Source organism: Convolutriloba macropyga, chromosome 6, assembly GCF_964194025.1.
Source record: "Convolutriloba macropyga chromosome 6, txConMacr16.3, whole genome shotgun sequence".
Taxonomy (NCBI): Eukaryota; Metazoa; Xenacoelomorpha; order Acoela; family Convolutidae; genus Convolutriloba; species Convolutriloba macropyga.
This window is the reverse complement of record NC_134473.1, coordinates 2,999,341-3,287,698: the sequence shown is the minus strand read 5'-3', so window position 1 is coordinate 3,287,698 and position 288,358 is coordinate 2,999,341. Positions and strand designations below refer to the sequence as shown.

The 288,358-nt window shown below is 35.9% G+C and overlaps 2 protein-coding genes across 3 annotated transcripts; one reads left to right on the top strand and one right to left on the bottom strand.

Annotated features, from left to right (window-relative positions):
* Positions 1–67,921: 67,921 nt before the first annotated feature.
* On the top strand, positions 67,922–252,012 carry LOC142341430 (plasma membrane calcium-transporting ATPase 2-like). Its single transcript, XM_075392362.1, is given in 23 exon segments — positions 67,922–68,177; positions 74,358–74,561; positions 113,702–113,904; positions 113,906–113,918; positions 124,031–124,171; positions 146,782–146,934; positions 147,293–147,547; positions 147,975–148,174; positions 149,674–149,872; positions 169,658–169,839; positions 184,964–185,070; positions 185,543–185,664; positions 186,285–186,397; positions 190,532–190,707; positions 198,442–198,640; positions 199,223–199,414; positions 200,059–200,272; positions 200,910–201,124; positions 202,930–203,152; positions 204,398–204,424; positions 216,959–217,104; positions 249,788–249,928; positions 251,184–252,012. Coding segments are annotated over 23 exon segments (3,786 nt in total). The 5' UTR covers positions 67,922–68,002; the 3' UTR covers positions 251,370–252,012.
* Positions 154,739–167,207, bottom strand: LOC142341431 (uncharacterized). Of its 2 annotated transcripts, none has more exons than XM_075392364.1 (3): positions 166,746–167,207; positions 162,778–162,872; positions 154,739–155,124 (listed from the first exon to the last, which is right to left on the bottom strand). In XM_075392364.1, exons 1-3 carry the CDS (start codon positions 166,816–166,818, stop codon positions 154,882–154,884), a joined length of 411 nt encoding a protein of 136 aa, XP_075248479.1. In that variant the 5' UTR covers positions 166,819–167,207; the 3' UTR covers positions 154,739–154,881. The 2 variants fall into 2 exon arrangements, with proteins under 2 accessions (XP_075248479.1, XP_075248478.1); XM_075392363.1 differs by having other exon boundaries at positions 162,778–162,875; positions 166,746–167,204.
* Positions 252,013–288,358: the final 36,346 nt, after the last annotated feature.

The following is a 288,358-nucleotide window of genomic DNA, read 5'->3' as shown; positions in this document are numbered from 1 at the left end:
TTTTCTAGGAAAGTTAGGCGGACCATTTTTTTTGCATAACAACTTAAATAGTACTGGTAGTCTGGGATATCAATTTGGTTCACTTTGAACAACTCCTTGACCCGATGAAAATTCTTTATTTTTGAAAATAGAATAAGCGAATAAGTCAAAATTTCCGTATGAAAAACTAACTTTTTTCCTAGGCAAGCTATTGCAAATTTCTTTTTGTTTTATACTCTAGGTACACGAGAGAAACTACATGCCAAGTTTGGTTCGATTTGGACAACTCTTGACCCGACGAAATATACCTATTTTTAAAATTCATTAATTGCAAATTAACCGAAATAATTGCAACTTTCCGTATGAAAAACTAATTTTTTTCCTAGGCAAGCTATAGCGAAAATTCTTTTTGTTTTACACTCTAGGTACCTATGGGATTCTCCATACCGAGTTTAAATCGATTTGAACAACTCCTTGACCCGATGAAATTTCTATATTTTTGAAAATAGAATAAGCGAATAAGTCAAAATTTCCGTATGAAAAATTAACTTTTTTTCTAGGAAAAATATGCGGACCATACGGTTTGCATTACAATCTAAATAGCACTGGTTGTCTGGGATATCAAATTGGTTCACTTTGAACAACTCCTTGACCCGATGAAAATTCTTTTTTTTTGAAAATAGAATAAGCGAATAAGTCAAAATTTCCGTATGAAAAACTAACTTTTTTCCTAGGCAAGCTATAGCAAATTTCTTTTTGTTTTATACTCTAGGTACACGAGAGATACTACATGCCAAGTTTGGTTCGATTTGGACAACTCTTGACCCGACGAAATAGACCTATTTTTAAAATTCAATAATTGCAAATTAACCGAAATAATTGCAACTTTCCGTATGAAAAACTAACTTTTTTTCCTAGGCAAGCTATAGCGAAAATTCTTTTTGTTTTACACTCTAGGTACCTATGGGATTCTCCATACCGAGTTTAAATCGATTTGAACAACTCCTTGACCCGATGAATTTCTATATTTTTGAAAATAGAATAAGCGAATAAGTCAAAATTTCCGTATGAAAAACTAACTTTTTTTCTAGGAAAGTTAGGCGGACCATTCTTTTTGCATTACAATCTAAATAGCACTGGTAGTCTGGGATATCAAATTGGTTCACTTTGAACAACTCCTTGACCCGATGAAATTTCTATATTTTTGAAAATAGAATAAGCGAATAAGTCAAATTTCCGTATGAAAAACTAACTTTTTTCCTAGGCAAGCCATAGCAAAATTCTTTTTTTAGACTCTATATATACAGGGGATACTCCATACCAAAATTGGTTTGGTTTGGACAACTCCTTGACCCGACGAAATAGACTTATTTTAAAAATAATAATCGCAAAATTATTCGAAATAATAGCAAATTTCCGTATGAAAACCCAACTTTTCTTCTAGGCAAGCTATAGCAGAAATTCTTTTTGTTTTACACTCTAGATACCTATGGGATTCTCCATACCGAGTTTGGTTTGATTTGGACAACTCCTCGACCCCACGAAATAGACCTATTTTTAAAATTATTTATTTGAAATAATAGCAAATTTCCGTATGAAAAACTAACTTTTTTCCTAGGCAAGATATGGCAACATTTCTTTTTGTTTTTAGACCCTAGGTACACAAGAGATACTACATGCCAAGTTTGGTTTGATTTGGACGACTCCTTAACCCGACGGAATAGACCTATTTTTAAAATTCAATAATTGCAAATTAAACGAAATAATTGCAACTTTCCGTATGAAAAACTAACTTTTTTCCTAGGGAAGCTATAGCAAAAGTACTTTTTGTTTTAGACTCTATATATACAGAGGATACTCCATGCCAAAATTGGTTCGGTTTGGACAACTCCTTGACCCGACGAAATAGACTTATTTTTAAAATAATAATCGCAAAATTATTCGAAATAATAGCAAATTTCCGTATGAAAACCCAACTTTTTTCCTAGGCAAGCTAGAGCAGCAATTCTTTTTTGTTTTACACTCTAGATACCTATGGGATTCTCCATACCGAGTTTGGTTTGATTTGGACAACTACTCGACCCGACGAAATTGACCTATTTTTAAAATTATTTATCTGAAATAATAGCAAATTTCCGTATGAAAACCCAACTTTTTTCCTAGGCAAGCTATAGCAGGAATTCTTTTCGTGTTACACTCTAGATACCTGTGGGATTCTCCATACCGAGTTTAGTTTGATTTGGACAACTCCTCGACCCGACGAAACTGACCTATTTTTAAAATTATTTATTTGAAATAACAGCAAATTTCCGTATGAAAAACTACTTTTTTTTCTAGGAAAGTTAGGCGGACCATTCTTTTTGCATAACAACTTAAATAGTACTGGTAGTCTGGGATATCAAATTGGTTCACTTTGAACAACTCCTTGACCCGATGAAATTTCTATATTTTTGAAAATAGAATAAGCGAATAAGTCAAAATTTCCGTTGAAAAACTAACTTTTTTGCTAGGCAAGCTATAGCAAAATCTTTTTGTTTCAGACTCTATATTGACAGGGGATACTCCATACCAAGTTTGGTTTGATTTGGACAACTCCTTGACCCGATAAAAATGACCTATTTTCAAAAATTATTTAAAATTAATTATTCGAATTAATCGGAAATTTACGTATGAAGCAATATATATCAAGCAATATGAACTTATTTGATTTATGAAAATAAGTTTGAAGCAATATTATATTGAATCAATTTAAAAATTGTCGGAAAAAGTCTCTATAGTTGAATTTAAAATCAACTTTTCGAATTCTTTCCAGTATGCTCTGTTCATGTTACCCTCCTCCTTTTTCATTCCGGACTTGGGACCGGCAGTGGTGGAGTTACAAAAAGATATAGGAGAATTGAGCACAGCACCAGGTACACAGCCAGGCTCAAGGAACTCTCTCCAAATGTAAACAAACAAACAGATATTTCTTTTGTTTGAAGGTTATAGGAGAGATAAGCACAGCACTAGATACAAAACCAGGCTCCAAAACTCTCCAAATCTAAACAAATAGATACTATTTTTTTGTTTAGAGGTTATAGGAGAATTGAGGAGAGCACTAGATACAAATCAGGGCTGAAAGAGCACTCTCCAAACCTAACATAAAATTATCTATTATCTAATTAAACTTCGAAGCGTGCAGAAACACCCGCTAAAATCCCCGGAATTTCAAATTTAAAGATTTAAATCCGCGGTCGAAGCGAGCAGAAACACCCGCTAACGTTTATTGCGTACTTCAACATTATTAAAATTTTTAAGTGATATTAAAATTAACTTAAACAAGTAACAAAGTTAAAAGCAGAACTAGTATTAAAAATTCGAAGCGGACAGAAACACCCGCTAACGTCCCGGAATTTCAAATTTAAAGTTTTAAATCCGCGGTCGAAGCGGGCAGAAACACCCGCTAACGTTTATTGCGTACTTCAACATTATTAAAGTTTTTAAGTAAAATTAAAATTAACTTAAACAAGTAACAAAGTTAAAAGCAGCACTAGTAATAAAAATTCGAAGCGGACAGAAACACCCGCTAAAGTCCCGGAATTTCAAATTTAAAGTTTTAAATCCGCGGTCGAAGCGGGCAGAAACACCCGCTAACGTTTACTGCGTATTTCAACATTATTAAAGTTTTTAAGTAAAATTAAAATTAGTATGTATGTATGTGTAATGAATGTATATATGTACTCTTGAGAAAATAAATTTCAGAAACCAATAAAATCACTCAGAAGCTCCACTTAAACAAAGTATTGATTTAGTTCCCTTGCTATCAGTAACCTATGCAAGTAGGCAAATCTCGACTAAACTATCAGAACAAGTAAAAATTAAATTTTAAGAACTAAACGGTCCTTCAAATCTAATCGTGCTCGAAATGTTTTAGCAAAGTAAAGATCGCCCAGGAAGAAAAACTTGATAAGCTTATTTTGAACTGAATCCACTCTCAGAAGCTGAATGTCAGGCAATTCTGTAACACGATTTGCAAGAGGCTCAAGGACACCTGATTCCTTTTCAAATTCTGTCAACCTGAGATCAATAACGACTGTTTCAATTACCTCGTACAGCTGTACTAAACAGAAGATCGCTGAACTTCGATCTACGAACAGTAGAATCTGACCCACATTAAACTCACCATCCTCACGAATTGCGACAAAACTGTTAGCGTTTGATCTCGTATAACTCTGGCTGTCAAGATGGAACAGCCCTCGAAATCTGCCGAATAAACGAGCTTCTGGAAACTTAGCTTGCGTCTCGTTGAAAACGTCATTCCTTTCTACGCACAAGTCCTCTTTGAAATCGCTAGGTTTGTTTTTCAGTTTTTCAATAAAACATGTCAGATTGTCTTCTTTCGTTTCAAAGCTGCCAAGTTGTCGATTACGAATATAGCGACTGACAATCAGACTGCAAGTATTTACCGTTCCAGTCAGAGCTCTTATAAGGTGGTTGTTTGCGTTCTCAAACATCGTAGCCGAAGTAGTCCACAATGGCCCAAAGGTAGTGCACTGCCATGCTAGATGTCTTAATAAATGATAATTGATGGAATCAATTTTTTTCAGCGGATAGCGAAACGACATATTATAGCAAAAGGCTTCTAAAATATGTCCGCATAGGCTTGCTTGTGATACACTCTCGTACATGGATCGTAGTGAAAATGCTAGGTAATCAAGATTTTGAATGTTAGTCTCATGGGCAACAGAACTTTCGAAAAATTTACGAAAAACTATGGGTGAAAAATAAAGAAGAAAAGTTTTCAATTCATTTGCTTTAAAATGATGAAGTGAGCGCAGTGATCTGATCGACCGCTTGAACTCGCTTGGTAAACGTACTTTTTCAGTTGCATTGTCAATTTCGGCTATTTCAATCGAGCTGAGTTGTTCAGCGAAAAATTTTATGACATCGTGAGCAACACCTTTAAGGCATTGGTGCATGGTGTCTTTGGGGCAGGTCAATGGCAGGTTCGGAACAATGTCGAAAATTTTCGAGCGTCCTTTGACACCCAAGGTGTCAACTTCTGGATCCTTCTCTTTTCTTCCCTTTCTTTCGTCAACGAGTCCGCTCTCAAATAGTCTAACCAAGTGCTCATGCTCTGCAGGATTCCTCATTGTGAAGGTGCGATCATTCGGGTACGAATGACTACCTGGAAATCTCTGAATTCCCCTCATAGTACACAGCCCACAGCCATAATAACCGTTGAATTTTTTTCATTTTCAGAACATCATGTTTGCAGACGAGGTCGACAATCAAGAAAATTGTAGTGAAGCGGATTTGGTACGAACGTTCATTGTATTTAATATTCTCTACTTTTGAAATCTCAAAAGCATAGTGATCAAAAATGGGATCCCACGAAATTTCTCCTTTGCCGTACCACAAAGAACAGAGAAAAATATTATCGAATGATGATCTGAGTTTTGGTGGCAGGTCAGCCAAAGCAACCCAGAGAGGGTAAGCGGAGCAATCACCAGATTCTCGAACCTGAACTCCGTCAACGTTAATTATAAGTTTCAAATGGATTGTACCTTCCTCAAAAAGACTCGAGAGTTTTAGATCTGTTTTTGTTTCTGGGTCTGCGTATTTCACTATTTCATTAATGTACTTTTGAACATTCTGCACCAATTTGTCGAAAAAATTTAGACAAACAACTTCCCCATTGCCATTATTCTCTCTGTGCTTTATGTATTGCTCTGTCAGTTTCTTTGTCTCTTGTTTCAAAAAATTTGGAGCAGGTAGACGGTCATTTGGATGAATAATCTTTTGAAATTATAAAAGGTCATACAGCGCTTCGTCGGGTAAACAATAACGGGCAGAAATTGCAAATAAACCAAGTGCAGCATTATGGACAGTGACGTTTGAATTACATAATAGAGGCTGAGAAGAAAATTGAAAGCCATCTTTGCTATGGTCGTAACAGTCTTTTTCCGTGTCGACTACGTCTTCACTGTCGTGGTCTGAGATGATATCTAGCCGATTCGATGACGATTCACCTATAGAAGCAACTTCACAAGATGGATCGGACATTATGTCATCAGCAGAAACAGGCATACTCCCATGGGTACTATTCTCCTCAGTTTCAACATCTGAAGAACGCACAGAATCAACTTGGTGTATGTACGTTTGAATGTGTCTACTTGAACTGTCCACCAACCTTCTTTTCACGCGCCTCTTCCGTTGATTCTGGAATTTTCTTTTTGTGGCACTTCCAAAATCGGTAGGCGTACCAACACTCGATTGACTTGCTCCATAATTTGAACCGAAACTCTCTCCGGAATGAAAAATTTCACTTGAATTTCCTGAAGCATGTAAAGATTGGGTCAAAATATCACCCAGGCGTTGTTCTCGGGGTGTCGTGGGTGGCAAGATTTCATTATATGATTCATGCTTCTCTTTGTGCGGACATCTACATTTCAATCGGCCATCTTTAAAATAGTTGTTACCGTAGCTCACTGTGATTTCTTCTCCAACTTCTATAGACTTGATAACTTGGAGAAAAATGCATCTATTGTGGGGGAGGAAAAAGCTTGTGTATCCCATAAAAAATTTGGTGTTCGGGGAGCAGGAGTGGTTGGCAAAACGAATTAGACCCAATAGCACTAGTTCATCCCTTTCCAACTCACCGCGCATGACTGACAAATCAGACATTTCGTTTTGTAGTTCCTGAGGAACACTTTCAATAGGCCCAACAGGAAAAGGTCTTAGGGGTTCCAGCGAAGGCTTCAAGGTCTTTTCTGTATGATTGAAGAGGCCAAAGCCCCCGAAACTGTCTGGCAAGATTTTGAAACCCCTCTCAATAGAGGCCTCATAGAGTTCTTTTAAAGACGAGTATGCTTTAAAAAGTCGTCTGTCTGCTTTCAAACGTTTCTCATACTCTTCAAAACTGATCAACGGAAGCATTGTTTGAGGAACTACATCGAATTTGCTTAAGATTTGACGCACTACTTGTCCGTCCACAAATACCAATTCTTCGCAAGTTATCATCATATGACTTGAAAAACCTAATTAGAATTTAATCAAGGTGAATGAATGAATAAACGAATGAATGCATGAAGGGATTAACGTATGTATGCAAAAGAGCACTCTCCAAACCTAACATAAAACTATCTATTATCTAATTAAGCTTCGAAGCGTGCAGAAACACCCGCTAAAGTCCCGGAATTTCAAATGTAAAGATTTAAATCCGCGGTCGAAGCGGGCAGAAACACCCGCTAACGTTTATTGCGTACTTCAACATTATAAAAGTTTTTAAGTAATATTAAAATTAACTTAAACAAGTAACAAAGTTAAAAGCAGAACTAGTAATAAAAATTCGAAGCGGACAGAAACACCCGCTTAAGTCCCGGAATTTCAAATTTAAAGATTTAAATCCGCGGTCGAAGCGGGCAGAAACACCCGCTAACGTTTATTGCGTACTTCAACATTATAAAAGTTTTTAAGTAATATTAAAATTAACTTAAACAAGTAACAAAGTTAAAAGCAGAACTAGTAATAAAAATTCGAAGCGGACAGAAACACCCGCTTAAGTCCCGGAATTTCAAATTTAAAGATTTAAATCCGCGGTCGAAGCGGGCAGAAACACCCGCTAACTTTTATTGCGTACTTTAACATTATTAAAATTTTTAAGTAATATTAAAATTAACTTAAACAAGTAACAAAGTTAAAAGCAGAACTAGTAATAAAAATTCGAAGCGTGCAGAAACACCCGCTAAAGTCCCGGAATTTCAAATTTAAAGTTTTAAATCCGCGGTCGAAGCGGGCAGAAACACCCGCTAACGCGTATTGCGTACTTCAACATTTTTAAAGTTTTTAAGTATTATTAAAATTAACTTAAACAAGTAACAAAGTTAAAAGCAGAACAAGTAATAAAACTTCGAAGCGTGCAGAAACACCCGCTAAAGTCCCGGAATTTCCAATTTAAAGTTTTAAATCCGCGGTCGAAGCGGGCAGAAACACCCGCTAACGTTTATTGCGTATTTCAACATTATTAAAGTTTTCAATGTATGTATGTATTTATGTAAGTACGAAATTAAATTTGTATGTATGAAAAACTATCAAGTAAACTTTGAATTTATGATCACAACACGAAAACCGAGCTTCAGAAAACGGCAAACTCATCAACTAAACAACATAATATCAAATGATTTAAACATGGAATTAGGTTAGACACTCCAGTAGAAGTAAAGGCAGAAAGGCGAGTGTTTTCTAAGGAACTGTATTTCTACAAATAGGAAGCAACGTATCAGTACGATAAACAAGATCAAGGAGATGGCCTTCACATTACAAACAATGATCTTCTAAACAACTACTCATTCGCTTCTAAACTAGAATGTCGTTTCCGACAATCCTTGCCGTATTGGTTGGCAGCTTTTCTTGCAGTCTCGAAAGCCAGTTTTGGTGTATCTGGGTACTTTTGCTCTACAACTTCTAAAACAGGCAGAAAAACCTGGTCATTTTTTGCTCATCAATTAACTTAGGTTTTTGGGTTTTCAGGTCAAGGAAAAATCGATCTCTTAATTCATGCTATTTAAGGCTGTTATGCAATGATGACTCCTACGGTGAAGCTGACGAATAAGTTTTACTAAAAAAACCTACTCCTGAACTTTTCGAGAATTTCACTTGGCGCTTCTTTGCGGCCGTCAGCTTCACGTCTTCTCGGCTCAAGGATAACACCTGCACGCTCGTTTTCTGGCAAAAAATTCTCAAAGAGGGCCCGCGCAAATTTCCCGACTTCAGATCCGGCATGCATTGTCATCAGATCTTCATCGTTGTGTATAACAGCAACTATAGATGTGCCGCGGGAAGGATGATCGTCTATGCTCTGGTAGCCGTGATGGTCAACAAAGCGAATTTTTTTCAACTCTGCAGTCTGAAACAAGTTTTCATGTAACCAACTGCGCCTATTTCTTGCAGAAACTCATTTGTCTACTACCACTTGTCACTACCAGTTGTCATGGGTAAGGCCAAAAAGGTCTAGCAATTAAGGCTGAGTGATACCAAATTGTTAAGCAAACAATAATCTAACTTTCTCGTCAATTCTTGCACACAGGTTTGCGCGCTTCTTGTCGTCGATCTTTCGTTTCTCTTCAAAGCTTTTCATCAACTCGTTCATCTCCAGAACGTGATTATCGAGATACTCTTTTAAAAAAGAGCAATTGGGGCCGCAATCGTCTTTGTTGGTTCCACTGTTTGAAACCATTTTGGCGCTGATCTCAGGTAAAGAACTGGAGCAAGGTTGTGAGAAACTCAGATTATCAGAGGGCTGCTAAAAACGCAAAGAGCAAATTTTCCAATCACACCAAAATTCGAAACTCGAAGCGAACAGAAACACCCACTGACGTCTGCGATGATTAAAATTATTATATATGTATGTTTGTTTGTATGTATTTATGTATGGAAGTATGTATGTATGCATAAATGTTTATTTAATTTGGCGACTGATTTTGATTTAGAAACAACTGGAACCATATGATCTGGTTTTTGATTAAAATTATTGAAAACCTTTAATTTTTACCATGTTCTTGTTCTGGCTGCACTGGAGAACGGCTGGCTGCGTTAACTTTTCGACTTTAGCCTTTTTTGATTTCTTCCGCTCAGTTGATTGTCCTAGGCAGACTTCTCTGCTGCTCATAACTGGAGCGCGGGAACGACTCAAAAAGTTGACATCATCAACTACAGGAGCCTTCGGCGCAGCTAGAACTTTTTTGCGCAATTCTGAAGGACTTTTGCCACCGTCTAGTTCTGCTTGAAAACTCTTCATCGCTTCCTCTACTTTTTTATAATTGCCTTAAGACAACAAACGACAAGAAACAGATTGGTCTTTAAATTGCAGGTTGTAACTCTCTCCTTCAATTAAACTCAACATTTCTGAGGGTTTTATTTTCTTAGGCCACTTTTTGCTGCTGTAAGTAATAAGAATCAAATTGTCTTTCACAAAAAGCCATGCTAAGTTGTCCCTCAAGATGCTATCCTTTATACTATCCTCTCTTTCAGCCTCAGAGTCGAATAGGCTATGGCTTTTCGCTGGTTCAGATCTCAAGTTGTCTTTTTTCATTTTCAACGATCTAAAAATTTGCAGACAAAGTAGAGCGAAACTATTTCTATGTTGTGTGCGAATCTGCAATTAGAATTTCTTACATTAAATCGTTCTTGTGTTAAACTATTTAAAAAAAAGACTTGATTTTCAACAACCTAAATGAGTTGATTTCATCCAAAATTTCCAATACAAAAAATAGCACCTTTAAGAAGACAAACTGAAACTAACTAGCATAAATTCTCATCTGTAACACCTAGGCGTACTTCCGCAAAAGACGACACTTACGTATAGGATATAGGAACCCAAATCAACCTCGTGTTAAACGTCTGACTCAATTACAATTTATTTCAAAACAGAACTAAAGAAAAACAGCCGATTCTAAAATCACTACAAACGGTTCCTAATCTTGATTACAATTCAATTTTCTTCATTCTTAACTATCTTAAAACTTTCAAACTAGATAGAGCGAAATTACTTCTATGTTTTTTCTGCGAATCTGCAATTAGTATTTCTTGCATAAAATTGTTCTTGTGTTAAATCATTTGAAAAAAAAGTGATTTGATTTTCAACAACTTAAATGAGTTGATTTCATCCAAAACTTCCAATTCGAGAAATAGCACCTTTAAGAAGACAAATTAAAACTAAAGTAGCACAAATTCTTATCTGTAACACTTTTGCGTGCTTCCGCAAAAGACAACACTTACATATAGGAACTCAAATTTACCGTGTTTAACGTCTGATTCAATTACAATTTTTCAAATTTCAAAAATCACTCGCAACAATTGCTACTCCTGATTATTGGATGGAAACTTATTGCTTTCGATCTCAGATTCGCTCAAATCGACACAACTTTGGGAAGTCTCGGGGAGTTTCTTTCCCTGTCGCTTTTTCTTGGCCTCTGCCTTTTCTCTCATTTGATTCACCCAAAAAGGGTCACACAAAAAATGGTTACAAAAAACTTCAAAAACGAAAACAGAAAAAAATCATTTGAGAAAAACAGTTTGAACTTCCGACAACTTATTCTTGAAACCCAGTCTTTGACAACTTAGTTTTTGATCATTATACCTTTAAAGATTTTTGTTCTCTTGGGATATGCAGGCTTCCGCACTTCGCTTTCTCGAGTTGGGGATATGATATCCCTCTGTAGACCCTTCTCGCCCCATAATGCTGTTCGCAGATTTCTTCCCAGTTCTTCCGGATTTGAAGTTGTTGGGAAATTATCCAAATCAACTTCCTCATAAAAACTTGGTATAGCTATACCTGCCTCTTCTGTGTCATTGTCTGCATCAACTTTCTTGAGATCTTTCTAAATACAGATAGTTTGGAATCTATCCAAAACTTGGCAAAATAAACATTTCTTGAAAGAAAAGTCTGAGCGCAAAAACTGAGCAAACTTTATAAAAACTTGCTAGAAACCACTTCTACCAAAAAATTGGTCAAAACTTTTGTATCACTGAGGCAAGATCTTACAATGGTTTTCAATTTCTGGAGCTCGCTCTCCAGCTTTCTGTTGCAGGACAAAACCGTCTTCTCATATGCTTGTATAACCTCTGCGATGAGTTTTTTGTCCTCATTAAGAACTTCCAGCAATCTTTCATGATAAGCGCATTTCTAAACAAGAATGTTTTTAAATGACAAAACCAAAGAACTGATAACGAATCAACCAAATTTTCGGATCGTAGCTTAACGATTGCAGTAGTCACTCGCTATGATATTTTATCTGCTTAAATTTCTCGCAAAAAATTACAATGTTTATCTTTTATTGACTTCTTAGACAGCAAATGTTTTATATTTATTGCGATAACTCTTTCACAGAGAGAAAAAAGAGGAGCTCTAACCAAAACCCTTAGACTTGCAGGTGCTAGCCTTGTAGTCGGTGTCCCACCTTGGCTGAGGGTCCACTTTGCACCTGTAGGTGGGGTACCACTTACTGGGTTTTCAAACTGTTGTGCGAAAGCCCCATAAATTTCTTGGTATCGCTGGAATTCAACTTGCATTGCCGCAGGAGGCCCGTGTTTTAACAACACGCATTCAATTTCAACACCTTCGATCAACAGATTAGTTTTTCCATCAATCTCTAATTTCAATCGATCATTTATTTGAAACCTCTTGAGCCAACGCCCATCAAATAACCCAATTTTTAACACCTGACAACCTGCTGTCAGGAAAACAAACTCGATTTTCATTGGCATTTCTGAAATCGTTAGGTCAGTAAAAACAGATCAATCCAGAAATTTAAAAAATAACGGAGAAAATTGTCAAAAACGTTCGAGTCAACATTCATTTAATTGAGAGTCAATTGCAATCCAACGAAGAAAGCGAAAAGACAAAAAAACATCAACTTCATGCACAATTACTAACAATTTCAATCAAACTCTACAGCCAAAAGAATTGCTTTGCGACTATCATTATCAAAAAGATCAAGCTCTGAGAATAAGAAAAACAAAGTCAAACAAAGTAACACTACGAAAGTTTCACACTGCACCTTTGAGGAAACAAAAATTAATAAAATCCATTCATCGGCTCCATATTTTCAGCACTTGATATGGAAGCAGTTGTCGTGTAGTTGGACTCCCCATTGCTTTCCGAGAACTCAATATACTCAACTTCTAGGTCTTCTACTCGTTGCCTTAAGCCATCTATTTTTTCACGTAGCTGTTTTATTTCTTGCCACAGTTGTTCAATTTCAGACAAAGGACTTTCAAGAAACCTGGTTTCAATCGCAGTACCACTTTCCAAACCCAGAAAATTTTGTCTGAACACAATTTTTGTTTGTTGCAGCATATCAGCCGTTCAACTGAAAACATTTTTGATTTCCAAAAAAGTTTATATCGAAAAGAAAAAAAAATTATAAAAATTTCTAAAAGATTTCTTAAAAAGCACAACATGTAATAAAAGATGACAGCTCAAAAAAACTTTCACCTCGTGTCCTACCGCAGTACATTCACGCCTAAATCCACCATCGCCATCAATCTTCAAGAAGTTATTCTAATTTCAACTAATTATAACTGCTAATTTCTACTTCATCTTAAGTTATAGGTCTAAAAATTAGAAGCGGACAGAAACACCCGCTAACTTTCGTCAATTTTAATTTTACTGAAATTTTACAATAACGGTCGAAGCGGAAAAGATCCGCTTAGTGGAAATTCGAAGCGGGCAGAAACACCCGCTAACGTTCGTCAATTTTAATTTTGAAATTTTACAATAACGGTTGAAGCGGAAAAGATCCGCTTAGTGGAAATTCGAAGCGGGCAGAAACACCCGCTAACGTTCGTCAATTTTAATTTTGAAATTTTACAATAACGGTCGAAGCGGAAAAGATCCGCTGAGTGGAAATTCGAAGCGGGCAGAAACACCCGCTAACGTTTGTCAAATTTAACTTCATTGAAATTTTACAATAACGGTCGAAGCGGAAAAGATCCGCTTAGTCGAAATTCGAAGCGGGCAGAAACACCCGCTAACGTTCGTCAATTTTAATTTTATTGAAATTTTACAATAACGGTCGAAGCGGAAGATCCGCCTAGCGGAAATTCGAAGCGGGCAGAAACACCCGCTAACGTTCGTAAATTTTATTTTCATTGAAATTTTACAATAACGGTCGAAGCGGAAAAGATCCGCTTAGTGGAAATTCGAAGCGGGCAGAAACACCCGCTAACGTTCATCAATTTTAATTTTATTGAAAATTTACAATAACGGTCAAAGCGGAAAAGATCCGCTTAGTGGAAATTCGAAGCGAGCAGAAAAACCCGCCAACGTTCGTCAATTTTAATTTTATTGAAATTTTACAATAACGGTCGAAACGGAAAAGATCCGCTTAGTGAAAATTCGAAGCGGGCAGAAACACCCGCTAACGTTCGTCAATTTTAATTTTCTACTACTACTATTACTACTACCGTGGCCGGTCAATTGGCCGACATACAAATTAGACGACACACCTTTTAGCCGACACTTGAGCAAATATAACAACTCGAACACCGCAATTCACGATAATTACCCGCGCATTAAGCGGTAAATGTAGCACTCTTTAGTTGTGAAACAAACATTAATCGGCTATTACTGCTAGCTAACATAGCCATGCCTCCGTGGCCCGTGGGACTTGATATGAATCTATCACAACCGAACAAATTATGATGGCCGAATGTAATTAAGTCGACGCTTCTAATAACACAACTTTAATTATACAGTTCCGATTTTGGTCATTTTCACGTCGTCTTGATGAAAACTGCCAGCTAATTGGCGTGTCTTCTAACTTGTGTGTCGCCTAATACACCTAGCACCTACTACTACTAATGTAATCAATTTTTTTGTCAAAATCGGTCAAATGTAAATTGAATCAAATTGCAATAGTGCAAGTACAAATAGTCAAAGAAAACAATCAAATTGCAATAGTACAAATAAATCAAAGTAATAAAAAAAAACAAAGGTACAAGTAGTCAAAGAAAGCAATCAAATTTAAGCTAATTCAAATGATTTTCTCGCATGGCTTTGTTGGTTGCGCAAGCAAGCTCCTTTCTACCCTTCTCGTTTAGATGGACGCCGTCAGGTAAAAAAGACCTCGCTTTGTGCACTTCTTTGTGCAGCTTGAAAAAAGGCAGGTTTGACTGGCTTAGTTGCGCGTTGAAACGTTGGATGTTAAAGTGAGTGCAGTTTCGCTTCAGTACAGTGCACACGATCACTCTTGGACGGTTCGCCAAATTTCTGATGGCACTGTTTAAGGCCCGTATTTTCTCCAATACATCAGTTGGATCTTCGCCCGGTCCATTGCGCGCAGCCAGATTGTTATCACCTACAGCCAGGATAACATTTCTGTAGCCGGCCAAGGTATCCAGCAACACAAAAAACTGATTAACTTTCCCCCCAGATAAGGAATAGGCAACACAGTTCTGAACACATATGCTGTCGAAGATAGAATCGCCGACTATCGCGGTATGGACCTCTTCTTCATCAACAAAATTATTATATATAAATTCAGTTGTGGTGCCGTCGATGTTGTCCTTCACAAGCCGTCCATGCTGTTGATGGTTAGCAAACAGCGGTTTTAGCCTTTTCTTAGGCGGGGCTGAGTTGTTGTTCCCATGGAGGTTACCCAGTCGACTGCGATGCATTTCAACTGAAAGCGAAACAAATATTTACAAAGCTCAATGACACAGCAGCAGCAAACCACCAATAGTATAATAGTACAGATATAGTATTAAGCGCGTATTGGGTACTGGCATATAGCCTATCGAATTCGCCTTGACGAGAGCTTTCCAACGATATAACTTTTGTATGGGTCCCATCGAAACGGAGCGATGGGCCGCGCCAGGCCCCTGTGCCGCCATCGCGACCCTGTGCCGCCATCGCAACACATCCGTCCCCTGTGTATCGCAACACGCCATCGCGACCCTGTGTCGATCCTGTGTCCGAACGATCCGTCTTTGCAGTGAAATCGTACAACGACCTATTGGAACTAATGAAATTAATTCCGGCTTACTGTCTGAGTTTTTGGATCTTTCGTATACATTGCGCAATTTCAAATGCTCTATTCATGGCAGTTCAGTGAGCGGAGGCAGGTGATGCCGTCCCCACCAGTGTTGACTCACAATTAGCATGTCACGTTACCTCTGAGGCATCACACCAAACGAAATTTTCATACCCTGCTTTATGGTGAACAACTATGAAGTGAGCATTTCAAAACTTGAAATTTAAAAAGTATATCATTGGAAAGCTGGCTTCATTTAGAATCTAACTAAGTGAACGGGAACACATTTAAAAAAAAGGTTTGCAGTTGGGGGGGGGGGGCTGGAGGTTATGGGACCCATGGGCCTGGTATGCGTCCGAAAAAGGCTTATATCTCGAAAACTACTGAACCAAATTTAAAAAATGAATATGTTTTGGAATCAACATGAACTGGGGCATCAACCTGGCGTTAAACAAAAGTTAAAATAGTAAAGGAATAAAAACTCAATTTTTGACAATTTGGCTAAACTTTGCCTATTTTCAGCAAAGTTTGGAAAATTGGAAAATAAGGCAATGAAATTAAACCGAAGCTTTTCAACCAATATACATTCGTAAAGACGATTAAATGGGCAAGAAAATGATATAATATACTTTCAAATACGTCGGGTAACAAAAAAGTTATTAAACTAAACAACTTTGAAAATTCGAAAAATTTGCGAAAATCGACCCTGATTTCGGTCTCTACATTGCTCTCGCATTCTCTTGTTTGGCAATACTTTAAAAAGATAATAACATGGTTGTTGGAAGCGTAAAATCTAGTTTACCATGATACCAAAAACTTGTATGTTTTGTCTTGATAAAGTGGGAAATTTAGTCAAAGTAACTCAAAATTGTCAAATTTTTGGCCCCTAAATCGCTAATTATTGAAAATTTTGAAATCAAATAAACAAAGTGAAATCAAATAAACAAAAAAGATCTATATATATTCTGAAAGTACACTAACAGGGCAACAAAATCAGCTATTATAGACTTTCTAAATCGTCTTCTTCAAAAAGTTATTAACAGACGTTTTTCATGAAGTTCGACTTTTTCTTCACCTAATTCGACGGTTCTTTAAACTTTTGTGAGCAAATCAAAATATTGGCATTTAGTTCTACACAAACTCATAAAGTACGTTAACACGGCAATAAAACGAGCTATTATAGACTTTCTAAATCGTCTTCCTCAAAAAGTTATTAACAGACGTTTTTCATGAAGTTCGACTTTTTCTTCACCTAATTCGACGGTTCTTTAAAATTTTGTGAACAAATCAAAATATTGGCATTTACTTCTACACAAACTCAAAGAGTACGTTAACACGGCAACAAAATGAGCTATTATAGACTTTCTAAATCGTCCTCTTCAAAAAGTTATTAACAGACGTTTTTCATGAAGTTCGACTTCTTCTTCACCTTATTCGACGGTTCTTCAAAATTTTGTGAACAAATCAAAATATTGGCATTTAGTTCTACACAAACTCATAAAGTACGTTAACAAGGCAACAAAATGAGCTATTATAGACTTTCTAAATCGTCTTCCTCAAAAAGTTATTAGTTATTAACAGACGTTTTTCATGAAGTTCGACATTTTCTTCACCAAATTCGACGGTTCATTAAAATTTTGTGAACAAATCAAAATATGAGCATTTATTTCTACACAAATTCATTGGGTTCGTTATCACGGGAACAAAATGGGCTAACAACTGACAGAGACGTTCTAACTCGTCTTCTTCAAAAAGTTATTAACAGACGTTTTTAATGAAGTTCGACTATTTCTTCACCTAATTAGACGGTTCATTCAAATTTTGTGAACAAATCAAAATATGGGCAATTACTTCTACACAAACTCATAAAGTACGTTATCACGGCAACAAAAAAGTCTAACATAGACCTTCTAACTCGTTTTCCTAAACAAGTATTTAACAGACGTTTTTCATGAAGTTCGACTATTTCTTCAGTTAATTATACGGTTCATTAAAATTTTGTGAACAAATCAAAATTTAGGCAATTGCTTGTACACAAACTCATGAAGTACGTTACCAGTGCAACAAAATGGGCTAAAATCGATCTTCTAATTCGTCTTTTTCAAAACGTTATTTGAAGACGTTTTTCATGAAGTTCGACATTTTCTCCAACTAATTCGATGATTAATTAATATTTTGTGAACAAATCAACCTGTGGGCATTTAATTCTAGACAAATTGATTTTGTACGTTATCACGGCAACAAAATGGGCTAAAAGCTAACATAGACTTTCAAACTCGTCTTCTTCAAAAAGTTAATAACACACGTTTTTCATGAATTTCGACTTTTTCTTCACCTAACTCGACGGTTCATTAAAAATTTTTGAACAAATCAAAATATTGGCATTTACTTCTACACAAACTCATAGAGTACGTTAACACGGCAACAAAATGAGCTATTATAGACTTTCTAAATCGTCTTCCTCAAAAAGTTATTAACAGACGTTTTTCATGAAGTTCGACTTTTTCTTCACCTAATTCGACGGTTCTTTAAAATTTTGTGAACAAATCAAAATATGAGCATTTACTTCTACACAAATTCATTGGGTACCTTATCACGGGAACAAAATGGGCTAACAACTGACAGAGACGTTCTAACTCGTCTTCTTCAAAAAGTTATTAACAGACGTTTTTCATGAAGTTCGACTATTTCTTCACCTAATTAGACGGTTCATTCAAATTTTGTGAACAAATCAAAATATGGGCAATTACTTCTACACAAACTCATAAAGTACGTTATCACGGCAACAAAAAAGTCTAACATAGACCTTCTAACTCCTTTTCCTAAACAAGTTTTTAACAGACGTTTTTCATGAAGTTCGACTATTTCTTCAGTTAATTATACGGTTCATTAAAATTTTGTGAACAAATCAAAATTTCGGCAATTGCTTGTACACAAACTCTTGAAGTACGTTACCAGTGCAACAAAATGGGCTAACATAGATCTTCTAATTCGTCTTTTTCAAAACGTTATTTGAAGACGTTTTTCGTGAAGTTCGACATTTTCTCCAACTAATTCGATGATTAATTAATATTTTGTGAACAAATCAACATGTGGGCATTTAATTCTACACAAATTGATTTTGTAGGTTATCACGGCAACAAAATGGGCTAAAAGCTAACATAGACTTTCAAACTCGTCTTCTTCAAAAAGTTATTAACACACGTTTTTCATGAATTTCGACTTTTCTTCACCTAACTCGACGGTTCATTAAAAATTTTTGAACAAATCAAAATATTGGCATTTACTTCTACACAAACTCATAGAGTACGTTAACACGGCAACAAAATGAGCTATTATAGACTTTCTAACCCGTCATCTTCAAAAAGTTATTAACAATTGTTTTTCATGAAGTTCGACATTTTCTTCACTTAACTCGACGGTTCATTAACCCGTAATCTTAATTCGTTGTCTTTTTGTATTATTCAGTGGTATCAAGGACATTAAAACAAACAGATTGCAACCGACAGCGTTGAAAAGGTGCATTTGAATCTCATTATGCGATGAATAATACATGCCATTAACCTGCAAATGTCTCTTCTACTGCAGAAAGAAGAACAAAAATAAGCCAAACCAAAAAAACTAACAAAAAAAGGCTTCATTGTCATCTGTATCCTCCTCCTCTTCATTCTGGGTTGAAGACGTAGATCAAATTTTTATTTTTGCAGCACAAATTTCTGTAATTTTTTTCCTTGTGCGGAGCCTGGATAAGATTTACACCCGTTGAAAAGAAAGAAATAAGTGGACAAAACAGTGTAATTGTAGTGTATTTCTAAGAGTGTAATTTCTTAAAAATAGCGGTGTATTTCTAAGAGTGTAATCACTTCAAAATTACACTTTTCACTCTTTTCCCCACTAAAAATTGAACAAAAGAGTGTAATTTTTAAGAGTGTAAAAAGAGTGGAATGAAGAGTGTATAGAGTGTAAAAAGAGTGTAATTTTCTAAAAATTACACTCTTACACTCTTTTCCCTGCTATTTAAGAGTGGAAAACGCTTTACACCCTAATCTCGCTTAATAACGGTGTATTAGGGGTGGACACCTCGGCCCGGGAAGTTTTGAGAATGATTTATTGGAATGCTGACCATCTTGCGGACTTGGCTTCATATTAGACTCACAATTTCTATTGAAAAACAAGTTAATTTCACACGTTACTATTTGTTACTAAAGATCTGTTCTATCAGTGATGAAGCTGATAGTAATGTGTTAAGTCAGTTTGTGATACCTATATATATTACGAGTCTTGACTATAATCATGCTTTTTATGTTTTTTTTAGAAAACTAGACGGATAGCAGTTTATTTGCTTATACTTTTACTGTCACTTGGAAATAATCCCGCCTCAGTTAAACTGTGTACCTGAACAGGATCCTGTTGCTTAAGAAAGTTTTTTACCCGGTTTGTTTTCCATCTGCGAAACTGAATGACACAGAATCTGTACACAAGTCGAAAGTATGTATGTAATTTACTGTTTTTGAGAGACAAAATTTAGTGTTACAATTCCTCGTGAGTGAAACATACTGCAATATGACTTAAAAATTACACAGTGAATATATAGAAGTATACTGAAATTTGCACGAAATGTTTTGTGCTAAAGATATTTTGAATATTTAATTGATGTCTTGATCTATGATAATAGGAGTATTAACAATTTCAGCAAGATAAAGTGACTGAGTGCCCACCACTTTAACTGAATAAATTTTTGAAGCAGCAAATCAAAGTAGCAACAACACACTAAAAAAAGTTCAGGTAAAGTTACCCGAAAAAACACCTGAATTTACCTGAATCGTTCAGGCAAATTGTTCTCACCTGAACAACACCTGAAAGCACCTGAAATTTACCTGAAATTTACCTGAAAAATTCAGGCATCACTGGCTGAACTTTTACCTGAACATGCCTGAAAAACACCTGAAAAAAATGCCTGAACAGTTCAGGCAAAAATTCTTTTTCAGGTGTTTTAACCTGAATTCTACCTGAATTTTTCAGGTAAAAATGCCTGAAAAATTCAGGTAAAATTCAGGTAAAAACACCTGAAAAAGAATTTTTGCCTGAACTGTTCAGGCATTTTTTTCAGGTGTTTTTCAGGCATGTTCAGGTAAAAGTTCAGCCAGTGATGCCTGAATTTTTCAGGTAAATTTCAGGTAAATTTCAGGTGCTTTCAGGTGTTGTTCAGGTGAGAACAATTTGCCTGAACGATTCAGGTAAATTCAGGTGTTTTTCATGTAAATTTCAGGTAACGATTCCCGTAAAATCAGGTGTTTTTTCAGGTAATTTCACCTGAAACTAATTACCTGAACTATTGGAGAGATGTAGTAGGATACGCGGCAATGTTAAAAATTGTCGGAAGTCTTTTCTCTAGTCACTTTATCAAACAACTATTGAGAAAAACTTCCAGCATTGTTTAATTTTTAAGTGGATCTCAGCTCAGTATGTACAAAGTACACACCTTATACAGGACCGCCACCGGGAAGGCGTCCACTAAGGTCCCAAAAACTCTGTCAAGATTAGAAAGGAAGATAATCAGAGATTTTTTAAGACAACAAACTGGCTTTCAAACGAAAACAAAAAGGAAAAAAAACTAACCGACACCACTAGTCCAAATGCAAAAACAAAAATCGAACAGCTAAATTTTCCGACCTTATGAAAACAAGACAGACAAACTTTTCAAAACAGAAGAACATTAGAGGAAGCAAAAAATGGAACAACAAACAACAATATTCAACAACACTGCAACATAAAGGTGGAACAACAAACAACAATATTCAAACACTGCAACATAAAGGGAACAAAATAAAGAATACAGAAAAAAATTTATCACTGACAGGAACAACTGCGAAATTAATAAAAAAAACACGCAAAATAAAACTTAAAAAAGCAAGAAAATCAATTGAAACTACATTCAGCGACATCAAAACGAACTAAGTTAGTCCTCCCAAAAAAGATGTGCCAAAAAGGCAAAACGGAAACCAAAACCGAAACAAGAAAAGTATTGCAAATTAACATTGAAGCAAACCACTTCAAAATTTATAATTGGCAAGACCAAAAAAGTAGGCATGTTGCGAAGAAAGAAAAGCAACCAGTAATAAAAACCAAATCCGAAGCACATGAAACTAAAAAAACAATTATGGAAAAATTACAGTATTTTGTTTGATAAAGTTATCAAGCAAACAAGAAACTGCAGAAGGTCAAAAATTTATCGAAAAGAATCCAAAACAAAACGAATTTCAAACAAACTGAAAGAAATTCATTAAAAAAATCATTTAAAATCAACGATTACATGACCAATTCAAAAACTTCCTCATCCTATCACCGAATATCAACAAAATTTAAAAAAGCAAAACGACATAGTTCATCAGAAAAGACACCAACGGAAAATTGAAGAAACACTCTAAAAAATTTGAAGAAAAACTAATACTAAAATTAGCTAAAGCAAAACTAATTGAAACAACCAGCCTATGAGCCTATCAACAAAATTTAAAAAAGCAAAACGACATAGTTCATCAGAAAAGACACCAACTGAAAATTGAAGAAAAACTAATACTTATAATTAGCTAAAGAAAAACTAACTGAAACAACCTAAAAATGATTTAAACGCCCTAAATTCAATAATAACACAAGAAAGGCAAAAATAAATTAAAGAAACAAACTGGCAAAATCCAAATGAACAATCGATAAAACTATTAAAAAGAAAACAAATACGAAAACAATTAAAACTAAGCAACACAAAATTGAACAACATAGTTTGCCAAATTTGAAGAAAATTTAACACTCAAAATCAACCTAACGAGTAATAGAAGAAAAAAACAATTCAAATGAGCTAAAATGATTTAAATGCCATCAACTCAAAAGCACAGGAAAAGCAAAAAAAATAGAAAAAGCAAACCAGTAGAATCGAAAACCGAAAACAATTTTCCAAAAACTAGCAAGAATGAATGCAATAGTAGTCACAAAACAAGAAGAACTTATATCAAAACAACTAAAAAAAGGAAGTCCGAAAAAATTAATGAGTTGACAGCACAGAAAGATCAAAAATAACAAAAACCTAGTGGAAAAACGGAAAAACCAACAAAACGCAGTTGTACAAATATCGACAGAAGGCCATCACAAACAAATAAACGAAAAAATATGAACCATAAAAGCCAGAACTTTAACGACTAAAACAGGATCAGAAACAAACATTTATAATTGGAATCAACAAAAGCAAAACCTACAACGTAGAGGTAAGTTGAGTTACACAGAAGAGGAAAAATAACATTAAAATAGAATGATCCTGAAAGCCAGTCACAGTAATTTACGTTTCTCATCATCTTATCTTCCTTTCCAGTATACATACATAGATAAAGATAGCACATAGCAAATACACATATAGCACATATATTGTACTTTCCATAATGAAGTGTCTTTTAATTTAACTTCATAGAAATTAGATTTAAGCTCGAAAAATCTTACAGACAGTAAATAGGACTTTAAATGATTAAGGAGAGTTCTCACATAGAAAACCCAATACTCATCAAAATTCTCGGTTAGTACATCTAATCTAATTTTTATTTGGATTTTGTGTGATGTTAACACGTTTTTGTTTTTTTGTTTTTTTTTATAAATAGCAGCAAAAACACAAAGCTAACATAATAAAATACACTTGATTTTCTGCGTTGAAAGTCTCCCTTGAAAAAAACATTTTCGATTAATCTCTTAAATGATAAAAGTGACTGAAGGTCGAAAAACCTAACAACCACAATCCATGAACTTATTTAAATATGAACAGGGAGAATTTGAACGTAAAAATTCAAGGACAAAAACTAAAAGTTTCTAGAGTAACAAAGCTAAGCTAACGGTTTTTTCTGCGCGTTGAAATTAAGTCAAATCATTAAATTTTATCAAACAACGAATATCATGTCAGCTCTGATTTGAAGAATCGAGATTAAATAGAAATGTAATTTGATTGCCAATATCTTAAAATATGGAATGACAATAATTACAATTTGAAGCCATGCATTAACTTACAGATAAAACGTGTCAGAACTAACAAGTATAGCACAAATTTTGGAGCAACATTTCTTGTTTTAAGCGAAGTAAATTAATGTTGGTTTTTCCACATGAAAATTCTTCACAAGAAAAAATTTTTCTTTACATTTCATAAAAAGTTTAAGTGACTGAAGGTCAAAAAAATTAACAGTCAGTAACTAAAACTTAATTGGTTAAGGAGAATTCTCAAAAAGAAAACCAAAAACTCATCAAAACAATTTCTCGGTTATTAAATCTAATCTAATTTTTTTTTGGATTTTGTGTGATATGAATACACTTTTTGTTTTTTTTTTGTTTTTTTGAATAAGTAGCAGCACAAACACAAAGCTAACAGATTAAAATACACTTGATTTTCAGCGTTGAAAGTCTCCCTTGAAGAAATTCATTTTATATTATTTTATAACATAGAAAAGTGATTGAAGGTCGAAAAACCTAACAACCACAATCCAGGAACTTAAAATATAAACAGGGAGACTTTGAACGCAAAAAAATCAAGGACAAAAATTAAAAGTTTCTAGAGTAACAAAGCTAAGCTAACGGTTTTTTCTGTGCGTTGAGAATACGTCAAATCAATGAATATTATCAAACAGAGAATGATTATGATGTCAGTTCTGATACGAAGAATTGAGATTGAATAGAAAAGTATTTTGATGGCCAATATTTTTAAATATGGAATGACAAAAATTACAATTTGAAGCCATGCATTAACTTACAAATGAAACGCGTCAGAACTAACAAGCAGTATAGTACAAATATTGAAGCAAGATTTCTTGTTTTAAAAGAAGTAAATTAATGTTGGTTTTTCCACATGAAAATTCTCCAGAAGAAACTATCTTTCTTTACATTTCATAAAAAATTTAAGTGACTGAAGGTCAAAAAAATTAACAGTCAGTAACTAAAACTTAATTGTTTAAGGAGAGTTCTCACAAAGAAAACCAAAAACTCATCAAAACAATTTCTCGGTTAATAAATCTAATCTATTTTTTTTGGATTTTGTGTGATATGAATACACTATTTTGTTTTTTTTTTTGTTTTTTTTTGAATAATTAGCAGCACAAACACAAAGTTAACAGATTAAAATACACTTGATTTTCTGCGTTAAAAGTCTCCCTTGAAATAATTCGTTTTAGATTATTCTTCTAACTCAGAAAACTGACTGAAGGTCAAAAAACCCAACAGCCACAATCCAGGATCTTAATAAAATATGAACATGGAGACTTTGAACGCAAAAAATCAAGGACAAAAATTAAGTTTTTCTGGAGTAACAAAGCTAAGCTAACTGTTTTCTTCTGTTGAAAATACGTCACATCATAAAATACTATCAATTAGGGAATGAATATGATGTCAGTTCTGGTCCAAGGAATTGATATTGAAGAGAAAAGTAATTTGAATGCAAATATTTGTAAATATGGAATGGCAAAAATTACAGTTTGAAGCCATGCATTGACTTACAAATAAAACGTGTCAGAACTAACAAGCAGAATAGTACAAATATTGAAGCAATATTTCTTGTTTTAAGAGAAGTAAATTAATGTTGGTTTTTTCCCATGAAAATTCTCCAGAAGAAACTATCTTTCTTTACATTTCATAAAAAATTTAAGTGACTGAAGGTCAAAAAAATTAACAGTCAGTAACTAAAACTTAATTGTTTAAGGAGAATTCTCACAAAGAAAACCAAAAACTCATCAAAACAATTTCTCGGATAATAAATCTAATCTAATTTTTTTGGATTTTGTGTGATATGAATACACTTTTTTGTTTTTTTTTTGTTTTTTTTTTGAATAATTAGCAGCAGAAACACAAAGTTAACAGATTAAAATACACTTGATTTTCTGCGTTAAAAGTCTCCCTTGAAATAATTCGTTTTAGATTATTCTTCTAACTCAGAAAACTGACTGAAGGTCAAAAAACCCAACAGCCACAATCCAGGATCTTAATAAAATATGAACATGGAGACTTTGAACGCAAAAAATCAAGGACAAAAATTAAGTTTTTCTGGAGTAACAAAGCTAAGCTAACTGTTTTCTTCTGTTGAAAATACGTCACATCATAAAATACTATCAATTAGGGAATGAATATGATGTCAGTTCTGGTCCGAGGAATTGATATTGAAAAGAAAAGTAATTTGAATGCAAATATTTGTAAATATGGATTGGCAAAAATTACAGTTTGAAGCCATGCATTGACTTACAAATAAAACGTGTCAGAACTAACAAGCAGTATAGTACAAATATTGAAGCAATATTTCTTGTTTTAAGAGAAGTAAATTAATGTTGGTTTTTTCCCATGAAAATTCTCCAGAAGAAACTATCTTTCTTTACATTTCATAAAAAATTTAAGTGACTGAAGGTCAAAAAAATTAACAGTCAGTAACTAAAACTTAATTGTTTAAGGAGAATTCTCACAAAGAAAACCAAAAACTCATCAAAACAATTTCTCGGATAATAAATCTAATCTAATTTTTTTGGATTTTGTGTGATATGAATACACTTTTTTTTTGTTTTTTTTTTGAATAATTAGCAGCACAAATACAAAGTTAACAGATTAAAATACACTTGATTTTCTGCGTTAAAAGTCTCCCTTGAAGTAATTCATTTTAGATTATTGTTCTAACACAGAGAAGTGACTGAAGGTCGAAAAACCTAACAACCACAACCCAGCAACTTATCACAATATGAACAGGGAGACTTTGAACGTAAAAAAAACAAAAGATTAGGAATTTCGAAACAAAAAAATCTAATTATTGGCCAAAATTAGATTTTTCTGTTATGAGAGTTAAACAACATGTCATTGGCAATTTTTGCCACGGTCTTAATCAACTTACACTGCCCAAGATCATTAAGGTGACAGTAATCAATTTCACGGAAATGACAAGGATGTACAAATTTATTTGGATAAAACTTCGTACCAAGTTTGATTTTCATTTTAGCATTAAAAGCCTGGAGTTTAGTATGAGAAAATTCACTTCTATCATTGCTACTATACTCAGCGTGGTCCATTCTAGGCAGCAGTTCTAAGAACAATATATCATGTTTATAAGGCAGATGTTCAATTAAATCCGTAAAATTCTTTAGCAATTTTTCATCAGACGTTGAATTGAAATCATTATTACCTACACAAACTATAATTCTTCGATATTGAACAATTTCAGGGTATAGATACATTAAATGCTTAGCTCGCCTACCACCTTCACTTGTATTATCAATCGCAAGATCTTTAATGCAATTATAATGACTAAAATTTTTAAAGGCATTACGCATATTTGAATCTCCTATGATGAGCACTCTTTCACTGAGAACTAACCTTACATGAAACATCAGATACCACATATAATCCAACATAGTTTGCACATCTTCGTTCTCGTCGTTGTCATAAAAGAAAAACTGATACCCGTTCCTCTCGATCTGTCTCTTCACGTCCATTCTAGGAACAAAGGCGTTAAAAAGCATAAAAAGGTTCAAGGGCAAAAACAGTGGACAACACGACTTTAATAATTGCTTAACAGTATCCCTCTAAAAACTCAATAGGACCAAAATAATTGTTACAAAGCATGAAAAATGACAAAAATCTACGAGCAAGATGAAGCGTAATTATTGTACCTGAGAGTGTGTCTCAGTACAACATGTTCAAACATACAATCTAGTAAAGAGCACTTATGTAGCGAAAGGGGATGGAAATCGAATACAGAATCATGGGAAACCAAAAAATTATCTGACTCACTATCAATTGAAACACAATAAGAACGGGACTTTTCTTGGTAAAAGTGAGTTTTTAGGGCTCTACAAGCAAACAATATTCTATTGTCTAAAATTAAAATCTTTTGAACCAGAACAAAAATCGGAGAAGAAATGTTTTCAAAAGAGACATCAGATATGAGAACATCGTTTGCACAAAACTTGGTACCTCTTATCACTGCACTCATTGACTGCATGCATTCATACTTGGGTAAAAACAATTTTTCAAATTCAGTGTTTTTAATCCAACTCAGAGGAATACTCTCTACTTTACAACCAGGGAAGGAAGGACTCTTTGACGGAATGCAGTCCTTCCACTCATGATACTCATTCACTTGATGTCGTATAGCTAAGCTCTTACATATGTTTTTAAAATTGCATATATTGTGGGTTAAACGCTTAAAAAAATTGTGCTTTCTTTCATACCGCAAAACGCTCTGGTACAAAAACGGTCCAGAACATTTTAACACTCTGGGGAAATGAATCAACTTATGCTGCTTGAAGGTAACAGATTCGGAGGGAAATAGGCTCTTGTAGGACTCTAGGTGATCCTCTGAAACAAAAAAAAATTTTCAGTAGCTTTCATTTTAAGAAAAAAAACACTGAAACACTTACGAATCAAAACTACCAGCAGTTGATAGTCGGATTCCACGAAAGTCGGGCTAAGCAGAATACTTATTAGGTGAAGAAAATCAATAAGAAATTTCCAAACTTCAGAACTAGGAACCAATTCATAAATCATTAGAGGTAAAAACCGATAAAGTGTAAACATCTGATCATGTTTTTCCCGGAAATGGCCATGGCTTTTGTCCCTTATCCTATCAAAATCGAATTCTGAAGGCTTACCATCAATGTCCCGTCCATAACCGAAGTTATTGATCCTGGAATTTAAACAATCTACTGTAAAGAATTCGGGGATAAGATCATTTAACACGATACGAAGAGTATTCATTACACTACCTTGAAAAATATCATGATGCAAATCATAGGTAAAGTTTTGATACGGATCAAAATATTCCGTTTGCAAAAAAACAAATATTTTTAACTCCGTTTCTCTTCCTAAAAGCATCTTCATGGCATGATTTTGACGTTCGGAGGTCCTGCACACGTTCCACGAAAACAGTCTTGAACAATGATTGCGGTAGCGTACATTTTTCGCAGCAGGAGCCGCCAGAAAAACTTTTGTTAAACCCAAAAACAGCATGATAAGCTAAATTGTCTGCCACAAAATTTAGTCTTTTTACAGCAACATTGAGGGACTTTGCTGATTTTGTTTTTATTAATATACCTTCCTCAAGCGTGATCAAGTCATTTTTAATTGCAGTCAAAACTTCTTTAAAGCCATATGTTTCAATATCTAAATACGATACAAGAGCAGCTACATGAATCATTCTCATATCAGATAACATCCACGGGGGCAAGTTTTTCAGGGACCAGTAAAAACATCCAATTTTATGTATTGTTGCTCTGCTGCCGATTGGGTTCACAGGTTCAATTTCATCAAAATATAACTGCAAAGACAAACTAAAGCTTGGTGCAGTATCTTCAATGGCAACGGTGATATCCAAATCACTAAAAAGTTTTGAATTTTTTGTATTTTCTGCAAAGTTAAGCTTGCCGTCGGTTTGCATCCCATCCAAAACAATACCGTTCTGACTTAAAGATTTGAGAAGTTTCATGTATTCAGCCATAACATTAAAAATTTCGTCGTGATAAAGAAATTTCGTCGTGATTTCGTCGTGAAAATTTCGTCCTGAAAAAATTTTCTTAGTACTTCAGAAATCGAAATAAACTGCCCATTGCTTTCCACGTGCTTATATATAGTCTTACCTTTAACAAACCGAGTCTCGTACTCTGCGCCAAAAATTAAATCCTGGGGTGCAACAAATTGTGCTTTTCGGTTTAAAAGTCTTATCAATTGGTATTCATTTCCAACATCACAAAAACTGAAATTTTTACTGGCACTCTTAAGATTCTGATAGGTAGAACTGTGAACCACATCTGGGCATTCAGTAGAAATCATGTCCGGGCAGAGTGATACTGTTTGGACTATATCATCGGTAATATTCCCTGCCGATCCTAAAAAACGAAAAGCTTGACTCCACGTAGCGGAAGTATCATTCAAAAAACTGAGAAGTACATGTTCACCAGAACTACCGTCAGAAAAACGCTTAAGTCTTTCTTTCATATCATTAGGACTACACGTAGGAACAGGCAGAAAATTATCTTCAAAATACGGACAATAGTCCTCTGTCATTTCAGGAAAATTGCAAAGTGTTTCATCCTCCTTTGGTTGAGGTGATCCATGAAATTTTCTTGTATGCTTAAAAAGGTATTTTAATGACCCGAATTGCCTGGGACAAAACAGACACTCAAAAGAGGAAGCAGATCCATGATAGTTACTAAGATGAGATGAGTAGTTTTTCAAAGTCAGGTTTTTGAAAGAGCAATTCAAAAACTTGCAACTGAACGCAGCTGTTGTTGAGTTGCAGTCCAACAATTTCTTACACCACTCGTACACCCTTGGCTCCTTTTTACCTAAAAAAGAAGAAGATAGAATACCGCGATTAGAAAGGTCTTCACTCAAACAAAATGATGTATCTTGCAAACTTCCAACAAGGCTTTCGGAAGGATGCTCGTTATTTTCCGACAAATTTTGGGATTGACTTAAAATATTTTCAGTTTCTTTTGCAAACTCCTGTGCCATTTCAAGCTCGTGTTTTTTAACGTGATTTATGAAACTGTTAAAATCAGAGAAAAGACGAGAGCAAGAAAAGCATTTGAACTCGGCTTCTAACCGATGTTTATCACGTAAATGACTCAAAAAATTGCCATTGTTGAGTTTAACAATTTTAGGACAAAAATGACAAATCGTTTCATACAGGATCCGAGAATCATTGTAGGTTACAGTATCCAGCGAATCACACACGTTTCAACGTGAGGACCTAGCCGAACAAATAAAATTATCATTATTTTGTGTAGTTGATATGTCTTCTAAAACCGTGGGCTGGGAGTTTTCGATGACATAACGATCAACCAGAGGAGGGGGCATGCTTACGGAGTGTGAGCTAACATTTAAAAATTCACAATAACTATTATCCTCTTCACAACCATCTAACTCTGTGTCAACAGTAGAAAAAACTTTTCCCGACCGCGTGCTTCGTGAACCTGTCGTAAAAACCAGACCCACATCTCTTGATTTGTGCTCTTCTGTGAAAGGACAACAACAGTGCTCTTTATTTACACCAAAATAGTTCTTACCATACGACACAGTTATTTCCTGACCTTCTTCAATGTCTTTTTTTGATCTGATTAAAACAACTCCCTCTTTACTTTTGGGGTTTCGTATCTGCAGTTGGGGCGGCATGAATGATTTACAAATGAGAGCGGTCCTTGTAGAGAAAGAGTTGACGATTCCCGAAAAAAAAACTGAAAAATTTAAATCAGGCGTATCATCAATGTTAGATGGGCATGATGAAACAACCCCTGCTAAACCTGGAATCAATCTGTTTCCTGAAATATTGAGCTTAGCAACAACTTTAACTCCAACATAACCTCTGTCCATATCCTCTAAGTACGATGTTTCTCTTTCATATGATACTGTCGTGAGGGAAGTTAAATAAAGATTTCTCATATACCTGAATAATGCCGAATTCTTGTTAATAGCAATTCTTTGATCTGACCTCACAGCGCGATGACTCTTTTCATTCCCCTTGTCTATCAATTCATCCAAAAGTATCCAGTCGGTGCTAGCAACCTCAAAATACTCTTGTATATTTGTTTCAATTTCAACGATCTCCATTTCGCAAAGTGAATCACTGTTCAATAGCGTGCAATTGCATCTGAAAATGGAGAAACTTTGACCAAAATAGGCATAGAAAACCGCAAAATAATACTTGACGAAAAACGAGATGACAAAAGACATGGCGAAACAATGAACTAAAATAACGTAAATAAGTCACGAAATTCCGATAATAAGTTTAGAAATTTTTCCAGTATTTTTACAAATAACAGAGAGAACAAATGAGCATTTTACAATAAACTCGGCAATCAAAAGAAGTTTATAGAAATCTTCACGAATCGCAAAAATAAAAAGACTATTAGAAACAAAAATTATAAAGCACATGGCTCGGTAATTACAGCAAACAATGAACTAATATAACGAAAATAAGTCACGAAATTCCGATAAGTTTAGAAATGTTTCCAGTATTTTTACAAATAACAGAGAGAAGAACAAATAAGCCTTTTACAATAACCTCAGCAATCAAACCAAGTTGATAGAAAAATCTTCAAGAATCGCAAAAATAAAGAGACTATTAGAAACAAAAATGTCATAAAACACATGGATCGGTAATTACAGCACAATGAGTTCAATTATTTAGCCATAATTAAAGTTCACTACAGCTACAAGTTTTTGGTAGCCTCAACAACTTTGAGTTTATTGGTTTTCCACCTCAACGGCATTGGCTATATTTCGGGCCAGCAAGTCCACTTGGCAAGGTATTTTTGTTGCAAGGTAGTTTGAAGACAAGGATCTGCAAAAAAGACCAAACAACAAATGTAGACTCTGAAAACTTCTTGTTCAGGACATAGAAAACACGGATTCCAATGTCAACTGCTTGCAGCAAGTCTCTGGCCTCAATAACCCCGATTGGAGAGACAACAAAGCACTGTTAAGAAAAAAACTATTGAAAAACGAATTTCAAATCTTTGGAAAACAAAGAGAACAAAATAACCTGAGCCGATGACTTCAAAATTGATCCCACTTCATGTTTTCTTGCCTCAGTCTCAACATTGGTGACATCCTAAATTTATAATTATTTTTTAAAAAAAGAAAACAGAATTAACAAAAAGAAAAAAATTACTGTTATGTCAACAATGAAGTTTTCCCGACACTTGTTCATCGCCTCCACAACAGTCGGGCGGTTTTTAACTCCTGTAGGTAGCTTTACTGGCGCAAGAATAGGCAGCGACCGTAAAGCAACTTCAACCTCAGGTACTAAAAACAGCGCTCATAAATTTCAGAAAAAAAAATCGAAACTCATTAAACTTACATTGCTTAGCACGGATTTCAGCAATTTTATCACAGGACTCTTTGGGTGGATCTTTAACATAGCACATAAGTTTTATCACCCAGGGTAGGAAGAGTTTAGAAAAACTCTCGGCAGATGCATTTGGCACCCAGAGTTTGAACTCCTCGTCGAGCTAAAATAAGGCTCAAAAATGAAGAACTCAGATGGATCACTCAAAACAGATTCGAAAAATCATTAGGAGATACAAACAACCTTGTCAAAAATCTGCAGATCTAGCTCTATACAATACAGGTAATCACTATAATTGATTGCCCCCTTCTCTGCCAGAAATTTCTGTCTCTCAAGCAGAGTCTTCTTCCTCAACTGTGAACTGCTGACATCCGGCTCGGTGAACATCCGCATTAGCGGGGCCAAGTCAGCTGGCTCTTCATCATTATCAACCTTCTCCTTTCTAGCGCGTTTAGCCGGTACTTGGGATCCTCAAAAACATTGCAGTCAAAAACAATTCGGAATTACAAAAAAAATTAAAAACACCAAACCCGAAACACTCCCTCGTTGTCGATCTTCTTTCAATTTCGCCTCCGTTCGACGACTTTTAAGATTTTCTTCAATTGTGCCAGTGGGAGTATGCTTTCTGGTCACTCCTCCGGGAAGATTTTCAACAAAGTATGGTTTGAAAAAGACAGCCTAAAAATTGAAGCAAGCTTTAATGATTTAACCAAAAAAAATTCGAAACAACAAAAACTAACATAGGGGCAATTCTCGTCAACTGAAACGAGCTCGGGGAAGGCCTGGACAGCTAACTGGGCATATTTCACTTTAGTTTCAGTTGTTGGCTTCAACTTGTGAAACACTTCAGAAATCGGCGCTCTCTAAAATTGAAGAAAAATTGTATTTGGTGCTCATTATTCAAACAAAAAACTCATGTACCTTGACCATCTCATCAACCAAAAGACGCGTCAACTGCTTCAGACCATTGCTCGACTTGACATGTATATGGGCAGCCAGCGACTTCAATTCATCAACTGTTAGCTCATTTATCTCTGCATGAGACACAGGTGTACTAGAGGTGCTAGTTTGTTGGCCATATGGCGTCGCAGGGGTCCGATTCATGTTACCGGCAGAAGTTGGCGTCAGAGGTTCAGCGTTTATCAATTACTTGAGCTCAAGGATTGCTGGCAACGGAAAACCAATGGCACGCAGCTGTTCATCTGTCATTAATTTGAATGATGCAGGAGTTAAGCATGATCGAATTATAACTTCTCTCAGCAAAACTTTCTGCGGTTCATCCAGATCCATACTTTCGAGGTAATTAATCAAAAGCATTTTCTCTACAAGTCAAAACTAAGATTGGACTGTGTCCCTCTAATAAAACTAACGAAGAAATCTGACGTAGAATAAACAATTACAGAGAAGCCACCCGCTACTGAAGGTCGAAAAACCTAACAGCACTGGTTCTTCAAATACACAAGTCTCAAAATAAATCAGAAATTTGGCGGCCTAATTCTTAAAACCTGAAGGGCGAAAGATAACAACTTAAATTGGTTTTCAAAAACGTCTACATTGACTTACAAGAACAACGTTGCCTTAATCAATTGACTTGCGAAACAACTTACGGTCGAAAAACGTAGCATATAAAGTTACAAGTTATCAACATTCACTCCAACATTATTTTCAAATAAATGAGACTGAAGGTCGAAAAACCTAGCAGCTCAAAAACTTAAAAATAACGAAAAAATTTGACGTAGAATAAACAATTACAGAGAAGCCACCCACTACTGAAGGTCGAAAAACCTAACAGCACTGGTTCTCCAAATACACAAGTCTCAAAATAAATCAGGAATTTGGCGGCCTAATTCTTAAAACCTGAAGGAAGAAAGATAGCAACTTGAATTGGTTTTCAGAAACGTCTACATTGACTTACAAGAACAACGTTGCCTTAATCAATTGACTTGCGAAACAACTTACGGTCGAAAAACGTAGCATATATAATTACAAGTTATCAACATTCACTCCAACATTATTTTCAAATAAATGAGACTGAAGGTCAAAAAACCTAGCAGCTCAAAAACTTAAAAATAACGAAAAAATCTGACGTAGAATAAACAATTACAGAGAAGCCACCCACTACTGAAGGTCGAAAAACCTAACAGCACTGGTTCTCCAAATACACAAGTCTCAAAATAAATCAGGAATTTGGCGGCCTAATTCTTAAAACCTGAAGGAAGAAAGATAGCAACTTAAATTGGTTTTCAGAAACGTCTATATTGACTTACAAGAACAACGTTGCCTTAATCAATTGACTTTCGAAACAACTTATGGTCGAAAAACGTAGCATATATAATTACAAGTTATCAACATTCACTCCAACATTATTTTCAAATAAATGAGACTGAAGGTCGAAAAACCTAGCAGCTCAAATACTTAAAAATAACGAAAAAATTTGACGTAGAATAAACAATTACAGAGAAGCCACCCACTACTGAAGGTCGAAAAACCTAACAGCACTGGTTCTCCAAATACACAAGTCTCAAAATAAATCAGGAATTTGGCGGCCTAATTCTTAAAACCTGAAGGAAGAAAGATAGCAACTTAAATTGGTTTTCAGAAACGTCTACATTGACTTACAAGAACAACGTTGCCTTAATCAATTGACTTTCGAAACAATTTATGGTCGAAAAACGTAGCATATATAATTCCAAGTTATCAACATTCACTCCAACATTATTTTCAAAAAAATGAGACTGAAGGTCGAAAAACCTAGCAGCTCAAGAACTTAGAAAAATCGAAAATATCTGACGTAGAATAAACAATTACAGAGAAGCCACTCACTACTGAAGGTCGAAAAACCTAACAGCACTGGTTCTGCAAATACACAAGTCTCAAAATAAACCAGAAATTTGTCGGCCTAATTCTTAAAACCTGAAGGGCGAAAGATAGCAACTTAAATTGGTTTTCAAAAAAGTCTACATTGACTTACAAGAACAACGTTGCCTCAATCAAATGACTTGCAAAACAACTTACGGTGGAAAAACGTAGCATATATATATACAAGTTATCAACATTCACTCCAACATTATTTTCAAATAAACGAGACTGAAGGTCGAAAAACCTAGCAGCTCAAGAACTTAAAAGTAACGAAAAAATCTGAAGTAGAATAATCAATTACATAGAAGCCACCCACTACAGAAGGTCGAAAAACCTAACAGCACTGGTTCTTCAAATACACAAGTACCAAAATCAACCAATAAAAAATGCTGCAACCTGATTCTTAAGACCTGATGGGCGAAAGAAGAACAAATTAAATTGGGCTTCAAAAACACCTATAGACACGAAATAAATAACGGCCGAACAACATAACAAATACAATTCCAATTTATCAATATTCACTTTAATATTACTTTCAAATAAATGAAACTGAAGGTCGAAAAACCTAACAGTGTTGGTATTCATTGACTTAAATCGCTAATTTCGGTCTGGTTGAAGCAAAAGTTACAATTGTGCAAATTATTGCAGAATCCACAAATGGCTTCCAGGCAACTTTCACACAGCCGGGCAACGCACTCTCGAACAATACAATCTCCACAATTTCCGCAAGAGGCTGCTTCTGCAACGAATTCTTTCTTTCTCATCACAAACAAACCAGCGACATAATTTCTCTTCAAAAAATCCATAATCCATTTTCGACCAGCAGCTCTTTTTTTGACCCATGACGCAGGGACATTAACTCTCCGCAATTTGCTTCGAGAAAACACGAATTTGCCGAACTCCTTCAAAGACTTTACGCCATAGGATGCGAGGTAAACAATTTGTTTCTCCTGATCGCTATTGAAGACGGGCTTCCGTCCCCGTTTTGCTAAACCGTACAAATAGCATCTTCTCAAGTTGAATACGGGACATCCCATTGCTCTGCTACCTTACGTAGAGAACATTCTGTGCTTTTCACCATCCTCGAGGCCTCAAGAATACAATTTTTGGAGTAACGTCTACATTTCTTGGGAGGAGTCATTTCTAAACAACTATAACTTATCAAAACTTAGCCGCATTCTTTTCCACCAATTTTCCTCTAACAACTAAATTTTCGAATAGATTTCAACGCATCCGGTTGGTACAGCCCATTGAAATACAGAAAACGGAGAAAAAAGAATAATCTCATCTACAAAACTGTAAAAAGATAGTATTTTGAGAACGAAATCTGACAACGTGTTAAGTACTTCTATCTCAGACCACCTATAACAATAATTTATTCTCCCTTAGAACCTATTTTGACTTTCCCACTCCTACGTAGGCCCTCAATTGATTTGAATAAGTCCTTCACTATATTGAAAAACACTTTTTGTTAAACTGTATAAAGATAGTATTTTGAGCGCTAAATCTGACAACGTGTTAAGTACTTCTCTCTCAGACCACCTAGAACAATCATTCCTTCTGCTTTAGAAACTATTTGGACTTTCTCACTCCTACTTAGGCGCTCAATTGATTTGAATAAGTCCTTCACTATATTGAAAAACACTTTGTTAAACTGTATAAAGATAGTATTTTGAGCGTGAAATCTGACAACGTGTTAAGTACTTCTATCTCAGACCACCTAAAACAATAATTCTTTCTGCTTTAGAACCCATTTGGACTTTCTCACTCCTACTTAGGCGCTCAATTGATTTGAATAAGTCCTTCACTAGATTGAAAAACACTTTTTGTTAAACTAAATAAAGATAGTATTTTGAGCGCTAAATCTGACAACGTGATAAGTACTTCTATCTCAGACCACCTAGAACAATCATTCCTTCTGCTTTAGATCCCATTTGGACTTTCTCACTCCTACTTAGGCGCTCAATTGATTTGAATAAGTCCTTCACTAGATTGAAAAACACTTTTTGTTAAACTAAATAAAGATTGTATTTTGAGCGCGAAATCTGACAACGTGTTAAGTACTTCTGTCTCAGACCACCTAGAACGATAAATCCTTCTGCTTCAGAACTTATTTGGACTTTCCCACTCCTACGTAGGCCCTCAATTGATTTGAATAAGTCCTTCACTATATTGAAAAACACTTTTTGTTAAACTGTATAAAGATAGTATTTTGAGCGCTAAATCTGACAACGTGTTAAGTACTTCTATCTCAGACCACCTAGAACAATCATTCCCTCTGCTTTAGAACCTATTTGAACTTTCTCACTCCTACTTAGGCGCTCAATTGATTTGAATAAGTCCTTCACTATATTGAAAAACACTGTTAAACTGTATAAAGATAGTATTTTGAGCGCAAAATCTGACAACGTGTTAAGTACTTCTATCTCACACCACCTAGAACGATAATTCCTTCTGCTTTCGAACCTATTTGGACTTTCCCACTCCTACTTAGGGCCTCAAAAGATTTGAATGAGTCTTTCACTATATTGAAAAACACTTTTTGTTAAACTGTATAAAGATAGTATTTTGAGAGCGAAATCTGACAACGTGTTAAGTACTTCTAAATCAGACCACCTAGAAGGATAATTCTTTCTGCCTTAGAATCTATTTGGACTTTCCCACTCCTACTTAGGAGTTCAATTGATTTGAATAAGTCCTTCACTATATTGAAAAAGAATTTCTGTTAAACTGTATAAAGATAGTATTTTGAGAGCGAAATCTGACAACGTGTTAAGTACTTCTATCTCAGACCACCTAGAACGATAATTCCTTCTGCTTTAGAATCTATTGGGACTTTCCCACTCCTACTTTGGCGCTCAAATGATTTGAACAAGTCCTTCACTATATTGAAAAAGACTTTTTGTTAAACTGTATGAAGATAGTATTTTGAGAGCGAAATCTGACAACGTGTTAAGTACTTCTAAATCAGACCACCTAGAACGATAATTCCTTCTGCTTTAGAACCTATTTGGACTTTCCCACTCCTACTTAGGCCCTCAATTGATTTGAATGAGTCCTTCGCTATATTGAAAAACACTTTTTGTTAAACTGTATAAAGATAGTATTTTGAGCGCGAAATCTGACAACGTGTTAAGTACTTCTATCTCAGACCACCTAGAACGAAAATTCCTTCTGCTTTCGAACCTATTGGGACTTTCCCACTCCTACTTAGGCCCTCAATTGACTTGAATAAGTCCTTCGCCCTTCGCTATAATGAAAAACACTTTTTGTTAAACTGTATAAAGATAGTATTTTGAGCGCGAAATCTGACAACGTGATAAGCACTTCTATCTCAGACCATCTAGAACAATAATTCCTTCTGCTTTAGAACCTATTTGGGCTTTCCCACTCCTACTTAGGAGCTCAATTGATTTGAATAAGTCCTTCACTATATTGAAAAAGACTTTCTGTTAAACTGTATAAAGATAGTAATTTGAGTGCGAAATCTGACAACGTGATAAGTACTTCTAACTCAGACCACCTAGAACAATAATTCCTTTTGCTTTAGAACCTATTTGGGCTTTCACACTCCTACTTAGGAGCTCAATTGATTTGTATAAGTCCTTCACTATATTGAAGAAGACTTTCTGTTAAACTGTATAAAGATAGTATTTTGAGTGCGAAATCTGACAACGTGTTAAGTACTTCTATCTCAGACCACCTAGAACAATAATTCATTCTGCTTTAGAATTTATTTGGACTTTCCCATTCCTACTTAGGAGTTCAATTGATTTGAATAAGATCTTCACTATATTGAAAAAGACTTTCTGTTAAACTGTATAAAGATAGTATTTTGAGAGCGAAATCTGACAACGTGTTAAGTACTTCTATCTCAGACCACCTAGAACAATAAATCCTTCTGCTTTAGAACCCATTTAGACTTTCCCACTCCTCCTTAGGCGCCCAATTGATTTGAACAAGTCCTTCACTATGTTGAAAAACACTTTTTGTTAAACTGTATAAATATCGTACTTTGAGCGCGAAATCTGACAACGTGTTAAGTACTTCTATCTCAGACCACCTAGAACTATAAATCCTTCTGTTTTAGAACCCATTTGGACTTTCCCACTCCTCCTTAAGCGCCCAATTGATTTGAACAAGTCCTTCACTATGTTGAAATACACTTTTTGTTAAACTGTATAAATATCGTATTTTGAGCGCGAAATCTGACAACGTGTTAAGTACTTCTATCTCAGACCACCTAGAACGATAATTCCTTCTGCTTTAGGACCCATTTGGACTTTCCCACTCCTACTTAGGCGCTCAATTGATTTCAATAAGTCGTTCACTATATTGAAAAACACTTTTTGTTAAACTGTATAAAGATACTATTTTGAGTGCGAAATCTGACAACGTGTTAAGTACTTCTATCTCAGACCACCTAGAACGATAAATCCTTCTGCTTTAGAACCCATTTGGACTTTCCCACTCCTCCTTTGGCGCCCAATTGATTCGAACAAGTCCTTCACTATATTGAAAAACACTTTTTGTTAAACTATAAATATCGTATTTTGAGCGCGAAATCTGACAACGTGTTAAGTACTTCTATCTCAGACCACCTAGAATGATAACTCCTTCTGCTTTAGGACCCATTTGGATTTTCCCATTCCTACTTAGGCGCTCAATTGATTTGAATAAGTCCTTCACTATATTGAAAAACACTTTTTGTTAAACTGTATGAAGATAGTATTTTGAGTGCGAAATCTGACAACGTGTTAAGTACTTCTATCTCAGACCACCTAGAACGATAAATCCTTCTGCTTTAGAACCCATTTGGATTTTCCAACTCCTCCTTAGGCGCCCGAATGATTTGAACAAGTCCTTCACTATGTTGAAATACACTTTTTGTTAAACTGTATAAATATCGTTCTTTGAGTGCGAAATCTGACAACGTGTTAAGTACTTCTATCTCAGACTACCTAGAACGATAATTCCTTCTGCTTTAGGACCCATTTGGACTTTCCCACTCCTACTTAGGCGCTCAATTGATTTCAATACGTCCTTCACTATAGTGAAAAACACTTTGTTAAACTGTATAAAGATACTATTTTGAGTGCTAAATCTGACAACGTGTTAAGTACTTCTATCTCAGACCACCTAGAACGATAAATTCTTCTGCTTTAGAACCCATTTGGACTTTCCCACTCCTCCTTAGGCGCCCAATTGATTTGAACAAGTCCTTCACTATGTTGAAAAACACTTTTTGTTAAACTGTATAAATATCGTATTTTGAGCGCGAAATCTGACAACGTGTTAAGTACTTCTATCTCAGACCACCTAGAACGATAAATCCTTCTGCTTTAGAACACATTTGGACTTTCCCACTCCTCCTTAGGCGCCCAATTGATTTGAACAAGTCCTTCACTATGTTGAAAAACACTTTTTGTTAAACTGTATAAATATCGTATTTTGAGCGCGAAATCTGACAACGTGTTAGGTACTTCTATCTCAGACCACCTAGAACGATAAATCCTTCTGCTTTAGAACCCACTTGGACTTTCCCACTCCTCCTTAGGCGCCCAATTGATTTGAACAAGTCCTTCACTATGTTGAAAAACACCTTTTGTTAAACTGTATAAATATCGTATTTTGAGCGCGAAATCTGACAACGTGTTAAGTTCTTCTATCTCAGACCACCTAGAACGATAATTCTTTCTGCTTTAGGATCCATTTGGACTTTCCGACTCCTACTTAGGCGCCCAATTGATTTGAACAAGTCCTTCACTATGTTGAAAAACACTTTTTGTTAAACTGTATAAAGATACTATTTTGAGTGCTAAATCTGACAACGTGTTAAGTACTTCTATCTCATACCACCTAGAACAATAATTCCTTCTGCTTTAGAACTCATTTGGACTTTCCCACTCCTCCTTAGGCGCCCAATTGATTCGAACAAGTCCTTCACTATGTTGAAAAACACTTTTTGTTAAACTGTATAAAGATACTATTTTGAGTGCTAAATCTGACAACGTGTTAAGTACTTCTATCTCAGACCACCTAGAACGATAAATTCTTCTGCTTTAGAACCCATTTGGACTTTCCCACTCCTCCTTAGGCGCCCAATTGATTTGAACAAGTCCTTCACTATGTTGAAAAACACTTTTTCTTAAACTGTATAAATATCGTATTTTGAGCGCGAAATCTGACAACGTGTTAAGTACTTCTATCTCAGACCACCTAGAACGATAAATTTTTCTGCTTTGGAACCCATTTGGACTTTCCCACTCCTCCTTAGGCGCCCAATTGATTTGAACAAGTCCTTCACTATGTTGAAAAACACTTTTTGTTAAACTGTATAAAGATACTATTTTGAGTGCTAAATCTGATAACGTGTTAAGTACTTCTATCTCAGACCACTTAGAACGATAAATCCTTCTGCTTTAGAACCCATTTGGACTTTCCCACTCCTCCTTAGGCGCGCAATTGATTTGAACAAGTCCTTCACTATGTTGAAAAACTCTTTTTGTTAATTTGTATAATTATCGTATTTTGAGCGCGAAATCTGACAACGTGTTAAGTACTTTTATCTCAGACCACCTAGAACGATAAATTCTTCTGCTTTAGAACCCATTTGGACTTTCCCACTCCTCCTTAGGCGCTCAATTGATTTGAACAAGTCCTTCACTATGTTGAAAAACACTTTTTGTTAAACTGTATAAATATCGTATTTTGAGCGCGAAATCTGACAACGTGTTAAGTTCTTCTATCTCAGACCACCTAGAACGATAATTCCTTCTGCTTTAGGATCCATTTGGACTTTCCGACTCCTATTTAGGCGCCCAATTGATTTGAACAAGTCCTTCACTATGTTGAAAAACACTTTTTGTTAAACTGTATAAAGATACTATTTTGAGTGCTAAATCTGACAACGTGTTAAGTACTTCTATCTCAGACCACTTAGAACAATAATCCCTTCTGCTTTAGAACCCATTTGGACTTTCCCACTCCTCCTTAGGCGCCCAAGTGATTTGAACAAGTCCTTCACTATGTTGAAAAACACTTTGTTAAACTGTATAAATATCGTATTTTGAGCGCGAAATCTGACAACGTGTTAAGTACTTCTATCTCAGACCACCTAGAACGATAAATCCTTCTGCTTTAGAACACATTTGGACTTTCCCACTCCTCCTTAGGCGCCCAATTGATTTGAACAAGTCCTTCACTATGTTGAAAAACACTTTTTGTTAAACTGTATAAAAATCGTATTTTGAGCGCGAAATCTGACAACGTGTTAAGTACTTCTATCTCAGACCACCTAGAACGATAAATCCTTCTGCTTTAGAGCCCATTTGGACTTTCCCACTCCTCCTTAGGCGCCCAATTGATTTGAACAAGTCCTTCACTATGTTGAAAAACACTTTTTGTTAAACTGTATAAATATCGTATTTTGAGCGCGAAATCTGACAACGTGTTAAGTTCTTCTATCTCGGACAACCTAGAACGATAATTCCTTCTGCTTTAGGATCCATTTGGACTTTCCGACTCCTACTTAGGCGCTCAATTGATTTGAATAAGTCCTTCACTATATTGAAAAACACTTTTTGTTAAACTGTATAAAGATAGTATTTTGAGTGCGAAATATGACAACGTGTTAAGTACTTCTATCTCAGACCACCTAGAACGATAAATCTTTCTGCTTTAGAACCCATTTGGACTTTCCCACTCCTCCTTAGGCGCCCAATTGATTTGAACAAGTCCTTCACTATGTTGAAAAACACTTTTTGTTAAACTGTATAAATATCGTACTTTGAGCGCGAAATCTGACAACGTGTTAAGTACTTCTATCTCAGACACCCTAGAACAAAAACTCCTTCTGCTTTAGGACCCATTTGGCTTTCCCACTCCTACTTAGGCACTCAATTGATTTCAATAAGTCCTTCACTATATTGAAAAACACTTTTTGTTAAACTGTATAAAGATACTATTTTGAGTGCGAAATCTGACAACGTGTTAAGTACTTCTATCTCAGACCACCTAGAACGATAAATCCTTCTGCTTTAGAACCCATTTGGACTTTCCCACTCCTCCTTAGGCGCCCAATTGATTGGAACAAGTCCTTCACTATGCTGAAAAACACTTTTTGTTAAACTGTATAAATATCGTATTTTGAGCGCGAAATCTGACAACGTGTTAAGTACTTCTATCTCAGACCACCTAGAACGATAAATCCTTCTGCTTTAGAACACATTTGGACTTTCCCACTCCTCCTTAGGCGCCCAATTGATTTGAACAAGTCCTTCACTATGTTGAAAAACACTTTTTGTTAAACTGTATAAATATCGTATTTTGAGCGCGAAATCTGACAACGTGTTAAGTACTTCTATCTCAGACCACCTAGAACGATAAATCCTTCTGCTTTAGAGCCCATTTGGACTTTCCCACTCCTCCTTAGGCGCCCAATTGATTTGAACAAGTCCTTCACTATGTTGAAAAACACTTTTTGTTAAACTGTATAAATATCGTATTTTGAGCGCGAAATCTGACAACGTGTTAAGTTCTTCTATCTCGGACCACCTAGAACGATAATTCCTTCTGCTTTAGGATCCATTTGGACTTTCCGACTCCTACTTAGGCGCTCAATTGATTTGAATAAGTCCTTCACTATATTGAAAAACACTTTTTGTTAAACTGTATAAAGATAGTATTTTGAGTGCGAAATATGACAACGTGTTAAGTACTTCTATCTCAGACCACCTAGAACGATAAATCTTTCTGCTTTAGAACCCATTTGGACTTTCCCACTCCTCCTTAGGCGCCCAATTGATTTGAACAAGTCCTTCACTATGTTGAAAAACACTTTTTGTTAAACTGTATAAATATCGTACTTTGAGCGCGAAATCTGACAACGTGTTAAGTACTTCTATCTCAGACCACCTAGAACAAAAACTCCTTCTGCTTTAGGACCCATTTGGCTTTCCCACTCCTACTTAGGCACTCAATTGATTTCAATAAGTCCTTCACTATATTGAAAAACACTTTTTGTTAAACTGTATAAAGATACTATTTTGAGTGCGAAATCTGACAACGTGTTAAGTACTTCTATCTCAGGCCACCTAGAACGATAAATCCTTCTGCTTTAGAACCCATTTGGACTTTCCCACTCCTCCTTAGGCGCCCAATTGATTGGAACAAGTCCTTCACTATGCTGAAAAACACTTTTTGTTAAACTGTATAAATATCGTATTTTGAGCGCGAAATCTGACAACGTGTTAAGTACTTCTATCTCAGACCTTCTAGAACGATAAATCTTTCTGCTTTAGAACCCATTTGGACTTTCCCACTCCTCCTTAGGCGCCCAATTGATTTGAACAAGTCCTTCACTATGCTGAAAAACACTTTTTGTTAAACTGTATAAATATCGTATTTTGAGCGCGAAATCTGACAACCTGTTAAGTACTTCTATCTCAGACCACCTAGAACGATAAATCTTTCTGCTTTAGAACCCATTTGGACTTTCCCACTCCTCCTTAGGCGCCCAATTGATTTGAACAAGTCCTTCACTTTGTTGAAAAACACTTTTTGTTAAACTGTATAAATATCGTATTTTGAGCGCGAAATCTGACAACGTGTTAAGTACTCCTATCTCAGACCACCTAATAAGATAAATCCCTCTGCTTTAGAACCCATTTGGACTTTCCCACTCCTCCTTAGGCGCCCAATTGATTTGAACAAGTCCTTCACTATGCTGAAAAACACTTTTTGTTAAACTGTATAAATATCGTATTTTGAGCGCGAAATCTGACAACCTGTTAAGTACTTCTATCTCAGACCACCTAGAACGATAAATCTTTCTGCTTTAGAACCCATTTGGACTTTCCCACTCCTCCTTAGGCGCCCAATTGATTTGAACAAGTCCTTCACTTTGTTGAAAAACACTTTTTGTTAAACTGTATAAATATCGTATTTTGAGCGCGAAATCTGACAACGTGTTAAGTACTTCTATCTCAGACCTTCTAGAACGATAAATCCTTCTGCTTTAGAACCCATTTGGACTTTCCCACTCCTCCTTAGGCGCCCAATTGATTTGAACAAGTCCTTCACTATGCTGAAAAACACTTTTTGTTAAACTGTATAAATATCGTATTTTGAGCGCGAAATCTGACAACCTGTTAAGTACTTCTATCTCAGACCACCTAGAACGATAAATTTTTCTGCTTTAGAACCCAATTGGACTTTCCCACTCCTCCGTAGGCGCCCAATTGATTTGAACAAGTCCTTCACTTTGTTGAAAAACACTTTTTGTTAAACTGTATAAATATCGTATTTTGAGCGCGAAATCTGACAACGAGTTAAGTACTCCTATCTCAGACCACCTAATAAGATAAATCCCTCTGCCTTAGAACCCATTTGGACTTTCCCACTCCTCCTTAGGCGCCCAATTGATTTCAACAAGTCCTTCACTATGTTGAAAAACACTTTTTGTTAAACTGTATAAAGATACTATTTTGAGTGCGAAATCTGACAACGAGTTAAGTACTTCTATCTCAGACCACCTAGAACGATAAATTTTTCTGCTTTAGAACCCATTTGGACTTTCCCACTCCTCCTTAGGCGCCCAATTGATTTGAACAAGTCCTTCACTCTGTTGAAAAACACTTTTTGTTAAACTGTATAAATATCGTATTTTGAGCGCAAAATCTGACAACGTGTTAAGTACTTCTATCTCAGACCACCTAGAACGATAATTCCTTCTGCTTTAGGACCCATTTGGACTTTCCCACTCCTCCTTAGGCGCCCAATTGATTTGAACAAGTCCTTCACTATGTTGAAAAACACTTTTTGTTAAACTGTATAAATATCGTATTTTGAGCGCGAAATCTGACAACGTGTTAAGTACTTCTATCTCAGACCACCTAGAACGATAAATCCTTCTGCTTTAGACCCCATTTGGACTTTCCCACTCCTCCTTAGGCGCCCAATTGATTTGAACAAGTCCTTCACTATGTTGAAAAACACTTTTTGTTAAACTGTATAAATATCGTATTTTGAGCGCGAAATCTGACAACGTGTTAAGTACTTCTATCTCAGACCACCTAGAACGATAAATCCTTCTGCTTTAGACCCCATTTGGACTTTCCCACTCCTCCTTAGGCGCCCAATTGATTTGAACAAGTCCTTCACTATGTTGAAAAACACTTTTTGTTAAACTGTATAAATATCGTATTTTGAGCGCGAAATCTGACAACGTGTTAAGTACTTCTATCTCAGACCACCTAGAACAATAATTCTTTCTGCTTTAGGACCCATTTGGACTTTCCCACTCCTCCTTAGGCGCCCAATTGATTTGAACAAGTCCTTCACTATGTTGAAAAACACTTTTTGTTAAACTGTATAAAGATACTATTTTGAGTTCGAAATCTGACAACGTGTTAAGTACTTCTATCTCAGACCACCTAAAACGATAAATCCTTCTGTTTTAGTACCCAATTGGACTTTCCCACTCCTCCTTAAGCGCCCAATTGATTTGAACAAGTCCTTCACTATGTTGAAAAACACTTTTTGTTAAACTGTATAATTATCGTATTTTGAGCGCGAAATCTGACAACGTGTTAAGTACTTCTATCTCAGACCACCTAGAACGATAAATCCTTCTGTTTTAGAACGCATTTGGACTTTCCCACTCCTCCTTAAGCGCCCAATTGATTTGAACAAGTCCTTCACTATGTTGAAAAACACTTTTTGTTAAACTGTATAAATATCGTATTTTGAGCGCAAAATCTGACAACGTGTTAAGTACTTCTATCTCAGACCACCTAGAACGATAATTCCTTCTGCTTTAGGACCCATTTGGACTTTCCCACTCCTCCTTAGGCGCCCAATTGATTTGAACAAGTCCTTCACTACGTTGAAAAACACTTTTTGTTAAACTGTATAAAGATACTATTTTGAGTTCGAAATCTGACAACGTGTTAAGTACTTCTATCTCAGACCACCTAGAACGATAAATCCTTCTGTTTTAGACCCCATTTGGACTTTCCCACTCCTCCTTAGGCGCCCAATTGATTTGAACAAGTCCTTCACTAGGTTGAAAAACACTTTTTGTTAAACTGTATAAATATCGTATTTTGAGCGCGAAATCTTACAACGTGTTAAGTACTTCTACCTCAGACCACCTAGAACAATAATTCCTTCTGCTTTAGGACCCATTTGGACTTTCCCACTCCTCCTTAGGCGCCCAATTGATTTGAACAAGTCCTTCACTATGTTGAAAAACACTTTTTGTTAAACTGTATAAATATCGTATTTTGAGCGCAAAATCTGACAACGTGTTAAGTACTTCTATCTCAGACCACCTAGAACGATAATTCCTTCTGCTTTAGGACCCATTTGGACTTTCCCACTCCTCCTTAGGCGCCCAATTGATTTGAACAAGTCCTTCACTATGTTGAAAAACACTTTTTGTTAAACTGTATAAAGATACTATTTTGAGTTCGAAATCTGACAACGTGTTAAGTACTTCTATCTCAGACAACCTAGAACGATAAATCCTTCTGTTTTAGAAACCATTTGGACTTTCCCACTCCTCCTTAAGCGCCCAATTGATTTGAACAAGTCCTTCACTATGTTGAAAAACACTTTTTGTTAAACTGTATAAATATCGTATTTTGAGCGCGAAATCTGGCAACGTGTTAAGTACTTCTATCTCAGACCACCTAGAACGATAAATCTTTCTGCTTTAGACCCCATTTGGACTTTCCCACTCCTCCTTAGGCGCCCAATTGATTTGAACAAGTCCTTCACTAGGTTGAAAAACACTTTTTGTTAAACTGTATAAATATCGTATTTTGAGCGCGAAATCTTACAACGTGTTAAGTACTTCTACCTCAGACCACCTAGAACAATAATTCCTTCTGCTTTAGGACCCATTTGGACTTTCCCACTCCTCCTTAGGCGCCCAATTGATTTGAACAAGTCCTTCACTATGTTGAAAAACACTTTTTGTTAAACTGTATAAATATCGTATTTTGAGCGCGAAATCTGACAACGTGTTAAGTACTTCTATCTCAGACCACCTAGAACGATAAATCCTTCTGCTTTAGACCCCATTTGGACTTTCCCACTCCTCCTTAGGCGCCCAATTGATTTGAACAAGTCCTTCACTATGTTGAAAAACACTTTTTGTTAAACTGTATAAATATCGTATTTTGAGCGCGAAATCTGACAACGTGTTAAGTACTTCTATCTCAGACCACCTAGAACAATAATTCCTTCTGCTTTAGGACCCATTTGGACTTTCCCACTCCTACTTAGGCGCTCAATTGATTTGAACAAGTCCTTCACTATGTTGAAAAACACTTTTTGTTAAACTGTATAAAGATAGTACTTTGAGTGCGAAATCTGACAACGTGTTAAGTACTTCTATCTCAGACCACCCAGAACAATAATTCCTTCTTCTTTAGGACCCATTTGGACTTTCCCACTCCTACTTAGGCGCTCAATTGATTTGAAAAAGTCCTTCACTATATTGAAGGACACTTTTTGTTAAACTGTATAAAGATAGTATTTTGAGTGCGAAATCTGACAACGTGTTAAGTACTTCTATCTCAGACCACCCAGAACAATAATTCCTTCTGCTTTAGGACCCATTTGGACTTTCCCACTCCTACTTAGGCGCTCAATTGATTTGAAAAAGTCCTTCACTATATTGAAAGACACTTTTTGTTAAACTGTATAAAGATACTATTTTGAGTGCGAAATCTGACAACGTGTTAAGTACTTCTATCTCACACCACCTAGAACGATAAATCCTTCTGCTTTAGAACCTATTTGGACTTTCCCACTCCTCCTTAGGCGCCCAATTGATTTGAACAAGTCCTGCACTATGTTGAAAAACACTTTTTGTTAAACTGTATAAATATCGTATTTTGAGCGCGAAATCTGACAACGTGTTAAGTACTTCTATCTCAGACCACCTAGAACGATAATTCCTTCTGCTTTAGGACCCATTTGGACTTTTCCACTCCTATTTAGGCGCTCAATTGATTTGAATAAGTCCTTCAGTATATTGAAAAGCTCTTTTTGTTAAAATGTATAAAGATAATATTTTGAGTGCGAAATCTGACAACGTGTTAAGTACTTCTATCTCAGACCACCTAGAACGATAAATCCTTCTGCTTTAGAACCCATTTGGACTTTACCACTCCTCCTTAGGCGCCCAATTGATTTGAACAAGTCCTTCACTATGTTGAAAAACACTTTTTGTTAAACTGTATAAAGATAGTATTTTGAGTGCGAAATCTGACAACGTGTTAAGTACTTCTATCTCAGACCACCCAGAACAATAATTCCTTCTGCTTTAGGACCCATTTGGACTTTCCCACTCCTACTTAGGCGCTCAATTGATTTGAAAAAGTCCTTCACTATATTGAAAGACACTTTTTGTTAAACTGTATAAAGATACTATTTTGAGTGCGAAATCTGACAACGTGTTAAGTACTTCTATCTCATACCACCTAGAACGATAAATCCTTCTGCTTTAGAACCTATTTGGACTTTCCCACTCCTCCTTAGGCGCCCAATTGATTTGAACAAGTCCTGCACTATGTTGAGAAACACTTTTTGTTAAACTGTATAAATATCGTATTTTGAGCGCGAAATCTGACAACGTGTTAAGTACTTCTATCTCAGACCACCTAGAACGATAATTCCTTCTGCTTTAGGACCCATTTGGACTTTTCCACTCCCATCATGTTAAGTTCCTTTTTCTCAGACCACCTAGATCTAAAATTAGCTCTGTACAACGCAGGAAAAAACCCACTCAGTGGGTGCACACTAGACTCAAATAATTGCTTAGCCTCACCACAGGAGGCTGAAGAGCACTCGGTGAGTGCTGACACACGACCTAAATAATTGCCTTGCTTGGTCACAGGCGGTCTTGAGCAAAAGAAAAAACAAAAACACGCACTGCTCAAGCCTTCACTGTTTTGCCCAAGAAAGAGCGCTGCACCGCAGCACTGCTACAAAAAGAACAAGGCACTCGATGAGTGCTCACAGGACTCAAACAATTGCAGCGCTTCATCACAGGAGGCTCAGAGCAAGCACAAAAAAAAGCTCAGGCCATCACTGTGAGCGCTGAAAAGCAAAGAGAGCACAACGTGCGAACTCACCTTTTGAGGGTTGAAGACAGCTGTTGTTGCGCCAAACAAGCAAACAAATGCTCTGAAAGAGAGCATTTAGTCTAACATGAAAAGAAACATAAACACAGAGAAACACACCGAAACGCACCGAAACGCAACGAAAGACGCCCGCAAAACTCGCCCGCACCACGCGTACGTCCCCATCATGAGGTGCACCAAAGCCCAAAGGGGGGGAGCCGACTAACCGGCGTCTCAACGGGACGGGGGGGGAGGTGCACCCCATGGGGCGAAACGCCCTCACCTTAGAATAATAGTATACATAAGTAATAAGGGGAGAGAAGATCAACCCCTCAACCAATATGGCTGAAAATTGGAGTAGAGTTTTCCCACATTATATGGGGACTACAGTGCTTATACTGGTACCCCAAAACATCATTTTTCCCATTTTCTAAAGGAAATTACATGATTTTGGGAATTTATTCACGGGGGTTGGGGGGGGTCACTTGCAGAGTAAAAATTGACCCCCTAAATCTCGGAAAACCCTATACAAAATATATATGGGGAGAATCCCCATTACAAATGGAGTTGAACAAGCCTATTCACGCAGTCAAAGTCTTGATTTTCACCATTTCACATGTAGAAACGTGAAACGTACCAGTCACTAAAAGGTCAAAATGACCGTATGTGTCGAGGCCAATTTCTCAAAAACGGCTGAAAGAAACAAAACGCCATTTACAGGGATTCAAGTACTGCTCAAGTTGAGTTCAAATCAACAAACAGATCAAAAATCCGTTTACTCTGCGAGGAGATTTTACAACATAAAGGTACCGTACCAAATGTCAAAATCGACCAATTACGGCTCATGTGTCGCTAAAATTCACCATCTGGACTACATAAAACTACATACAAAATATATATGGGGAGACTCCCCACTAACTGGGGATTCTAAAACACTAAGATTTGTAACATAGTTCGAAGCTTCAAGGTGTGTCAATGGTGTCAACGGATGGTGTCAACCGCTTCTGGGGCTAAAACGAGGGCAAGTTTACTGGCCAATTTCTCTAAAACGGCTGAACAAAAATAAACCCCTTAGTACAGTTTGTAGCACTGCTTGAGATACGCATCATATTAAAAAATGAGCCCAATCGGTGCATTCTTCGAGGAGTTATAGCAAAAATAAGGTACCGTACCAACTGACCCCAGAAGAGAGATACGCCACTTTCAGAGCTAAAATTGACCTTCTGAACTACGGAAAACGCCCTATAAAGCATATATGAGGAGAATCCTCACTATCAGGGGAGTCTAAAGAACCATTTCGCGGGGCTAAATTCGTCTTTTTTGTTGGTCTAACATGTACATACCCGAAATGTACCGGACACGAATAGTCAAAAATGGAGGTATGTGTCCTGGCCAATTTCTCGAAAACGGCTGAAAGAAACAAAACGCCATTTACAGGGATTCAAGTACGGCTGACGCTGAGTTCAAATCAACAAACATATCAAAAATCGGTTCATTCTACGAGGAGATATTCCAACATAAAGGTACCGTACCAAATGACTAAATAGGACAAGTACGGCGCAGGTTTCGCTAAAATTGACTACCTGGACTACGTAAAACTACATACAAAATATATATGGGGAGACTCCCCACTAACTGGGGATTCTAAATCACTAACACTTGTTGGGTAAATCGCGTGTTTTGTTGTACCGAAATTTGGGTCACCCAGAATAGCCCGAAAATTCGAACTATTTCAAATTTGAACATTAATAACTTTTTGATTAGGCCGAATTGGGAAACGAACCAAACACTGCAAGCAAGAGGGGTTCAGTGCTAACAAAATGCGATCACTCCGGTTTAATTTGGTCCAGTACTTTAGGAGATATTAAGAAAATACTGTTCTGTAACCCATTTTTTGGGCTAAAATCGAAGCCCAAGATCTCCGGAACCGACGTAAAACAACGTGAAACAGCGTTCCCGGCGTATTTGGGGGTGTAATTCTGGTCCACTTCCACGTTTTAGGTCACGGCAAAACTTCATGGTGAGGTGGGAAAAAATTTCCCACCTCACCATGAAGGTTATGGTGTTTTGTGTGTTTTGACACAAAACAACATCCAAAGAAATTTGACGAAATCGTGAAAAAAGAAAAATTGTTGAGTTAACCCCATTTATTGGTTCAATTAGCTTCAAGAACTTAAATACTGTCCAGAAAACACAAAAAGCACGCCTAAAAACTTTTTCAATTGCAAAAAAACACCACTTCACTCATTCATTTGGTCAAATTACCTATTTTGACTAATAAGTTTCAAGTTTCGCTGAAATAAATCATCAAAACTTGCGCAAAGATGTTTAAATATGTAAATAGTGATACTTCCCATCAGTTGAGCAATTTAAAACACTATAATTTTTAATCTTGACACTAAAATTTCAACATTATTTCACCGCCGAAATAGCGGAAAATGGCCGAAAATCGAGGTTTGGCGCATACAGAGCCAAAATTGACCCCTTCAACTCCATATAACCATATAGAAAAAGTATATAGGGATATTCCCCACTAACATACAAATCCAACGAACTCGAATATGTAGGGAAGCTATGATTTTTTTGGAGCACCCAATTTTGGGGAACACCAATATCACTAGAAAAATGGTGACTTTTTTTCTCAAATTTACCAATCAATTACTTTTTACCACGCCGAAACAGGGTAGTACAATTAAAAAAAAACCAGAGGGTTACAACACCAACAAAACGTTACAATAAGCCTATGCTGGTAGAGTTTTGCTAAGCACTTGACCACTTATCAACAAAACAACTAATTGTACCTCTATCAATCTGAATCTGAAAGAAAAATGGAAGCTACATTGGGACCATATGTCGTTACCGCTTCTATAATAGTGTGTTCCAATTTTCGAGGGATCTATTTTATGCAGGTATATTAGTTTTTGATTTAATATCTAAGGAAGAGAGATTGGATTCATGATGATCCACTTTAAAACCACTGCGTTTCCTGTTGTTATGATTTAAAGAAATTAAAGTCTCTTTAAACCGTTTTTATGAAACTTCAGGGTTAATAATCACTTCAGACAACCCAAATGGCTCTTAAATTACTTGTTTGATCTCGAAATATCAGTAGGGCTGAAGAGTAGGAAACCTTTATTTTAAACTTAACCGTAACTTTGCGAAACTTAAGAAACGGCAGGATATAGTTCAATAAATGTTTGTTTTGTCCCATATATTTTGTAAAGAGCCCTGCTTCGGAAATATGTACCTCAAATTAACGAACAAACTTAAATTCGACGGGCAGGGTTTTGAAGCAGTGCTTATGTTTCAAAATGAATATAGTTCGAATTAAGAAGAATAACAATCTGATTCTGAAAGACTTTAAATAAATGGAAGCTAAATGAGGACTATATGTCGTTACCGGTTCTATATATGTGTAACCCAGTTTTCAAGAGATCTATTTCATGCAGCAATAATGGTTTTTGATTTAATATATAAGGAAGAGGGATTGGATTCATGTTGATCCACATTAAAACCACTGCGTTTCCTGTTGTTATGATTTAAAGAAATTAAAGTCTCTTTAAACCGTTTTTCTGAAAATTCAGGATTAATCTTCACTTCAGACACCCCAAATGACTCCCAAATTACTTGTTCGATCTAGAAGCATCAGTAGGGCTGAAGAGTAGGAAACCTTTATTTTAAACTTAACCGTAACTTTGCGAAATTTAAAAAAAACGGCAGAATATAGTTCAATAAATGTTTGTTTTGTCCCATATATTTTGTAAAGAGCCCTGTTTCGGAAACATGTACCTAAAATTAACAAGCAAACTTCAATTTGACGGACAGGAATTTGAAGCAGTGCTTATGTTTTTGAAAATGGAATTAGTTCGAATTAAGAAGAATAACAATCTGATTCTGAAAGACTTTAAATAAAGGGAAGCTAAATGAGGGCCATATGTCGTTACCGGTTCTTTATACGTATAATCCAGTTTTCCAGAGATCTATTTTATGCAGGAATAATATTTTTTGATTTAATAAATAGGGAAGAGTGATTGCATTCAAGTTGATCCACTTTAAAACCACTGCGTTTTCTGTTGTTATGATTTAAAGAAATTAAAGTCTCTTTAAACCGTTTTTCTGAAAATTCAGGATTAATCTTCACTTCAGACACCCCAAATGACTCCCAAATTACTTGTTTGATCTAAAAACATCATTAGGGCTGAAGAGTGGGAAACCTTTATATTAAACTTAAACGTAGCTTTGCTAAAATTAATAAACGGCAGGAAATAGTTCCAAAAATGTTTGTTTTGTCCTCTATACTTTCTAGAGAGACCAGTTTCGGAAAGATGCACCTAAAATTAACACACAAACTTCAGTTCGACGGACAGGGTTTTGAAGCAGTGCTTATATTGGAAGATGGAAATAATTCGAATTAAGAAGAATAACAATCTGATTCTGAAAGACTTTAAATAAAGGGAAGCTAAATGAGGACCATATGTCGTTACCGGTTCTTTATACGTATAATCCAGTTTTCCAGAGATCTATTTTAGGCAGGAATAATATTTTTTGATTTAATAAATAGGGAAGAGTGATTGCATTCAAGTTGATCCACTTTAAAACCACTGCGTTTCCTGTTGTTATGATTTAAAGAAATTGAAGTCTACCTAAACCGTTTTTCTGAAACTTCAGGATTGATATTCAATTCACACAACCCAATTAGCTCACAAATTTTTTGTTCGATGAGGAAACATCAGCAGGGCTGAAGAGTGGGAAACCTTTATATTATACTTAACCGTAGATTTGCTAAACTTAATAAACGGCAGGAAATAGTTCCACAAATGTTTGTTTTGTCCTCTATACTTTCTAGAGAGACCAGTTTCGGAAAGATGCACCTAAAATTAACAGGCAAACTTCAATTTGACAGACAGGAATTTGAAGCAGTGCTTATGTTGGAAAATGGAATTAGTTCGAATTAAGAAGAATAACAATCTGATTCTGAAAGACTTTAAATAAAGGGAAGCTAAATGAGGACCATATGTCGTTACCGGTTCTTTATACGTATAATCCAGTTTTCCAGAGATCTATTTTATGCAGGAATAATATTTTTTGTTTTAATAAATAGGGAAGAGTGATTGCATTCAAGTTGATCCACTTTAAAACCACTGCGTTTCCTGTTGTTATGATTTAAAGAAATTAAAGTCTCTTTAAACCGTTTTTCTGAAACTTCAGGATTGATATTCACTACAGACAACCCAATTGGCTCACAAATTTCTTGTTCGATCTATAAACATCATTAGGTCTGAAGAGTGGGAAACCTTTATATTAAACTTAACCGTAGCTTTGCTAAAATTAATAAACGGCAGGAAATAGTTCCATAAATGTTTGTTTTGTCCTCTAAACTTTCTAGAGAGACCAGTTTCGTAAAGATGCACCTAAAATTACCAAGCAAACTTCAATTTGACGGACAGGATTTTGAAGCAGTGCTTATTTTGGAAGATGGAATTAGTTCGAATTAAGAAGAATAACAATCTGATTCTGAAAGACTTTAAATAAAGGGAAGCTAAATGAGGACCATATGTCGTTACCGGTTCTTTATACGTATAATCCAGTTTTCCAGAGATCTATTTTTTGCAGGAATAATATTTTTTGATTTAATAAATAGGGAAGAGTGATTGCATTCAAGTTGATCCACTTTAAAACCACTGCGTTTCCTGTTGTTATGATTTAAAGAAATTAAAGTCTCTTTAAACCGTTTTTCTGAAACTTCAGGATTGATATTCACTACAGACAACCCAATTGGCTCACAAATTTGTTGTTCGATCTATAAACATCATTAGGGCTGAAGAGTGGGAAACCTTTATATTAAACTTAACCGTAGCTTTGCTAAAATTAATAAACGGCAGGAAATAGTTCCATAAATGTTTGTTTTGTCCTCTCTACTTTCTAGAGAGACCAGTTTCGGAAAGATGCACCTAAAATTAACAGGCAAACTTCAATTTGACAGACAGGAATTTGAAGCAGTGCTTATGTTGGAAAATGGAATTAGTTCGAATTAAGAAGAATAACAATCTGATTCTGAAAGACTTTAAATAAAGGGAAGCTAAATGAGGACAATATGTCGTTACCGGTTCTTTATACGTATAATCCAGTTTTCCAGAGATCTATTTTATGCAGGAATAATATTTTTTGATTTAATAAATAGGGAAGAGTGATTGCATTCAAGTTGATCCACTTTAAAACCACTGCGTTTCCTGTTGTTATGATTTAAAGAAATTAAAGTCGCTTAAAACCGTTTTTCTGAAACTTCAGGATTGATATAAAATTTAGACAACCCAAATGGCTCCCATATTACTTGTTCGATCTAGAAACATCAATAGAGCTGAAGAGCGTGAAAAATTGATGCTAAACTTTACAGTAACTTTGCAAAATTTAAAATTGAAACACTTTGAAAAAATGCTGGACGCTGCCTAATAAATGTGTTAATGTTTCTCCTAAAGTTTGTATTTGTGTTGTGTTTTAGTTTCTGCTGAATTTTTGTTGTTTCACTGCCGAATGCAATGAAAGTTATTTTCAGGTAACCACACCTGAATTTGTTCAGGTGAAAATTTACCTGAAAATCAGTTCAGGTGTATTTCAGGTGCTTTTACACCTGAACTTCACCTGAACTTCTAGTTACCTGAACTTGGTTCAGGTAAATTTACCTGAACTTTTTTTAGAGTGAAATTATGGAGCTTCATAAGCGTTTAGTTAAGGGAGGATAAATATCTTTATAGTTTAAAATTTTGTTATTTTGAGAGAGCATAAATTTTTGAGACTTATGTGCCACCTGAAGATGAACCTTGTCATAAGTTTAGTTTCAAAAAATGAGCACAAAAGTGTGTCTGCCAACCAAATGAAAAGCTACGTTTTAGAGATGAAGAAATTGGGGTTCCCTTACGGTTCGTGTTGTCGGTTCAATCTTGAAGCAAACATTCATCCGATTGACCGGCGGGACAAAATTCTCTAATCGATAACCTACTGTGCATAGGGTTTTTGTACTTCTAGGATGCAAAGGAATTTTTTTTCCATTCAAGTGTTTAAGTTTTTTCCCCTAAAAAGGCAATTTAGGAAACAAATCACATTTATATGTTTTTAGCTAAATCTATATCGATGTCTCAAGGTCATCAATCATTAAAAGTGAATAAACTTTTACAAAAAACACAACTGGAAGATCTGTAAAATCTGCAATGATGCAATTATTAAACGTGATAGTGTCTACCATTATGTATTTTGTGGCGGCTCAAGACACATGAAATCAAAACTCTCAAAAATCTCCGAACAAACAATTAGCCGTTTAAGTCAATTCAGCCAAAAAAAAATCCTGCTCATTTGCAAGACATGTGTAATAACAAAAAAACTCGACCTTTGGATAAAAATAAGAACATCTGAAGGAATCAAACCGTAAAGGAAACAAATATAAAAAAATTATAGAAATCCTGCTATTATGCAAAACGTCATTCGACGAACAAAACTAGGATTTAAAAACAACAGAAACAACCAAATCTGATCCAATTTTTAAAAAACATCAAAAACAAATTGAATCAAAAATTTACGATGGAATCCGGATTAGAGGAAAACCAAAACAAAAATTAAAGACGCTCGAGATAGATCAGAATTTGATCTAAATGCCGGCCCTGAAATCCTCAATCATCTTTAGGACAGTTTTCAAATCCAAGAACTGAAACAGCAGGAAAATATGATGAGAATAAAACAAGAACGTTGATTCTCAGATTTAACGATCCCTGGGAACGGTAAAAAGATGTTGCAATCGCTCTTCAGACTTAAGAAAAATCCAAAAAGATGTTTTTAAGCAAGGAGCTCAGTGCAGAAGAATAAGAAATCAAAAATAATTTGTTATTTAGAAGAAGGCAACTTTTGATCCAAAATCTATATCAAGATCTGCGAATCGATCTGCGAATCCAAGACCTCAAGCTGTATCACCAAGATCATAAAAATTAGATTGAGTTTAGCTATACTAGAAAAAATGACTGGAACGTGTCACTAATTCAAATCTTTTAACCTAAAACGTACGCAGCTTGTTCAATATGTTTAGGCAAATTTGTCTCGCTAACTCAATTATGACAACAATTAACTACACAATTGTTTGCACCGCCGAAAAAATGGCTAACTAGGGATATCCAGAGAAACAGATTTTCGTCGCAATTTTGAAATCTAAAGAGAAAACAGAGAAACCATTTTATAGAGCTCAAAAGATGGTGGAGCACTAACATCTAAAGAAAAAACAGAGAAACCATTTTATAGAGCTCAAAAGATGGTGGAACACTAACGTCTATTAAAAAATCAATCAGACAATAACTCCTACTGTTCAGAAGACCTCAGAACAGTTTTCCCTAAAACTTTTGAACGCTGATGGTAGTTCAATAGCTCTGTTTTGCTTCCAAAATCACCCTTCTGATAGTCCATTACATCATAGCTCATAGACTCTTATTGAGAATCTCTACAAGTTTCTTAAAACCAGCGAAAAAAAATAGTTACTGAGGATCTGATCATGAATAAAACCAACGTGAAATCGACGAAAGCTGAAAATAATGGAGAAAAAATTGTTCTGGAAAACTCACTCGATAAAAATTTTGAGCAGGTTTCCAAGCACGCTAAGCCACTTGAAGTGATGTTGTTAAATTCATCCGAGAAAACAATTCACTCATCCTTTGACATTGTACGCAAATATGATGAAGAATTGGGTGATCATAATGGCTATTCAACTGAAAGAGAATTTATGCTTTGATTCGTGAAAGCGAAGAAAACGGAGGTCAAATTTTATTTTTGAAAAACAGATTGGAACGCAAAACATCTCTCAAATGGGACTATTCCACTCCTCCCCACTTGCTACGGTGATTTGGACGTTGTTTTTGAGCAATGTTAAAACTGGATCTAGAAAAAAATTCATAATTATGTCCCAAAAGAAACCAAATATAGAATGACTCTACCATTCTGGGTAAGTTCTGAAATATCCCAATCTAAGACGCAAGAAGCCACACTTGAACAAAAAGACATAAAAAATCGAAACGCAAGTACACTTGTCAAATTTTACAATATCATTACTCAAATTGAGTCAGCTGTTGAAAAGGATTAGTCAGCTGTTTTAGAAATCTAAAATAACTCTGAGCTAGGCATTTTTAGTGCAAGAAAATTCAGCGTGATACAGAAGCATCTCATAAATGCGATACAAAAAAAACAATCTGCAAACTGATGAAAAGAATTGTGGAGAACTCAACCACCTTTTTGTAGCGTTTTCTCAAACCTCCAACAATTTAAACGTGCCCAATTCCATCCGAATTTTTTAATTAACAAAATGTATATAATAGAAACTGAAATCAGTAGTATGTTCAATTATCTACATATAAAAGTATTGATTGACAAAGACAGCTTCGAAACCTTCTAATTTATCTATCGCTTTCTCTAACGAAGTAATTGTTTTTAATCTTCCAAACGCTATTAACAATGGTTTATAACCATCTCGCTAGAAAAAGAGTCCCTGTATTCAAAGACGGAAATAAAATTTAAATAAACATCTGAAGAACTCAAACCGTTAACGAAACCAAATTTTTAAAATCCTGCTCTCTATCTCTCTCTCTCTCTCTCTCTCTCTCGAAACGTCTTCCGAAAAACTAAATTCGGATTTAAAAACAATAGAAACAACAAAAAGTGATCCAATTTTTAAAAAACATAACCCCAATAATTGAATCAAAAATTTTTCATTAAATTTACGATGTTATCCGGATTAGAGGAAAACCATAATCAAAAATGAAAGACGCTCGAGATAGACAATAAGATGATCTGAATGCTGGTCATGAAATTTTTAGTCATCTTCAGAATAGTTTACAAACACAAGACCTGGAACAATGGGAAAAATGGTGAGAGAAAAACACGAACGTTTGTTCTCAAATTTAACAGTCCCTGGGAACGGAAAAAAGATATTATAATCGTTCTTCAAATTTAAGGAACATCTAAAAGATGTTTTCAAGCAAGGAGCTCACTGCAGAAGAATTGGAAATCGTAAACAAGTTGTTAATTAAAAGAAGGCAACCTTTGAACCATAATCTATATCAAGCATTTGATCTGCGAATCCGAGACGTCAGGTTATATCACCAAGATTTCAAAAATTAGATTGAAATAGGTAATACTGAAAATGAAAATTGACAGAATCTATCATTAATTCAAAGTTTTTTACCTAAGACGTCGGCAGGTTTGTTGAAATGTCTAAGCAAATTTGTCTCGCTAACTCAATTGTTGCAGCAAACAACCACAAAATATTTTGCGTTGCCAAAAAAATAGCTAACTAGGGATGTAGCCAGTGAAATATTTTTCCTTTGCAATTTTGAAATCTAAAAAACACAGCAAACAGAGAAACAAACTTGAAGAGCTCAAAAAATGGATGGTCGACAACTAACAGCTATTTAAAAAATCAATCAAACAACAAATTCTTATTGTCCAGACAACCTTAGAACAGTTTTCCCTAAAATTATTGAACGCTGATGATAGTTCAATAGTTCTGTCGTGCACCTATAATCACCCGCCTGATATTCCATTACATCATAGCTCAACATCTCTTAATGAAAACCTATGACAGTTTCCTAAAACCAGCGAGGAAATAAAAGTTACCGAGGATCTGATGATGAATAAATTCAACGTAAACTCAACGAAAGCTGAAAGTATTGAAGAAGAAGTTGTTCTAGAAAACTTACTCGAAAAAATTTTGAGCAGGCTTCCAAGCACGCAAAACCACTTGAAGTGATGTCGTTAAATTCACCCTAGAAAACTATCCATAAAGTTTTTGACATTGTACGGAAATATGATAAAGAATTGAGTGATCATAATTGTTATTCAACTGAAATAGTATTAATGCATTGATTCGTGAAAGCGAAGAAAAGTGAGGTCGATTATTGTTTTTGAAAAGCAGACTGGAATGCAAAACATCTTTCAAATGGGACTGTTCCACTCCTCCCCTGCTGCCACAGTGATTTGGACGTTCCTATGGAGCAATGGTATGACTGGATGTAGGAAAAAAAACTGACAAATATGTTTAGGCAAATTTGTCTCGCTAACTCAATTATGACAACAATTAACTACACAATTGTTTGCACCGCCGAAACATGGCTAACTAGGGATATCCAGAGAAACAGATTTTCGTCGCAATTTTGAAATCTAAAGAAAAAAAGAGAAACCATTTTATAGAGCTCAAAAGATGGTGGAACACTAACGTCTATTAAAAAATCAATCAAACAATAACTCTTACTGTCCAGAAGACCTCAGAACAGTTTTCCCTAAAACTTTTGAACGCTGATGGTAGTTCAATAGCTCTGTTTTGCTTCCAAAATCACCCTTCTGATAGTCCATTACATCATAGCTCATGGACTCTTATTGAGAATCTCTACAAATTGAGTCAGCTGTTGAAAAGGATTGGTCAGTTGTTTTAGAAATCAAAAAACAAAACTTGGAACTAGACGTTTTACATGCAAGAAATTTCAGCGTGATGAAGAAATATCATATCTCATAAATGTGATCCAAAAAAACTAACTGAAAACTGATGAAAAGAAACGTGGAGCATTCAAGAAATTAAATGTATTTGATATTCCAAACGTTATTAACAATGGTACACACCTATCTCAGTAGAAAACAATTTAAGTTGTACCAATTTTCAAGGACGGAGATAAAATTCAAATAAACAGATAGCGTCCTATAACTCTATTAGACTGCTTATCAAAATTTTTCGAAAAATTTCTTTTTGATTATATGCATGGAAAAGTTGAAGATCATCTACATCAATCCCATTTTTGGTTTTATAAAAAGAGATCTGCTATCTTGCGGTTATGAATCAATTTCCACCAATTATACAAAATTCTCGAACAACCGTCTATATCAAACCTAACTGTACTCCACACAGACTTCATAAATGCTCTCGACTGTGTGCCTCACAAAAAAACTGCTGTTTAGAAAACAACAGAACAAAAGTTTTGGAGGAATGGTACTCAGCCTAATTGTGTTGTAACTGTTCCAAAGACAGCAATTTGTCATTGATTAAAAATTTGAAAAATGAGTATTTACCAGTGTTGTTCTACAGGGCTCTATACTGGGTCCATTATTTTCTCCATTTACATAAACAATCTTCCTGAAACTCAAAATGAACAAATGTACTATTGCTTAGCAGACTACCATAAAGTTGTTTCTACAGATCAAACAGCAAGTTTAAGAATGGTAGAAAAATTTAAGGAAAGGCTACGAAGTGGATATGCATTTCAAACCTGCAAAGATTGACTGAGAAGATGAATACTCTTGCCACTTTCTTTATATTTTGAAATGAACGTTATCCTATTGATCACATCAATTTCTAGAGGCAACTATAAAAATTATATCAGCGATTTTCAACTAAATCCGATCAACACGCGACACGGTGACCGAAAAGACAAGGTGACTCGGCCTTAAGGAAACAAATTCAGACTTCATTGGAAGAACCTCATTCCTTGTTAATATCAAATCAAGAGCAGTTGGAAAAGGAAGCCATGGAATATCCAAGAAGGACCTCACACTGTACTGGAAACACTTTGAGAAAAATAGCGAAGTGAACGCGTGTCTTGGATAAAAAAATGCTACTGTGGCTTATGCAACTGCAGTGGAAAACTGAAAAGCTTAAACTGAATTTCATTAAAGTCAAGATTTGGTTCCGAACTAATGGTTATAATAATCCCCGAAGACTCTTACTACTACTGCTAAATACCTACATGTATTGCAACGAAATTAGAGATACATGCGGAAAGATAACTGATGACGTATGTAAAGGAAACCAATTTGTCAAATAAAAATTACTTCCAATATTTAAAACAAACGTTTTCGAACATTACGTTCATCGTCAGGTTAAAACTGTTTTACAAATTGTTAAAAGATAAAATGAATATGTTTTTACATTTGTCTGAGACGACAATTAAAACAATTCTAGGAACAATTCTACAAAATCAATCGAAAATTTTTCCCTATATAAAATATTTAGCCTATTTACAACTCATAGTTACATCTGTTATCAATTTATTTAAAAACATTCCTATTCCGGATTTTTCGATTTTGGCCATGTTCTTGTCTTTTTAGGGTTATTCCAAATTTGCCCTAACTATAAGTATCCCTCTTGTGGAGGTTTTGCAAATTTCGTTTTGTCATGCACAAAATGTTTTTTGCCCTATGTATTCTCATCTAGTTAAAATTATGATTTGAACTAATATTTTAGCGTGAGTTCCCTCCCCCTATATTCATCGCGTGTGTTTAGTTCCGGCTTCAGCTTGCTGATATATATAGCTTCGATAATCATTAGTTTTTCTACTGTCCGACAGGCATAGATGGATCCGCATCAATTACATTTAATCTCATATACCACGTGGGATTTCAGGTCTCTAAAGAAAGATGATTTCAGGGTGGGGAGGCACGATCTTAATTTCCGCGTTGTAAAAACTACTTGCATTTCGCATAGTTTCTTCAGTTTGCTTGCAAAGTTTTGAGTAAAGTTGCCTATGTATTGTAGAAAAATAGTTCGCTTATCGATAGATTTGGTTTTGTTTTTTTGATGCTCTTTTGATGTTGTTCTTAATTGGTCTTTACCGCCACTTATTATCCTTTCTAGAGTCTGATTCACTATTTTTGAAGACCATTCCTCTGGATTTTTGATTTTTCGTCCAGCAAATTTTGTTCTTTTCAAGAGCCTGATCGATGGCCAACCAATTAGAGGTTGCATTAAAAACTCTGTCAGCCGTCCCTTTAATCACATTTTTTATATGCTGAAGCGGCGCATAGCTGTAAAAAAAATTTATGCCTGTGTCAGTTTGTTAATGACAGGTGATTTTACTTTTGCTGCTCACATTTATGTTGAAATGATGAAAGGCCAACAACCCTTCCATGTTCATTTTTTCTAAGGCAACTTGCTGGTTTTTTTGTTATGAAAATGCAAATTTTAAGCACTAGTCCGCCCCTTGAATCAAATTTTTCTTATGCTGAAGCGGTGCACAGCTGCGAAAATTCAGTATTATTCCAGTGTCAGTTGATTTTTGATACCAATAACAGGTGATATTATTTTTGCTGCTCACATTTACGTTAATGTCAAGAAAAGCCAAATCCCCATCCATGTTCACTTTTTCTAAGGTAAATTGCAGGTTGTTATGTAATGAGTTTGCAAATTTTAAATACTCATCCGGGTCACCACGAACCGTGCAGATAATATCATCCACATACCTTTTAAACAATTTCATCTCCTTATCATGCCCCACTGTCTGTTGATTGCTGCAATAAGTACAAATCCAAACAACATCCTGCATGTTGGCGCATTCCTCATTCGATATTTTTTGGCATCTTGCATGAAACCAGTTTTTGCATGACTCACATTCCCCTCCTTTTCCTCGGTAAGTCACTCTCCGGTTACAGTCTTTGCACTTCCCGTTTTGGTCGGATCTGGAAACGTTTTCACTGAGCTCCGGTTTTAGCAGTGATGCCGCAAACGATTTCATCCACACGTTTGCTAGTATTACAGCCAGTGATACACCTATAGCCAGACCATCTGATTGCACATACCAGATCCCATTAAATTTGAAATGAACATTCGTCACCGCAAGCTTTAGCAAACTTTTCATGGCGGACCTTGGGATATCTGGAGCTAGTTTGCTTGAATAGAGTTCTCTTAGAGCTATTTCGATAGCCTCTCCAACTGGAACGTTGGTGTACAAACTTTTTACGTCAAGAGATACTATCTGCTCGTCATCTTCAAGAGTGAGAGACTCTAAGGCTTTTCTAGCATCTTGCTTGTTGGTTTCATTGTTTGCGCCCGGTAGTTTCTTAAAAAATGGTGTCAGAAATCTGTATAAGTTTTCGTAGCTGCTACCAGGTATTGAAAGAACAGGTCGGAGAGGTGTATCTTTTTTATGTACCTTTGCCAGGCCTTAAAGTCGCGCTGGTTGCGAACCTGTTGACCTGAGTCTTTGATAAATTTTGTCCCTAATTTTCCCTTGCTTCATTAATTGTTGCAGGTTGTTATTGATCTGCTTTTCATTTTTGATCACAAGTTCATCTTTTGCTCCATCTATTTTTTGAGACTGATCTGAGTTCAGCACCCAATCAAGTTTTTCCCTGTATGTTGACTTCTTCATCACACAGAAACCACAGCCTTTGTCAAATAGTACCGCCAGCAAATCATTGGCTTTTAGATAATCATGCACTTTTTTGACCCCTCTATCCAATGGGGTTTCGCGTACATTTTTTGCATATCATTTTGCGGACGTCTCAATTTCACAAAGCTTCTCACCCTCAGTGTTATTCTCGCGTAACTCACGTACAAGTTTGTCTACGTCTGCGAGGAAGTGCACCTCATTAAACTTGTCCCTCACAGTTTGTTTAGGTCCCAGCGATAGGATGTCGAGTGCAAAATTTGGAAATTCACGGCCGTCCATTATCACAACATTACTATGGGATCCATTCCGCAGTGGTCTATCTTGTCTCTCTGACAGTTTATCAAGTTTTCCAATAAGTCTGTTCTGAACCATTGCGGAGTGATTCCTCATTTCACGCTTAATGCAGCTAACAACGGATGGCATCAGTTCTGGTTTCACATTCTCCCTAAAATTACTCCTATCTGTCACAAGTTTTTCCTTGAACACTTTACGGGCTTTCTCCGCAAGGTTTACTTCTTGTTTCAGGAGCTTTAATTGAAAACTGTGCACCACTTGTTCAGAAAAATTTTCATTTTTAGGAGCGCGAAACCTCAAAAAATCCGGAATTATATCATTGTTAAGGCATTGTTTTAGAAATTCAATTCGGTAATTGCAGCTAGTGACCTTATTTAAAATTTTCTAGTAATCAAGATAAAGTTTGAAACAGTTTGATTTTTTCAAAATATACCTGAGCCACGTCTTTGGTAGCAGCAACCACATACCTCAAAGAAGCTCAAGGACAGGGGGCAATGAAGCCCGATTGTTCAGGAGCTCCTCCTCAGTCTGTGTCTGTTGCACCTTCCTTGCCTTGGCTCTCACTTTCCTCCGCCTTTTGCCCAAGTTCTTGCCCAAGTTCTTGAGCAGCCCTCTTAAATTGTATTGATGGCGTTATACTGTCTCGAGGGTCTTAATCTCCAGCCCAGCTTCTTGATGCAGCTGGGAATACTTTCCTGGCTGCGTCTTCCTTTTTCTCTTCGAAATCAGGTGCTTGGTTACGCTTAGCACCAGTACCTCAGACTTCAGCAGCTCCTGAAAAATATCCTCTGTGCCTATACATCGACAGTACACAATAGCACTGAAGCGGTCTTTGTTCGTTCTGAGAAACGATGTCAACTCCGGCACGCTGCAGGGTTGGTAGTTGTTTGACCTGTGACGGGAGATTGTGTTTTTTATCAGGTCGTGCCACACTACCAAGTCCTTCCTCTTGCTCAGATGACCCAGTATGCTATGGCGTCGAAGTTGAACCATCACTTCATTTGCTATAAGGCGAAAGTTTTTTACAAGTCTACTAGCACTTATGATAACGTTCGACTTGTCATTAAATCAAATATCATATGGGGGTCTAGGTTCCACTGGTTTTCCTTCTTGGGAGGCACAGGGCCCTCTAAGTGATGATAATATCTGTTGTGCGAGAGGGAAGGCTTGACACCTAATTAGTTATGTGACCATTTTTGGCACTTTTTACAGCGATTGAGTTTCGATAGGAGTTCATATTTCAGAGGCGTTTTCGGTATCACAGGGCCTAGCAACTTTATAATAAGATCTAGATATAATCTCGTATTATAATGCAATTATTAATTACATTCGTCCTCGTTCGTTTTTCATTATCTTATGTTTAGCCGTATTTTTTTTAAAAAAATTGTGATCATTCTTGTTTCATTCATATAAACAATGTCGGGTCTTTCACATTATAGCCCCCCACGAAAATATAGCCCCCCATTATGGTATTTTTACCATGATTGGGGGGGGGGGGCTATAGGTTATCTGACAACTAAGCTGGAAGGGGCAATAATGGGAAAGACCCAAAATGTCAACTGCAGTGTCAAAACTGAAATGCTTGCTATTTAAAGACGATATTTAACTCTCCAGTTGTAGGCCCATTAGATATACGACGGGAAAGTATGATAAGAACTAAATTAATGACCCTATTAATAATGACATGTCTCATATTCATCATCTTAATTTACTACTGTTTCTAGATGTACAAAAGAGGTCGTTGTTTGAAATGTTTTGGTCTCGAACTAAACAGTAAAATTGGAGAAATATCAAAACTAGATGTGTACGCTCTCAATTATTCGTAATTGTCTACAAAATTCGAATGTCACTAAACTTAAAAATGGTATTTAAAAGTGAGAATGAAGATTTGAGAGTGAGGAAAAAAATGGTTGCTCTATTTTTCGATACAGAAATATCTCATACCGCAGTAAGTTTGGGGCAGTGTTTTAATGCTGCACGCTTTGTTACGAGAATTTTCTTTTATGCTCTTTATATCTTTATGCCAATTTGTTGAAATTAAATTAGATGTTGCATGATTTATATTTTTGTTACGACTGTGTTTACCATATCCTTATTTTTTTCTAGTTACTTGGTTAAATTTTTTTGCCAACTTCAGAGTTAAATGCGGACGAGGAGACTAGTACTTAATGTGACGTAAGAGAGCCCAATTGTTGTGTGATCATGGCGTCGAAAGACCCTGAGAAGGGTGTCCCTGTAGAGGAGGCGTTCCCCGTGTCCTTGGAGGTGCTGTGTGACTTCATGAAAGAGAGAAATGGCGAAACACTAGCCAAGATTAGCGACCCTTATGGTGGCGTGCTAGGATTAGCCAGAAAACTCGGCGTCGACCCTTCTAAAGGTTTGTTTTGTTAAACATTCTTAGTGTCTCGACATTCTTTTAAAAACATAGAAAATCACTTATTCTTCAAATGATTACCTACTTAGATGAAATATACGAATTCAGTTCTGAGAACAATCGAGAAAATAGCTCATTTCTCTTTGACTTTTCCAAAGCTTTCGACCAAATTGATCATGGAATACTCTTACGTAAGATCAATTGCATTGGAATAGGTGGTAATCTGTTCAAGATTTTAAAGAGTTACCTGAGCGGCAGACTGCAATACGTGAAAATTGGAAATCTAAAATAAAAAAATTCGCCGGTCACCTCGGGTGTACCTCAGGGCTCAATACTTGGGCCCCTACTTTTTCTTATTTTCATTAATGACTTACCTGAAACTGTTTTCAACTCCAAAGTCTTTCTTTTTGCTGACGATCTGAAACTATTATATAACGAAAATCTTGGAAACGCACACGGAATCAATTAAGATCTAGATTCAATATTGCGTTCGAGTCACGAAAATAACATCAGCTTCAATTTATCGAAATGTCAGTATATAAATTTCAATATCAAGTCGAGATTAAGTCCGGTGTTGGGCCAATGGTAGCTGGAACAATCGAGAACTGTGGAGGACCTTGGAATCACTATGAACGACAGCCTCACTTGGAAGGAACATGTAGAATTGCGGACTCGTAAAGCCAATAAATTCTTCCACCAAATTAAAAGAAACACATTTCTCCTGACGGTTACAACAAAACTAAATCTTTTTAAGAGTATGCTTATTCCAATCTTAATCTATGGATCTAATTGTTATATGCCTTCAAAATCTGACATGCGACTCTTAGAAAAATCACAAGAAAACGTTTCGAAATGGATCCTACCGAACCCTAATTATTGCGAACGATTGAGATCCCTGAACTTATTACCTCTCAACTATTACATTGTGCTAACAGATCTTCTCTTGCTATCTTTTGGTGAACAATAACTATGCGTTTAACATCAGCAAGCATATTAATATTGTGCAAAGACGGTCAAGTTTTCGGTTTGTGTTGCCTGAACTGAAAAAAGAATTTCAGCGGTCAAATTTTTTCTATCGAACCACATATAGAGCAAATATCATTGATTCAAATGTTAAATTCTTTCAACCCGTCGGTCTCAAAAATCGAATCTTAAACTTGATGTGGAAGTACTTCAATATTTATTTCAGCATCGAAAATTCGTGTCCATAACATTTATCTGTCTCTGCGAAAAATGTCGGTCCTCAAATGAAATAAACTTAACACACTTAAACTAGTATGATTCATCTACATATATATAAATTTTGCGGGGGCAGTCCCTCACATTTGTGGAAGCCATAATATAAATAATAATAACAATAGCTTGTTATTAGATATGAGTTATATTTAGATGTAAGAAGGGGGTAAGCTGATTTTGGTCTTTGGGAGTTTTTTGTCTTAATTTGGAAGTGAGTGAAACTGCCGCTTTGATATGCTATTTTGCTGAGTGAAGGAATTTTTTTTGTTCATGCGCCGCATCGGTCAAGTGATTTTTTGAATTTGATCGACAGAATGGAGCATACATACATACATAACCAATTTCAGCTGTTTTTCCGTACCTTTTGCTACTTTGATTATTTAATAAAAATTAATGTTTGGTCAAGACCTCAAAAGAAAGCAACGCTAAGTAATTGATAAAACGGCGTTTCAAGAGCCTACTAACCTGTTTAACGGTCATGTCTCATAGAATATTTTTCATAGACCGTTAAACAGTCTCATAGACCGTTGAACAGGTTAGTAGGCTTTTGAAACGCCGTTTTATCAATTACTTAGCGTTGCTTTCTTTTGAGGTCTTGACCAAATATTAATTTTTATTAAATATGTCTCATAATTTTTAAATTTTTAGTTAAATTTCTATTTTGGCGTTCTGGAATTTCTTTGACGGACTTTTGTTTCTTCTATTTTATCAAGCAAAACTTTTTTGCTTTAGTTTTTTTTTCATTTTCTGTCGGTGTTTACAAAAATATTCTTGTACCTACACAAATCGATTTTGGCCGATTTGACAAATTTTTCAAATTAAAAAAAATTTTGATAAAAAATTTTTGTTTGATAAAATTGGCCTCCCCCCGGAATTGATTTTCAAAAGCCTTTGAACGTTGGATTCTTGCAAAGCCATGAAAAATTTAGCATTCATCATTTTTTGATAATATCATTTACTTTTTAATTGTTTAATTTCAGGCGTCTTTCTATAAAATCAGTTCAGAGAATAACATTGGTTTGAACGCTAAGGACAAATGAAGTTCTCCCGTCTGTTATTAATAACTGCGTTAGCTGACAGAGCAAACATTGGCCTTCTCAGTTTTTACAATTCAAAGAATTTGAATTGTATCGGTGCGCTATCTTTTTTTTGAAGATTACATTTTTTTATGATTTTTTAAGTCAAGTGATTTTGGCCTTGCTGAAAGATGTGAAGCGAAAAAGCGAGTGGTTTTGAGGCAAGAATTTTTTTCACTCGAATTTCAAAGTAGAGTGATAAAGTGAGTGTTTGAGCAAAAATTCGGCTTCTCGGTTGTGGGTTTTTGTTTGACTTTGATTTTTGCTATTATTTTCATTTTCAGCGAATTTTTTAACGGAATTTTGCAATCCATTAATTGTCTTTTTTTTAGTCAATGAAAGTTTGAGTTGAATCAGGACGTGTCCTGTGATTTTTTGTTTTGTCGTCAATGTTTTTGTCACGACCATATTTCGTCACGCTCACTTCAAATGAGCGTTTATTCATTCATCTATACAGTTTCCGAATGAGTTGTGTGCCTGACATCAGTTTTCAATCTGATCAGAGTTTGTCTGTTTGTTCATGCGGGTGAATAATTTTATGGTCGCGCACTCAAAAAGGGCTTCAATCACTCCCAAAAACTCTTTTTTATCGCTGTAAGCTGAGCGGAGTTATACTGCGATGTTCTCAGTTTTTTAGAACTTGAAGAGAAGTATTGGTTTTCTTAAGGTTTTTTTTACCGGAAGTATTCGTTCAGACGCTGTTTTGACCTAAAAGCAAAAGTAAGAAAAATTGCCACGTGATCTAATTTTTTCTGAGGGAGAGAAGTTTTTTTATCATGCGCTGCCTTTAGTGATTGACTTTTTGACTTTGAAAAGTAGTTTTTGACTGAATGGCACATACAGATAACCGTTTTTAGCCGTTTTTTCGTCTAAGAGGTCGTTTTTTTGCTGGTATTTTGGTTTTTTGTAGAAATGACTTTTATTTGATGCTTTATTGAAATGTAGACCTCAGAAATTGATACCACAGTGTTTGCGGAGCCTGAAAATGCGTTTCAAGTTCAAAATTAGCGGATATTTCTTGAATTTTTTGTTATTTTTTGGCTTTTTTTCTATTAGTTTCTTCATTTCTGGATCTTTCAGCCGTCTTTTTTTTATCAAAAAACGGTTAATATGGCAAATTCCCTTTGATAATTCATATGCTCAACGCCTCTCTCTACCTCGATTTAATTTTGTTTTATAAAATTGTACATATGCTAATCCGATTTTGGTAGTGTTTTTCCAATTTTCTGTTATTTTTTCTGAATTTTGGTTTTAATTACTAGAAATCGCCTTTTTGTGCAACATGAGGGACTTTAATTTCGTTTCAATAAAAGTTCAATCCTTTGTTAGCGTTATGTTTTTGAAAAACAGTTAATTTTTTTTATAAATGCAGTCTTCAAAGCTTTTCGAACATTTTTTCGCAAAATGTTTCGTATGTTTGATTTCTGCTCTTATTTTTTGTTCTGTTTTGGAGAATGTATCTTTGACTCGTTTTCTTTTCTATATCTCGAACGCTGAACATTCAAATAAATCTATTCGTTTTTCTTGATTTTTTCAATTTGATTTTCTAACTTACAAAAATCAAGAATGTCTTCGTTACGGCGTTCCTTTCATTGTGTCCATATTCTTCACATCCTAGTTTGTATCGTTCTTGGTTTGTCCTAACACCTAAATTTATACTGGTTATGTTGATTTTTTCAGTTGTTAAAAAACTGAATGATTTCCGTTTTTTCTGGAAAATCTAAGAAAGCTGAAATCTTTCAGATTTTTAACAACTGAAAAAATCAATATAACCAGTCTAAATGTAGGTTTCATTTCGTCATTTCTTTGGTTTGCAATTGATTCCATTCAAAATGAGGCAGTACTAGGAGTTTCGTTGAAAGAGTTTCCCAAATTTCCACTTTTTACTTTTTGTAATTTTTCGGCCTTGGATTTGTTTTTAAACGATTTTTTGCCTTTGAATAATATTCTGTCGCTGATGTCTTTTCTACGATTATTTTAATTTTTGATGTAGTATGAAATCATGTTGTCTAGCATGTATACAACAAGGAAGAGATTTATGTTGTTTTTGTCTTAATTGCAGTGAACTAATTAATGTGGTTTTCTGAATCTTAAATTTGAGCATTCTCTTGTGAAAAATTTAACTTAGTTTTCAAGTTATTATTATTATCTTCGGTTTGCTTTCGCGATCTTTCTGAGATCGGAATCACGAACTATTTGAAAGCAATTGATAGCCGTGTCGGTTTTTTCAGCCTATCAGTATTCTGATCATCCTACTTTGGACTTTTTTAATGTTACCAAACGTGTTCAATAATATAAAATTTTGCTGCATTTTGTTTCTCTTGATGACAGTAGTTTAAAATTCACCAATTTTTAGACCAGACCCGGGATGGTAATGAGTTGTTGGTTTAAGACGAAAGGTAATGGCTTCAGCTGTAATTACGTTTTTTTTTGTGAAATTTGATGCTTCGAGTCGCTTCCGGAAATCTTCCGGCTATGTTTTTGTTTTGTCGTCTGACGTTCTTTTTCGTTTTATTTGTTCACACAGCAAAGCTGAAAAAGCCAAATTTTCTGAATGACTTCTTCCTCTCACTAACGGCTTTGCGCGCGTGACGTCATTTCTCTCTCTCTCTCTCTCTATCTCTCTCTCTCTCTCTCTCTCAAGCAACAGTTTTTGCGTAATTACATTTTGATCATACGTGACTTACCTCACTCAATAAAAATGACTTTTGCACTTAAAAACTTAAATTTAGTTTGAATTGAATTAAGGTCAAAGGTACTCATATGTGTAATAAAGGCCTAATGAAAGGGCATCTGGGCAATGAATTTCAACAAGCGTTTTTAATTTATCGCTGAATGTTTTCACGAAGCTTTTTGGGCGGCGTCGATACCTTTTTCAACTTATATCTGTATATGTTTCTATCTCTATTATATGGCACGCAAGTCTATTCTTTCGCAGCTATTCCGGCAATCTGCGGGCTATGTTTGCCACTTTAACTGAATGATTCAAGGTCAACATAGGATTTCCCACCATCAGTCAACGTTGTTTGAGGGCAGCAAAAAAAACAACACAAGATATAAAGACTTCTAATTCAACATATTATAACATCCCAGCAATCAGTTGTTCTCTTCATTGTTAATAGCCGCCCTCATCTTCTCAGCCGGCTATTATAGCGCTCCTATTTTTTTACCTCGTCGAACTTTTTTTCGCTTTACCATTTTGCCGCTTTTTCGACATTTTGCGTGAAATCTTTTTGACTTCTCTAGACTAGTTTCACTCTTCTCTCATTCTGCTCAAAGTGCTTTTAAACAGCAGCTGGTCAGCAAAGCAATTCAAAATGAAGAGAGTCAGTATAATAAATCAAAGTCAGAAATAGAAACGGGATAAACCCATAAAGCCCATTTTTAGATGCCCGGTACTTGAACTTTGTTCTCATAAGTTTTATTTACTATCTATAATGCTTATTGGTATTGATACCAGACCCTGTAGCCTCTCATTGAGAGACAGGAGTATGTTCAACTACGAAATGACATCAAAATAAATCGCACTTAAAAATGTTTTTGTACAAAAATCAATTTTTGTTGATATTTTCTTTTCTTTCAATCCCAATAGAGGTATGGGAATCAACGGCGGCTATTTTCCGGCAATCTGACGGGTATGTTTATTTTTTATTGTCATTTTAAGTCTACAAAGCTGTCTCTGCTGTATTCTGGCAATCTGCCAGCTATGTTATTCAATTTCGTCTGTATTTTATTTTGTAGCCAGAATATATATACGGTCGGTCATTAAAATGAAAGCTACTTTATCATTGAGAGTTTAAAAATACCAGTTGATGACGATTAAAAGATGAGCATAATTCACTTGAGTTGAACAGTGGATTGTTTTTTATAGGCCTAATAACATCACAAACAGAAGACTTTGGGAAGCGTGAGCAGCAGTACGGGAGCAACGTCATACCTCCGAAGAAGCCTAAATCTTTTCTTCAGCTATGCTGGGAAGCGTGCCAGGACCTTACCTTGATTATTTTAATATGTGCTTCCATATTCTCCCTCGTGCTGGCTTTAGTGGTGCCCCATGACAAAGAAAAAGATGACGGTTAGAGCAATTCTCCTTTTAAAGTAATATGTATATGATCTGCCAGAGCCCAGGAGGTAAAATTAGTAATTTTTTCTACACAATTACTGTCTCTATTGAGTCAAATAACTCAGTGGTCACAGGGAACTCATCTACCTATTACTTTTAATACACTAAAAGTGTCAATGCCAGATTTTAAAATGCCAGAATTTGAAATGTGCTCAAATTATACAATGCTCAGCGGTTTCTGAATTAATGTCAAGATCTGTGACTTCGTCAGAGTCACATGACATTTACATATTTGTGACTCTCTTCATCTCTGCTTATTGACATCAACAATCGCATCAAGGCGAACTAAATGTAGGATAAAAAAGCGCCCGTTGAGAATTGTCATTACTTCCTCTAATTTCCGACGTTTTTCGCGAGCTTAAGTGATATTGTGGATAGCTGCAGTCACTTTTTTCATCTTAATTTTCGTTGCACCACAATTGCAACCAAGCTGCTTGTTCCTCGATGTGAATGATCTCAATTCTTACTCATAGAATTTGAATCGAGTAAAATTTTTAGAAATGGGTTCACACAATTCTAAGTCAAATGGAGATTTTGCGTTTATGACTTCAAACAATTAGAGCAATTTTTCATATTAGCTATCAAATTAGAGCGATGAAGTAGTATTTGAACAGGTTGATCTTTTCCGGCTTTGACCGTCATTAATTAGTACGCTCTCACTTAGAAGCAACTTTCATTGCCACGAAGCATTTTGTTGACATCATTTGCGTTTATGGCCTGCAATAAATTTGAAGTAGGTTACCAACTGAAAAAAAAAACATCTGAACAAAATGTTCTCCTTCATGAATTGTTTTCCTTGGCGTCAAATTGCCCGCCATTTCCTTTTTCAAAAGAATTGAAACATTGGAATTGTACTGAGTCTCTAATTTCATAATAAAGCATTGAATTGTATTGAGCTCCTTTTTACGACTCGAAGAGTAGTGGAGAAGTCCTTTTTTTAATCAATTTTATTGGAGTGAATTTTGAAGCGGGAAATGAAACACGTGAAAAAATTTGGAGTGATTTTGTTGTTGAACAAAATGAAGAGTGGAGCGAAAAGAGAGTGGTTTTTTGTTCATATCGCTGGTTTCTAGAGAGTGAGAAATTGAGGTGTGAAAAAAAATTCTGTAAGCGAGCGAATTTTTTTGTGCGCGGCATTTTAAAGCAGTTTTTCTCTCATTTTTTTGGTTAAGAGGTTTGGTTATGATTTGCTTTTGTTTTTAGGCTGGGTTTGGTAGTGGTTTGAAGGTTTCTGAAAATTTATATGAATTTTATGCTAATTCAGATGTTTTCATGTATTTTGCTGATTTTTGGGCTAATTTTTACGATTTCTTTACTATTGTTTTGTTTTACTGCCTCAAATTGGTATTGAAGATACCCCTATTACTTGAGCAATTTTAGTTAAAATGTCGTTATAGTTTTGTGGATATGAAGCATTTTTTTGTTGAGAATTGTGACGAAAAATGTCGAAAATTGGAACTAATTTCCTAGGAACTAAAATTGGAACTAAATTTTCTTAATTTTTTTTGCAGTTTTTCGGTTTTTTTTGTTCTTAGACAAGTTTCTTAAACTATTTTGACTTGCCTATTGTTTTGCGAGCATCTGGGTACCCTATTGGTTGAAAAGAATTTTAGATTAGATTTATGTGCTTTTGTAATATTCAAAAATATATTGACTTTGTCCATTTTTTTAGTCAAAGTTGTTTGTAAGAGCTTATTTTTTCATGATTTGGCTTCAAGTATTTTGAAAAAATCTCATAAGTTGTTTTAGTAGTTACTAGTGGTATAGATGATGTAATTGTGGCAGAGATAGGTTTTTGGATCATCAATTTATGACAGAATTTGATCAGATTTTCTATCATATTTTAATAGATTTGATTTTTTACTTTTTGTTTTATGGTTTTATTTCAAGAGAATCATAAATTAATTGAGGCACGTTTTGTCTGATGAAGAGTTGGATGGCATTTAAGTGGATTTCCACTTCGAGTCGTTTCCGGAATTCTTTCGGCTATGTTTTTCTATTTAAAGAATTCGGTCCTTTCTCATTATAGCCTCCCGCCCCCAGCTTATTGGTCACGTAACATATACCTCACAAAAAAGAGCTAGCAGTCTTCAGGCGCAAGACTTCTTCAATCCTCTTAGCGTAGAATGAAAAAAAGATTTTTTATTTATATGCCAAAATTTTTTATGCTGACTTATGTTTTTCGAGTTTGCCTGTTTTTTTTTTCAAAACTGTTTTCAAAGTTGCTTCTTAAGCATTGCGACTATTTTAGAGTATTGGAATTGAGAACTTTTGAATGGCAATTCATGATTTTTCCTATGTTTTCAATCTGGTGTTTTTTTCAAAACAAGGATATTTCAAAGTCTGTTTAATTCATCCCGCTTTGTTTACAATTCAAAGAGTTTGGATTGAATTGCTGCTTTGTCCTCTTTTGTAGGACGTATTCAGCTTTTCACCATTTTGGATGATTTTGCTCTCGAAACGGGATCTCTCAAAAACAAGGGGGCCCTAAACTGGCCTCAGTGGTTTACAGTTCACGTGCTGTAATTGGTAGGAAGGCCTAATTTCAAGGTGAAGTGGTCATTTCTCTAAGTTCTTCTGTTTCCTTTTTCGCCATATTTTGAGTTTTTAAAAGGTCATATAGGCTTTGTGCAAGTAAAATTTTTTGGTGTTTAGGTGCTTTGTCATTTGTGCAGGCTTGTGGTTAGATTTTAGTAGCACAAAATTGGCTATGAGGACATTAGCAACAAGGACTTTAGCAGGATCCTTTTGTCGTTTTTGCCTCTGTTTGACTCTTATCTGTGCAACTATGTCTGTGCTAGACTGAAAGTTAGTTGTTCCGCAGATTTTGTCAAGAAAAAATAGTTTTTAAGACTAAAGTGAAAAAATTGGAACTTTCTGACATTTTTGACTTTTTTTTATTTGACGTGGTGGTCAGTTATATTTCTTTCGAGCTTGCCACTGGGTTTTTGTGTTGATTTTAGCGTTACAATGTTTCTAAATATAAATAATCAAAAACCATCAAGTTTTAACTATTTTGTACTAATTAATTGTTTTTTGTTTGTTGGTTTCGACTGATTGTATCTTGCACGTCAATCCAGATTACTCCTACTTGCTTAGTTTTTGTTTTCCTACGTTTTTGGCGCGGAAAGCTTCAATTTTCTAATACCAAAAGAAGCTTTAAATGAAATAAGTTTGACTTTTTTTTATTTGACGTGGTGGTCAGTTATATTTCTTTCGAGCTTGCCACTGGGTTTTTGTGTTGATTTTAGCGTTACAATGTTTCTAAATATAAATAATCAAAAACCATCAAGTTTTAACTATTTTGTACTAATTAATTGTTTTTTGTTTGTTGGTTTCGACTGATTGTATCTTGCACGTCAATCCAGATTACTCCTACTTGCTTAGTTTTTGTTTTCCTACGTTTTTGGCGCGGAAAGCTTCAATTCTCTAATACCAAAAGAAGCTTTAAATGAAATAAGTTTGTTTGCTACGTTTTTGCCTGTTTGGTTTCTAATGCTCAATTGGTCTGCTGGTCATATAAGTAATTTTTATCAAGCAAATTTTTTCTTAACACAATTTTTCGACAATTTGAGAAATCTTTTTCCTAAGCTAGTTTCACTCTTTGCTTACTCTGCTCACGGTGTTTTTCAGCAGAAGTTGGGCAGCAAAGGAATCTGAAATGAATAGTCAGTATCGGAAAACCAAATCAAAAACATAAACGGGATATACCCATAAAGACTAGTTTTAGTCAATTTTAACTTTGTTCAACTTTATTTCAAAGGTCCGATTAATTCAACTTTGTTGCGATTGTTCTGAGTTACCTGGTCTATTATTTATTGGTATTGTTACCAATCCCTGTAATTAGAAACACGAGGTTGCCTTTTACAAAATCCAATCAAAATATTGCGCATTTTTGAAGTTTTTGCAAAAGAATGATCAATTTTTTCAGTTCTTGTTGCAATCGCAATGGGGGTCAATAGAGGCTGTTTCGTACGTTTGTTTTTTCTACGTCTCAAATGTTGCTTATTTGTGTCGCTCCACAGGCCAATTGAACTGAACTGTGCTGCTTTTGTATCAAAATTGTCATTGTAATATTGAAAAGCGAAGTAATGGCTGTTCTCCGAATTTCAATTAGTTCCTTGATTGTCCCGATTTTTTTCCTAAATTTCTCAGCAGTAAGGTTTTGTTTTTCATAGCGCGCAAAAAGACAGCATGTGATCTTCCAAGATCTATTTTTGGATTTACTGTTTCCGTTCGGTAAATATAATTCTAACTTGCTTGTATTTTATCCAACGTTTCTTTACAAACGAAATTTGCAACTCACAAGTTGCGTCCAATTGTAACGCTTGAAGAGTGTTAAAATTGAACTGGAAATGGGAGTTAGGGCCAACTTGCCTTTATTTAGGTTTATTACTCAATTGAAAGCAAAAATTCGGCTAATTTACCCAATCCTTAACCTAAGTTGTCAGAAGTGATTTTCCACTTTTTTAATCCATTTTAATATCTTTCTTAGAAACACGATGGTACTCATAAAACAAATAGTGTATCATCTTTAGTTTTTGTACGTCGCTTTCAGGAATATTTTATATGAATATTAATGATCACCAAATAATAGTCAACGCTGATTTTTGCAGCTATTTAACCGGCGAGCTATCGTTTTGTTGAAGTTCTGGCTGATAAGTTCAGCAAAATACGGTCTGTAATAGTGCGTATAATTATTGTACTGGTGCGCGTTCTTTCGTCTTTTCATGCGAGAGACAAAGATACTATTAAGTTAGCATGGTAGGCATCTTGAATTCATTTTATTGGTAGTATTTTGTAGATTTGAGGTGCATAGTTTCCTGAAATATCTCAATTTCGACTTGTTTAACTAAGTCAGAAGGTTGTTTTGGGAATTTTTGACTTCTTGTTGAGATGCGCTTCAATTGTACAAAGAAAAAATTGAAGTTGCAGTTCCTTTAGCAAACTTACAGCCATCTTTTTCCAATGTAATTTGACGGTCAAGGATCAATTAACGTTGAATTTCGGTTTCATCTTTGTGCTTTTTTTCTCAAGGGAAGACTATTAGTGTGTTGAAGTGCTCTCTGATGTCAACATCTGTTTGTGATTTTGCAAAGAGAAACTTATTGGTCCATAAATCACGATTCTTAACATCTTTCATGCGTTTAGAAGTATGTGAATCTGAAATCAAGCGATGCTGTATGCGAGGGAAGCGTTTCTTATACGCATATTTCTAATATGAAGTTGGCATTATTTTTAGTTTTTGCAGTGACGTCAACGAAAACATCGAAGCGCCTGATGCGCTCGATGAAATTGTGTTAATTGGCTCTAATGTTTTATTTACAAGTGTTCTCAAGCCGAATTTTTGAGATGTCGGCTTTTTAAAACTTATTAGACGGGTATTGTTTATTTATCAAGACACTTAAATGTAAAAGGAATTTGCGTAGCATGTTCAACTTAATGTTCCTCAATTTTTCTCGTTTTTTAAAACTTTTTAGTCCGCTTTTTTCGCAATTCTTCGAAATAATGCCTGAAGGATCTTTTTTTTGCTGAAAGTTTCTATTCAGTTCTCTAATCTTCTCTTGGTCCTCACTTGTTAGGTTTATTGCGCAATGCTCAGTTTCGCATTTAATGAAAAAAAAATGAAAGTAATCTGTCGTTCACGTGACATATTTTAAATCATCAGATGTTTCTTGAAACGTAAATTGCGTTGCACATATCTCTCGTTGTGCAAGTTATCGTCATTTTGACACATAAATACATGATAATGATTACAAACAGACTGAATGATGGTTTCCAATGTTAAGAGGCCACTAAAATACGGGAGGAGGTGTTGGGTTTTTCAATTATCTCAAGACCTAGTGTTCCGAGCAAATTCTTTTCTCTCACTTTGATAATTTTAATTCCTGTTAAATGAAGTCTGTAGCAATTAAATTAGTTCTGATGTTCTTTGTTGGGATTTACGTACTACAAATGGTTTGTCCTAAATCAATAAAAATGTTCGTTATTGATTTTGTTGTGGTGTTTTTGTTTAATTGCTCTCTAACGAAGTTTGCAGCAATTATGTTAGTCCTGTTGGTCTTCTTCAATGCGATTTTTCGCTTGACCGAGTTTTTGACTGACCCATTTGAATTTTCGTCCTCAAAAACGGGACAAAAAGGTAGCGCCCAGTGGGCATTAAGTGCTCTTAGAGCCTTGCAGCTCACTAGTCTCCAAGGATGCTATTCACAGAAACTGTTTTGGAGACTTATAGTTATGGTATAAAGGGCGGTCATATGCTTAGTTGACTGTCAAAGTTTGATAATGGAAATTGCCGATAATCGATTCGGTTAATAATTCAATTCTTTGGACTGTTTCAAGACATGTCCTCCTATGTTTTTTAAATTCATTTTACCATTCAACTTGCCGCTAAGACTTGATCTTATCAGACTTTGTGGTTTATGTTGTCGAAGTTTGTAAGAGCGTACTGATAATTGGTATTAGTATTTAGCTTATTGTCCTTCAATTTGGAGGCCGAATGAACCATAATTTTTGAGTCCGCTAATTTAGAGGCGGAATTCACCACCGTTAAGGAGTCTAAGGAAGATGCAGACCAGATTACAACAATTTCTGACACTGGTTTGCCATCAATTTTCCTCTTTCTCTTTGAAACTCAGCGTCAGTGAGGTCAAAGGAGGCTTTAAGCCTCTATCTACCGGCTATATTTAGCAATTATTTTGGTTGTAAGTCTCTGCTTTTTTCTTGAACCTTTTGACTTATGTTTTATATTGTTCTGATAAATGAAGATTTGTTGACAAACTCGTGTCGTGTTGGAAATCTGTTATCGTGGACGATTTCTTTCTGGTTTGGGTTGTCTATTTTGATCTTTTAATTTCAGGTTACTTCTGTTTTTTTTTAATTACAGTTTATCTAATGATGTCGTTTGAAATATTTGAAGGAACGTTAAGAAAAAAGAGCTTGATAGAGGAGGTTCGATTTATTTTAATAATTTAGTTTCAATGATAGAATTGATAATACGTACAAATTGACACTAATATATATATATATATATATATATATATATATATATAAATTTATTGAATTAGCAAATTTGTTCAACAAAAAATAAATTTTTTAACGATATAAAAGAAAAAATAGTCAAAAAGATGGAAAGAAAAACAGAAAAATAGTAGCATCGATTTTCACGGTTTTTTGGAAACCGATGTTTTTCTAACAAAAGGCGCTAAATATTTGAAAAAGAAAAAATTTTAGTGTCTTTGAAAAATGACACTGATATTTTAAAAATGTAATTTCTTTTAGTTCTTAGCTGTTTTCTGCGGTTTTGCTTACCCAAAAACTAAGTCCAACCTAACAACTGTCAAATAAATTCAAAACAGGATTTTTGTGGTCAGTAGGGAATTTTAAATCTATTGTAAGTATCGGCACAAATTTACTCTATACCTTTTAACCGTACGTCTTCTTTTTGGATGGTTATTTTGACATTAAAGTTTGTTAAATAATTTTAAGGGTCTTTCAAAAAAATAAGAACGAAGAAATTTTTTTGTATGATTTTACATTTTAAGTTTACTTCGATTCTTGGGCTCTGGATTTGGTCTCATATTGGTAAGCAATCCAATTGGTCTCATATCTGATTTAATGGAAATTCTGTAGGAGTCTCTCATTGTTATCATTTCAATGATAACAAAAACACATTTTCTGATGAAGCGGAAATTTTCTCTATTACAACGAAATGATTCACGAACTATTTTCCCCGTTATTAAGGGTTCAGCTTGACTGTGAGTTCAACTCTCTGGGAACATATTTACAACATCAAAAATCAATTTGACAAAAAACTGTGTTCTTCAATACTGCTCCGTTCTTTCCAATCTTTAGTTAACTTTTAAACATGATTTCTACAATTGATCTAAAATTGAAAGAACCGTGAAATATTTACATCGGAACGAAACAGGGTCAGTTAATTATTATACTGAAACGTCACTTTTTCAATTTGGACATTTTTTAAAAGTTAATTTTTCATTGCTTAGTTTGCTCTCCAAGTATGCTTATCACAGAAACTGTTTTGGAGACTTGTAGTGATGGTATAAAGGGCGATCCTATGCTTTGTTGACTGTCAGAGTTTGATAATGGAAATTGCCGATAATTGATTTGGTTAATAATTCAATTCTTTGGACTGTTTCAAGACATGTCCTCCTATGTTTTTCTAAATTCATTTTAGCATTCAACTTGCCGCTATGACTTGACCTTATCAGACTTTGTGATATATGTTGTCGAAGTTTGCATAAGAGTGTACTGATAATTGGTATTACTATTTAGCTTATTGTCTTTTAATTTGGAGACCGAATGAACCATAATTTTTGAGTCCGAGGAATATGCTGAAGCATTTATAACACTTCTTGACAATTTGCGTTGTCGTCAATTTTAAGCTTATTGTCCTCGTTCAATTTAGAGGCTGAATTCACCAACGTTAAGGAGTCTAAGGAAAATGCAGACCAGATTACAACATTTCTGACACTGGTTTGCCATCAATTTTCCTCGTTCTCTTTGAAACTCAGAGTCAGTGAGGTCAAAGGAGGCTTTAAGCCTCTATCTACCGGCTATATTTAGCAATTATTTTGGTTGTAAGTCTCTGCTTTTTTCTTGAACCTTTTTGACTTATGTTTTATATTGTTCTGATAAATGAAGATTTGTTGACAAACTCGTGTCGTTTTGGAAATCTGTTATCGTGGACGATTTCTTTCTGGTTTGGGTTGTCTATTTTGATCTTTTAATTTCAGGTTACTTCTGTTTTTTTTTAATTACAGTTTATCTAATGATGTCGTTTGAAATATTTGAAGGAACGTTAAGAAAAAAGAGCTTGATAGAGGAGGTTCGATTTATTTTAATAATTTAGTTTCAATGATAGAATTGATAATACGTACAAATTGACACTAATATATATATATATATATATATATATATATATATATATATAAATTTATTGAATTAGCAAATTTGTTCAACAAAAAATAAATTTTTTAACGATATAAAAGAAAAAATAGTCAAAAAGATGGAAAGAAAAACAGAAAAATAGTAGCATCGATTTTCACGGTTTTTTGGAAACCGATGTTTTTCTAACAAAAGGCGCTAAATATTTGAAAAAGAAAAAATTTTAGTGTCTTTGAAAAATGACACTGATATTTTAAAAATGTAATTTCTTTTAGTTCTTAGCTGTTTTCTGCGGTTTTGCTTACCCAAAAACTAAGTCCAACCTAACAACTGTCAAATAAATTCAAAACAGGATTTTTGTGGTCAGTAGGGAATTTTAAATCTATTGTAAGTATCGGCACAAATTTACTCTATACCTTGTAACCGTACGTCTTCTTTTTGGATGGTTATTTTGACATTAAAGTTTGTTAAATAATTTTAAGGGTCTTTCAAAAAAATAAGAACGAAGAAATTTTTTTGTACGATTTTACATTTTAAGTTTTACTTCGATTCTTGGGCTCTGGATTTGGTCTCATATTGGTAAGCAATCCAATTGGTCTCATATCTGATTTAATGGAAATTCTGTAGGAGTCTCTCATTGTTATCATTTCAATGATAACAAAAACACATTTTTTATTGAAGCGGAAATTTTCTCTATTACAACGATATGAATCAGAAACCATTTTCCCAGTTATTAAGGGTTCAGCTTGACTGTTAGTTGAACTCTTCGGGAACTTAGTGACAACATCAAAAATCAATTTGACAAAAAACTGAGTTCTTCCACACTGCTCCGTTCTTTCCGATCTTTTGTTAACTTTTAAACATGATTTCTACAATTTATCTAAAATTGATAGAACCGTTAATTATTTACATTGGAACCAAACAGGATCAGTTAATTATTATACTGAAACGTTACTTTTTCAATTTGGACATTTTTAAAAGTTAATTTTTCATTGCTTAGTTTGCTGCAAACTCCACGAAATACATTTTTGGAATGTAGGACAGACGAAAAAAAGGTTAGAATCATCTTACCAAAAAGACGAAACTTGACATAGTAGTCGACTATAATTTTTTTTCATTTTATTTGTTAATTAAGTGTTTTGGAATTGTGCTTTTTATGACCTTGAAGTTTCTGAAAAAATCAGTTTATATTATAATATAATTGACAACACAATTGCCATTTCATCGGGTAAAATTATATCAACATGAGGGTTCCGAATTGTTCTTTCCAAAATTAAAAAGTTCTCAAAGTTGCTCTGGAAAAAAATGCTTCAGTTTGATCTTCAGTTTTGAGAAAAATTGATAGTCAAAAGACTTTTTCGACTCAAAACAAAGAGAAGCTTTTGACAAACTACAGACGTATGTAGGAAAATTCTGTGCTACTCAGTCTCGCGCGTGGCGTCTTTTTATAATCTAACGTTTAGTTGACTCTGGTTGCTGTTAAAATGGCCGTTTGTTCTGTCCAATGCAGTTCTTTTGAATTTTTTTGCTATAGACTAAATTACGTTTCGGAGGATCATAATTAGTTTTTAGTCTTAAGACTGTTTAAATAAGCTGGTGGTGATGTCTACGTTGTGAGGTGATTTTAATCATAAGGAATCAAAAATTGTACATAGGGGAGGTTGAGGGGGTGGGGGGCTTTAATGGGGTACTAAATGGTCTGGGCTGTGGGTGGAATTAGTGGCTAGCCGTGTAGGGAAAATGTGGAAGGAACTGGGGAGGAGGAAGTTAATCTCCTGATTATTTACAACTTGCATCGCTTATGGTCATAAATGTCAGGAACATGAGGAATTAATCTACACATGAGACGCGACACCATACCTTATTATCACCACACCACTACTACCTAATAAAACGAGGACTTATGACTAGAACAGTGACTAGAATATACCACACAGACAACCACCTTTCACGACCATCACTGTAGATGCTATTATTACCTTACCCATTAGCACAGGTCCCTCCCGTATTCTCCCCCTTTGTACCGCTTCCCTCATTTTCTCTTTTCCTGACCAAAAATTTGGATGTGGTTATGTTATGAAAGTTGCCCGATGCGAAGTTCCGCGTGATTCTCAATTGATGTCTGAGGTTGAAAACAGAATAAGCTATGCATGATTTCAAACTCAGTATTGTTTTTCTAAAAATTGGATTAATTGGAACTTTTTTAAAAAATATAGTTTTTTAGGTTTTTTTTAAGCGTGTATAACGTGCATTGACAGACGAAAGCTGTATTACCAAAGTTGTATTTTGAAAATAATTTTTCATTTTTGGGGTTTCACCAGTTTTAATTCTTAGTTTAATTTTTTTGCATCATTTTTTTCTTTGCAAGAAAACAGCATACAAGTTGTATTGAAACTGATCGTGATGCATTTCGGTGATTAATAACAATTATCTGATTTTTTTTTTCAAGCTTACTATGATTAAGAGAGCTTTGAATTCAAACTTTCGAGTTTTCCTGGTACTGTCCGTTTTTGTCTTTCTATTTTGAATTTCTAACTTTAGTATTGCTTTTTGAGCTGAGAGAGTTAGCATTCGTTCTAATAAGTCTTTAAATTTAAAATCTGTTCGGGTATAATCAGAACTTTTTGTTCATCTTCTTTTTGGTTTTAAGGTTTATTTTGTTCAAGCGCTTGAGTTAGAAGGAAGAAAGAGTAATTCATCACGCGTGGCGTAACTGACCTAAAAGTGACATTTGCGCTCATCAACTTCGGGTTAATTGAAGTCAACAGTTAACTAATGGTCTTTGAAGAACTCATTAGTGGGACCACGTGAAACTAACCCGGGTTCTCTCATATCCCCCAATTTGTATTAAACTGTTGTCAAACTGATTAACAACAGATCAGTTGAAAGGTCAACATAAATTCTGAAGGCGTATAAGGCTCGTGATATGTGGATGTTGTTCTATCTATTTTTGTAACTAATTTGTGATAAATTTGATTCTTTTCCGGGTGCACTTTGTGCCCACGATTATTATCGTTTTGTGGTCAAAATTTTTTTCAAAGTTTTGTTCGCGCTACCAAAGCATTTTTCTTTCTATCATTCGTTCTATGTTTCAATTTAATTTTCGCCTGACGTTTTTTTGTCTAATTTGGTGTTTCATCTCTTTTAACCGAACGGGAAATTTTGTCGGTTGGTTAAAGTTCATCATTATGAAAATAAATGGCAGTTAAAATTAGCTCTGCGGTGTTTAATATCTCATTTGCGTTGGGTGACGTCACATTTCGCAGAACCGTGCGGTCAAATTAAACAATTTTTGGAGTGTCGTTGTTAAATTGTGTGGTGAAAGCAGCAGTTAAGATACTTTTAAAAGGTGGTGGAATTTTAAGGTAATTTTTCTAATCTTAAATGATTAAGTAACGTATTACTCTAATGCGGGAAATTTATTCTTCGTAGGCCTGGAATAAGTACACAATACTACTACTACTACTACGTCACAACATTTACCACAGTCCCGTTTCCCCTTTTTTTCTCGGTTGTTCTATAATTTTTCGCTCTGTTTCGCGTTTTGTGTTCAGCTGAGGTTATTTAGTTGCGAGTGAAAGCACACCGCAAGTGTGATAGAGTTGCTACTACAACTACAACCACACTTTTCCTCTATTAATACGGATTCCATGCTTATTTCTGGTGCTCCTTGTTGGTTCATATTATTTACTCTTGGTATTGTTGCTGTTGTTGTTGTTGTTGTTGTTGTTGTTTAGATGGTGCTCTTCTAATATGCCTTCTTTCACTAGCAAAGGTTGAAGTAGTAAAAAAGACTTTTTTCTACCTTTACTAATACTGTTACTAGTAGTAATAGTTTGTAATACTGGTAGTGGTATTAGTTCTAATATCGCTTACAACTATTACCATCTTTCTACCTTGTTGGTATCACAAAGCGCTGAAATTGTGTTCGCTTTTTGTTTTTGTTTGTTTGTTTGTTTGCGTAATGCTCGCTATGCTTCCCAACAAGTGTTTTTTATTCCTCCGCCCTCGTTGAATAACGTAATTTGAGCAAAGCAATATTGGTGGTAGATTTAAAACGCTTAAAAGATGAAGTTGGATAGATAGTTGCAATATCAAAAGTTAAGCATTCTTATAGCGGCTGCTCTAATCATTCGTTTATTAAAAACAAGACAGAGTTTCGCTTGCGATTGAATAAGTAGAAATTTCATCGATATGCAAATTTTGCCAAATGTATGATGTTGCTCAGTAACTGTAATATTATTATGTACCTAACTGTAAGTTTGAAAAAAAATTGAGAAAAAAGTTTTTTCATTTACGCCAGGGAAAAGGCTTGAGAGCCCCAGTGGGTACGTGGTTTTTCCTGTCTATATTGCCGCATTCTCCTTGTATAAATTTTCCTATTTTTTACGTGTAGGTGCTGTACTTGTATTTTGAGAAATAAATTCTCTTTTTTAAGATTTGAAATTTGGGAGAAATTTTTCTCTGGAGACATATTATTGATATCTTATGTCTGCTTTTTCAAAATAAAGCTTTTCGATGACCAGATCAGAACGTCGAATCGAAATACCGCTAAGATAACAAGCCTAACGCAGTGCTGCCTAGCAGGAACAACAACAATCATTTAATTATGAAAAGATACAAATCCTGTTTAAATAATATGGAACTATCAGAAGAAAAATGAGCTGAAAACGGAACTTAAAGAACTAATTAACTAAAGAATTATCAGCTGCATGTGGACAAAAGTAGACTTTACTTGAAGGGCATTTAATCATTCACTAAAACATTAAAAGTACACACTTAATAACTAGGAAAATCTGGAGTAATAGCAGATCAATAAATTGTGCGTTCACGCTGTAACGAATCAAAATACTGCGGGGCAGTTACAAGAAGCATTATTTTCCGAAAGATCTTTGAACGATATACGAATCCATTAATCAATTCAGTTTTCGATCGTAGAACAGGCGTGTGCTTTTTTAAAAAAATTCTTAAAAATTTTTAGTCACTTAGATGCATGACCGATTAATTCAGCAAAGTATCTGAATTTTTGTGCTTAAATATGAAGGTGCTTGCTCATAAAAAATCAAAACATGGTAATTTAAAAAAGATGGTTGTAAGGGTCTGTGGTAGTAATAAATGATAATTTGAGCGTGTTCTTTTCCAGTTTTCTAGCCCTTGTTTGTTTAAGTTGTGCCTGGACGTTTTGAGAAATGTCTTTGTTACCTTTTTAATTGCAATTATCGTAAACGCGTCTTTTTTACGACTCGAAGAGGTGTATCGAGATTCTACAGGCTTTTTTACGACTCGAAGGAGTATTCAGATTCTACAGTTTTTTTGCTGAGCAAGGTTGTCCATGACTTTTACTTTTGACTTCTATTTTCGGACATTGACTTCTGATTTAGAACGTTGATTTCTGTTTTCGAACACTGGACTTTAACAGTAGGTAAGTTTGTATTGTATAGTAATTAGGAACTGCTGGTAATATTCAAGGTGAAAAGATCATAATGAGAATTTTTGATACCTTATACAACCCTTCTACCTATTTTCAAACCCCTAGGGTTAACATAGGGTGAGCTGCGGGTTTTCGTTGCATGACTCTTTGACTAGTTTCAGGTATTCTACCGGCTATCTTTTTTAGCTGAGGCAAGTTTGTACATGACTTACATTTTGACTTCTTCCTCTGCGCACATTTACCTCCGTTTTTGAAAGCTGACCGTTTTTGAAAACATAATATAGTAATCAGGAACTGCTCTTAATATCCAAAGTGAGAGGGTCACTTTAAGAAGTGACATCCCCCTACCTACCCCAAAAACCTCTTACACTTTCATAACCCCCAAAAGTTCTCCCTACCTCCTCCCCACCCCCCTCCGAGCACCTATTTCCTCAAACCTCCCCCCAAACTAACTTAGCACTCACCCCCAAAAGAAGCCTAATACCTCCAACTGCCTACCCACGCCTCCTGCCTCTCCCTACTTCTACCCCCTCATCACGTGCTTCAGCTCCAGCTCACCCCCCCCCCCCCCCGAGCCTACATCCCCTCCCCCGCAACTAACCACAATTCGAACTAACAACTGGATGTTTCTAACTACATTGCGTTTTTTCTAATTCTTTTTGGTATTTCTGAAATAGTTAGGGTTAGTTAGGAGTTTTATCGCACGACTGTTCGAGTCGTTTCCGGTTTTCTACTGGCTATGTTTTTGTAACATTTTCGCTTGACCGTTCTTTGTTTTTTAGTAACTTTCACGCCCTTAAGTATCTGCATTTTGCGTGATATAAAGTTTTATCTCATTCACAATTTCAAGCAGCTGAACTCAAATTGGTGGCAATTTAATACTAAAAGTCAAAAGATAAGTACTCCAAAAATGGTGCCTTTTTGCACTTTAAATCTTAATAGTGGTATATATTGACCTTAAATGAGGTGATTAGAATGGTGAATTTCTTAGTCCCATTCAGGCTACAACCCACCACTACCTTCTTGCCGACTGAAGCAGGCTGCAATTGATTTGAGCTCCCTCTAGTTGTTCGAGGAGAGCAATCCTTCCGACGCTAGTCGGTTATGTTCTTTATTTGTCTGGTGCTATGAATCTGTGGTTCGTGCAGTGATTGTTTGATCTTTTGTCCGTAGAACTAGATCTTCATCGCAATTTTTCTATTGCAAAGTTTTAATTTGCTTGCGTAGGTTGATTTTCTGTTTTTGAGCCCATTTGTTCAGAATTTTCGTCGGAAATTCGCATCAAAAATATTTTGAGCCATATTGCGAACAGAATAACTGAACAGCAAGAAGAGACATTGTCATACTGTTTTTTTTTATTGTATTTACTTTCTCGACTAATTAGTGAACTTCATTTTAGTATGACAGATATGATTTTTGCAGGTTTATATATGGGTTTGATGCACGTTAATAAAAAATATGCAAAATGATGCAGCTAAATGTTCACGTTATGTTGTATAATGGGAAGCTATTTCAAACATTTCGAACAAAGCAATAGCTAAGCGGTGAAAATAACCTGCAGAATTTTGTTTGCCTGTGGGTGATTCTTTTGTAATTCTTTTGATTAACTTTATCACGCTTGGATTTTCAACAATTGATGCTCGAAAAGACGTAAGTCTGATTGAGCCTAGCGCTGGATAGTAATATCCTTCTTCATATAGTAGTTGCTATATCAGATTTGAGTACAGTAGTTAAGGTTGAATAAAAAAAAAAGAAAATACTCGTCCTACTTTTATGCTGTACTGAGGTAGTTTGATTGACAACTGCACTATCGGAAAAAGTGATGAACTCAAGATACGACGGAGCTTTGGTGGTAGTGGTAGTTATAGTAGTAGTAGTAGTAGTAGTAGTAGTAGTAGTAGTAGTAGTAGTGGTGGTGGTGGGGGTATTGGAGGAGTGTGCTAAAATGTCTGGTAGCTATCAATTAATCACAGGTCTTTTGTTCTAATTTCAAGTCCCATGTGGCAAATTTGAAGGCTCTATTTCCAACAGTTACTCTGACTGACGATTCCATTCAACTATACTATGTGCAGTTACCTATACCACAACCCTCCCCCCCCTCACCTCCATCAGGCCAGCTCCCTGTTGATATGGTGTAGCTGAATACTGTTGTCGTCATTAAATGTCTTCTTGCTATTACTTTTGTACGCTTCTCTTTCTTTCTTCTTTTCTCTTGCGTTTGCTTCTGCTCTTACTTGTGGTATAATTTGATGAGCCCATGCAATTTGAGAGCTACTAAGAACTGTGCATTGTTTAGATGCTGCATGTGTATTGTTGTACAGTGTACATTTTGCCATTCCCCCCCCCCCCCCCACCCCTACCTCTCTGACTCTGGGTTCTTTATATCTATCTCTTTGTCTTTCTATGCATGTGAGTGTATGTATGTATGCTCATACTTTCACAATGAAAGTCTCAATCGACCACCAAGAGTGCATTTGTGTTTTAAGCATTCAAGTCTTTCCCCCCGTTTTAAACTCTTTTGTCCCCCAATTCAATTGCTATATCGAATTAATCAAATTTTTCGCAAGTCGCCGGCCTGAATGCGAAAAATGGCCGCATGCATGATTAAGTTCATAATCATCAGCAGAAGTAGAAAAATTTTAAACAGCCACGTCATCCTAATCATCACCATGGCGTTTAGTTATCGCCTACCTGGCTAGATAATTTAGCTAGGTGTGCGTCATTATTTGCGCGTATAGGTGTTTGTGTTCCTTAGCGTTTCCAATTTTCTTTCTTTTTTATCTTCGCTTGGAGAAGCGAGGACTGCTGGTAATGTTGGTACACGGCACCTTGTGCCTTGTTGCCATGTAATGCGTCTATGCTCAAGTATTTCCGTAGTTAATGGATCTGTATGTAATTGTTGACGCTTTGTCCACATAGACAAACATCTTACAAACCCACCAACCAACAAAATAACAATCAGATGTATAAAGTGAATTTACATGCAATTTCGTGGAACTAATGAAAGCTGAGGGAGAATAACGAAGACAAGTATTTTGAAAAGAACTTCCGCTGTTTTGTCTGTTTGTCGATTTAACCAGTCGACAATTGACTGGTTCTTATTCAGAAAGTAGACAACGCTATTCAAGTGCCCTTGAATGGAAAGAACGAATTTTTTCTTCAGATAAATCATGATCTGTTATTTTAACTCAGAACTAGCTTAATGTGTTGATTATTCATGTGTTGGACTGGGGTTTTCGTGAGAGATTATCTGCTAGCAGTTTGCGGGACTGTTTGATTTTTGTATCGTCAAAAATTTATTTTGTAATAAAGTGCAATCAATCAACAGCTTATGCGAACAAAGAAAAAAATCAATGTCGCCGCTTTATGACATATGAATAAATTGAAGTTTAGTTATTAAAAAGAGTCAGCTACAGGTCTAACTGTCGTCCAGATCCTACGCTACAGTCAATCAATTACTGTCAAAGTAAGCGAAAATAGTGTTTGCTTTACCTAAACTCCTTTGAAAATTAACTATCATTTCTTTTCCTAGATGTCGAAGTTTAGCCCATGTATCACCTTTTTGGTATTGATTCTAGCCCCTGTATCTTCTCATTATCTTGTCAGAAGTATGTCTAACTACGAAATGAAATAGAAAAAATTTGCACTTTAATGTTTTTTAACTATCTCAATTTCTATTTTTCTGTTCTCTCAATCCCAAACGGGGTTATGGTACCTTTTTCCGCCAATCTGATGGGTATATTTTCTCTTTTTGCGTTTTTTCTGTACTACCGACTTTCTGCCTGGTATTTTTTTTGTCTGACAATTTAATTTTTCGCGCTCAAGAACGGGATAAACAAGTAAAGCGTGAAGGGCATTTAGTTGCTGATCAGTTCAATTAGAGTCTTCCGCCTTACTATTCTCTAAGTATGCAATTCACAGAAACTGTTGAGGAGACATTCTTAAATTCGTGGTTGCGAACGGCAGTTCATCTCAACCCCCACTCGAGGACACCTCACTATTAACCCCCTCCCCCTCTGCCTTCATAAGCCCGCCTGAATTAAGATTAAGCTAGCATCCTTAAGCTGCATCGAGCTGTTGGCGAAGCCAGTAGCTTGCCATTTGTTTAAGAGCAATTCGCGCGACGTCAATCGGTTATGTTTTTCTGTTCCTTAAAGTCATATTCCAAATTCATCTGGCTTTTTAAATTGGGATATGTTCACATTTTTTGCTGTTTGTTTTTTGATGGCGACGAATTTTAAAAGCTAAAAAGCGTAAATGATGGCGATGAACTCAAAGCGTAAATTTATTCTTTCCAATGCGTTGATTTTTTTCAAAATATTTTCAGTGTAGTGACAAAAGTTTTCAAATTTTCTGGGTATGGATTTTTCTTAAATACGGCAATTTTATTTCTGTGCTTAATGTTTTCTTTCAAGTTTATGGTTCGCTTATTTTTCCAAACGGTTTTCAAAGTCAAATCTTAAACAATTTGAAGTCTATTTTCAGTTTTGTCGATTTAACAGAATTTTAAATGTTGGAGCGCTGCCTCTGTTGTTTCTTAAAATAATGCTAAGCAGATTAATCCAAATTTAACAGTTGATGTTAAATCAGTTTTATTTTTTCGGTTTTAAATTCGTTGCAATCCGAACTGGGGTCGTGTCAATTGCGGCTATTTATGAAAAATTTTCGAAAAGACGTGCTTAAGCGTATAATTGAATACAGGTGATCATCCTTCACGAAGTTTGAAATCAATTGAACACTTAAGATGGTGCAATTTCGGTACAAATTTCGGCAAAAATAGAAACCAGGGTTTCAAATAAGGGATCTCAGTAATGTTCGTTTGCACATAATGTCCTGAGCCCGCTCAACCAGCTTTGACTTAATTGTCTGCCAAATGAGGAAGAGATAGAAGTTTTTAAAAAATCATATATTGTGGAAAATAATTGGTGTATCCATTTTAAAAATAGCTTCAAACTCAAAAAACTGAAGAAATAAAATAATACCTCTTTAGAGGGCCAATGATACATGCCGTTAACGAGAATAACAAGACAAACAACAAAATCCAGCATTAATTACGACCACAACTCAATGTCTATCTAATTTTAAACAATCAAATTAGCAGCATATAAAACTTAAACTAAACAAATTAATTTGCATTTCAGCAGAAAAGATATGGGACCTGTCTTTATTGTAATTATCAAGTAGACAAAAAACAAAAAGGTTAAAGTTAAAAAATGCGTTTCTAATGTTTGAAAACATTTAGTTTCAAATTCATGGAAACAATTAGCTATCAACTGAAATCATGAAATAGCTTAATTTGCGCTTCCTTAGGAAGCCATTGAGACCTGTCATTATCCAGACTGTCGTACGACTACAAAAAAACAAAGTGGCAAAAATCAAAGTCATTTTTTTTAAGAAAACGATGTCAAAGCCGCTAAAATCATAATCTATTCACTAAAAATATTAGATATAGTCAATTGCGCCTGCTTTTGGCGTAGATAATGTGATATTTAAGTTGTCAATAATGTTTCATTATTGTAGTAATATGACAAGACAGCAAAAGAGATGTAATTTGTCCGAAAATGGAAAAAAATAGAAAACATAGTATCAAAGCCAAGAAAGCATTATTTAAAAGAAAAAGCGGCAAAGACTAAATTCTAATTCGCTTGAAATAGGATGCGTCTTCGCTATTTGCTGAGACTATGAGTCAAGTTCAATGAAATAAGATAGAAAGTGGCAAAGCTCAAAAACCATTATTTTTAAACTATTTCAAGTCATAATTATAAGCCTTCATAAATACTGAATATTGTAACTGCTTAAGAAGCCAATTGGACCTGTCATTAGTGAGACTAAGTCAAAATACTGCTAAATAACAGCGAATAGCTGAACTAAAAAACATTCGCTTTTCACTAAAATTATAATGTATGTCGTCTATTGGCCTTCTTACTTAAATTTGGTCTGTAAATAATAGAGTTTTTATTTGACTTAAATGATCTTGTCTGTTAAAAACGCAAAATTGTTCTGAAAAATTGACAGTGCGCCATTACAATCTGGAAAATTTTTTGAAGAAACATTTTGAGATTTTTGTAGGAATCTGCAGAAAAACATTCTACGATTAGACGAAAACCAGAGTTGCTATTGCCGCTCGTCCATTAAAATAAAAGCTTGTTCAAATTGTTTGCGAAATAGATAATTTGACAAAACAGTCATGTTTGCAAAAAACCATTAGGTATCAACTGAAAGTAGATAGCTTTACTAAAAGCTCGCTAGATAACGAATCATATCTTTCATTAAGTAGACTTAGCCATAAGACAACAAAAGAGATGCTGGCAAAACCCGAAATTTCATTTAAAAATTTTTAAATTTTTGTGGGATCCATAAAGGCCACCAACTTTACTCAGAAAAGATAGTTTTGCTGAGCTGCATTTGAACTTAAATGGGATCCATTAATTCAACCTCTATATTAAAGCAGACTTGCTATTGCTTGTTAATTCCAGAACACGTACTAGGAACCGGAGCTAAAATAGCCCTCATCTGAGTACCAAAAAATTTTTATCAGCAGTTTGTATCTCTGCACTACCAAGCAATTCGACAAAACGGGCTAAAGAAGCATATTTGATGCCATTTTTAAATGAAAAGTTGAAACGTGCTGAATTTGCTAGAATTTCGTCAAAGTTTTTACCCAAAGTGTCGCTTCAAACAATTCATCAACTCTTTTGTCTGTAAACTTAAAAGCAAGAAGACTCTTTAATAATTTTTATCATATTTATAGCCAAATTGATCAAAATTCCGGAAAAAAATTACGAAAACTGAACAAAACAACGGAAGTGACGCTAACGTCCACAAAATTTTAAACTCCGTAACTTCTCGGAAAAAGTGAAATTTAAAAGATCTTTTTAATTTGATGTTCTGCGCTTGACAAGCTTTCTAATGATACCACTAACAACTCTCTACGATCAATATATCGATTGGCGAAAACAAATTGAACAAAAAACCCAGTTGAGCATATAGTTCCTACCCAACAAAAGTGGGTCGGAACAATGGTGTTCTTCAGTTTCAAGAAGATGCATGAGCTGGAAAAGGGCACTCAGGTCTTGAATGTGAACTCTTATTTCAAATTTCGTTTGAGTAATCGAATAGACGTTAGCTAGCTGTTGAAGTTATGAAGTTATTTATTGGGTTAGCCGCAAGTCACAATTAAGACAATATCATGAATTGAGCGTTGATTTTATTGGAGTAGTTGATACTGTCTTGAGATCCCGCTGAGTAACACTGCAGTTAATCACTAGTGTAATATCCATGAAATATCTCTTATTACGTTCACAAATATGGCGCTAACTTGTTCAAATTGAATTTATTTTTGCTATTTGTATCATTTAACAGAATAGTTAGAATCAGCTCTTTCCGATTCTCTCGACCACGCTGAGAACGGGACTCTTAGCGGGCACTTTTCGTTTCAAGGCAAACATGTCTCTTGGTGTGTCTACATGTGTTTGCGTAGTTTGAAGTTGTTTGAACTGTTGTTACCGGTGTTACTGTTATTGAAACAAGTGATATTACTACCAAGTAATTTGTAATTTAGGACTAAAGTTTACACCACCGGTACAAACCACCACCTACTTGTGAACCCTACACCCAGAAGTTTCTCTCTCTCTCTCTCTCTCTCTCTCTCTCTCTCTCTACTTCTGTGTTGTGTTAGTGGCCACCAATTTACCCTGTGCTTGTGTTGTTTGCGCTTCCGTGCTTTGCGTCCTCGCCCGGCGTACGCGTCCTGTTGAACACCCGCCTGTGTGCCCACCCCCTAATCCAAAATGCACCGGCCCCCACCCCTGCCTCCCCTAACTAATATTGGCCAAAGTGTTCTCCTCGCTTGCCGTTTATCCCTCTATCTACTTTGTACCCCTGTGAGCCTGCCCTCTTTCTCTCCCTAACCTTACCCTTACTAGTGGCATTAGTAGTAGTAGTAATATTAGTAGTAGTTAGCAGTAGTAATGGTAATGGTAGTACTACCGCTGTGGATAGAAAGATGGATAGAAAGAGAGTTGGTTTGGCTGTGCTCTTTTGCCTCCGAATGTTTTAACCGTTCCTATATATCCAAGGTACCATTTTCCATGCTCGCATTTGCCTGTATTAGGCAATATTTCTTTCTCCTTTAACTATTTCTCCTTCTCTCTCTTTCTCAGCCTGTATTATGACGTTAGCTGCTTGAACAATGTTTATTAGGCACGTATTAAGATCAGCACACCATTTAGTTAATAGCATGGTGCTTCCATTGTTAAGTGGGAAAAGGTGACTAAAATCGGCGACTGTGTTAGTCGATAGTGGTCTTCGTTTTTAATTAGACGCAAGGCTTTAGACTCGCAGACCTTGTCGAGACAATTTGAAACCCAAAGCGTCTTCTCAAATTTAAAAGAGCCCGCTGAGGTTGACTTCTTGTTTGTTTTTGTTTTGGTAACTATAATTGTTGATGCTTTTGAAGAATTTGGTGTTAGTATTTGTTTTTAGGGATGTTTTCACTTTCCATTGTTCTGCGATTCAATTTGCGATTCAGGAAAGATGTCTTAATCGCTACAAAGCCGGCTAAATCGCTTCGAAATTAGCATTCAGTTAGCTTAGCGTTACGAGGTATTTTATATTGACAACGAAGGAAGAATTTAGGTAAACACTTGAAGAAAATTGAATGTGTGCGCAGGTTGATTATATTAGCAATCTAGGCAAGCTTCAGCTACCTGGTCTTAACATTCTAACACCGTGGTATGGTAACAGATAGAAAAAGAGGATAGAATGTATGTTGAAATTGGTATTTAGAAGGAAGCTGGGCTCATCATGGCTATTATTTAACAGAACAGATATGCAAGTCAATTCCAATATCCACCCTTATTGGTTGGGTTGTAATTTGCGTGCGGAGAGGAGATTCAGTTAACGAAACAGTTAAATTTACAGAGGAAGCGAAGCGTGTCAAAGGGGTATTGAATTGAATTCTTAAATTCAATTTAGATATTTTTCATTAGTTATTGGCCTGTTGATTTAGCAAGAGTTGATATATTAAATTTTTAACGACAGAAGGTGGTCGCAATATCACTATGGCTATTTTATATCCTAGATAGATTGGAATAATTTTCACATTCATGTGGTGGGCGTGAGTTATGGGGAGTCATTATGTAATCTGAAATTACGGGTGATCAAATGAAAAGTGTTCAAATTCATGTGACGAGAAAACAATGAAAAAATGTGAGACATTGTGAAAAAATTAAGATAGGAGTGATGAAACGTGACTTGAAAGTTCTGAATTGAATTATTCGTTTACTTTGTTTATCAAAAAGTGGTTGAAACTTCAATTGAACCGCTCAATTTGTACATTCTATGCGCAAATTAAAGTAGTTTATAATGTCAAACTAAAAGTTCTGCTCGATAGTGGGAAGCAATATATATGGCAATTTGCCTGAGGAAGTACATAAACATAATGGAAATATGTTTCTTTTGAAGTTTGAAAATTGCTGCTAATTAGAATTTTTCCTCCCTTGATATGGGTTGTTGTATCAGAACAAAGCCGTGATAGTATAAATGTGCAAAAATGACCATTAAAGGAAACAGTCAGTTACGAAATGTTGAAATCAGCTATGATTAAGAGCTTCGAAACGATGTTTTCAATTGTCCCAAAACAAAATTTTTATTTGCTCCAAAGCAGAAGGGAGTTTCAGCTTTTTTGCAATCATTTTCCATTGTTTTTGTTGGACCCTTTTGACTTGTCCAAAGTTTTCTTGTCCAATACTCCCTTTTCGATTCCAAAATTTTCTTTTTAAAGACGTGTTATTGTGCACGCTCACCTTGAGAAAGTAGCGGGGTAGCGGTATTGAATTTTCTCGTTTTCAGTATATTTTAAAACTTAATCTTGTCAATTGAGGTGGAAGCTGAGGTAGTTTTTGAACAACTACTATGTCAGTAGTCTTCCTTTATTAATTGCTCTTGAACGTAGTTCATAGCAATTATTGTAAACGTGTGTCTTTTTTATGCAAAATTTTCGCTTGACAATTTTGACTTCTCGAGTGACTTTTACGCCCTTGACTTTTTGCGTTTCGCGTGATCTAAAATTCTCTCTCAATCACAATTTCAAGCAGCTGAACTCAATTGGTGGCAATTTAATACTAAAAGTCAAATGAAAAGTGCGCCAAAACTGGTGCCATATTTTACTTTAAATCTTAATAGTGCTATATGTTAGCCTCTAATGTGGTTATTTGAAGCCCTTTATTGAACTTGTTATACCCATTTAGGCTCCTCCTCCCCCCCCCCCAGACTGAAGCAGGCTGCAATTGATTAGAGCTCCCGCTAGTCGTTCGAGAGCAATTCTTCCGACGTTTAGTCGGTTATGTTTATTAAATTCAATGGCCTGAGAATTTTTCGGAAGCTTTCAAAAATTTTTGGGTTTTCTCAAATACTAAGGAAGATAAGAAGTCTTATAAAATTGAGATGTGTATCGGAAACCAAAATAAGCGCATGAAACAATTATATAAGTGGCATAAAGAAAAATTCATTCATTATTTTCTTAGCTTCTTGTCGTACATCCGCAAATAAAATTATTTCGAATGATGTAAATCAACAAATGATCAATTTTTCAATTTCTCTCAAACAAAATTAGTAGCAAATATTTGGGTACTGTTTGGTTTTCGACGAAGAGTTTTATTGACCTCTTTCTGACCCCTTCGCCTCCTTTTTTGCCTCCTATTCCTGTAATGCTCTTTGCCCCCTAGCTCCGCAATAAGCGATCTACAACCAAAGCCAGTCGTTTAAGAGCAATTCTTTGGAACTTCATTGTTTATGCTTTTGTTTTCAACCAGTCCGCGAAGTGGAGGGAAGCCCTTATTGGCGACATGGCGTTTGATGTCTTCTATATCCTTTCTCAATTTGCTCATTTTGAGAGCTTGGCAGAGACAAATTTTGTGTTTTTTTCATAAGCTAGCGGATAACAAAAAGCAACAGCTGTCAAAGTTACCCCGCCTTTTTGGAAGTTAGCGGCGAATCATATACATGTGGGTTTTCAAATTTTCAAAACTCAACGGTCGGGGCCCTTGTCTCTATTTAATAATACTGTCTTCCAAAAGTACAATCTTAATGCAAGAGAATGGGGGTAACACTATTGGTGTAGCTTCTTGTCACCTAAAAAAATAGGTCACCTAATAAAATTGATTTTGACTTTCCGTGGTGAAAAGTTGAAAAAAACTACAATTTGAAAAGTTGAAAAAAACTACAAAAACTCCGATTTGGTCTTAAATTTTATGCAAGGTTGTCTTGGTGTGCCAAGTTCTTTATTTTTCCTCTGTTGCATTCGTGATAAGAAACATTAGTTTTCATTACCTGGACACCTGGTATTTATATCTCAATTATGATTAAAATCTCAATATATTTTTTCTGTACCTTTTTCACTAAACATGTAGGGTCTGCAAATTCTATTATCCGGCAATATGTTAGTTGTTTTTAATTGCGTGGAACTCAAAAACTTGCCAAAAACGGAAGCATACTATTTTTGCTTTATACACGATTTACACGAAATTCGCTTTGGATTTAACAAAAAACTAATGTTTCATTACAATTCTACCGCGGAAATTTATTCTTCCATCGCATAGTTGTGAATTGAGACAAACCGACTCTTGAGTATGAATTTTTACATTTGTGTAACTTTGTAAATATTTATGAAGCCCGAAGATTGGATTTCTAACCACGTCGTTGTTCGTATGAGCATTTATAAGTATTGTAAGTATTGACATATTAATCTGCTTATTTTATTTTTTCGTCTTGATCTTGATGTGGACTTTTTTAAAAATCAGTTGTTTCATTTTTTTAGTGTTGTGAGGCCTGGTTTTCTCACAGTTGGGTGAACCGAATTACGATGTATCTTTTGTTCTCTCCAATTTCCTCCCCTTCCGCCCACCGTCTGTATTCATTGCACGCGAAATCAAATCCATGCACCCTTTTTACCATAGGTGTTTTCACCATGTAACAATCTCCGTGAATTGGGCTTAATTTCTCTCAAACTAAATATATGAGTTTTGATGGTCATGTTGGATGCCATCTGATTTGTTTTATTTAAAGTGAATGCGCTCGCATGACTTAATGATTTTGCTCTCGATTTTCCGATTGTTCAATTGTTCTAACTCAAACTGTGGGCTTTAATTGTGGAAAATTTAATGTTATCAACAGTCATGTCAAAAGTGCCGTCAGTCAAATGAATTGCTTGCTTGAAAGCTTCGAAGTATATGGTAACAAACTACAATTCCGTCGTGTGTTTTTCAAGTGCCCACGGACAATAAAGATCATTTTTTATTGGTGCGCTGGCGGCAAGACTTAAGCAGTCACATATGTTTGCAACTCGTCAACTCTTCATTATAATCGTTTGCGACTTGTTTTGTTTAATTGCGAATAAATTTATTGTTTTGTGTAAGAGTTTTTGCTAATTTATCAGTGAAAAACGGTTGCCTTTAAAATGATCAAATTTTTCCAGATAGCATATGATAACAATTTTATAACCTACTTTAAAATCTGGTTGTAAAACTCGAGATTTTCATGATAAAATCCTGATACGGGTAGGCCTTTTCGTACGTCTTTTTGGACTGTAAGGTTAAAGAGTTAAACAGAGATGTGAGCCATTTAAGACCAAAAAACTGTTTCAGAAGCAAAATTTGAAGCTAAATGTTGACCGATTTGGCTGCTCAGCCGATTATATGATTATTATAATTGTTCATTGAGCCTTTTTCTTGGCTTTTTGAGTTTTGAGTATCTTAAACTGTTATATTATTCACAATAAAAGGAGCTGAAATAAAAGGTGGCAGTTCACTGCTAAAACTCAAATGAAACGTGCGCCAATATTGGTTACGTTTCAGATTGGTCTGTAATAAGCTCCAATAAACAATCGTAGCCCCTTAGTGAAGTTGTAGCACTCCTTTTCTGTAAATGCCCGCGCCCCGGCCTGTCGATTCGTCCGACTATATTCGGGAATCTTATTTTTAATAGCCGTCGTCAGCCTCTCACCGGCTATTATTTAGGCGTTCGCCTTTTTTACGACTCGAAGAGGAGTATTGTTGGAGCGTCTTTATTTTAATCGATAAGTTTTGGAATAGATTTAAAAGAAGATGCAAAAATCAATGCCGAACTTGAATACCAAGCGTTTATGTGAAACGGCCGAACGAACTGAAGGTGGGAGAGAATGATTTTTGTTCATATAGCGTTTTTTTTGAGAGAGCGACAAAATTAGGTGTACAATTTTTTTTTGCGAAGTGAGCAAAATATTTTGATCACGTGAGACTTTTTCAAAGCGGTTTTTAAGTTTTAATTCTTACTTTTTTGGTAAAGTCGTTTTCCTAAACCATATTAACAAATTAATGTACGATTGGGAGTTTTTTGACCATTTCAGTCAAATGTAAAGTGTGTTCTCTGCAATCTTAAGCTATTTTTTTTATTTCGCCGTTTTGGACGCTTTTTTGACGGTTTTTCTACTCTTTTCATTAACTGGTGTTAGATAATTTGGTGCAAGGAGCTTCTATATTTCTTTCCGTGGCATTTTGACATCGGCACTATTAGTTTAACTTCGTTTTTACAAACTTAATTAGACTAAAGTTGAAGATCGTTTCTCTCAGTTTTTTCTGTTTTTGAAGATTTCGCCGTTTTCTTCCGTTTTTTCTGACTTTCAGAATATTTTTTTTTTCATTTTTTCATGTTAATTTAGAGTTGTTGACGGGGTTATGGTTTTTAAGTCCAAACATTTTAAGGTTTTATAGCACATATTTATATAAACATGTATCAATTATTTCTGCGGTTTTTTGTAAATTTTCGTTCTTGCTCACGTTTTTAATTGCTCAAATGAAGTTTGTAGCAATTATATTAGTCCTGTCGGCCTTTTTTAATGCGATTTTTCGCTTTACCCTTTTTTTCGTCTGACCCATTTGACTTTTTGTCCTCGAAACCCGGGAAAAACAGGTAGCGCCCAGCGGGAATTTTGTGGTCTTAGAGCATTTCAGCTCTGTTTCAGTTCAAATTGTTTTGGAGATTTATACTTATGATGTGAAGGGCGGTTCTTACAGGTTGAAGCCCCCCACTAATTAGCCCCACACTACCACCCCCACCCCGGCACTGGCGACTCCCACCTCAATCTTGCCTCCATCTCATTAGCCCCCTAATGCAACCTCCCTCCCCCCATATGGCTAGCTACTGATGAGCAACTGCTCGCAAAAAACGCGCATATTTATACTAATTTTCAGTTTTTTCAAGCTTTTGAAAGTTTGTTATTTTTGCGTTTTATCAGCCCCAGTTGTCGAGGAATCTCCTCTAGAGTTTGAAATTAGGTTACTGCGTAGTTTGTAGTGGCAATGGAATGGTTTCAATTTTTTTAACAACTCGAATTTTAACATTTTTTTTGGCAAAACGTGCAATTTTCATTTTTTTGACATTTATTTGTCGTTTTTGAAGTCTTTGCAGACCTAGGTGCCAAAAACATCCTTAAGAGTTTGATTATAAGTTACTAAAAAATTTTTTTTGCCCATTGAATAGTTTTAGACTTTTTTTAGCACAAATTTCAGCTTCTTTTTTTTATACAAAACTTGCAATTCATTTAAATTTTTTTTTATTTTAGGTTGCGCCAGCCTCAAGAGACAAGCAGCCTCCTATTGTGGTGTACTAGTGCGCTACTGCAAATTTTCTAGATGTAATTGATTGTCTTAAGATTTTAATGGCACTAATTTGAGCGATTATAAAAAAAATTATTACAATTTCAAGTTTCTGGGTTTTTTTTAGTTTTTTTCCGGCACCAAGGGCCTCCTCCAAATTTTGCGATAGTTGCTGCATGGTTTCTGTTAGTTTTTGTTAGAGTTAACGGAACGATTATCATTATTTAAGGACTCCAGTTTTAGCATTTTGTGGCAAAGTTTAATTTTTTTCAAATATTTGGAAAATTATTGTGTTCTAAAATTATGGATATTTATGAACCAGTGAAACTGTTTAAAGCTTGAAATAGGGATACTGAATAGTCTCTTGAGACAATGAAATTGTTTTGAAGATTTAAATATGTTGAATTCTGGCCAGATTTTGTTAAAATTTGCGATTCTTTTCAAAATTTTTGAATATTTTTGTCCTTTTCTGAGTTTAACGATCATTACTGGCCAATAAATTTTTGAAAGTCTTGCAGATGGGTTACTTGACAGAACTCCAGAGACAGAAAATTGTTTTGAACTTTTCACTGCAAAATCTGGAAACTTTTCAGATTTGGCACTTTCTATTTGGTTTAATTACTAATAAGGTTTGAGTCCATTCCCATCATGGAAAGTATTTTTCAGCTCTCTCTCTCTATCAGTTGGGGTTTTTTCTCTTTCTCATTTCTTTTTCTCATTCACGTTTTCTCTCACACACTCTCTTTGTCTCTTTCCTTAAATCTATTTGTTGATGCTCCACTTCAGCTGCTGTTTTGCGACGTAACGTCATCATCTATTATTCTCATAAACGCTGAATTATTGGAAATGTTTTATCATAAATGACTTAACTAGCACTTTTTATGAAAACATTTTTAGTTGCTCTCAAACGCAGTTTGAGCAAGTTTATTAATCCTGCTTGTCTTTTTTCTGCAATTTCGCCTCACCGTTTTTTCGTCTGACCAATTTGACTTTTCGTCATCAGAAACGGGTTAAAAATACCCCCACCCACCTCTCCAACATCAGTTTCCCTATTCATTAATGCATCCCTCCGCTGCGGTGCACCCCCGCTTGGCTCACCTCACGCCCATCCAATTAGGCTAAAGCTAGCCTCTCTTAACAGTGGCTAGCTACTGACGAAGTCAACCGCTCGCCGGTCGTCTGAGAGCAATTCGCCTGACGGTTGGTTATTTTGTTTCGCAGTGCGTTTTGGACGTCGCAGGAATTGGTTCTTAAGTTTTCTTGGGAATATTCTATTGAAACTTCGCAGTTTTCATAGTGTTATTAGAAAATTTAACAGATCTTTAATGTTTTGCTATTTCTTTCTGCTCGGTTCTTCTTTTTCGAGATGTATTGTTAGTTATAAATATCTTATCATTTGATATTCAATTTTCGAGCTCTGTCAAATTATACCAGACAATATAACATGCACGATGCTTTTTTTGTTTTTCCCTTATAATTTGTTTACTCCGGTTGTTGTTTCAAATTGAATAGTATAACAAAGTTAATAGTTGTACCAGTTAGTGGTTGACTAGTGTAAGTGGTTTTTTTTACTTCGAGGCGATTCTGGAGTCTTCGGGCTGTGTTTTTTAAATTTGCTTTATTTAAAAGCAAGTCGCGTTTTTCACGTTTGAATTTTGAGTTACCTCACTCGCTGTTTCAACTGAATGGATTTTAAATACTTTTACGCATTGACGTACGCGATGTAGCAAGTACGGTCAAAGTCGAAAGATCAAATCAAAAGAAACGGGATAAACATATAAAGACCGGTCATGAAGTCATAATGCATTAGGTTATCAAAGTTCTTTAAAGTGATTGATAGCTGGCATTAGTACTATGCTTAGACAATTAGAAATTTTTAAATTAGTATTATGCTGAATAGCATTCAGTTTGGAGTTAAATGTAATTTTGGAATCCAGCTGAATATGCAAAATTCAGTTAAATAATCAAAAATTCTGTCATTTTCTATCTTGTTTTTTTTTCTGTTTCAATCCCAATGTGCGTCATGCGGGTCAACAGCGGCTTTTTTCCGGCAATTTGCCTGCTATTTGCCTTAAATCTCGTGTGACGCAATGGTGGTGATATACCGAAGCCGAGTGTCATGATAGCCGAAACGCTTAATGTGTCCTGCTTTCTGGACAGGGTACTCCTGCAATTTATGGTATACTTTGGTATAATGTTCAATATTATTTTTTGATTTTTTACATAATGATACATTTTTGTGAAGCACTATTTTTAAATTAAAAATTAACGTATTTTTGAAACTAAATTAAAGGTCTTAACGTATTTCTCAACTGCGTAATTGTTTTTGATTTGGTTTGGCGTTGGCTTTTGATTTCTTTTGTTTTTTTTAATTTGTATGACTTTGTTAGTTGCGAGAGCGCGGTGTCGACTGATTTTGGATAAAGTTTTAGATCTAGTATCATGCTAAATTGCTTTGGTTTTCGCGTCTACGATAAAATTTGAACAAAATCATTTGCTGACGTTGAAATAAATAATTAGGTTCTATTGATTTAAACTTGATTATGCAATAGTGACGCAAAGTCAACTGCGCATTTTAGCGATTTTACTTATTCCCAAATTTGCATAAACCTGGAGGACATTTGTCACATGCAAATAAAATTAGCCCATGTTATGACTTCATGAATAAATTTTTTGTCGAAGTGGAATTTTTTGTTAATCCTGAGTAAATTGGTTTTTCTTGAAAGAACCCTCCCTTACTCGAATGGGGGCGTTTGGGAAACTTGTAATCTAAATTGTCTTGTGAATGTTTATTTGTTATTTGTCGGCAGTTTCTGTAACTCCCAGCTCGAATGAATCAATTGTTCATTTGATGAACCATCGTCTGAAATCGGTTCTTTAACCATAATATCGATCGCACATCTAACATCGATCTTCACTCTAAGAATCGAGCAGCAACATCTAAGTGTCTGTTCTTCAGTTTGAGAGAACTAATCTTGTTTGAGAACTAAACCAACAAACATTTAAAACAAACCTGATGACTGAAAACCCTCGTGCCCCCCCCCCCCCCCCAATCACCATCACCCACCCCTCGTTTCTTGCTGGCCTCCGCTTCTCTTCTCTCATCGTCATCTTAATCAGCCGCAGCAGCCTCCCTCTATCATTTATCTATCTATTTACTCAGCTTGATCTCCTCTGGGAAATTGCTGGCTTAACCCGCCTCTTCCCCTCCCCTCTCTCCCTCACCATGCTTGTTCAGTTTTGTCTATGTTGTGAGCTGTCTCTTTCTCTACCTTTACAGCAATCATGCTGTAGCAGAAAGAGCAGTGAAGCAATTGAGAAAGCCATTATGCTATTAGTTTACATGTTTCTTCGTCAGATAAAAGAGGATTAGTGTAGGTTAGCTTACACACCAACCAACACCACCTCTCAAAACCAAAACAGCTCTTTCTACCCTTTATATGTGTGTGTTTGGTGTTCCAATTCAACTTCTATTTTGAGATATTGAAAGGAGGTTTTGCAAAACTATCAAATAGGGATAATATGTCATGTGGCTCTAAAACAAACTAAATCGCAAGTGTGTTTGACTGATTTTGACTATTTCTCTTGTTTCTATTTCTCTGCAGACTGTTGTTTTATGACTGTGATTGACGCGAATTTCCCCCGCGGTGAAAACGGGCTAACTTTTATAGCACTGTCTCTTATCCAAATAGCGCCCAAATTTCTCAACAGTTTACGTCAAATGACCGTCTCAAAATTAATGGTAGCATGCTTGCTTAGTTGTGTGATTGAATTGCATGTTTCTATGCCACCTTCAAATAGGCCCAGTTGAAAACTTGTAACTTTCTGAAAGGGATTCCCTCAAACATGCTCTGGACTTGAAAGTGGATTTTGTACATCTGAAAATTGACACTGGTGTTGAATTGATTTGAAAGATTACCCATGTTATAAATTATCCTACTTGACACCCGAGATGAGAGGCAGTAACTGTATTGTCATGAAATAAGTTTTTTTGAGAAAATATTCAGATAAGCTCGTTTGCTCATCAAATTCTCGTCCTCTGATTTTTGACTGGCTATTGTCTCATTCGTTAAATATACCATATTTAGAAAATTAACAAAACTTTGATGAGGAAAAATTCGCACCAAAAAATGACCGCTAATCCGGAAAAAGAAAAAAAACTACATATCAGGCTGTGATATTGACACTTTAAATTATTTTCCTACTTCTAGAATTAAAAATTGAGAGAAAAAGTTCCGTGTCTCTAATCTTTTTCACGCTTACGACGAGATACATTTCTATAGCTGCTCGACAAATCCAAAATCTATTTTCCCTTCACGTGTGTTACAGGGCTCATTTTTACTTAAGTAAAGATCCCTAAACGACAGCGGGTAATCGATGTTTAACGCCTGCGCGAAGTTGGGCATTCTCCTGGCAATCATAGCTGTGATGACTTCCATATCTAATATAATTTTGCAATCGTAATATCCTACGAAATTTGGGCTCCAACAAAAAATTTTGAACAAATACTGAAAGGCTCCTGCTTTATAAGCAGATTTTAATGGTTCTAAGTCTACTGAATTTATGAGAGGTAACACAGGTCTGCAAAACAAACAATTAGAGAGGTTTTTTCTATGACGAGTATTTCTAATTCATCGAATCGTTTAGTGATATTGACTCAAATAATTCCTTTAATTATTTAGGATCTTGGATGTATAATGGCGTACGTTCGGAGGAACAATTTTTTCATGTTCAAAATTTCCAAAATCGTGATTTGCGTTATGGCTATTATTTGGTCTTTAACGAGGTTTGAAGCAATTATTGAAGTCAGGTGTGTTTTTTGTGCACAATTTTTGCGCGACCATTTTCTAGAATGTTTTTCTATCGTCAAAAGGAATGCGATAAACTATTAAAGCCGGAGAGCATTAAGCCATTGTGAAGTCCTCTTAAAGTTTTTGTAGGCTCCAAGTGTACGGTTCATGGTAGATGCTGAGGTAGCAGAAGATGTGTAAAAGGAAATACAAAATTTTGAGATTGCTCTCATCCATCGTTTTGCCCCCTCTTAACCAGTGCAGCTGTCTAGAGTAATTTTGAAGTATTTGCAACCAAAGCCAACCCCGCACCTCTCGTTGGAGAGAAATTCGTCTTGCGGTAATTGGTTATTAAAGCTGCAAAACTGTAAGCTGAAAAAGTCAAATTTTGTCAACAAGTACTTCCTCATAATACCAACGGCGTTTGCGCGCGTGAGGTCATTTCTCCGTCTTTCTAGCAAAGGTTTTTAGATTATGTACGTGATAAGGTTTTGATCATAAGTGACTTACTCACTCAATGTAAATGACTTTTTATTTTAAACTTAAGTTTAGTTTGATTTAGTTTAAGGTGAAATGTACTCATTTGTGTTATAAAGGTCAGTAAAAAGGCTCTTCTGGTATGAATTAAAACAAGGTTTATCAATTTATCGCTGAATGGTTGCATAGCGTTTTGAGCGGCGCCTATAACTTATATTATATGGCACGCAATTCTATTTCGCAGCTGTTCCGGCAATCTGCGGGCTATGTTTTTTGTGTTCCTTCTTTTGGTGGCGTCGTGTAAAATAACAGCTGGCAAATAATTACGCCTTCTGAATAATCAGAGTATAATCTGCGTCAACAGGCTACAGAAAGTTTGCAACAGCTGTGGTAATAGCCCAAAACAGGGCTTATGTACACTTCAGTATTCCAAAATTTTGGCTATTACCACAGTCTTTTTTAAAAAACTGTAAAGTTAGTTGCCAAAATTATCGACAAATTGACGTTGGTCGATTATGTTTGTTTAAAATCATTGTTGCTAATTTTTAATAGCCACCATTATCTTATCAGCCGGTTATTTTTGCGCTCCTAATAATTTTTACTTCGAATAAAAGTTTGTTTCGCTGTACCTTAGTTGCCACTTTCCTACATTTTTCATGAAATTTTTCTGATTTCTCTGGGCAAGTTTAATTCTTTGCTCATTTCGCTCCAAGTGCCTTTAAACGGCGTTGCTCAGCAAAACTATCTTAATTAAACGGAGTAAATGAAAGGAAATCAAAATTAGAAACTTGATAACCCATAAAGCCCAATTTTCGACGCCACCTACGTAAACTTTTCTTTAGTTACTATCTCTATTGCTTATTGGTATTGATACTAGTCCGTGATTCCTCTGATTAACGAAATGGAGTATGTCTAACTACGGAAGTGGAAGAGTTCGCTTTTTAAAAATGTTTTCGTACAAAAACCAATTTTCATTTTTGTTTGACTTTCCAATACCAATCGGTGTCATGGGAATCAAGGAAGGCTCTTTTCCGGCAATCTGCCGGGTATGTTTTTATTCTGAGCTTTTAATTTTAAGATAAAGCCAGTTGAAATGAGCCAAAGGTTTGGTTAGGGTGAAATTAACAGTAAAATTTTGTGACGGCCAATTGGTGTTAGAGGCATGCTTGTAGGTATCACCCGGGAGTAGCATAACTTAAAAATAACTAAAACGGAATGTCTTATATATGAAAATATAGGTTTTTAAAATATTGTCTTCTTGCGAATGTAGACACATACCTCTTTTTTATAACACTGCGCCGTCTGTTTTCTGTTAGGGAGTAAACATTTTCTTTAAACAGCTAAATTGACTTATTGAATTGTTCTTTGATTGAAATTTTGTCGATGTTTTGTCTGTTTTATTATTAGACCTTTTAATGTGTGATTAAGTTAGTCGTTGATTTAGTCCATTTTATTCCTCCCCATTTTTGTTGTACACTCCATATTTTCTTTGTTCAAATGAAAAGATAAGACTTCGTTTGAGGTTGTCTAAATCCCCTGTTGTCCTTTTACTAAATTCTACTAACTGTTAGTTTTTCGTCATGAACGTGCAAAAATATTGTGCTGAATTGTTGAGGTTTTGATTTACCTAATACATTTTTTTGAACCAAAATTTCTAAAATACATTGCCTGGAACTATAGTTCAGATTGTAGTCACTGGAAATTCAGTTTTTTTAATGTACATGTTATTGATGCTTGGCAATTAAGTTTGTACAAAAATTGGTATTAGCAAAGCTGAGCGTTTAATAGTTTTCGTTTTCGCACGCAATGTAAATTTTATTTGGAATTAGTCGTTCAAATTTAAGTGTTCCAAAAGCATATACCAGATGTGTTCGATAGCCAGCGACCTTTTTAAAGGGGCTACTTTAATCAGTTTCAATTATGTTTCAATAAAATTTACTTTTTCTTACTATCTGCGTCCCCCTATAAAAATCCAATTACGATAAAAATTTTGCTAAGGTCAATTTTTACCAGAATATATTGTAACCGCCAGCACCCCCCCCCCCCCCCCCCCCCTCCGCACGTTAGATCACCTCACTGCTCCAACAAATGAAATTGCCTTTTAATCGTAAATTAATACAATGAGATTGTCAGATTCGAAACTGTTAACTGAAGTTAATATTATGATAGAAAAGTCTACATGTAGCGAATTATTCAAGTTGAGACGAGAAGCGGCCATGCTTAAAACAATCCCAACACGAACCAATGAGGCATTAAAAGTTGTTAAGGAACAGTTTTGGACCGTCTTTTAACATTTTCTCAGAATTTTAAGACGATAAGTTATCTTCTTTTCGCGCAGCCACGACCATTGACAGCATTTGCAGCTATGTATATAGGTGGCATAACTTACATTTAGGCATTCTGTGTTCTTGCTGCCATAATTTGTGTTACTTGTCTTGACTTTTGAGTTAATTTGAGTTTTGCGTTGAGATTATAGGTGTTTGTTTTGTCTATGATCACTTGTCTAAATTGGATTTGCAGATGCAAGCTAATTGGATTACACAAACTGAAGTAACAGAGCTAGATATGAAAAGTGTAGGCGATGAGATGTATTTTGTGATTAGTTCGATCAATTTTTAAAATGAAAATTTGCGCCCCGTTTTATTGGAGATTTCATGCCGTCACTAACGTTACTATCTTGTAACAAGCTACTTGAGGAGTAGCGTCTGGATTGTTTTGTATTCGTTAACCTTTTTTGTCATTGAGAATTTGATTCATTTAACGGCGCCTCGTTTGTTTCAAGTTTGGATCTCTTAAAGTTTAAAAATTTTAAATCCTGATGAGTTAATACTAATTTTTGAAAATGGTAATCTTATTAAGTGAAGGCTGTCGAGGGAAAGTATCGAAAAGAGGGGGGGTCGCAGTGGTTGCAAAATTAAATCTTTTAACATTAGATGTTAAAAGATCAATTCAAAATTCTTGTCTCCTGTGTTGGCAGTTCTTCGTTATTACTGCCTTCTCGCAATTGATTGACCCTCCATGGTTAATTTGTTATGGATAAAACAACATCTTTAATTTGTTCATTTATAGTATTGAATTCAAAAATTGTGTTCGCTTAAAATTCCGCGTCTGAAATTTAGCACCATTTTCTCAGATTTGCTGTCGGGAAACGCGGTTCCGGAAAAAACCCCTACTTATTTTGAGATAGGAAATAAACCCCACTTGAATTTTAATGAGCTGCGCATTGAGCGTGTTTGGCCATGCCTCGCGAGCCATGGCCATGCCTTAGCGGCCCGTGGGACTTGATATGAAACTATCACAGCCGAACAAATTATCACGACCGAAATTCAAATTTGAAATGGGGGTTTATTTCCTATCTATAATTATGTGGGGGCTTTTCCCGTGGTGGTTTATTCCCTAGACCCGGGAAACGAAATGCAGTTGATCTCTTATTAATTGCTCTCAAACGAAGTTTAGCTATTATATTAGTCCTGTTGTCTTTTTTGCGATATTTCACTGGGCCGATTTTTTGTCTGACTTCTTAGAGCCTTTCAGCTCACTAGTTTTCAAGTATGCAGTTCACAGTAACTGTTTTGGAGAAGTATACTCCTGGTGCGAAGGGTGGCTCTTGTGAGTTTGACCCCCCCCCCCCCAGTTTAGGCTCACTAAACCGTAGCTAACTACTGACGAAGCCAATCGCTCGCCGGTTGTTTGAGAGTAATTCGCCCGACTTTAGTCTGTTATGTTTGTTGACATTATGGCGTTTTATGCCCCCAAAATGCTTTCCAAATTTGTTCATTTTCAAAGCTAGGAGGAACAAAATTTTTCTGGTCATGCCAGAAAAAGCTGCGAGAGGTGCCCAATTCCCCCATCCTTCTGCTATTTACCGCCAAATCGCATACAAGTCGTTTTCTTCAAAAATCTCAAAAGCCAACGGCCGGAGGACAAAATGTTGGAATTTTAAAAATATCTCAAAATTTTAATTTTTAAACTAGTATTCATACTAACAACAATCATTAATTATTGTATCATTTTTGGATGGAGCTGGAGCAGACTAGAGGGGTAACGCAAAATAATGGTGATAAAAGTCCCGCCTTTTCACAATTTCTCATCAAAACAATTTTAGCGTAACATTAGTGACGGATGTTCTCAGGTACAAAAATTGATTAGTTTTAGTTTTTCTGTTTAATTGCTCTCAAACGAAGTTTGTAGCAATTATATTAGTCCTGTCGGTCTTTTTTTAATGCGATTTTTCGCTTGACCAATTTTTCGTCTGACGCTTTTGACTTTTCGTTCTCAAAAACGGGATAAACAGGTAGCGCCCAGTGGGCATTATGTGCTCTTAGAGCCTTTCAGGTCTGTTTCAGCTCAAACTGTCTTGGAGACTTATACTTATACTTATGGTGTGAGGGGCGGTTCTTAGAGGTTGACACCCCCCCCCCCGTGGCTAGCTACTGACCAAGCCAACCGCTCGCCGGTCGTTTGAGAGCAATTCGCCCGACGTTAGTCGGTTATGTTATTTTCTGCAGGATAGTTTTGAGGTTTGTGTTTAACTGTTTGTCACAGTAATTTTTGAAACTTTTGATGGAAGTCTTATATAGTGTGTATAAGAAGTGTTTAGTTGTTCACTCAGAGGGTGCGAAAGTTCGGATAAACGTTCAGCGGCCTGTTCTGATTTCATCCAGCTGTTTTTATTTTGCTAAATTGTGGCGAGATTGTTAAAAGTGAGTTCTTATCTGTTAGAAAAACTAAACAATTGCCAGCTGACGATACCATATCGCGTATACTCTAAAAACGGGCAGATTGTCGCACTGTCATCAGGGGATGTGTAATCTTATCGAGAATTTGAGTGATGTTTGTTTCTGTTTATTCCAGCCGACAAATCGTCGAAGACAGTGGAATGGATAGAGGGTCTAGCGATAATGATTGCAGTCTGCATAGTGGTGCTGGTGACAGCTGGCAACGACTGGTCCAAGGAGAGGAAATTCCGTGGTCTCCAAGAGAGGATCTCCAAGGAGCAACACGTGGACGCACTCAGGGACGGAGAGATCAACCCCCTCAATGTCACTGACATCCTTTGTAGGAGACATAGGTACGCACTCCTTCACCATCGCACAGTTGAGTATGTATGCAAAGCAGTTGTTTGAATGAATTTTGTCTGTGGAGTTGAAGCCTTGAGAACGCTCTCTTAAAATTTTTTGAATGGTTATTTAATTCGCTTTCTCGCTAGTGGTTTTTTTCACATGCGGCTATTTCACTTTGATTTTTACTATTTTTTTTTTCGATTTTTTGGATCGGATTTTTTTTCCAAATAGTTTTTACCAATCCATTCATAGTCTGTTCTGGGTCTAGTTTTCTGTTTTGTCAATAAAAATACTTTGAATTGTACGTCAGGACTTGTCCTGCTATTTTTTTTTACTTCGTCGAACTTTTTTTCGCTTTACCATTTTGCCGCTTTTTCGACATTTTGCGTGAAATGTTTTTGACTTCTCTAGGCTAGATTCTCTCATTCTGCTAAAAGTGAATTTGAACATCAGTTGCTCAGCAAAGCAATTAAAATGAACGGAGTCAGTATAAAAAAATTGAAGTCAGAAATAGAAACGGGATAAACCCATAAAGCCCAATTTTAGATGCCCGCTATTTGAACGTCGTTCCTATAAGTCTTAGTTACCATCTCTTATGCTCATTGGTATTGATAGTAGCCCTTGTAGCCTCTCTCTAAGAAACAGAGCAACGTTCAACTACGAATTGCCATCAAAATAAATCGGACTTAAAAATGTTTTTGTACAAAAATGTTTTTTTTATTATCTTCTATTCTTTCAATCCCAATCATGCTTATTGGAATCAACGGCGGCTATTTTCCGGCAATCTGCCGGCTATGTTTAGATATTTTGCGTGAAATCTTTTTGTCTTATCTAGGATAGTTTCACTCTTCTTTCATTCTGCTCAAAGTCCTTTTAAACAGCAGCTGCTCAGCAAAGCAATTCAAAATGAAGAGAGTCATTATAAAAAAATCAAAGTCAGAAATAGTGTTGCGGCTGCTCAAGAATCTCAGCGGAACCGATATATCACAGCCTGGTTCTTGACTTTTGCGCCGGCCTGGTTCTTCACTGGGTTCGATTGACTAACAATCTCGCAGCAATAATTTGTCGCTCGGACGTATTTAAAGGACTGTAACTTTAATTTTGTTGATTGAAGTTAAGAAAATCCTTAGTGATAATCTATGTTCAATCTCGTGCTGAAGTTTGTAAGGCTTCAGCGAGTAGCTAGTATTGATGCTAACTTCTTGTCAAGTGAGCTCATCTAACTTAAAACCCGCAAGATCTTAAGATCAAGCAAAACTTAGCAAAAAAGACTAAAGTTGTTAAAGAATCAAATTTTTGTCAATCTGAGAGCCAACTGCTCTGTGTGACAGTTTCTAATGGTTCTAAATACATTAGAGTTTCACTATGCAAACAATTGGTTTGAAGTGAACAATCAAATATCATTTATAAAATCATTGCTTCTTGTTTCTGATTGGTTAATCAAGAAAATTGTTTACCTAGTAAATGTTAAATTACTGCAATATTTGCTTTTGTTGACATAAGCAGGGATATTTATTACGTGGCTCTCAATGCCTCGAATGTATGGTATTCTACCCTTAATGAGCACCTAAAGTATCATAAAATAAATAACTTAAGAAATTTAACAATAAATAACAAATATCGAAAAATGCCAATTTTACAACATATAATTGCTAAAAGCCACACTTGTGGGTCTGATGCAATAACGCTCGTTGGGTCCATCAGTAGCTTAGAGGTAGCCCTAACCGTGTGCCATAAACTCGGTTTGCCCAGGTTTTCCCTTCCAAAAATCGGGGGGGGGTGTACAAAATTTCGGTCCCAACTTAAAAACATTTTGACCATTTTTCAGTTTTGACTAAAGTTTTTTCAGTTTCAAACGTTATTTCTTGCTGTATGATTGCATTTGTAGCTGATTTGAAGTGGCGTCAACAAATAGAAACGGGATAAATCCATAAAGCCCATTTTTAGATGCCCGGTACTTGAACTTTGTTCTCATAAGTTTTAGTTACTGTCTATAGTGCTTATTAGTATTGATACTAGACCCTGTAGCCTCTCACTGATAGACAGGAGTATGGTCAATTACGAAATGACATCAAATTAAATTGCACTTAAAATTGTTTTCATACAAAAATCAATTTTTGTTGATATATTCCCTTCCAATCCCAATAGAGTTATGGGAATCAACGGCGGCTATTTTCCGGCAATCTGCCGGGTATGTTTTTTATACAATTCAAAGAATTTAAATTGCATTAGGGTGCTGTCCTTTTTAAGACCTGTTAAAACGTTTTCAATAGCCGCCGCCAGTCTCTCAGCGGCTGTTTTTTAGGGGCTCTCCTTTATATTTCAAAGATTTTGAATTGTTTTGGTGCGCTGTCTTTTTTTAAGATCTGTTCACGCTTTTTTCGGCTTTTTCAGGTCAGTGAGAAGTCAAATTAGAGTAGTAATTTTGTTCACATTGAAATAGAAAAGGGAGATCAAGATTGAGTAGGTTGGGTTTGAGGCGTGACTTTTTTCAAAATACCTTTGAAATGGAGTGAGATATTGGTGTTTGAACAATTTGGCGTTTTTTTTCAGGTGCGTCAATTGGACTTCTGTTTTCAGAGTTTCCTCTCCTTCAGTGCTTTTAAGACGGTTCATATGTGTTTTAATTGTGCCTATTTGACTTTGCTTAATTTAATAAGGGGTGGCTAACACTTTTTATTACTTTGGAACTATTTGTCATAAAATATTAATGAATTTTAGATTTTGCCCCTTTTGTTTAAAAAAGTATCTGTTGTCTTATCTTTAAGTATCATCAATGACAGGTTTGATTGGTTTTTAATGAGGCATAAAAGATCCTAATTGGTGGCTCGAGTTAATAGCTAGTGGTTTTCATGACTTTGACACTACTTTTTCTCAAAAATTTTGAGTGAATTTTTGAGTTCTGCAAGTATTTTTTACTTTTTTGATCTTTTATCAATTTATCTCATTGGGGAAAGGTCTTTTCTGCTGCTAATAGGGATTAGGTTTATCGGATTCATCGTTTTGGCTCAAAGCTAGTGCTTTCGATGACTTTGACGCTAATTGTTTTCAATAATTATCGAAGTTTTTGAGTTTTGCGAGTTTTTCTTTTCTTGTTTGTCATCTTAACTCTTAGTGTCATTACTTTCAGGCCTCATTGATTGTTTAACAGGCTTCAAATAAAGCAAGCCATTTCAGTTCATAGCTATTGCTTTTTGACTTATACGTTTGTTCGTTTTTTAAAAAATCTTAGTGATTTTTTTTAGTTTTGCTAGTATTTGTTGTACTTATTGGTGTCTTATCACTCAATCTCATTAGTGGCAGGTTTCAACGGTGGTCATTGAGGACTCAATCAATTGATTTAATTATATCTTTCGGAAGCTGTTGCGGTGTGTGACTTTTATACTAAGTGTTTTCAAAAAGTTTCAGAGAGTTTCATTGAGATTTTTTGGTTATTTTTGTCTTATCATTCAATATTATTAGTGAGAGGGCTCATCGACATTTAATGACAGGTTGCTATTAAGAAATACAGGAATGTAGTTGGCAGTTTTATAGCAGTTGTTTTTTATGTTGATGCTGTCTTTTCAAAAAATAAAAATGGAATTTTTAGTCTTGCTTTGTTTTGGTTGTTCTCGTGCTGTTTTATTGCTTTGTCTTATTACTAACAGCTCTCATTTGACTTTTAAAGAGGAGTAAATGATTGTCAGATCATAAATTAGTATAGTTCTTTGAATTGTATTTCAGGTCTTGTCGTGATGGTTTTTTTTGATTCGCTTTACCTTTTGATCACGTTTTTCACGTTTGACTTCTGACTTACTTCACTCACTGTTCTTCACGCATATAATTACTTCTAAGTTCTTCGCGCATTTAATTACGCGAATTGGTGAATACTGTCCTAGTCAAGAGATCAAAATCCCGAGGGACGGGATAAATCCGGGTCTTTAAGTCATTGAGAATTAGGTTATCAAAGATCTAGCTTGAGTGTTTGCTAGCTGATACCCGTATTAAGCTTATTAGCTTTTAGTTGAAGGCGAATTAAGTATAATTTTAGAATCTAACTAAAACTGTAAGTCAAATTAGAACACTTTTCGACCATGAAAAAAAAATTCAGTCAATTTGTCATTTTTTTCTGTTTTAATCTCAATGTGCATCAAGCGCGTCAACGGCGGCTATTTTCCGGCAATCTGCCGGTTATGTTCATGATTTTTGAAGTAATGATTTTGGTCACGCTGAAATAAGAAATGGAGCGAAGAAGCGAATCCAAAAGTAGAGTGAGAAAACGGTGTTTGACCAAAAATTTGCGTTCTCGCTAGTGGTTATTTTTGTTCACATGCGTCATTTTGACATTCGTTTTTACTGTTTCTTCAATATTTTTGAAATCTGATTTTTAAATGGTTTTCATAATCCATTTATAGTCCACTCGAGGACTGCTGTTTTCCTCACTCAATGGAAATTCTTTGAATTGTGTCAGGAGTTGTCCTGCTTTGTTTTTTATTTGGTTTGTTACGACCATCTGACGTCACAATCTTTTCAAATCTGCTCTTTTGTTTTTTTTCGTTCATGCAATTTTGATAGAGTTGCTTGCGTGGCGTCATTATCGCTCTTAGCGGAGAGTTTTTTTTGTTCGCGTGATTAAGTATTTGGTCACACGTGACCAACTTCTCTCAAAGTTGACTTCCTCACTCTCAAATTGACTTTTCTTTACTTTAATTGAAAGAGATAAGGTCAAGTGGGTGCGTGTCATTCTAATAGAAGGTTATCTGAGGGCTGTAATAGAAACTGCAATAAGTTAAACAGATTCTTGATAAAAATTTGACCTCTCTGCATTTGAAGAAAAGGTTTTTCTTTTTGTCTGTTTCTTTTAATTCAATTTTGAGACTGCAAATCTACGAAGCTATTGCGGCTATTATCTTGCAATCTGCTTGCTATATTCTTGATTGTCAAGCTACAGAAATTGACGTGAGTTCTGTTTTTACACAAGGTGGCAAAATGTTTATAGCTGCGGGGCTGAGCGACGGGGGGCATTAAGTCGATCTCTGCTCCCTACATATTAATTGTAATAGTACGTGCTCTGTAACTTGGGTGCATAACGTAATGGGGACACAAACAGAAAAGAAAAATCCGGGTCGTGCGCTTTGCTAGTTTCTTAAGAATTGAGTTCACAGAAACTGTTGAAAAATTTTGAAAAAGTTCTTTTAGGGCTTTTTCCTTGTAGACCGTATATGTTGTAAAATTGACAGTCCGAATCTCTGGTAGTCGATCTGTCTATCTCATTTTTTTGGTTATTAATAGCCGCCCTCATCTTCTCAGCCGGCTATTATTGCGCTCGTTTTTTTTTTACTTCGTCAAACTTTTTTTCGCTTTACCATTTTGCCGCTTCAAAATGAACAGAGTCGGTATAAAAAATTGAAGTCAGAAATAGAAACGGGATAAACCCATAAAGCCCAATTTTAGATGCCCGCTATTTGAACGTCGTTCCTATAAGTCTTAGTTACCACCTCTAATGCTTATTGGTGTTGATAGTGGCCCCTGTAGCCTCTCTCTAAGAAACAGAAGTATGTTCAACTACGAAATGCCATCAAAATAAATCGGACTTAAAAAATATTTTTGTACAAAAATCTTTTTTTTTAATCTATTCTATTCGTTCAATCCCAATCATGCTTATTGGAATCAACGGCGGCTATTTTTGCGGCAATCTGCCGGCTATGTTTTTTAATAATTTTTGAGTTTTGCCCGTTTTTGATAGTCGTTATGTTACTAGTTTTGCCTTATAAATATATCAATTCCTTTTTACCTTTTAATGAGTTGTTATTGAGTCAGTTTAACATTCTCAGTTGATAGCTCATTGTCTTTTATCTCTGTTTTTATTAAGTAATAGTTAATTTTTCAGTATTGCTTTTGTTTGTTCTTTTTATGTAGTGTTACCACTTGATCTTATTGACAGGTAGTGAGTCAATCGTAAAACATGTTTCTAAAGAGGCAATCTGTTTTCAGTTGATATTCAATAATTTTTGACGTTAACAGTTTATATTTAAAATGACTTAGTGATTTTTGAGGGGTGCCCTTTTGCTACTTTTTTTTGAACTTTTATCGTAATCTCAATACTAGATGGTCTAGAAAAAGTAATTGATGTTACGCGCTTCTTTGCGTTGAATTGTTTATGTTGAAAATAGTTATATATTTTGAGCACTAGTTTTTAATCAGAAATGTTTTGCATAGCCGCCGTCGGCATCTGAACGGCTATTCTTAGGCGCTCTCCTTTTTTACGACTCGAAGAGTAATGTTGGTATTTTTCAGGTTATTTTTTTAAGCTGAAGCAAGTTTGTCCATGACTTAAATTTTGACTTCGTTCTATTCGACCATTTAACTCAATTTTTGAACTTTGACTTCTGTTTTTGAACCCTGCACCTGCCTAACCTCCCCTCCCTACGTACCCACCGTACCTACCCACATTAATAACTAAAAATTGTGTCGATTTTTTGAACTCTAGATAGTTTTTCTTTCTTTCTGTTTAATAGCCGCACTCATCTCAACAGGATATTATTGCGTTTTGATTTTTTTGCTTCGTAGAATAAAAATTTGTTTCGCTTTACCTCATTTTGCTGCTTCGATGTTTTGCGTAAGATCTTTTTGACTTCTCTAGGCTAGATTCATTCTTCGCTGATAGTGCGCAAAATTTTTTTAAACAGCTGTTGCTCAGCAAAGCAATCTAAAATGAAACGAATCGGTATCAAAACACGGAATCAAAAATGGAAACATGATAAACCCATAAAGCCCGATTTTAGATGCTTGCTACTTGAAGTCTGCTCTAATGAGTCTAAGTTGCCATCTCGAATGCTTTCTGGTTTTGATACTAGCACTTGTATCCTCTCATTAAGTAATAGGAGTTTGTCTAACAGCTGAATGAAATCGAAATAGTTTGCACTTCAAAAATATTTTCTTACAAATCAATTTTTTCGTTTTTTTGTCAATCCTAATCGCTGTTATGTTCAGGCCGTCTGGCTGGTATGTTGTGATATTTCTGAACTAGTTAATATTGGTTGCAGAGTTTATTGCACGACTCTTTGAGTCGTTTGCGGTAGTTTGCGGCAGTTTAAATTTACTACAGTTTTTTTCGTTATACATAAAGTAGCATTTTCGCGTTTGACTGCTGGTTGTCCTCTCTCCCTCTCTCTCATTTGAATTAATTTTAGCATTAATCCAACGCAATAACACGGATCTGTTCAAGGTCAAAAAGCGAAATCAATAGAAACGGGGATAAACCAATAAATCCCGGAAACTGTTTGAGACACATTTTTAAACATGCATAAAGTTATCAAAGTTTCTTAGGGTATCCTGCTAATTGATTCTAGTATTGCTCGAATAGTTATCCAAATTAGTGGTTTTTTCACAAAATTTATTGAATCTAATGGAACTGCGGACCAAGTGAGATCACCTTTTAACAGTTAAAAAATTAACACGAAAAAATTAGGCTGGCGTTATTTTTTCTAATCGTTTCAATTCCTAGGTCGGGCAGTGGGGTCATTGGCCGCCATAATCCAGCAGTTTGGTGGCTATGTTGCAAACTTTATATTCCTTGACTGTTGTTGCTTTATCTCTTTAACTTTCCAAAAACTTTGGTATTTACTTTATGGCCGTGTAGTGTGAGCCGTTATGTAACTTTTTAATTTAGTTTGGTGATTTTGACGCCACTGATTTTTAGATTTTTTTTCTTTTACGATCATTTTGTTGGCTATTGAGTTTTGTTGCTGGAAAAGTTTTGGTTTTCAGGCAGTTGAATGGTTTTTTCTCGTCAATTATTCAGGATTTGTCTTGATGTTTTTTACTACAAAAAGTTTCATGGTGTGAAGGGCTGTTTGTAATCTTAAAGGAATAACCCGCCTCAGTCAGATCCCCTCCAGCACACTCCGTCCATCGTCCCCCAGCTGGCGATTTGAAAGCTTGTGTCCAGCCCTACACCCTTCCTCGTTGCTAGCCGCAACAATTTTTAAAAACTAAGATTTCTATAACCATTTTTTGCGATTTTTAACCGTTTTGCAGTTTTTTGTGTCCAAATTGAATATTGCTGTGATGAAGTAAGTGTTTAAATGCTCTTGAACGAAGTTGGTCGTTTTTATGCAAATATTTCGCTTGACCATTTTGCGCTTTTCTTCTAGAACATTCTTTGACTTCTTAAGTCACTTTTTGCTCTTCATTTTTGAGTGATCTTTTTGCTCTCAGTCCGAAGTAAAGCTTGTTGATAATATAAAGTCGGATACAGCATAGCAAAAACGGGGTCTTACGGATTATTGGTCAGTGCATCTGGTTACGGATCGGGAGGCCCGTGTTCGAATCCCGGTGGGGTCAAATGTTTTTCTACCCGCCTGTCGCTCGAGAGCAATTCTTCCGACATTAGTTGGTTGATGTTTTCTTTAGTTATTGTAAGTAGAGAGGGCGTAAATCAAATATTGTTTATTTTCTGTTTATCTGCTGTGTATGCCTTGAACACTCACATCAAAATTTTCAGCAAAAAATAGCTATCATTAATCTTTCTGTCACCGTTTTGCTTCACATTGAGTGCACCAAATTTTTGCTTGACATATTCATTTGCTCTCGATCAAAGTACTTTTCTATTCGTGTGTCTTTTTTTAATAAAATTTTTTTGGTCGACTGTTTTGACTTCTCGAGTGACAAGTGACATTTATCAATTTAGACTTCTTGATAATAACGTGGCCTAGATTGCTCTCATTCACAAGTTTACGTAGCCGAACTGAAGTCGCAGCTGTTTAATAATAAATGTCAAATGAAAAGAGTGCTAAATTGGTTTCATTTTTCATTAAAATCTTACGTTCTATATAATCACTTGTAGCATCTTTCGGAGCTCATAGGAAACCTAATGCCCTGCTTTTACCCCTCGTCGGAAACAGGGCGAAATGAAATCACGCTCCCTTCTGTTGTTCAAAAGCATTTCTTCGGAAATTAGTTGGTTATGTTTTACTATTTGTATAATTTTTGGCTTTTTTGAAATCGATGCGCCAAATTGAAAATTACAGCGGTATATGTTTCAAGCTGCTTTGGTACTGAAGAGATCTCGCCATTTTAAACGCTTTTGCGTCTAATTTCTCGGTTAGATTTTTTTAGATGACTAGGACATATTTATTTTTATCATTTATTGTTGCTTTTTAAAATTAGGCATAAGGTAGAAAAACTTCCTAAATATTTTCTCTTCTCATTGTTTGCATATGGCTTGTGGTGCATTCTTTTTTCGTGAATTTAAGCTTTGTTTCAAGAATATTAATGTTACCACCTCTTTCTCTAATAATCGGGAAATGGAAATGTAAATTTCTCTAAGTTATAGGTTTTAATTCTGATTGAATCCTCTCATAGTTTCAATTGAATGACGTTCAGAATTTTCTAACAGTTTATTACGCAATCAATCGTGAAAGCGGTGAAGGTCAAAAATCAAAGTCACTGGGGGCGGTATGCACATTGAAATAGGCTATCAAAGTTTACTAGTCATATGGTGACTGTTTTAAATGCTCTATTTAATAACCCTCAATTTTTCAGTGAATTCGGTATAATTATGTGCTCCAGTTAAAATTGCGGTCATAATAGAACAATTGCTGACACTAAAAAAACACACGGTCTCTCTTTTTTTCTCTTTTTATTGCATTAAATAGGGTCATAATGTTTTCCGCCCCTAAAAGCAATTCCTGGTGATTAAAAGGTTCCTAATAATCTTCAAACAATCTGTTTTGGCAATTATTTCTTTGATTCGATGTTCTCAATAATCAAAACACTGAGAACAACTCTGAAGTTGATGAAAACAAATTTATATTGTCAAGCATTTGTTAGTTTTCAAGCTTTTCAACCTTCTTCTTCATCATCCACATCAATTGCTTTAAAACATTCCTCTAGTCAATTCTTTTGTTAAAAGAGCTTGTCTAAGTTTCAAATTACTGGGCAAAAGAGACAAAGTTCATGTTGCAATTTTGGCGTTTTTTTAAATCATCATAATAGTCTTGAAGGTTGCAATAACATTGGCAACATCAATATCAAAATAAAGGACTATACAAGGTTTTAGTCCTTTATCCAATCGCGTTTTAGTTTTGTAAAAATTGAAGATAGTGGTTTGTATAAAGTGTGTGTTTGTTGTGTTCAGTGCATGTGAAGTACGGAGACCAGGTGCCTGCGGATGGTCTCATCATCCAGTGCAATGACCTCAAGATAGACGAGAGTTCCATGACTGGAGAGAGTGACCTCATCAAGAAGAGTGTCGACAAGTGTCCATGGCTATTAGCAGGTCAGTAGTCTCTCGCTCAATTGAATTAGTGAATAAATAGAGTATTGACTTTAGTGTAATATGATTGAGCTCTTTATCCTTTAGATATAAAAAGTTGCCTAGAAGTACGAAGCTGGGGGAGGATATAAAGCTTCTCATTTCATGCAAATTGATTTTTGAAAGTTATCAACTAAATAACTAATTGATTTTTGAAAGTAAACAATAGAGTGGGAAACGTACATTCAAACGCCCCGCTCTATCCCTAAGTATACTGTTTAATTTGAGGAGCTACCCTTGAAGAGCGTTTTGAGTGTTAAAATCTTGCATGTTGTCAACAACGTTGATGCCCTTCTATTATGCAACATCTGTTCATTATATACTGGATTTTCCCAGTGGCTATACCGACATGGTTATGAAAAGTCGCTATTACCGTTGATGAAAACCAACATAAAAATCAAAAACAGGCAAATTAAATTGAGACCAGTGGTAGCCTATGTAACACATGCTGGTCGGTTCAAGCGTAATCAAATTGATGATCTGAGTCAGGACACTACTTCGGCGTGTTTTTTTTCTTCATTCATGTATAAATGGACCGATGTAGAACTGACCTACCAACTAAATAACTATTCCAAGAAGACTGGTCGTATATAAGGACCAGCTGTGAATATATTTACTAAGTTGATTCGTTAGTAGAGTTTTTGATGAGTAAAATATAATTGGTATAATTATCGCTCATGATCTGAAATCTTTAGCCAGAATCCAGTAGACTCTTATTTTTACAGCAACGGTAGCTACCAGATGTTGAGCATGTTTTTCCTGTTGTTTTAAACATTGTATCTAGTGTAATTTGACGTGGTACCAGACCAAGTTAGTCAGCGGGCACGATTAGTCTGGGTGGGTGTTAAATATTGACTTCCTCTCCACAATTCATCACGAAGACGCGATTAGCCGGGTCCTGCAGATTTTTGCAAAATTGATGACGTAGGTAGTAAAAAATTATTAGCTTAATCTTGAAAAACGAGCAAACTAGTCGCGCAACTGCGCAAATTTTCCGCCTTAAGCGTACCGTTTCCGTTAGGATTAAGTGCCTCAGGTTATATATGACCTTAAAGTTACTCTTACTAGTAGTTATGTTATTACTAGTTGAGTATGCTAAGCAAGTGAAGGTAACTGAAGTGAGTGAACAACTTTGTTATTGTTGAATGGTTGAACAAATTGATTCCAGAAAAACAAACTTTGCTATTTGAGTCAAATGAAATGCTAATTCCGTGTTTGTTATTCCCCCACTCCTGGGGAAAAGCTCGAGCCACTCATGGCGACTGCTTTTAACGCCCGGAAACACTTTGGGTAAAGGTAAACACCCAAGTTGCTTGCTTTTGAACCCTTTCTCTTTTCAGTTGGGCCCAAATCAAACGAATGAGACGATATATGCAAAATGGGTCTAAATATTGGCTGGATTAACCGAATTAAACTTATAAAAATACAATATTTGTCAAATGGATTTTTCATGTTTGACATTTACATGAGGTAAGTAATGTCACGCATTTGGTGACCGTTAATGACTGATAATCATTATTTGGAAAATGGCCAATACTGTATTCAATTGTCTTAAGTTAAATTAATAGGCGGTGCCTCAACTTTTTTTGGCTATCTTTGACCAGATTTAACTGCAGTCAGAACCTATCTAAATAATTGAATCCAGTTCGTAAAAAACTAATATGAAAGTTCGTGCAAAAGTTTGTGCCAGTTGTTGGATAGTAGAAAACTAAACGCCAATTTTCTATGATGACTTTCGGATCAGTTTACCGATGAACATTTTTTCTATCACGATTTTTTTTTGGTTTTTATCCTTTTGTTTTCCTGGGTGATAGAAGTTAAACTTAAAATTGAAACAAGCTATAAAAACTTTGCTTTGGGTTAGTAACTTTGGTTCATTGGTTTTAAGATGAAAAAGTGATTAATATGTGTGGAAACTTTACCATTAAACTTGAACAAAAAATTACAACTAAAAACTTAAAAATTTAAATAAATGAATGAATGTGCAAGCATTTTAATTAGGAAGTGTTGACGGGGTATATTGAAAGTCTTCGAAATGACTACAACGGCTACCTAAAATTTCCAATCAAAACTAGTTAAAATTGAAACCCGGAGAAAAGTTTTGTGATCCTTAAAACCAGCTAAAGAGGACGACAAAAAGCATGTATTTGAAGATTTTTATTCGAGAACTGTACGTCGTGAGTGTTTTTATATTCACAATTTTATTTTTTTGGAAAGAGTAAAAGAGGCAACGCTCTAGGTCTTTTCGATTTTGTTCTTAATTAGAATTAAAGATAAACAAAAGTAGGTTTCTACATAATGAAAATTTGATCGAGAGGTAGTGTTAAGTGAAGAGGTCATTATTAATGCAATTCATAAACAATTGTAGAGTACTGGACACCACAGGAAGCTTCGCATAGGTCTGAATTGCTATATCCGTTAGGTGCTGTTATGTAGTTAGTAGTTCCATCTATTGCTCAAAATGTGGACAACGTACGCAATATGAGTTCAATTTTTTAAATGCTCTTGAACAAAGTTCATAGCAATTATTAATAGCCGCGTCCTCAATTCCAGGCGGCTATTATAGCGCTCCTATTTTTTTACAATTCAAAGAAAGTGAATTGTGTTGGTGTGCTGTGTTTTTTTACAATTCAAAGAATTTGAATTGTATTGGGGCGCTGTCTTTTTTTTAAGATCTGTTCACACATTTTCATGATTTTTGAATCCAAATTGGAGTGGTGATTTTGGTCACGCCGAAACAGGAAATGGAGCGAAAAGGCAATTGGTTTTGCGGCGTGAAATTTTTTTGCTCTAATTTTAAAGTAGAGTGAGAAAACGATGTTTGAACAAAAATTCGCTCTCTCGCTAGTGGTTTTTTGTTCACATGCGGCAATTTAACTTTGATTTTTACTGTTTTTTTGATTTTTTGGATCGGATTTTTCTCAAAATGGTTATCCCAATCCATTCATAGTTCATTCTAGGCCTAGTTTTTTGTATGAATCAAATTTCCATTTCTCGCTGATGATTTTTTTTCTTGACATGCGACATTTTGACATTGATTTTCTGTTTTTTTTTAAAAATTTTTTATCTGATTTTTTATAAAATGGTTTTTCCAATTCGCTCATACTCCTTTTTAGGTCTAGATATTTGTTTAGTCAATGAAAATTCTTTGAATTGTTCGTCAGGACTTGTCCTGCTATGTTTTTTTAGATGTGTTCACACATTTTTCAATGACTTTGATCTTTCAAAACGGGATAAACATGTAAAGCCCAGCGGGCATTAAGTTTTAGTAGAGGCCCAAAGTGGGCTTTAGTAGTCCTTCAAGTGCTTATAGTCCTTCAATTTTTCATGTTTTTTTTAGTTTATTTTGTTTGATTAGTATTGGGTTGAAGTTTTTAAAAATTGATGAAGGCCTTTTTTGAGACAAAATTGCTTGTTATGACCATTTTATGAGCTATATGTTTTGGTACTACAAACACAAACACACAAAGTATACTAATTTTTGCAATTTTTTTCAGGTTTTTCGATTTTTTTGTCAATTTTTGAGTTTTTTTCAGCCCTAGGGGTCAAGAAAACTCCTCTAGGGTTGGATAAAGGACTTGATGATAGATTACTGCATAGTTTCTAGTGGTAAAGGTATGGTTTTCAACTTTCAGCTATCGTGAATTTTAGCATTTTTTGACAAAACTTGCAGTTTTCATTTTGATATTTTTTGTCATTATTCAAGTTGTTTGAGTCCCAGGGGTCAGAAAACCTCACCAGGGGTTGGATAAAAAGTTGCTACAAAAATTGTAGTTGCCATGGAATAGGTTTCAACTTTTTACTATCACAAATTTTACCAATTTTTTTTTGGATAAAATTCGCATCTTTTCAGTTTTTTGAAAATTTTCATTATTTTTTCAATTTTTCCAGCTTCAGTGACCAGGCAATCTTCTTTGAGGTTTGTTAATAGGACACTGCATAGTTTCTAGTAACGATGGAATTGTTTTCAACTTCCTAATGTCTCGAATTTTTGATAAAATCTGCAATTTTTTTTAGGTTTCCCAAAGTTCTTGTCAGTTCTCGATATTCGTCCAATCGCAAGTGCGAGAAAACCTATTCCACGTATTGATAAAAAGTTACTCTATGGTTTTTCGTCTCAATGGTTTTGTTTTCAACAATTTAACTTTTCGACTATTAGATGTTTTTTGATAGAATCTGCAATTTTTTTTTCAAGTTTTTTCAAAACATTTGTATTTTTTTAAATTTTTTGTGCCTCAGTAGCCAGGTAACCTCATCCAGGGTTTGATTGTATGTTATTAAATAGTTGCTAGGGTGCAATTTATTGGCTTTCAACATTTTAAAAGATCGAATTTCTGTTTTTTGAAGTTTGAAATTTGTTCTAAAAGTTATTGCCTATCGATCTGAGCCAATGAGTATTTTAAAGCTTGGAATTGGGTTACTGGATAACCTCTAGAGACACAGAAATGTTTCAGAAGATATTTATATCACGATTTTCATCAACATTTTTTTTAATGTTTTTCAATTGTTAAATTTTTTTTGGTCTTTTTCGAGTTAATCGGTCTTAAAGGGCCAATGAATATTTTTCAGGTCTTGCAGATAAAATACTGGACCGATTTCCAAAACAAAAATTGGTTTTTAACATATTTTTGAAATAGGTATTTTCATAGGAAAAAGATTTTGACTTAGGTTTAAGAGTTTTAGCAATGAGTATAATTTTGTTGAGTTTTGATTCTTTTAGTTTCTCAATTTTTATAGATGATTTTTGTGTTATGGCTGGAACTGTTCAATTGATCTGCGGGTGAGGTAGAGTACGTCTGAGTTTTTCATTCAATTCTTTGAATTGTATTTCAGGACTAGTCCTGTTATGTTTTTTTACTTCGTCTAACAGGTTTTTGTTTCGTCTTACCCTGACTTCTTGGAATTGACTTTTTCAATGACTTACCTCACTAAAAAAATGACTTCTGAACTCGCTTATGGAACTTTTAATTTTATGAAAATTTACTTGTTCAATGTCAATAGTGTGCATCTAAGTAGTGCCAAACATATATGCCCTAATTCTTGATTATTAGAGTCTTGAGTTTTTGATTTTGAATATTAATTTTGGGATCTTCTCCGTTTGTGCCCACAGTACGTTATGCGCCCCCAGTTACAGAGCACGCGCCATTACATATTAAGTCATTACGTAAAACATATTGCACGTGCATCTGAGGGGTGCAAATAATATGCGCCCACTAAGCTGAGGGGCCACAAACGGAAGAGATCCTAATTTTGAAAAGCGCTATTAGGGCTTTCTCCTTATAGAGCTTATATGTCTCATAGAAATGACATTCCAAAGCTAACCCAAAACGTCTAGTGGTCTATTAAAGGACTGGTAGTCGATCTGTCTATCTAATCTCTTTAGTTGTTTCAATTCATGGAAGGCCCCAAGCGTCTATGGCGGCTATTTTCCGGCAATCTGCCGGCTATGTTTGTAAACGTGTCTTTTTTATGCAAATTTTTCGATTGACGGTTTTGACTTTTCGAGTGACTTTTGCGCCCTTGACTTTTTGCATTTCGCGTGATCTAAGATTCTCTCTCAATCACAATTTCAAGCAGCTGAACTCAATCGGCGGCAATTTAATACTAAAAGTCAAATGAAAAATGAGCCGAAACGGGTGCCATTTTTCACTTTAAATCTTAATAGCGGTATACTTAAACATCTAATGTTGTTATTTGAAGCCCACTATTGAACTTCTTAGTCCCATTTAGGCTCCCCCCCTCCCCCCACCCACCCCCCCCCCCCCCCCGACTGAAGCAGGTTGCAATTGATTAGAGCTCCCACTAGTCGTTCGAGAGCAATTCTTCCGACGGTCAGTCGGTTATGTTTACTGTTTAGAGTTTCATTTACAGTGTAGAAGGCTTTTTCTCGCTTTTTGTTAACTTTGAGAGAGCAAAAGTTTGGCTCTTTTCTGTTATTGACCCGCCAGCTTTATATAGCTTATTTGATAGCACCCACGCGGAAATTCATTTTTTGTTACTTATCGATACTTGTTTTGATAATGGTAATATGTCATCAGGGCTAAATTGAAGGGATTTTTGCGCTCGATTACTTAAAAATAGATCGATAAGAGTGTTCAGGGACAAGATAAATATTGATTGATAAGAACACGCATTATTCAACTGCGGCTTGCATTATGTGTAAATTGTAGTTTCTTACATACACGTTAGTTTCAAAACTTGGCTGCATCCTTATTGTAAATGCCGTTTGTGTTTAATTGACCATGTGAGTATGAAATGCAATCAATGTGCTATAATATGTATGAGTGGGGTGGAAATTGACGTGGGGGCAATAACAGAAGAGAGTTAAAAGTGCAGCTGTTAAGCCTGAGTCTGCAATTTTCATATACTTTTTCGACTGTATCAACGTCTGAATGTTTCGGCTGAAATCTCACTGCCTTTTGTCTGATCAAAAATTTCGTGAATTTATATTTAATTGATGTCAAACGAAGTGCGTTGCTGTTTAATTGTTAATGTTGGTCCTTTTGTATGCAATTTTCGTACTGCCTTGTTTCTCGTTTGATATTTTTTTTTCGTCGGACCATTTGATTTTTTAATTTTTTCCCTCAAAAACCGGATGAACAAGTAAAGTCTGGAAGGCATTAAGTCGCTGAGCAGTTCTCTTGAAGCTTTTCAGGCCTCCAAGTAGAGGGTTCGACGAAACTGTTGAATGGACGATAATGCATGGCGTGAGAGGAGGTTCCAGTTAGCCCCGACACCCATACATCCCCTGTCAACCTCATTGTGTCCGTAACCTCCCCTCCAAGTCTCTTTAAGCTAAAGTTAGCTACTAATGAAGCCAACCGCTGGCCAGTTATCTGAGAGCGATTCGCCCGATGTTAGTCGGTTATGTTCGATGTCTCCTATCCCTCTTCTTGAGGTTTCTCGTATTCTTTTTTTGTCACTTTCGAATATCCTAGCTTTTATTGCGGAGCTCTTCAGAATTTTAATTAAATAATACTGACTAATACTAAAAATTTGAGCCCAATGTCTAGGATGTTTGAATGTCTTTATGAATTTTTGGTATGAATACATTTGGAGCACTTTGTTTAATTGTCTAAAATGTTTCATTTTCCCCCCAAAGTATAGTACTGTCCAATTAGTCGTTTTTTTAAAACTACTTTACATACCCCTCCCTCTTTGTTCATACCTCCATAAACGTGACTTGGTTCAATGAATTTGGTTTGAATGAGTGAACAATTTTATCCTCCAGTGCTTCAATTTATTGCTACCTTTTTGTCAATTCTCCTCTCACTTTGCCTACTGCTCAACCAGCCTAAGTGGAAAAAATTAAAGTATCTTTTCTCCAGATTGAAAAAATATATTCTTTTCCTAACCGTACAATTTTTTAAAGCTGAAATGTAATACCAGAGCATTAACCAATTATTTCGAACGTTAATGTGAAATGAAGTAGTACGTGATAGTGACCGACTAAAATATCGCAGAAAACGAATTTTCTAGCCATCTAGAGCCCAATAATACACGCCTCTTCTGTCACTTTTTTGCCGAGTGCGCAGCTTTAAGTTCCATTCAAATTATCGGATATTTCTTGAAATTGAGGGTGATCAAAGTTCAATTCATGTTGAGCTTTCTGTATTATGAAATAGCTTTTTTTTAGCTGTGACAATTTATTAATAATCTCCCAAGTTAAAAAGACATCAAAGAATCCATGACATTATTTGAGGAGATGAGATTATTTTCACAAATTTGACGAAAAATTATTTTTGACGTGGACGGGGTTTTTCAAAACGGGCAAATGAAACAGCCGCTTAGAGTTCTGCATAGGCTATTAGAAGGTTAGGACGATCCATGTTTATTAATGATTCGAGAGGAGATTGGATTAGAATTAGAGAGCGTTCGGCCGTAGTGATTACTGTCACCTGACTGTGCGTGCACCTTCCCCTTCCCTCCTTTGTATCTTTTGGCTTCCCCTTCTCTTTCCTCTTCTCTCTCCCCCTCTTCTTTTATTCCTGTATTCCTTCCGTTCTGTTCCTTCTCCCTCTCTGTCTCTCTCTCTCCTTCACTTCAACTGAACTGACCGTTGATTGTTTAACTGTCTCTTTGCTCTGATGTAGTCCGCCTCCCTTTCCGTCTATTGTCTATTGTTCTCTACTCTCACTTTCTCCATTGGTCAACTGTGCTCTTCTTGTCTAAGAAAGTTGCCAACAAACGCTTGCTTTTTAATATTCATGCTGTCCTCTCGTTGCTTTAATATTTCCTGAATTATTCTCAAACGCACACAGATAACCGTATGAAGCTTGACCATACTACTGAATAGTCTGTCAGAAGTGTATTTTGACAGTCATTTTTAACTTTTGCAAAATGATGTCAGATAAATGAGATATCGACTGTTATTAATTGCTCTCAAACGAACGAAGTAGTGAGAGTTAATGGTGTTGGAAAAAATAGCTTTCCCAGTTTTTATTCAAATGAGGCATTGTGACCTTGATTTCTACTTTTTTTCAACTTTTTCATCTTATTGTTTTCTAAATGATTTTCCCCATCCATTCATAATCCATTTTTTGTTTAGTCTAGAAATTGTGACAGGACTTGTCCTGCTATGATTTTTTGTCTTTAATTTTTTTGTTGCAATCATATGACGTCACAATCGCTTCAAATCTCCTTTTGTTCATTCGTTCATGCAATTTCAACTCCATTGCGTGGGTGACGTCATTAATTGCTCTCAAACGAAGTTTGTAGCAATTATATTAGTCCTCTCGGTCTTTTTTATGCGATTTTTCGTCTGACGCCTTTGAATTTTCGTCCTCAAAAACGGGATAAACAGGTAGCGCCCAGCGGGCATTAAGTGCTCTTAGAGCCTTTCAGCTCTGTTTCAGCTCAAACTGCTTTGGAGACTTATACTTATGGTGTGAAGGGCGGTTCTTAGAGGTTGAAGACCCCCCAGTATTACCCCCCACACCGAGCTCTTGCCCCTTGTTAATTGCTCTCAAACGAAGTTTGTAGCAATTATATTAGTCCTCTCGGTCTTTTTTATGCGATTTTTCGTCTGACGCTTTTGAATTTTCGTCCTCAAAAACGGGATAAACAGGTAGCGCCCAGCGGGCATTAAGTGCTCTTAGAGCCTTTCAGCTCTGTTTCAGCTCAAACTGCTTTGGAGACTTATACTTATGGTGTGAAGGGCGGTTCTTAGAGGTTGAAGACCCCCCAGTATTACCCCCACACCGAGCTCTTGCCCCTTGTTAATTGCTCTCAAACGAAGTTTGTAGCAATTATATTAGTCCTGTCGGTCTTTTTTTTATGCGATTTTTCGCTTGACCAATTTTTCGTCTGACGCTTTTGACTTTTCGTCCTCAAAAACGGGATAAACAGGTAGCGCCCAGCGGGCATTATGTGCTCTTAGAGCCTTTCAGGTCTGTTTCAGCTCAAACTGTCTTGGAGACTTATACTTATACTTATAGTGTGAGGGGCGGTTCTCAGAGGTTGACACCCCCCCCCTTTGTTGACCCCCCACCCCCACTATTGGCTCCACCCCCCCCCCCACACCGCCCTTCCCCCCCACCCAGTGCTGCCCCCATCAGCCCCCGGTGCACCCCCCCCCCCCCCCCCGTGGCTAGCTACTGACCAAGCCAACTGCGCCGGTCGTTTGAGAGCAATTCGCCCGACGTTAGTCGGTTATGTTTTTATTTTAACAGCCCTAAATGTCAAGGAAACCACTCTAGGGCTTGATAATAGGTTGCTGCATAGTTTCTAGTAATAATAGAATGGTTTCAACGTTTCAACATCGCGAATTTTGCATTCTTTTTTTACAAAACTTAAATGTTCCCAAGCTTTTTGAAAACTTTTGTCATATTTTGAGCTTTAACAGCTCTAGATGTCACGGAACCCACTCTAGGGTTTGATAATAGGTTACTGCATTGTTTCTAGTGTTAATAGAATGGTTTCAACATCGCAATTTTTCGCATTTTTCGACAAAACTTTTTTTTAAGGTTTTTGAAAATTTTTGTTTTTTAGGTTTATCCAGCCTCAAGAGCCGAGGAGCTCATCTAGGGTTTGTTAATAAGTTACTGTATAGTTTCTAGATGCAATTGAGTGTTTTTTAAAGATTCTAACATCACTAGTTTTAGCATTTTTTTGAAAAATTTTTTGGCAATCTTCATGTTTTTGAAATTGAGTTTTTTTTTAGGTTTTGCCAGTCTCAAGAGGCAAGGAACCTCCTCTAGGCTTTGGTAATAGGTTACTGCGTAGTTTTCGGATGCAATGTTTTGCTTTTCAAGATATTAATATCACGAATTCAAGATGTTTTATAAAAATCTTATTCAAGTTTTTCTGATTTTTTTTTATTTTTTTGTTCGTGCACCAGTGACCTCCTTGGAGGTTTGATAGTAAGCTGCTGCTTAGTTTCCAGAGTTAATGGAATGATTAACATTATTTTAATGACTCGAATTTTAGCAATTTTTTGATAAAATTTAATTTAAAAATTTTTTGAACAAATTATGTTCCAAGCGTATGGATCTTGACTGGCCAGCGAAACTGTTTAAGGCTTGAAATTTGGATAGTGGATAGTCTCTTGAGAATATGGAATGGCGTTCTGAAGACAATAATTTCACGAATTTTAGCAAGATTTTGTTAAAATTTGCTGTTTTTGAAATTTTTGAATATTTTTGTCCTTTTCTGAGTTTAACGATCATTACTGGCCAACAAAGCTTTTTAAGTCTTGCAGATTGGATACATGACAAAAATCCAGACTCGAAAAATGTTTTTGAACTTTTTCTTCGCTGCGATATGTGGAAACTTTTTTTTCTGAGGGTGGCACTCTCAGTTTTTTTCTATATGATTTAGTTACTAACAAGGCTAGAAAACTTGGCTAGAAAACAATGCTAGAAGTTGTAGTGTCGAATCTCATCATGGAAAAATTCCTAGTTCTCTCTCTGTGTTGTTTGGCGTTTCTTTCCTTCTCTTTCTTTTTCACGTTTTATCTCGCACTCTCTCTCTCTCTCTCTCTCTCTCTAACTCTTTTGTTGATGCCGCACTTCAGCGGCTGTTATGTGGCGTGAGGTCATTCTCTATTACCCTAACCTCACGCCCCTTCAATTAAGGTAAATCTAACCTCTCTAAACAGTGGCTGGTTACTGGCTAAGCCAACCGCTCGCCGGTCATTTGAGAGCATTTCGACCGACGTTAGTCGGTTATGTTTTTTTACTTTTAAATGGAGTATTTTTAGTGGAGTATTTTTATTGGCGTGAGTAAGTTCATGGCCACAGTAGACTTACATCACTCTCAAAAAGACCTTTCACTTTCAAATTGACTTATCGTTACTTTAATTCAAACAGATAAGGTCAAGTGAGTGCATGTCACTCTAATTGGAGGTTTTTTATTAGCAGCTAATAGAAGCAGCAATAATCAGATTCATGATCAAGTTGTAACATCTCAACATATAATAAAAATGGAGCTTCTTTTGTGTTCTGTGTCTTTTACTATCTTTCTGAGACTGCAGATCTACAAACTGTTGTGGCCTTTTTCTGGCAATCTGCCAGCTATTTCTTGTCACTTTGAATTTGGATTATCTGAGTTCACTTTTAATTGCGGAGCTCTTCAGAATTTTAACTAAATAATACTGACTATGTACATGCCAGAAATATGACCCAAAATCTATAGGATATTTGAGAAAATCTATGTGCTTTGTGGTATAGGCAAAATTTGGGGCACCTTAGTTTAATTGTCTCTAAAACTGTTCGTTTTTCTCTAAAAGTATTAAGAGGCCAAGTTTTACTGTCCACTTATCATTTACTACTCATTACAACTTAATCTTATGTATGAAATAGATGGTTTGGTGGACAGAATTTGTGATTGGATTAGTAGATCTCGAATATGGAGTTACTTTTGGTTCCACATAGCATGGTTTGAACATTTTAATAATTTTGGTGCTTCTATCAATATTCAATGTGAATTAATTTTCTGGCTGAACTTCTGGGAGAAAAGGCTACCAATGAATAAATGAGGCGCTGAGTTGTAATCACGATAGACCGACTATGATTCTTTGTAGTGCTCAAAAATGCTTTCGGTTCCGCTTTAAGAGAGTGTTGGTTTTCTTTATTTTTTTCTAGATGAAGCAATATATTTTTTTATTTTTTTCACCTAACATTGGTCATCAATTCTATAGAAGTTTTGAGCAATAAACGTGTCGGTCTTTTTTTGGTAAAATTTTCTGTTTGTTCGTTTTGAATTTTCGAGAGACTTGTGCCCTATTTGTTGACTTTTCGAGTGACTTTTTTGTTTTGCTCCATCTAAATTTCTCTCTCCAACACAAGTGTCAGAAGTGTCCTCCCAAATTAAGGGTAAGGGTTGCATTAAACTGCTAAAGGTCAACTGAGAAGTGCGCCAAATTGATCTAATGTTTTTCACTTTAAATTCAATTAGTGGTTCTAGTGCTATATAATAACCTCTAATGACGTCGATTGAGCCCCCTTTATTAATTGCTCTCAAACGAATTTTGTAGCAATTATATTAGTCATGTCGGTCTTTTTTGTGATTTTTCACTTGACCGATTTTTTGTCTGACGCTTTTGACTTTTCGTCTTCAAAAGGGGATAAACAGGTAGCGCCCAGGGGGCATTAAGTGCTCTTAGAGCCTGTCAGCTGTTTCAGCTCAAACTGTTCTGGAGACTTGTACTTATGGTGAGAAGGGAGTACTTAGAGGTTGAACCCCCACCCCCACTGTTGACCCCCCTATTGCCCTATGCCCTACCCCCCACTGCCACTGTTGCCCCCTCCCCATCAGCCCCCCGTGCCCCCCCCCCCCCCCCCCCCGTGGCTTCTGACGAACAACCGATCGCTAAAAACACGCAATTTTATACTAATTTCACAATTTTTTTCAAGCTTTTTGAAAATTTTTGCCATTTTTTGAGTTCTTTCAGCCCGGGGTGTCAAGGAACCTCCTCCTCTAGGGTTTTATAATAGGTTACTGCATAGTTTCTAGTGGTAGTGCAATGGTTTCAACATTTTAACGTCACGAATTTAAACATTTTGTTTGACAAAACGTTCAAATTTTTTCATTTTTTTCACATTAATTTTTCCTTATTCACGTCTTTCCGGAGGCAGGGGCCAGAAAACGTCATTATGGGTTTGATAATAAGTTACTGAAAAAATTTTATTTGCCATGTCATAGCTTTCAATTTTTTAATATGACAAATTTAAGCGACAATTTTTTTTTATAAAACTTGCATTTTTTTCAAGTTTTTTGAAATTAATTGGTTTTTTTAGGTTTCTCCAACCTTTAGGTCCACCGATTCTCCTCCAGGTTTTCATAATAAGTTACTGCATAGTTTCTAGTGGTAATGGAATGGTTTTTCAACATTTTAACATTACGAATTTTTGCATTTTTTGACAAAACCTTTAATTTTTTTCAAGTTTTTTGAAACATTGTCATTTTTTAGGTTTCCCAAACCTCAAGGGCCAGCGAACCTCCTCGAAGGTTTGATTATGAGTTACTACATGACTTCTAGATGTAATAATTTTTCAGGATTTTAACCAACAATTTTTAAAAATATTTGAAATTTTTTCAAGTTTTTTGAATCTTTTTGAAATTTTTATCATCTTTTCTGGCATAAGGGTACTAGGGACCTCCGCCGAGGTTTGATGATTAGCTGTAGCATAGTTTATAGAGTTAATGGAATGGATATCAATAATTGAATGACTCCAGTTAGTAATTTTGTTGATAAAATCATGTTCCTAGTTTATGGATCTTTATGAGCCAGTGAAACTATTTAAAGCTTGAAATAGGGATGCTGGATAGTCTCTTGGGACAATGAAATGGTTTTGAAGATTTGAATATATTGAATTTCAGCAAGATTTTGTTAAAATTTGCGATTGTTTTCAAAAATTTTTGATTATTTTTGTCCTTTTACGATCATTACTGGCCGACGAAGCTTTTCAAGTCATGCAGATGAGTTACTTGACATAAATCCAGAGGCAAAAATAGTTTTTAACATTTTCACTGCGAAATCTGGAAGCTTTTTTGAAAAAAATTGCAATATTTTGCAATTTTTTAAAATATCAGCTTATTTGATTTATTTACTAAAAAGGCTAAAAATCTAAAAGTTGCAGAGTCGAATCAAGCTAAAGCTAGCCTCACTTAACTGTTGCAAGCTACTGACAAAGCCAACTGCCGGTCGTTTGAGAGCAATTCGCCTGACGTTAGTTGGTTATCTTTTCATTTAGGTACTCCCCTGACGCAGGCTGTAATAGGTTTGAGTTATTCGAGAGCAATTCTTCGGACGTTAGTCGTATATGTTTTACTTGTTAGAGCAATTGAGTCTGTAGCTATTACTAATGTGTGAAGGGTTGTAATAGTGATCCGCTAAATTCACACAATGGGAATATTTACGAAATTTTTATGAGTACAGCTAGGTATTTTAAGCAGTCTAGATCCATTTCTCAAGCAATCTTGATTTTTTGGTATTTTTTCAGATTAAAGATTTTGCATGATTAGTATATTTTATATTAAGGTTTCTGCTGACTAATGTTATTCATTCTTTTTAATTATTTTTAATTTTTAGCTCGAACTATGCGAAGCAGCTCAATTCAGTTAAAAGCAGTTTTGCTACTAAAAGTCAAATGAAAAAGGCGCCAAAATTGGTTATTTTCTGAAATAATTTGTGATTATATTCGTCTTAAATAAGTCTTTATCAGTTGAAGCCCTTTTTATTAATTTTGTACGCGTGAATAAATCTAAAATTAAGCAGCCCTTCCTTAACAGTAGTTTAGGATATATTCATCCCACGTTTAGTCGTGTTGTTCTTGGTTGATTTTTTTTTTGCTGTTTTTCATTTAGCATGGGGGTGGGGGATTGTTCAGTTTTTCCTGGTGCCATTAGAGATAGTGATTTTCGGTGTTAAATTTTACCTTACCGTTTTTTGTTGTTCCCACCTGGGTTCTGTTAATTTTCAAAAGCTTTGGCATACCTTAGCTGTTAAATATTTTAAAGCATTTTAGGGGCCGTTCTTGCAATATTTTTGAAATCGTTAATTATTTTCACCTATTAGAATAGAAGTAATGCTTTTTATTTTTTTGAGGATTACATGAAGTGTTTCAGCGCATTGGATCTTAGTGATTATTTTTATGGGTTTATAGTTTTAATATAAATGCTTCTCGGAAAAGTAATTGATATGGTACGCGTCACAGTGACTTTTATTGCCGCTTAAGGTTTAAGCAGTCATTTGATGAATTCGTTCTCAATTGCATTTTTCATTGATGTGTGGTGGTTGATTGGCTTACTGTTGTTTTGAGAGCAAAGTCGAACATTCTGTGCTTCTCAAATTTGAGATAAATTTGATTAAGTAATCTTTAAAGCAGAAATCAGATGCTCTTTCTTAGAACGAAATGCTCAATGAAACACAATTCTTCACACTGTAGGAACTTGATTTGAACTTCTAATTCATGCGTTCATTCAAACTTCGAGGCGTGATGGATCGATTAAGAAGTTAGTGAAGTAAATTCGCCCGTAGCTTATCTCAAAACACGACATGGTGTCAGTTGTTGTGATGTCAGGTGTTAGTTGTGATGGTGGTGGTGGAGGTGATAATAGAGAGAGAAGGTTGTGACTGATTCAAATTTATTTTGAGGTTGATTGCTCCCATTTTATGTGGTCCCTGGGGGACTGCATTAGAACAAAGCGGAGCACAGTTCAAATTTAAATGTAACGATTGCCTTTGCATGGAGGCGCGGGCACTGTCCCAAATGCATTTGTTATGCCCCAATCGACATGTTCAATTAACTGGCTAAAAGGCTAAACAGGATATCCGAAATTAGATGTTTGGAACTAACATGCTGAGAAGAAATGCTTCAATGTGGTTACATGACAATTTACCCAATACCATAATACCCAATGTAACAAAATGCCCAAATCGATAGTACGCATTTGATTCGTTTTGATTTTCGGTTCAACAAGGCGGCTCAGCAATGTGCGATGGCACATAAGGTTCCGACCCCGCCCATCCACAATTTTGGCGTAATTGTCTACCAAATGAGGAACAGATAGAAAACCCAAAAATTATTTTTTGGGAATCCCAAAAAACCCAAGTAATTTTCAAAAAAATTGTGTATTAACGATAAGATAGCCTCCAAAGCAAATAACTCAGTGGAGTAAAAATTGAAGCATCAAATTGCTGTGATATGCCAGTATTAAGAAAGCGAGTCAAGACGAACAGCAAAATCAAACAACAACAAACATTAATTACATCAAAAACTTTTTGTCGGTTTTAAAAAACAAAATTTAATAACAGAGTCAACATACCGTCAGATGAATCTAAAACTAAACAAAATAACTTGTAAATCACCAGAAAAGATATGAACCAGTCCATAAGAAGGTTTGGTAACAATTAGACAAAAAAGAACAAAAACAGTAAAGTTAAAAAATTAAAGTTTAAAACAATTGACTTCAAAGTAATTAAAACCATTAGATATCAAGTAAAATATCCCAAAGGTTTACGACTACCAATGCTTCTATACAAGGGCATTAGGAACTGTCCTTATTCATTTCTTTAAGCGACCAAAAAGAACAACAAAAAAAAACAACAAACGAAAATTCAATTGAAACTTGCCAGAAAACGCTGTCAAAATCGTCAAGCCATATTTCGGCCCTCGAAATATTTTCGTTTGCGCCTTCCTCAAACACCGATAATGTAGTATTTGGCCATTTATTAGTGAGACTAGGTAACAAGTAGACAAAAAAGAGAAAAGGGTAAAAGTATGTAATCATTTTGTTTTTTTTTTCGAAACAAATTTATATCCAAAGTCATGAAAAACATTAATTACAAAATGAATAATTTAAATAGGGTCGTTTTTCATCCAAAAAGTTCTTTGCGACATGCAATTATCCAGAATAATTCTTGCGTCTACAAAAAGAACGTCAAACATGACAAAAATCAAATTAACTTACTTTTTTTGTGAAAAACCGGTGTCGAAGTCAGTAAGGTCATAACGCATTCTTTAGAAAAAATAGATTTTGGGACATCAATCCCTTTTGACACCTTCCCTTGACACCTATAATGTCATATTTGACCTGTAATTAACGAGATTAGGTACCAAAAAGAAAACTAAAAAGAACAAACTTGCGAAGTTAAAAAGTTTTTTATTTTTAGTTTTGGAAAACGATTGTTTTCAAAGTCATGAGAGCCATCAGCTATCTAATAATATCAGAATATGGGCTCATCTGTTCTTCCATGAAAAGCTATTGAAACCTATAACTATACAGGAAATTTCATACAACTGAAATGACAAAGTAAAAATGACAGTTAAAGACAAAATTAAAAAATTCAAATAATTTCTTGAAGAAAGAAGTGTCGAGGCCGTTAAAACGATAATCTATATTTTTAAGGATCTTAATTTGTTCAATTATGTTTCATTTTGAACGCTAATAATGTGATATGAGAACTGTCAGTAATGTGATAATGTGACTAGAAAACGTGAAAAACTGGCAAATTTCTAAAAACAAAAAAATCTGAAAACTATTAGTATCAATGCCAGAAAACAACAACTTCAGGCTTAAAAACGCAATCGAGACTCAATTTCAAATCAGTAGAATGAAGAAGCAATCTTTCTTTGCTGATATTAAGCTGCAAGTTGACCAAATTAAGAAAAAATGGAGGAAAAGTTCATTAAGTCATTATTTATTTAAAAATCAATTATTTTAAGTCGAAACGATCATAAACTTTATGCATTAGCTTGGAGCTGCTTAGGAAGCCAATAGGACCTATCACTCCTGAGCTTTCATTTAATATGTTCTGTTCTTTATTATTAAAAAAGGTCTTTTTTTCAAATAAAGACCGACTGATTGCAATCCGAATACTTTTCGGATTGTAACAGTCCAAGATTGGCTTATAACTAGCCCTGCTAATGCTTATTGTCCGTTAGGATCTATTGATTGTTCGAATATTGTAGATATAAATAATTTGTTAGTTGAAAACTCGAAAAAAATCTGCATTTTTGATAATAAACGAGTAAAGCTAGCAAAAAAACGGCAAAGTTTTATTTACAAAGCACTCTCAGCGGAAGTTGAAGTAGGAATAGCCTGCTTCTGAGTCTACCAAGATTGTATTAGTGTTGTTTGGGGGTGTAGTGACGGCAAATTTAATCAAAGTGGACTAAATTAGCTTATTTCGTGCTGTTTTTGATGAAAAAGGCTGAATTTTGAAATTTTCATCCAGAGTTTTTGACCAAAAAATTAAATTAGAATAATCAACAAGGCTTGTTTGTCTTTAAAAATAAAATCAACTATTCTTAAAAATTTCAACAAATTTTAGCTAAATTGACAAAAATTTAGGCAAAAATTTCGGAAAATGTTAATAAAAACAACGTGAATTCACTCTACTTTTCTCAGAAGTTTAAACCTCAATAAATCCCTGTAGAAAACGAAAATAGAAAAAAATCTTTTTAATTCTATATTCTACGCTGGACGAGCTTTCTTCTAATGATACCAGTCTCAACTCTCTACGATGAATATATCGAACGGCGAAAATTGACTGAACAAAAAAAACCCATTTGAGTATATAGTTCCTCCCCCCCCCTCAAGAGGGGTCGGAACAATAATCCGGTTACAATTTAACAGTTGTTACAAGCGTGGTTGGTCGCACTTGAACGGATAAATAGATCTGACAAGTCAACTATCTCACTTGGACATTATAATGTTAATGAGTCTTTCCGATTATTTACAACAAAAGTTTAAAATTTTACTGTATCAAAAATAAAATTATTGATACTTTCGGTCATTGGTTATTTTTATTATTTGTGCATTTTGTACTGAAACGCTTGAATGTGTCTAATATAATTTTTTTGACGTAATGCTGGTCTATTTGATCCAGGGAGGGAGGAGAGAGGTTAAACTGTAACCGGATAATCCAAATCAAAGTTTTGGAAAATACATGTTACATGCCTGTAATGTGTTTGATTTGAAACTTAATCTTCTCGTAGTTGTATGAAAATATGTGAAGTTGGAATATTAGATAATCTAATCTACTGAATTAGATGAAACCGGAAAGCATTTGTTTGACGATTAGCAGGTTTTATTTTATACCAAGAAGAAAGTGGTCTTTTGATCGGAGTTATTTGCAGAGAAATGTGGTAACAATTTATGATGAGACGATCCGAACAGTACAATTTACAGCAATCCAGTCTAGGCTCCGTATATCTATCGATGCAAACGTTTAATTATATTTAGCTATACATTTAATGTCTTATATTGCTGTTCGTGTCATGGTGTCAAAACAATTTAAGCAGTGACAAAATATAAAAATTTACGCAACATGAAACCCAAGTTGTACCTAAATATTAAATTTTTAGAGAGATCTGCCGAGACTTAAGTCGATGCCGAATTTTAAAATTAATGAACTTTGATTTGAGCATAGAGTTGAATTAACCTACTTTGTTTCCTATGATTTTATTCCAAATCAATGCATTTTCTTTAGGCCTTTAAAGCATTGTAATCAGTTTTTAATCATATTGCAGACAATTTCATAAAAAGGATTTACGGGCTTTTACATGAAATTTAAGGATTTTGCATGAAATGGGATTACTTGACAAGGGTTCTCTCCGTTAATCCGGTCCAATTGCTCTGGGTTGATCTGTAATTGTGTCTTTTTTATGCAAAAATTTAGCCTCACAGATTTGTTTTCTGATGACTTTACCTTTGACTTTGAGCTTTGGGTGATCTGAATTGCATCTTTAAGCAACTGAGCTAGTCAGCAGTTTACTAGTAGAAGTTGATCAAAAGTTTTTAAACTCTTTTATTGTCGTATTGTAACATAGTATAATCCCCATTAAGTGAGCTTAGCATTGGCCGCCTCTTGCTCAAATGATTTGTTTCAATTGCTCTAAAACAAAATCGTATCAATTATACTGATCCTGTGGTCATTTTTATGCGATTTTTTGCTTGACCGATTTTTCTTCTGACCTTTTGACTATTCGTACTCAAAAGCTTGTAAATATGTAACAGCTAGAGGGCTTAAAGTTCTCCTACTGCCTTTTGGCTTACTATATACTAACTATGCTGTTTACCAAAACAGTTTTGGAGACAAGATCACGGTTTTCACCCCTCTTCTCTCCTCATTCACCCGTAACACAGCACGCTCGAACCCCGCCGCTCTCACCTACCCCCTCCCCCCGGATCAACCCACGCCCTTCAATTAAGCTAAAGCTAGCCTCCATAAAGTACAGCCAGCTACTGAAGCCAATCGCTCGCCCGTCGTTTAAGAGCAATTTACCCGACGTTAGTCCATTGTTTTTAATTGCCCTCGAACAAAGTTCTTAGCAACTATTGTAAACGTGTTGGTTTTTTATGCAAATTTTTTGTTTGATGGTTATTGTGCTTTTCTTCCAGAACATTCTTTGACTTCTCAAGTAACTTTTTCACGCTTCCGTTTTTCATTTTTGAGTTATCTCTTTTGTTCTCACTCCGAAGTAAAGCTTGTTGCTGAAATAAAATCGATTTCAGCATATCAAAAATAAAGGCCTGAAAGCCGATTGGGCAGCGCTTCTGGTTAGGGAGCGAGAGTTCCATGGTTCGAATCCCTTCGTTTTTCACAATTTTTGCAACCCATAAGAAATTTATCTAGGCTACAGCCCCTGAATTAAATTGTTTTGCAACCCATAAGAAATTTATCTAGGCTACAGCCCCTGAATTAAATTGCTTCGCCTGTCGTTCAAGAGCAATTCTTCCGACATTAGTCGGTTTGTTTCCTTTTCTAATTACTATTGTTTTTTTGTCGGTTTCGTCCTGTGTATTGTTAGTTGCTCTCAAACGAAGTTTAGCTATTATATTAGTCATCTGGTCTTATTATGACCCCCCTAAAGATATGTTTGCTACAGAACGCTGTTGCCAATAGGTTCGAATTGAATACCGAGTTGGCTATCAGATCAAGTTGACGACCTTGTTCACGTTTGTTTCATAAGTTTTACTGAAATATTTGTCTGTTTTGTGAGTTTTCCCGTTTTGTTGTTCAGTTTGTTGTGTCCCACAGTCTCGGTAATGACATGCCTTGTTGGATCTCTAAGCAAGCCTAATTAAATCTATTTTTTGTTTCAATTCATAGCGAATAGTTTTAGCAATTTTCTCGCTTTTAAATGCTCTTGAACGAAGTTCACAGCAATTATTATAAACTTGTTGGTTTTTTATGCCAATTTTTTGCTTGACCATTTTTGCGTTTTCCTTTTAGAATATTCTTTTACTTCTCAAGTGACTTTATCTCGCTTTCGTTTTTCATTTTTGAGTTTTCTCTTTTGTTCTCACTCCGAAGTAAATGTTGTCGCCAAAATAAAATCGATTGCACATAGCAACAAGAAGGGGCTGAAAGCGGAGTGGTCAGTGCTCCCGGTGTTGGATCGGGAAGGCCATTGTTTGAATCCCGACGTGGTTAAGTTTTTTTGCACCCATAAAAAAGTTTTATCTAGGCTAGAGCCCCTGATTCAAATTGCCTCACATGTCGTTCGAGAGCAATTGTTCCGACATTAGTTTTTTCGTCATAATTATGTGTGAACTCACTTTCCACCGTTATGATAACGATTTTTTGCTTATTTGCGTGAATGCCTTTTCGATTGTTGTTGTCTTTTTTAGCTCTCAAATTGACTCCTGTATCTCAAATTGACTCATTTTCTTTCTGATGATTTAATTTTGAACAAAAATACGTAAAGTGAAATTCTCTTGGAGGCCTCTGTACAGTGCATTGATTTAAATAAATTGCAAATTAACTATAATTTGAGGAAATTTGTGTCCAATATTTTATTAGTTCTTCTTGGTGGGCGCATATTATTTGCTCCCTCAAAGGAAAGTGCCATATTTTTATATAATGATTTACTATGAAATGCCACGTCCTCTGTAAAGGGGAGGGGTCCATAATGTACCGGGGGTGGGGGCACAAATGGAAAGGATTCGGGCTTTTGTATTTTAAAAAATGGTCGAAATGTTCAATCCGCTGAGCTATGAATTGGGGCTCAAAAGAATAGAAATTTACGAATAATTTTGATATTTTACGATATTGGTGCTCAATTTGTTTCGAGAATGTTTGGTTAACTCTTGAATGCATTGGTGTCATTAATTTTTCACATAGGGCTTGAGTAAGTGATGTGGCATGAAAGATATTTTCTCAATTAACCCTGCAATAAAAAGCCTCGAGCTTGTTTCCTTCGCCCGTAACGCGAGAAATTAGTCGTGAGTCAGTTCATTGTCTTTGACTTCAATTTTTTAGTACAGATATTTGATTATTTGTCTACTAAAAGAGAGTAATTTCTAGACTGATACTGACGAATTTGCATTTTGAAAGTAAGCAAAATCAAGATGAAAGGACAAGTTAAGTCTGTGCATTCTTTCCAGCGCAACTTTCACTTGTCATGGAAACCAATGTCCGAATTTCGTGATAAGATTGTTATTATAAAAACCTCTTCTGTGAACGTGATAGAAGCGTTGTTTCTAAAAATTATTGAAATATTAGAATTAGAAAAATTTGAGAATAAAATAGAAAAATGCTTTTAATTTTTGCCAGGTGTGTCAATGTTCGAGATAAGGCGTTGGTATTTATTCAAATTAGAATGTGGCTATTTATTTCGTAGGGACGCATGTGATGGAGGGCAGTGGGAGGATGTTGACAGTAGCAGTGGGCAAGAACTCCCAGACTGGAATCATCTTCACACTCTTAGGTGCCTCGGGAGGGGAGGGATCTCAACAGGATCAGCCCACACCTAATGACACCCAAGCATCCAAAGGTATTTTACTCAGTTCACTTATATTCAGATTTCAAATTGAGCAAAACTTATGAATATATAGTAGCTGAAATAGTGTTCGTGATTTATGCTGTTATTTTAACAATTGGTAAAATTGAGAGGGCCTTTTGAGAGAAAGAAACTGTACAATTTAGATTAAAGCTGTATATCAATGGGCGCAATAAACTTGACGCAAACTTTTTGAGCATATTACCATGCACTAGTAGGGGCGCTAACAAAGATCTACAATTATTTGATGCATTTTAAGATAAAATGTACTGAAATTTACCAATTGATTAATCGAACAGATCTCAAACGAAAGATCCGAGAATCTATTCTGAGACAAAGTTGTGCAATTTAGACAAAGCGAATGGAGTCCCCAAAGTAGAGATAGTGCCTCCTGGATTGGCCACTGAGAACGGCAGCAACCAACAACAGAAGCGGGACAACGTGGTCACCGAGACGGACGTGGATGGACCCCTCCCCACCCCAAACAGCAAGGAGCATGATGGGGACTCTGATTCAGAGGGAGAAGGAGGGGGAGAGGGTGTGAACCAGGACAAGTCCGTCCTCCAAACTAAACTCACCAAGCTCACTATCCTCATCGGAAAACTCGGTCAGTAAGATTGTAGTTTTTGTGTCTGAGAGTATGAATTGTTTCCGATAAACGAATAAATGAAGCTAAAATTTTTGATCTGTCCATTAATACTATCAAATGATCGCAAATGAAAAATGAAAATGGCCTGAAAAACACACACGCTTGTAAATTAAGCAAATTATACCACTGCTTTCGGGCACCGTCATGAACGGGTTGACATTAATTTGTTTTTACCTATAATATTTTAACAGAAAGTACCGTTTCAAACCATGCAGACAGTCCAAATTAGAACATCCGGTTTTACGTGAATATATCAAACATCTATGCAACTATCTATGAATACATCAAGTTTATGATTTTGGACATTGAAAGAAGGCTCTAATTTCTGAAAAGATCAATTCGTATTATGAGAAATCATTGGAATAAGTTTGTGTGGTGTTATTAGGAACCGCTGCTGCCGTGTTGACGGTGCTAGTATTAGTGGTCCGTTTCATAATCAACGAGTTGCTGAATGGACGCATGCCTGCGTGGAGCTGGCTGAATGAGTTTGTGGGCCACATCATCATAGGAGTGACTGTCCTGGTGGTTGCAGTGCCAGAGGGTCTCCCCCTCGCTGTCACCATCTCACTCGCCTACTCAGTCAAGGTACGTCTTCTCTTTGCACGCCACCCTCGACTTAACATCCTCGTATTCTAGCTTGTGCGATCCATATTATGATATTTTCTTGGAACTTGTCACTAGAGCTTAAGTTGCTATCGATTCGTACCGTGGTGCGACAATCTCGGAGTTTAGAAATTCAAAATTTATAAGCTCAAATATTAGGCCGATCTATTAATTCGGATCTGATAATTCCGATCTAATTTAACAGTTCAAAATATACTTCAAATTACTATCCTCAATTCATTTCAAAATTCCACCCGCTCAATATACTTTTTCAAATATCAAAAATCATATAAAACTTAATCATTCGACTGGAGGTTGCTTAGATACTTGTTAACTAAGATGGGTAAACTAAACAAAATGTAAAGATCCGGTCTTATGGATAATCTAGTGATGGTTAAGTGACTCTGCTTGAAGTAACTGAGAACTTCTGGCGTTTATCGAGAACCGCGAAGCGGTTCGAGACATTAAGTCGAAATTTTGAAGTGACTTCTGCAGAGTCACTTAACCATGCTTAAAACACGAAATGTGCAAGTTTTAAAATGACGAAAGTCAACTTCTGGCTAAGTAGCAACTTCTGGCATTTTAACTTCTGGCACTGCAGACTTTCGGCATTTTAAAATGTGCAGGTGAGTGTTTTAAGTACTTTTTCAGTAAGTCCTGGCTTTTCAGCTCTATTTTTTTAATAGCCGCCCTCATCTTCTCAGCCGGCTATTATTGCGCTTGTATTTTTTTTTTACTTCGTCAAACTTTTTTTCGCTTTACCATTTTGCCGCTTTTTCGACATTTTGCGTGAAATCTTTTTGACTTCTCTAGGCTAGTTTCTCTCTTCTCTCATTCTGCTAAAAGTGAATTTGAACATCAGTTGCTAAGCAAAGCAATTCAAAATGAACAGAGTCGGTATAAAAAATTGAAGTCAGAAATAGAAACGGGATAAACCCATAAAGCCCAATTTTAGATGCCCGCTATTTCAACGTCGTTCCTATAAGTCTTAGTTACCAGCTCTAATGCTTATTGGTGTTGATAGTAGCCCCTGTAGCCTCTCTCTAAGAAACAGAAGTACGTTATGTTCAACTACGAAATGCCATCAAAATAAATCGGACTTAAAAACTATTTTTGTACAAAAATCTTTTTTTTTCAATATATTCTATTCGTTCAATCCCAATCATGCTTATTGGAATCAACGGCGGCTATTTTCCGGCAATCTGCCGGGTATGTTTTTCAATTTTATCATAATCTGTTTAAACCGATCCATTGACTCTCTATTTTAATATATGTTGTCTGTTACTTCGGGCTGCGCAGATTTCAAGTTGGAAATAAAACAATATTTCGTAAATGAAGTTGAAAGTAACTTTTCTCTAAAATTTAGTGCATAATTATAAAAAGAATTTGCCAAAAAAACTGTAAAAATCCGATCTTATGGATAATCTATATTATTTATGACTGCGTGCATAAATGATCTGTGCAATGAAAACTGTTTGTAGAAAATGATGAAAGACAACAATCTGGTGCGACATTTGGATGCGTGTGAAACAATGGGCAGTGCGACTACAATCTGTAGTGACAAGACTGGCACACTCACTAAGAACAGAATGACAGTCACTCAGATATACGCTCAGAAACAACACCACAAAGACATACCCAACACATTCAAACCCTCACACGACTACTTAGATCTATTAGGTGGGCACATTATTTCAGATCATTGGAAGAACAATTTGAAAAGTAACAAACCACTATAAAAAAACACAAGGTGATGAAATGAGCTACTTAAATGTATTAGATGGGCACATTAGTTCAATGAACGAAAAAGGCTAATTAATGAAAGAATTATGATCATTGAAAAGCAAGAAACTGCTAAAACAAGATTCCAGGTGATGAATTGGGCTAACATCCTCACTTCTTCAGAAATAGCTCCTATTGAATCAGAGGTCCATCTTTAGTCGAACAAACTGCCTGCGCTGTGACTTCAGAGTTGACCCGACCAAATTCTTGGGTTACATGACTTGAAATTGTCGAGGGTATTTATTGCACGCTTTAAAATTGCATTCTCATTTTCTTCGTATTAAAACAAGGCTTGGTAATCTTTACCTATTTTTAATAGCCGCCCTCATCTTCTCAGCCGGCTATTATTGCGCTCGTATTTTTTTTTTTACTTCGTCAAACTTTTTTTCGCTTTACCATTTTGCCGCTTTTTCGACATTTTGCGTGAAATCTTTTTGACTTCTCTAGGCTAGTTTCTCTCTTCTCTCATTCTGCTAAAAGTGAATTTGAACATCAGTTGCTAAGCAAAGCAATTCAAAATGAACAGAGTCGGTATAAAAAATTGAAGTCAGAAATAGAAACGGGATAAACCCATAAAGCCCAATTTTAGATGCCCGCTATTTGAACGTCGTTCCTTTAAATCTTAGTTACCATCTCTAATGCTTATTGGTATTGATAGTAGCCCCTGTAGCCTCTCTCTAAGAAACAAGTACGTTATGTTCAACTACGATATGCCATCAAAATAAATCGGACTTAAAAAATGTTTTTGTACAAATATCTTTTTTTCAATATCTTCTATTCTTTCAATCCCAATCATGCTTATTGGAATCAACGGCGGCTATTTTCCGGCAATCTGCCGGGTATGTTTTCAATACTAGGTGTATAAACCTAAAGATTAGTTTTATGAAATCAGGTCATGGTTCATTTCATGCTTTCGATGAAAAGTCAAACAAATCCTCAAAAATAAATTCAACGAAACGAAAAACTTTTAATTAGCATGTAACCTATTTTTTTCTGTTCCGTTGGTCTCTGGATTTAGTCAGCTGCTAACGCTAGAAATTCGTCTAATAAAAAACAGCAATTCACATGCAAAACGTTGAAATTGGGAAATTGCTATTGTTATACTATTTCTTCCACAGCAATCTTCTTAGCTTTTCGCGAAGTAGGGGATTTAGCATAGGAAATAATTTTTATTATAGCTGCGAAGCTGAAGTTTTGCGTAGCTATATTGTGGTGTTCCTGTTTTTTACGACTCGAAGAAGAGTATTGGTTTTAAGGTTTATTTTTACCGGAATTACTATTTGTTGAGAACTCGTTTTGACCTGAAAGCGAAATTTGAGTAAAATTGACGTGTGAACTATTTTTTTTCCGTGCGATTGAAGTTTTTTGTTCATGCGCCGCGGTAGTGAATGATATTTTGACTTTGTAAAGTTTTTTAGATAGCGCATATACATTACCATTCTTAGCTCCATTTGGCTCAATTTGACTTTTGTCCATTTGGCTCAATTTTTTTGGCTTGCTATGTTGTTCACTGGTAGAAAAATTTTTGAAATTGACGCTGCATTATTTTTTAACCATCTGGAATTGATATTTTAGTTTTTTAATGAATGTAATATTGGGTTTGAAATCCAAAATTGGCCAATTTCTTAGTTTTTTAGTTAACTTTTCTTTTTAAAATTATTTTTTGGATCTTTGGAAAAATTTGTTTTGTAATCAAGGTTTATGGCAGAGAGTCCCTTTGATAATTCATGCTTTGAATGACTCTCTTTTTGACAAAAGTAGCTTTTATTTTATATTGTATGCGTACTAATTCGATTTAGCGATTTTTCGTCAAGCTGTTCTAAGTTTTTGTTTGTCATTTGATTAATAGCCGCCCTCATCTTCTCAGCCGGCTATTATAGCGCTCCTATTTTTTTTACTTCGTCGATTTTTTCGCTTTACCCATTTTGCCGCTTTTTCGACTTTTTGCGTGAAATCTTTTTGACTTCTCTAGGCTAGTTTCACTCTTCTGTCATTCTGCTCAAAGTCCTTTTAAACAGAAGCTGCTCAGTAAAGCAATTCAAAATGAAGAGATGCAGTTTAAAAAATCAAAGTCAGAAATAGAAACGGGATAAACCCATAAAGCCCATTTTAGATGCCCGGTACTTGAACTTTGTTCTCATAATTTTTAGTTACTATCTATAATGCTTATTGTTATTGATACTAGACCCTATAGCCTCTCACTGAGGGATAGGAGTATGTTCAACTACGAAATGACATCAAAATAAGTCGCACTTAAAAATGTTCTTGTACAAAAATCAATTTTTGTTGATATTTTTCTTTCAATCACAATAGAGTTATGGGAATCAACGGCGGCTATTTTCCGGCAATCTGCTGGGTATGTTTTGATTTCTTTCTAATGAGGCTTCGTCAGGGATTTTGACGTTGTGTTATTATTATTTTTTTTGGGTCAAGTTTTTGAAATTCGTAAAAAAATTGTTTTGTAGTTGCTTTTTTAACAATTTTTTGGACATTTTAGAGACATTTAATTGATTCAATTCTTTGAACTGTTTTCAATGTATTTTTGTTAACAGCCAGAGGTTGATTGTGTAATTTTTCTGAACTTTCATTGTAAACGATGAATTTTATATGTTTTTCTACTTCAATTTTTATCATTTTAAAAGAATTTTGATGCTTTTATTGTTTGCTTGCTATTTGTCCGTAACCGTCACGTCAATATTAGATGACCGCTATTTCAATTTTGTTCCTATAAGTCTTAGTTGCTATTTCCAATTATTTTTGTTATTGCTAATTGCCCCTGTATCGTGTCATTAGGAAACTACTGAAAAATTCATTATACCTAACAAAATGAAATGAAATATTAAAAAGAAAATTGTTTGTGCAACAGTTTTCTGTTTCGTTTTTTTTCCTGTTCTTTCAATCCCAATTCGGGTTTTTGGAATCATTGGCGGCTATTTTTTGGCAATCTGCGGCGTATGTTTAATTTTGCAGCTTCATTTACATCTGCATAGTGGCGAAGCTGAGCTCAGCGATATTGGAGTGTTTTCGTTTGTTTTCTGGTATCTGACGCTCATTTTTTGTTTTTGTCAGCACGGCGCTAACCTCAAAGCAGCTGAATTGTCAATCTGATCTTGAAGCTCTTGTTACGTGATCAGTTTTTATTAGCTGCCGTTCTCCTCTCAAACGGCTATTATTTGGGCGCTCTCCTTTTCTTACAACTCAAAGAATTGGAATTGTATTGGGGCGCTCTTTTTTTAGAGATCTTTTCTCACGTTTTCATGATTTTTTAGGTCAAATTGGAGTAGTGATTTTGGTCATGCTGAAACAGGAAGTGGAGCGAAAAAGCGAGTTGTTTTATGGCGTGAATTTTCGCTCTAATTTCAGTAGAGAGAAAACGGTGTTTGAACAAAAGTTCGCTAACTCGCTAGAGGTTTTTTGTTCACATGCGGCAATTTCACTTTGATTTTTACTGTTTCGATTTTTTGGCTCGGTTTTTTTCTAAATGTTTTTTTCAATCCATTCATAGTTCATTCTAGGCCTAGTTTTTTTAACCAAATTTCTTTCTCGCTAGTGGATTTTTGTTCAGATGCGGCATTTTGACATTTTCTGTTTTTTTTATTTCTTTGATCTTATTTTTTTTAGAAATGATTTTCCCAATTCACTCATAGTCAGTTCTAGGTCTAGTTTGTTGTTTAGTCAAAGAAAATTCTTCGAACTGGACGCCAGGACTTGTCCTGCTATGTTTTTTTATTCGCTTTACCTTTTGATCACGTTTTTCGTTTTACATAAGTCACGATTTTTGCGCGTGACGTCTGACTTACTTCACTCACTGTTTCAATGGAATGGATTTTATATTCTTTCACGTATTGAATTACGTAATGTAGTGAATACGGTCAATGTCAAAAGTGCAAAATCAAAAGAACGGGATACATCGATAAAGCCTGGTCATTAAGTCTTTTTGAATTAGGTTATGGAAGTTCATTAGAGCGATTGCTTGCTGATATTAGTATTGAGCCTAATGAACTTCAGTTTGGAAGCTGAAGTAAGTATAGGTGTAGAATCTAATTGAAATTGCAAACTTTATTAGAACAATTTTTTGAAACCTAGGAAAAAATTGTGTCAGTTTCAATCTCGTCTTTTTCTGTTTCAATCCCGATGTGCGTTTAGTGCGTCAACGGCGGCTATTTTCCGGCAATCTGACGGCTTTGTTTTTTATCTTGAACGACAGAGACTTTGGAAGTTAAACGGAATGAGATTTTTGAAAAACATTTGAGTTTTTAAGTTAGTTTGTAGATTTAACTCGAAACTCCAACTGGGCTTCTGATCTGTTGCTCTATTTTCTGTATGGCACGCAGATCTGTTTTGCTACTATTTGAAGTTTTAAGAGAGATGCGCATAATGAGTTCCAATACCTCATTCAAATTCCGTGATGCGATCGATCTCAACAAAAGAACTCCCACGATTTTAATAATTTATGTACAGGAATTCAAAACTTTAAAAAAAAGTTTTCCACGTCGCGTACTAGAGGGAAGAAATATTTATATGTTATAATAATTTCTTCGAGGATTGGAAGAGCACCACACTGTTAGGCTACTGCAAATGAAAATTGGAGTTTATTTTGATGTCAATTGGAATCGAACTAGCTGCTCTGTTTTTCCCTAGAAAACCATCGTTCTATGGGAAAGTCTGTGACCTGAAGACGACGAAATTCAAAAAAAAATCTTTGATTGAATTTCTCTATACTCGATGAGCATTCTAGTGATACTACTTTTCTATGGAGAAGAATTGTCTGATGGTTGAAACAAATGTCATCTGTTCATCAAATCTAAAACCTTAATAGTGTATAATCTTTTTCCAATCACCAGTTATCATTGTATCAATTTCTGGTTCTGTTGTTTTTTCTTGCTCTTTTTGTATCGTGCAAGAGTTTATTTCCTCTTTGTTGTGTCTGAGGGGTCCCTTTCCATAGGGGCTTGGTCTGGAAAGAGCTGTATTCTGCTGAATAGTGCATTCGTGAGTCCTCGGATGAGTTTGTTCTTCTCTTTTTCACTCTTGAATCGTTCCGCCCATGACTCATCCTCCTCCTCTTCCCCCTCTCCATTACTCTCCGACTCGTCTTTTACATCAGGTTGGATCACTATCGATTCATCATTGTCAGATGCTGCTTTGTTCTAAAGTTGTTGCAAATTCTATTATAGCTTAGTTATTAAATATGTACAATTTTACAGCCTCCAAATAAAGCTCAGCTTAAAGCTCAGGTTGAAATGCTTTTACTTTTGGCAACTGATTATGCTCATGAATTTGATTTAAGCAAAAGAGACAAAAAACAACAAATTTTGACTTCTGACTCTGAAAATTGCATGTCCATTTCATGTCTCTTTAGCGATCTCAGATGTAAGAAAGAATGTTCACTCACACAAACTCTGGAGATACTTTCGAAAATACCGGAATTCAATTGCTCTCAAACAAAGTTTGTAGAAATTATATTAGTTCTGCGGTCTTTCCGTGACTGAATTTTTTGCTTGATCAATTTTTCACATAACGCTTTTGACTTTTTGTCCGCACGGGTTAAACCTGTAAAGTCTAGGGGCATTAAATCACTGCGCAGCTCTGTCAGAGCTCTACAATTGGTAGTAGAGTGAAAGTAACATTCAGCGAAACTGCTGAGAGGAAATAAATCAATGGCGTACAGGGCAGTTTTCAGGTTCTCAATTTCTCACATTGATAGCTGAGTCGAGTCGATAGTGGCCCTTTTGTTCCTCACGATTTTTCTGATTTTTGTTGACGCTGCTTTTAGTTTTCATCATTTACTAGATGGTGAATAGAGTAAAAAAATTACTACTTTTTACTTGTGTGCTTGTCATTTTTAAATATCATTGTAGCCTTTTCTGTTCCAGATTGTGATTACATGGTTTTTCTTCATTATGGTTTTTTGTAACACATGGTTGAGTCATTTTTTAATCTTAGTGGAGCGAGTTTTCTGTTCATTCGAGTTATTAATAGCCGCCATCAGCCTCTCAACGGCTATTTTTTAGGCGCTCTTCTTTTTTTTACAATTCAAAGAATTTGAATTGTATTTGGGCGCTGTCTTTGTTCTTATTTTGGATTGATGCTTTGAAATAAGGCTTTATCTGCTTTGTTATGTCATTAAAGGTTTTGTTCTTTAATAAATCGAATGTTTTTGACGTTAAATATTTGATTTTCAATAAAAATTTGTTTCATAATGGCTATTTTGGAAATAATTTGACCTTTTTGACCAAAATATCGCTCTCTTATTAATAGCCGCACAGCGATAGCTGGGGCTATTATTGGCCTCCTCTTTGTTTTTTTATTTCGTCGTCATGATTTTTGTTACGACCATATGACGTCACAGTCACTTTTTGTTCATTCGTTCATGCAACTTCAACTGAATTGCATGTGACGTTATTTTTCGCTCTTAGTGGAGCGAGTTTTTTGTTCATGCGCGTGATTAAATTTTTGGTCACACTTGACTTACCTCACTCTCAAAAATGACTTCCTCAATTTGAAATTGACTTTTATTTACTTTAATTCAAAGAGATAAGGTCAAATGTGTGTGTGTCACTCTAAATCAGGGTTATTTGAGATCAGCTAATAGAGGCAGCAATAACTTATACATATTTTTAATCAAAATATAACAGATCAGCCTTCAATGAAAAGACGAATTTTTTTGGTCTGTCTTTTTTACTGTTTTTTTTAGACTGCCGATCTACGAATTTTTTGCGGCTATTTTCTGGCAATTTGCCAGCTATGTTCTTTGAGTTCCATTCTTACAGCTTTGTTTTGACAGGGGAGGATTATTTTTTTAGTGAACCTTCAATAGTAAACAAAGACAATGCACTTGTTCTATCTATTTTTGTTGTTTTGATTTTGAAATCTCAAAAATATGAAAATGCTTTTTTGTTCAACTCTTCAATTCGCCGTACCCTCCACCATCTTTTGTTATCTTTTCATTTATTGCGTATGCTGTTAACACAATCTCTAATTTTATTGGCTCTGCCTTTGAGTTCTAAAAATTTTAAAGATCTGTTTACTTTGTCTTAGTCTTCCTCCTAATAAGTTAGTTTTTGTAGTAGTTTGTTTTATTTGCTAATTTTTGGAATGCTGTGGCGCGACAACAAAAAGTTTTTGTCTCTTTGAGTTCTAAGTTCTTTCAGCTGTTAAACCGTTCAGTTTTTTGTCTGAAAAGTTTTGACTGTTTTTCGACGTTACTTAATTTTTGTACTTCCACGATTTTACGGTCTTCCCGTTTTCCTAGTTTTCTGTCGAAATCCTGTTTGAGGTTTTTCATCTGGGGATGTTTTATTTAATTTCGATAGTTTAGTTTGATTTTGTTTAGTTTAATTTTGAATGACGATAAAGTTGTTTTCGATTGCTTGCTTCTATATGTTTCATTCTCAGTTTTTTTTATTCATTCGCGCGGTTTAGTTTCCTCAGTCTGAGATTAACTTTTCTTTAGTTTGTTTTAAAATGGATGAAGCAAAATGAGCGCGTGATACTCTAATTGAAGGGTAAATGAGGGCAGCTTACACAAACAGCTAATAAGGTAAACAGTTTCTGAATCAAAAATTTTTTGTCTGTTCTTTTATCGTCCTGACACCACATGTTTACGATATTGCTGCTATTTTCTGTCAATTAGCCAGCTATTTTTAAATAGTTGCAGAATATATGACAACTACGGGAGTCGGCCAAGGTGGCTCAGTCTGATGCTCTCAATGATATAGCAGATGTTGATGGTTCAAAATCCAGCTAATATTATCCGACTACAGATTAAATTATTCATAGTGATGAAACGTTCGCTGCAGTTGCAAAGTTGAAGAAAGTAAATGTAATATGTGTTCTACGACAGTCCATCGGCTAGCTGCAAAAAAATTGGGATACAGCCGAGAGTATCTCAACAGTCGTCAATGAACCATGCGATTGTGTGAAAACAGTCCTCCCGTCCTACGAATGGTTTACTGTAGTACGAAATTTGTCTGAAAACGGATATGTTAATAGTCCGAGGTGGTCTACTTCAAGTTACCTGAAATCATCACAATCATTTGCAATCCAAACAATCTGACACCTTCAGTGAAGGACTCTTGTCAGGTGAATGCGCGCCTGTGAATAGCATTGATGATGTTGCACGAGTGGGCAAGCCTGATGCTTGTAACAAGGCAGGAACACTTCCGATGGACGTTGTTGCACAATGAGCTCGAACGGCGGATCTTTATGAGCTCTGTAAAAGTATCATAATCTTAAAAGTACTGGTCACTTTATAAAAACCCAAAGTTTTGTCGAAATAGCCGGGAAACTGTTATCCTTGAGTTTCAAGCTGGTTGAGAATAGATTCAATGGAAAAGTATTACGGATTCGAATTTTGAAAGCTTCATTACTTTACACATGGAGTGGACGCTGAAGATACTCTTGAGACCAATATTAATGATCAAGCACCAAATTTTTAACTCACCGGACAGCCAAAATATTCGCTACTTATTTGGTGGTTTCAAAATGACAGGATTATTTTGGCCTACATATACGGGCTCCGACAATCGTGAATGATGTTTTGAATGTTTGTTTGCATCTCATTTTATCTCCTTTTTATCCCCTTTTTTTTGCCTTTTTGTCTTCTACTCATACTCGAAAAGGCAATGTTTTGGCTAATATTCTGACGAGCTCGCCCGAATGCGATAACTTTTCTGTTCCTGTTTAATTGCTCTTGAATGAAATTCATAGCAATTATTGTAAACGTGTGTGTCTTTTTTTGCAAATTTTTCGCTTGACAATTTTGCGCTTTTCTTCTAGAACATTCTTTAACTTCTGAAGTGACTTTTTTACGCTTTCGTTCTTCATTTTTGAGTAATCTCTATTGCTCTCACTCCGAAGTAAAGCTTGTTGCTAATATAAATTGGCTGCAGCACATGGAGAATAAGGTTCTGATGGCGCAGTTGGAAGTGCTTGGGGTTACGGTTCGTGAGGTCAGTGGCTCGAATCGCGGCGGGGAAAGGTTTTTGCACCCATGAAGAAAAATTGATCTAGGCTGCAAGCCCCTGAATTAAATTACCTCGCCTGTCGTACAAGATCAATTCTTTGTCGGTTTATGTTTTAGATGATGTAGCTATTGTTGATTACATTGCAATTTTGGACAGTTGAGCTTTTTCTCGAGCTATCTCTTCTTTACGTGATACCTTTTTCTTGAAACAACACGAAACGTTTGTCGGTTTTTACTTTCATGGCAACTCTTCAGCTTTCCTTGTTATCCATCTTTTGATGACGTAATTGTTCTACATTTTTTGTCTGATTAGATTCCTCTCTAAAGTGTTTACTCTCTAAATGTTCAGCTGATTTCTCACCGATGTTTTAGCAAGAACTCTCGTAAATTTGAAGTTTTATTCAGCTAAAGAGTTTTCAATAATCTTTTGAGTCCAACTGAGTTTGTTGTTAGTTGAAACATTGGTACATTTTCCATTTTTGTGATTCTTAATAGTCCGCGCAAGTGTCGTTATCCAACACCATTAATTCTAAATGAATCATGTCTTTCTTCTACTGTTTTAATTGAGAATGCTTTTAACAGTTCATTTGCATTCAACTGTAATGATAAATCCAGCTACTCAATCGGAGCTTTTTTTAAATGATTTCTAAGCCTGGTTCTGAGCTCAAGAGCAGCGAGTTACAAATCAATTGCTTGTTTGCCTCGTAAACTTCTGTTCAGTTGTCCTGATGTTTTTACTTCTTCTATTCGTTCTGTTTAATTCAATTTTGTTTAATTTTATCCAAAGGAGTGGAAAACTGCAATTCTACATCTTCTCAAAAGTGTCAGCAAAAACTGCAATCACAGTTAACGACCGGTTAGTTTGCTATCGAAAAACTTCCCCTGTTTTGGAGCGCTTATTCTTCGAGTTCTTTTATTATAAAGTCTATGTACTTACATCTAAAGCAGTTTGGATTCAAAGCCAGAACGGGATCGATTATTCGGCTAATTGATTTCCTTGTTACCCTTTGTTTGATTTCCTTGGCACCTCAACCAGTTTTCATATCTCAACTGTCAAACTGCGGTTTTGGTAATTCTTTTTAAAGTTTTTTTCAGTTCTTACTTGTCCGATCGATTAAAAACTGTGAACATTTCGGGTGCTATATCAGAGTCTTTATCAATTTGTTGTGGAGTTCCACGTGTAAAGCTCTTGGATCGCTACTTCTGCTACTTTTCATCATCGACTTAACTGGTTTAACGACGTGTATTTAGCTGGGTGGTATTTCTTGACTGTTTGCGGACGATTTCAATTTGGTCTTCAATTCTTTGGACTTTTCTAATGATCTTGCTCGTGTGGAATTTTTCAAATTAAGATGACAGGATGGTTGTTAATGGTTTGAAATCCAAAGTGTTGGGTTTCAATTATGCTGCTGAACCCTATGTTCTACCATAAGATCTCTTGCAATGGGGGTTGTGATAGCCTCCTATAAGGATCTGGGAGTTGTTATCGACAGAAAATTAAATTTGGCGGTGAATATCAAAGCTAAATTGAATTCTTTTCGGAGAGCATTCTTCTGTCTAGGAGCTTGGTGCCCTTCAACGCTTATTGCAACTTGAACTTTAATTTGTTTTGGTGTTTTGTTCTTTCTTTTATACGGCAGTCAAGTCTGGTACGCTGACACATGTTCTATTCGGACAAATTCCAAGCAAATTGCTTCAAGTTGGTTTTTGTTTGTAGGTCGAACTCGGTACAGCATACTTCACCTGTTCCCTGTTCCCTTATTGGTTTAGCTACAAGATAACCTTATTTGTCTGAATACATTGCGTGGAAGATTATAAAAATTACCCGAAAGGTATCTGTTAGCGAATTTCTTCGTGCAATTTGTTTGATCTGGTGAACTATACCACTTCAAATTGCCTTTAATTTTACAAGCGAGTGATTGTTGCTTCTAACTTTCTTGTCAGACACGGGGTAACCGATTTTTCTGCGTCACCGTCTTCGAACGGCATTTGTAAGTATTGTTTTCGAAAAACTGAAGATTTACTCGTCAGATGATTTGTACTCATTTTGCTATTGTTGCCAGTGCATCAATTGCAGGACATCGAAAAGTGCCTGTTCGGTTTTTGATAGTTGTGGTATTTCGTAAGTATACTATTTTAAGGCTTAGTTCGCAAGAGATAAACATAAAATAGTATACTTACAACGTAAAACAACTGTCAAAAACCTAAGAGACACTTAGATGTCCTATGAGTGATACGTTGGCAAAAATTATAGATTGAGTACAAAACATCTGACGAGTAGATCTTCTGTACAAAGACGGCGATGTAGAAAAATCGGTAAACCCGTGTCTGAAAAAGTTGGAAGCAACACTCATTCGCTTTTAAAAAGAAAGGACATTTGAAGTGGTAGGGTTCACTAGATCAAACAAATTGCTCGAAGAAGTTCTTGAACTGATCCGTTCTGATTTTTACACGGTTTTTAAATTTTTAATTGTTTTCAAGTAGTTTTTTTATTTTTTTGTGGTCCTGTTGGTTATTGGTGTGCAATGTTTTTTTGCGGGAGATTTTACTACTTTTCTCAAGAGAAATGTGTTAAACTGGTGTAGACAGATGAATTAAGCTCTGTAAGAGCCTCACTATCCTCCAATTACGCGGTTCACCAAATCTGCTCAGGTTCAATAAGCTATGGTGATAATGTCAGTTCTTGAATAGCTGTGCCTAATCTGACGCAGGATAATAATTTTAAACCACCGCCTGTTGCTCAAAGTTTGTGTTTTCTGTATAAATTCTCATGGTGTAATGTTTTATGCGTGGATGACGTTATCGGACCTCATTAAGATGACAAAGCTATTTTTGTGAAAACGGAAAAAGAACAATTGTTTAAATAGACGCCGTCATCTCAGTTGGCTGTTATATTACTCCTATTTTTTATTATTTCGTCGAATAAAAAGTCTTTACCTCATTTTTCGACATTCTGTGTGAAATGTTCTTGATATCTCTAGGCTATTTTAATTCTTCGGTCATTCTGCTCAAAGTGGTTTTAAATAGAAGTTTATCAGCAAAGCAACAAAGTGAACAGGATAATGATCGAAAAACGGGGATTGATACTAGCCCCTGTATCCTCTCATGAAGAAACAGGAGTATGTCTAACTACGAAATCCAATCAAAACTATTGGCACTTGAAAAATGTCTTTCAACAATTTCTTTCATTGTTTTTCTGTTCCTTCAATTCAATTGGTTTTATGTTAATCAATGGCGGCTATTTTTCGGCGATCTGTCGGGTATGTTTTTGTCGGTTTCTTTTTCTGTAATGTGGTCTTTATTTTTGTATATATTGACGTATGATTTGTTTACTATCAACAATGTTCTGATATTGAGTTTGATAGTCAGTCCGATCTCTAATTTGTGCATTTCTTTGAATTGTTATCCAGGGCTTGTCCCTCAATGTTTTTTGTTTTGTGAGACGCTTTTTTTGGCTTGCATTTGTTCACACAACAAAGCTGAAAAGGTTAGCTTTTCTGAATTATTTCTTCCTTTCACTAACGGCATTTGAGCACGTAAAGTCAGGTCTCTCTCTTTGGCAAAAATCACAGTAGTTTTTAGTTTCCTATTAGTTTTTTTTAAACTGCGTTTATATTTTTTCAACTTATTGCTGTAATTGTTAGTATCTTTTCTCTTTCTCGGCTATTCCGGTAATCGAAAGGTTATATTTTCAAAAAATCAAATCCCAATTTTTATGGAATTTTTCTATCAAGCCAAATCAACTAAATTATTGGTTGTAATCTGATGTTCTTCTCTTGGGTGTGTGAATCGGCTTTTAAACCTTCATTTGAATCTTTCAAAAATTGTTTAATACCTGTGGAGACGTGCTATCGGAATCAGCTGGATTGTCTACTCTGCTTCTTGCGTGGTTGATCAGCTGTCTTCGGGTATTGAATGACGGAAAACTTACTGCTGAAAAAGCAAACCGTAGCGGTATTATAAGTGTATTATTAACAGCCATGAAGCGATAGTTGCTGCTATCTTTTATTAATCTGTGTAATCGTTGATGAATTGCTATCGAATTAAATTTGAAGCAATTAATGTTTGAATTATTAGTTAAGTTTGAGGTCTGCGTCGTTTTTAAAGCAAAATGTCTTTTTAGAGCAAAATTTGTGGTTATTTTGGTCTTTAATATGCAATTTTTTAGTGCCGATTTTCATCTGACCCAAAAAATTTTGGTGACAAATTGGATATCGCAACGGGATAAAATATTATAAACCGAAGGAGATTAAATGCTCTCAGAGGTAAAGTAAGGTCAAGCTAAGGTATAAAGGTCAAGTTGAGGCTGGTTCCAACCCTTTTTGGGTTCATTTTTACAATCCAGAGAATTTGGATTGTATCAATGATTTGTTGTTTGTAAGTCGTGTGCACACATTTTTTTCAAAGACCGAGTTTTCAATGCAGAATAAACAGGCAAAGCCCGGACTCATTGTTGGATTAGAGTTTCTAAGCTGATTGTGATAGCGTTTTATGGGTAGGTGTACTGAATTTGTTTGAAACGTCATTTTCAAATTTTTAAGCCAAAACTGGCGCGTTTGGATTGTTTTTGTCCGTTTTTTCAGATTTTTTTTCCGGCAAATGGGCCTCCAATTGACTTTGGTCACATTTTATCGAGGTTTTGTGTAAATAGGATTTTCGTTCACATATGTCTAAATTATCAAATAATTTTTTGCTAATTTGAACTTTTTGAACGTTTTTTAATTGATGTTGAAAGAAGTTTGAAGCAACTACTGTAAATATGTCTATTTTGCAACTACTTTTACTTGAGCGTGTTGTCTTTTTGAGTGACTTTTAGGCCCTAGAGTTTTCGCGTGATCTAAATTTCTCTCATTCACAATTTTTGGCAGTTGCACTCAATTGAAATTTGCCCAAAAGTTAATGTTTATATTTTGGTTTATATAAAAATTACTTTTTATAGCCGCACAGCGATAGCTGGGGCCATTATTGGCCTTCTCTTGGTTTTTTTTTATGTTGTCACGATTTTTGTTACGACCAAATGACGTCATAACCACTTCAAATCTGCTTTTTGTTTCGTTCATGCAATTTCAACTGAAGTGCGTGCGTGACGTCATTTTTCGCACACGTGACTTAACTCACTCTCAAAAATGACTTCCTCACTTTGAAATTGACTTTTATTTACTTTAATTCAAAGAGATAAGGTCAAATTGGTGTGTGTCACTCTAAATAAAGGTTATTTGAGATCAGCTAATAGAGGCAGCATTAACTTATACAGATTCTTAATCAAAATTTAACATCTCAGCCCTTAATGAAAACAATAAATTTTTTTGGTCTGTCTTTTTTTACTGTTTTTTTGAGACTGCAGATCTACGAAGCTTTTGCGGCTATTTTCTAGCAATCTGTCAGCTATGTTTTTTTGTTTTACCTTCTGATCAAGTTTTTTGTTTTAAGTCACGATTTTCACGGTTGGTTTCTGACGTACCTCTTTTTACCTTACTGAATAAATTTTTGATCAGTTCACTCAATTAGGTACGCAATATAGTGAGTACGGCCAAGTTCAAAGGAGCAACGTCAAAAGAAACGGGATAAAAGGACAAAGCCTGCTTATTAAGATATTATGCGTTAGGTTATCGATGTTGTGCGATTGATTTATGGTATCAGTTTTAAGCTTAAGAGCCTTTAGACTGTTGCCTAACTTAGTATCGTTGTGCAATGTAGCTTAAACTGCATAAAAATTCGAGAAACCTTTCGACAAATCGTTCCAAATTGTTTTTTTAATACCGTTAGTCGCAAAGGGGGTTCAATGGCTGCTATTTTCCGGCAATCCTCCTGTTTTGTTTGAGTTCATGTTTTCGGCTCACGGCTACCTCTACCCATTGCCCCCCCCCCTCCCTCACCACTCTCCCGTTCACCCTCCTGCATCTGGCGATTTGGACCCGCCATCTTTGACCACCTCAATACCCCCCCCCCCCCCCCCCCCGGCTTGACACCTCCTCCTGGGCAATTCTTGTTGGCAACTAAATTTGGCGGTCTGCCCGCTTGTGTATTGATTTTGATTTGGACGCTTTTTTCAGTTTTCCGCCAAAAATCTCTGCTTTCAAATGGAGCAGTCATGTACTGCTTGTTGATGATTTGTGGTGCAGATCGATTTTTTATTTAATGCGAATTTAGCATTTCAAAATCAAGAAAAAAATCTTTTTCTAGCTGCTGAGACAAATTTGTTGCAAAACTTGAAACTGGTTTTAAAAAGTTACTCTGTCTTTTCAGTATCGCATTTTTCATAGCATTTTTTAAAATCTTTTTGGTAAAGTTCAAGCATATTAGGGCCAATATGGTTCATTACCGTTATGAGGGAACAATTTACCGAACGTGAACGTGAAATTTAGATTTTAGATTAAATTTTGTAAAAAGTAAAAAAGAAACAAAATTTAGATTCACAATAAAAAGCCTGACCCAGCCGGCGGTGATATGAAAGCGTTTTCACATCACCATCAGCTGGGTAATGCTTTTTATTGTTCATCTAACTTTTGTTGCTAGTTTTTTTTTACTTTTTACATTAGTTTGCTTAAAATCTGTTTGATTTCTCTGAGATAGTTTTCTTCTTTGCTGAGCTCGGATCAACAATGTTTTATTGAGATGGGCTTAGTCTTCATGCAAATGTCGACAACCCATACAAAAACTAAATTGGACAAAGTAGCTGAAGTCCTTTGTTTTAAATTATTATTCGTGTAGCGGTCTGATTCTTATTGATCGGATACTGATCATTTTTCTCCCATAGGGAAGAAAAATAAGCCTTACAACTAGTCGATATGGAAGTTGATTGTTCTCTTCATTGCGTTTTAGTTTATTTACCAGTCGAAAATAATTATTTTTGGTTAACATTTTTTCATATTGCGGTTTTTCATTCCAAAATCAACGTATAATTGAGAAAACGCTAATGGAGTCAATTTTGTTTCGTGTAATGGAATTTGGTTCACACGTTTCAAGCTGACTGTTTTCAAGAGTTTTTTTTCGTTTTTTTGCGATTGCTTTTTGACATTTTGGTACTAAACTTAGGTCCAGTTGTATTTTGGTAAATGGAAATTTGGATCTTTGTGTGCGCTTTTGTTTTACTCGTTAGCAGTGATTTTAATCTGAAATGTGTGATAACTTTTAAGATTACTGCAAACCTTTTCTTTGTCAGCAAAAACTCGATGCGATGCGTGCTCTTAATAAAAAAAAGCATCGTGATCAAGCCTTTCAGCTTTTTAAAATTGGTATTCACAGCTGCCTCAGCAAATCCGTGAACTCAGTTGTATATCTCATGCTATCTATATGCCCGAGCTTCGATTCTATTTGCAACCATTTCGACAATCTTCCGGCTTTTGTCGCCAGGTGCTTATTTTGCCTTTTCAGCTTTTCACTGTGCAAATGAAGTCACGCATTTTTTCGTTTGACATCATTTGGCCAGGATTTTTGATGAATTGCGTGGTAAGGTTTGTAATCACAATTGATTTGCAACGCTCGTTAAATGACTGTTGTCACTGCAACTTAAGGTCAGTCGTCTTTCGAAATACCTTTTGGAAATGAAAAACAAGACTTTTAATTTGACTTTTAATTTGTCGATTGCTTAGTTTCTTCTTCTCTTCGTTAGTTAAGGATCTTGGAGTTTTGAGGGGTAAAGAATGTGAAGTGCTTGTGTGGAGTTAAAAGTGTGCAAATAGTTGCGGATGAAACATTCAAAACATGAATTAACAACTTAAAAACAAACAACTATTTATCTAAAAGGTACATGTTCTTTTTTTGCCATACAATTTAAAACAAAATGTTTTTAATCATTCTTACCCTGAATTGTGACGGGAGATGCCAATAACCACACGATTAAAATGAGCCCGAGTGATTCGATGAAGTATACCATTGTGCCCTCAAGCTAATTTTAAGTTATGTTTATCCGAATACAATAACTACACGTTTCGTTTTTGTTGTTTAATACATTGAGCAATTTATCAATTGAGTGAAATTTTGGTTGTTTTTTATTACAGCTGGATAACCGGGCAATGTTGTGTTGATATACAAGCAAACTTAAAAAAAATGAGATGACCAATTTTCTAGGTCAATAGTCTACAAACGGAAAGTTTAACTGTGTTAGCTATTGTTGAAAAATAATATATGGTGTGATGAAAAATGTAATGAACTCATAGGCTGCTGAGGTAGATATGAAGTTGCTTTAAGTTGGAGAACCGTACATGTTTGAAGGTATCTATTGATATTTGCCCTCAATATCAAAGTTGCAGGAATATTTGGGTCTTAGCTACACTGTCGTTTTCTGCGTCGTCGAATCAATTGATTTTTGCTGCTCAAATGAAACCAAAAAACGATGGAATTGTTTATTATGTTCACTCAATGAGGTAGCAATAATGCCTTGTAATTTTTAATAGCCGCCCTCATCTTCTCAGCCGGCTATTATTGCGCTCCTATTTTTTTTACAATTCAAAGAATTTGAATTGTATTGGGGCGCTGTCTTTTTTTACGACTCGAAGAGGAGTATTGGAGAAGTCCTTTTTTAATCAATTTTATTGGAGTGATTTTTGAAGCGCGAAATGATTTTTGAATCGGGAAGCGAAATTTTTTTGTTCACGTGCGGCATTTTAAAGCAGTTTTTTTCATTTATTTTGGTTCAGAGGTTTGGTTATGATTTTGTTTTATTTTCAGGCTGGTTTTGGTAGTGCTTTGAAGGTTTTTGGAAATTCATGTGAATTTTATGATGATTCGGAGGTTTTTTTTATGTATTTTGCTGATTTTCGGGCTAATTTTTGCGTTTTTTGACGATTATTTTGTTTTACTGGCTCAAATGGGTATTGAAGAAACCCCTTCTACTCGAGCAAATTTATGATAACAATTGGTTACAGTTTTGTGGGTAAGAATCATTTTGTTGAGAAATATGACAAAATGGCGAAAATTGGAACTATTTTTTGTAATTTTTTGCTGTTTTTCGTTTTTTTTCTGTTTTTAGCTAATTTTCTTAGCCTATTATGACCTGCCTATTGTTTTGCGAGCATCTGGATACCCTATTGGCTGATGAGAATTTTTCTTTGGATTTATATGCTTTTGAAATTTTAAAGAATTTGATAATTTTTTCCAGTTTTTCAGTGAAAGTTGTTTTTTAAGAGCTTTCTTTCATAATTTAGCCTAAGTATTTTTTTTCAAAATTCTTCTCAGTGGTTTTATTAAGTACTAGTTGTTTTCATGAAGTTATTTTGGCAGAGATAGTTTTTTCGGCATCTCAATTTATAACAAAATTTGATCAGATTTTTTATCATATTTTAACAGATTTGATTTTGTTTTTACTTTTTTGTTTCATGACTTTGTTTCAAGATAATCATAAATTAGTGAAGGCACGTTTTGTTTGATGAGTAGTCGGATGGCGTTTAAATAGATTTTCACTTCGAGTCGTTTCCGGAATTCTTCCGGCTATGTTTTTTTTTAAGATCTGTTCACACATTTTCATGATTTTTGAAGTCAAATTGGAGTGGTGATTTTGGTCACACCGAAACAGGAAATGGAGCGAAAAAGCGAGTGGCTTTGCGGCGTGAATTTTTTTCGCGCTAATTTTCAAGTAGAGTGAGAAAACGGTGTTTGAACAAAAATTCGTTTTCTCGGTAGTGGTTTTTTTGTTCACATGCGGCAATTTCACTCTGATTTTTACTGTTTGTTCGATTTTTTGGATCGGAAATTCTTTCCCAATCAATTCACAGCTCATTCTGGACCTAGTTTTTTGTTGGAATCAAAATTACATATCTCACAAGTTGTTTTATGTTCTCCCTAGCAGCCTTTTGACATTGATTTTCTGTTTTTTTTTTGTTTTTTTTTCGTCTGATTTTTTTAGAAATGGTTTTCCCAATTCACTCATTGTCCGTTCTAGGTCTAGTTTGTTAAGTCAATGAAAATTCTTTGAATTGTACGTCAGGACGTGTCATGCTATGTTTTTTTACTTCGTCGAACTTTTTTTCGCTTTACCATTTTGCCGCTTTTTCGACATTTTGCGTGAAATCTTTTTGACTTCTGTAGGCTAGTTTCTCTCTTCTCTCATTCTGGAAAAAGTGAATTTTGAACATCAGTTGCTCAGCAAAGCAATTCAAAATGAACAGTGTCAGTATAAAAAATTGAAGTCAGAAGTAGAAACGGGATAAACCCATAAAGCCCAATTTTAGATGCCCGCTATTTGAACATAGTTCCTATAAGTCTTAGTTACCATCTCTTATGCTTATTGGTGTTGATAGTAGCCCCTGTAGCCTCTCTCTAAGAAACAGAAGTATGTTCAACTACGAAATGCCATCAAAATAAATCGGACTTAAAAAATTTTTTTGTACAAAAATTTTTTTTTTCAATATCTTTTACTCGTTCAATCCCAATCATGCTTATTGGAATCAACGGAGGGTATTTTCCGGCAATCTGCCGGGTATGTTTAAATATTTCTATAGAGTTAAAGGGTCTGAAAATTCTATGGACCTATTACAATAATTTTTGGACCTGTTAAATGGGCCTATCTCTTCAATGATTTTAAAAAAACAAATATGCAAAGAAATGTTCTTGTTCCGAGCAATTTTGCGGATGTCATATTCAAACCCCTCCCTAGTCACAGGTTTTTGCACCATAAAAGTTATTCTAGGCGCGCCAGTGATACGAGAGCAATTCGTCCGATATTAGTCGGTTTATATTTTAATTGTTTGTTGTGGATGTTGTTTTCCTTATTTCAGCACACGCCATTTCTATCAACAGTGGCTACACTAGCCAGATTATAGAGGAACACCCGGGAGACAAACATGCAAAGCACGTGGGCAACAAGACAGAGTGTGGACTTCTTGGGCTTCTGATGCAGATGGGTGCCACCTCCTACCACACCATCAGGGAGAAAAACCCAGAGGACTCATTCCTCAAGGTACTTTACTTTTCAAGTGTTCATCTTAAACATGTGAATTGTTAAGATGGTTGAGACAGAAGCATCTAATGTAAATTTAGCAATTGACAAGACGCTCTACTTGTTTAGCGCAATCTTTGCTAGAGCGAATGGGTTTTGAGAGATGACCAGGTTGGAGATTATTAATAGCTCTCAAACGAAGTTTGTAGCAATTATATTAGTGCTGTGACCTTTTTTATGCATTTTTTTGGTCATCCGATTTTTAGTGTCTGACCAGTAGTGAAAAATGGGGTGGTCTACCGCACAGATATAGGATCCCTCCCTACCCAGTCTCGAACCTACGCCAAAATCACTCTATCTAACACCTAGAAAGCTGCCTACTCCCTTGAGCTACAAAACCCAAATACTGCTAACATTGTATCACTATTTACGGTTATTGGATTTTGTAACACAATTCTTTAAAACAATTCAAAATACCGCAAATTCTAAGGCAACTTGGCCCAGATGGTACGTCATTATGACCAACTGGGCTAAGTTGCCTTCTTGTAACCAAAATTACTTTTTATCATGATTGAACAAACAATGCTATCACAATTTTGGAATTTTATCTGAGTTCGAATAAATAAGCCACCCTATAAATACTAAGCTCCAAAACTTACAATCACTCAATTTCAGCAGTTACCATGAATAGCTGTCCAGAAAATTCAGATAACTTTCGATTCATAGTCTACAGTGCTCAAGTCCTCATTCCCTCTCAGTTTCCATTCGATTCAAACAGCAAGAGACGCAAGACCGACCAACGAGAGGCCAGTCAGACAACCCAAGTTCAGCCAAAAGGCCTTGCACACTGGATTGATCAGTTCACAGAATGGCAATTTGCTGTTGTTAACCATGAGCCAGAAAAGACTCAACAGCATTTCAGATGGTGCGACGACATCTCATTTGAGCACCAACACATTCTGGTCTATACAAACGATAATCCAAAACATATGGAGAAGATTATCAAATCCTATATTCGCCATGAAAGCAAAATCCTCTTTGAGATCAAGGCAAGAATTTTTGCACCATCAAGCGCGTTTCAGACGTTCAATCAGCAATTCTTGCGTCTCAACATATCAGACATTACAAGACGGGGAGACATCTTCGAGCAATTCACAAGAAACGCTGATACCGTAAGGGACATTTCACCCAAAAGATGTAGCGCAATGGAGACAGTGTGGGAAATTGAACGATCTTGCCCAAATCGGCGATTAGAGCCAGCAGGCATGACGGATTATCAGAGAAGAATTCTGACGAAAATTGAAAGCCTTGAGAGTACCGATTCTCCGTTCAAGAACACTTTAGAAGACTACATTGATATATTGGCGACTGGCTGGGGATCAATTTACAGATCGGATCACTCGGTCTACTTGGAAGTTCAATGTGGAATGAATAATGCGCAGTGTACTTGCTGGGAATGTTGGGACGCTCCTTTAGAGGAGGACTGGGAGAACAAGGCGCGCAAAGAAGAGGTGGAAAATTCCGATGAATCATCTAAACAAACAAAGGAAAACTGATAAAAAAAACTGTAACTATAAACACCATTTTCTTTATATACACTCTGTAAATCAGTTGGTTGGGGCATTTGAATGATAAACATTCCTGATATTAATAAAGTATTGAACAACTTTGAAATCGTTTCCAAGCATTTTCCTAGGAACGAAACAACAAAGAATGCCTTTTTGGCAGTTTGTATGTTCATTGAACCAAATTCTGATCTCCAGGTCATCAACAAACTGGCCCCACATGGTGGATTGATAGGACCTGGTGATAGCAGACTTCATAAATATCTCAAGCATTTTAAAATTTTGAGAACGCATGCTGCATTTCATGATGCCTTTGGGTTCATGAAAGAACAATACGCAACAGGGCCCGGCTATGTATACATTGTTTCAAACATTCCTAGCCATTTTCTTTTCGGGCACGTTACCGGTGTTCTTTTTTGGACAATATTCAAACTAGTTTTTCGGTCCTATTTTGATGCGTTGCCATTTTAGATGACTAGCAATAACTTAGATAACTTTACACTGCATATTTCAAAGCTCGCAGCTTTGCAATTTTTAAACAAAAATCAGAATGAAGAAATTATTTTGCGGAAACTGTGTTGGAAAAAGGTGGGTCAGAGATGTGTTCCCGTTCAAACCGAAATTGATCTTACTCGAGATGAAATTGAACTGCTAATTGAGGCAGCTAAACTGTTGGAATACTTTGTCGCTATATCACAGCAATCGAATAAGACGCCAACACCTGAGCCACCGCCTAGGAGTACACTATAGTCATGGCCGACTCACCGGATTGTCAGTTGGATTTTGCCAGTAAGATTATTTTTGATGATAACAATGAGGAGCGTCCACCGTGGAAACTGTGTGGAAACATTGAAAGATCTTTGGTATTTTACAGTATTCACATCTTTCTTTTGATTGGAGCGATTGCAACGAGCCTTTGCTTTCTGTTCATCAATAAGTTCTCAACCGAAAGACCAGAAATTTGGTCGCTTTTAGCATTTAGTATTGGCTGTTTTATTCCCACACCCAAATGAATAAAGTTATTGTAACGGAACCTCATTTGATGATGGTGGTCGTCGGACCCAGTGGATCAGGAAAAACACGCCTGGTTGCAGATATCCTTATCAAACAAGAACGTTTATTTTCTCCCAGCTTTGACAAAGTGACATATGTATATCAGCATTGGCAAAAAGTTTATACAGAGCTTGCCAATATTCTTGACACAAAAATAAGTTTCATTCATGGACTTGATTGGAGCAAAATCAACTCTACTCATGAGAAAAATCGTCAACTAGTGGTTTTCGACGATGTGTACAATGAAGCCAGCGAACAAGAAGAATTTTTAAACCTAGTTATTTCTGGTCGCCATCAAAACAGACACGCAATTTTATTGAAGCATAATTTGTATCAAAAAAGTAAAAACTCAAAAACAATCGATCTTAATGTTACGCATATGCTTTTGCTGAAAAACCCCAGAGATATTATACAAATTGACGTTCTTGGCCGCCAATTGGGCAGCCGTAATCTTTTATTGTCAGCGTATAAAACTGCAACCAAGGAACCATTTGGACATTTGTTGATTGACCTGGATCCTCGATGCTGTGAGCAGCTACGGTTATGTTCAAACTTGACGGACAATTTCACAATATTTTACAGTTCACAAACCTTAGATAATAAAATTCAACTCGATGAATCATTCACATCATCTGAGTACTTTCAAACTGCTTATGGGCTTCAAACCTGTACTGAAGCGTTTCGCAATTCTCCATCTTCATAATGAGTTTATAAAGTTTCTACTGGACTGTATTTATAACATTGTTCATGGGAATGTCTCATTAGCTCAAACTACTTTAAATGAGAGCAAATTAAAAAAATTTAAAAACATTTTAACATTTGTTTGTAATAAGAAAGTGAAGTTCAGTCAGAAACAAAAACTTCTCGCAACCAATCAGGGATTGCAGCTAATTAAAATAATTTATGAGCCCGTTCAAAATCATTTTAAAGATGAGCAAGCAAACTAAAGTAGAAGCAAAAAAGTTTTTACTTATTTCATTACAAACCTATAACGAGCTGTTGAACGGAAACAAAACAGTACAAGATAGCCAGACCTCAACCTCCACCACTAAAGAATACTTACTTTCTCACAGCAACAAAAACAACGAAACAGACGTTGCAGCTCAATTGAGTGTTGCAGCCACCCTCAATCAAGTACCTAAGCCTGGTGGGTCAAACCAAGAAACAGATGAAATGGTAGCTAGGGAACATCAGCAAAATAATTTGAGTTCGGACGAAGCAAACGAAATAGTAGAACAACTATTATCAACTGGACTGACAAGTGGGAAAATTGAAAAATCAAAAGCAATAATCAAATTGTTGCAGAAATCAGAAACAATAGCAATTGACAAGCAAACAGGAAAATTACAAAACAAATCCGGAGGACCTCCATCAGACAGCAATTTATTTCAACTTTTGATGAACATACAGCATCCCACAAAAAAATTTTCACCTGCAGACCTTGAATTGATTAGAGAATTGAAAATTGCTCAACACTTAATTGCAAATACAAACGCCAAGGCAGTCAGCCCTAAACTTACGAGAGATTCGAACACCACATGGCTTTCCATGTTTTCTCCCAGATACTGAACATCTCAATACTACACCTTCTTATTGAATTGCTCCTAATACTTGCCGGAGTGGAGAGAAACCCGGGACCAGCCAGGAAACTCAAATGTGGAAGCTGCAAGAAACTTTTGGGGAAAAGTACAAAAAAACGACCACTTTTCTACTGCACAATATCCGGTTGGGTGCATTACCAGTGCTCTGGCTTACAAAATGTAAATGACTACAACAGCAGAACTTTTACTTGCACAAAATGCAGAAATGAAAGGGTAATCTCATCAGCAATCACCCATAGCCGTGGCCTACAAACTGCACAAAAATTCTATACCAACTCAAACTACCCCTCAGCCTACGGCAGTGTCAATAGATTGATAAAAGAAACCGGACTAAAGCGGAAAACTGTAGAGACCTATCTGAAAACAAACTCAACATACACCAAGTTCAAACAAACTAGGCACCGTTTTCCCCGACTGAAGGTGCAATCATACCGCTTGAATGAAATTTGGTCCCTTGATCTCGCAGATATGCAATCACTATCTGCCGACAACCGAAACACCAGATATTTACTAGTCGCTGTGGACACATTAAGTCGTTTCCTGCGTGTTCAACCAATGAAAAACAAATACGCCACCACAACTAGGAGAGCTTTTGCAACAATGACAACAAAAATCAGACCAGAGAAAGTGTGGACTGACGATGGGAAGGAATTTTTAGGCTCTTTCAAACAGTTTTGCGAACAGAAAAAAATAATTCTCTACCAAACAAGAAATGAAAAGAAAAGCGCTTTTGCAGAACGAAACATCCGATCAATCAAGTCTCTGATTTACAAGTACTTGAATGAAAACCATACAAGCAGCTACAATGATAACCTACAAAACGTTGTCAATGTAATCAACTCGCGTGTAAACAGAGTGACTGGTCTCGCTCCGAAAAAAGTGACCAAGCAACATACAAGCTTCTTGGTATCCCTCACATTGAACGAGAAGATCCAAAAACCAAAATTTTCAGTTGGTGAAACGGTTCGGATAAAGAGAAATATTAAAACCTTTCATCGTGGTTATCAGATACAATTCAGTCACGAGATATTTTGAATAGATAAGGTCCTCACACTCAACCCTCCAACATACCGTGTAGTTTCCCATGAAACAAGTGAAGCGATAGACGGCAGATTTTACGAAGCTGAACTAACAAAATATTCCGAAATTTAATATGACATCATTAGACAGCCTTAGAAGTTTCACAATAAATTTAATTTCAAACTCGTCCACAAACACTTACCCCGGCAACACAATGGCATCTTTTACCAACTTGTTGCCAAAAACAATTGATCTCAACAAAAAATTTGGCCGCTGGCAAGTGGCATTGCTCGAAATTTCATGGCCCGCTAAATTTCAAAACGTTACACAAGGATTACTAGAAACTAATCATGGGGAATCACAGTCCTCTGAAGATGATAACGATGATCATGACGATGATGGCGATAAGTTAATAGAGCCAACAAGTGCTGACGAGCTCTACGTTGACATAGGCCGTCGTCGGCGTCGACCTACAGGTGCGACGGACAGTCCTGCAAAAATTTCCAACTCGAGATGCACAATTGACACCGGCTACTACCCATCGATTGATCATTTGATGAGCAAAATTTTTGTTAAGAGTTTTGGATCAAGACACGCAACTGATTGGCCTTACAATTGGTGTATATCAAGTCACAGTCAAAAGCTAAAAATATTGCCACGAGGACACCAAAAAGATGATTTCCAGTCTACAGAAAACGAGGAGGACGGTTTTCTGACAGCCGCCAGCTCAAGTGAAGATGAAGGCCAACAGACATGGAACGGAACAAAACCCTTTGAAACACCATCCAGCATAGAACTCATTTCCAGTGACCTTCAAAATATTCTTGGTACAGACATTCTTAAAGTTGGCGTCAACCCAAAATTTCCAGTTGGCATTTCAGGTGGGCGCCATACAATGTTTGTCTATTGTGACCTCATACAGGATGAAATACTGGGCAACACTTTCACATCACTTCTTAGATCAATTGCGATCAACAGTACATCAAATAGGAAACTAGACGAGGTAGCAACTATTTGTCACCAATCCTTCTCAAACCTGCAGTGGAAAGATGTAGTCAAGTCATCATTTCAATCAATAACCATAACTATTCGCGATGAAACAGGCCAACTTATGCCTTTTCTATCAATAGGTCGCAGCTGGCTGACTCTGAAATTCCAACTTTTGCCCCAATAAAAATCATTTATCCCATTACGAACACAAAAACCAGTCGCTCATGGACGCACATTACGACGCTCAAATTTCAAGAAATCAAGACAATTTTGTTACCCATGTAGGCCCTGCCAGACAATTTGGTTCAGGTGCCGCTGGTCTTGGTGCTCTAGCTGTGCGTATTGGCCGTTGCACATTACCTCTTTTGAAAAAATACGCATTGCCGATTGCCAAGAAGGTTGGACGGAATCTTGTCAGTGCAGCAATTCCAGAAATTGGTCAGATGATAGCCGGAAAAAAGAAGCTAAAAGCTGTTGCGAAAGATTCGATCAAAAAATCAGTTTCAAAAACAATCTCGGACTCCGTGAAGCCGTCCCGCTCGCGTGCGGCGCCGAAAGGACCGCGCTCCACGCACGAATCGGGCGCCCGGGCCCGCGTCGCCGCGCCGTCCGTACGCCCGTAGGCGGGCGGGAGCCCCCCCAGGGAATCCTTATCAGCAAATACACGAGAGATAAGAAAGACAACCTCTCGCAAGCGGACTGCAAAAACGATCAACGGCAGCACTTTTAAAAATTCAAAAGCCAAACGCAGTCGAACTGATATTTTGTCAAACATAAACTACTAAATGACCGTGTTTACGAGCTTAGCAGCAGATATTGCCAACCCTGTAACACATACAGCGCTGGATTTTTTTTCGAAAAACCCAATGTTCTTGTTAATTATGAAAGCGGCTTCGACCAGGAAATCTACCCACAAGTTGGTTCTCGAGGTCCAACCTTGGATTTTCTGATTTGTGGAGATCAACGCAATTGCATCGACCTCAATTTTTTACAATTAGGACTTCAAGTGGCTATTTACACGCCCGATGGAAAAGATCGTATCAAGGCAAGCGACGCAAGCAAGGTTGTTTTTGCAAATAACGCGCTACATAGTCTGTTTTCACAAGTTGAAGTATACGCTAATGGAATTCTGATTTCGGACAGCAACAACACGTACCATCATCGCGCTTTTTTGGAGACCGAGTTGACAACAAACAGTGATAGTAAGGAGACTTGGGCAGCTTGTCAGGGATACACTTACGATCCAGAACCCTCATCAGATGCCAATAAATCAGAATGGCTGCAATACCGCTTAAAGGACATATTGACCGGCGACTACACGTTTGAAATCAGCATCTGAGTATTGAGCAAAATGGCTACGAAGCAACTTAAGATCACCATCTTGTAACGTCTGAGCCAAAGAATCAAGACCTGAAGCCATAAAATTGAAACTATCGAGAAAACGTATTTCGTTTCGAACAATTTTCTCAACACCACATTTATTGATGTAGGTCTTAACAGGAACTTGAACCGAAAAAGAAATAAACGTCTCCTCAGTTCTTGATATTGCAGAGAGAATTTCGTTTTCCTCCAACACAAGGTACTTCACTATGTGATGAGCATCGTATCGCGACAAATTATGAAAGAGAACCGGTAAAAACGATCCAACTGTAACAGCTAAATTGCAAGCTGAGTGCGCCACTCCAAGCACAGTTCCAGTTAAATGACAGTGATGGACTACTTTCTCCTCAGTGATTAGAAAATTTTTTTCACAAATGCAACACGGCGCTGTCCAGTTCTCAACAAAGTCTTGTTTCGCAGAATTTGACATTTTTAGAAAGCGATAACGTTGTCGCTCGGAGTCCGCCCATTTAACCCAACTTCGCAAAGTACTCATCAGAACTGAAATGCAGTCTTCTCCTCTATAAAACTTCTTTAGTTGCACGTTGGAATTCCTGCTGTCAACTAATACAGCACCAAAACTACAAGGGTACTGTTTTTCAACGACAAAACTCGAAGCAGAGCTTTCATTTAAGCCATTTCTGACAAGTTCCTCAACTGATTCAAAAGCCTCAGTTCGAACGTCGAGAGCCTCTAGATCCGCATAAACCACGAAAGGGCATTTGAAAGTTTTTTGCCAATTTTTGAATTTCACCGTTGACCCTTCTTCAGGCATCTGAATAACTTGAGGTTGATGATGCTCGCAGAGAGATTTATGCAGCTTAAACTTTTCTCGCGCAATGCTCTGTAGACAACGCTCGCAAAATTTTCGTATATTGTTCTTTGAGTTCGCGGTGGCAGGCGAACGCAGCAAAAGTTTCATAACACGATCCAAATTTTTTATCAGGCAATAATGCCAATCGTTTTCTTCTGATAAAAGTAACAAATTTATTCTTTTGGTTTCGCCTCTGTACTTGCTCAAATAAACAGGATAAAATTTTGTCTGTTCATAAGCGAAGACGTTGATTTTAAGGTGATTATTTTTCTCAAAAGCCGGTATGTCAGTTGGAGCAACTGGCATTTTTTTCGGATTGTAGTGAAGTGCGCTAAAATTTTGACGGTAACTTTGAGGTCTTTCTTGATTTTGCTTTATAGGGAAAAGCGCAGCCAACACAGAGTAGAGAAAACAAAAATTATCCTTTAGATTCTTGATGTTCAGAACCGATTTTCGTTGATTTTCGAGTTCCGGCGGTGTAGCTATATATGATCCGGCTCGGAGAGGCGCAAACTTTGTAACCTTCAGCTCAACTAAATGCAATTTTTCAATAACCCATCCACTTCCAGCTGTGCAGAAAACGTTGATTTTAGTCAACAGTTTATCGACGTGTGAAAAATATTCGTCGGCTGTTAAAGTCGTCGAGAGGCTTTCCATTGGACTGTGAAAAAAGCAAACAGTGCTATCATCGGTCAACGGCTTCACAAATTTCACTTCAATACACATTCCAAATTTGATCAATATCAGATCTTCCAGTTTGCTGTTGATGAAGTCAATGATATCACTTTCCTTATTAACAAGAAACTCAAAAGGGTCAAAATTGGAGTCTCCTGATAATTTCAGCCGAAAGGACTGGAAGTGCTCCCGAATAGCTTTTCTTTCACGCTCTAATAAAAAATTATCGTTTTGACAAAGATGAGCAGGATTTGTTCTGGCAGCAGGAGCAGTCACTGAATGCTCATCCGTGCAGTGTTTCTGCCATGCGTCCTGTTGACCGAAAAAGGTCTGACATGTGTTGCATCTTACTGAACGATCAAACTTGTGCACATTCTTTAGGTGACGGACTAAGTTTTTGGCAAGCGTAAAAACAGTTTGGCAATGGCCACATCGAAAACTCTGATCAGGCAGCTCGGAATGTTTTTGATGCCTATGCAATAGAAAATCTTGTCGTTTCGCAAAGTCTTGATTACACAAATTGCATTTCACCATAACGCCTAAACAAACTATTTAAATCAATTTTTATTATTTATTCCTTGTAGGAAGTGGCTACAAGGAAGTCTCTGGCGTTGTTCAATTGAACAAGCCAGAAAAGATGCAAGGGTCCAGTTTATTCAAAACCGGGAGTCCAAGCATCTTTTTTTGTTTAATTCCTGTAATGGAGGATAGTCGGAAAACAGACTTCGAAAAACATAAGTTTTTCGAAATCTATTTCCCAACTATCCCCCACCCGACTTCTGCTTGGTCCCTTCGACGAGAGGTAGCCAAGACTGACGGAAGCCAGAAGGAGAATTCAGTATCCTTAGTGATGTATAAGAAAACTACAAGAAACAAAAAGAACAGAGTTAAAAATTTTGAACATCACTCTGACGCTCAAAACATCAACTCTGTTCTCTTTGTAACTTGCAGCTTTCTCACATCAAAAAGCATACTGACTTCAGTAATCTTAGCGAGGTATAAGAAAGCTGCATATAAAAAAAAACAAAGTCGAACATTTTGAACATCACTCTGAAGCTCAAAACCTCAACTCTGTTTCCTTTGTTACTTGCAGCTCCCTCACATCACAAAAATTACTGATTCCTAATTTTTGCTTTTTCTGTTGTAATTTTTGAATGCTTTTAGCAGTACTATCAAGACCACGAACTATTAATTTTGAGAGCACATCTCAAAATAGCATGCCGATCTGTTTTTGATTAGCAATTAAAATCAAACGGGACTCAAAGTTTCAGACTTTTGGTCAATATGCATGAAATTTTCAGTAACTTGACGGATATCGGTAATTAAACTCAAATCTTTTTTGAGAAAAAAAGCAGGAAGAGCACAACTCTTCGTATTTAACTAGCTTAGCATAAAGTTCATTTTGTCAGCCAGTCCGATAGATTAACCAAAAGTAAATTTTCAATTCAAGGTATGAATCGAAAAGGAGTTAAAATTTCACTGAAAAAAAAGCACCAAAAATTGTTGATGCGTGTGGGCTGACAAACCAATGCGAAATTTTTTCTGAAAAAATGAACAACCCAGTGAAGTTCATATTCAGCGATCGGAAACTTTAAACTCAAAAATAAGAGCTCAGCTCTTTCGGTAAAAAAAAGAGTTTCGCTCTTCAAGAGCACCCAGCATAAAGTTCCTAAAACCCTTTTTCTTTCCCTCATACCCGCATATCCCATTTCATCAGTTCACTATATTGACCAACCCATACCCCATTTTCTTGATATTAGTTCTAACAATAACGTGAACGATTCTCACCTCACAACTTTGGATTATTAGTGCTACCGATTTTGGAAAATATCATAAATTCGATTCTGATTGTATTTCAGAATTATTTCAAATTCGACAGAAAGTTAGAGAACGGAGTAAATTTTTCTTGACTGCTCAGCAGAGGCACAAGTTTAGGAATTAGGATCGAATGAAAGAAGTCTCCGTTATTTGGCTCATATATTTGATATTGGTATCACCTGCTGATAAATTGATACTATGTTTGTTCATGAAGAAGATGGTTGTTGGTATTGAATGTATCTAGTGAAAACTTGTTCACGCCGAAAAGATAAATTCGACTTATGCAGGCTTAAGTCGCACCAAATTAGGTGGTAACACAGGTTTTCCATATGCACGGGCCTAGACAAAAAGCTATAAAAACGCCAAGATATTTCTGATTTACGCGACCATTACCGTTATCAATAAAAGATTAGTAGTATAAAAAGGGCTCACGCAGGTACCGATTCATCTCAACAAACTCAAATTTTAATCAAACCGAATTTCAAAAAAATCAAACCGAACTTCACTCCCAGTCGATGATGGAAAGTGTCTCTGGTGGATACTTCTTTGAGTATAAAACATCAACCCGCCTTCTTCGAGTTGCGAGAGATGAATCGGAGAACGGGAGCAATATTGAGATAACGCTGTTTAAGTTCGCAAACGACGAACGATATCTGAACCAGTCAGTAGTGATACCTGAACACCACTTCTCAGAAATAATGGACTCTTGTACTCTCGAGTCTGATATACTGAGACTAATCTCCGAGGGTAAATTCAACACAGAAGGCCGAATCGTGATTAATTTCAATGTCTGCGAACGCATGAGGATGGACAGCAAAAACTGCGAAGTGATACGAGACATAAAGGGTAATATTTTATATATGTTCCAACTAATTAGGGTTTATTGTAGAATAGCAATCTGCTTATTAAAACTGTGCGGATTGGTAGAGGTGTTCTGATATGAATGTCTAGATATTTTGTTTCTATTTAGGGTAATATTTCATATATGTTCCAACTAATTAGGGTTTATTCTAGAATATCAATGTGCGTATTAAAACTGTATGCGGATGGGTAGAGGGGTTCTGATACATAAATGTCTAGACAATTTTGTTTCTATTTAGATACAGACAACACGTACTACAGATTTGCGGTCAAATACTTCGACCCGCAGGACATCATACTGAGTGTGTTCTTCTACCTTAAGAAGTTCAGCCTCAAAGGTGATATGTGGGCATTGCAATACACAGCCATTCATCTACGTGAATTTACAGCCCTGATGCTTCACCATAGAAACTATATGAGGGCTAAGCGAGAGAAAATCAATAAGCGTTTGATCCCGATTGCCGAAGTCAAACCAATGAAAAGAATGCGGGAGACTGAAAGCGAAAATAACCCCCCCCCCCCGAGGTTGTTGATTTAGCCTCAGAGGACGATATGCCTCTGATAAACTTTAGAGACTCAAGAGAATAATTTTGAAATTATCATTCGCAAAACAATAACATTAAATTTGATTATTAAAAGCATTGTTGTATTGTTCTTTGTATTTAATAATCGTAGCTGTCTTCTTGCTACAAATTGTTCTTAATTAGAAATCTTGTTTGAAAGCTGTACTATTGTATGCGCGAAAGAGAACGGTTAAGATTTTCGCATTTAAATTGTAGCATTTCTTAGTCTTTGAGTCTACACTAGATAAAAGGCGGCAAAGATAGAGATACCAAAACGTGCAGCAATAAATGAGTTTTAGCTTTTATCTAAAACAACAGTTTTTGATTCAAAATCAAATTTACCCAGAAGCGGTTTGGTAAATTGAGCACACAAGACAGAAGCAAAAAGGACCAAAAGCAAATTAGTCAATTTGCGATATGTCAAACACAAAGATAAAGCAGTAAATAATGGGCCATAAAACGAACTTTGTATGAACTAACCTTGATGAAGTTCGGTATATGATTGCCAAAAACGTTTCAAAATGATGCTCCTGTAGTACGGTGGTTTAGGCTAAAAAACTATGAGAAACATATGAAAGCACTAAAAGATTGGGTTCGAGACTAATAAGTGGAGGGATCCTTTTTCTGTGCGGTAGACCACCCCATTTCTCACTACTCTGACCCCTTTGACTTTCACCCTCCCCCGTGCGCTCCCCGCTGAATTAAGCTAAAGCAAGTTTCCCTAAAGCGTAGCTAGCTACTGACGAAGCGAACCGCTACCTAGTTGTTTGGTTTGAGAGCAATTTGCCCGACTTTCTCGGTTATGTTATGAAAAGTTAGTGTAATGGCTGGCAGAGTACGCTCACTACTAAGTGTTGCTGACTCGCATCCAGTAATGGTACATTTCCACAGTATTTGCGTCTGTTGTTTAGACAGACTTGCCTTAAATTGTTACAGTGACACAAATAATGATAAAGGACAGCCGAGAACAAAGTATCGTAGGAAAACAACATAAAAAAAATAAGGAGTGACTATTGCGAAATGGACAGTTGTGCTGTTCATTTTTGTCTCTATCCAAAGTTCTTGTAAAAGCTAAAACGTTGGTTTCTGGTTTAGATGTTAGTATAATTGAAGGTCATTGTCCTAAGACAACATAGTTGAAATTTATTGCGAGAGCGGTACCAAAATCAGCTAAACGTCCCCAGCACGTGAAGAAGATTCTTGAAGAAAATTGGGTCCAGTCAATGTTTAATCATCCTGGCTTCAATGACAAATAGAGGAAGGTTTTTGTTCTAGTGAGAACGAGGCTGGCTTAAATGTTTTTTTTTTACCTGAAGATGGCTGATAAATATGAGAGATCGATCCAATTATCCGAGCTGCTTTTTTATTTTAACTAAGGAGCAGAGCTGATGCCGAAAAACGGGACGTGAAATCAAGAGCATATTCGTGAGAAGAGAAGGAATTTCATACTTAAAATAAAAAGCTCCTCGACCTTGAAGATGTATATTTTGAAGCTGGAGAGAATATAGTGATACAGTTGCCCTCAAGTACGGAGGGCATCCATTATAGTGCAATGAATTGTTGCTATGACAATTTTTTAATGGAGTTCCTGCTTAACTTTATCCAGAATTAGATGATACTTTCATCAGCAATAATCTAAATCGGGATTCGGTGACCAACCAGCTCGATTGCGCTTTTTTCAGGCTATGCAAGGTAAACATTCGCAAATAGAAGTACGACAAATGACGGCGATAAAGCTCGGTTGTATGGAAGTGCTGTTGGTATCTGCAATCGCGCTTCAAAACTAAATTGATGACCCGTTCGCCCGAAAGCGAATTATTATTGAAGTAAAAAGCCACTGGTCGGGTGATTTTCCCCTGCATTAGAGGAGCTGTTCAGTCAACATGGAAAGCCATTCATAAGTTGACACCAGGAATCAGTGCAAAAATGGATTCATATTGTGACGTATTACATTACATTAGCGTACCGCTATTGATGCTGCAAGTGCAAACGGGGTGGCGGAAAGGCGGTTGTCGTCCTAATTTTTTTATGATTACATTTTCTGGATTTCAAAGCATCATGCGTTAGATAAAAGTCAATTATCTTATTAATCTTTAATTAATCTTATTTTCTAACTGCTAACTTTTCCTTGTTTTTTTTAAAAAAAAATGCATGTGATACTCGTGCTGATGACTACCCGTGTTGAGAAATTATTCGGATTTAAACATAAGAAATTATCGGTTTTCGTCGCTTTTACTTCGCCAAAACCGATCAAAGCCTTTACGTTTTTTTCGTCGTTTTGATCGGTTTTCGTCGGTATTTTAACGTGAGAATCGTCGGTTTTTGCCATTCTAAAAATGTAACAAACCGGACAGTCCCTGCCAGGATTCGAACCTTGGACCCCTCTATATTACTAGCCACCTTCTCCTCCACTGCACCACTTGTCACTTAGTTTTACTCTATTTCTTTTGTATTTAAAACAAATTGAGACTGACAATACCGACAAAAAACGACGATAATCGACACTTCTTACTGCCAAAACCTACAATACCGACGAAAACTACGCTAATCGACACTTCTTACATCAAATACCGACAATACCGACGAAAACGTGGATAATCGACATTTCCTACATAAAAAAACCGACGAAATCGACAAAAGCCGACCAAAAACGACAGTTCTTGCTTCGATTTCGTCGCAATTTCTCAACCCTGGTACTGTCAGAACTTGTTGAGTCGGACGTTCTTTAGTTTCGTTATTTGGCGATTTTCTTATCAAGTTGCACCCTTAGAAGGGATATGTTTGATTGTAGTGATGTGTTGACAGGTGTACACATTCAACTCAGCGAGGAAAAGCATGTCAACAGTGATCCAACTGGCAGATGGTACCAAGCGACTCTTCACCAAAGGCGCCTCAGAGACCATACTCAAACTGTGAGCAATTCTCTCATCTCTCATTTTTTTTATTTCTTTAAAAACTATTTCTGCTATACAAATTGTAGTACAGAGTATTATCAGGGTTTTTCAAAAACACCCATGTGAATGTTTTGAAATATCTCATTTGCATCTATGCATTACCACATTTTAAATTGCACTGTGTGCGTCTTAAGCACGTTTACTTGACTCTGCTAAATTAATTCACCTCAAAGTTCTGACTTACCTCGAAATTGTACGCGGAATGCGACGAATATCAGATTTTGTCATTGACATGATCAGAGACACACAACCTATTCGAGATGTATGTTTATTTTGTGTTCTCTTTCGGAAAGTTCTGATGAACTGTCAAGTTATTAGAAAACCCTGCAACGCAGCTGTTACGAGGTCTCAGTAAACTCGATGACGAATGATGCGTTCAATGTTGAGCTCTGAAATTTTGTTGTAAAAGTGGCGATTTGTGGTGTTTCAGGTGCTCGTTTCAACTGGGCGAGAATGGGTCAGCGGAACCGATGACAAAGAAAGACACTGAAGCCATAATCAAGACAGTGGTCGAGCCCATGGCCAGTGACGCTCTCAGGACACTATGCATAGGTAGTATATGCTCGGTCATTAATTGCTGTCAAACGAAATTTTTTACGGTCTTTGCAATTTTTCGCTTGACCGATTTGACTGTTAGTTCTCAAAAACGGGATAAACAGGTAGCGCTCGGAGGGCACTGCGTTGAGGAGACAATTTCATGGTGAGAAGGGCGGTGTGTTTCATTTCATGGTGTGTTTCATTTTCGCCTTTGGCTTGTGTTAGTAGGGTTGCGATAAACATGAACAAACTTTTTGAGGGCATCGATGAAACTTCTATCTCCAAAATATCAAAATATTGCATTCTTGGCAAAGATTATTTGAAACTAGACCTAAATGGGGGAATTGTGAGTTATACGAAAACCAATCAACTTTGAAATATATGTCAGTCATACATCTGTTTAGTCGTTTGTATTATGGTGAGTACAAAGTCTTTCTTTCGTTTTATGTTATGTCTTTTTGATGGCCACGGTTTATTAAGTTCTGCTAGGTTGTCTGGATATTTATGCGGATATGTTAAAACAATACTTTTCGGGATTTCTTAAACTTGGTACCGCTCCAGTGTAGTGCGAATTGAACATGACTGTCGTTGAAGATGACTGGTGTGTGTGGTCATTAGTGTTGCTTTTGTTGTAGCGTACAAAGACTTCCCTGCAGACGTGGATCTCAATTATGATGATGAAGTGGGCCTGATTAGTCAGCTGACTTGCATCGCAATCACAGGCATCGAAGACCCAGTCAGAGACGAGGTCAGTTGTCCGAAAATAGACGACCTTCCTTCCCTGATATAACAATAACAATTTTACCCTCCAAAATAACAATTTTACAGCTTTAGAATTATTTTTACGAACAGTAAATTTTAATGGACAAGTCCCACCTATTAATTGCTCTCAAACGAAGTTTGTAGCAATTATATTAATCCTGTCGGTCTTTTTTATGCGCTTGACCAATTTTTCGTCTGACGCATTTGAATTTTCGTCCTCAAAAACGGGATAAACAGGCAGCGCCCAGCGGGCATAAAGTGCTCTTAGAGCGGTTCAGCTCACGGTTCTTGGAGATTGAACCCCAGCCCCCCCCCCCGCTGCGCTCACTTACGCCCCTTCAATCAAGCTAAAGCCAGCCTCACTAAACCGTGGCTGACCACTGACGAAGTCAACCGCTCGCCGGGCGTTTCAGAGCAATTCACCCGACGTTGTTCGGTTATGTTTAATAGCCGCCCTGATCTTCTCAGCCGGCTATTATGGCGCTCCTATTTTTTACAATTCAAAAAATTTGAATTGTATTGGTGCGCTGTGTTAATTGTTAGTTGTCCTTCAAGTGCTTATAGTGGTGCAGCTGCTGGGATGGCCTTAATTTAAGGTTAAAAGGTCATTTTTAGGAGTTTTTGGGCTCAAAGTGGTGCAATTTTTCATGTTTTTGTGAATTTTTTGAGTATTTTTGTTTGATTAGTCTTAGGTTGAAGTTTTTAAAAGTTGATTAAGGTCGTTTGCGACAAAAAATTGCTTGTTTTGACCATTTTATGAGCTATAAGTTTTGGTACTACAAACAAAAACTCGCGAAAGGATACTAATTTTTGCAATTTTTTTCAGGTTTTTTGAAAATTTTTGTCATTTTTTGAGTTTTTTTAGCCATAGGTGCCAAGAAACCTCCTCTAGGGCTTGATAAAGGGTTTGATGATAGATTACTGCATATTTTCTAGTGGTAATGGAATTGTTTTCAACTTTTGCAATCATGAATTTTAGCATTTTTTGACAAAGCTTGCAATTCTTTCATATTGTTTTGACATTTATTGTCATTATTCAAGTTGTTTGGGTCCCAGGGGTCAGAAAACCTCATAAGCGGTTGGATGATAAGTTACTGAAAAATTTTTAGTTGCCATGGAATAGGTTTAAATTTTTGAATATCACAAATTTTAGCAATTTTTTTCAGGTTTTTGAAAGTTTTCGTCATTTTTTCAGTTTTTCCAGCTTCAAGGACCAGGCAATCTCCTTTGAGGTTTGTTAATAGGGCACTTCATAGTTTTTAGTAACAATGGAATGGTTTTTAACATTTTAGTGTCTCGAATTTTAGCATTTTTTTTAATAAAATCTTCAATTTTTTTAAGTTTTCCTAAAGTTTTTGTCAGTTTTTGATATTCGTCCATTCTCAAGTGCGAAAAAACCTATTCCACGTTCTGATAAAAAGCTATTGCATGGTTTTTAGTTTCATTGGATTTGTTTTCAACAATTTAACCCTTCGACTTTTGGAAGTTTTTTGATAAAATTTGCAATTTTTTTCAAGTTTTTTCAAAACATTTGTATTTTTTATTATTTTTTCTTGTCTCAGTAGACAGGTAAACTCATCCAGTGTTTGATAGTATGTTATTAAATAATCATTAAGTGATAGGGGGCAATTGAATGGCTTTAAAAATTTTAATAGAACGAATTTCTATTTTTTGAAGTTTGAAATTTTTTCTAAAAATTATTGCCTATCGATCTATGAGCCAATCAGTTTTTTAAAGCTTGGAATTGGGTTACTGGATAGTCTCTAGAGACATAGAAATGATTCTGAAGATATTTATATCACGATTTTCAGCAACATTTTCTGATAATTTGCAATTGATTTCTTTTAAATTTTTTGGTCATTTTCGAGTTAATCATCGATCTTCAAGGGCCAATGAATATTTTTCAGGTCTTGCAGATATAATACTGGACCGATTTCAGAAACAAAAATTGATTTTGAACATATTTTTGAAATACGTATTTTTAAAGGGAAAAAATTTTGCCTTAGGTTCGAAAGCTTCGAGTTTTAGCAATGAGTATATTTTGTTTAGTTTTGATTCTTTTAATTTCTCAATTTTTTGAGATGATTTTGTTTGTGTACTGGCTGGAAATGTTCAATTGATCTGCTGGTCAGGTAGAGTACGTCTGAGTTTTTCATTCAATTCTTTGAATTGTAATTCAGGACTTGTCTTGCTATGTTTTTTACTTCGTCTACTACTTTTTTCCGCTTTACCCATTTTGCCGCTTTTTCGACATTTTGCGTGAAATCTTTTTGACTTCTCTAGGCTGGTTTCACTCTTATGTCATTCTGCTCAAAGTCGTTTTAAACAGCAGCTGCTCAGCAAAGCAATTCGAAATGAAGAGAGTCAGTATAAAAAAATCAAAGTCAGAAATAGAAACGGGATAAACCCATAAAGCCCAATTTTAGATGCCCGGTACTTGAACTTTGTTCTCATAAGTTTTAGTTACTATCTATAATGCTTATTGATATTGATAATAGGCCCTGTGGCCTCTCACTGAGAGACAGGAGTATGTTCAATTACGAAATGACATCAAAATAAATTGCACTTAAAAATGTGTTTAATAGCCGCACGGCGATAGCTGGGGCTATTATTGGCCTTCTCTTGGTTTTTTACAATTCAAAGAATTTGAATTGTATTGGGGCGCTGTCTTTTTTTTAAGATCTGTTCACACATTTTCATGATTTTTGAAGTCAAATTGGAGTAGTGATTGTGGTCACGCCGAAACAGGAAGTGGAGCGTAAAAGCGAGTGGTTTTGCGGCGTGAAATTTTTCATTCTAATTTTAAAGTAGAGTGAGAAAACGGTGTTTGAACAAAAATTCGCTTTCTCGCTAGTGGTTTTTTGTTCACATGCGGCAATTTCACTTTGATGTTTACTGTTTTTTCGATTTTTTAGATCGGATTTTTTAAATGGTTTTTCCAATCCATTCATAGTCCTTTCTAGGTCTAGTTTTCTGTTTAGTCAATGAAAATTCTTTGAATTGTACGTCAGGACTTGTCCTGCTATGTTTTTTATTTCGTCGTCGCGATGTTTGTTACGACCAGATGACGTCACAACTACTTCAAATCTGCTTTTTGTTCATTCGTTCATGCAATTTCAACTGAAGTGCGTGCGTGACGTCATTTTTGCTCTTAGTGGAGCGAGATTTTTTTGTTCATTTGCGTGATTAACTTTTTGGTCACACTTGACTTACCTCACTCACAAAAATGACTTCCTCAATTCGAAATTGACTCTTATTTACTTTAAATCAAAGAGATAAGGTCAAATGGGTGTGTGTCACTCTAATGGAAAGTTATTAGAGAGCCGATAATAGAGGCAGCAAAAACTTATACAGATTTTAAATCAAAATATAACATATCAGCCTTCAATGAAAAGACGACGAATTTTTTTGGTCTGTCTTTTTTTCTGTTTTTTTGAGACTTTTAAAATATTTTAAAGTATTTTTTAAAATAACAATTTCTTAAAACATCAATTTCTTAAAATAATTTCTGCTCTCACTTATCTAAATTGAGAAAGTAAAATCTGAGTGAATAATAATAGAGTTGAAAATATTAATATATTCTGAGTGATAATAGAGGTCAGCCGAAATAGTTTAACTGTAAAAAAAATAAGTATAGAATTTTTGAATTTTTTGAATAGCTTCTGTTTGATTTTCGGTCCAATGGTCTCTTTAACTTAGGGTCTCAACAGTCTATATTCGGGTTGTTGTCCGGCAAGTTGTGTTTGAAATGTCGAATAGCTGCCCAGATGACGGGAAAGAACCAGCTATGCGCAACATTTTACTTACGCACTCGTTTTTCACTTTCAAATTGGAACATCCAAAGATCAAATGTAAACTTAATATTTGAAGTTTTTTTTCTAATGTTTAATAATGACAATATTTTGATACGCACTGACATCAGGATCGTTTTTATTATGTATAAAATTGAAGCAATTGAGAATGCGCGAACTTCAAATTCAAAAACAAGCCACATTTTGTTGTTTTTCACAATTTTATGTTGCCGAATTTTCTGAAGACCTATTCGTTGCTAGTCATGAACAGTAGTAATTGTATAATTTTTGGTGGACAGTATTGAAAATAAGTGATTTGTTCGTTAAAGGTGCCGGAGGCGATAGCCAAGTGTCAGCGTGCGGGCATCACGGTACGGATGGTTACAGGAGACAACATCATGACGGCCAGGAGCATCGCCTCTAAGTGCGGCATCATTAAGCCAGGCGATGAGTACCTCGTCATCGAGGGCAGGGAGTTCAACAAACGCATACGCAACAAAGACGGGTATGTTTAATTGCTCTCGAACGCGGGTTCGAGCCCATCCCTGGTCGGAAATTTTTGCATCATAAAAGTTTCTCTACCCTGTGCAGCCTTCTAAATTAATTGTCTTGACAGTCGTTGTGGATCAATTCGTCCGACTTTAGTCGGTATATGTTCGAGTTCCTTACTAATTAATAACATCATAGTAAGTAATCGATTTGGAAACATCAACTTACTCGCCTTTCTTTGCCCGCTTGCCTCATAGGCAAGTCCTCTATTGCTAAGAGAAACGTTTGCTTGTAGAGGGTTGTTGTGGTTAACAACCTTTTGACCTTCATATTGCGAGAGCTTCAAAACTTCAATTCAAGATGACTTCTTCAACAAACGCAACAATAAATTACCACGTGATTTGAACTAAGAAATCATAATTTCATCTGATTTTATCAACAACACTTGTTTCCTTTTGAGCTTGAGTTCTTCTTAAGCATAAAGCATTTAAGTCTTTAAAGCGTTTAAAGCAAGTCTAATCAACAAAAATAAGTGTTGCAACGCAACATTTAATGGTCCGCCGAAAAATAGGTTAAGGATAAAATAGTCGAAGCATTAAGCACCCAAAGCATTCACTCTCTCAAAAATTTGTTGATAACCTAAAAAGGGGAAACTTACAGGGAAATTGAAAAGCGGACCCCCCACTAGATACCATCATTCCCCCACATGTTATTCAAGTTGATTAACTTGTATAACTAGGTTGATTAACCTAACCAAGAGACCCCGTAGAGGATATCTAGTGGGGTAACTGTATACTCAAGATTCTGCATATTTTTTTTTTGAAAAACTTCAGGGGAAGTCAATCTCTCTCTCTCTCTAGTTCTCATCGAAAACACGGTTTTTGTTAGCTTACTTTGCCCCCTGAAGTACTAAGACTAAGTTCGCGCGTAAAAATTGGCCGCACTTTTGCGGGGGGGATAGATACAACCCTATATTTACAACTTTCACGCTGTTTTAACTTGTTTCTGAGCTTTTAGCCACAAAAGATTTACAACAACAGATAAAGACAAAGAATACAGCCAAAGAATACAACTAAAGAACAGCATCAAGAACAAAGCAAGGAACAGTGAGACAACAGCATATCAGAAACATGCCAGAAAATCTAGAACTTCTTCGAAAGTCGCGTGGGGCTCACAGAGGAGTTGCAACGAAACTCTACAATGAAGCAGACGGCATAATGAACAAACCGTTCACACTTATCAATGAAGACGACCTTATCCGACTGCAGCAGATAGTTGAACTATTGAAGAAGAAGCAAGCCTTCCTATCTGAGCAGAACCAAAAGATTCAGTCTCTTTTTGATGATCCTGACAACTTGGACGATGAAATTGTTGAGACAGAGGAGTATGATGACAAGATATGCCAAAACATCGACTATGTTCATCGGTTTGTTAAGCGAAAGACAAGACACAAATCACAAGAGAGCTCATTTGCAGCCGGAAGCACCACGATTTCGAGGAATATACAGAACATGAATCTACCAAAGCTCGACTTGCCCAGTTTTTCCGGAAACTACTTGGACTGGATCTCTTTTTATGATCGCTTCAAGGGAGCAGTAATAGATAACGATCAGTTGACAAACAGTTTGAGATTACAGTACCTGAAGTCAGCAGTGAAGGGAGAAGCTTCGAAGATGTTAACTTCAATCACAGTCACCGACGATAACTTCGATGTTGCAATGGAAATTTTGCAGAACCGATACGACAACAGGAGATTGATACTTCGAGCCCACATCCATGGAATTGTCTCATATCGACCAGTTTCACACGAAAACACACGGGAATTACGAAAACTTGTCGACACAATGGAGGAGCACAGACTTTCTCTTCGGAACATAGGACAACCAGTTGAGCATCAGGACCCCTTTTTTGTCTACTTGATTGCAGAAAAACTGCCCACCGAAACACGAAAGTTCTGGGTGCTTTCTTCAAAGGGGAAAGAACTACAGTCCTATCAGGAACTAAAGACATTCCTGGAGGAACGTGTTCAAGCGTTGGAGTCAGCAGCACCAAGCAACAGTTCATCAAATACCGAAAAACGATCGCATACGCAACAAAATCAGCCACAGAGACAACTTCACACTCATGTTACGACAACGAATCAGCAATGCGAATGTTGTGAAGAGGAACACAGAATTTTCAAATGTGGTAAGTTCAAAGGTTTAGGTGTCAAGGAGCGAGCCCAGCTGATCAAAGTCAAAGGACTTTGTTTCAATTGTCTAAGACCAGGACACCGAGCAGAGAGTTGCGATGGTTCTTCGTGCCGCCAATGTGGACGAAAGCATCACACGTTGTTGCATCGAGAAGATGTGCATCAAGTCAATCAATTGAAAAACTCGTTTGGAAACAGCCGCAAAGCCAACGCAAGAGATCAGGAGAAGGTTTCATCTGGAGCCTCCAGCAGTAATGCAGAACAAATAACTATCGATCAAAAGATAACAGCAGCCCTCACCCATGAAGACAAGACACAGGAAATTTTTCTTCAGACAGCAATTGTTCCTGTTAATGTTCACGGAGAAATAGTATATCTGCGAGCAATTCTGGACTCTGCATCTCAGAATAATCTTGTAACTGAAGCTGCAGTACAAAGACTTCAGCTAAAGAGAAAGAGGAACAGTACTCGTGTTTTTGGACTCGGAGGAAATGAAGTCTCAACTAATCGCGGATTTGTTGACCTTTGCCTTTTTCCAAAAAACAAAGCACCAATTATCATTGACGCGTCAGTTTTAACAAAAATGACAAACGATTTACCTTCTCGGTACATCAACACAGACAATTGGGAGACAGTAAAGAAACTACAGTTGGCTGTTCCCGACTTTAACAAGCCCGCCCAAGTTGATCTAATCATTGGAGCTGGACACTACGAGGACTTGATGGTTGGGAACAACAGACTGAAAGAACCAAACATCCCCGTTACTTATCGGCTCTCAGTATTCGGTTGGTTAGTAATTGGACGCGAAAACGTGCAAACTTCCAATTCTTCCAGTTTGCAAACCTACTTTGTGTCATCATTTGAAGACAGTTTGCAGCGTTTTTGGGAAATCGAGGAAGTGCCTGCAACTAAACATCTGACCGACGAAGAAAGAAGATGTGAAGAACACTTCAAGTCAACCACACGAAGAAGCCCTGAAGGAAGGTTCATCGTAAAACTGCCGTTTAAGAACGAAATTGTAGAACTGGGGGATTCCCAGCAGCAAGCACGACGAAGACTTAGAAGTCTCCTTCATAGACTTCAAAAACAGCCTGATCTGTACAGAAGATACAACGAGTTCATCAATGAGTTCATTAAACTAGGACACATGGAAGAAGTACCAGCAAAGGAGATGCTACTGCCAATAGAGAAAAGCTATTATCTCAACCATCACTGTGTGTTCAAAGACCTTTCAGCAGAAATTGCAAAAATGTACAGACAAGTGCAACTGGATACCGAAGATAAGGACTATCATCGACTACTTTGGAAGGAACCGAACTCAACAAATATAAAGACATTTAGGATGACACGTGTCACGTACGGAATAGCATCATCAGCGTTCCATTCTATTCGCCCATTACAAGTTTTAGCGGAAGATGTTACGGACAAAAATGTACAGCTAGGAATCACGACAGACATGTACGTCGACGACTTGTTGACAGGAGCACCCGATCTGGAAAGTGCAATGAAACTGCAGACTCAATCATAGCAGTTCTTTCAAAGGCAGGGTTTGAGATTCGCAAGTGGACTTCAAGTAACCCAGAACTTGTTGAAAGACTACCTGCAAACTTTCCAGAAACTACCGACGAGATGACGATTAAAAGCGACGACTACAGTATAAAAACTTTAGGCGTCAAGTGGAACCCAAATCCAGACCACTTCAGTTTCATAGCAAAACTAGACGAAAAGACACCATCTACAAAACGCGAAATACTGTCAGAAGTTACACGGCTCTTTGATCCGTTGGGATGGCTTTCACCTACAACAATTCAGTTCAAATCTTTTGTTCAACTGCTTTGGATGGACCGACTTGGATGGGACGAAGCTTTGTCGAAATGCCTTCAGCAACAGTACAACCGACTCAGAGTTCAACTGAAGGAATTGGAAACTATTACACTGCCCAGAAAGGTAGTTTCAATCTCGCCAGCATCATCGGACATTGAACTTCATGTCTTCTGTGATCCATCAACTACAGCCTACGCCGCAGTTGTGTATATACGACAATCTTTCGACGGAACAGTTCACACAAGGATGTTGACAGCAAAGACCAGAGTTGCACCAATAAGGAGTTTGTGCGTTCCCCGGTTGGAACTTTGTGCAGCACTTCTTGGAGCAAATTTGGTGGAAGCGATATCATCATCTTTGAACGATCAACGTTTCCCGACACCAAAAGTGTACGCTTGGACAGATTCAACGGTAACACTGGCTTGGCTGCAAGACTTTCCAAGAAAGTGGAAGACATTCGTTGCCAACCGTGTTGCAAAAATTCAGAATCTCATTCCATCCAGCAATTGGAATTTCGTGCCCACGGAGGAGAATCCTGCCGATTGCGCATCACGAGGAATCTCAGCCGCAAACCTAGCCAAACACAGCCTTTGGTGGAATGGACCCAGCTGGCTAGAAAAAAGCGAAGATTATTGGCCGAAGTCCGAATCAATTGAAGAACATCAGCATGCAGTGAACAACGAAGTGCAAGGAGAAACACTGAAGCAAACAACAATAGTTGTTACTCAGGAGAACAACTCAATAGTTCAGCTAATTCATCGAACATCCTCGTTTGGAAAACTGGTTCGAATTTTTTGTTATGTCAAGAAATTCATTCAGAAGGCCAAACAACAAAGCCAGAAAACCATTGCCAGCAGAACAGATCCAACAAAATCCGATAGCAAATGCTACTCACAGAAGAGGAACCTATCATCAAAAAGATGTCAACAGAAAAAGTCGGAAGCTGCAATAGCATCTGAATTTCAGTCACTTCAACTCAGCTCTTGAGATCTTTACCTTGGACGGATTGCCATATACAGCCTGATTCAAAAACTTTACTTGCAAGAGTTTGATGCCATTGTTAGTCAATCATCTTCATCAATGACAGAAGGGAAAGGTAACAACATTCCGGAGAATGTGTATTGTCATAAACCCCTTGGTAAGGTTGGTAGGTAAAGTTGGTGACGTTGAGGTAGGTAAGGTTGAGGTTGGTAAGGTTAAGGTAGGTAAGGTTGGTCAAGGTGAGGTAAGTAAGGTTGCTAAGGTTGAGGTAGGTAAGGCTGGTAGGGTTGAGGTAGGCAAGATTGGTAAGGTTCAGGTAGGTAAGCTTTGTACAGCTCAATTAGGTATTTTAGATAAACCAACAAGATTCAATGATTTGGAGCAACATGTAGGTACAAGTGAAGAAGAATTGATCAACAGTACCACAAAACGAAGAATAAAGCTTTTGCCAAAAAGAGGACGACTTTTCAAACTTTCTCCCTTCTACGACCCAGACAATAATGTTGTTCGCGTGGGCGGACGACTAGCAAATTCGCCATACAACATAGACAAGAAGTTCCCTATCCTTATTCCCAAAGATTCTCCAATCACAGTGCTCCTGATTCGGGAAGCTCATGCAAGGAACTTACATGGAGGCCCACAGTTAACATTGTTTTATCTTCGACAAACAATTTGGATACCCGGAGGACTATCAGCTGTTAAAAAAATTATTTACAACTGCAAGCCCTGCATTCGCCACGACGCCAGGATTCTTCAGCCTCAAATGGGAGATCTGCCAACAGAACGTGTTGTTTCATCATTTGCTTTCACCCACACTGGTTTGGACTACTGTGGACCTTTCAGCATAAAAGACAGCAGCGGAAAATTGCAGAAAACCTATGTTGCCCTTTTTGTATGTTTCAGCACAAAGGCCGTCCATATGGAAACAGTGACAACGTTGACCAAGGAGGACTCTCTGCACGCCATAAAACGTTTTACAGCACGACGTGGACTGCCCGAAAATATTTATAGTGACAACTCAAGGACTTTCATTGGAACTCGGGGAGAAATTGAGTTTCGTAAATTATTAATGGACAGAGAATTCAAGGAACTGGTAGATGCCTTCACTACAGGACATCAGATAAACTGGTTGGCAATTCCTCCACGGACGCCTCATTTTGGAGGTCTCTGGGAACCTGCAATAAAATCCATGAAGAGACATTTTTACAGGACTGTGGGGACAACAAAGATGTCTTTTGAGAATTTCACAACCCTGATCACTCAAATTGAGGCCATTCTCAATTCTCGCCCACTTACAGCCCCCTCTAGCGATGCCAATGACCCCTCAGCACTAACACCCGCTCATTTTCTTATTGGACGCCCACTGACAGCTTTGCCGGAGCCATCTCAAGAAGACAATCGGACACTAAACAGAAGGTTCAAAAGCATCAACAACATTGTCAGACAATTTTGGAAAAAGTGGTCCGTGGACTACTTGACAACACTTCAAAATCGACCAAAGTGGCAGGATAACAAACAACAGCACGCCGTCAATGACATTGTTATCATCAAGGAAGACAACACGCCTCCAATGCTATGGCCACTGGCAAGGATTACAAAAATATTCGACGGAAATGACAAGATAGTACGAGTAGTCCAAGTTAGAACGCAAACAGGACTCTACATACGACCAGTAAGCAGACTGGTTCCATTGGAGAAGGAGAGACCAGAATCTCAGTTACACAAATGGAAGACAGCGGATGACTCAATGGATGAGGATTGACAAGTCAGCAGCACAACCCAATTCAATACAACAAGACCGAAAGATAAGCGTTCCTTAGACAATGAGCAATCAATATTCAAGTCAATATCATCAGCATTCAATATTTGCATTATTTTGAAGTCTGTCAAGCTAATTGTAAATCATTCACCTTCATGACATCAACGACAATGACGACCACAATGATGATGATGTTGATAATGAACACGAGGATAATGATGACGACAACGACAAAGACGACAACGATGACGACTACGACGACGAAGATGACAACAAGGCAAACAACAATCAATTTTCAGAAAACAATTTCCTCGTCAAAAATTTTCTGTGAAATGTCTTGTGTCAAAAGGTCTCAAGTGACTTCAATATTACTTTTCAATTGAACTCGTTCAAGGAGGCCGGGTTATGTTGTGGTTAACAACCTTTTGACCTTCATATTGCGAGAGCTTCAAAACTTCAATTCAAGATGACTTCTTCAACAAACGCAACAATAAATTACCACGTGATTTGAACTAAGAAATCATAATTTCATCTGATTTTATCAACAACACTTGTTTCCTTTTGAGCTTGAGTTCTTCTTAAGCATAAAGCATTTAAGTCTTTAAAGCGTTTAAAGCAAGTCTAATCAACAAAAATAAGTGTTGCAACGCAACAAGGGTGAGAGAAACCCTGACCCGTCAGCCGGCCACCATTTAAGTTCTAAAGTTAAGCATTATTATGAAAGTTAATATCGATATCAGATATGAATCGATAGCAACTGTGTAACGTGTTAGCGTCATTCAATTCCAAGACATAAATAGTTATAATAGCGGGAACTGCCTTTTTTGCTAGTTTGTAGAGATTCATCTATATTGAACCTTTTTGTAAATAACCTGATAAAGCAAAAGATAATTCTTCAAGATAAAGCAAAGCAAAGAAAGAAAGTTTTTTTAACATCCAAATAAAACAAGATAATAGTTCTCGGTTAACAAAACCAACGAGATGTTGTATTGTAGCCTGATAGAGCAGAAGCGCCTGGACCAAGTGTGGCCCCAGTTGAGAGTGTTGGCCAGGAGTTCCCCCACAGACAAGCACACCTTAGTCAAAGGTATCATAGACAGTGAACTCCCAGGTGCCTCAGAGGTCGTCGCTGTCACCGGAGACGGCACCAACGATGGACCCGCTCTCAAAAAGGCAGACGTCGGATTTGCCATGGTCAGAATTTAACACTTTTGGTGTTTAAATCTTTTGATGGTCGAATTTTAAGTGATTCTAGGAATGTGGGCACTAGGAATCTAAGATTTTGATTGCTGAATTTCGTCATCAGTACTTAGCAAATAGCCGCTATTAACGAATATGTTTGCTTGCGGTTCAACATGGTGCAAAATTGACTGCAAACATAATTGGTATTTGATTGCATAGCAGTCCTTTGGATTAATAATTGCGGATTAAAATGGCAATTTACAGATTGGTATTTAAGTATATGTTGGGTCTTTAGAAGTTGACTTTTAAATTGGGGGAAATTAATAACAGAAAATTAACAACTCGAAAATCCTGGTTTGCAAAAACAGCTATTGCCGAGTAGTGATGGTGAAAAATCATTGTCGTCAAATTTGATCTCAATGAACCTTACCAGATATAAACTTTAATTTAGATATAGCTGGCGAGTGTTGTTGATTGCCAGGCGTAATCCAAGACGAAAATTCACCATTTGTGAAGGTTCACGCTAGAATTATTCAATATAGACTACCTGTTGATTTACAGATGAACTCTTAACTTGTGTTGTGTACGTTGTAGGGCATTGCGGGTACAGACGTTGCGAAAGAGGCCTCCGACATCATACTGACAGATGACAACTTCACCTCAATAGTCAAGGCAGTCATGTGGGGTAGGAATGTCTACGACAGCATAGCCAAATTCCTCCAGTTCCAACTCACAGTCAACTTAGTCGCCATTATACTCGCATTCACATCCTCATGCATCATTATGGTACGTCCGTTACCTTCCAAACAACTATTCGTCATTTTTCGACTCCTAGTGACTATATTTCGTCACCAATTTTCGCACGTACCAATTTTACTTTTTTAATTTTCACCATTATGCTTTGCGCAGACTGTTGTGACGCGTATTACTGTGCGCAATATGTCATATAATTTTTGATATTTTCGGCAATAATTTTGAAATCAAATCAGTCTGCTCACCGCCCCGTTCAATGTTGATCGTGTCGTTTTGATAACAACTCAATTGGCAACTCGTTTTGATAACAACTCAATGAAAAGCGCCCCAGTATCGGTTTCATTTCTTCAATTTAATACTTAATAGTGGTCTATAGTGACTTCAAATGATGTCATTTGAAGCTATTTGTTAAACCCATTACATCGCTCCCCCAGTCCTAGGATGCAAACAGGCTACAACAAATTTTCAGTTAAAGTTGAGAAGTTTAGAAAGTCGAGCTATTTCTTCAAAGCGTCACTGTCATTTAATATTTTCTGACTTTTTGGTTTATTGATAACCTGTGTTTGGAAAAGTTTGAAAATGTAAAAGCACATTTTCTTAATTTTCAAAGCCTGATAATGAGAATTGGCAATGCGTTGTAAAATTTCATCCTATTCATTGTGTCACCTTTTGTTTAGTCCTCCCCCCTGAAAGCGATCCAATTGTTGTGGGTGAATCTGATCATGGACACATTCGCCTCCCTGGCCCTGGCTACAGAAATGCCAACAGAGGATCTCCTGAATAGGAAGCCGTATGGCCGCACGAAGCCCCTCATCTCGCCTATGATGGCCAGAAACATTGTGGGCCATGCCATCTACCAACTAGTTGTACTTTACACAATCCTATTTGCAGGTAACAATCATAAAGCATAGTGTATTTGATACAGTGAACGATTTAGAACCCCCCCCCCCCCGAGCATTTTTTCGTTAGGTTGTTGGAACAAAAGAAAAAAATAACGCCCGCTTTTACATTGATATCGGTCTCTGTACCATATAAAAGTTGAGACTAGCCATTAGGCTGTACATATACCATTAAGGAAAGAATAAAAGAATTAATTTCGTTATTGCGCAAAGATTTACAAACAACGTGAACAGATAACGAGGTCATGGAGAACGCGTACGTAGCGTTCTTCGTAGCATTTTTCAAGTGAAGCTAGAGAAACATGCAGCCATTAGAACCATAAATTTAGTAGCAGTGCATGAATCAATGGAGAGTGCAGAGTGAATCAATGGTTTAGTGCAGAGTGAATCAATGCAACTGATAAACGCAATATATTTCAGCTGATTAAAGCAATTCAACTGATTTTGAATGGTTATTTTGGGCCTATCATCCGGCCTAAAATGGCTTTGTTCTATGCGAGGAATAACGTATAAACAAATTTTTAGAATCAACCGAATTAGAATTTTGAAAACAGTGTTTTCAAATGTCAATCTCATTGAGCTAAGTTTGATTTTAAAGTTAAGATGGTGATTGTTTTGCTGCTTTGTAGGTCCAATGTTTCTTCCCCTTGAAGACGATGGAGACTTTGCCCGAAAAGCAAAAGTGCCGAATGACCACTTCACAATGGTGTTCAATGTGTTCGTGTTGATGCAGTGCTTCAACGAGATCAACGCGCGCAAGATCCACGGAGAGAGGAATGTCTTCAAAGGCATCTTCACAAACGCACTCTTCGTATCCATTGTCATTGGCACCATCATCGCACAGGTACCACACTAACTTGCGGCTGTTCAAATCCACTATCAGGTTTCATGCTATGTTGAGCTCTCAAAATGATGCTTATTGCAATTATTTGGGCCCTCCTTGCTCATTTTTTATTCGATTTTTCGTTTGATCGATTTTAACACCAGTGTTCATCAAACCTATTTTGGCCTTTAAAAGTTGTTTTATAGGCGCACCCATCTCAGCAGGCTATGATTGTGCTCCTACTTTTATGACTCGAACAGGCGGTTCTCTGTTTCTTTATATAAAGGAGCGAACAAGAAAACCGGAAGTTCAGGCAGTGATTAAAGTTTGAAAGAGTCGTTTTGTTGAACAAATTCGAAGAGCGGAAAAAGAGTGGATTTTTTTTCATGCTTTCCTTTGAAACAGAGCACGCAATGTGTTGTAAAAATTGTTTGCTCAGCGAGCAATTTTGTTCACGTGCGGCTATTTCCAGCTGTTCTGTTTTTCGAAATTTCTGTGTTGTCTAAAAGGTTATTTTATGCTAAAGTTATCATTCTAATGTTGTTCTGATAGCGTTTCGGTGGCAGTTAAGGGGAGTTTTACGCTAATTTGATGTATTTTCAACTAAATAGCCGGTTTTAGGGCGCTATTTTAGCGATTTTTGGCCCATGTTTTATTGCTTTTACTTGTAATTGAAATTAAATTTAATACTGGCAAGCAGTTTATCATACAATTTAAATATAGGTTCGTTTGTACCAAGCGTTTTGTGTTTCGAATTTGGACAAGAAATTGAGAATCCTTGTTGAATTTTTTAATTTATAACAGTTTTTACCCTTTATTTCAGAACTAGAGAGGTTTTTGTGCTTATTTTGGAGTGTCCAAATTTGTTTGAGCGATAAATTTCTGGATTGCATGAAATAATTTGTTCAGTTTGTACTTCCACAAATTCAAAAAACGTTACGGAATTTTTGTTTGTTTTGGGTTAATTTAGTTTTTCGTTAAATTCTCTTGTTATTTCAATTAAGATAGTTTGTTCTGTTCTTTGGCACGCTACCGTCAGAAACTAGTTTTTCGAAAAGCTGCTTTTTGGCAAAGACTTCTTCGATTCGTTTCCGGGATTCTTTTGGTTATGATTTTTTATTTCTTACTTCGTTGATTATATATTTGTGTCGCTTTAAACTCATTTTGCCGCTTTTTCGACATTTTGCGTGAAATCTTTTTGACTTCTGTAGGCTAGTTTCATTGTTCATTCATTCTGCTAGAATTGCTTTCAAACAGCAGTTGCTTAGCAAAGCAATCTACAATGAACATAATCAGTATCCATTAACGAAATCAAAAATAGACATAACGCCAAATTGTAGATCGTTGCTACTTGAACTTTGTTCTTATAAGTCGTAGTTAATATTTCTAATGCTTATTGGTATTGATACTAGTACCTGCATCCTCTCAAAAAAAAAGCTGGAGTATGTCTAACTGCGGAATGAAATCAAAATTTCGTACATCAATCAATTTTTCCATATCTTCTGTTCTGTAAATCCCAATCGGTGTTATAGGAATCAATGGCGGCTAGTTTCCTGCAATTTGCCATGTATGTTTCTCTAAGTCTGTATCTGCCTCAAAAAAATTTAGAAGGAAATCGGGGGAGGGGGAGGGGGAGTTTGAGCTGTACATATTGTTACTGAGTCAGCTTTAATCAGACAATTGAATGTTCGTCTTAACTCTGGCATTAGACAGAGTCATGACCCTTAAGATAACAAGCCGACTCTTTAAATAACAAGCCGAACGCACTTCTGTCTATCAGCTACAACAACAACAACAACAACAGTGCATTTTTCTTTAAATTTCAGGTGCTGATTGTAGAATTTGGCAGTGTCATTACTTTTACAACTCCACTCAGTTGGGACCTGTGGCTATGGTCCGTGGCCTTGGGCATGGGAACCCTCGTCTGGGGTCAGGTGCTCAACTGCATCCCGGCTGACAAACTACCAGCCAGCTTTTCATGGGGCGAGAGCACCGAAGACTACTCCAACAAGCCACTTTCTTCCGGCAATGCCAACGCCGCCAGTGCAGGTCAGTGCAAACGCCGCAGATTGAAGTACCAGTTGGTTTTATGTTGGGATTCGTTTTCTTCCCCGAAACATTTTTTTTTGGGGGGGGGGGGCTTTCCGTTTGTGGTTGGACGCATGTTACTTGCAACCCCCAGGCATATTACTTGCAATATCAATGCATACTGAGTCGTGTGTAATGGCTGGCATATAACCGGAGAGACAAAGTATTTGGGGAGGCGATTCAAGTTAGTTTTTCCAGAAGCGTGTCTTGACGACTGTCTAATGCTTCTTTTTGCAATCAAGATAATATTGTGGTACCGTTTTTATGCGTGAAATTTAATGCCCATTGTTGCTATTTTACCATTGAAAAATAGTTAAAATGTCAATTATAGATTGCTATTCTATAAGAGGGGGAAGTAAACGGTTTCTTTAGTTTTGTTCAATGTGCTTTCTTCATCTATGCATAGATTTCATTTCGCTATGGTTGGAATTTGGTTTAGCATCACAATGTTGTATTTATTAACTACTATTTCTGTTCTCTCGCAGCAGTTCACATTTCTGATCATCTCTGGATTTGGTCATCATAAATCAAAACAAACAACAAAATCCAAAGCATCCAAATCCATGTTTCGCAAAGATAATAAGTTCTTATAAAGTCTTCTAGAACTAATTATATATGCTATTTTCTGCGAGGACCTGATAATTCGGGTCTTTCCCATTATAGCCCCCCATGAAATTATAACCCCCCATTATGGTATAATTACCATGTTTTTTTTTTTTGGGGGGGGGGGGCTATAGGTTATCTGACCACTAAGCTGGGGGGGGGGGGCTATAATGGGAAATACCCGATAATTCTTTGCTTTTTGCTTTTTGGGACCAAAAGTGACCAGCCTTGAGAAAGTGTGACTTCAACTAAAGCTTTCCTGATGGGATTTTATTTTGACCCTACGTACCCCCACCCCACTGTGCAGCGTACATAGTATAAATAACTACACATAATTTGGGGTTTTTCCCGTTACGGTATAGCCCTCCCCTCCCCCTCTGCATCGTAGTCGTCATTTAACGTATAGCCCCCCCATCACTCAATCATAATTACTACCATAATGGGGCTATGAATGGGCTTATCGTGGGTTATAATGGGAAAATATCTAGATTATGTAACAGGGTGTCATCAACTGGGGGGGGGGGGATGTGGGGAACCGAATACATTCGTTCGTTTTTTTTCTGTAAATTGTTTGTAAGTAGTGATAGTATGTTACGTCTTTAGAAACTCAAGATCTGGATCCTGAATATAGTAAGCGAAAAAGAACTAAAGCTGCTTCTCCGCTTCTTATCTATTCTCTCTATTGCCTTGATCGCAAACATGACAAGAGTGTGTATGTGTGCGTGTGTTGTAACCTAACTGTGTGTAAATTATGACCCAGCTGAAAACATGGAAAACAATTCCTGTCCCCACAATTCTAATTGCTCTAATACTACAATAATGCCAATTATTTGCTTCCTGTGTGTCTTTCTTCGGGACCTTTTAAAGTGATTTTTTAGTCATTTAGAAACGTCTGCGTTAATTGATTGTTACTGTTGGTTTTCTTTCATGCAATGTGTTTGACAGATTCAAATTTTGGTCAACACTAGCTACTATGTATGTCCGCATCAATCTGTCAGCCATTAATTGGTTATGATATGATAAAATTACTTACTGTCGTTTATATAGACTAATGGATGTTTCCACAAAGTGTTTCATAAAAATAAAGAACTTGAATGGTATTTAGGCGCTGTATTTCTCAAGATCTTTTTGATTTCTGACTTACGTTACTGTTTGAATTGAAAGGATTTTAAACAATATCATTCATGGAATTACGTAATGTAGGACATAATTGCAGATTAAAAGAAACGGGATAACCGATAGAGCCCATTCATTAAGTCATGGTGCATTAGGCTATCAAAGTTAATTTGAGCGATTGCTAGCTGGCATTAGTATTGAGCTTGATAGCTTTCAGTTTAGAAGCTGAATTAAGTTCAATTTTAGAATTTAACTGGAATTGCGCCCCAAACTAGAACACTTTTTGACAGTTAGAATAAAGTCTATCATTTTCGGTCTCTATCTTTTTTTGTTTGTATCCTGATATGCCTCAAGCTGCCGGTCAGCGGCCGGCGGTTTTTTCATTTGTGTGTTCAATATTTTTGTTGCAATAACATCAAATAAGCTTTTTGTTCATTCATTCTAATTTGCGTTTGTGACTTTAATTTTAAATCTTAGTTGAGCTAGTTTTTTTTGGATAAAGTTTTTGGTCAAAGGTGGCATACCTCGCTTTCGAAAAATGATTTTCCTCGCTTTAAAAATTACTTTGGCCTACATTTATCTAGGCAAATATGGTCAACTGAATCACTCTAGTTGAAAGTTATTTGAGAGCAGCCAAATGGTATACTGATAATTAATGAAAATATAACATCTGATTACTTGTTCGGCCTGTTTAGAGTCTGAGGATCTGCAAAGCCACCACGGCTATCATCAAGCTAGGTATTTTTTTATGAACTGTTCACACATTTTGTTGAGATTGGAAGTCAATGTGGGGTGATGATTTTGGTCTCGCGGAAACGGAGGAAGTTGAGCGAGAAATCAAGTTTTTTTCGTTGTAAAATTTTATTATGGCGTGAAATTTTTGCTTTTCAGAGTAGTTTCGGCTTTTAATTTGTTTATCTATATTTATTCGAGGTGTATTGTATTGTTACTAATTGAAAAAAAATTAAAGGTTGGATAGGCTTGATTAAAGATTTTCCTTAATTAAATGTACCAATTCTTCAATTTTGCGTAGTTTTTGCTGATTTTTTAATCATTTGAGAATTTTTCCATGTTGTGTGGGTGCTCAATGAATAAGCAGAGAGACTGTTTCCTAAGGTGTGTTGAAGATATTTATTGACATATTGTAATTATAAGAGAAAGTTATTAAAAAAGGTAGGGTTTTATATTTGATTTTTTTCCTGTCAGGTTGGTTTTCCTGTTTCTTGATCTATCGTTTACTATATTTTCTGCTATAATATGTTGCGAATATCAATTTCAAGTTATGGACCATAATTTAAGTATATGAGGCAATCTGTTATAAAAAATGGTTTGGTGTCGCAACTGGTGAAAAGTATCAGAAATTTACTACATTTTGTTTTTCCCTTAATGTTTTGTTTTAAAAATTGAATGTAAATTTGTGTAAATTGACTGAAGTATTTTTTTTTGTTGGTTTAATTAATGGGTGGCTAGGGTCTAACTTGAGTTTACTTCGTGGTGATTCCGGAGTCGTTCGGCTGTTGTTTTGAGATTGTTGCCGTTTTTCGACTTTTGATGTCATTGGGAAATTAAATTAGAGTTGTGATTTTAGCCATTTCTTTCATTTCGGAGCTGCTATTTTTTTAGTTAAATCCATGTGTTATTATAAAATATTTGTTAATGTTTGAGTTTCGCACGTATTTGCCTTTTTTTAAGCTTATCACACTCTCATTTATGACAGATGGCATTGTTTGGCTATCGACGAGGCTGAAATGAATCTTATGAAAATGTTGAGCTGACCGCTATTGCTTTATATGACTTCGACTTTAGTTTCAAAAAATGAAAGTGATTTTTTGTTACTTTTTCGACACTTTTCGCATCATTTCGAGATTTCTTCAATCTTGACTTCAGTTTTGTGTTTAAATTTTTTTATCCAATGGAATTTTTTGGAAAAGGTTTTATGAATGCTAACGGTTTATGGTATCCTCTAAATAAGGATTTAAGTTTATTCTAGGCTGGTTTAGGCTGGTTTCCTCAAATTTGGTGTATTCATTCTTAACACATGTAGTATCATTATTTATCAAAAGTTATCTTATTGTTGATGATTTTGACAAATCTGAGTTTTTAGAAAAAGTTTTAAATAATTTGTTTTCTGTGGATCTGGGCTCTTGCGCTTTTTTGACTGTCAAAATATAATGTTGCTGAGAAAATGCTCATATTTGTTTCGTTAGTTAATTCAGTTCTTTGGAATTGTGTTAAATAATTGAGGAACTGTCCTGCTATGTCTTTCTTTTTGTCACGTTTTTGAATCACAAGTCACAACTCGCACGCTTCGTTTTCTGACTTAATAAACTCATTGGTTCAACTGAATGGAATTTAGAAAACAGGCATTAATTTTACATCAATGCACTCAAGGTCAACCAGCCAAATCAGTCAAAAACCAGCCAAAACCAGTCAAAAACCAGCAAAACAAGTCAAAAACCAGCCAAAAGAAATCAGTCATGTCTCCGTTTTCTTTGGCCTTCAAACAACTCCGTACAGCAGTTCCAGTATACGCGACTCATCTTTGGAGCCAGATGTTCACCAACTACAGCAATATTTGTCCTCCAAGAAACAGCGAAAGACTTCGGAAACACCGCTACAAAAGATCTAATATTCAACAGTTTCTACATGGATGACTTTGTACATTCGTTCGTCAATGAACAGAAAGCTGAAACTGCAGTTCAAGACTTGCGACAAACACTCTCTAAAGGAGGTTTCAGTCTAACTAAGTTTGTCTCAAACTCTGTTCAATGTCTAAGCAAAATACCCAAAGAACATTGTGACAGTGAAAAAGACAAACATCGTGTCTTAGGCGTAATGTGGAATACAGTTAATGATACTTTCTTCCACCAGAAGCTTGCCAAAGTTCAGGAAGACAAAACGGACTACACACTCAGAAAGCTCCTTTCTCTAATTGCCTGCTTGTTCGATCCATTAGGAATCATTGCCCCATTATTGATTACACTAAAAATCATCTTGCAGGATACTTGGAAAGAAGGACTTGCATGGGATGATCTCCTGTCAGACGAGAAACAGAAAGCAATAAAAACATGGATAGAGCAATATCTAAATGTGCCAGAAATATCAATGCCGCGATGTTTTGTTTCTCCGATCGAGCCGTCTCCGATAAACCAGTTACATTGCTTCTGTGATGCCTCACAGCTGGCTTATGGAGCAGTCATATACATCAGATCTCAATCAGCTAACACCATTTCAACTGGGTTTGTCATAGCTAGAGCTAAAGTCGCGCCACTAAAGCAAATCAGTATCCCGAAACTTGAGTTGCAAGCAGCCGTATTAGGATGCAGACTAATGCAATTTGTTTCCAAGCAGCTAACAATACCAGTTGTCTCAAGACACTTTTGGAGCGACAGTGAAGCTGTCCTTGCCTGGGTCAAAAGCAAAGACAAATTGAAAACTTTTATTGCAAACAGAGTACAAGAGATCCGCAACAACACAGACGTCTCCAAGTGGCAGCATATCAGCGGAAAACTCAACCCCGCAGACCATGTCTCCCGAGGAATACCAGCCTGTGATATCAATGTGTTCTGGTTAACATCTCCAGCTTTCTTAAGTGATCCCGAAAGCCATTGGAAGAACTCCTTGGGTAACAAGGAGGAGACAAACGTCACAATGGAAACATCGAACGATGAATGTATTATCGACGTCAGCAGATTCTCAAAATGGACAAAGTTAATGCGCTCTATGGCTGTTGTCATTAGGTTCATAAAGAATCTCAGATCGAAACAAAGAGGCAAACTAGAACTCGACGACATTAACGAAGCCCGAATTTATCTCTTCAGAAAGTCGCAAGAGAAGTCCTTCAAAGACGCCATCAAAGACATGAAACAACACAGGCCTTTGTCAAAGAAAGATCGTCTGCTCTGTTTGTCCCCTTTCTTTGAAAGTGGACTTCTTCGCGTTGGTGGCAGAACAAAACGAAGCTCGCTACCTTTTGACGCCAAGCACCCCATCATCCTGGATTCTAAAGAGCACAGCACTCAACGCTACATACAGAAATGCCACGAAATTTGTATGCACATTGGAGTTGAATACACCCGCAACTACATACAACAGAGATGCCACATTCTCGGAATCAGAGCTTTCTTGAGAAGTTTGGCCTTCAAATGTTTCGACTGTCGCCGCTTCCGAGCACAGGGACTACAGCCACCGATGGCAGACCTGCCAGACATTCGTTTCCAGGAAACTCAGTCACCAGTCATCTTCACCAATGTCGGCGTGGACTACCTTGGACCGTTTGCCGTCGTTCATCGAGATTCAGAAGTGAAGACCTACATCTGCTTATTCACTTGCTTCGTTACAAGAACAATTCACCTGGAAGTTGCAGAGGATCTCAGCACAGACAAGTGTTTGACAGCAATCCGACGCTTCATCGCTCGACGCGGCCAACCGCGCTTGTTCCTGTCAGACAACGGATCCAATTTCCTGGGAGCAAGAAAGCAGATCAGAAGAAGACCACTGATGTTGGACCACGACTACATCAAAGATCAGCTACTGAACCAGTCTGTCGAATGGAAACTCAACCCTCCTTCTGCTCCTCACTTCGGTGGGGTGTGGGAGAGACTCGTTCAGTGTGTTAAACGAGCTCTTCTTTTGAACCTCGGCTCCGCAAAACTCACCCCAGATGTCTTTGCCACGATCGTCAGTGAAGCCGAGTGTCTTGTCAACTCGCGTCCACTCGCTCACGTGAGAAGCAACCACGAAGACGACAACCCACTTACACCAAACCACTTCTTGCTTGGAAGGCCCTTCTGCAATGTTCCTGGAGCCGTTTTCAACGAGACGCTTACCTTGAAGTGTTCGGCGTGGACGCAGGTGAAGCAGAGACTTCAGCAGATTTGGAAGAGGCTGCTAACCGAGTATGTTCCTTCGCTGAACAAACGACAGAAGTGGACGTCTTGTGAAGCAGCTTTGGAAGTGGATGATGTCTGGCTTCTTGAAGAGTTTACACCAAGAGGAATCTGGCCGCTGGGACGAGTCACACGGACTTTCACCGGCCCCGACAACATAGCTAGGTCATGCGAGGTTAAGACCGCTTTAGGCAAATTAAACAGACCAGCAGTAAAACTTATGCATGTCTACCCCAAACCCACAACCAGGTTAGGGTTAGGTTTTGTGGGCCCGGAGGATGTTAATGCTAGAGATTAACTTCTTACGTTTATTGTGTTTTACCGCCTTTTGTAAGTTGATTTGTTTCCAAAAGTTGTAACGAGTAAAGTCACGATGATGAAATGTTGTAAAACCGGAAATGACACTCTGGCTTGAATTGTGTAACCTGAAACAAAACATGAGCAACCAAACTAATTGAAACTTAAAGCTAAGACTCAAGACAGATAACGACCTATCACCCTTCCCAATGCGGACCAGCCGAATCATGGCGTTATCAGGCTACAGGGTCTACTATCAATACCAATAAGCATTATAGATTGTTCTCATAAGTTTTAGTTGCTATCTATAATGCTTATTGTTTTTGTTACTGGACCCTGTAGCCTCTCACTGAGAGACAGGAGTTTATTCAATTACGAAATGACATCAAAATAAATCGCACTTAAAAATGTTTTAATACAAAAATCAATTTTTGTTGATATTTTTTTTTTCAATCCCAATAGAGTTATGGGAATCAACGGCGGCTATTTTCTGGCATTCTGCCGGGTATGTTTTTGAAACTTCAGTTAATAATTGCTCTCAAACGAAATTTGTAGCAATTATATTAGTCCTGTCGGTCTTTTTTTTATGCGATTTTTCGCTTGACCGATTTTTTGTCTGACGCTTTTGACTTTTCGTCCTCAAAAACGGGATAAACAGGTTGCGCCTAGCGGGCCTTAAGTGCTCTTAGAGCCTTTCAGCTATGTTTTAGGTCAAACTGTTTTGGAGACTTAAACTTATGGTGTGAAGGGCGGTTCTTAGAGGTTGAAGGCACACCCCCACTGTTGACCCACCGCCCACTATTGCCCCCACCCCCCCCGCCACCACGTTGTTGTCCCCACCCCACTGTTTCCCAATCCCCTCCCTCCACATCAGCCCCCCCCCCCCCCCCGGTGCATCCCCACCCCTTCCCCCGTGGCAACTGACGAACACCCCATCGCTAAAAACCCGCGATTATATACTAATTTTTAAAAATTTTTTAAGCTTTTTGAGAATTGTTTGTGATTTTTTGAGATTTTTAGGTTCTTGGTGTCAAGGAACCTCCTCTAGAGTTTTATAATAGGTTACTGCATAGCTTCCAATGGTAGAGGAATGGTTTCCGCATTTTAACTTCACGAAATTTAGCATTTTCTTGACAAAACGTGCAAATTTTTTCATTTTCTGACATTTATTTTTCATTATTTACGTCTTTCCAGACGTAGGGGCCAGAAAACTTCCTTATGGGTTTAATAATAAGTTACTGAAAAAATTTTGTTTGCCATGATTTAGTTTTCAATTTTTGAATGATAAACTTTAGCAATTTTTTTGGTAAAACTTGCATTTTCAAGTTTTTTGAAAATTTTTGTTAGTCTTTAGATTTCGCTGGCCTCAATGGCCAAAGAACCTCCTCTAGGGTTTAACAATACGTTACTGTGTAGTTTCTATTTGTAATCGAATTCGTTTCAAGATTTCAACACCACGAATTTTAGCTTTTTTTCAAAATTTGCTTTTTTTTGATATTTTGACATTTATTGTCTTTATTCAGGTTTTTAAGCCGAACAGAAAATCTCCGTTGGGGTTTGATTATAAGTTACATAAAATACGGGAAAATCTTATTGGTCACAAATTAGTTTTCAATTTTTATCACAATTTTTAGCAGTTTTTTATGCAACTTGCAATCTTTTATGAAGTTTTTTGAAGTTTTGTCATTCTTAGGCTTCTCCTGCCTCAAGAGCCACATAATCTCCTCTAGGAATGATTATAGGCTACTTCATGGCTCCTAAATGTAATGGGACGTTTTTCAAGATTCTAATATCAGGAATTTTTAGAAAATGTTTGCAAAATTTTTTGAATCTTTTTGAATTTTTTTTTTCATTTTTTCTGGCACCAGGGTCCTAGTGATCCTCTCCAAGGCTTGATAATAAGATGTCGCATAGTTTCTAGAACTAATGCAATGGTATCAATCTTTTAATGACTCCAGCTTTAGCAGTTCTTTTAATAAATTTTATTTTTTTTTAAATTTTCAAAATTATTATCATGTTCCAAGTTTATAGTTCTTTATGAGCCAGTGAAACTATTAAAAGCTTGACAATAGGGATAATGGATAATCTCTTGAGACAATGAATTGGTTTTGAAGTTTTTAATATCTTGAATTTCAGCAATATTTTAAAATTTGTAATTGTTTTCAAAATTTTTGACTTACTAGGTTACTTGACTTAACTCCAGAGACAAAAAAAATGTTTTGAAGATTTTCACTGCAAAATTTAGAAGCTTTTTTCAAAAGTTTTCCAATATTTTGCAAATTTTTAAAATATCAGTTATTTGATTTATTTACTAACAAGGCTAGAAAACTATAAATTGCAGAGTCGACTCAAGCTAGAGCCAGCCTCACTGAACCGTGCCTAGCTATTGATAACGCCGGTCGTTTGAGAGCAATTCGCCCGACGTTAGTCGGTTATGTTTTTTTCTTAATGGTTTCCCAATACATTGTTAGTACAATATAGGTCTAGTTTTTTTTAGTCAATGAAAATTCTTCGAAGTGTAGGTCAGGACTTGTCCTACTGTTCTTTAAATTCGTTTTTTATTGGTCAATACTTTCACGCTTGACGTTTGATTTTTCTCACTCACTTTTGCAGATGAATAGAATTTCTTGGAAATCTTGTAAGTGACGGTTATTTCTTGATTACATCCAACACTGGGAGAGAGTGAGAGTGAGATTTTAATTTTCTTAACCAATTCTAGTGACTAAATAACTGTTACTAGATTATCGGAAGATTATCGCATGCAACCGTTGTCTGCCGAAGAGGTATCGTTTTTGTCTCCTCCATTTTGTCGTCCTACTGAACAGGTCCCCTTCTTTTTAATAATTCTTCTTTGGGCGCAACTAGTAAATAGGTGACCAAGAACTACAAAAATGTAAATTGTAGTTTTTTTTCTGTTAATCATTACAAAACAAACTACATCGTAGTGAGTGTATATACTCAGCATCGTCGCTGTTTTCTGCACACATGTATTAAGATGAGGAAGAGCGTAAGCGTATGCAAAAAACAGTGACACGCCCAAACGCTGATATTCCTGTCGATAGTTTTGCATTTTAGTTGTGCGTAAAATGGTGACAGTTTATTGATTCGAATCCATCAAGGATTTAGCGAATTTTGTTTCCATTTATTTACATTTTGTCCACATTTTTCGATTTGTCACAGCTTTCGGCAAATGTGGTTTTCAAAACGCAATGATTAAAACAGTTCGCCTGTCATGTTCGAAACCGTAGTCCTTTTAGAGCAATTAACCAACGTCCTTTGACTAAACTGAACAAAACTAGTTGCATCTTACCATTTAATAATAAAAAGTTGCATTTTAATAGCTATTTCCGCTATGATCCAATGCTTTGTGTGGACGTATTTTGTGTGGACGTCTTGATTATACATTGGAGCTTCCTCGATACTTAATGCTTTTCCAGAGATTTCTTTGCTGCAAACGGCTTCACTTATTTGAACTTTAACATTCGTCTGTTAGCCTTGTAATGTCACACTGATGAACACTGGATAACCTGCTTATGTGTAAATTGGTTACACATAAACCAGACCATACCCCGATTAAGGCAGACTACACTTGGCTCTCGTTTAGTCTATGAGGGCAATCAAGTCAGACGTCAGCTAGCTATGTTTAAATTTCTTATTAATGGCCGCCCTCATCTTCTCAGCAGGCTATTATTGCGCTCTTATTTTTAACGACGCGGAGATCTATTAATGTATCTAATTCGTAGCAATTATTGTAAACGTGTTGGTCTTTTTTGCAAGTTTTTCGCTTGACCATTTTGCGCTTTTCTTCTAGAACATTCTTTGTCTTCTCAAGTGACTTTTTCACGCTTTCGTTCTTCATTTTTGAGTGATCTCTATTGCTCTCACGCCAAAATAAAGCTTGTTGCTAAAGTAAAATCGACTGCAGTATAGCAACAACAGGGGCATGATAGCCGAGTGGGCAGTGCTGCTCGTGAGGGATCGGGGGGTCCATGGATCGAATCACGGCGTGGTCTACTATATTTGCACCCTTAAAGAAAAAATAATCTAGGCTACAGCCCCTGAATTAAGTTGCCTCGCCTGTCGTTCGAGAGCAATTCTTCCGACATTAGTCGGTTTATGTTTTTTTATTAAGACTGGGAAAGATTTTATGATTTTCTGCCTTTACGACTCGAAGAGGAGTATTGGTGGAGTCTGTTTTTATTGGTAATTTTGTTGGAGTGTATTTGAAACACGAAGTGCAATGCGTGAAAACAGTGTTTCGGTCAAATTCCTGAAGAGCTGAGAGAAGAGTGAGTAGTTTTCTGTTCATGTCGGTTATTTGAGAGAGAGAGAGAGGAAGAAATATAGGTGTAAAAATTTTGTTAAGTGTGCGAATTTTTTGAAGACGTGCGGCATTTTTAATGCAGTTTTTTTTAAGCTTAAACTCTTTGTTTTAATCAAAGATAGCCAAAATAGTAATAAATGCGTTAGAAAGTTTTTTTTGACCTTATGAATCAAAAAATAATGTTTTTTATTCAGTTTTGAGCTATTTTTCTGATCATTTTGGCATGTACGCTTGTTAAGCAGTTATTGTATTCAAATTTTTATGGCATTTGGAGAGTTCTGTGGTTCAAAATAGTAGTTTTAATCGTTTTGGGTTGCTTTCGATATATTTGTTATTAATTTTGAAATGTTTTTAAAGATAATTGAGTAAATAAAAGCAAATTTGGCTGATATTGGTGGGCAATTTTTCATATAATGCTCTCGAACGAAGTTTGGAGCCAATTATTTTAAATGTATCTTCAAAATTTTCGCCCAACCGTTTTCGCGCTTTTGTTCTAAGCATTCTTCGCGGGTGTTATGAAACCAAAAATATTTTCTTAGCTGCACCATCTAAATTAACATTCCCCCACGACGTTTGAGTGGATTTCATCTGACGTTAGTCGGTTTTTTTCTGACTTCTAGTTTGATGGTAAATGGTATTTCAAACTAAGTGGTATATTTCTCTAAGTTTTGTTGCTAATTGTTTTGTTAATAATTGATCTCGAATTACGTATGAATAATCTATTGTAGTCGTATTTGTCTTCTTATGGCAAATTTTTGCCTGAACAATATGACATGTTGACTAACACTTTTTTCGGGTTGAGATTTTTGTAATCCTTTGCTTTTTTTGCTCAGCTGTAATAAATTGTCATAAATTTGTAACTAAAAGTCAATGCTAAGAGCGCCAAAGTTGGTTTCTTTTTCTCATTTTACTTTTTTAATTGTGTATTATAGCAAACTGCAATCACCGACCCCGTTCCCCCTACTGTACATAACTGAGTGGAGCTATGATGGCCTGTTGTTGGTTTTGTTTCATCAAGAGTTTTGGACCGTTCTTATTGGAATTAAGTTTCATTCATGCAAGTGAATTTTTTTTGGTCTATCATGATTTAACTTACTCGCAAAATCACTTACTTTTCAAAAGTTATACTTGAACATTATTGCCTCAAAGTTATGCTTGCTTTGAATTGAGGAGTTAAGGTCAGATGACGTGGCTGTTTTTAGATATAACGCTGAAATCTAAGTAAGTTTGAAAAACATACAGCAAAGTTAAGCAATAGGGTTTTTTTTCTCATGTTTTTTAGTGTTTCTTATGTGCAATTTTTGGCGTAATTTGAGACTTTGATCTACCAAGCTATGCAACTATTTTTGGCAATCTTTGAGCTGTTATTTTGTTCGTCGTCTTCCTCGGTTTCTGCTTGTTCTTTGACTATTTGATCGCGCGCCCAGAAGTCACAGAGCGACTTCTTTTTAATGAAGTTTACCTTTAACCTATTTTTATGCGTGAATTTTTTGTTACTGCATTTATTCCTGCGTTTCATTTCTAGGTAAGTCGTATAATTGATAGCCGCCGTCAGCCTCTCGGCGGCTATTATTTAGGCGCTCTCCCAATTCGCTTTGCCTTTTGATCACATTTTTTGTTTAACATAAGTCATGATTTTCACGCTTGACTTATTCAATGATTCAGCTGAATGGATTTTAAATTCTTTCTCGCATTGAATTTCGTAATGTAGTGAATACGGTCAATGTCAAAAGTGCAAAATCAAAAGAACGGTATGAACCGATAAAGCCCGTTCATTAAGTCATAGTGCATTAGGTTATCAAAGTTTATTAAAGCGATTGCTAGCTGGCGTTGGTGTTATGCGTAATAGCCTTCAGCTAAGAAGCTGAATTAGGTGTAATTTTGGAATATACAGAATTTACACACCAAATAATAACACTTTGACACTTCTGTCAATTTCTAGCTCTTAATTTTTTTTTCTTTTTCTGTTTCAATCGCAATGTGCGTCACGCGGGTCAACGGTGGCTATTTTCCGGCAATTTGCCGGCTAGGTTTAATTTTTCAGCATACAATACTTAAATGATTGAGATATTTCTTGCGCCCTTTTATTGTTTCTAAATTTAGAATGTAAACTCAATAGAGGCCACCCAACTGGGTATTTTTAAGGCTACATTGCTTGAAAAACCTCAGTGTTCGAAATCTGCTTTGAAAATCTGGATAGATATCATATTTTGAATCGCACTTTTTTTGTCTTCAGTCCTGGCAATTTTTCTGAATCAGGGGCCTCAGACGTCTATTTTGCGGCTATTCTCCAGCAATCTGCCGGCTATGTTTAATACGTGTGGGAGAAATCTCTCATTGGACTTTGAAAATCAGAGATAGGAAAACTTAAGACTTAAAGTTGAAAATCATTATGAACCTGAACTGCTTCTATTATTTTTGAACTAAACTACTGCTGAAATCTAGAAAATATATAGTGAGTGAAATGTTCGCCCCCCCCCCCCCCCCCCCCTCACTTGTATCTTTAAATTTATTTAATCTATCAAATTATTTGTGTAGGCGGTGATGGAACGGGAACAGGTGTTGGTGACGTCACGGTGAACATGGGCGGAGGCTTGGGTGGAACAGGTGGAGTAGTTGGCGGAGTCGGTGATAACAGAAGTCGGGTGTTATGGGTTAGAGGCGTCACCAGAATACAACAACAGGTCAGTTCAGGGCAATATTGTTGGCTACTTCTTCGCATCTTTTCCTTTCTGCTTATCAGAATGGTCATCGTGGGCAGCTCAGGTTGTTGCTACTTGAAAATGACTGTTTGCTTTTCTTCTTTTCTTATTCTGTGGGGTTGTATTGTCACTGTTATTATTATATAAATAAATAGGGCTCCATAAATATAGTGAAAAGAATGAAAATTTAGCCTTTAAACGTTTTATGGCACAATTTTTGCCTATTTTCTTGTGTTGGTTTGAAATTATATGTGATCCGTTTTGAGAAGTTGTATAACAATTAGTTTAAAACAGATCACATAAATGTCTAAAATTTTGGCAAACAAATTTTGGATCTTTCCGTTTGTGCCCCCTCCACCCAGCTTTGTGGGTGCATATTATTTGCACCCCCCCAACGCCCGTGCTATATTTTTACATAATGATTTACTATGTAATGGAACGTGCTCTTTAACTGGGGGCGCATAACGTACTGGGGGGGGGGGGGGGGGCACAAACGGAAAAGATCCGAAATTTTGATAATTTGCAGTCAACATTTTTTTTGTGTATCGTAGCTCTTTAGGAATGCTTTATGGCGTTTTAGAAAATGTGGTGTCTTAAATAATTTGTGATGAATATCTCGTTAAAACAGCATCGCAATTAGCAGGGGGAAACTTTTATAAGGTTTTTGATGACGAGTTTCTTCATTTAAAACACTTAATTATATTAGAAGATAGTAATAATAGATCTTAAAAATATCGGATTTTGATCCGAGTTTTTTGTGGATTTTTTTTTCTTATTTGGCTGACATTTGTAATTGCCAACTCGAAATCGCATGTCGTTATTATAAGGTCACAAGTCATCATTATCAGTGTTACACTAAAATTATCAGAGGTAGAAATCATTTTCAACAGTCAGGATTGTCAAAAGTTTTTGTAAATGGACTCAAACGAAACTTTGAGCAATTATTTTAGCCCTGTTGATAATTTTAATGCTAATTTTTGTTGCTAATAATTTTGTGACCTTTTGTCCCTTACAGACAGAATAAACTGATTAAGCCCGAGGGCGTTGAATCACTAAGCACTTCTTTTAGAGCTAGTAGTCTTCACGTATGCGATTCACTGAAACTGTCTAGTGGACATAAATTCAATGGGGTGAGGAATTGTTCGGAGCTAAGTTTTATCCTCCGGCACTCCTATCCCCCACGAAATCCCAAGCACACCTAGCCCCCAACTAACTGTATATGCTTGAACTCACGGTGGAAAGGGAACACCCTTGACCTTTTTGCCCCTACTGTTTTTACTCCCTCCCTTGTCCATTTTTGCCCCCCCCCCCCGAAATTTTCCCTCAGCTAACCAACGGAATTTCCGCGCGTGACGTCATTACTCACTTTAATTAGCAAAAATTTTAGGTCAGTAGATTAAGTCACCTATTAAGTCACTAAAAAAATGAAAACTTAAGTTTAAGGAAAATAATAAATTTCTGGCCATTTGACTGATTTTTGGCCGCAAATCGTGGGAGGGGGTATTCTAAAGTTAAGTGGATTGATTCGTAAAGAAGGTTACTAACAGAAGAGGTTTTTCCCTAACGATATAGAACAACCCACATCAATTGAGCACTGAAAGTTGCTCAACCGGGCAAAATTTTAAGCAACTTTAGTAATCGTGTTTTCGAAAGTTTTGACTCGCGACTGAGCTTTTGTTCGCGAACGTTTTTAACTTCTGAGTTGACTCTTTCACGCTTGAGTTCTTATGTTGAGTGATCTCAGTTAATTTTTTCTGAAATAATGTTTATTAGATAAAAAGCTATTGTGAACAAAACAGAAGCAACGCCATTGTAGATTAGTGGTGAAGATGTTAGACTGACATCCTGGAGGCACGGAATTCGAATCCCTGTGGAGTTGTCTTTTTTGCTTCCATTTAAAATTTCTGATCTATACCCCCTATACACTAATTTACCCCGCCTTTTGTTCGAGAGCTTTTCATTCCACGTTAATCGGTTTATGTTCTCCCATAGTTTTTAATCGGCGTCGATAAATTCAATTGCTGATTTTTGTATCCTGTTTTCTATGACACGCAAAACTATATAAAAAACAAATTGACGCTGTGATCTCGTCAAAGCCGGAGGGGAAGAGTACCTACGGTGGAAAGAGAACATCCTTCACTTTTTGCCTCTGCTGTTGTTGCAACCTCCTACTTTATTTCTTGCCCCCTAACTTTCTTACTTTAACAGCCAACAAAATTTTGGCACGTGAACTCATTACTCACTTTAGTTAACAAGAGTTGATATGCATGACACCGTACAAAGTACCTTAAGCAAATATAATTTAAGTTTATGGAAAACATTAAAATTAAAATCATTTGCCTGATTTTTGATGGCACAACGTTGGGGGGGGGGGGGTATATTAAATTCAAGTAAATTGATTTGTATGAAAGGTTCCTAATAGAAGAGGTTTTTCCCTAATGATTTAGAAGAACTCACATCAATTGAGCACTAAAAGTTGCTCAATCGGACAAAATTTTAAGCAACTATAGTAATCGTGTTTTCAAAAGTTTTGACTCGCGACTGAGCTTTTGTTCGCGAACGTTTTTAAATTCTGAGTTGACTCTTTCACGCTTGAGTTCTTATGTTGAGTGATCTCAGTTGAAATAAAGTTTATTAGTTAAAAAGCTATTTTGAACAAAACAGAAGCAGCGCCATTGTAGATTAGTGGTGAAGATGTAAGACTGACATCCTGGAGGCACGGAGTTTGAACCTCTGTGGGGTCGTCTTTTTTGCATCCGTTAATTGTTTCTGAGCTATACACCCTATCAAATTACATTCCACTTCGGTTTATGTTCGCTCATAATTTTTAAGTGGCGTCAATAACTTCAACTGCTCATATCTGTATTTTGTTTTCTACGACAAACAAGTATGTATTTCAAATTAGATTGACGCTATTATTACGCTAAAGCCAGATGGGAGGCCGAAAATGCTGCTTTATGGCGTGATTATTCTCTTCTATTTTAATAATTCGCGTTCTCGCTAGTGAATAGATCTTTACTCCATTAGCTTCGTAAGTCCCAGATGTCTGCTACTGAAGTCATCATCTCGCCGGTCTTTTGAAATCAATTAGATCACCGTTAGTCGGTTGTTTACTGTTTTTTAATAGCCGCCAGCAGCCTCTCAAACGGCTATTTTTAGGCGCTCTCCTTTCCTTTTATTTCGCTTTACCTTTTGATCACGTTTTTTTGTTTACATAAGTCACAATTTTCTCGTTTGACTTCTGACTTACCTCACTCAATGTTTCAACTGAATGGATTCTAAATTCTTTCACGCAGTGAATTACGCAATATAGTGAATACAGTCAATGTCAAAACAGCAAAATCAATAAAAACGGGATAAACCGATAAAGCCCGGTCTTTAAGTCATAGTGTATTAGGTTATCAAAGTTCATTAGAGCGATTCCTAACTGATGTTAAAATTAAGCTCAATACCCTTTAGTTTAGAAGCCGAGGTGAGTATAGGTTTAGAAGCTAGCTGAAACTGCACACTGAATTTGAACAACTTTTGAAACTTAGGAAAAAATTTTGTCAATTTCAGCTCTTCTTTTTTCTTCTGTTTCAATCACGATGTGCGTCTAGCGCCTCAGTGGCGGCTATTTTACATATTAGAACACTTAGAAAACGTCTAAAAAATAGTCTTTCAAACTTTTACATTTTTCTTTCTCTTTTCAATCCTTATAGACGTCAAGGGAGTCAGTGGCAAAGGTTTTTCTGACAATCTGCAGGCTGTGTTCTAATTATTAAATTTGTTATATGTTTAATTCGGCTCATAAGAAATTTTAATTGTTCAAGGAAATCGCTTTTGAGTAGTTTACATTGTCATATAATTTAATCAAAATGAACTTTGACGCATTTAGCTGGGCCGTTTCTTTGACGCATTTTGATGTTTTAACGCAATTTTTGCTGGACGGTTTTCTGTCCGACCATTTTCACTTTTTGCCCTCGGAAAGGGTGAAGCTGCTCAAGCTCTTTGTGTAGCTCTTAGAAGCTCAATAGTACTTAAGTTGGAGCCGATGAAAAGGAATAGGGACGTTTGGGCTCATCCATTGTGGCTAGCCTTTCTAAGCTTAAGATTGTTGCAACCAAAGCTGGACTTCGTTTTAGAGATGTTGGTTCGACTTTAGTCGGTTAGGATCGATTTCTTTTTGACTGTATCTCCTTTTTATTGTGACCAATCTTTTTCACTTAGTTGTCTGCATTTTCAATGAATCTACCTTGTTGGAAATTGACATTCTATGAAGAACGGGGAGGCGAGCTATTTGCGTACATGCTGTTTTAACGAAGTGCTCTTTACTTACTATCCGTGTATTTTGAAACAAATCTTAGAGGTATATAAACTTTGCAATAAAAGTCACCCACTCATCACAGACAATATTGCTAGATCTATATTTGTATTGTATTTGCGGCAGCCGCTAGATTACGTGTCGCTGGTTGTAATAACTAATCTTATTTTAATTACTGGATATATTATAGCAACTAGATAACAGATTTCGGTACACCGCTCCTGTGAATTAGCCGAGGTGTCTGAGAGCGATTATTTCCTTTTTAATATGAGTAGTTATGCATTTGCGTTTTCTTGAATCTTCTTGTTATAGTTATAAGATTTTCAGTGATTGGTGCTAAACTATATTATTTTTCATCACTGTTCAGATTTTTTTGTGAAGAGTTCCTGAACGCTGCTGTTTTGAATTTTTCATTATAGCTTTGTTATTTTTTAAAATTAATTTCCGGTGTCATTGAACTTGTTTGAGATATCTGATATGAAGATAATCTTTTTTGTATCACTAAAAATTATTGATATCGATCTTTTTCGTGGTTAGGAGAGACGCTTATTTAGGCTATAAATAGCCGCCATCTTTTTTGATGTTATGAGTGACGTCATTTTCGTTCTCTGGTGCACAAGTTTCCGTTTTTTTGTCTTAAATCTAAGTTAGTGCGACTGATCGAAATGGAGATCTTACTGAGCACATCATATTATAACTAAAATTTAATGAAGGCTAATTAACATTTTCATTTAACTTTTATTTCATTCAACGAAAACAAGCAAAATTGTGCTAACGTTTTGTCAAATAGACTTTCAGCTCGAATATTTTTTATGATTTTTGTTGTACAGTTCAACAAGTCCAACTACCTTCTGATAATCAACTGGCTGTGTTTCACTAGAAATCAGTTAGAGCTGGAATTGCAAGAGTTACCTGAAATATACTTCTTTAGACCCAAATTTTGCTGTTGAGTCAGACGGAGAGATCTTGCGTACTCTTTGAAGCTCAGAAACAAATCATACATCAGTTTTTTAAACAAAACCATTTCCTGTACTTCAAACACGCTTTATTTATCTGATGAGCGGTGGCTTTGGAAAATGAGCAAAACAAAAACGTGCTGATTTTCTTCACAGATTGTTGAAATGCTAACATTTCCGCTATTTTAGTTGGCGCAAGCAGAAGATTACGCCTTAATAGATTTATTTGCTTCGCTTAATAGCTTGTTGTTTTTTTAATTATTCTTAAAAGTCTAACTGTTCCAAATGAAGAACAAGCTGATCACATCATATTATAACTGAAAGTCTATTTAATAATAAATTTTTCAAACATCACACTCATCACGCGGCAAACCCTTTTTCTCTTTAATTTTTAGTTCACGAAAATCAGCTAAAAATGCGAAAGTTTTGTCGAATACTTTCAGCTCGTATACTTTGTATCGTTTTTGTTGTACAGATTGACAAGTCCAAATACTTTCTGAAATTAAATGTGCTGTTGTTATTCCTGGTTTAATTTAATAATATGTTTAATAGCCGCCTCATCTTCTCAGCCGGCTATTATAGCGCTCCTATTTTTTTTTTTACTTCGTCGAATAAAAAAAATTTTCGCTTTACCTCATTTTGCCGCTTTTTCAACATTTTGCGTGATATCTTTTTGACTTCTCTAGACTAGTTTCTCTCTTCTCTCATTCTGCTAAAAGTGATTTTGAACATCAGTTGCTCAGCAAAGCAATTCAAAATGAACAGAGTCAGTATAAAAAATTGAAGTCAGAAGTAGAAACGGGATAAACCCATAAAGCCCAATTTTAGATGCCCGCTATTTGAACGTCGTTCCTATAAGTCTTAGTTACCATCTCTAAAGCTTATTGGTATTGATAGTAGCCCCTGTTGCCTCTCTCTAAGAAACAGAAGTATGTTCAACTACGAAATGCCATCAAAATAAAGACTTAAAAAATGTTTTTGTACAAAAATCTTTTTTTTTCAATATCTTCTATTCTTTCAATCCCAATCATGCTTATTGGAATCAACGGCGGCTATTTTCCGGCAATCTGCCGGGTATGTTTTAAATATCCGAATCATCTCAAATGGCTTTTGTTGTCGTTTTTTTTACATCGAAATAAAATAGTTTCTCATTTTTCAATTTTACTACTTTTTCAATATATATGGTGATATTTGTTTGTAATCTCTAGGATAGTTTCATAATTATCCCATAATGCACAATCCGCATTTAGCATGCAGTTGCTCGGTGAAGCATTTTAAAATAAATTGAGTCAATAACGAAAAACAGGATGAAAATATAAAGTCATTTTTGTTGCCTAATGCATCAACTTTTTTAACTCAAAAGTTACCAGGTATGATTTTTATTGGTTTTGATACTAATCCATCTAGCTTCTCATTTGGCTAGAGTGAGTCTAACTACCAAGTTGAATAAAAGTGACCCGTTTTTTATAGGTTTTTTGTAAGGATATAATCAGTTTTGTTTTCTTTTCCTTTCTCTGTTTTGTTTTTGCTGAATTCAATACAAATCAGGGTCAGAAGAATAAATCGTGACTGCTTTCCGGCAATCTGCCTGGTATTTATTTATTATTTCTATCTAGTTTGATCTTACCCTCTTGTCAGCATCTTTGTGATTTGAAGTCGATCAACTATGCACTAAGTAATTAAGGTCAAACCTCAGTCGAAAAATGGGGTTTTGTCTGTCAATTTTAATCTGTCAAGTTGTGAATTGTTGCGCCGCATAGAGTTCTTTCAAATTTGAAACAGACCCACAAACGAATGGAATTGTGAGTCGAATCATGTTGAGTGGAAATTAAAGATTTCTAAGTGTATACGCTAAAGTCTATTCCTGGAAATCTGTCAGAGCTGGAATTGTCCAAGAATTACCAGAACTATACTCTAACTTCTTAAGACCCGCATTTTGCTGTTGACGCAGACACTAGTCGTACTCTTTGTAGCTCAAAAACAAATCATATCTTTCAAAACAAATTTTCCTTACTTCAAACACGCTCTATTTGTCTCATCCGCTGATTTTTGCAGATTGATGAAATACAAACATTGCAGCTATTTAGACTGGCACAAGCAAGATGTTAGTGGATTCCATTTTTCGCTTAATAGCTTGCCGATAGTCCTGAGCTTACCCTAAATAGATGGTTAGGGTCAAGGCTGTGCTTTTCAACTCTAAATATCAATTTTAAAGAATTTTCTTGCTTCGATTGATTGTGAAAAGATGTCAATTTTGTGTAGACTTGTTTGATGACATAAGTTAATTAATTATTAAGTTGCAGAAATACTTGCACAAAATAGTTTTATATGCGTCCCACCGTAGGTTTAAAATAAATACCTGGCCAAATTTTTCAATATCTGCGAGATAGAGACTTAACGTTTGAATGGTGAATCAAATAAATGATCGTAATTAATTCGTGGATTTTTTTCAATTTGCTAATCTGATAATTTTATAATGGGGTTTATAAATGCATCTGGTGTATTGATGTTTGTGGGCTGCTGCTGCTGCTGAGGTTGATGCTGTTACTGCCGCTGAAAGATGTATTGATTTATTTATCCCTCAATTGATTTGGGTTTCCTCGTTGACTGCTGCTTGGTCCATTTTGACACACTCCTGACTGTTTTCTTAATCGGAACTATTACATTAAAATGTACCCCAATTGTACCACAAACGAATTGCTATTAAAATAGCCGAATAAAAACAAATTTTTACTTTGTGCAATTTATAACGAGGTTCTTTTCCTATTGTAAAAGATGTGGTTCTTTCCCAATATATATTACACCTCTCTGTGGACAGAAACCTCATGCTTGATTCGCAATTATTATAGATCATGGTTATTCATCGGTCAGAATTGACTAAGGGTTGATCTTATTTGGGAAAGAGCCACGTAAAGAGACAATTGCAATTGATCTCTACTATGCAACTCTGATAATTGAAACAAGTTCAGTCAGAACACTAGAAATAGTCAAGTCGCGTTATTGTTATCACTTTGTGAAGTTGTCTTTTGGAACAAAAAATCGTGATAGTGATCGTCACGAGAATCGATCTCACGTTGTGATGTAATGAAAGAAAGATAGAGTTGCACATCGTGTCTGTCTCGAGCCAATCAGAGAGAAGAAACGATTGACCAATCACAACTCAGATGTGATAGTGTTATGGTGATGTGGGTATCGGTCACATAGCTTGTATGGCAACCTGATTATGTCCAATTTGGGATGATGCATCATCATTATCATCGCGGGTGGATTGCTGGGTGTTATCCATGGGTACTGCTGCAATTGGGAATGGGAATGGGAAATGCGTCCGCCTTGCTTTGTCTCCCTTCTCTCTCTCTCTCTCTTCTATATCTCGCAGTGTCTCTATCGCTTCATGTACCTCAATCACAATGTGCGTGTCTGTCTGTCTCTCGATGATTTTGAGTGGTGAGTTTTGTTTGGATCATGTATATATCAATCAATCTGTCTCTGCATACATTCACTCTAGCATCTAGTTAGCTTCATTCCTGATAAGATATTAGGTACCAATTTGTTCTGAATCCTCTCAATTTTTCTATTAACTGTAGATAGAATTTACACATCTTATATCTTAACGCAACTATAGCGTGTCCCATAACGTTGAAATAATCGAACGTTTCAAAAACTCAACATTACTCGGCATGCTCAATTGCATGTTTTTGGCATTTTTCAAACGTTCGATTGCTCCAACCTTATGGTACAGACTGTAATACTAGATCGGAGGTGTTTTTAATTGCTCTTGAACGAAGTTCATAGCAATTATTGTAAATGTGTTGGTCTTTTTAATGAAAATTTTTCGCTTGACCATTTTGTGCTTTTGTTCTAGAACATTCTTTGAGTTCCCAAGTGACTTTTTCACGCTTTCGTTCTTCATTTTTGAGTGATTTCTATTGCTCTCACTCCGAAGTACAGCTTGTTGCTAAAATAAAATCGATTGCAGCATAGCAAGAAGAAGAGGCTGATCGCCGAGTGAGCAGTGGAGCGGGAGGTCAATGGTTGGAATCCCGGCGTGGTAAACTATTTCTGCACCCTTATCTCGGCTACAGCCTCTGAATTAAATTGCCTCGCCTGTCGTTCAAGAGCAATTCTTCCGATAGTAGTCGTTTTATGTTTATTACAGCTGCGAATTGGTAAAGTGGGCGTTGCTATATTGCGCATTTTTTTGTTGTTTGGGTCGTCTGATGCTCATTTTTCATTTTACATTTTTTCATGCTGCAGAGCGCAAAACAGTAATTCTCATCTTTTGTTTTGATATACTCATTAATAACTAGTCAATCTATGTTTAGGCGAATTGAGTGATAATTTCATGATCATGAATGATTTGCTTTGTTCTTTTAGGGACCTCTGACACGTGAATAAGGCGAATAAGATCACTTGAAGCGTAATCAATGAACAAGAAACCTGAAATCTTTTCAATGACTTTTGATGTTTAATAAGTTTTAGAGATTGCGTTGGCAACTCCCATCAGATCTGCTTCTATATATTTTATACAACCAACAAGTCTATTTGGAGCTATTACATCAATATGCTGTCTATGTTAGCACATAATGTTAAAATACTATTTAGTATATTGATGAAATGATCGCTAAAACGAATAGCTCTTTCCATTTTTTGAGTGGTTGTTTTCAATATTGACAATAATTTCTTTTAAGAATTCTTTATTATCAAATTCTTATTCACCTGAAGCAGGACTATGTTTGCCAAACTTTAATCAAAGTTCTAGATTTTGCAGCGAAATCATCTATTGACTACTAATTTTTTGGAATTGTTAAGAACATGGAAAATATTACCTACTCGTAGTATGCGCAGATTAAGATTATTCTATTGAATTCCATACATAAATATGAAAGTGCAAATTTGTTAGCAAACTGTAAAACGGCAATAAAAATTTCTTGCGATAGTCTCTCATCTTTCAGAATGCCAATTTTTCTTAATTCATTAAGATTTTCATTTTTAACTATTTTTCTCAAGTGCATAGAAATTGTAAGATAATGGATAGGTTAGTTCACCTGAAGCGCCTTCACTTAAATGCATAGTGTGTCTTGTGGTGCACTAAAGAAAAAATTAACGACCAGATTTTCATCATGCTCACCCGTTCTTTTATTAGAACAATTAAACAAAGTTTAGATAGCTCAAGTCACCTTAGAATTCTTAGATTGTGTAGATAGTCAATATCTGCATATAAATTGAATTCTTGTGGAGTATTTAGTATTTGCTATTTTTTATGCTAATGGAACTAAAAAAATCACCAGTGTCATCAGAGTCGTATCTAAAAAACGTTTTTTTTGTGAACTATTAAATTAAAAATCATTAATATACGGCGACCGCTAGTATAAGTTTTGGCGTAGCAGCAGTGTTTTGTGTTTGCGTATTTGAAGCCTTCTCTGCGAATAGAGGAATTGACGAATATTGAATACAAATTAGAACTATTAGCACAGTCGTGGTTTTGTTTTTTTGTCAGCGTAATTGAAGTCAGCGAGCTTACCATGACTAATTGCTCTCAAACAAAATTTTGAGCAATTATTAAAACTGTGTTGGTCTTTTTTATGCAAAATTTTTGCTTGAACGTTTTCACTTTTTGAGTGACTTTTACGCCGTTAAATTTTTGTTTTGCTTGATCTAAGTTTCTCATTCTCAAGTGTCAGCAGCTGAACTCGAGTGGCGGTGACAGTGCACTGTCAAAAGTGAAATGAAAAGTGCGACAAAATTGGTGTAATTTTTTAAAAAGGAATTGTTATGTGGTTTATTATAACCTCTAATGACGCATCTGAAGCCTCCTAGGTAGTTTTAGTCACCCCTCTCCCCACCTCAACTGAAGCAGGCTGTCATAGATTCGAGCTCCCACTAGTCGTTCGAGAGCAATTCTTCCGACGTCAGTCGGTTGTTTTTAAGGCGGTTGCAAAGTGAGTTGCGACGTAAAATTTTACAGTTTCTGAAACACTACTGCCACAGGGTATTAACAACCGGCTACTAGAGCTCAGGCTTCGTTCTAAAAGTAAATCCAGAGCTGATATAATAATAGACCACATCTCGACGCTTTTTATATTATTAGCCTGAAATTTTTACGTTTGATGATAATACGTCATGGTGACTGAAAGTACTTAAAATAAAATTTTGTGGTAAATCCAGTCCATGTAGCAAAAAAATGTAGGTCGAAATGAGCATATAGGTAGAAAAAAGCGAGGGAGATCTTAATCTGGAATGAAGCTAACTGAGCGGAGCTTGATGTCGAGGAAAAAGTTCATCTAGTTGTCATTTTTATCATCATGTAAAAGAAACGCACATTCAATCCTCACTCGCAATTTCTGTTGTTTTGTGCTGCCTATGTTTGATAGCTAGTTAATCATCGCATTAATCATAACCACATTCTGACAAAATAGCCCTGGCATCTTAATTAAAAATCTGACGTAATAGCCCATAGAAATTAAATAGCCCATCCTTTTAATTTATGAAAACTGAAATTTAGATTGTTTCCCAGGTCTTTTCCTTTTGTGACCCTACCTCTGATTGGCTGCATATTATCTGCAACCCCCAGGTGCACGCGCTATGTTAAAACAAAATAATATGCTGTAATAACCCACATTTCGTTACTATAGGTTAATAATGTACGGGAGAGGGGAGGTAAGGGGGCAATAGCTCATCTAATGGAACTTTTTTGACCCCACGTCATTTTTCTCTTGTTTTCAATTTTTCTCTATTCCGGGCCATTTTGTCAGGTTAACTTCCTATGTGAGTAATTTATAAAATTGATAATTATCATGGTAACGGTGACCATCATTTAAAATGCATGAGGTTACTAGAGCATGAAGAGGCACCTTTTCAATGTGTGGAAATCAGCTGCGTAATAATGCTTGCTTGTAATCTATAACCAATGCTAATGCTGTACGTGTTGTGTTGCTATGATATATCCAAGTACTGCTATCTTGAAGTGACTTAGTGTAAAGCATGCTGTTAGATGTTAATAAACGCACTTCTTAATCTAAATTGTTGCCTCTCATTTTCGTGTTCAATGCACCTCGACGTTGACCCACATCTATTTAAATTTGAAACAAAATTGAAAGTAGAGAATTATAACTTATGAGAGTTTTTCCTCTGTCGAGACCTGTTGTTTCTTGACTGTTAAATTCCCTATTCTAATGAAATCTATATAAGTCGACCGTTTTCGTGGGCTAATTTTTATCTGAAGCGTGCGTCATGAAAAAGCTGCGATAGTATACTCACCGTTGCAGGTGATTGGCCAGATTATTAGGAGTTAAACTTATATTATAATGTTCCGATCTTCTTTAATTTGGCTCAGCTGAAGAGACAAATGGTACTTCTTAAAGCTAGTTCTCAACAACATGTTAGCCTATTTCCGATCTTCTGGTGTTTAATTGCTCTTGAACAAAGTTCATAGCATTTATTGTAAACGTGTTGGTCTTTTTTATGCAAATTTTTTGCTTGAGCGTTTTTGCGCTTTTCTTCTAGAACATTCTTTGACTTCTCAAGTGACTTTTTCACGCTTTCGTTCAACATTTTTGAGTGATTTCTAATGCTCTCACGCCGAAGTAAAGCTTATTGCTAATATATAGTCGGTTGCAGCATAGCACAGATAAGGGCAAAATAGCACAGTTGGAAGTGCATATGGTTATGAAGAGGGAGGTCAATGGTTCCGAATCTCGGTGGGGTCAAAAGCTTTTCCAACCGCCTGTCGTTCGAGATCAATTCTTCCGACATTAGTCGGTTTATGTTTCTTTCAGCTTGTCGTAGTATTCATGTTTCTGCGACCGTTTTTTTTTCAAAGAACAAACCAAATAATTTGCATGACTACTTTAGCGCAAGAAACGAATATTTATCTCACTGACAGAAGTTTAAGTGAGGATGCTAACTAAATTAAAGTCAGTCGTTTTTCTTCTAGAATGTTTTTTCGCTTGTGTCACTTGAGTTATTTGGTTTTTTGTCGAAAAAATTGGGACCATTGCAATTTTGATCTTTTTCATGTAGAGTTGCGAACTACCAGAGACCAATAGATAGTTTTTTAAAACAAGTACTTTTTGTTCGACGTGTTTTTGACTTGAAGGCAAACTTGAGAAACTACTATACTGATTGTTTTCGCTGAGCCATCCAAAGAATTTACATTTTATTAGTGCTCTGTTTTTAATAGCCGCCGTCAGCCTCTCAAACGGCTATTATTTAGACATCTCCTTTTTTTAAAATTCGCTTTACCTTTTGATCACTTTTTTCGTTTTACATATGTCACGGCTTTCACATTTGACTTCTGACTTATTTCACTCACTTAATTTCTTCTAAATTTAGTTTCTTTCACGTATTTCAATTTCTTTCACGTTTTGAAATACGTTATAAGGTGAATACGGTCAAAGTCAAAAGAGGCGGGATAAACCGGTCATTAAATCATATTGCATTAGGTTATCAAAGTTCATTTGAGTGTTTGCTAGGTGACATTGTTATTAAGCTTATAAGTTTTCAGTTTAGAAGCCCGAATTAAGTATAGTTTTAGAATCTAACTGAAACTGCACGCCAAATTAGAACATTTTTTAGACTGCAGAAAAAAAATTTGGTCAATTTGTCTCTTTTTCTTATTAATAGCCGCCTCATCTTCTCAGCCGGCTATTATAGCGCTCCTATTTTTTTTTTTTTACTTCGTCGAATAAAAAAATTTTTCGCTTTACCTCATTTTGCCGCTTTTTCAACATTTTGCGTGAAATCTTTTTGACTTTTCTAGGCTAGTTTCTCTCTTCTCTCATTCTGCTAAAAGTGATTTTGAGCATCAGTTACTCAGCAAAGCAATTCAAAATGAACAGTCAGTATAAAAATTGAAGTCAGAAATAGAAACGGGATAAACCCATAAAGCCCAATTTTAGATGCCCGCTATTTGACCGTCGTTCATATAAGTCTTAGTAACCATCTCCTATGCTTATTGGTATTGATAGTAGCCCCTGTAGCCTCTCTCTAATAAACAGAAGTACGTTATGTTCAACTACGAACTGCCATCAAATTAAATCGGACTTAAAAATGTTTTTGTACAAAAATCTTTTTTTTTCAATATCTTCTATTCTGTCAATCCGATTCATGCTTATTGGAATCAACGGCGGCTATTTTCCGGCAATCTGCCGGGTATGTTTCTGTTTCAGTCTCGATGTACATTAAGCGTATCAATGGCGTCTATTTTCCGGCCCTCTACCGGCTATGTTTTGTAAGATTGTTTCACATTTTTTTCATGACTTGGAACTTTCAAAACGGGATAAACAATGAAAACCCTGGGGGCATTAAGTTGCATTAGAAGCCCTATGATTGCTTTATTAGCTTTTCAAGTTGCAGTGCTCAAAAGTTGCTAAAAAGCCTAAATTTAAGATAAAATGGGCACTTTCTTGCGTTTACGACTCAAGTATAAGTACGGTTTTTCATATCTGTCTAAAGTTTGTGACAACTATAGGATGGTGTCTTGAAGTGTATGAGATTTTTTGCGTCTTAATTCTGTTTATAATTTTTAGTGGGTTTTATGGTCTCATTTTTTACGATCCAAAGAATTTGGATCGTCCTTGTGCGCCGTAAGATGTGTTCTCTCATTTTTCGAAGACTTAGCTTTCTAACGATGGTAAACAGATAGAGCTCAGGGGTTGCTGTTGAGTTGCATTAGTGACCCTAAGCTAGTTTTACAGTCTTTAGAGGGCTATTTGTGATTGGCAGTGTCTGTTTTGAAAGTTTTTGAGCTCAAACAGACGCGATTTTTCTTAGTTTTGTCCATTTTAGCGACAAATTTGAGTTTGCAATTTATTTTCTGGCATTTCATAAGGATTTCATACATGCTAGATATGTATATTGGTAATGGGTAGCGGTAATGTTGAACCAATATTGGTAAGTATATTGGCAACGTAAACTTCAGACAAACTTAAAAGTATTTTAAATTTAAAAATAAATCATTTTCGTCTTTTAGGTGCAGATTGAACCTTTTTGTAGCTTGAGCGTGGGATATTTATTTGATATTTTCTGCACTAAATTGGTTTGAAGGACAGCTCCAAGAATTTTAGCAACGTTTTATTGATTCTTTCTCGTTTTTGTTCAAAATTTCAAATATTTTGTCGTTTTTGCCTGTTCATTAAACATCGAACCAGGTTCCTGTTAGCCTGCAAGTCAATGCCTCTGTGGTTTTCGGCAAGAACGAATTGATCTTGAGGACTTACGTGTTAAATAGTGACAATTTAATAATCTTTTCTCCGATTGTCTTTTTGTCCTCTGTAGAGATTACAACTGGGTTCTTGCATAAACTAAAGCCTGACAATATTGGTTGTAAAGACTGATTAAAAGCCGACATCAGCCTCTAATATGTCAATTTTAATTAGTTGCTTTGCTATTAAGTATTTCAGCGAATCTTTGGGAATTACGATCCTTTTCGCCTGATTTATGATTAGTTCGTTATTAGGTTCATGGCTTTGTCTTGCACGAATATGTAGACGCACCACAATGTTTTCATCGCACTTTTGACCTCTAAACTTAAACGCTTTAGATTAATATCTTTCATATTAGCATGTTTGTTTTTATATAAAAATTAATTAATATTTTGAATATCAATGGTTTTGTCAAATAATAGCTAATCGGCTTCTTATTCGTCTGAAGTGCTTGTTTCTATGATGCTTATTACGTGAGACAATTCTTTAACAATTCTGATTGTTTGCCATTTTTAATTAACCTTTATGGAATCAGTTTAAAAATGTGCAATACCATGAATACATTGAAAAACCTATATCTACATCGGCTGTACATTTCAGGTAGGTGAAAAGGTACAGGGTTGAAATTGATTTACAAGTGAACTTGCTCGATCATATTTTAAATGAAGGTGACTTAAAAGTTACAAGGGTCACAAGTTTATGCTGTTTTGGCCCAAACTTTCCATAATTGTATTAATGCTTCGGATCTTTTCCGTGTGTGCCCCCCCCCCCCCACTACTTTGTTCACCCCCAATTGCAGAGCAGGTGTCATTACATAGTAAATCATATTAAAAAATATAGCACGTGCGTCTGGGGGTTGCAAATATATGTGCCCACTAAGCTGGGTGGGGGGGGGGGGGGCATAAACGCCAAGATCCAATGCTTCATAGAAACATGTAGGCGAACCAGAAGGTACGTTTATAATGAAACTTACAGACCCGCATCCAACTTAAGCATACAATTTAGGGTTTTCAAATACCCCATCTTTTCAGTTTGTGCCTCAAAAGATTTGAGGTGCATATTATTTACACACCACAATAGCACGTGCTACATTTATTTTCACGTAATTATTTAGTCAGAATTTGCAGGAGCACTGTAGTGAGGGTATGGGATACATAAGGTACTGCTTGGGGGTGGGTGGGTGTTTGGGGGCTCAAATGGACAAGATTCTAAAGATCGTTGTCTGTTGCAGAAACGAGTATTGGATTACGTCATCTGTTAACTTTTACGGTTTCAACATTTCATATCGAGTAAAATAATTCTGTTCAGGGTAAGTGTTATAAATCTATTGATTATCTTGCACGTCGTATGGAGTTTTGTGCACAAAAAAGATCGGATAGATGGTTAACACGCAAATTAGTGCCATCCTGATTAGGAGCCATAAAATTGCAAAATAAAAGTTGACAATGGTTAGACTTTTGTGGGGATCAAGCAAGCCAAAATGCAGATTGGTTGAGACTCCTAGAGAAAAATTGCCAGAACAATTTCTCGATTTAAGTTGAATTGAATTGAACTTCTAAACCGATTGACTTTGCTTCTTGCTGCTTTGTGATGTCTCAAAACGTTTGGCTTGCTTGTAGTGACGCTAACTGAAATATAAAGTAAATACCCAATGTTACATTCGATAGAGTTATTGGAACTCATAATTGAGTCTTCACTAGTTTATGAATTTGAAGGGAGATACATCTCATCAGCGTTCAGTTAGAATTTGCCGAGAGTTAGTATTTGCCGAGTGCAGTAAGATTTATATGCTCAACGAAAAGTTTTTTGTTCAATGGCCGCTCCCATCTTCTCAGCCGGTATTATACCTGGCCTATTTTTTACAATTGAAAGAATTGGAATTGTATTGAGGCGCTGTCTGTTTTTACGACTCGAAGAGGAGTATTGATTTTGTTGAGGCTTCTTTACGACTCGAAGAGTTTTCAATGTTCATGTTCCAAGCAGTTTTTTTAATTTTAATTTTTCTTGGTCTACATGGTTTTTCAGACGAATACTAACAAGTATTTATGGTTTGTTTTGGGATCAGTTTGACTTCGAAGTGATTAATATAGATGCCATATTTAGTTTGTTTTAAAGATATTTTGACAATTTAGACGCGTTTTCAGCGATTTTTGTATTCAATTTTGTACAGTCTACCGGGAGTTTTTTGGGTCCAATTAGAGTTTGAAATAGTTTTGGTGATCTTTTCACGTGCGTGTTATTGTTTTTTTGCTGTTTTTGTTGAAAAAAATTATTTGAATTAAATCAGTTCTCGAACTGTTTTTTTAGTTTTTCCTATTAGTTTTTGTCTGAATTGGTTGTATTTTTATATAGAATTCGTTCTAAGAGGAGACACTTGAATATATGTCATTAGAATTCCTTCTAAGAGGAGACACTTGAATGTTTGATAGGCCAGTTCTTAACGAAATAAATTGATTGATTTTTTGAAAAAAGTCCGGTTTGGCTTTTTTGTGTCTTTGGTATAATTGTTAAAGATTTTATTAACCAAGTGAGCATTCCCTCATCGAAAAAAATGCAGCATAAAAAATGTCGGGACAAAAGTTATCAGACGTCGCAATTTTTGTATAATATTGTAAAAATTGATGAAAGATTTTGAGTATCTATTTCTTCGTTTCTTCTGGTCTTCTGGGTTGGTATCGTTTTGTTCTTTTTTTGTTTATCAAAATTAACTGCATCACGTGGTCTGTTGTAAAGAGTTTTGAGTTAAAAAGGTTGAAGTCGAAATGTGAAGAATTTCCAAGTCAATATTGAAAGATGATTTAGTTGCGATCTTCTTTTCAAAAATTTCTCCCGTTTTTTCTCTGAATTTTCAGTGAAGGCAAGTTAATGGTTCATTCACTTTATTCGATAGGTGCTGGGATTTTGAGCGAAGTTTTACTTTGTGTATTCTGGAATCTTCAGGCTTGTTTTCGAACAGGAAAACTGGAATTTCAGGCAGTAAATATAATTTGACAACTTTGTTTCGCTGAACAAATTACAAGAGCGGAGAAATTTCTGTACTCTTAGGCAAGTTTCTTAGCTTATTATAACTTGCCTTTTGTTTCGCAAGCATTTGAATACTCTTATCTGCTTGAACGAACTCTCTTTGAGCCTTTTACCATACAGAATTTATTTTTTTGTGTTTAAGATTATTTCATAAAGTTGACCTTGTGTTTTAGATTATTTCATGAAGTCGACATTGTGTTTAAGATTATTTCCTAAATTGGGTTCAAGTTTTGAAAATGTCATGAGTGATTTTAATAGGTACTAGTTCTTGAAGGGGTTGCTTTTTGTTTTTTACTCATTTCCGGATTTCGTCCGGCTATATTTTTTAACGGACGTACTTTTTTTCAGGTGGCGTTTTGACGAAAAAGCAAAAGACAACTGCTTTGTGAAATAATTATTACCCAACGAGAGAAGTGATGATCATGTGCTGCAATTGGTGTGCAAAATGGACTTATATTTCTCTACTTGGTTTTTCCAGCTTTTCATTGGTTTCTTTGTTTTTGGATCTCGGATGTGACTGTTTTGTAACCAGTTTACATGACAGCATCTCCTCTTGAATTTCTGCACTTTATTTCTCTGCTGTTGATGTTGTTATAAAACTTTGCCTAATTAATCCAATTTTGGAGGTTTTTATCCTTTTTGTCGTTTGGTTTCATTTGCTAGACTAAGCCGTTTCTGCATTGTCAGGGATCTCAAGTGTGCTTTTTTACATTCCCGTTATTTGTTTGATGTTACGTTTTTGAAACGCGCAGAGAATTTGGTTCCTAATTATTTTTTTTAGCATTTTAAAAACATTTTTGGCTAATGGTAAAGGTTTCATATTTTTTAATAGTCGCCGTCAACTTTTCCAACGGCTATTATTTAAGCGCTCCCCCCTTTTTTTAACCCACTTTACTTTTTGATCACGTTTTTCCTTTTACATAAGTCACGATTTTCACGTTTGACATCTGACTTACTTCACTCACTGTTTCAACTGAATCGATTTTAAATTCTTTCATGGATTGAATTACGCACTATAGTGAATACGGTCTAAGTCAAGAGAGCAAAATCAAAAGAGACAGGATAAACCGATAGCGACCGGTCATTAAGTCATCGAGAATTTGGGTATCAAAGTTCATTATATTGTTTGATAGCTGATATTGGCGTTAAGCTTTTCAGCTTTCAGTTTACAGGCTGAATTAAGTATAGATTTAGACTCTAACTGAAACTGCACGCCACATTAGAGCACTTCTGACACTGAAAAAAAAAACAGAAGTTCAGTGAATTTGTCGTCTTTTTTCTCTTTTTTCTGCTTCAATCCTTATGTGCTTCAAGCGCGTCAACGGCGGCTATTTTCCTCTAATCTGCGGGCTATGTTTGCATTTTTGGCTCAATGTTATTATCTTGTGTTAAATGTTTTATCCTTGCAGAAGGTTTGCAATGAAGTTATTTTGAACCTCTTTTGGTATTGATCAATTGAACGTGGTTTTCAACTTTCTTTTTTTTGAGTTTCAACTTTCAAAAAAAGAAGGATTCCTTTTTGTCCAATGTGTCTTTATCCTGCACTTCCTAGCATTATTACGTAGGTAATTTTTTGAAGGGGTTGGTTTTTGTTTTCTTCGAACGGTTTTCGGGTATCCACAGACTATTGGGTTTTGAGTATTAAAAATACGCAAAAAGGTATTGCATATTGCATTTCTGGGCCATTGGTTTTGGTTAATAAAAAAGAGTTTTGCTCAAATTGGATTTGAGCTATTCTGATTTTGCTGTTTTCAGTTACCACTTGCCCACTTCTTTGTAATGCTCAAGCGTTTACCTGAATCTAAACCGAAAGGCAGGTTTTCGGCGAAAACGTCTACCAGTCATTTTTGCAATTCTCCCGGCGATGTTCATTCAAGTTTTTTTGTAGTTCAATTTTGTAAGAAATGAAATGCGTAAGAATCTTAGACTGATTTGTGTGCTGTATAAAATTGAGCACGGGATTTTAGATTTCCTTATGTTATACCATTGCATTCGAGAGCAAGAGATTGTGGTATAAAAAGCTCAAGAGAGGAAAATTATCTGTTCATGTGCGGCTTTTAAAGTAGGGGCTGCTATTCAGAATTTTTTTTTCAGATCACGCTCTGTTTAATATTTAATTTTTTTGGTTTTTAATATTTTTTTGTGTTTTTGGATCTGTGATAGAAGTGTTTTGTTACCGGTAAATAAGACAATATCGCTTCTTTGTCTCCTGCTTTGAAATACTCTGCTGTTGATGTATTTTTTGAATTCCTTTTTAAATCAACTTCTGGAGGATTATTTTTTATCATTATTTTTATTTTTTTATATTTTCATATGATTATATTTTTATATTTTTATACGATTATCATTATTTTTTTCATAAATTGAGTCCATGTTTTGAAAATGGCATTAGTGGTTTAAGTAAGTAATAATGTTTTGAAGGGATTGCTTTTTAATTTTATGAGTTTTTTTCCGGATTTCGTCCGGCTATTTTTCAATGGAGGTACTATTTTTCAGGTGGAATTTTGACCAAAAGGCGAGTACAATTGCTTTGTAAACTGAATTTTACCCAACGAGAAGACAGCATCTCTTCTTGAATTCGTGCTTTGAATTACTCTGCTGTTGATGTATTTGATGTTTTTTTAAATCAAATTTTGGAAGATTTGTCCGATTTTTCTTTGTTTTTTGATTTGATTTTCTCGACTAAGCTTTTTGTGTTCAATGTTTTACTCTCGCAGTAGTTTGGTCATGTAGTTTTACTGAACCTCCTTTGGTATTAATCAATTGCGCTTGTTTTTAATTTTTTCATTGCTGAATTTCAAGTTATGGCTGTATCAATGGAAATACTATTTCTTCAGTTGAGTATGTTCTATGACAAAATAAACAAAGGTTCCTGTAGTCAAGTAGTTTTTTGTTAATTGTGTCTAAACACTGAGAAGAGCCATAATTTCTCAAATTTGGTTAGTTTTTCGTTATTTCAATTAGAGATGTTTTTCTGCTTACCTTGCTTTGTCCAAAATTTTGAAAATAACTTAATTGTGTGAATGGCATGAATTAAATTTTGCCGTTTGTATTTGATTTGTACAAATTGAAAAGGATGAATTTTTGTCGTTTTTTCGGTTTAGCCTGCCTTTTAGCTATTTTGTTTCTATCATTGTGGAATCGTGAGGCTGCAATCTTTTTTAAAAAGTGATTGAGCAAGAAAACTGAAAGTTGAGGGAGTTAATGGAGTTTGAAAAATAGTGAACTAAATAGAAGCGTGGAGAAAAAAGTGGTTATATTGTTCATGACTTCTTAAAAGCGGGAAATATAAGTGTGAAAAGAATTTCGGTTATTTTGCCGAATTTGTTTCATCAGTGGTCGGCTTCTTCCACCCTTTTTTCATTTTTCGAAATCTGTTGGCTGAAGGGATTCATTGTTTTTTTGGTACAGTTTTTAGGTCTCGATAGTTTTCAACGTTTTGAAGGTTTTGGGTAATGAAAACGACTTTTGCTCTATTTGGATTTGAGCAGGTCTTCAATTTTCCCTAGCCGATTTTTTTTCAATGCTCGAACGTTCAACTCAATCTAAACCGAAGGAATAGTTTTTGGCGAAAATGCCAGCCATTTCTGGAATTCTTCCGGCTATGTTCAAACTTTTGTGAATTTTGAAGGAAATAAAATGCGTTAGAAATTCAGCGTGATTTGTGTGCTGAAAAGAACTTAGCACTGGATTTAGGAGTTCTTTATGTTCATACTATATAAAGTTCATTATATTGTTTACTAGCTGATATTGGCGTTAAGCCTTTCAGCTTTCAGTTTAGAGGCCGAATTAAATATAGATTTAGACTCTAACTGAAACTGCACGCCAAATTAGAGCACTTCTGACACTGAAAAAGGTTCAGCGAATTTGTCTTCGTTCTTTTTTTGCTTTATTCCTGATGTGTTTCAAGCGCGTCAACGGCGGCTATGTTCCGGCAATCTGCTGGCTGTGTTTGCATTTTTGGCTTAATGTTATTATCTTGTGTTAAATGTTTTATCCTTGCAGAAGTTTTGCAAGTTATTTTGAACCTCGTTTGGTATTGATCAATTGAACTTGGTTTTCAACTTTCATTTTTGTTGAGTTTCAACTTTCAAAAAAGAAGGATTCCTTTTTGTCCAATGTGTCTTTATCCTACACTTCCTTGCATTATTAAGTAGGTTCTTTTTTGCGTTATTGGGCCATTGGTTTTGGGTAATAAACAGGAGTTTTGCTCGAATTGGATTTTCAGTTATCCCTTGCCCACTTATTTTTTTCAATGCTCAAACGTTTACCTGAATATAAACCAAAAGGCTGGTTTTTGGCGAAAACCTCTACCAGTCGTTTTTGCAGTTCTCCCGGCGATGTTCATTCAAGTTTTATTGTAGTTAATTTTGTAAGAAATGAAATGCGTAAGAATCGTAGCCTGATTTGTGTGCTGTGTAAAACTGAGCACGGGATTTAAGAGTTCCTCATGTTATACCATTGCATTCAAGAGCAAGAGATTGTGGTATAAAAAGCTCAAGAGAGCAAAATTGTCTGTTCACGTGCGGCTTTTAAGGTAGTGCTACTTTACAGAATTTATTTTTTTTCAGATCACGTTCTGTTAAATATTTAATTTTTTTTGGTTTTTGATATTTTTTTTGTTTTTGGATCTGTGATAGAACTGTTTTGTTACCGGTAAATAAGACAATATCTCTTCTTTGTCTCCTGCTTTGAATTACTCTGCTCTTCATGTATTTTTTGAATTCCCTTTTAAATCAACTTATGGAGGATTTGTCCGATTTGTGTTTTTTGGTTTGGTTTAATCGACTAAGCTTTTTGTTTTGAAAGTTTTACTTCAGAAGTTCATGTAGTTTTACTGTTAGGTCATGTAGTTTTACTGAACGTCTTTTGGTATTAATCAATTGAGCTGGTTTTGGTTTTCCAATTTTCATTATTGCTGAATTTCAAGTTATGGCTATTTATATCAATGGAAATACTATTTGTTCAGGTGGGTATGTTCTATGACAAAAAAGACAAAGGTTCCTGTAGTCATGTAGTTTTCTGTGAATTGTGTCCAAACACTGAGAAGAGTAATAATTTCTCAAATTTGGTTAGTTTTTCGTTTTATTTCAATTAGAGATGTTTTTCTGCTTACCTTGGTTTGTCCAAACTTTTGAAAATAACTTAATTGTGTGAATGACATGGATTAATTTTTGCCGTTTGTATTTGATTTGTACAAAATGAAACGGATGAATGTTTGCCGTTTTTTGTTTAGCCTGCCTTTTAGCTATTTTGTTTCGTCCATTGTGGAATCTTGAGGCTGGAATCTTTTTTAAAAAGTGAGCGAGCAAGAAAACTGAAAGTTGAGGGAGTTAATGGAGTTTGAAAAATAGTGAACAAATTAGAAGTGTGGAGAAAAAAATTGTTATATTGTTCATGACTTCTTTTTTAAAAGCGGGAAATATAAGTTTGAAAAGAGTTGCTGTTAGCCTTGTTCCGTCAGTGGTCGGCTTCTTCCAGCCTTTTTTTCGTTTTTCGAAATCTGTTGGCTGAAAGGATTCATTGTTTCATGGTACAGCTTTTAGGTTTTGATAGTTTTCAACGTTTTGAAGGTTTTGGGTAATGAAAATAACTTTTGCTCAATTTGGATTTGAGAAATGCTTATTTTTTGTCTTTAATTATCCGTAACCCACTTTTTTTCAATGCTCAATTGTTTACCTGAATATAAACCGAAAGGCTGGTTTTTTGCGAAAACGTCTACCAGTCATTTTTGCAGTTCTCCCGGCGATGTTCATTCAAGTTTTATTTTAGTTAATTTTGTAAGAAATGAAATGCGTAAGAATCTTAGCCTGATTTGTGTGCTGTATAAAACTGAGCACGGGATTTGAGAGTTCCTTATGTTATACCATTGCATTCGAGAGCAAGAGATTGTGTTATCAAAAGCTCAAGAGAGCGAAATTGTCTGTTCACGTGCGGCTTAAGTAGTGCTACTATACAGAATTTTTTTTTTCAGATCAAGTTCTGTTTAATATTTAATTTTTTTGGTTTTTAATATTTTTTTTGTTTTTGGATCTGTGATAGAACTGTTTTGTTACCGGTAAATAAGACAATATCTCTTCTTTGTCTCCTCATTTGAATTACTCTGCTGTTGATGTATTTTTTTGAATTCTTTTTTAAATCAACTTCTGGAGGATTTGTCCGATTTCTGTTTTTTGGTTTGGTTTAATCGAGTAAGCTTTTTGTTTTCAATGTTTTACTGTAGAAGTTTGGTCATGTAGTTTTACTGAACCTCCTTTGGTATTAATCATTTTTGCTGAATTTCAAGTTATGGCTATTTATATCAATGGAAATACTATTTCTTCAGGTGGGTATGTTCTATGACAAAATAGACAAAGGTTCCTGTAGTCATGTAGTTTTCTGTGAATTGTGTCCAAACACTGAGAAGAGTAATAATTTATCAAATTTGGTTAGTTTTTCGTTTTTTTTTCAATTAGAGATGTTTTTCTGCTTACCTTGGTTTGTCCAAACTTTTGAAAATAACTTAATTGTGTGAATGGCATGGATTAATTTTTGCCGTTTGTATTTGATTTGTACGAAATGAAACGGATGAATGTTTGCCGTTTTTTGTTTAGCCTGCCTTTTAGCTATTTTGTTTCGTCCATTGTGGAATCTTGAGGCTGGAATCTTTTTTAAAAAAGTGAGCAAGAAAACTAAAAGTTGAGGGAGTTAATGGAGTTTGAAAAATAGTGAACAAATTAGAAGTGTGGAGAAAAAAGTTGTTATATTATTCATGACCTCTTTTTTAAAAGCGGGAAATATAAGTATGAAAAGAGTTGCGGTTAGCCACCGAACTTGTTCCGTCAGTAGTCGGCTTCTTCCAGCGTTTTTTTCGTTTTTCGAAATCTGTTGGCTGAAAGGATTCATTGTTTTATGGTTCAGCTTTTAGGTTTTTATAGTTTTCAACGTTTTGAATGTTTTGGGTAATGAAAATGACTTTTGCTCAACTTGGATTTGAGCAAGTCTGATTTTTTGTCTTTAATTATCCGTAGCCCACTTTTTTTCAATGCTCAAACCTTTAACTGAATCTAAACCGAAGGAATGGTTTTTGGCGAATACCTCTACCAGTGATTTCCAGAATTCTTCCGGCTATGTTTAAAAACTTTTTTGAATTTTGAAGGAAATAAAATGCGTTAGAAATTCAGCGTGATTTGTGTGCTGAAAAGAACTTAGCACTGGATTTAGGAGTTCTTTATGTTCATACTATATAAAGTTCATTATATTGTTTACTAGCTGATATTGGCGTTAAGCCTTTCAGCTTTCAGTTTAGAGGCTGAATTAAGTATAGATTTAGACTCAAACTGAAACTGCACGCCAAATTAGAGCACTTCTGACACTGAAAAAAAACAGAGAAAATTCAGTGAGTTTGTCTTCTTTTTCTTTTTTTCTGCTTCACTCCTGATGTGCTGCAAGCTATTTTCCTGCAATCTGCTTGCTGGCTGTGTTTGCATTCTTGGCTCAATGTTATTATCTTGTGTTAAATGTTTTATCCTTGCAGAACGTTTGTAATGAAGTTATTTTCAACCTCGTTTGGTATTGATCAATTGAACTTAGTTTTCAACTTTTATTTATTGTTGAGTTTCAACTTTCAAAAAAAGAAGGATTCCTTTTTATCCAATGTGTCTTTATCCTACACTTCTAGCATTATTACGTAGGTAGTACTTTTTTGAAGCAGTTGGTTTTTGTGTTCTTCGAACGGTTTTCGCGTATCCACAGACTATTGGGTTTTGAGTATTGAAAATACACAAAAAGGTATTGCATTTTGCGTTGTTGGGCCGTTGGATTTGGGTAATAAAAAGGAGTTTTGCTCAAATTCTATTTGAGCAGGTCTGATTTTACTGTTTCCAGTTATCCCTTACCCACTTCTTTTTAATGTTCAAACATTTACCTGAATATAAACCGAAAGGCTGGTTTTTGGCGAAAACGTCTACCAGTCATTTTTGCAATTCTCTCGGCGATGTTCATTCAAATTTTATTTTAGTTAATTTTGTAAGAAATGAAATGCGTAAGATTCTTAACCTGATTTGTGTGCTGTATAAAACTGGGACGGGATTTTAGAGTTCCTTATGTTATACATGTATTCGAGAGCAAGAGATTGTGGTTTAAAAAGCTCAAGAGAGCAAAATTGTCTGTTCACGTGCGGCTTTTAAAGTAGTGTCTTTTTACTATACAGAATTTATTTTTCATTCAGCCCACGCAGTTTTTCATTTTTTTTTTTTTAAAATTGAGTTCAACATTTGAAAATGTCATTGGTGGTTTAAGTAAGTACTAGTTTTTAACTGGTTGCTTTTTGATTTTTGTCGCGTAATTTCCGGATTTCGTCCGGCTATTTTTTAATGGAGGTACTATTTTTCAGGCGGAATTTTGACCAAAACGAAAAGGCGAGTACAATTGGTTTGTGAACTGAGCATTACCCACGATAGAAGATTTGGTGTGCACAGTGGACTATTATTTCTATATCTCATTTTTTTGGTTTTCAATGTTTTTGTTTTTTGGTCTCTGATATGGAGGTTTTGTAACCAGTATATATGACAGCATCAACAGTGAGCGAGCAAGAAATCTGAAAGTTCAGTGATGGAGTTTGAAAAGCGGTGAATAAATTAGAAGAGTGGAGAAAAAGTGCTTGTATTGTTCATGACTTCTTATTGAACAGCGGGAAAAATAAGACAAAAACAATTTCGGTGAGCAACCGAAATTGTTTTGTCCGTGGTCGGCTTCTTGCAGTCTTTTGTTTTTCGAAATATGTTGGCTATTCAAGGTACGATTTTCAGGTTTCGATGGTTTTCAACGTTTTGAAGGTTTTGGGTAATGAAAAGATTTTTGCTCAAATTGGATTTGAGCAACTCTAATCTTCCTGTCTTCAGTTATCACTGGCCCGCTTCTTTTCAATGCTCCAACGTTTAACTGAATCTAAAACGAAAGACGGGTTTTTGTCGAAGACGTCTGCCAGTCATGAACTCTTCCAGCGATGTTCAGTCATGTTTTTTGTAGTTAATTTTGAAGAAAATGAAGTGCGTTAGAAAATTAGCTGCAATTTGTTTTGAGAATAGAACTGAGCACTGAAATTATGATCGAGAGCAGGAAATTGTTGTGTAAGAAGTTTGAGAGCAAAATGGTCTGTTCACTTGCGGCTTTTAAAGTAGTGTCAAGTTTTTTACCATAAATAACTCCTTATTTTTTCAGTTCATTGTGTGTATAATTATTTTTGCATAAATTGAGTTCAATTTTTGAAAATATCGTTTGTTTTAGCTGAATTATTCTACTGTTGATGTTATTTAAGTTTTGAATTATTCCAATTTTTGAGTTTTTGTCGGATTTTTGTTTTGGTTTGATTTTCTAAATTAAGCCTTTTGTGTTCTTGTGTTCAATGTTCCCTTCTGGCAGAAGGTTTGCCATATAATTTCACTGAACCTCCTTTGATATTAAGAAGGTTTGCCATATAATAATCAATTGAATTTGTTTTTCAACTTTGTTTTTCTGTGGAATTTCAACTTTCAATATTTGGGTGCCTTTGTGTCCAATGTGTCTTTTACTTAGACTTCCCATCTTCTGGAGTTCTTCTCGCAAATAACTATTCTGTTTTCCGGATATTCTTTTGGTCTGCATATGTGACTTTCGAGAGCAATTCAGAGTTTTTATTTTACCCGGATGTTTTTCAGTGTTCTTTTTCTTGCATTTTTATGTAATTCTAAACTATTTTCTGACTTTGAGTTTTGTCTATTTTCCAAAATTGAAATTTGTAAAAATTTGAAATTTACTTCAATTTAATGTCATTTTAATAACAAAAATATCTCCAAGAAGAGAAGTATTTGTCAAAACATTTAAAATTATATGTACACGCAATTTCAGATCTATTTTGCTTAAACCTAGTTTTCGGTTCCAATGCCGTTCAGTTTCTATCTAGGAATGTTCTTTGCCGTTTGTTTTCTGAATTTATTTTTTTGATCGCAGCTTTTTTATCTTGATAACATTTTTTGTAAGTATTAGCCCAATGAGCTTTCGATCTTAAAAAAATTTGTCCATCTTAAACATTTTTACTTTATTTCAAGGTTACCAGATATGTTTCTAATAATACAAAATCTTTGCATTGTCAAGATTTGTCAAGTCGGCTTGTGCAATATTTTTTCAAGATTTAAATCCTTTTTATGTTTTTTGATTGCGTCAAAAGTTTTTGTCCATTCAATGATGTCAATGCTAAAATTTCGTTACGACGAAGGTTTGTATTCATTTTTTTTTGTTTGACACTGGTTAGGCAAAGATGAAGCTATCGGACGAAAGGTGATAGTTTTGGCTGCAATTAGGGTTCAGTTTGAGAAGACTCGCCACTTTGATTTGCTTTCGGAGTTCTTCCGGCTAGGTGTTTTTAGATGTTTTTTCTTTTAATTTTTTGAAGCGCAATTGGAGTAGTGATTTATGTCACACCGAAACATGAGTCGCAGCGAATGGTTTTGTGGTGTGAGTTTTGCCCTTATTTTGAAGTTTTAAACTTTGTTCGAACAAAAATTCGCTCACAATTTGTTGACCTGCCGCAATTTGACCATAATTTTTTACCTGTTTTGGGCTTTTTAGGAAGCGAATCAAAACAACAATCAGTTCAATATCAGATGGGGCCTGCTCTGACAGAGGGGATGTTTCTGGTGTCTCGGGCACTAGTTGGTGTCCTTTTGCGGTTTTTCACTTCATGCTCTCATTAGTTGAGGCGCCTACTAATTTGAACGCGACGCAAGCAGGGCTTGATATAGAGTTTTAGAGTAAAACTTTTGTAGTTTTTCTTCCGAATTTTGCTTAACTGTCTGGGAAAATCTTATTTTCCAAAATTATTTGCGTTTTTTAGTTTCCGCTGACTTTTGTGGAAATTGGCATTTAAATTATATGTATCAAAGCTTTTTAGTTCAATTGAGGCCGCAAATATTTTAACTAATTGATTTTTTTGCGTACAATTTTTTTAATTTGAAGTATCTGCAGTGATTGAGCTTATTTTTAGAATCATTCTACAATAAATTTAGCAGAGTTTTTAGCTTAAACAGGTTTTTTGCTGATACGAGACCAAAAAACTAATCTTGAAAGGTCAAAATATTGAAGATAAGAAAAAGTACGCGTTTTGAGAAGGTCAGGATTTTACTTTAATCCGTTGATTTGCTGCCCTTTTCAAACCGCTCGCCAAAAGGTTTGCGTTTTTTTAAAAAAAATTTGTTTTGTTTGTGCATGTGAAATTGTTGTTACTCAATAATTTTTAAGTTTCAAATCCTTTTTATGCTTTTTGATGGCTAAATTTTCTCTTGGTTCATGAAGTCAATGCTGAAATTGACTTACGTCAAAGGTTTGTTACAAATGTTTTGTTTGTCACTGGGCAGGCAAAGATGAATTTTTCGGACAAAAGATGATGGTTTCGGCTGCAATGAATTATGGTTCTGTTTGAGAAGACTCGCCGCCTTGAATTGCTTTCGGATTTTTTCTAGCTGTTTTTTTAGATCTGTTTACTCATTTGAATTTTTTGAAGCGCAATTGGAGTAGTGATTTTGTGTCACACCGAAACAGGAGTTGCAGCCAAAAAAGCGAACGGCCTTATTTTTGCCTTATTTTGAAGTTGCTTGAGAAAATTGTGTTCGAACAAAAATTCGCTCACAATTTGTTGACATACCGCAATTCGCTTATATTTTTTTACCTGTTTTGTGCTTTTCAGGAAGGGTCCAATAGCAGATATGACCTGCTCTGGCAGAGGGGATGTTTTTGGTCTCCGGCACTGGCTGGTGTCTTTTTGGTGTTCATGCGCTCATTAGTTGAAGCGCCTACTAATTTGAACACGACGCAAACAAGGCAAACATGACGTAGAACTTTAGAGTAACTTTTTCGCTGTTTTTTCCGAGTTTTACGTTTAACGTCTCGGAAAATTTTTTTTTCCTGAAATTTTTTTAGCCATTTTTTGTAATAATTGGATTTTAAAATATTCGTATCTCAAAGATTCTTTGTCCAATCGAGGCCACAAATATTTTTAATTTTTGTAGCAACAAATTTTTTTTTCCTTAATTGTTTCACCAAATACTTCCGGAGGTTTGGGAGGTGGTAGCTAAAGGGGAAACACCTGCAAGCACCCTTTTCTGTTTAAAATTGAAATACTGAATTGAAAAGAATACACAAATTTTATATATTTTTAATAGCCGCGTCCTCAATTCTAGGCGACTATTATAGCGCTCCTAAATGTTTTTACAATCCAAGAATTGGATTGTATTGGTGCTCTGTCTTTTTTTTATTTTTGTAAGATGTTTTCACACTTTTCATGACTTCGAGCTTTCAGAACGGGATAAACAGGTAAAAGCTCAGCGGGCATCAACTTTCATTAGAGGCCCTTAGACGCGTTTAATGGCCTTTCAATTGCTTAGAGTGGCGACGTTACTGGAAAGGCCGTAATTCAAGGTTAAAAAGGTCATTTTTAGGAGTATTCGAGCCCAAAATGTTCCAATTTTTTGCATTTTTTCGCCTTCTTTCGAATTTTTTGTAGGACCAGTCTAAAATTTAGGTTTGTTAACTTTGATAAAGGTCTTTTCCATGGCATAATTTATTTTCTGACCGTTTTAAGAGCTATATGTTTTGGTACTCCAAATATAAACACGCAATTTTATACTAATTTTTACAATTTAAAGTTTTAATGAGTTTAAAAAAATTTTTTTTGTCATTTTTTGAGCTTTTTCAGCCCTAGGTGTCAAGAAACCTGCTTCAGGGTTTGATAATAGTTTACTGCATAGTTTCTAGTGTTAATGGAATGATTTTTGAACATTTTAACATCACGAGTTTTTGGAATTTTTTGATAAAACTTGAAAATTTTTGTGAAAGTTTTTGTGATTTTTTAGGTCTCTCAATCATCAAAGGCCACGGAATATCCTCTACGGTTTAATACTAGGTTAGTAGGATTGTTCAATTGATCTGATGGCCAGGTTCTCATTAGTTCTCGTATTTCATTCAATTCTTTGGATTGTATTTCAGGACTTGTCCTGCTATGTTTTTTAACTTCGTCTAACAGATTTTTGTTTCGTCTTACCGTGACTTCTTGGAATTGACTTTTTCAATGACGTACCTCACTTAAAAATTGACTTCTGAGCTCACTTATGAAACTTTAAATTTTATGAACATTTACTTATTAAAGGTCAATAGTGTGCATCTAAGTAGTGTCAAACATATGCCCTAATTTTTGAATATTAGAGTCTTGAGTTTTTGATTTCGAATATTAATTTTTCACTGGCCTGAGTGGGCACAAATGGAAAAGATCCTAATTTTGAAAAGCCCTATTAGGGCTTTCTCCTTATAGAGCTTAAGTGTCTCATAAAAATGACAGTCCGAAGCTAACCGAAAAAGTCTACTGGTCTATTAACGGACTGTTGGTCAATCTGTCTATTTTATTTCTATAGTTGTTTCAATTCATGTAACGCCACAAGCGTCTATCGCGGCTATTTTCCGGCAATCTGCCGGCTATGTTCTTTTTTGTTTAAGGTTATAAAGTCATTAATTAGAAGGGCAGAATCTTGTGCACTGTGTTGTCCCGTTGTCTGTCCTCTCCGGGTCTCTTGATAAAGTTATTATTAGAGTTATTACAATTGCAGTCAGTTCTAGCTGTATATCTGTTTTTTAAGTCAGAAATATGATCTCAATTGAATTGAAACTTAAAATATAGCTCACAATTTCCATAATTTTGTTTGTTTGAAATGTTTTTTTTTTTATAGCTGCGATAGTCTTGATTTTTTGTTTTGTCACGTTGGCATCCGCAAAGCATTTTTTAAATCTTTTCTCTTCATGTCACTTATTTTCTTGATTGAGTTTTTAATCGCGTTGTTTTATTGATGAGCGTTCAATGGAATAAATAATTCGGAGTTCCTTTGACATTGCCTCGAACTCAATTTCTTTTTCTATATGATTACGCTCGAGTGCTGTCTTTTCTATTCTAGTTTGTCTTCTGACTAATTTGAATCGAAACCAAGGTTTTTTTCTGATTGCACTGTTGAAAGGGAGCAGCAAGCCAAGAAAAAACGAAGTTTAGTTCCAGTTAGGTTTGTTGAATGTCACATTGGGTGTTTTTGGAATAAGTGGGTACTTAAAAAATACGGGTGACATGTGTGACGAGGTCTATTCATCTAACTGTGTGGAATGTGGATTGAGTGATTGTGTTTTAGATGCGAGTGGTGAAAGCGTTCAGAGAGACAGTGCAGCCAATGAGGAGTATGTCACGTGACACCACTTACCATGACTTCATGCACAAGCCAGTACCTGTCATGGGCACTGCTGCTCTCATGGGATACCACTTCCACTATCAGGCAGTCACTCTCTCCTACTCTTAACAAACAGCACTCTGCTCTCTCCATCGCAGCAGAGATGTCTTAAAAGTCTAAAAATAATGAAATATGACAGCTAACCGAAATATTGCGAGCGAATACGAAGAAACCAAAATAAATAATCTTGCTAGTCCTTTTAAGCTAAAATTTATTTTTTTGCCTCTTCATCTTTGAATTGAACGAAACCATAAGTGGCTATGTGTTGACGTCACCAAAATTATTTTGATTTTTGCTTATTTCTGAAGCTAATGAGGACTAAATTTTATGTGCACAAGGTATATAGGGTTGTGAATCAGCAAAATTAAATGTAAGAGTCTGCCGGCGTTTCCCGCCTTTCTGCAGTTTACCACAAAATCGCTCAGTCGATTTTATTACAAATAGCTTGAAAACCCAATGGTGCGGGCCACAGTTTTTTATCGCTTTTTTGAAGACCTTTTGATTTTTATCATAAACAGCGCTCCATTTTGAGAACAATTTATTGATCGAGCCATTGATTAGTGAAAAAATAGCAAAATTGCGCAATTTAACTTCGGGGCATTTAAAATGTCGTTCGAGAATCAGAAATTGGGGTCATAGTATTGATATGGGATATAAAGCCAATAAACTGAAAATTGTGAGAATTTTTGAGATACAGTAAAAAAAATTGGGAAATTTTAAGATTCCATTTTTTTTGTTCATATTGTCCACCCTGATCTACTATTTGTTCTTCCTTTGTCAAACAAAAATTTGTTTCGTTTAACCTTATTTCTCATCTTGTTAATAACCGCTGTCATCTCAGCATGCTATTATTGCGGCCCTATTGCTTAAAATGTGCTGGTTTTTAACAGATCTGTTCTTTTTTTACACATTTTCTCGTCAACCAGAAGTCAAATTAGACTGGTGATTTTAGTCACGCTGAAGTAGTAAAGGTAGTCAAGCGTTGAAAGCGTGGTGTGAGAAATTGGTGTTTAATAATTTTTCGGGTGTTTTAGAATTTTTCATCTGCGACATTTGGCTTCTGTTTTTATTAGTTTTGAATTTTTTGTAGCAAATGGTAATAAAAATGCTGTTTTGATTTAACCATAGTTCACAGCTTGTTCAACGTTTTGTGTAAACTCGTTTTGGCTTCCTCAGACTAGTTTTGCGGTCAGTATCAAGAAATGAAATCGAAAAACGAAAGAAACGTCCATAGAACTGGGATATATAAAGTCAAGTGTATAAAAGAATTTGAGTACATCTCTGCTGCTGACAATGACAGGAGTCCCCTAGTGGAACAAGTACACCTACAACCCCCAATCCAAGCACACAACAGACTCCACACATGCTAGGCAGCCATCTGAACACAAGGCATTCTCAGGAACCGCCTACCACACCTATTATGATAGACGAGCAGCCTCCCGATTACGACGTGGCTGCTGAAATCAACAATGACACTAGCGTCTGAAACATCTCGAATGAAGAAGAAACAACTTCGATGAAAAATTATTTGTGACCTTCCGATGTCAAATTTTTGAAGAGTTCGATGGATTTGATGGTCATTTTAATTACGTCGTGCGCAATAATACAGCACCGCTCAAATTGAGGACAGTTCGATTTGACCGCGAATATATAAAGCCAGTTATATTTGAAACATTAACTTGAGAACATAAATACGCACTCAACATTTTCAGGATTTCGTTGCACCTTTTTGACAAGAGTTGACAAATATTTAGAGGTTATTTAGATAGATAGAACTGAGCCAGATGAAGGTGTATAATCAGAACTGGTTTTTCCACTAGTTTTAGATTAAAGATTGAGCTACTGTTTCCCCTTACACCAAGTTGAACTATTACAATATTGATGAAAAGAAGCTAAAAGCTACTACAATCATGAGTTATGGAGTAAACAAACAAACATTCACAACACTTTGTATAGACGGACGGCGATGACGTCGTATTTTATGATATTAAACAAATCTATCATTTAATGTTTTATGACTCAAAAAATGACGACAGGAAAATGCTTACAAGTCAACTTAATAGAACGTTCTGTTGTGAACAATATTCCACTCCACTTGAAGGTAAGATGTCAGACGGCGGGGGGGGGGGTTTCTTCTGATCTTTTACGAAGGATTTTAACGGGTTGCAGGTGCCGAAAGGGACGATAACTGAGTGCCTACAATTTGTAACGTTGAAAAGTGACCCAAATAGGTAGTCTGTGATTTTTGGGCAAAAGGAAGTCAACTGTTTTTTTATCAGAATGATAATCATATGATATATTGTCTTCATTTCTGTAATGATAACTGTGGAAAGGCGTTCAATCAGATGTTTCTTTTGTCCTACTTCATGACAGCTGCTTAAGCATTCCACCCAATCCAAATGTGCCCATTCCAGACCAATTCCAAAGTAGTCACACCGAATTTAACTTAAACTAATGCCTTCTTCATCCGTGTTCTTTTCGGCAATAAACATGTGATTATAATTTGCTCTTCGCTTGGCAGATATCTCGGATCTTATCAAATTCCTGATGAGACTTTGGTAACTTATTCGGGACGTGGATATAGCGAATGACAAAATTTATGTTGCATTTTTGAATCTTCTCAATTAATGAAAACTTTGATGATCTCAGTGATCAAATATTATATACAATCTTGCGTCTCTATCTAAATTTTACAGAAATTCGCCAGAATGGGAGAATTAAGGAAAAAAAGGAAAAGATCCGGATCTTTGTGATGCGTAAATGGTTGGCAAAAGATTTCAGCCCCCCCCCACGAAGTTATAGCCACCCACTATGGTATGATTACTGTAATGGTGCGGCCAATACATCATATGACCACTCACCTAGAGGCTATAATGGGAAAATGAGAAAGACAAGAATTTAGGACAGATAATGGCGGGCAGAAGCTGAAACCTGAATTGCGGCTAAAAATGATAATAGGTGTTTTTAATACAAGTGCTTTTTAAAAAGATTTACCTTTAAATAGAGTATACCTTTTTTTTCAAAAAATAACTGACCAATTTTTAACCCATTGCTAAAAATCACAAGTGGCATTTATTAAGTTGGAATATATGCTATACTTCACAAATGTATTCACACTCTTAATGCACAGGTGATTAATTAATAATTAATTAACTCATTGTATTAACCAAACATTTTGATACTGTACATTTAATTCAGATTGGATTACATACCTTTATAAAAGAGAAATTTTATTTTTTAAGACTCACAAAATCTACCCTAAAATGAACAGCTTATAATACCCAGTGCCCCATAGGCCTCCGATCCTCTGCATAACGTTTCCCGACAGCAACAACCCCCCACCCCCCCCCCCCCCCCCCCCCCCCACCCTTGATCCTTTCATAGAGAGTTGTTTTGTTTGAGTTATTTCATAATAACATTAGATTGCCTACACTTTGTATAACTATCTCAACTGAAATCCTCTTTTGCGAAACAGAATTGATTTTCATTTCATTCATTTCTTACACATACTGTACACACTTTATTGTCTCTCCTCTACAGCATATTTCTAGCGAGATATCTCTGCTGCTTGTACCATAATTTTAATAAACAATTAAATAAATGCATTATCGTACTGTTCAAATCGCTATCTTATATTCTCTATTTTCCTCCTGAATTTCTCTAAAGCATATTACTTTCAGTCATTACAACTGTAGCAGTATATACTGCTACAGCAGATGATAACGAATGAAATTTGTTTAATTTCTAGAATAATTTAAAAATATTATCCACAAAACACACAAACACTTTGTTGACGATTCAATGAAACTGCTAATTCAAATTCTTCCAGAAATTTTCAACTTTTTGAAATTGTTGTGCCAATTGTGCAAGAATGCTGTCTCAGTTTGTTAGTGTATGCTGAATGTTTTTGCTTTGCTGTTCTTTGAAAAGTACGCTGACAATCATCAGATAGTTACATGTGTATAGACTGCTATTGACTGGATGTTTTAATGATCAGCTATACTTACTTCTCAGTCCCTTCTAAAGTCGTTACTCAGTCAAAGCTTTGATGCTCTTGGCTGATAGCAGTCAAAACAAGGAGGGTCGGTAATGTGCGTTCGCACAAAATGTTCCGACCCCGCTCATCCACGTTTTTGGCATAATTGTGTACCATATGAACACATAGAAAAACCCTTGAAAAAAATTGTGTATGAACAAAAAGATCGCCTCCAACGCAAACAACTCTGTGGAGTGAAAAAATGCCACATTAGATTGATGAGATCTGCCATTATTAAGAAAGCTAGTCAAGACGAACAACAAAATCAAACAACAACAACACTAATTAATTACATCCTAAACTATGTCCATTTTAAAAAAACTTAAGAACAAAGTCAAAACAGCGTGAGATAAAACTGAAACTCAACAAAAATAACTTGTATTTCACTAGAAAAGATATGGGACCACTCCATAATAAGGCTCGGTAACAAATAGACAAAAAGAAAAAACGGCAAAATTGAAAATTTTACTTTTATTTTTAAGAACTATCAATTTAAGAGAAATGAAAATCATTAGATATCAACTGAAATATCCAACAGATTTATGAGCATCTATGCCTCTTTGAGAGGGCATTAAGACCTGTCATTATTCAGTTTTTTATTCTGTTACAAAAAAACAACAAATAGAGACAACAAACCAAAATTCCATTAAAACTTGCGAGAAAACGCTGTCGACGCTGGAAAGCCATATTTGCGCCCCAAAATATGTTTGATTGTAGCATTTTCAAAAGGCAAGTATGGCATGTGAACTTTCTTTAATGAGACTAAGTAATATGTTGACGCAAAAGAAAAAAAAACTGGGAAAATAAGAAATAATTTTGTATTCTTCGAAAACAATTAATTTCAAACTTATGAAAGCCATTAGTTAGGTGAAGTAATTTATTGGGTTCGTTTGTTATTGTCCATGGGAAGCCATTTCAATCTGTAATTAATCAAAATATGTCTTACGTCCACAAAAGAACGACAAATATAGACAAAAATCAAAAAGTTTTTTCCTTATTTTTAAGAAAGACCCGTGTCGAAGCCAGTAAACTCTCGACGAATTCTTTGAAAACATAAGATATCGTGACCTAGAGCCTCCCCATGTTGCCAGTATGTGACCTTCAATTAACGAAACTAGGTAACAAATAGACAAAAAAATACAAAAATGCGAAGTTAAAAAGTGTTTTAAAACAACTGTTTTCAAAGTCATTGAAGCCATCAGCTATTAAATAAATCAGGATATAGGCTGTTCTATTCCGTCATAAAGAGCCAATAAGACCTGTCATTACTCAGAAAAATTCATACGAGTAAAACGACAAAGTAAACGACAGTTTAAGGCAAAGGTAAAAATTCAAACTCTTCAAGAAAGTGGCGTTGAAGCCGTTAAAGCCATAATCTATACCTTTAAAAAATTGATGTTTAATTGTACCTCTTTTTGAACGCTAATGATGTGATATGTGAACTGTCAATAATGTGACAGTGTTATAAAACGAGACAAAACCGTGAAAATTGGGCAAATGTCTAAAATAAAAAAAAGTTGTTAAATCTAGTAGTATCTATCCAGAAAACCATAACTTAATGCGTAAAACCGCAGTAAGGATTAAAAATTCATTCAGTAGAAAGAAAAAGCTTTCGTCCTTTGCTGACAGTAAGCTACAAGTTGACCAAATTAGAATTAAGAGACGTAGCAGCAAAGTTCAATAAGCCATTGTTTATTTAAAAATCAAATATTTTGAAATGCCAAAACGACCATCAGCTTTCGAGTAAAAATTGGAAACGTTTATTTTTAACTGCTTAATAAGCTAATTGGACCTATCAACAGTGAGCTTTAATTTGAGCTGTTCTATTAACATGAAAAAGATTGAAATTTTTAAAGACTGACTGATTACAATTCGCTTTTTTTTATTGTAACAGTCCAAGATTGGACCAAAACGAGTATTGCTATTGCTGTTCTTCCCTTAAGAATTGTTTCGAATGTTATAGATATAGATAATTTGTTTGTTAAATATTCAGACATAAATGCTGCGTTTTTGATAATCATCGAGTAAAGTTAGCAAAAAAACGTCAAAAATTTAATTCCAGAGCACTCACAATGAAAGTGGATGTAGAACTTGCTCCTGTTGCAATGTACAAAATTATGTTAGTGGTTTTTATGTTAGTGTGTTTACCTCTGGAAAATTTAATCGAAATGACTGAAGAAGTTTATTTCGTTCATTTTGATGAAAAAAGCTAGATTTGAAATATTTAGCCAAAGTTTTGGCATAAAAATAAAGTCAATATAGTCAGCAATAGTTTTCCGTCTTTAAAAATAAAATCAACAGTACTATTGTTAACTAGTTTAACAAAGTTTAGCAAAATTGATGAAATTTTTGCGCAAAAATTCCGGAATATGTGTATAAATATAAAGCAAATTCGTCTAATGTTCACAAAAATTTAAACCTCGCTAACTCGTTCTAGAATACGAAACTCAAACAAAAAATCTTTTTAGTTCCATATTCTACGCTGGACGGGCTGTTTAATGATAGCACTCACATTTCTGTACGATGCATATATCGATCGGACAAAATTTACTGAACAAAAAACCCATTTGAGTATATAGTTCCTCCCCCTTCAAGAGTGGTCGCAACAATGATGCCTAATTTTTTGTTGGAAGATTAATTTAACAGAAAACTTGAGGAAACGTAACCAGAAATATTTTTCCCTGATCAAATTTGGGAGAGAATATTGCTATAATAAGCATTTTCATCAGATGTAAGAAATGCTAGATTTTGGAATTTTTTTTATTTTGAGCTTTCAATATCTGCTACCTTTTTGACATTTTAGTTTAGCTAACCTATGAAAAAAGATAGCTGATATCATTAAAGAACGATGCTTTTACGGTTTTCAAAACGCGCAAATTTGTAAGTGCTTATACCATTCATTATTGGCTATATGTTTAATTGCTCTCGAACGAAGTTTGAAGCAGTGTCGGGAAAATTTGCTCAATGCGATTATACTCAACCTGCCATTTCCAGGAGAACTGTGTCATCGACTAAATTATAAAATGGCCCGTGGGACTTGATATAAAACTATAACAACCTAACATATGATTATATTGTCCGCGTAACTATGTTAAAATATCCTTGTAATAACTACTGCTAATCTGTAACTGGTTTATTGAACGGAAAGAGCAAAGGGCATTGGGTAAAATGGAATTGGGTAAATTCCCATGTAACCGTTTGAAGCCATTATTGTAAAGGTGTGTGTCTTTTTAAAGAAACGTTTGACCGTTTTGTTATTTCGATTTCGCTTTTCGACACCTGGTTTTTTCGATTTTTGTGTGACCTAAATTGCTCTTATTCAGAAATTCGGGCTGTTGCCAAAACCAAAGTGACTGCAAAAATTTTGCTGGGGACTTTCTGCACCCATGAAAAGTATTTAGGATACAGCCCATCTGAATTAAATTGCCCCGCCTGTCGTTCGAGAGCAATTTGTCCATTGTTAGTCGGTTTTTTTTATATAAGGGAAATTTAAATTGTAAACTTCAAGTTTCATAAATTTTCTTTTGCTGAATAAATTGTAACCTGTGGTAGAGAAGTGCTTTTTATTATGGCAGCGAAGTTAGTACTTTTCATCGTCTCTCGTCCATTTCGGGTGATTTTCACGCGGCAATGCTCAAATGTTTTTTCACCCTTGTTTTGATGCCTTGTAACTGATTTATTTATGAGTGATGTCATTCCTCACATTAAATGTCTTCAAGTAATTGCTGAAAATCTGTAATCTACCCTAAAGGGACTTGCTGATAAGGTTATCTTACGTCGAAATAAAGCAATTGAGAAGTTTTTCTAACGGTGTATTTCACTTTTTTAAAGCCACTGTGTTTTGTGTATGAACTGTTTATTTGCAATCTGTTTTCATCTATTTATTACAAGCGCCAGAAAAAGACCTATGTATTAGCGTCTGCTGCTGTCTTCATCAAAAACATTTAGCTTATATGAAGTCGAGGTGTTCTTACCAGAGAATTTTCCTGAAATCGGGCTAGTTCGCGAGCTTTTACTTAATAATTGTCCACGAATGCAGTTTGATGATATTATTGTAAATATGTGTGTGTGTGTGTGTGTGTGTGTGTGTGTGTGTTTATGGAAAATTTGCATGGAAGTGATGGAGAAGCAAAGCCGGGTTAAGTTATTGGATAAGATGTCAGCAGTCAAAACAAGGAGGGTCGGTAATGTGCGTTCGCACAAAATGTTCCGACCCCGCTCATCCACGTTTTTGGCATAATTGTGTACCATATGAACACATAGAAAAACCCTTGAAAAAAATTGTGTATGAACAAAAAGATCGCCTCCAACGCAAACAACTCTGTGGAGTGAAAAAATGCCACATTAGATTGATGAGATCTGCCATTATTAAGAAAGCTAGTCAAGACGAACAACAAAATCAAACAACAACAACACTAATTAATTACATCCTAAACTATGTCCATTTTAAAAAAACTTAAGAACAAAGTCAAAACAGCGTGAGATAAAACTGAAACTCAACAAAAATAACTTGTATTTCACTAGAAAAGATATGGGACCACTCCATAATAAGGCTCGGTAACAAATAGACAAAAAGAAAAAACGGCAAAATTGAAAATTTTACTTTTATTTTTAAGAACTATCAATTTAAGAGAAATGAAAATCATTAGATATCAACTGAAGTATCCAACAGATTTATGAGCATCTATGCCTCTTTGAGAGGGCATTAAGACCTGTCATTATTCAGTTTTTTATTCTGTTACAAAAAAACAACAAATAGAGACAACAAACCAAAATTCCATTAAAACTTGCGAGAAAACGCTGTCGACGCTGGAAAGCCATATTTGCGCCCCAAAATATGTTTGATTGTAGCATTTTCAAAAGGCAAGTATGGCATGTGAACTTTCTTTAATGAGACTAAGTAATATGTTGACGCAAAAGAAAAAAAAACTGGGAAAATAAGAAATAATTTTGTATTCTTCGAAAACAATTAATTTCAAACTTATGAAAGCCATTAGTTAGGTGAAGTAATTTATTGGGTTCGTTTGTTATTGTCCATGGGAAGCCATTTCAATCTGTAATTAATCAAAATATGTCTTACGTCCACAAAAGAACGACAAATATAGACAAAAATCAAAAAGTTTTTTCCTTATTTTTAAGAAAGACCCGTGTCGAAGCCAGTAAACTCTCGACGAATTCTTTGAAAACATAAGATATCGTGACCTAGAGCCTCCCCATGTTGCCAGTATGTGACCTTCAATTAACGAAACTAGGTAACAAATAGACAAAAAAATACAAAAATGCGAAGTTAAAAAGTGTTTTAAAACAACTGTTTTCAAAGTCATTGAAGCCATCAGCTATTAAATAAATCAGGATATAGGCTGTTCTATTCCGTCATAAAGAGCCAATAAGACCTGTCATTACTCAGAAAAATTCATACGAGTAAAACGACAAAGTAAACGACAGTTTAAGGCAAAGGTAAAAATTCAAACTCTTCAAGAAAGTGGCGTTGAAGCCGTTAAAGCCATAATCTATACCTTTAAAAAATTGATGTTTAATTGTACCTCTTTTTGAACGCTAATGATGTGATATGTGAACTGTCAATAATGTGACAGTGTTATAAAACGAGACAAAACCGTGAAAATTGGGCAAATGTCTAAAATAAAAAAAAGTTGTTAAATCTAGTAGTATCTATCCAGAAAACCATAACTTAATGCGTAAAACCGCAGTAAGGATTAAAAATTCATTCAGTAGAAAGAAAAAGCTTTCGTCCTTTGCTGACAGTAAGCTACAAGTTGACCAAATTAGAATTAAGAGACGTAGCAGCAAAGTTCAATAAGCCATTGTTTATTTAAAAATCAAATATTTTGAAATGCCAAAACGACCATCAGCTTTCGAGTAAAAATTGGAAACGTTTATTTTTAACTGCTTAATAAGCTAATTGGACCTATCAACAGTGAGCTTTAATTTGAGCTGTTCTATTAACATGAAAAAGATTGAAATTTTTAAAGACTGACTGATTACAATTCGCTTTTTTTTATTGTAACAGTCCAAGATTGGACCAAAACGAGTATTGCTATTGCTGTTCTTCCCTTAAGAATTGTTTCGAATGTTATAGATATAGATAATTTGTTTGTTAAATATTCAGACATAAATGCTGCGTTTTTGATAATCATCGAGTAAAGTTAGCAAAAAAACGTCAAAAATTTAATTCCAGAGCACTCACAATGAAAGTGGATGTAGAACTTGCTCCTGTTGCAATGTACAAAATTATGTTAGTGGTTTTTATGTTAGTGTGTTTACCTCTGGAAAATTTAATCGAAATGACTGAAGAAGTTTATTTCGTTCATTTTGATGAAAAAAGCTAGATTTGAAATATTTAGCCAAAGTTTTGGCATAAAAATAAAGTCAATATAGTCAGCAATAGTTTTCCGTCTTTAAAAATAAAATCAACAGTACTATTGTTAACTAGTTTAACAAAGTTTAGCAAAATTGATGAAATTTTTGCGCAAAAATTCCGGAATATGTGTATAAATATAAAGCAAATTCGTCTAATGTTCACAAAAATTTAAACCTCGCTAACTCGTTCTAGAATACGAAACTCAAACAAAAAAATCTTTTTAGTTCCATATTCTACGCTGGACGGGCTGTTTAATGATAGCACTCACATTTCTGTACGATGCATATATCGATCGGACAAAATTTACTGAACAAAAAACCCATTTGAGTATATAGTTCCTCCCCCTTCAAGAGTGGTCGCAACAATGATGCCTAATTTTTTGTTGGAAGATTAATTTAACAGAAAACTTGAGGAAACGTAACCAGAAATATTTTTCCCTGATCAAATTTGGGAGAGAATATTGCTATAATAAGCATTTTCATCAGATGTAAGAAATGCTAGATTTTGGAATTTTTTTATTTTGAGCTTTCAATATCTGCTACCTTTTTGACATTTTAGTTTAGCTAACCTATGAAAAAAGATAGCTGATATCATTAAAGAACGATGCTTTTACGGTTTTCAAAACGCGCAAATTTGTAAGTGCTTATACCATTCATTATTGGCTATATGTTTAATTGCTCTCGAACGAAGTTTGAAGCAGTGTCGGGAAAATTTGCTCAATGCGATTATACTCAACCTGCCATTTCCAGGAGAACTGTGTCATCGACTAAATTATAAAATGGCCCGTGGGACTTGATATAAAACTATAACAACCTAACATATGATTATATTGTCCGCGTAACTATGTTAAAATATCCTTGTAATAACTACTGCTAATCTGTAACTGGTTTATTGAACGGAAAGAGCAAAGGGCATTGGGTAAAATGGAATTGGGTAAATTCCCATGTAACCGTTTGAAGCCATTATTGTAAAGGTGTGTGTCTTTTTAAAGAAACGTTTGACCGTTTTGTTATTTCGATTTCGCTTTTCGACACCTGGTTTTTTCGATTTTTGTGTGACCTAAATTGCTCTTATTCAGAAATTCGGGCTGTTGCCAAAACCAAAGTGACTGCAAAAATTTTGCTGGGGACTTTCTGCACCCATGAAAAGTATTTAGGATACAGCCCATCTGAATTAAATTGCCCCGCCTGTCGTTCGAGAGCAATTTGTCCATTGTTAGTCGGTTTTTTTTATATAAGGGAAATTTAAATTGTAAACTTCAAGTTTCCTAAATTTTCTTTTGCTGAATAAATTGTAACCTGTGGTAGAGAAGTGCTTTTTATTATGGCAGCGAAGTTAGTACTTTTCATCGTCTCTCGTCCATTTCGGGTGATTTTCACGCGGCAATGCTCAAATGTTTTTTCACCCTTGTTTTAATGCCTTGTAACTGATTTATTTATGAGTGATGTCATTCCTCACATTAAATGTCTTCAAGTAATTGCTGAAAATCTGTAATCTACCCTAAAGGGACTTGCTGATAAGGTTATCTTACGTCGAAATAAAGCAAATGATCAATTTTTCTAACGGTGTATTTCACTTTTTTTCAAAGCCGCTGTGGTTTGTTTATGAACTGTTCATTTGCAATCTGTTTTCATCTATTTATTACCAGCGCCAGAAAAAGACCTATATATTAGCGTCTGCTGCTGTCTTCATCAAAAACATTTAGCTTATATGAAGCCTGGGTGTTCTTACCAGGGAATTTTCCTGAAATCGGGCTAGTTCGCGAGCTTTTACTTAATAATTGTCCACGAATGCAGTTTGATGATATTATTGTAAATGTGTGTGTGTGTGTGTGTGTGTGTGTGTGTGTGTGTGTGTGTGTGTGTGTTTATGGAAAATTTGCATGCAAGTGATGGAGAAGCAAAGCCGGGTTAAGTTATTGGATAAGATGTCAGATTGCCATCCTGGAGGTCTCGGGTTCGAACCACTCTGACTTCGGTTTACTTGCACCCATAAAAGTTTTCCAAGCTACACCCCTCTTAATCAAATTTCCTCGGCCTGTCGTTCACGAGCAATTCGTCCAATGTTTAACGACGAATTGCAATGCACCATTTTTTTTTAGTTCCCTTTCTCTTTATACGTCAGGTCCGCAGTTCTCCCGCAGCATATCAGTGCCTTTTTGTATGGTATTTTTAGTTCTGGCCAAATTCGCAGTTTTGGTGGATTTTGTTGCGTTTTGTATGCTCCTTTTGTGCTCGCATTGGTCTCATTAAGAGCTCAATTTTCTTTATCGTATGAGTTTTATCTCTATTAAATTAGCAATTGCTCTCGAACTTGTACTGTGTGTCTTTTTTTTAGTTATGCAATAATTTCGCGTGATGGTTTGTCTTTCTTCTGGAACATTCTTTTGATTGCTTGAGCCATTTAAGCTGTTTTTGCATCCTGATAAACGGGATAAACCCTAGGCCATTAGCTCTCCAGGAGGCTTTTTTAGAGATTTACTAGGCTCTAAGTGTACGTTTCAGCGCAGCTGCTGACCAACGGTTGCAGATTTTAGCCCTCACTCGTGCTTTTATTGTCCCCGCCCTCTGAGGGTAGCTTCATTGTGCTTAAACCAAAACTGACTCCTCATCCGTCGATCGAGAGCAAATCGCCCGGTTGCAGTCGTTCGTGTTTATTTTTATTGATTATGGTCGAGGAATCATTAAATGTTACCTAGCTCCTAGGTATCACTAAGAATACGGTTTTAGTATGATATCACTCAGCATTTTTTGAATCTATTGAAATGATTAATTTTCTCTGATCAGAAGCCGTTAATTACTGAAAGTCTTTTTAGAGTCATGTGATTAATTGCTCAGTGAAATCTATAATTTGGGACGATAAATAAACGCTCATCAACCCAAGCTAGTTTCAATGAAGGGTCCTCTTTTTTACGCATTGATTGTGTGGCATCCTAATAATTTACTATGTGAGTTCTTTGATTGTTACGATTGAGCCGCAACTTAGACAATCTAAACGAGGTTTTGAGAATCAAACTAGTTGTTCAAATAATCATTAAATATACCCAACATTAAAAATGAGTTAACACCCTATAATTTAACGAACGTTTTTGGAACAGAATAACATCTATGTTAATGTTTTTTTTACACCACTGCTCTCAACGCTAGAGATTTTGACATAAAATGCAACCCTAACTAACAGAGATCACATTGTCAAACGAATGAACTTATTCAAATCTTCTCAGAAAAAGAAGTTTGTCACGAATTAAAAACTAAATCACGCGGGTTCTCTTTCTAATTATTGAGCAAATTAAATTTCACTCAATGTTAAGTTGAACACACGTGAAAACATGACACGTTGAGACGTTTTTCTCTCTACTGTGAATTTTCGATGGAGATAGTCATTTTGACATTCTGATACGTTGACTTTGAGTTTCAAGTTAAAAGCACGCGTAGCAAACTAGCTTAGGGAGCAGTGGCTTAGATAGTTTTTCCATTTACTTGATATTGTCAGGCATTGAAGTGCCAACTTGTCAAGTTCAGTATAGTTGAGATTTTCAATGGTGGATTCTGTTTCTTCGTTTTATCATGAGATATTTTTTGCGTGCATACGCTTTTGTTGACAACCCATTTTTGCACTGAACATGCAGTGTTGCCTAATAAAATCTAATATCAGCCATGATTTCAAAAATATGCCATTTTAGAAGCCATTTAATGACAGGCTAATTTAAAAGTGGCAGAAAGAAGTTGATTATAAAGTTTCTCAACTATTCAGTAGTTTGAGTGAGCTTTTTTTCTGTGATACTCAAATGAATCGGCCGATCTATTTTAAAAGTGTGAAAAAGTTGATAATTGTGATCAATTGATAAAGGGGGAAGGGAAGGTAGCAAATGTGGGGAGTGGGGAGTGTGTTGAGGGTTTTCTAACTGGGTAGTGTGCTTGCTCGCTTCCTTGGCTAGATGGAAGTGGCGGATGCATTCTGGGACAGTTTCCACGATGGCATCATCAAGAAGAGGGAAGCAAAGTGGAGATATGACAGACTCCGCTTCCAATTGCAAAGCAGAGTCAATGTAATTTATCATCACTCGTATAACAGAACAGGACACAAGTGTCCAACAAGACACTACTGTTGTTGACTACTTCTTGACAGTGTCAATTTAATTGTCCTCCTGTAATGGCTTTCAACCAAATCGTCTTTTAGTAGGATTAAAAGGAAAAGTGTAAAAGTAAACTGCCCGGGTTGCTCATAATTGACTCTTAGTAATCATAGAAATTGATCTTATACGATCTCTCACTGAAGCCCAAAGTGATGTTTAATAGCCGCACTGCGATTGGCCATCTCGTGGTTTTAACGATTCGAAGAAGAGTATTGTTTTTCTTTTTTTACCGATAAACTGCGTTCAGTGAATAAATTTTCGCCTTTGAAAAGTGTTTTTGAGAGAATGGCACATAGATAACCGTTTTTGGCCGTTTTTTTCCCCGCCATTTGCCTCAATTTTTTTCCTTATAATTTGTGTTTTTTGTATCAACAGTTTTTGACCAATGCTGCGTTAATATGTAACGCCCTAAAATTGATACCACAAATAGTTGAGATCCTAATAATGCGTTTTAAGTGGAAAATAGGCACATATTTCCATTTTTTATTTAATTTTTGGAATTTTTCATTGATTTCTGAAGCTTTGAAAGGACATTTTTTATTTTAAAAAAATAGGTTTATATGGCTACGTTCTCTTGACAGTTCATGCATTAGGCACTTCTTTTTAAATTAGCCATTTTTTTTGTAGAATTGTACATACTAATCAGGTTTTTGCTATTTTTGTCAAATTTTTTTGCTTTTTGTAAGTTTTTTGGTTTAATTACATGCCTTGCTGTGGACCGGCACGGATTTTATTTTTGTGGTTCAGTGAAACTTTTTTCTTGAGCGAAGTTATAACATTTTGGCGACAATTTTTTTTTGCAATATACTTTATTTAGAATCCTTGAGCTGTAAGTTTTTTAGAGTAAAATTTACTGTTTTTCTACTTCGTTTTTTTTTTGATTTTCAACTTTCAAAATTTATGAGGTAGTCTTCTCGTTTCTTCGTTCTTTTTTTCGCAATGTTTTCCTATTATCCTTACTCTAGCTTGTATCTTTCTAGCATTCTCCTCAGACATGGAATTTTATTTTAACTGATTAATAGCCGCCCTCATCTTCTCAGCCGGCTATTTTAGCGCTCCTGTTTTTTTTTACTTCGTCAAATAAAAAATGTTTCGTTTTACCTCATTTTGCCGCTTTTTCAAAGTGATTTTGAACATCAGTTGCTCAGCAAAGCAATTCAAAATGAACAGTGTCAGTATAAAAAATTGAAGTCAGAAGTAGAAACGGGATAAACCCATAGAGCCCAATTTTAGATGCCCGCTATTTGAACGTCGTTCCTATAAGTCTTAGTTACCATCTCTAATGCTTATTGGTATTGATAGTAGCCCCTGTAAGCTCTCTCTAAGAAACGCAAGTATGTTCAACTTCGAAATGCCATCAAAAGAAATCGTACTTAAAAAAATTGTCTTTGTACAAAAATCTTTTTTTTTCAATATCTTCGATTCTTTCAATCCCAATCATGCTTATTGGAATCAACGGCGGCTGTTTTCCGGCAATCTGCCGGGTATGTTTTTTTGTTTAAAATTTTTAGTTTCATTCTCTGTAAGATTTTTCAAATTTTTGTGTTTTGGTTTCCAATTGATTTCACATTCAATGTTGCATACAATCAGTCTTTGCTGGAATTATGTGCATAGGCTTTGACTTGTATTTAGTTACAAAAGAAAGTATTTGGTGTTTTCTTGAGTCCTCTAAATTATAGTTTTCATTTTTGAAGAATGTAATCTGGTTTCTCAGAATGGTACCTACCTTATGCTCTCTGACAGTGTTTTGAGTTGCAGAATTAATTGCGGACAATTTATTGTTTTGTAAGTTTTTTGAGCTATTAAATAATTTTCCATCCTAAGAATTTTGGCTAATTTTCAACGTTAGCAGATATGTTTCTATTGATGTAAGTTTGCGGTATCGAGATATCCCAGTGACTTTCTTTTGTCAAAATTATGCCTTCATTTTTAATTAGATTGAATCTTTTCCTATGATCTCTAAATGAAGTCGTACTTGTTTTTGTTTGCTAGCTTCAAAGATGTTTATGCTCAAATCTTTGTCGTTATTAGGTATAAATTTTTTTACCAAATATTTTCAAAATCTGGTGAGGTCAAAAATAAATGTTTAAAGGCTAAGAAATAATAATTTTGGCTGTTGTTACGGTTTTGTTAGCAAAGTTTGGACGCTTCTGGAATTCCTCCGGCTGTGTTTATTTCGTCGCCAAGATTTTTGTTACAAGCATATGTCGTGACAATCACTTCAAATCAGCTTTTTGTTTATTCGGTCATGCAATTTCAACTGAATTGCGTGTGACGTCATTTTTCGCTCTTATTGGAGCGAGTTCATTTGCGGGATTAAATCTTTGGTCACACGTGACTTGCCTCACTCTTAAAAATGTCTTAATCACTCTTGAAATTGACTTTTCTTTATTTCAAAGAGTTGAGGTCAAGTGAGTGCGTGTCACTCTAATTGAATGTTATTTGAGAGCAGCTACTAGAAGTAGCGATAACCTAAGTAGATTCTCAATCAAAATAAAAGATAATAAAAAGAAGTCATTTTGGCCTGTTTCACTATCTTTTTGAGTCTGCAGATCTACGAATCTATTGCGGCTATTTTCTAGCAATCTGCCATCTATGTTCCTTGTTATTGCAAAAGTTTGTTGTAGCTGCAAAGCTGTGTGAGGCTATATTGCACTGATCTTGGGTACAATTCAATGAATTTGAATTGCATTGAGGCGCTGTGTTTTTGCAGCTCGAAGAGTTGGTGTGATTTTGAAATCGTAGGTTTTTGTAATCTTGGAAAAATTATACGTGGTTTTTGCTCAATTATAGCTAATTACATGTGCATTTTTTGATAATTTTTTTAGCAAGATAACATAAAGTGCATCTTTAAGATGTTAGTATGCTTGCCAAACCGAATTGACAACCCGGGCGGCATAAAAGGTGCCAACGGTAGCAAGCTCAAATTGTGCAAAATTCAAAATGAAAACAGACAAAATCGTTGAATAAAGCTACTCTTTAGCTATGAGTAAAGATTGTTCGAGCTCTTTTCCGTTAACTCGGCCGGCTAGCCATAAAAGTAATCGGTGTAATTAAGTACTGACTATTGTTTAACCATGGCTAATTGGGTGGCGGTCAATAGTCCGATGGAGACTGATATATACCCGCATTGATCAAGAATTAAACGGATTACCACAATAATCGTGATCAAGGAAATTTGCGGACAAAAAAATCATTAGTTACTGAAGGAAGTCAGTGATCAGAATTATCTGAAAAGTTATGAAAAGTCTGATTTTGATGAGAAGTTGAGATGCATAACCATTTAGCGCTAATAGTATTAATAACGGAAAAGAGTTCGATGTTTGCTACGCTAACTGTGACCAAAGGTAACGATGGATTCTTAGTGTTCACAATAAGTTCGATGATCCTGTTCTTCGGTGTTCAGTGTTCTTTCTTTTACGCCATTCAACATTCCTATCCCACCGATTTGTTTCTTTCTCTCCTTTATCTTCTCCCATTTTAGTGTTTACATCAGTACTCAAACAAGGTCAGTGGGTGCAAACTTACAGCAACTTTGTGGGAGCTAACGGAACCAAACGGGCGCACAGCTGAATGAGAAAAAATTATTTTTTACAAAACATTAAATGCAAGACATGGAACTTCAAATCTGCTGTCGTCGCTTATCATGTGTGCGGTCGGGATGCGCGCCATTGGGCCTCTCCGAACCGGTCACCACTGACGGATAGAGTGGTGGTGGTGAGGTGGGGTGGGGTTAGGGGGGGGGGGGTGGAGGGAGGAAGTGAGAATTGCCAAGGATATGTCATCGTAACGCTGCTCTTTAGGAATTTAACAATCGGAAACTTTTTAAACCATTCAATCGGGGCGTGGGGATTAATTCAGCTTCAATCATCACTTATCGGCATTCTGCTCTGCGCCCGATGGGCTCTGCCGCCGTCCTCCAACACTTGGAAAGAAGCAACAGTGTTAATCCATTTTCAAAATTTGTCTAATTTTGGGAATTACATTTCCATTCTCATTTTGTTTACTTTTGATATTTAGCAAAAAAGGTTGATTTTGTTAATCCTTTCTGAAGTGATCTTTAAAATCTTTTATTTTGCGCTTTGGCAAAATTAATTATTCAAAAATGCAGCGAAAAACAAGCAATAGCTACAGGAATTGAAATACATTCACGACCCTGGAATTTGTGCTTCCATTTGGTGGTCAGATGTCACCTGCAAAACAAGTTGTTTAATGGTTGTAAAGTTTTAAATGTGAAAGCAATAGTGCAACTTGATTCTGGCATAATCTTTGCTAAAAAAAGCTCCGATACCACTAGCTGAGTGGGGCTATTATAGCTTTTCCTTCTTGGTTTTCACAAGCCTCCGTGAGCAGTATTTGTTGATTAGTGTTATTTTATTGAAATTGTTTTGCGCAAAAAGTTTCTTATTGTTTTCTGTTCTTGAGAGACTTTTTCCTTTTTTGTACTTCATCTGAGTGATCTAAGTAGCTCTCGTTCTGAAATGAAGTTCGTTGGTTAAGAGGATTGTAAGTGAAAGGAAATCAAAGCCTTTGTACATGAGTGGTTAAAATAGCAGTCTGACAACCTGGAGGTCTGGGTTCGAACCCCAGTGGGTTAGATTTTTGCATCCATAAGACATTTCTAAGCTCACCCCCTCCAAATTAAATCGCCCTCGTCGGTCTTCGAGAGTAATTCACCCGAAATTAGTCGGTTACTGATTTTATGCCTTTTACTTGTTAGTTTTGGCCCTATTTAACTTTGAGCCGTTTCTGGAGGTGTAACTGGTTTTTGGATTTTGGTTGTACAATTTTTTGTCTGACCCTTTGGACTTTTCTCTCCTCAAAAATGGATGAACCGGTAACTCCCGGAGCTAATTGAGTGCTAGTCTTTCAGCTTACTAGACTCACCGATTCACCAAAACTGTATTGGAGATATATTCATTGTGTGAATGGCGGCTCTTAGAGTGGAACACCTCCCTCCTCTCTAACCACTTCACACTCCCTGACTTCCATTTTACACCTCCGTCCTACCAAATCCCCAGCTCTTGCAAGTTCCACTTGTATCCCCGCAGTGCGTTTTCCCTCCCCCACCGCGCTAACCCCAGTTCAATTAAGCTGAAGCTAGCCTCCCTAAAGCTTAGCCCACTACTCGCCAGTCGTTTGAGATTAATTCTCGCGACTTTAATTTTTCAAGCCTCGTTTCGTTCAAGGCAGCTTCCTGTACAGTCATGCCGTTTTTAGCTAAGTTTCGTGCTTAAGTTCTTTGCATCAGATTTAGGTTTGTATCTGCATGTGGTGGCCAGTGGTTGTTCATTACTTCTGCTTCTTGAAAATGCCATTCGGCAAGTTTTGGGCGGAAAGTTAGGAGGAGTTTTTATCATAGCCGTGTCTACTGAGTTGGCGTTTGTTGCGTTCCTATTTTAGATTGGTCTTACAAAAACTGCTTTCGCTTTAACTAATGTTTCCTCATTTTCTACTTGTTTGAGTAAAATCTTTTCGACTAGTTTCTTTCTTTGCTCCCTCAGCTCTGTCTACAATTCAGCAATTCAGGAGCAGTTGCTAATTAAAGCAGTCTAAAATGAGCAGTTTTCCTTCTATCTGCTCATGTAGCAGTTGGGAGAATAACTATCAATGTTAATCAAATTAACCCGTTTTTTTTGTAAAAAAATATCAACTTCATATCTTTTTCGTACTTCTACTTGTTTCAATCGGGGAAATAGGAGTCAAGCCCAACTATTTCCCAGCAATCTGCCTGGTATGTTTCAATCTATGATGTATAAAAATTTCACACAAATTTTTTTTGTCCCTTTTCTGGTCAGACTTCCATCAATTGCAGCAGTCTGCTGTTCAGAGAACTTTATTATTGATAATGAAAAGGATTTTTATTTTTTTAACCTTGAGACGCTAGTGTCTTCATTGTAATTGGGGGCAATCTTTTAAGGATCAGAAACCAAATAAACATAGTGATATGGCTCAATTACGGATTCGAGCTCGAGGATTTTTTGGCGTCCATCTTCCTGTGCTTTTTACTTGTGCTCATTTTTTGTGCAATTTTTGTGAACGTGGTTTTGCAAAATTTTTGATTGACCGTTTTCTTCTAGACCATTTTTTCGTTTTCACTTCTGATTGACTTTGATTTTTTTTGCTTGACCTAAATCGTTTGTATTGAGAAATTTAGTTTATTTTTGAGTTTTTGACGGTATATGATACATATATGCATTTATACCCAGTTTATGTCAAACCGTTTGCTGTGTTAATTATTTCTGAATTTGATGTACGCTGAAATTTGAATTTAGACGTGCTGCTTCTTTTTCGTTGGCTGGTATGTCTTGGTGTTTTTAGTTGACAAATTGCGGTGGACTATCTCGTTTATGACTTTCCGGCATTGATTTTGTACCCTAATTGCAATTAAGGGCCAACAGAACAGCTCAACGTTAGAAAGTGTTATTTTAACATAAATTTTAGTGCATTTTTTTCACAAATCGTGGATTTTAATGATTAATTGCGCGAGTATACTTAACCAGGAGAGAAAGAAGCTATTATGATCCCTCCTTTTTTGCCGAGATTTAGACTCAATTGTCTGCAATCCAGCTAAGTTTCATTGTGCCTCTGGTCGCTTAAACTCGAGTAAACGCTAAAATAGCTTGCTGATGATTACAAGAAAAGAGATGAAAAGTGATTTCATTTGGGGGGGGGGGGGGGGTAAAAATACTAAAATGTTATGCCGGGAATGTAACAGGAACACGCATTCATTGGGAACGGTTCCTGGACAGCTTAGCATGTGATACTACAACCAAGTCTGTCTCAAATTACATTTCAGATCTTAAAAATGCCCGATTAAACCAACTAGAAACATTTTGACAATATTCCCAGTGAAGCAAATATTGACTATTCATTCTTACAAGGAAAGCGTCAAAATATGGCACAACTTGAATATGCTTGTATGCCTTTCAAAAAATGAGGTCTTTCATCTTAATCTTTCCAAGAAAATTAATTTTTCTTAATCTTTGTCAAGAAAATCAAGATCTTGAATTTCTCAACGAGATGTGCCAACTTTTGCTTCATTGAGAAGTGATTACCAAATCTACATAACAAAAGAAGAGGCATGGGAAATAAAACCGAAAAAAAAAACTAATTTTAGAAAATTATCCAGAGTTTTCATATACGGCCGAGATTTGTCGACAATTTTTGAAACAGGTAACTCTACAAATTTATAGTACCCAATTCAAAAAAGAAGCAAATAAAGAATACTGTTTGCGGATGGATTCCCTTGCAACCAGTTGAATGTTCCCAATTTGAGCCTGTTTCCAGTTGTTGACCTGTTGTTCTCTATGCTTTGTTTATCACTATGCGCACTCGACGTATAACATTACTTCTCATTGCAGTACTCAATATATCAATTTTGTAGCTTCTTCACTTCTGTAGAGAGCTAGAACGGCTCCTCCGCCTTTTAATGTGCCTCTTTTTCTTATTCTTAAGTTTCACCTCCTTTTCTCAGCCAATGTGTGTATCTGTGTTCGATGTCTGTCTCCATATTTTATTCTATTAACCCGATAGAGTAGAAACGCAAGTAGTAGTTTTATACGTCGTGTGACGCTCATCTGAAATAGAGTTTCAAAAGCAGCAGCATAGCGGTAGACTGAAACTCTATAGAACACTAAACTGTCTGACCCTACCGTGGGGGGGGGGGGTAGGAATACAGAATCCGGAATCTGGTACGGGAGATTTATTTTGGTTTTGAATGATTATCTTATTTGGCAAGATCTCAGGGCCAGTCGTGCTTCGCAGTCGTGCAGAAGTATAGAGACAAGATTTTCATAAAATATTTTCGATCGAAAATAATAAGCAAGAAAATAATTGTCTTGGAAGTCCTAATCATCTTAATCTTTATTTTCTCACAGTGAAAATTAAGTGAAAACTGCATTTAAGATAAATTAATTTGTGCACTGAAATAGGAAATAATTATATAAATAATTTTATGCATCAAAGAATTATAACTGAAATGAATAAAACTGATATGAAAGTTCTTGACATTCAGAATTTCATGATATTAGACTCCAGGATTTTTATTAAATGTAAGAATAAATATATTTGTGCACCAAAGGGATGGTGGTACCTTGGAGCACTGTTAATGGCCACGCCTCAAATCCTCCTTCGTATCTAATCTTGAAATTGCTCGCCAATTATCGACGCAATTATCATCGGTCGCAATTGAAAGATAATATGCCCAACATATGGATTAAGTGAGATTGACTTAACCAGCTCACACTTTTTGAAAGTTTTTTTTGAAAGAGTCGAATTTGCGAATCAATTTTACCAAAAAAAGATGCGAGCTTCGAAATGAGTAATAATCTTTCAAAATAAACAAAAATTTTTGCTAATGATCCGAAGTATTTTTAGATCATTGAAAGGATATTTGCCTAGACATGGGAATTGTGCTTGAAAGGTTCACTTTTCCAAGTTTTGAACTATACACAACAAAAAAGGTTTCATAATTATTATTCAAAGTGAATTTGATTATTTACTGATTTCAGGTTTCAAAATAGCTTGCAATTACCATTATCATAACTCGACTGTTATTCATTGAGAGGTTAGCCACAAATTTTGCCATGCAGTTTTACGAGATGGTTGCCTTGTTTCAAGCAAACGTACATTGTGAATTTTCGAAGCGAATGATGAATTCCAATCTATTTGGACCTCGAAATTAAGTAAACAGTAATACTTTTGCTGTTCCTGCTCAAACCCTTCAGAAACTAAATTTTTTTGACAGACTTATGATTTAGTGAATGTTGCTCATTTTGATTTTTTGACGCAGAATTATATAGTTTGCAGAAAATGGGAGCGCCGGGTTCTTAGAGCTGTTCCGCGTTGCTTTCAGTGTATCAACCTATATACCTGCTCTCCACTTGTAAAAGTGCATAGTAATTACCTTTGATGAATTTTTATTTGATGTATTTCTCTTGTTCGAAGTACAACTTAACTTTAACTCATAAACTATCTTTGATAAATACTGGCATGCACTGCAATATTATTTACTACTATGTCAACTTGCTAATTGAGTTTTCTTTTTTTAACGAGAAAAATTAATTGAACCTGGGAAATTTAATCTGCTAACTTTTTTGGTGCGAGAGAAATCTGGTTCCCTAAGTTTGTAAGATCTTAAGTAAGTCCTTGTTTTTTTTTGTAGAACACCACGTAAATAAATATTTTGCTTCTCCGTTGGTTTCTAAGCAAATCTCGTGGTATAAAATGGTCGAATCTGTGAAGTTTATATACCGTTGATGGGTCTCTGGAGTTCTATTGTCATCTGGTTTTGCCGTTTTTCGATTCTCTTACGCCCTCGGACTGATACAATATAGTGCTTGCTGCAATAGCTACAATGTTTGCATCCGGCAAAAGCTCTCTTTAGATTGGCGTATTTCGTATTTTTTTCTGTGAGGTACAATCAGGTTTTCGAAAGGTTTTGACCCGTTTCGTCAAAATGAGTGCTCTTCGTGGGAGAAGTTTTATTTTATTTAGCCTGAAGGGGGAATTTTTTTAAGTTTTAGCTTGAAAGATAATGGCCCTTACTCCTTGTCCTGAAGCGTCAGTGGCTCAGCTTGTTACCTTGACTGATGGTAAAAGTGGGATCAAAAGTACGTTTATAGGAAGTCGAAATCATTTTATTGCTCTTTACCCTTTGAGTGTACGTTTCAAGAAGCAAAATCAAAAGTTAGTTTTCTGTAAAACTTTGTTAGTTCGACAAACAGTTCAAATTGTTTGATCGTTAATTTTGTGCTCTTTATTTTTGTGAGCATGGATGCCAGGAAAATTCTGCCTCATGGAGTGTAGCCAACAACCAAAACAGATAAACTTGTCTTGGCTGGAGTGGTTCAGCTGCAGATAGACCTTCACTACGTACGCTTTCTCATGGGTTTTTGCGTTTGGTATTTATTTCAAAATACTAATCTATTTCGAGAACTAATCTGTTTTCCTGTTGATTGATTTGAATAATGTTTTTTCGCTCGATATGATTTAAAAAGCTCGGAAAGGAAGTGGGTTGAACAAATTGAGCCATGAATCTGCTTTTCAATAGTCAGGTATTAAGTCCTTCTTTCCATGGAGCGATGTAAATGAAAAACAAGTCCTAAAAAACTGCCTCTCAGTGAGTCTACATGGGCTACATGCTCTCCTGCTTTAAGTTTGCATCTGACGAAAGATTTCTTTGGATTTGTACTGTTTTTCAGTGTGCTGCAAAGCGGTTTTCGAAAAATTCTTTGACATTTTATAAAGATAAATATTTTTTGTTGAAGAAACTTCATTACTTTGATTACTTTAAAGACAATCGCCCATACTCCTGGTGCTGCGGCGTGATTTACTTGGTTTGTTCCGTTGTGTGAAAGTAAAGGTCTGATCAAAATAAGTTTTTGTGAATTCAAAAGCGCTTTGTTGCTCTATACCCTATGAGTTCGTTATTCCTCGTGTTGAATGGTTACGTTTTAAGTTGCAAAATCAAAAATTGTTTTTCTGTGAAACTTTCCTTGCCCAACAAAGAGTTCAAATTGTTTGATGGCTAATTTTGTGCTCTTAATTTTTGTGAGCATTGATGCTAGGATAATTTTCCCTCATGGAGTTTAGCCGACAACCAAAGCAGAGAAATTTTACTTTGATGGCGGTGCAGCTACAGATAGACCTTCACTACGAACGCTTTTTTATGAATCAGGTGTTCCATTTCTGTTTCGCATTTATCCTTGAATATACTATTCTGGATACTAAAAGTAAAGCTATTTTCCATTGAAAATTTGTTCGTTCGGAAGGCTTTTGAGACGCGAAATACGATATTAGCGCCTGAAAGAAAGACTGCTATAGGCAAAATTTGCATTTGAATGATTTTCTCGCCTGATTTTGTAACTAAAATGTCAATTTTGAAAATAAATCCAATTGATTGAATACATGAACAGCAGCAGATGAATAAATTAATAAATTGCAGCATTTTTGCGTAGATTGACGCAGATGGTAAGCTGTGTATGATTAAAAATCAGTTCTTGTTTGTGATTTGATTAAGAAAAATAGGTCTAATAGAGGGGGGGGGAGTCAAATGGGTTCAAGTGCGTTGAACCATTTTGAGCCATGAATTATACAGCGGGTTTTCATTAGTCAGATATTGATAAACGAAAGCTGTTATTTTTTAAAATTTTTGAATTGTGAAACAGCTATTGACGAGTGAATTCAATGTAAGTTATGTAACTACAATATTTGGTTTTCGTTTTCGGAAAATTTTTTTAAACCAATTTGCGAATATAAGAATTTGTTTAGATTCGCGTTGTTGACACGTGGAAAGAGACAAATCCAGGCACCTCTGCAGCCGAGAGGAAAGCGAGTGTGACGGGGGGACCAGCGACGGCTGGGGGGAGAAATGTTCACAGATTCATTCACACTAACACAGAAGTGTTCAAAGATATCGAAGACGACGATGACGAAAACCAGTCTGAAGTCTAATCTGATTGGCCAATGCCAATTGGACACGGGCAAATCTGATTGGCTGGCTAAATTGAAAAGAACAAGCCGTGTTTGGATAACTTAATAGCTGATGACTATTTTATATCAACTGAAGAAAAAATGTACTCAAAGAAGGACAAAGATTGCACAAAATATCTACTGACGAATAGCAACACGATGCACAACTTTAATTTTGCAATATTTCGATCTACTTAACTGAAACCAATTAAAAGCTATCGGCTGCAACAAAGTGCTGCAACTTTTGGCATTCGGTCCAAAAGTTCTCAAATCCTCAATCGAGCTAAGAGCAAAACTATTAATCACCCCAAATAATATTAAATTTTAAAATTGTAAAATTTTGATTTTGAATTTAAAGCGCTTCAATTTTTGTATGGAAAATGTTCTAGTTTCCTTAATATTTCATCCTTCGTGTCCGCCCCTTTTGATTATTGCTGAGTTAAATTACACTCAATTATCAATGTTGATTAACTCAAGATTCATTTATAAATTAATCCAAACTAACAAATGTAGGATTATGAGTAAAAGATATATTGTAATCACACCTTTTGTGCTAGTTATTATTACCCAATACTATTTATCAAAAAAACGATGATTAATTAGGCCGAGCTTTCCCAATCTGTGATTGCTTTTAGTTAGTAATAATAAACATAATCTGTTCTTATAACTAACTCGAAATAATGTTCTAGCGCGTCACAGAAATTGGCCTGAAGTTGCTAGGAATATTGGTCGACTGGTGTTTAACCGACAACGAAAAAATAGGAAATTTAGCCAAGGCTTAATTCTGATTGGTTGAAATTTCCTTGTAGTACGTCCATCCATTACAATTGGTGCGCGGTCCGTCCGGTTTTTAATTCAGATTCTTATTTTTGGGTTGTCGGTTAAACCCCCTGTCGGCCAATTCGGCGATCCCCGGTTCTGTACTGGCTTTCGCGATGAGCCAATGAATAGTTTACAAATAGTCTCAGTTCATTGCTAGTGTTAGATTGATCGAGATTTTTGATTAAATCATCTTTTCAGATTTTAATTCGTTCATCAGTTTGAGTGGTAGATTGACAATCTGAACGCAAAAATAATGTCAGAACAAAAAAGACAAAAGAACATGCTGTTTGCATTATTACATGAAAATATGAAATTCATTTTAGAAATTTTTGGAAGTTCTTAATTAGTGACCGACTAGTGCGCTGGGGTGATCTGTGGCTATTATCAGTGGCGGGTTTTGTTGGAACATTATTATTACACTTATCCAAAATTGTCTGTTGTTTTTCTCTATCAGTTCCTGATGAAATTTTAGAAATTGAAATTGATAACTAAATACATTCGTATCTTAGTGTATATTCTCCTGCACTTAAACACACTCACACGAACACATACACACACAAACGTATACTTAAATTATTCTGCAGTTTTGAATGAATGTCAAAGACCTTATCCATATAACCGTCTCTTAAATTATCTTATTATGTCTTTTGATTAATTGATTGGTTAATATTGAATTACTCCAATTTATTGATCTCGTTATACTCTTTCTTCTTTTTTTGTATCATCGTTACCACCCATCCTCATACATCTGAAATCGAGAGCCAATCAAATGGACGACATTCTTATCTGCACCCTGATTGGTCAATTCATATCCAATATTCACAGTCTTATATCACGTATTTCACTCTTATCGCCCGACCCAAAAGTCTTTTAAATGGAAGGGAATGTTCAAATCATGTAATTGTACCCCTAATCCTAACCCCCCTTCCTCCCTCCAAGTGTTATTCATTTGCTGTTTTTTTGTTACCTTTAGGTCGTGCAGGAACTGGGCTCTCTGAAGCTGGAGAATTCATATATTTCTATTACCATAAATTTAAAAAAGTTATGCATAAACATTAATCAGGTAATATTAATTAATATTAATCCCGTAGAAGTGGGGGGGGGGGGGGGGTTACATGTGCATAAATTTGTGAAATATTGGGTAGCGGCTCAATGGGAAAAACTGGTTCATTTTGGTCAGGGCTTTCTGAGGTTTCAGATAACTCTTAAGCTTCTTGAAAACATTTTCTCAGAAATTGACGACAGGTTTCAATTTTGACCTTCAGTTTTCAGTTTAGAAACCTTGATTGGGAAGGGGTGGGCTGTCGTCCATTTGGTAATTTGGTCACGTAATATGTGATGATTTCGCTCTCACTCACATTTTGTTGAATAATTCTGTCTTCTAACCACGTTCACTCTTTCTCAGAGATTATCATAACCAACCTAGTTATTATTTATTTGTTGGAGTTCTGATCCGTACTGGAGAGAAGAAATAACAACGTTTCCCGGCGCCTCTCATTGCAGAAATTTACAGACAATTTTATGAGTAACGGAATTTTCATGACTACTTTTATGAACAAAATTTGTAACAAGCGTTTGCCCTAGTCGAGAGGTTGACTTTTTAATGAAAACATTAATATTTGGGATTTATAAGGTGTGGGATATTCCACGACATTAATAACATGGTCAACGACGCTATTAACGGTCAACCCAAAGCCTTTTCGTACCCTTATATCGGTTATTTTTAAGTATTAGTCAATAACTAAATTCCAATGAGAGGCGTTTTTAAACGTCTGGGAAACGTGACTTGAAAAAAAACTAGCTTAAATATCTATTAAATTTCAATAAACAGACTACTGAATTTGCAAATTGATAAAATGAGCTTTTAAACTTGTTGATTGATGGTTCTAAGATTCATGAACTTTTGTCACTTTTGTGTAGTAAAGGATTTGAAATCACCAGAATTCCAGAATTTCAACAAACTGTCCCGACAATTGACAATTCCGCTGCTGCTGTTACTACTACTGCTATCACGATATTCTCACCCGAAATTAAAACTACCAAGCGAGAGACAAATTATTAGACAAAGAGACTAAGAAAGAGAGTTAAGGTTGCCTTAATGATCAAGTTAATTCAACATCTTCAAACCTACTGTTTTTTTTCGAAATCAAAGAAATAGTCACGATTTAGGCACGATTTGCGGGATGGGTCATAATGCATTTTATAATAATCAAATAATCAATTTTGTGCCAACCTAGTGTATTTATTGTTCACGAGCATGTTATAATGTTATTATGATGTTAAATTGCTTTCGAACAAAGTTTGAAGCAATTGCTGTAAAAGTTTGTCTTTTTTCCGACTCGAAGAGGAGTATCGATAATTTTTTGATCGATAATTTTTGAATGTATTTAAAACGTTGTAAAAGTCAACGCAGCACTTGAAAACTAAGCGTTTAGGTCAAACGACTGAACGAATCGAAGAAGAGAGAGTGTTTTTCTGTCCTTGTTGCTTTTTTGAGAGAGGGAGAGAAAAATGGATATGAAAAAATTTTTTACTGAGCGAGCGAAGTGTTTTCGATCACGAGCGGCTTTTTCAAAGCAGTATTTCAGTTTTAACTACAACTTTCAGTCAAAGATGTCAATTATCTAAGGTAGTAATAGTGCGTTTGGGAGCATTTTGAGCATCCAAAGTAAATATTACACTATTGGGCTCAATTTAAAGCTATTGTTTGTACCATTTTGCCTAGTTTTAAGCCTTTTGTAGCCTTTTTTGTCCTTTTCAATTTGTTTTATGATAATTGGGAGCTTTTGGCTGAAAATAAATGTTTTGATTTTCTTTCAATTTCATTGATATTTATTTCAAGTCGTTTTTGGCTAATTTTTTGCTGATTTTTGTCTTTAAGATTGTATGCCTTTTTTCTAATTTCTGCTTTTTGCTGTTGTTTTTCTCGATAAATTCGTAATTAAGAGCTATTCCACTGGTGTTTCTGCAAAGCAGTAACGAGCGAAAGCTAGAAATAGCGTTTTTACTGAAATAAATTCTTCAAATTCCTTTTCTCTTCACGTTTTTTTGCTTAGAATTTCTCTGCTGAGTACCGGGTGGTCGACAGCTCTAGCAGAAGTGTTAACTAAAATTTTTCGCCAAATAATTGCTTTAACTATAGAAATTTCATTACTTCAACGTTTCTGATCTTCGCATTTTTCAGTTATTACAATTATTCGCCGAATAATGGCTGGGAAGTTGCATTTTGTAGAGAATTTTGTTAGAAAATTTTATAGAGATCGTTTTTCTATTTTGTCCCTTTTAATCTTTCTTTTCGCATGGTTTTTTCCTTGTTACCTGATTGTCTTAGATTGTCCTTGAATTGGTAATTTTTTGTTAACACATGTTTTTCCAGATTTTTACAAACAGTTTTTTTTTCGGAATGCAACTCAAACAGATTTTAGCGGATGCTATTTGAGTCTTTGTCGCTTATGTTTCTGTTATTTTCCTGTTGTTGCAAAATGCTTAATTTAATACTTTAGCTCAGAAAGATGATTAATTTTCTTCTTTAAATCTTTTTCTAAGTTCTTCCTACTATCTGAAGTAGTCTTGCAATTGCTTAGAGTGCTGAAGCTACAGGGAAGGCCTGAATTCAGATGGAAAAGCCATTTTTTGGAGCTTTGAGCACAAATGGCGGATTGTCCGGTTGTTTTTTTCATTTTCTGAGTATTTTTTCTTGTTTTGTCCTAAAATAACGTTTGCCAAGGTTGATAGAGGTCGGTTGCAAGACAGAGTTTCTTCCATTTTTGTGCAATAACTTTTGAGAAAGGAAAATTAAACACGCGAAATGATTTTTTTGTGGAATTTTTTCAGCTTTTTATTTGTCATTTTTTTTAGTTGTTTGACTTTGTAAAATTGCTTAGGACTTGAAGAAGGGTTGTTGAATGTTTTACAGGGAGAAAATTGGGCGAAAGGGTGGTTTGAAGATATGAGCATAACGACGGTTTGGGATTTTTCAAGAAATCTTCTTGCAAGTATCTTAAGAAATTGACAGTTTTTTTATAATCGAGGGCCAGTAAAACTCCTCTCGGTCTTGATGAAAGGTTTCTATATAATCTCTATTGGCAATCAAATGGTTTTCCTGATATTAATATCACGAATTTAAGATTTTTCCGATAATTTTTTATCGTTTTTGGCGTTTCTCAATCATTGGGGGCAATAAAGTTTTTAAGTGCTAGACGATAGCTTTTGTTTACTAGTTTTCGTTAACGAAATGGTTTCAAGGATAAGAATCGCAATAATTTTAGAAAATTTTTGCTAAAGTTTAGAAATTCTAAAACATCTATTCGTTAAAGCCTAAACTTTAGTGACATTTTTGCTAAAATTTTCAAATAGTTTTCTAGTTCTTTTATCCGTTTGTCTATGTGCAGCCTGATTGCTGCTAGCCTGCAATTAAGCGGTTTTGATGATTTTAACAAAGAGTTTTTTTGAAAAATTATGCAAGTTGCAGACAAATTCGGTCTTTATTCAGTCTTTGCTACAGAATTTCTGGTTGTTACTTCTTTTCTTTGTCTTTTTTGCACAGTTTCTACTCTCTCTTTTGCTTTTCATATGTTCTTTGTTTATACACGATTGATTGAATTTCTTCGAATTCATCAGGCTGATCCTATAAGCATATAAAATATGAATGCCTTTAGATAGTTGTCTAAAATTTTTAAAGCATGTTTGGTTGGCATTCTTCAATTGGTCTGGATAGGTACTGTTTTTTTCGTTTTAAATTCATTTTTCTGATTAAATTTTGTGGATTGTCCTTTTTACTTTTTTAGCTGAAGCAAGTTTGTTCAAGGTTTGAATTCTGACTCTCTTTTGGAACTTTTTACCGCATGTTTTTGAAAGTTGACCTCAGTTTTCGAACATTGTATTTAACAGTAGCGTAAATTCTAATTTATAGTAATTAGGAACCGCTAGTATTATTCAAGGTAAAAGCACATATTTGAGAATTTTTATCCCATTAAAGTCCCGCCTACTTAAGCTACAGACCAACCACCTACGTATCAAACCCCTTGCCTACCCCCACTTACACCCTCTACGTATTCCACGTACTGCTACACCTACCTAGCCCCCCCCCCACACACACACACACACCTTCCCCCTACCTATATTGCTTTGTTTTGTTCCGTTTTGATATTTCTGGAATAGTTGGGGCTAAAGAGCTGTTATTGAACGACTCTCCGAGTCATTTCCGTTATTCTGCAGGCTATGTCTTTCGCAAAGTTTTGCTTGATTGTTTTCTTCGAGAACATTGTTTCGATTTCAATTCTCGGTTGACTTTTTCACGCTTGACTTTTTATTTTTGCGTGGACCAAATTGGTCTTTCATTTTGAGAAAATAAATTAGCCTGGCTTAAAAAGTAATTTTGAGCAAGTAATTCATAATTGCCTGCTAGCTTGAGTTATGAGTGCGGCAGCCTATGAGCAGAAAGGCGGGTTCGAATGTCTCCCTTTTCTGGATTTTGTTGCACTCATAACGCAACATTTTGGGTCAGCCTTCTCTGAATTAAAATGCCTCTTGTTAGTTCTATGTTAAATAATCTGATATTAGTTGAATTATGTTTGGAAAAAGAAATAAGATCTTTTCTGTTTATGCCCCCTCAGTACGTTATGCGCGCACCAGTTACAAAGCACGTTCCATTACATAATAAGTCAATATGTAAAAAATTGCACGTGCTTCTTGGGGGTGCAAATAATATGTGCCCACTAAGCTGGGGGGGCACAAACGGAAAAGATCTAAGAAATTTTCATTTCGTTTTATATGATTTGTGTGACGTCAGCTGGTTTACGTTTTAATTTTTTTATATGCATACACAACATTTGTTTCCAACTTATCTCAAAATTGTTTAAATTCTTGCATGGCGAAAAATGTACGAGTTCTAATATGATATTTTCCAACGATTTTGAATATCGAGAGCAATTAGGAAACTTAATAGGACACTTGATAGTTTTTATTGGAGCTCATATGTGGTTCGCATGATTCCTGATGTTAATTGAGTATGTGGTGACAATTGAAATTGAACTGGGTTTTCGCAGTGCGAATTTAATAGAATTCTGTAAAATGGAAACGCAGGACGAATCCAAGAATGATACTGAAGTACTGATGCTGTTTCTGATCTACTGAAAAAGATTTCTTAGCAAGATTGAATTGCGCGAGTTATTTACCAAAATGAAAAGACAAAAGTCATTGTCTGATGAATAATCAGGCATGAACAAATTTACAGACAGCGGGAAATTAAAGGGTTGTAATCAAAGCGTGCATTCGCCGGGCGAATGCAATTGGTACTAATTTCATTTGCACTCAGAGGACAGTCGAACCAAATTAAATTTGTACAGTATTTCCGTATGACATTTCCCCCTTGACAAGAAAATGAATTTCGTAATTCAATTTACAATGTATTAGGTATCTAACAATGTATTAAAGAAATAGCAATACTCTAAATACTAATTAAAATGTTTGATGGTTATCATAGCTAAAAATTTATATTTGCTGGTTGTCATAACTAGTGATAATTAATAATCTAGGAAATCAATATGTTTATCAGCGTTTTGAAGGGCAATCTCATGGTTTTAAATTTGATTTTTAGCATCCCAATCTTGCTGTCCTCCTCTATGTTTGTATTCGGAGTAACTCTGATTGAAATTAACTAGGTATCTGATTCGCGGATCTGATAGAGATTTGTCAAATTACCAAATCAGATGGTGAGGAGAACAGAGGAGAAACCACAGGAGCTTGGTCCTCCTGGTCACAAGCAACAATTGAGTTTTGGGAGGGAAATATATGCGGCGCAATTGCATTCAAATTTTCATCATTTGTTGATGTTTGCAAAGTTGATGAACTTGGTAAAATTGAAATGATTCCAATCTCTTGGATTAGACATGCTGTGTTCTGTCTGCGTGGCCATTTTGGTGCCTGCATGTCAATAGTTTTGAAGCCATAGAATTTGAGTGCTTTGCGACGTCTTTTTGAATTAGATGCGTCAGAAGCGGTCTCTTCTGATGATTTGTCTAATGAAGGTTGTGGTGGGGTGGGAATTGTGATTGTTTCGGTCCTGTTCTTTTTGTTCGATGCTTTGTTGAAGTTCGGCTGGGTTGGATTCCGCGCCGCGATGACGTTGAACATTGGTGTTCGTTGAAGAGGCTACCAAAACATTTTCAGAGCTGCAGCGACGAATTTTGTTTTCATCAATCCAATTCTTCTTCAACTTCTTATGTGCTCCGCTACCACTCCTCTTTTAGTCTGACCATGAGGTAGAGCTCTGTGGGGTGCATATTTCCACAGTGCAGTTGCACGTTCCTTACTGGAACCGAAATTGGCAAGATCTTTAAATCTGACTTTCATGGGTTGTTTGCCTGGCTCGTTGATGGCTAACGTTAAGGCTAAAACTTTTTCAACTTCAATTCCGGGGGCCATAATCTCATATAATCCGTCGAGCTTCTTTTCTCAGCGCTTGTTCGTGGGTATCTTGTGTGCCAATTTTATTTGGAGGGAGGATTAGCTGCGCGGGATCGGGTTGTTGAGTTTTGGGTGTATTATGAATCTCAATTTACCGTCTCCAGAATCTTTGTAGCTTTGTCGAGCGTCTAGTTGAGCTTTATTCATAACCATCTCAATGTGAACAATTGTAAATAATAGTAAACGCTTGTATACAATGCGTATTCCTTAACCCCACTAATGTAATGTCCATCGCTTTTTGGAACTCGGCAGGCATATCGCTAAATCCGTAAAAACCAGTTTTAAACCTGTATGTGCCGGTCATATCACCGCTTATTATATTATAGGTGCAATGACCTGCCGTAATTGGATGTAAACTTATTTGACTGTATGCGTATTTAAAATCCAAAGCGGAAAAGTATGCTGTATATGATGAGTCAAGTTCATTTAAATTTTGGCTGATGAAGTCTAATAAATTGTCAATATTTGGCATTTGATAATTGATTTTGTGTAATGATTTGCTTAAAAATTGTGAGTCAAGGTCTAATTTCACTGATTGATCACTTTTGACAGTTATGACAATAGGTCAAATAAAATTTTGATCCGAACAACTATCCAGTTTTTCAATATGTCCGTTTGAGGTAATCTATGATCTTTGGTGCTTACTCTTGATTGTAGAGTAATTGGCACTCTTCGTCCTTTCTGATAAGTAGGTGTACAATTTTTGTGAAATTTCGATCAAACTATAAAGTTCTTTGAGTTACCGATTCGAGTTAACAATCCAGGGAAGTCTTTGTGAATCTGTTTTTGGATTGACCATTTAAGTTGTGGTAGATTGATTATGTCTACGTTCGTTTGCTGAATTGAAAATCCTAGATGAGAAAAACATCTCTCCCTAGTAGAGGTTTATGTACGTATCTAACAACAGTAATATCAAGTGGATTCGCTGCATGATTGTTGATTGTGAATAAAGAATTTATTTTGCCCACTATTGGTATTGGTGTATTTGAATACGTTCGCACCTCTCGTGCGTTTGCACTGCGAATCCAAAACGAGAATTCATCCGTTGCACACGGCGAGCTAAGTTTTCTATTATGATTGTACCTACGCTGCCCGAATCCACCATTATCAACGTTTCGATAACTCCAATTGTTACTTGTCCTTTAATAGTTCCAATCATTTCTGATTCACTGGAGGGTTAGGCTGCAGAATTGTCATCAGACGAGGAAAAATTGAAATTGAAATCAAGTATTACAGTTTTTATGAAGTTCGTTGACTTTGTTGTCTTCAGGTGGTCTTTCTTCCGGTTCGACATTGTTAATTTGTTTAAATAGTCCTTTGTTAAAATTTGGGTTCTGAGTTTTTGATCGTCTAAACATTTTTGCAAAATGTTTCTGTTTTCCAGACTTAAGACAATTCTTTTCCTGGGCCCGACACACTTTTCTATGTTCAGAGTTCCGACTTTGATCACAATTTCGGCAAGTTCAATTCAGTTTGCGAAAACCCATCGACTTGTTATTAAAATTACGTGTCAAGTCACAAAATTTCTATTGGATCCGCTTTGCGAATGAGTAGTAAAAGAAGACATTTTGAGTTGCTGTTCTAATCCCATTTTTTAATTCGTTGTCAATTTCAATGCATTCTGTGGTTCTACTGTCTCTCCAAGTAGTTGTCGTTGACTTTCCTCATCCAATATATTAGCAACAAATACTTCTCTTACTAACGAATCTTCTTTGTCACCAAAATCACAGTTATCCGCAAGCTCTTTGACGTTTCTAAAGTATTTTTCTACAGATTCACTTTTTTGTTGTTTCCTCATTAAGATTTGTAGCCCTCGAAAGTGATATTACTCTGTCGGGTAAAAGCAGCATCCATGGCACCACTAAGTCTTTGTTTGTCATATTGTCTACGTTGAAACTAACAGTTTTGCTGTTGAACACGCTGCGCCCCTCCACCCCCGAACTGCAAAAAGAAAACGAGATTGCATTTTGGTCCGCAAGTTTCCACGGTCTGTTTCCACATAAGATTCCTTGAGCTGTTACTTTTGCAGATTTTTCCTCCATATTACTTTTAAATGGGCATTACGAAGCTGGCTTTCATGTTCCTCTTGAGCACCTGTTTGTTCTGTCTCCTCTTTATAAATGGTGTTCGGTGGAAAGGTAATTTTTGCGGGTGGTAGTTGTAATAGGACGTCAACTTGAATTCATTCTTTGGTCAAGGTTGCCATTTTCAGATGTATTTTCCGTCTTAATGGGGGTTCTACAGTCGCTTTTTCCTCAAAATGTTTCTTTGCCAAGGGGTGATATTCATGAATCGCGAACTGCTGGCTGCACAATGTGATGACTATTGAATTAGGTTTTCGCAGTGCAAATGTAGTAAAATTCTTTATAATGGAATCGCGCGTCGAATCTAATAATGAAATTTAGTTTGAAGTACGGATGATGTTTCTGACCTGAATGAATTAATATTGAACATGATTGCTTATCAAGGTTGAATTGCGCGGCTTATCACGAAGAGGCCAAGGAGAAGAGGGATAGTCTGATGAATAATCACGCATGAACAAATGAACAAATAGTTTTTACTGACAGCAGGAAATGAAAGGGTTGTGATCAAAGAGTGTTATCTTATTAGCACTCAGAGTTCAAATGAACTAAATTGAATATATACAGTATTCACATATCACAGAGTACATAAAGTGATTTTGGTTTATTTTTTAAATTGTGGAAAAATCTTTGTCGCATTATTGCTCCAAATAGTCCAAGAGTTATTGGGAACAACACAATTTCTTTTATTCAACTGTGTGCTTTGTGGCGTATAAAATTTTCCTTGGCGCTGTTAACTTGACACTTTCTCAGATAAGACCTGGTTTTCATTTTTTGTGTGCCCATCTTTTTTACTTTAGTCTGCTATCACTGATGTATGAAAATTTTATTGATGTTGTTATAGATCTATAGTTTTTTTAGCGACTACTGGTATCTAACTCCTTGGCAACAGTAATCTTTGAAATATTGAAGATGCTTATTTCTTGTCTTCTAATTCTTTTGTCTTTTTGATTGGATCTTTGATTAGAAGATGGAACTCGCGTTTGAAATCGCAATTGATAGTGCATAGTGCACTGAAGTTGGTGGAAGGGCCTGATTTGTAGATCAAAATGCCAGTGCTTGAAGCGTCTTATGTCAAAACATTGAATTTTTTTCAAGTTGTCAAAAATTTCAAATTTGTGCTCTACTTTGTGAAAAACTCTCCTTTGTACGAAATTACAGTGCGGTTTATTTTTTAATGTTGAAGCTAGCAACAAAAATTGCAATCAAATCGCAAATTTTTCGAAACAATTTGTCCAGTTTTTGTCTTTTCAAACTTTGGATGCTATTGGGGTATCTTCAACGATTCTAAACGTTTTTTTGTAATTTAGTTTAGCTGCAAAAATGGGTCAAAACCTCAACTTTTATGTACTATTTGTTAATTTTTTCATACTTTTCAACTCTACGTTTGACAAATCTTTTTGTGACATATGTCCATCAATTTTACTGATAGCCTGCAAACAAGTTGTACTCCAGCGTTAGACAACCAAAAACCGGCTCTGATAGTGTAGTGTCAAGATTTTTGACAACTACTTTTATAATAAGAAAAATGTTGGAATTTTTTTGCAGTTCCTTTTTTTTCATTCCAAAGTTATTTGATGCACGGCACGAATAAGTTTTTTTCGGCTTCAGCTGTGTCTTGGGTTAGATTTTATTAACAACATGTTCTTTGACGATATTAACAATAAAAAATTTTTCAATTTTTTCTCCTGTTTTTGATAATTTTAAATATTAGCCTCTTGAATAGAAGTTCATTTCAATATTTTTTGTTACTAATGAAGCTCTGCTTCAACGCTTTTTTTGCTTATGTATATCTTTTTGAGTCCAAATGGAAACAAAATTGTCGTTGTGAAAGTTACAATTCTTGTGACTTTGTTAGGGCACGTGGTAATTCTTGGTTACAACTTTATTGAGAACTCGAAAGTTTGTTCGACCTTGAACACCTCTGGCATTTTAGGAGGAAACTTTGGCTACTAATAGCATAATACTAACAGTACCAACTTCGAAATGTCTTTTAGTGTTGGTCTATAAATTTGTTCGAAATAGTTTTTGACTGTTTGGCTATTGGTCACTGTTCAGTTTGGCTATTCAGACGTTTCAG

Excerpts from the sequence above, each read along its gene's own strand:
- LOC142341431 (XM_075392363.1), bottom strand. The coding sequence starts at position 166,818 with ATGGTATACTTCATCGAATCACTCGGGCTCATTTTAATCGTGTGGTTA. Across the intron at positions 162,876-166,745 it reads ATCTCCCGTCACAATTCAGG|CAGTAAGTTTTCCGTCATTC; the intron begins GTAAGAATGATT and ends TTGCTTTTTCAG. Across the intron at positions 155,125-162,777 it reads CCGATAGCACGTCTCCACAG|AACAAAGCAGCATCTGACAA; the intron begins GTATTAAACAAT and ends CAACAACTTTAG.